Source organism: Anomaloglossus baeobatrachus, chromosome 1 (genome assembly GCF_048569485.1).
Source record: "Anomaloglossus baeobatrachus isolate aAnoBae1 chromosome 1, aAnoBae1.hap1, whole genome shotgun sequence".
NCBI classification, from domain to species: Eukaryota; Metazoa; Chordata; class Amphibia; order Anura; family Aromobatidae; genus Anomaloglossus; species Anomaloglossus baeobatrachus.
In genome coordinates, this window is record NC_134353.1 from 209497186 (window position 1) to 209785543 (window position 288358).

Below are 288358 nucleotides of genomic sequence, written 5' to 3' on the forward strand. Positions count from 1 at the left end.
GCTAACGTGGCCGGATGTGCATCACAAATTCCGTGACCCCAACGCATAGCTTTAGCGATGTCGTAGCGTGTAAAGCTCCCTTTAGTCTCACTGTAGGATTAGCAAGTTCACCGATTGCAGGTTCCTCTGGTTCTGCTACAATAGGCATTTCTTCTGGAACTTGAATAGGTTCTTCTCTTCTTTCTTGCACTTCTGCTGGTTGTGGGAAAGTAAGTACTGGTACTATGACGTCTCCATTGTACTGAGGCCAAGTTTCAGGATAGTCTCCAAGTACTGTATGTATTACTTTCTCTTTCTTTTCTTGCACTTGAGGTGCACAGGGAATTGCTTCTTTGGGTTTCAATTGTTCTGGACATTTCTTTAGATGATCTCTTGAGACTGTTGCTGATGTTTTCCCTTCATCTTTACTTATCAAGCAAGTCTTCTTATTATCAAAATTGGAGGATAGTACAGTGTTAAGGCCCCATTACACGCAACGATGTATCTAACGATAGATCGCCGGGGTCATGGATTCCGTGACGCACATCCGGCATCGTTAGTGATGTCATTGCGTGTGACACCAACGAGTGTCCGTTATCGATGGAAAGTACTCACCAAATCGTCCATCGTTGACACGTCGTTCATTTTCAAAAAATCGTTAATTGTGGAGGACGCAGGTTGTTTGTCGTTCCCGAGGCAGCACACATTGGTATGTGTGACACCTCAGGAACGACGAACTACAGCTTACCTGCGGCCGCCGGCAATGAGGAAGGAAGGAGGTGGGCGGGATGTTACAGCCGCTAATCTCCGCCCCTCCGCTTCTATTGGGTGGCCGCTTAGTGACGCCGCTGTGACGCCGCACGGACCGCCCCCTTAGAAAGGAGGCGGTTCGCGGGCCACAGCGATGTCACTAGGCAGGTAAGTCCGTGTGACGGCTCCTAACGATATTGTGCGCCACGGGCAGCGACGTGTAAAGCCCCCTTAAGGTTCTGCTTCCCACTGATCATCAAGTTTATGAACTCATCTTTTTATTTTTAGGACTATTTCTCCAGGAGTTAAGGAAACAGCTTGTGCATTTTTGTTGTCGTCCTTTTCTTGTTTTTCTCTGTATTAGTGTAAACTTCTCTCTACACATTCTTGTACTTTTCTGTATTGTGCTTGGCGATTAGAGACCCAGCTAGCATCTGGTGAATTGACTTTTTTTTTTACCCATTTCTAGGTCAACTGGAAATCTTTCAGGTCTTGCTCTCATTAGATACGCTGGTGTATAGTTGGTGGAACTCACAGGGATGTTGTTTTACATGGCCACTAAGTCAGGTAATTTTTCTGGCGACATGTTTCTTTCTTCCAATGGCAAAGTTTTCAACAGGTCAATGACTCCTTGGTTCATCTTCTCACACATGCCGTTGGTCTGTGGATGATAAGGTGTGGTACGAATTTTCTTACACCCATACAAGTTGCAAAACTCTTGGAATACTTCCGCTTCAAATGCAGAACCTTCATCTGTTAATACCTGTTTTGGATATCCGTGTGGTCTGCAAAAGTAGGTTTGCTAGGTTTTTGCTGCAGTTTGTGCTGTGAAGTCTTTTACTGGAACTACCACTAGGAATCTGTAATAGTGGTAAGAGGATATGTATAGCCTTGCCGGCTGGGTGATAACTTCACATGGTCCAGGGCTACAAGTTCCAATAGTTGCTTGGTGACAATTGGTTACAGTGGTGCCCTTTGGCTGTCACAAACTTTTCTTCTTCGGTTGCAGGGACCACAATTTCTGCACCGTTTTTCTATGGTGGGTCTCATGCCAACCCAATTGAATCTCTAACATAACAGGGCTTCCAGCTTCTTCCATCCAAAGTGTCCTGCTTCATCATGGTATGCCTCTAGCACCACCTGGACATTCTTCTTTGAAACTACTAGTTGCCACACCATCTCGTGAGTTTTAGAGTTGGTAACACTTCTACACAGTTTTCTTGATAGATGAACAGCCTACTCCTCTCTTTCCAGAGATGTTGCGCTTCGAGCGGAGCATCTGGGCTTAGTTATGAGCCTTGTTGGGTTATCAGCTCTTTAAATAGGCTAACTGCTGGGTCACCGTCTTGTGTTTCCTTACACCCATGGTGAGGTAACAGGTTCAGCACCGCTTCTTTACTTTTGGTGCAAGAATGTTGATACTGGGATGCACTGTGGCGGTGAAAAGCTGGCAGCTCTATTTCTTCTAGCTCATCCACATCTTCTCCCGCATCTAGTAAGTGAGGCATCCTTGACAACGCATCCGCGTTGGCATTCTTGCAACGAGAGAAAAGAGAGCCAGCAGGATCTGAGAGTGGCATGCATCATATAAAAAGTGTAAATACACGGATTTATTCGAACTGTACTATATTACAAAATGAGAATTTTAGCAAATAATTGATCAATTCTTTCAGCCGCCCCTGCCACGTCACAGCAAATCTCGATAGGGAGGTCCTACTCTATAGTATGTATTTTATGTGTCCTGTGGCATCCTAGATAAATAGATTAAAAGCAGAAGCATATTACAGCACACATACCTGTAACCTGTGTATAAACGCTTCCATGTCACAAAAGGAGGCAGCTGCGGATAAACGGCAGCCCAGGTCCCAACTAGAGTTGAGCGCGGTTCGTGGTTCTCCAGTTCGCGGCTCGAGTGATTTTGGGGGCTGTTCTAGATCGAACTAGAACTCGAGCTTTTTTGCAAAAGCTCAATAGTTCTAGATACGTTCGAGAACGGTTCTAGCAGCAAAAAGCAGGGCTTTTTACAGCTACAGTGTGCAGGAGCCATCGCTGGCAGCCTGCCAGAAGCTGGTAACCAAGATAAACATCGGGTATCCAACCAAAGCGCTTTGGTTAGTAACCCGATGTTTATCCTAGTTACGTGCAGGAAGCCCACACTTCCCCGCTCAGCTCGCTCCACCCCCTCCTGCCCGCGGCATGTACACATGTACACACACACACACACACACACACACACACACACTCTGCACACATGGCCCCGCTCGGCTTACCTGCGGTGATGAAGTCCCGCCATCCCGACCTCAGCGCTGTCACTGTCCTCCATGGCCGCCGCTTGTCACATCACCTTCTCTCGCTTCCGACCCGAGACTGACTAGCGGTGACGTCACGGGCCTCTCGCGATACTTGGCTGTGAAGGCGGCGGTCATTGAACTCAGTGACAGGTGCTGTCGGCAGTGCAGGAGATCAGTGCAGGTAATGTACCTCGCTGACAGAAGCACTTGTCATGCCCTGCAGTGACCTGGGCTGACCTATTGATGTTAGCTCAGGTCACTGCACTGCTCTCCCAGCCAATGGGGAACATTCTGCTCTTCATTGACTGGGACAGTGTGGATCGTCATGGCAACCCCTTGGATTACACCAGACCTGGATTTGTTTTTCTTTCTAATAAATTGGTTAAAGAGGGAATGTTTTGGGGAGTGTTTTTTCAAATAAAAATGTGTTTGTCGTCTATTTTTTTTATTACTGACTGGGTTGGTGATGTCGGGTATCTGATAGACACCTGACCTCACGAACCCCAGGGCTTGATGCTAGGTGACATTACACATCTGGTATTAACCCCATATATTACCCCGTTTGCCACCGCACCAGGGCGCGGGATGAGCTGGGGCGAAGCACCAGGATTTGCGCATCTAATGGATGCGCCACTTCTGGGGCGGCTGCGGCCTGCTATTTTTAGGCTGGGGAGAGTCCAATAACCATGGACCTCCCTAGTCTGAGAATATCAGGCCCCAGCTGTCTGCTTTACCTTGGCTGGTGATCCAATTTTGGGGGACCCCTGCGTGTTTTTTTTAATTATTTATTTAATTTAAAATAACAGCGTGGGGTGCCCTCAGTTTTGGATTACTAGCCAAGGTGAGGTTGCCAGCTGTGGTCTGCAGGCTGCAGCCGTCTGCTTTAGCTAGCTGGCTACAAAACTAGGGGGAACCCTACGTCATTTTTTTTTTCATTTTTTTGTCTAAATACAAAGCTAAGCACCCCTTAGTGCCACATGAAAGGCACCAAATGGTGCAAAATTACAAAATGCAGGAGAGTGGGACATTATGTGTCTTTCTGACATTATAATGACAGAAAAGACTGATATGAAGTGTACAAGCACAGGAAAATCACCAGAGCGCTCTACGCTGTGAAAACCAGTAGAAAATGGCACTGGAGGGAACATGTGACCGCCTCATGTAGGATGAAGCTATGGATCCTGGGTAAATTTATGCATTTTCCCTCCTTCAGTTTTTTTGCAGTACACAAAAAAAATGGAAGGCACACGGATGACAAACAGATGACATACGGACCGTCTACGGAACGGAAACGGATGCCACACGGATGCACCCGTGAAAAAAAACGGACTGTTTTTTGCAGACCGCAAAAATGGATCGGTCGTGTTAATGTAGCCTTATTCTGATCTGCCGTTTATAAACAGCAGGCAGAAATAAGTGAATAACGCCCCCCGGCGTCAGAAAATCTCCGGGGTTTGAGGGCTAGCTGAGACCCTGGAGATCATGATTCAGGACGGTTTTTCCAGTCCCCGCTCACGTGATCACAGGTATACACCGTACACCGATGATCACGTTACAGTAAATGACAGCGCCGGTAAAAAATTATTTATCTCCCATCTGGCATGAACAAACACTTTTTCTCCACTTCTCCACTTCTCCACTTCTTCTCCACTTTTTCTCCATTTTTTCTCCACTTTTTCTCCACTTTTTCTCCACCTTTTCTCCACCTTTTCTCCACTTTTTCTCCACTTTTTCTCCACTTTTTCTCCACTTTTTCTCCATTTTTTCTCCACTTTTTCTCCATTTTTTCTCCATTTTTTCTCCATTTTTTCTGCACTTTTTCCTCCACTTTTTCTCCACTTTTTCTCCACTTTTTCTACATTTTTTTCTCCACTTTTTCTCCACTTCTTCTTCACTTCTTCTCCATTTTTCTCCACTTTTTCTCCACTTTTTCTCCACTTTTTTTCAACTTTTTCGCCATTTTTTCTCCACTTTTTCTCCACTTTTTCTCCACTTTTTCTCTACTTTTTCTCCACTTCTCCACTTCTTCTCCACTTTTTCTCCACCTTTTCTCCACTTTTTCTCCATTTTTTCTCCACTTTTTCTCCACTTTTTCTCCACTTTTTCTCCACTTTTTCTCCACTTTTTCTCCATTTTTTTCTCCATTTTTTTCTCCATTTTTTTCTCCATTTTTTTCTCCACTTTTTCTCCACTTTTTCTCCACTTTTTCTCCACCTTTTCTCCACTTTTTCTCCACCTTTTCTCCACTTTTTCTACATTTTTTTCTCCACTTTTTCTCCACTTATCCACTTCTTCTCCACTTTTTCTCCACCTTTTCTCCACTTTTTCTACATTTTTTCTCCACTTTTTCTCCACTTTTTCTCCACTTTTTCTACATTTTTTCTCCACTTTTTCTCCACTTTTTCTCCACCTTTTCTACATTTTTTTCTCCATTTTTTTCTCCACTTTTTCTCCACTTTTTCTCCACTTTTTCTCCACCTTTTCTCCACCTTTTCTCCACTTTTTCTCCACTTTTTCTCCACCTTTTCTCCACCTTTTCTCCACCTTTTCTCCACCTTTTCTCTACTTTTTCTCCACTTTTTCTCCACTTTTTCTCCACTTTTTCTCCACTTTTTCTCCACTTTTTCTCCACTTTTTCTCCACCTTTTCTCCACCTTTTCTCCACCTTTTCTCCACCTTTTCTCCACCTTTTCTCCACCTTTTCTCCACTTTTTCTCCACTTTTTCTCTACTTTTTCTCCACTTTTTCTCCACTTTTTCTCCACTTTTTCTCCACTTTTTCTCCACTTTTTCTCCACTTCTTCTCCACTTCTTCTCCACTTCTTCTCCACTTTTTCTACATTTTTTTCTCCATTTTTTCTCCACTTTTTCTCCACTTTTTCTCTGTTCTTTTTCTATGGTCGGTCTACCCATTAGCTCTGCCATGCATAGTGTAGCTCTACACCTACTGCACATGTTACTTTATGATTGACATCTCTTTCGTACCAGAGCTGTCTAAGCCTACTCTGACCCCATATTTGTCATTACTATATTGTCCTTGTACTGTATTATGACATTTGTATCATGTTTCATTTCTTGCTGTGTTGCAATTTTTTTGCTGCATCCCAATTGTACCTCTACATTGTTCGAGTTTATGTTATTGTTCTCTCACTCTTATGTGATACTGATTATTGTCATTTTTCATGATTACATGCAGATAAGTCCAATCTGACGAAGGCTCAGGCCGAAACGTCATTTGTAACTTGTTTTGGACAAAAACATATATGCTTATGAAAAAAATTTTTTTCTTAATACGGACCAATAAAGAGTGATTTTGCATTACTATCCGTTGTGACTTACTGACTTAGTCTGGGAGATTTAGAGTGCCGAGGTTACTCACTAATTTTATCTATTATTACCTCTGAGCACCTATATACCAGTGAGCAGAGCTTCCTCTACAGTAGTTCTCCTGATTAGGCATGCCCTTACCTCATGAGCAGGGCATTGCAGCTTTGGTAGCAACCATTACGACATGGACTCTGCTGCTGTGGACCCGGGGAGAGTGAGTGCAGATTCATTGCACCCACACTCCTCACATGAAGGGTCCGCACTCCTAGAAAATGGGGGATACGTTCCCTGAGTGTCTCCCCCCCATATTCTAGACGGTCCAGAGTTGTCGTGGGACCCCTTTATTTTTTTCTTACAATAAATTGGTGAAAGAGGAAATGTTTTGGGGACTGTTTTTTCAAATAAATTTCTTTTGTCGATTTTTTTTTTTTTTTTTTTGTTAGTACTGACAGTTTATGATGTTGGGTATCTAGTGGATGCGCCACGTCTGGGGTGCCTGCGGCCTGCTATTTTTAGGCTGTGAAGGCCCAATAACTATGGACCTTTCCACCCTGAGAATACCAGACCACAGCTGTCCGCTTTACCTTGGCTGGTGATCCAATTTGGGGGGGACCCTACTTTTATTGTGTAATTATTAATATTTATAAAATAATTATAAAAAAAGAGCCTGAGGGGACCTCCACATTGGATCCCCAACCACGGTAAAGCTGCCAGCTGTGGTTTTCAGGCAACAGCCGTCTGCTTTACCCTAGCTGGCTATCAAAAATGGGGGGACCCAACGTCATTTTTTTTTTTAACTATTTTTTAAATAGAAAAAATTAATGGGCTTCCCTGTATTTTGATTGCCAACCAAGGTAATGGCAGGCATATGGGGGTGGCAACCCATAGCTGTCTGCTTTATCTGCGCTGAGAATCAAAAATACCGCGGAGCGCTACGTCATTTTTTTAAAGATTTATTTTTACAGCACTGTGATGTCCAGCAATCAAAATACAGGGAAGCCCATTTTGTTTTTAGTTATTTAAATAAATAATTAAAAAAAAATATATATGGGCTCCCGCTGCATTTTTTGTATTGCTAGCTAAGGGTAATCCAAGCAGCTACTGGCTGCTAACCCCCACTGATTGGTGTTACCTTCACTGGCAATGGAAAATCCAGGGAACCATTTTTTATTTTTTTTGCCAAAAAACTACAAAAAAAGGACGTGAGCTTCGCCATATTTTTGTATGCTAGCCAGGTATAGCAGGCAGGTGCTGGAAGAGTTGGATACAGCGCCAGAAGATGGCGCTTCTATGAAAATGCCATTTTCTGAGGCGGCTGCAGACTGCAATTCGCAGCAGTGGGGCCCAGAAAGCTCAGGCCAACCTGTGCTGCGGATTCCAATCCCCAGCTGCCTAGTTGTACCTGGCTGGACACAAAAATGGGGCGAAGCCTACTTCATTTGTTTTCTAATTATTTCATGAAATTCATGAAATAATAAAAAAAGGGCTTTCCTTTATTTTTGGGTCCCAGCCGGGTACAAATAGGCAACTGGGGGTTGGGGGCAGCCGTAACCTGCCTGCTGTACCTGGCTAGCATACAAAAATATTTGTATGTACTCAATGCACAGTTTTTATTGAGGACCATTATCTTCCATTACTGTGTTGTTTACTATCATTGTCCACTGATAATGGTGTCTGCAAACTGTTTCTATCACAATTTTTTTTGTCTGTCCCTCTTATGACCTTGCCGAAGGGACATATTTTCAGCCTTTTAGCTGTAAATCAGTATTTTGCACACGACTATTGGTCTTGGGCGATGTGCACATTCTATCTATAGGGTCTATCCCTGTGGTATTTTAATGTTGTTTAGGTACCTTTTTCCTTTTAAGATATATAGAATAAAGGTTTTGTTTTAGTTTCATTGTTTCACATCTCATGTGTAGTCGTGGCCCCTTTTTCTATCAGGCTAACCCCCGGCTCCGCCGTCACTATTGGGACAGGAGATCGCTTGGTGGGGCAGAGTGTGGTGGTACAGCGAACGCTGTCAGACGTATAAAGACTTTGCAGACGAAGATCAGTTGAATCAGAAGGCATGTTTATTGCACGCATCTTCACAACAGTGGCAACAATCTGATAGCGTCGTTTCACAACTTCTGCTGGGGGGGGGGAAACCTCTTCTTGTCGTCTCCTCTCGTGGGGATGTGCCCGGCTACTCTACTTCACCTGGGCTCCCACTCCGGCTACCGCAGACTTGACCCACCCAACTCTGTTTCACCATAGAGGACACTTTCTCTTTCCCTTCTCTTCGTTAGCTGTTCACCTAGCTCCCACACCCTGCCCCCGCTGCTCCTTCTCTCCTGTCCCGGACTCGACTGCCTCAAACTCAAACTTTTCCTCTCCAATACTTTCTCTCCCTCCCCCTTCTGCTGCCGACTCCTCCTTTCTCCTGCCCTGTTTCTATGGGGACAGCCGTCCCACCCAGCCTCTGGGGGAAAACCCACTGACACAGTAAAAACACAGTTTATCAATAACATTAACAGCTCTATCTACCCCAGCGTGGGGTATCTTCAGGGGGGAAAACTGCACCTCCTTGTAAGGGGTCCGTCCACCCCTTACATTCCGCCCCTCTTTTTTGCCTTAGCCTCCCGGCAAGGCTCGCACCTATAAAACAACATCTTAGCAGCAAGGCAATCTCTTTAATACAATTTAAAACTTTCATGTGAAAACAACAACCACTGAGCACACAGGTTCTGCGCCCGGAGTCCCTCCAAGGGAGCTCCCGGTCTTTGTAGGCAAGTTGCCCGGAGGCCTTCAGCAGGCACTCCCGGTCTTTGCTGGTCTTCTGCCCGGAGGCTTTCACAGCACTCCCGGTCTTGGTAGGCAGGAGCACAAACAATAAAGTCTTCCTTAACATCACGGAGGGAGTCCTCGCACAGTCCGGCATCAGGCTCCTTCCGGGCTCAGTAACTTAAACATGGTTACAACCTATAAAACTTCACCGGTTCTTCAACACTACCGGTTCTTAGCACAGATATGTCCCCCACCTCCGGTCACTGAGATTCACACGGGGTGATAAGCTCGTAGCCATTCGGCCCGCTAGGCCTTCACATAATCGGAGAGTGACTGACCTGGCAAGCGGCGCAGCCTACGGAATAGTTCATAGTTAACCGGTGTCTCCGATTCTTCTGGCTCCGGCTTTGGCCCCTCGGTTCCCGGCGGAGGTGACGGGGTAGCTGGACGAGACGGCTGTGGACTTCCGACGACAACCACCGGGTGTGTCACCATACTTTGACGAATTGCCAATACCGCCGGCGTCTCCTTTTCCGGCTCAGCTATCGGTCCAGTAGTGACTTCTGGCGACACCGCCAGCGTGTGTCTCGGCCGGCATGTCTCAGCCAGCACCGGTCTCTGTTGTGTACGTCTCCGGTACTGACACTCTTCCCATTCAATCTCTTGCTGCCACTGTGTGGCCTCTTGTGCAGTGGGCATCCGGGTCACTCCTACGGCAAATAGGCCCCGGCATCCCACTTCCCTCCGGAATTTCACTTTTTCTCCCGGGTACAGGGTGTGCAAACGTTGGGGCAAGCCCTCAGTGTCCAGGTTAACCCGGTTATAGAAAAAATGGTCCCCGGTCTCTTCATCCTCTATGAACCCATAGCCCTCCGCCTGATTGAATTTGACCACGGTGCCAACGGTGCACTGCCGATCAAACTCGTCGCTAAGGGGACCGGCCATCATCTCATGGGCCACGGTCTCGGCCAGTAACCTTTCTTGTACCGGGTCTGTTTCAGGCAGTGGGGACTGTCGTCGGGTCAGGGGCGTCGGTTTTACCGGCTCCCAGAAGAATCCCCACTCATCTTCTTGTAACTCCCGGGCATGTTGCTCTCCCGGGGCCGGAACTTCTGTGGGGGCTGGGGGACCCACCTTGTCTGGTGTAACCACCTCCGGACTCTGGAGAGGTGTTCCCAGAATTCCGCTTCCCGGCTGTAGTTGCGTCTTGTAGGTGGCCCGGACTTCAGTGGATGTTTCACCGGTAACGGCGTCCCATGAAGTGACCCACGTTACTTTTGCGGGCCGCTCCGGACCTCCTGGCACAGCCGGTAGTTTAATAGTAAGGGCTTCCTCGGCTGCAGTCTGCCTCGGGCGTCCTCTCCCCAGGCTGGTTGCCACCAGCGCGCCCGCTGCAGCTCGCTGCTTCATCTGAGTCTCCATCTCACTTAAGGTCAGTTGTTGAGTTGGCGTCTCTTGCAGCTCTTCCTGTAATGGCGCCAGGGACGGTGGAGATGCTGGGGAAGGTGGAGGCGGGCCTTCTTTTCCCGCTCTTGTATACACTCCACCCCCAGTCTCACACATCAAATCGACCCAGCATAGGCGACTCTTCATTTTTTCTGTACTGCCGCCCTCTTCACATGTTTTCAGCAACATCTTAGGGCCAGCACCTCCCCTCTTTGGACGGCGTACTCTGTACTTCTTTTTCTTCGCCGGCCAGCTCAGGGTTCTCCGCTTGGCGCCAATTCTTCGCGCGCTCACTGTACTCATGAAGACGGCGGCCATCTTACCGCCGTCTTGTGCCTGGTCCAACGCCTTAGGCACCACTTGGTCTTCACATTCGGGGACCGGGACCCCCTGCATATAATCCGGATCCTGCCGACTACGCCACATGTAACGGGGTGCCAGGGGTGCCTTGCGGGTTGTAGTCGTGGCCCCTTTTTCTACCAGGCTAACCCCCGGCTCCGCCGTCACTATTGGGACAGGAGATCGCTTGGTGGGGCAGAGTGTGGTGGTACAGCGAACGCTGTCAGACGTATAAAGACTTTGCAGATGAAGATCAGTTGAATCAGAAGGCATGTTTATTGCACGCATCTTCACAACAGTGGCAACAATCTGATAGCATCGTTTCACAACTTCTGCTGGGGGGGGAAAACCTCTTCTTGTCGTCTCCTCTCGTGGGGATGTGCCCGGCTACTCTACTTCACCTGGGCTCCCACTCCGGCTACCGCAGACTTGACCCACCCAACTCTGTTTCACCATAGAGGACACTTTCTCTTTCCCTTCTCTTCGTTAGCTGTTCACCTAGCTCCCACACCCTGCCCCCGCTGCTCCTTCTCTCCTGTCCCGGACTCGACTGCCTCAAACTCAAACTTTTCCTCTCCAATACTTTCTCTCCCTCCCCCTTCTGCTGCCGGCTCCTCCTTTCTCCTGCCCTGTTTCTATGGGGACAGCCGTCCCACCCGGCCTCTGGGGGAAAACCCACTGACACAGTAAAAACACAGTTTATCAATAACATTAACAGCTCTATCTACCCCAGCGTGGGGTATCTTCAGGGGGGAAAACTGCACCTCCTTGTAAGGGGTCCGTCCACCCCATACACTAGTTTATACTATCTATTGTGAGTTTCTGTCCTTGAACACAAATTGTTGTTCCCTGCTTATCATAGACTTCACGGATACCCAGAACAGGTATTAACAGATCAAGGTCCTGCATTTGAAGCTGAAATATATCAAGAGTTCTGTAACCTGTATGGCTGTAAAAAGATACGCACTACCCCTTACCATCCACAAACTAATGGTATGTGTGAGAAAATGAATCATTTAGTCATCAACCTGTTGAAAACTTTGCCATTAGAAGAAAGGAACATGTGGCCAGAGAAGCTACCTGACTTAGTGGATATTTACAACAACATTCCTGTGAGTTCAACAAACTGTACGCCAGCGTATCTGATAAGAGCAAGATCTGGAAGATTGTCAGTAGATCTTGAAATGGGAGTTGTTATTCCAGAAAATGATTCGTCAGATGCTGATTGGGACTCTAATCGCCAAGCGCAGTATGAAAGGATACAAGAATGTGTCGAGAAAAGCCTAAATCAAAGTCAAGAAAAACAAGAGAAGGATTACCACAAAAACACACAAGCTATTTCCTTAACACCTAAAGAAATAGTTCAAAAGAGGAAGAGAGGAAAGGTCATAAACCTGATGATCAGTGGGAAGCAGAACTCAACACTATGCAACCATCCAATTCTGATAATAAGGAAAAACTTCATCAACAGTCTCAATGGTTCATTTGAAGAAATGCCCAGAACCATTGAAACTTAAAGAAGTTCCCAGTACACCTCAAGTGCCAGAGAAGAAAGAGAAGGTGATACATACAATACTTGGAGACTTTCTCTGAGAACTGGCCTCAGTACAATGGAGCCATGATAGTGCCCGTAATTACTTTCCCACAAGCAGTGGAAGAGACAATTCAAGTTCCAGAAGAGTCTACAGACCGTGAATTGTACATTGAGTGCCAGTACTCATGTTATGAAACGTTTAAGAGGTGTGCCTCCCCTGCATGGGAAGAGAGCTTAATGTTGAAAAATATAAATTAAAATGTTAGCTCTGTTCCAGCCTGAGGATATGCTGGAATTAACCAAGGGGGAATGTAGCACCCCTGAAGCTATCAGGAGGTACAAGGTACTGCATCCTGTCAAAGATGCAGGGCCTATCTCCAGGGACCCAGAAGACCAGTGCAGGTAACACCAAAACACATTATAATCCCTGTTTTTCTCTTCCTCAAGGACTGGTGACAGATTAGGGTTGGACCCACTGGATTGCCACCTAGGGGTGGAGTCGATCCAGTCCACTAGATGACAACCAGCGAGGAAGGGTCAGACAAGTCAATAAGTGGAAGTGAGAGGAGACAGACATAACTGTACTGACGGGAGAGTGTAGTGTTGACCTGTGGGCCCAGGCATGTGGTTGCGGGTGAAGTACTCCTGGAAACATAGCACTGACTGGGTACAGAGCCCTAGGTCAGGCAAATGCTCCAGGCAGACCTGAGAAAATATTCACAGTGAGGGGACCATCCAGGACCTCACTGACCGTAAAGTCCGGGGCCACCAGCAGTGATGGGAAAACCAGGGACCGGAATGGAACACTGACCCTACAAGGTTCAAACTGTCCTGCCTTACGGTCCAGAGACTGAAAGACTACCAGGAGGGGACCCCCAGATGCTCCAAGCCATGGGGACCCACCAACCAGAGACAGGTGCAGGGGAAAGAAGCCACCAGGTCATCACACCGGCACTGTGACTAAGGGGACCAGTGGTCAGGACCAGCCTTCTTCGCGTTGCCAGCCATAACAACGCTGTAAGGAAACCAGTTACACTGTAATCCCTTTGGTGGCCTACCTTCTTTCCACGCCTAACTCCATCACCTACTCCCCTGGGGCCTGGCTCTACTTGCAGAGGGCCCAACATCCAGGCTGCCATTAACACCAGCCCCAGAGAGATTGTGCAGCAGTGGCTCCATCCATATAGCCGCAACCCGCAAGTGGCATCACGACAAAAACCTTATTATCCCCTGTACATAATCCCATGCCAAGCGACCCCCAGGGTCAGGGAAGGGCAACAGCCAGGGCCGGATTAAGGTTGGTGGGGGCCCCTGGGCAGAAAATCTGGTGGGGGCCCCATAATGTTAACATTTTTAGCCATAACAGTAGAGCACGATAGCTGTAGCATTTAGATATAAATCCAATGAACATTTATCTTATCCTGTTCTGCCACATTCAGATTTACAGTACTACAATACAGATACAGTCCAGGATCACTCACAGCTGTCACTTATACACAGAAAGTAGAGTTACTCACATATTTTTTATTCATCCCAATGTTAAGGCAGCCAGGGTCGGCTCCAGGTTTTTGTGGTCCCCGGTTGAGTCAGTCTCAGTGGGCCCCATCCACACACACACACACACACACACAGCTCTGTTTCACACACACACAGCTCTGTTTCTCACACACAAACACACACACACAGCTCTTACACACACACACACACACCTTTCACTCACACACACACACACACACAGCTCTTTCACACACACACACACACACACACACACACACACACACACGCAGCTCTTTCACACACACACACACACACACACACACACACCTCTTTCCCACACACACACAGCTGTTTCACACACACACACACACACACACACACACACACACACACACACACACACACACACACACACAGCTCTGCTACACATACACAGCTCTGCTACACACACACAGCTCTGCTTCACACACACAGCTGTTTCTCACAGACACAGCTCTTTCACACACACACACAGCTCTGTTTCTCACACACACACACACACACCTGTTTCACACACACACACAGCTCTGCTTCACACACACAGCTCTGCTTCACACACACAGCTCTGCTTCACACACACAGCTGTTTCTCACAGACACAGCTCTTTCACACACACACACACACACAGCTCTGTTTCTCACACACACACACACACACCTGTTTCACACACACAGCTCTGTTTCACACACACACACAGCTCTGCTACACACACACAGCTCTGCTTCACAAACACACAGCTCTGCTTCACACACACAGCTCTGCTTCACACACACACACAGCTCTGCTTCACACACACACAGCTCTGCTTCACACACACACAGCTCTGCTTCCGTATTAGCAACACCCACATCTTTCTTCAGCTCTGCGAGCCCTTAACTTCTCTGATACCATCCTCCTGCTGTTCCGGTGTAGCCAGGCCGCCGTCCTCCTGCTGCTGCTCCGGTGCCGCGGCCATCCTCCTGCTCCGGTGAGTCTTCTCCTCCCCGGCCGCGGCGTCGGTCTTCTCCTCCGTGGCCGCGGCGCTTTGCTGTGACGGCCGCGGCGCCCTGCTGTGACGGCCGCGGCGCCTTGCTGTGACGGCCTCAGCATTAGACGCCGCAGCAGAGCAGGGAGCTGATTGGCACTCCTCTGACCCCGGAAGTACAGGGGTCAATCAGCATCCTGCGCCGGAGTTCGTTTTTGCGTCTTAGAGACGCAGATACAAATAAATGTAGGTGCCCCCTCCCCCCCCCGAAAACACAGCTGATTTATTAGACTGTCTTTACGGAGGAGGAGAGGGTGTGAAGAAAAAAAAATGCTGACGGGTGCCTAGTGGCAAGTATGGCCCTGGTGGTGGGGGCCCCCTTGGAAGCTCTTTTGGTGGGGGCCCCGGGGCTGAAGCCCCGCCTATAATCCGGCCCTGGCAACAGCCACCAGTGAACTGTCCCAGTGAATATACCGCCCGGGAACGAGTACCCCATAGCCCTGGGGCGACTCACTTTCATACCCTCTTTTTGAGTCTATTAAAATCTGCCTTTCTGAAGTCCAACCTTAAAGTCTTCCTCTTCTTGTAATTCAAATGTTCAGGATAGAATAATCGCTGCCTATTATATTCCCAGCCACATTTACTTCCTCAACCATTTTCTCCTTGTTGGTAAGAATTAGGCCCAAGATGCAAGAACCTCTTGTTTTCTTTTCTACCTTTTGAAAAATTAAGTTGTCAGTGAGAGAAGATAAAAAGTTTTTAGACCCTTTACTTTTGCCTAAAAGATATTCACAAGAAATATCTGGATTATCAAAATCTCCAATAACTATGTTGTACTTTTTTTTAGACCAAAGTCATCTCATGTAGAAACAGTTAATCCATATCTTCAGTCTGTCCAAGTGGCCTATAATAAAAACCTACAAAAGTTGCTTTTTTGCTATTTCCTCCTTGTATTCCTACCTAAACAGTTTCTACAGAGCTATCATTCTCTGAAGCTTGGATTTCTGTGGAGATATTTGCTTTTCTTACATTCAATGCCACACCTCCTCCTTTCTTGTTGAAGGGAAGGGGTCGTTAAAAAAAAAAAAAATTCCAATAACTGAAGAAATGTAAAGTATTAATGTTTTAATGTTTTGGTAAATATTATTATTTGTTTTTAATTGAGCAAAATATAAAAAAAAATTAAAAGTTTGATATTTTCCACTCTTAAACAATAGGGGGAGCAGCTGCTGAAATCCTGCTGCAGAGCTACTGTAGAACTAGCTCACATTACAGCTGCAGTAAAAGTGGGCAGAATCTGCTCTCCTGTGTGTGATGTCACAGCTCCCCCTCCCAATCTGAGTGTTTCCAAAAGGATAAGGGAAGATGAAGTTTAGGATCACAGTGTGGAGCCATTTTGTTGGTGACCACAAATGTCTAAAGTGTCACCAATGACAGCTGCATAGTGCTCCCCACATAGCGCTCTGCACACCCTGGTCCAGCAATGCTCTGCCGCATGCATGCCCACCCGCAATGTTCTGCCACATGCACGCCCGCAATGCTCTGCCACACGCACGCACACACACACAATGCTCTGCCACATGCACGCTTGCAATGCTCTGCAAGCCCGCCCGCATGCAATGCTCTGCATGCATACATGCAATGCTCTGCCACATACATGCTCACAATGCTCTACCACATGCACGCCCACAATGCTCTGCCCCATGCACGCACATAATGCTCTGCGACACGCACGCACGCCCGCCTGCAATGCTCTGCCATACGCACGTCCGCAATGCTATGCCCCACGCGCGCCCACAATGCTCTGCCACATGCAGGCCCGCCTGCAATACTCTGCATGCACGCACACCTGCATGCAATGCCCTGCATGCATGCACGCACACCTGCAATGCTCTGCATGTACACATGCACGCAATGCTCTGCATGCATGCACACACGCAATGCTCTGCATGCATGCACACACGCAATGCTCTGCATACATGCACACCCGCCCGTATGCAATGCTCTGCATGCAATGCTTTGCATGTTCACACGCCTGCATGTAATGTTCTGCATAATTGACTCACCCACCCCAGGGCTATGGGACACCCGGTGCCGGGCCGGACTAGTCCGGGGGTCGTCAGTGGTGGCGGGGCCCGACTCCGTGGCCCTGGTGGGTGTCAGTTAAATATGGCTGGTGACTTGGGGTTTGTGTTCGTGACGCCACCTGTGGTATGCGGCTATTAAGCCGCCGCTGCTGTGTAAGGCCTCCGGGGTGATGATATGGCAGCAATGATGGTACTGCTCCCCACAGGTGGAGCGGTGCCCCGGGGACACTGTTGGTGCTCGTGAGAGTCTATGGTGTTGTGTGGATAACACGGTGCAGGGCCGACAGGCAATGAAAGAAACAGGCACAAACAACAGTCTCTTTACCTTCTCCTCTTTTACTTCACAAATGGTTAGTTCTGGGAGACCGTTACAGGTGGTAGAGGGCTCTGGCCGGCCTGGAAGTAACGGAGATGTCGTTTTGGCCAGCTGAGTATGAGGCCTACTCCTGTTCTTTTCCTTACTGTGCTAGGACCCTGCTCTCTGGATTTAGAAATGACCCTCTTTCTGCTGGGACCGGTGGTACGTCCCTTTCCCTCTGTGGTAGGCTGCACAGACCCTCTCTGGTGCTTCTCTGCTGGAGTCCACACCGGGCCCTGATGATGCAGCTGTACCTTCGGGCTGTTTATGGGCCAGGTGCTTGCAGCTCTCCTGCCCTTCGGATTCGGCTACCAGGGAGTATTTTAGGCCCTGGTGGCCACAGACTCCGATGTCCGAGTCTCTTCTGTGCCTCTCTGCTCCTCCTGTTTCACTGGGCCAAGCTGCTCCAGCTCTAGGCCCCAGTTCCGCAGGACAGCACACTCTGCGTCTGCACTCTTTGCTTTCTCCTACAGACTGACCACTAACTCCTCCCTCAGGCCAGACTTAAGGAATGCTCCCTGGAACTCCAGGTTCAGAGCTCCCCCTGCTGGCCTGAGGGAGAACTGCGTTGGATGTTAAACTTACTGGCCAATAGACCTCCCAATTACCTCCAGGCTCAGCATTAACCCTTTGGAGGGGCAATGCTGTTGTGGCGACCAGGTCCTGGGGCGCCACATGTACACCCGCATGCAATGCTCTGCATAGATGCACTCCCACACGCAATGCTCTGCATGCATGCACTCCCACACGCAATGCTCTGCATGCATGGATGCACACATGTAATGCTCTGCATGAGAACTATACTACATTTCTAATTGGAGGTATTTGCTAATACTATTATTACACCTACTACATATTGGATATAATCTTGGAGATCGGAATAACCCTTTTAGCTCTCAGAGGAGCTGAATTTCCTGCTGGGACAGAACGGTGAGTGTGAACGTAGCCTGAACATTGAAATGAAGAGTGGTCAATTCTACTGGTGGGCCCTAGGCACCCCAGTGTGACACTGCCTTGGGGACAGGGTTCTCTCACCTATTCTACATGTCTGTCTCTTACTTTTGTAATTTTAGGTATACTTTTTGCATCTTGCTATGTGTACGGTTTTTGCATGTTCAGTACAAAATAATAATTCTAATAATATTGTGGGTTTTTTTACTTGGCAAAATGCAACTTTTGGTCTCTTGTAACCAGAAGATACAAAGGTTTGTAGTTCAAATTATAAGGCTATGTTCACAAGTTGCATTTTTTTCTGCAGCCAAAACCTGCTCTTTTGGCGATAAAAAAACTGCTTCCAAAAAACACATTTTGCTGCGTTTTTTATGTTTTTGGTGTAATTTGTCCACAGTAAATGGTTAATAAAGTTAGTTTTATTCACCACAAAAGTGGCAAAAATGCAGCGCTTGCGTTTGTGATGGGTTTTTGCACTTTCTCATTGGTTTGTAGTGATAAAACTGCAAAAACGCTGAAAGAAGTGACATACTGCTGCTTTCAAAAACGCAGCAGTTTTTACATTTCAGTCAAGAAAAAAAGCAACTGTATGCATAAGATTTCTGAAATCTCATAGGTTTTCCTGGTACTGTAAAAAGCCGCTTTTAATTTGCATAAACCTCATGAAAAAAAGCTGGAAAAAAAGCTGAAAAAAAGGGCAAAGTGTGAACAGAGCCTAAGGCCATGTGAGCACGTTGCATTTTTTCATGCGTTTACGCAGCATTTTGAGCTGCAGCGTTTTAATGCAAAAATGCATGCGTTTTGATTTCCAAGCAAAGTCTATGGGAAATAGGCATATTGTGTGCGCACTATGCGTCCAAACACGCTGCGTTTTTTGTGACAAAAATTTGTCAAAATCTCTGCTTTTGAAGAAGCAACATGTCAATTGTTTTGAGCGTTTTGGCAGCGTTTTGGTAACTTAAGTCAATGAGAATTATCAAAATGCATCCTAAATCAAAATCCTAGCGTTTTACATGCATTTTTGATGCAAAACGCATGCTTTTTTGTCAAAATCAAACCATACCATGCGTTGGTCAAGAGGTTTCCTTTTGCCCTCACATCCTGCCCGACTTAAAAAAAAAATAAAAAAAAATCAAGCAATAAATTAACTTAATTTTATGCATCAATATTAAATCTCAATAATCTTTTTATTAAAATTAGCATTTTAGTGTATGATTTAAAGCATTAAATTATTTTTTTTCCTAGTGTTTGAATGTTCAAACTTTATTTAGTAGTGTCTTTGTATTAAAAACGCGTCTCATTGTAAGCACTGAAAATGCACGTAAAACGCGGTCAAAACGCGTGCGTATTTCCTGCGTTTATGTGGTCAAAACCAAATTTGACAATGACAAATTCTGCCAGAGGATGCGTTCATTTCTGCAAGGTACTGGACGCAACGTGCGCACATAGCCTAAAGGGCCATTTACACGCTGCGACATCGCTAACGATATATCGTCAGGGTCACGGTGTTTGTGACGCACATCCGGCGTCGTTAGCGACATTGCAGCGTGTGACAGGCTGAAGCGACCTTCAACGTTCGCAAAAGAGGTAAAAATCGTTGCTTTTGGAGAGGTCGTTTATTTACCATAAATCGTTGTATGTGCAGTAACGATGTTGTTCGTCGTTCCTGCTGCAGCACACATCGCTATGTGTGACACCACAGGAACAAGGAAAATCTCCTTACCTGCAGCCGCCGGCAATGAGGAAGGAAGGAGGTGGGTGGGATGTTACGTCCCGCTCATCTCCGCCCCTCCGCTTCTATTGGGCGGCCGCTTAGTGACGTCGCTAGGCAGGTAAGTATGTGTGACGGGTCTGAGCGATGTTGTGCTCCACGGGCAGCGATGTGCCCGTGATGCACAACCGACAGGGGCGGGTACGCTCGCTAGCGAGATCGCAGCATGTAAAGTACCCTTTAGTCTTCATAAAATGGGGTAAGTCTACATCAACAGCTGTCTATAAAAAGTGGCCTCAAAATATCTATCTCGTCTTGGTGATTGTGGGAGGCTGACATTTCTGGCAGTTAGTTTTCCGTTAATGCAATGCTGCCAGAGGTGGTTGTGATTTATTGATAGGCCCCTCATAGTATTTCAGCATCCTATTCACAGGATCCATGTACATGGCACCTGTTATTGCTAGAGAGGGCACCTGAAGAGAAGCTGCATAGAATTAGAAATGGTAAAAAAAAATGTACTAAAAGGCTGGATGATAATTTTCCATAAAAATGTTAATTCAAGATTTTATAATTAAAGAGAATCTGTCACCAGATTTTTTTGCTCCCCCATTTGAGAGAAGCGTAATGTAGAGACAGATACCCTAACCCCAGTGATGTGTCACTTACTGAGCTGTTTGTGTCATTTTAAAAAAAATTACTGTTTTCTCTGCTGCAGATGTAGCAGTTAAGGCCGCTTTACATGCTGCGATATCGTTACCGATATCGCTAGCGTACGTACCCACCCCCATCGGTTGTGCGACACGGGCAAATCGCTGCCCATGGTGCACAACATCGCTTGGACCCGTCACACTACTTACCTGCCTAGCGACGTCGCTGTGATCGGCGAACTGCCTTCTTTCTAAGGGGGGTGGTTCGTTCGGCGTCACAGCGACGTCACTAAGCGGCCGCCCAATAGAAGCGGAGGGGCGGAGATGAGCAGTCCGTAACATCCAGCCCACCTCCTTCCTTCCGCATTGCCGGCGGCCGCAGGTAAGGTGAGGTTCCTCGTTCCTGCGGTGTCACATAGCGATGTGTGCTGCCGCAGGAACGAAAAACAACATCGTACACGCAGCAGCAATGATAATTGGGAATAGGGGGGCATGTCACCGATTAGCGATTTTTCATGTTTTTGCGACGATTCAAAATCGGTCATAGGTGTCACACGCAACATCATCACTAAAGCAGCCGGATGTGCATCACAAATTCCGTGACCCCCAACGAGATCGCTTGAGCGATGTCGTAGTGTGTAAAGCGGCCTTTAGGGTTCGGTTCCACTTGTGTTTTGCACGGACTAGAGCAATCCAATAAAACATCGGATTGCACTCGCACCAATGCAAAACTATGAAGTAGTCTCTTTCGGCGATTGATTTCTCATGCCGCATGCTGCGTTTGGTAGCGAGTCTCGGCTCACACCCCCCCATACAAGTCTATAGGTGTGTGTGAAACATCGCACTGCACTCACATATCATTCGACTGCAGTGCGATATACGCAGAGACAGGCCGGGGAGGAGATGGGGAGAAAGTGCTCCCCCCTCTTCTCCGTAGCTGGGATCCAATTGCAAGATCAGATCACAGTCGCATGAACCTTGGCTGACGCTCGCAGCAGAGAGTTATTAGCATATCGCTCCCGATGCTCTTGCATCGGCAGCTATGCGCAAATGGAACCTAGTCCTCTAATGATAAAGTCACTGTTAATCAGCAGTAGATTATCAAAACTACACTAATGATATGTCCATAAAGGGAATTTTTTAGCATTTTTTCCTGACCAAAACCAGATCTTGTGGCAGGATGTCTCCTGTGAGTCATCTGCGGTTTTGGTGCATTTTTTTACGTGGCTTTTTGTGGCGTTTGTGCAGCGTTGTTTTTTTTTGTTCTGTAGGTGGTTTCAATGCAACTCCATTGCAAAAAAGCTGCAAAGAATTGACATGTTCATTTTTTGAATAACACAGTAAAAAGTGCAGGAGGTTGATACAACAGTTAGGAAAATCCTAGAGGTGATTTGGGTGTGTGCATGAGAATCCAGAAATCTCATAGACTTTGCTAGGACTGTAAAAAGGAGCGTTTTATTAGCATGGACTTGCTTAAACCAAGGCAAAAACCATGTTAAAAAAAGCTACAAAAACTCCTCGTGTGAACATAGCCTAAGCAGCCCAGTAAGTGACACATCTCTGGAATCAGGATCTCTGCCCCTACATTATACTGCTCTCAGATAAGGTGTTAAAAAACTAGTGACAGATTCCATTTAAAGCATATTACATCTACTGCTGCTTGTATCCTAAACAGGTATGTATTTACAAAAAAAAGTATTTCTAAAGTGTTCATGACAAATAATATGTAAAATATACTACTTTTGTCTTGCTTTGACACAGAATCCAATATGTCATTGCTGTAGATAATCTGGATGCTAATTTGCTACTTGTATAAACGTCATTTTTAAAAACTTTCGTTTGTATTATATAGGAACAGCTCATGAATGAACTAGAAACCTACTATACAGATGGATTTGTGAGGAAATAGTGACATCTTGTGGTCACTCATATAGTTGCTGGAAGGGCAGAATTATCTCAACCGCCATGGCTTTGGTATCCTGTGCTTCATCGTACAATGTATGTACTGTATGTCACATTCCCACAGGGAAATTATGTTTGCATAATACAATTTGAAATATTTAAGCCAGATTACCACAATTTACAAATAAAGAAATAACGTTTGGAACTCCATTCTAAGTCTGAACTGGGTGCAAAAACCTAAAAAAAAATCACTATATGGAGAGAAGGTATGCACACCAGTGACTATGCAAGGGGAATATATGAAAAGCAGAAACTGCTGTGTGAATATTTGTTAGTAGTCTTTCGTTTGTGAACCCGACCCCACCCACACTTATGGCCAGTCCACATTATACATATATAGCCTGGGTCTCAGCTTCCCATACTTGGTAAGTTTTTTAACTGCATGAGAGGACACACATTAGCTAGGGACCCAGCTAATGAATAAATAAGAGAATACTGTGAAGAGGTTTTGGGGCTCTGTTGCATTGATCAATTCAATAGCTAAATTTCTCTTTATTCATATTTCATGGCAGTAATGCAGATTCCATAGTCATTTTTCCATGTAGCTATTGTATTTTTCAGTCCAGTATTCACACAGCAGTTTCTGCTATTGCATGTATTCCCCTTGCATAGTCACTGGTGTGCATACCTTCTCTCCATATAGTGATGTTTTTTTAGGTTTTTGCACCCAGTTCAGACTCAGAATGGTGTTCCAAACGTTATTTCTGTATTTGTTAGTAGTCTTTCGTTTGTGAACCCGACCCCACCCATAACTTGCCGATCCACATCATACATATATAGCCTGACTCTCAGCTTCCCATACCTGGTAAGTTTTTTAACTGCAAGAGAGGACACACATTAGCTAGGGACCCCAAAAATAAGAGAATACCGTGAAGAGGTTTTGGGGCTCTGTTGCATTGATCAATTCAATAGCTAAATTTTTGTTTATTCATATTTCATGGCATTAATGCAGATTCCATAGTCATTTTTCCATGTAGCTATTGTATTTTTCAGGCCAGTATTCACACAGAAGTTTCTGCTATAACATGTGCTCCCCTTGCATAGTCACTGGTGTGCATACCTTATCTCCATATACCACAATTTACAGGTCTACTAGTAATACTAGTAAGGTCAATCATGATTATGTATATATATATATATATATATATATATATATATATATATATATATACATACATACATACATAAAGCTCTGGCAAAAATTAAAAGACCACGACAAAATTTTAAGTTTTTGTCTGATTTTTCTCTTTATAGGAATATTTTTTGAGTAAATTGTTCTTTTATTCTATAAACTACTGACAACATGTCTTTTCTGAAGATGAGAAATGATCAAAATAACAAAAAAATGCATTGCTTTCAGACCTTAAATAATGCAAAGAAAACAATTTCATAATCATTTAGAAACAACAATACTAATGTTTTAAGACAGGAAGAGTTCAGAAATCAATATTTTGTGGGATAACCATGATTTTTAATCACAGCTTTCATGCATCTTGGCATGCTTTTCACCGGTCTTTCACACTGCTTTTGGGTGATCTTATGCCACTCCTGGTGCAAAAATGTAAGCAGTTCTTCTTTGTTTGATGGCTTGTGACTATCCATCTTCCTTTTGATTACATTCCAGAGGATTTCAATGGGGTTCAGGTCTGAAGATTGGGCTGCCCATGACAGGGTTTTGATGTGGTCCTTCATCCACACATTGATTGACCTAGCTGTGTGGCATGGCGCATTCTCCTACTGGAAAAAACAGTCCTGAGAGTTGGGGGACATTGCTTAAGCAGAAGGAAACAACTGTTTTTCCAGGATAACCTTGTATGCAGCTTGAGTCATACATCACTTGCAAAGTTTAATCTGCCCAATTCCAACCTTGCAAAAGCATCCTCAGATCATCACAGATCTGCCTCCACCAAATTTCACAGTCTGTGCAAGACACTGTGGCTTCTACGCCTCCGTCTAACCATTAGATGACCAGCTGTTGGGCAAAGCTGAAAATTAGATTCATCAGAGAAGATTACCTTACTCCAGTCCTCTATGGTCCAATCCTTATGGTCTTTGGCAAACTTCAGCCTGGCTCTTCTTTGCTTCTCATTGATGACAGGCTTTTTTCTAGCTTTATATGACTTGAGCCCTGCCTCTAGGAGCTTGTTATGAACTGTTCTACGTGCAATTAGGTGACGTAGGTCACTGTCACAGCCAGCCCAATCTCCAGACCTGAACCCCATTGAAAACCTCTGGAATGTAATCAAGAGGAAGATGGATAATCACAAGCCATCAAACAAAGAACTGCTTACATTTTTGCACCAGGGGTGGCATAAGGTCACCCAAAAGCAGTGTGAATGACTGGTGGAAAGCATGCCAAGATGAATGAAAGCTGTGATTAATAATCATGGCTATTCCACAAAATATTGATTTCTGAAGTCTTCCTGAGTTAAAACATTATTAGTATTGTTTATAAATGATTATGAACTTGTTTTCTTTGCATTATGTGAGGTATGAAAGCAATGCATTGTTTTGTTATTTTGACTATTTCTCATTTTCAGAAAATAAATAAAAAATTAATTGCTTGGAAATTCAGAGACATGTTGTCAGTAGTTTATACAATAAAAGAACAATTTACATTTCAATCAAAAATATACGTATAAAAAGAAAAATAAAACCTGAAAATTTTGCAGTGGTCTCTTAATTTTTGCCAGAGCTGTACATCACAGAACGAGCTGGGGGGGCATATACATTATAGGAGATGCTGGGGCACATGCATCACGGGAGGGCTGGGAGGAATATACATCACAGGAGAGGCTGTGGGTATATACATCACAGGGGAGGGCTGGGAGGAATATACATCACAGGGGAGGACTGGAGGAATATACATCACAGGAGATGCTGAGGGCATATACATCACTGGGGAGGGCTGAGAGGAATATACATCACTAGTGAAGCTGCGGGGCATAGACATGGTTGTGTGGCATAGATATCACTAGGGGGCACAGACATTGCCGGGGGTATATATATCACTGAGGGGGTATATACATACCTTGGGTGCACAGACACCCAGGGGGGCTCAGACAGTCCTGGGGGACGCTGAAGGCATAAACAGACAGACCTGGGGGGATGCTGTGGGCACAGAGAGCACTGGGGGATGCTAGGGGCACAGAGAGCACTGAGGGATGCTGGAGGCACAAAGAGCACTGGGGGAACAAACAATGTATGTATGTCCACACGCTGGCACGGACCCGAGTGAGGACGTAAATCCTCCAGTGTAAGCATCGCAGCGTTCAGCATTGAATGCTGTGTGCGGGGTTTAAAGGGCCAGCATCCAGCAAGACGCAGCTGCTGCTCGAGCACTACGGTCTCTGGGAATCTGCTCGGGGGGCGCAGAAATCATGGGACACAAACGGCACTGCGGGATGGAGGTTTCCAACCGCTGCTGTGGAAAATAACCAGGGATTTGATGAAAACAAAAGCAGATAGGGCACATGAACTTGTTGGTATATTCCCCTTAGTAGGACTACCTGTGCCACTTTGCCTTCATAAATCTCCCACAGTCAACATCTAAGGCCGGTGTCCCTCTTGCGAGTGCCTCGCGTGTATCTCACGCGAGTTTCGCGTTGCATCACCCGGTATGGACTCTCACTCTCCTCACAGGAGCGCGTCGGTCGCATGCATCTCTATGCAGCTGAGAGGCTCCTGTCTGGAGAGTATGATTCTGTGACGGGTGATGCAACGCAAGACTCGCGCGAGATACACAAACTGATAAAAAGAGTCACATACACCTGTCTGAATAAAATACAAGAACACGGCAGAATTTTTATTAGGCTTCCCTTATAAAATGTGACTTATAATAAATTAGCAAAGTTAAATATGAAAAAAAACTGCAGAGCTGACGACCTGCAGTCACGCTTGTTATTAAAAAGACTCTTCATGGCATCTAGTCATCCTCGGTGGAGCCAGTTTTGGACAGCTGAAACATAAAATACAGAACTGTTAGATGATCTTACTCTATGTAATGAAGTGTAATAACCAACAAAGAAAAGCTGAAACTGAGTCTACTAGTTGTGGAAAAAATGTTCTCCTACACAATAATAATCTTCTCTAGGGATCCTGAATTATCTTAATTTTAACTCTAAAGCAGGCTTTACACGCAGCGATATCGGTACCGATATCGCTAGCGTGCGTACCCGTCCCCATCGTTTGTGCGACACGGGCAAATCGCTGCCCGTCGCGCACCCCCGTCACACGGACTTAGCTGTCCTGCGATGTCACTCTGGCCGGTGATACACCTCCTTTCTAAGGGGGTCGGTCGTTCGGCGTCACAGAAACGTCACACAGTAGGTGTCCAATAGAAGCGGAGATGAGCGGGACGTAAACATCCCGCCCACCTCTTCCTTTCGCATTGCCAGTGGAGGCAGGTAAGTAGATGTTCCTTGCTCCTGCGGTGTCACACACAGCGATGTGTGCTGCAGGAACGAGGAACAACATCGTTAATTAGAAGAGAACGATTTTTTGTTTTAGGACGACCTCTCCGCGGCAAACGATTTCGGCCACTTTTGCGATAGTTTTAGGTCGCACAAAAGTGTCACACGCTGCAATATCGTTAATGACACCAGATTGCGTCACTAACGACGTGACCCCGACGATAAATCATTAACGATATCGTAGTGTGTAAAGCCCCCTTACTTTCTCCCATGGGCACATGGCCTTAACTGCGGATTTTGCTTCGGAAAACCCACAGATTTTCTAGATTTTCCAGATATATCCGTGGGTTTACGCAAGTACAGATACTCCCCATGTTATCCTATGGGATTTGGGAAGTGCTGTATCAATGCTGTGGTATTTGTGGCTGCGGTAAATGCTGCGGATTTCCCACAGCCACACGTAACTGCATGTCAATTATTCACGTGGAAATATCTGCCGGAATTCCGCATGAAATCCGCACAGTTATCGCAGGTTTCCCACAACAATTCCGCTCAAATACCGCAGCAATGGATAGCTGCGGATTCCGGGGAGTTGCTGCGTGAACCTGCAGAAATACCTGCAGAAAAGTCCGCAGGTACGATCTCCCGTGGGCACATGGCCTAATAGTTTTACTTGGAAACACACACTTATGATGGGGAACAGTTGTGCCATGTACGACTCCCAGGACAGAAACACATTGTAAAGACAAATCAAAACTAGCACGAGGAAAAAAGATAGGATTTTCCTTGGTAACCGACTGGTTGACTGTTTGTATGGATCCTAAGACACAGTCCATCATAGAACAACATTGCACTCAAAATAGGATATCCACAAAGGACAATAAAGAAGTCCAAAAATAGGTGGACACACCATCAAAAAATCCAAGAAGTCCACTTGGTAGCATAAATCAATAGATAAAGATAGACAGCATCACAGCTTCCTTTATTCTGCCATAAATGCAGGCAGTATTATAGTCCTGGGATGCATTACAATCCTTCAGATTTAAAGGGAACCTGTCATCAGAAATTTCGCCCAAAAGCTAAAAGATTCCCCCTCTGCAGCTCCTGGGCTGCATTCTAGGAAGGTCCCTGTTATTATTGTGCCCCATGTGAGACCAAAATAAAGCCTTTATAAAGTTCTACCTTTTTGTATGCAGCTTCTGTAAATGTGTCACGGGGGCGGGCTCTCTGCCGTCCGTTATTCTGCCTCCTGGTCCTGTATGCCGCCCCCATCGCTCCTTTCCATATCTGATGCACCGCCCACTGCTCCAGCCATCCCCGCGCATGCCCAGTGCCAGTCTCACAGGACTGAGCAGTGTGACCGCTGGTGACATGTGCGCAGGCAAGTGATTATGGGCGGGACTGTGACTGTTATCAGCAAGTACCCGCCCATAATCTCGTGAGCGCGCAAACCTCTCCAGCATTCACACTGAGCTCAGTGTAGATGCTAGACTGTATGGGCTGCTTCCAGGGATGACGTCCCTTTGTCATGTGATAGTATTTTGAACACGCCCCCTCCTCACAATGTCCCATGCGTGCTGCCCCCTCCTCACAATGTCCCATGCATGCTGCCCCCTCCTCACAATGTTCCATGCATGCTTCCCCCTCCTCACAATGTCCCATGGATGCTTCCCCGTCCTCACAATGTCCTATGCATGCTGCCCCCTCCTCACAATGTCCCATGCATGCTGTTCCCTCCTCACAGTTTCCCCATGCATGCTGTTCCCTCCTCACAATGTCCCATGCATGCTGCCCCTCTCCATGAGCTCCTAATGCTGCCTTCCTCTTTTCCATAATGACACCTCCATGCTGCCCCATTCATCATACTAAGACCACCACACTAATGCTTATGCTGAGACACCCCTCCCACACACACACACACACACACACACACACACACACACACACACACACACACACACACACACACACTACCCCACTCTTGATATTGACTCCCCTACATTGCTCCACTCCATACTGAGCCCACACATGCTGCCCCTTCTCCATAATGAGCTCCCAATGCTGCCCCCCTCTCATTCTGAGTCCTTACACTCCCCCGCCATCGATTTTGTCATTGCACTATCCCTCAACCCTTGTCCTCTGTCTCTAGGATTGGTCCCTCTCTCCCATTCCCCCCAGCAGTAGCCGCTCTCCCCCGCCTTCACCAGCAGCCTCTCCCCCAGCATCAGCCTCTCTCCCCCCAGCCCCCCAGCATCAACCTCTCTCCCCCCAGCGTCCCCCAGCTTCAGCCTCTCTCCCCCCAGCCTCCCCCAGCTTCAGCCTCTCTCCCCCAGCTTCCCCCAGCATCAGCCTCTCTCCCCCAGCTTCCCCCAGCATCAGCCTCTCTCCCCCAGCTTCCCCCAGCATCAGCCTCTCTCCCCCAGCTTCCCCCAGCATCAGCCTCTCTCCCCCAGCTTCCCCCAGCATCAGCCTCTCTGCCCCCAGCATCAGCCTCTCTGCCCCCAGCATCAAGCCTCTCTTCTCCCAGCCTCCCCCAGCATCAGCCTCACTCCTCCCAGCCTCCCCCAGCATCAGCCCCCCCAGCATCAGCCTCCACCCTCCCAGCCTCCCCCAGCATCAGCCCCCCCCTCCCAGCCTCCCCCCTCACAGCCTCTCCCAGTATCAGCCTCCCCCAGCATCAGCCTCTCTCCTCCCAGCCTCCCCCAGCATCAGCCTCCCCCAGCATCAGCCTCTCTTCTCTCAGCCTCTCTCCTCCCAGCCTCCCCCAGCATCAGCCTCCCCCTCCCAGCCTCCCCTAGCATCAGCCTCCCCCAGCATCAGCCTCCCTCAGCATCAGCCTCCCCCAGCATCAGCCTCTCTCCTCCCAGCCTCCCCCCTCCCAGCCTCCCTCAGCATCAGCCTCCCTCCTCCCAGCCTCCCCCAGCATCAGCCTCCCTCCTCCCAGCCTCTCCCACCATCATCCTCCCCTAGCATCAGCCTCTCTCCTCCCAGCCTCCCCCAGCATCAGCCTCCCTCAGCATCAGCCTCCCTCCTCCCAGCCTCCCCCAGCATCATCCTTTCTCCTCCCAGCCTCCCCCCTCCCAGCCTCCCTCAGCATCAGCCTCCCTCCTCCCAGCCTCCCCCAGCATCAGCCTCCCTCCTCCCAGCCTCCCCCAGCATCAGCCTCCCCCAGCACCAGCCTCTCTCCTCCCAGCCTCCCCCAGCATCAGCCTCTCTCCTCCCAAACTCTCCCAGCATCAGCCTCCCCCAGCATCAACCTCTCTCCTCCCAGCCTCCCCCTCTCTCCTCCCAGCCTCCCCCAGCATCAGCCTCCCTCAGCATCAGCCTCTCTCCTCCCAGCCTCCCCCAGCATCAGCCTCCCTCAGCATCAGCCTCCCTCCTCCCAGCCTCCCCCAGCATCAGCCTCCCCCAGCATCAGCCTCTCTCCTTCCAGCCTCCCCCAGCATCAGCCTCTCTCCTCCCAGCCTCCCCCCTCCCAGACTCCCTCAGCATCAGCCTCCGTCCTCCCAGCCTCCCCCACCATCAGCCTCCCCCAGCACCAGCCTACCCCAGCAATCAGCCTCTCTCCTCCCAGCCTCCCCCAGCATCAGCCTCCCTCAGCATCAGCCTCCCTCCTCCCAGCCTCCCCCAGCATCAGCCTCCCTCAGCATTAGTCTCCCCCCTCCTAGCCTCCCCCAGCATCAGCCTCTCTCCTCCCAGCCTCTCTCCTCCCAGCCTCCCCCACCATCAGCCTCCCTCAGCATCAGCCTCTCTCCTCCGAGCCTCCCGCAGCATCAGCCTCCCTCCTCCCAGCCTCCCCCAGCATCAGCCTCTCTCCTCCCAGCCTCCCCCCTCCCAGCCTCCCTCAGCATCAGCCTCCCTCCTCCCAGCCTCCCCCAGCATCAGCCTCCCTCCTCCCAGCCTCCCCCAGCATCAGCGTCCCCCAGCACCAGCCTCTCTCCTCCCAGCCTCCCCCAGCATCAGCCTCTCTCCTGCCAAACTCTCCCAGCATCAGCCTCCCCCAGCATCAGCCTCTCTCCTCCCAACCTCCCCCTCTCCTCCCAGCCTCCCCCAGCATCAGCCTCCCTCAGCATCAGCCTCTCTCCTCCCAGCCTCCCCCAGCATCAGCCTCCCTCAGCATCAGCCTCCCTTTTCCCAGCCTCCCCCAGCATCAGCCTCCCCCAGCATCAGCCTCTCTCCTCCCAGCCTCTCCCAGCATCAGCCTCTCTCCTCCCAGCCTCCCCCAGCATCAGCCTCTCTCCTCCCAGCCTCCCCCAGCATCAGCCTCCCTCAGCATCAGCCTCCCCCAGCGTCAGCCTCCCCCCATCCCAGCCTTCCACAACATCAGCCTCCCCCCTCCCAGCCTCCCCCAGCATCATACTCTCTCCTCCCAGCCTCCCCCAGTATCAGCTTCTCTTCCCCCAAGTCTCCCCCAGTATCAGCCTCTCTCCTCCCACCCCATACGCAGATCTCCAGTCTGCATTAGAGACACCCCCACGCTCCTTATAAATCTTCAGCTCTGCGAGCACTTACCTGCTCCGGGGCCCGCCGTCATCTTCCTGGCTCACGTGAGTATCCTCTTCTGACACCGGCTTCCATCGCGGCGTCCTCTGCGGCGTCCTGCTGTGAGCTCTGCATGTGAAATCCACACAGCATTGGACGCAGCACAGAGGAAGGAGCTGAATGACGCGCCTGTGACCCCGGAAGTGCAGGCGCCGGCAGTTCCGGGGTCAATCAGCTCTCTGTGTCCGGCTGCCGCAGTTTGTCTGCATTCGCGTCTTAATTGACGCGGATACAAATAAATAAAGGTGCGCCTCTCCCCCCTCCCCCCTCCAAAAATACAGCGGATTTAATGAATGTGTAAAAAAAATTTTTTTTTTTTCTGCTAGAAGGTGCCGCCCCCTGCATCTTGCCGCTCTAGGCATGGGACCACGGGTGCCTAATGGTAAATACGGCCCTGGCGGTCCCTCTCCAATTGTGATACCAAGCCAAGATAAAGCGGACAACTGGGGAATGGTATTCTCAAATTGGGGAGGCCCATGGTTATTGAGCCTCCCAACCTAAAAATAGCTGCCTGCAGCCGTCCCAGAATTGTCTCATCCATTAGATGCGCCAATTCTGGTGCCTTACCCATCTTATCCTGATTGTGCTGGTGCAGTGTCAGTTGGGGTTATATAAGGGGTTAATGACAGCTGTGATTTGTCATAAAAATCACAGCTGTCATCCTGCCCTGGACATCAGCAGCTGCAACCAATCATCGCTGTCACAGATGGTGGGCGGTGGAAGCAGTGCACATTCATGGAAGCTAATGAGCAGACCTGAAAGCAGTGTGACTGCTGCACAGGAGTTTAGGTAAGTATAATTGTCCTGCTCTAACCCCAATTTTGCTTACTTTTTCACCCCCTAGCCAGTCCTTACTAACATAATTTTATTGCGCTAAAGTTCGGATCCCCACAGACTTATATGGGGTTCATCATCCTTGCTTCATGTCTGGACCCAAACCGGACTTTTAAGTCCAGCCGAAGCCCAACATCTGCAGGTTTGCCCATCTCTAGGGGCATAGTTCAGCGAGTGTTGACTATTCACAGCCCTACTACTGCCCTGATGATTAGAAGCAAATGACTCCTTCTAGATTAAAGCATAATTTTCTCCTCTACATGAAAACTAACCTAAAATGACAAGCTGGCATTAATATCTATGCATTCATTGGAATCTGAAGCAAAGGTGTGCTTAGGCATACAAAGATTGGGCTATCATAGGACATAGATCGAGAATGGCTAACGGAGGAAGGGTGATTGAGTCCATCTGTTTCAAAACTCAAATTTGAACATTTGAAGGACAAGTGTACAATGTTGCCACCTGCTGGAAAATATTAAAAATGCAGAAGAGGTATAAGAACCAGCTTTTCCCAAGTGGTTAATAACTTCATAAGGTCTTGATTATACGACTTCACTGATTTATTGAGAGTTATTTATATTAAGTAGTGGATTTTTCGTGCAGTTTTACACAAACTGTGAATGTTGTGTATTAGTGTAATCTGTTCTTTCTGATTTGCTGTCAAATGTTGAGTGGCAAAATTTACAGTGAATCAGACTGAATTAACCTCCCTCTGATTATCTGCTGGCTAGTTAGTTCACTGTACAATAAGGGAATATTAATTATGATAAAATAGTGCATTAATTAAGAGTGTATTTAGTCAGTATTAATAAGAGACTGAGTGTTAGAATCTAGAGAAGCCTGTACAAGCAGGGGCACAACGATTGCAGTCTCAGAGGTAATGACCGGGCCTTGGGGTGGAGGGGGACAACGGTGTGCGTCCTCTAATGTACATGCAGCTGAAGTGCAATGCTGTGCAGAGATCCGCTGGGTCTCTGCACACAAATACAAGCTGTTGGCCAATCAGAAGCAAGTAGCTGACGTCAGTGCACCTGTGACTGGGGACGCATGGCAATGATGTCATGTGCTGCCTGTTGCTTACATGTGGAAGTCAGCTGCCAACTTCAGTCAGTAGAGGAAGCTACATGCCGGGAGAGCAGAGGGAAGGTGAGTAGAATAGTTTATTTTTTGTGTGTTAAGACCAGCGGCAGAACGGGAGGCATATACACCAGGATGGGGGACAAATACACCAGGAGGGGCCCAGGATGGAGGACATATATGCCAGGATGAGAGACATATATACCAGGATGGGGGTCATTATTAGAGGATGTGGAAAACTTGTATGTCCTTATAGGATTTAGAACACTACAACGGCCCATACATCTGACCAACATGTGGGGAGGTCCAAATTTTGCACCTCGGCTCATTGAACTCTAGTTATGCCACTGTGTGCAGGTTATGACTTACATAAAGGGGTGGTCTACTTTATCTTTATTGTAATTAAGTTTGGTGGCATTGACTTTGTGGCACTTACTAATATATTACAGGATCTCCTACACTTACTCCTCAAAGATTGCACAGTGCCTGGTTTTTTTTTAAAATGGTCATGTGACTGACCAGTTTATTAGCTGCCTCCAATTGTAAAACAACTTTCCCATGTACAATATTTTTCAATTGGAGGAGGCTGATATTCAAGTCTGTTCACGTACTCCGTCAACCACCATTTTTAGAATAGACAAACTGTGCAGTCTAAGAGCAGCATAGGAATATCATATGCCTCAAAATCAAGTATTCAACACATTCTCTACAATAAAAATAAAGTTATGGTGACCGTGTGTGTGTATGAACATGGCAATGGGATCGTCACAAAGTATACCGAAAAGTCTTGTATATCAACTTTTTAGCCTCCAAAACAGATAATGATGATCTGGGTGTGAAACCAATAGGGCTGACAAAGAACCCTGATCAAGTTACACTTGGTGGCAGCATAATGTGTTGGGTTTCTCCATTCTAGCAGCCCTTTGATGACCTTCATTTGTACTTGTTTGTCCCATGAATAAACTATATGTTCTTCAATAGATCTAGGAATAAAAATAATTTAAACAATTGGATGTGTTAAAAAATGTTCTTGTGCTGAAATAATGTTATAAATCTGCCCCTGCTATGTAATGGCTGTGTCTGACCATGCAAGAACATGGTATGAATAGACCACAGCTCCTGACCGGGAATGAAGAAAAAGGGCATACAGACAGGACTGTATGGGATCACAGTTGGGTCTTTCTGGCAGGTAAAACATTTCACTGCCTGTTTTTAAACGCTTTAACTCACAGGGAGCAGAAGCTGTGCTACCATGCTGTCCTGTCTGTAGACTCTCTTCTGCTTCCTCCCCTGCCCAGGACACTATTTTTTAACACATCTAATTGTGGAATTTATTTTAATTCCAAGATCAGTTGAATAAAATGTATTTTGTTTGTGGGATAACCCCCTTCAAGTATCTGATTTCTATCATATGGTATTGTTTGATTTATCTCCATTCACATTGAATATGTATATTTATCTTAGTGTAAGTTGTTGTCATATAACATATTTTAGGAGTAGGATAGCTTTCTTTATTATATGGGGGACTGCAGTGAGTTTCCCCATAATTATTACATTTTGGGGATTTGTTTCTGTAGTGTTTTTTTTTTTAAATATTTTTAATGTATTTCAATAATTATTTTTTTGTCAATTGCAATACTTTGGGTGTGTGCAGGCTTCAATTAATGTGTTTGTTTTTTTCTTCTGTATCATTCATTGTCATGCCACATTGTTTGCAGCACCTCCATATACATATTGTGATTTTCTTAGTGGTGCCCATCCTCGTTGTTTCTTTACCATTTTGGCAAATGGCACTGCCTTAATGAAGTCACCACAAATGATATTAACAGTTTTTGACAGGAACACCTGCACATATAAACTTATATAGAAAGAAACTACCAAAGCCAGCTTCCAAAAATAAAACCTGGAATTTATTTCTTTAAGTTGCAGGACAAAACATATCTTACTATGCCTAGTGAGGAGACCTACGAAACTACAGATAAAAGCGCAGGATACAGTCTTACCAGATAAAGTGATGGTGAATGAACTCACCTATTAGGCAGAGGCCACACGGGTATTACTGCAAGTCCTCGCATGACCCTCGGCACATGCTCGCAGCACAGCGGGAGCAAAGTGTCATGCGACTGTGGTCCGATCCTGCAATCAGAGCACAGTTGCGGAGGGGAGGGCCGGCACTGAGGAGGGGAGGGCCGACGCTGCGGAGGAGAGGGAGAGATTTATCTCCCTATAGGGTGCTTTACACGCTGCAACATCGCTAACGATATATCGTCGGGGTCACGGTGTTTGTAACGCACATCCGGTGTCGTTAGCAACATCGCAGCATGTAACACCTCTGAGCGACCTAAAATGATCGCAAAAGAGGTAAAATTCGTTGGTATTGGAGAGGTCGCTCCAACGCCAAAAATTGTTGACAGGTGAGTAGCGAGGTTGTTTGTCGTTCCTGCGGCAGCACACATCGCTATGTTTGACACCGCAGGAACAAGGAAACTCACCGTACCTGCGTCCCGCCGGCAATGAGGAAGGAAGGAGGTGGGCGGGATCTTTGGCCCGCTCATCTCTGCCCCTCCTCTGCTATTAAGCGGCCATTTAGTGATGTCGCTATGATGCCGAACGAGACCCCCCCCCTTAGAAAGGAAGCGGTTTGCCGGTCACAGTAACGTCGCTAGGCAGGTAAGTAGTGTGACGGGTGTAAGCGATGTTGTGCGCCACGGGCAGCGATTTGCCCGTGTCGCACAACCGACAGGGGCGGGTACGCTCGCTAGCGATATCGGTAGCGATATCACAGCATGTAAAGTACCCTTTACTCCTCCATTGCTGGCTGATGCGAGAATCACGCTGCTCTTGTGTTACACTGGTGTAACGTGAGAGCAATGCAATGTTTCTCTCGCCCCCATAGACTTGAATGGGTGGGAATGGAACAAGCTCGCATTGCACCCGCAATATGGTCCGACTAAGACAGAGAAAATAATCGCTCATGGGAGCTGCCCCATAGAGTAATATTGGTCCGAGTTGAATGCGATTTTTTATCGTATTCCACTCTCTCCGTATTACTCGCCATGTGTGCTGACTCTTCGGGTTGTACCAGACAAAACTCCTAATTACGCTTTAGAAATGGTGGCTTCCGCAGCCCCGGGTATGTAGAAATCAAAGAGAGAGAAGAGAAAGCAGGTGTATGCTTTACTGTCCTCAGAAAATCTAGATGTTGATTAATTTAAATTTCTTTTATTCAGGTCAACGCGTTTCAGAGAACTCCATCTCCTTCATCAGGACATTCAAGAATAAAATCAGAGTGGCATACACCCAGTTTCTCTACTCTGGCTTTGGTGAGGAAAACTAAGCAGTCTTGAAAGCTTGCGATTTGCCATCATTCCATTCCAGTTAACCATTAAAAGGTATTAATCACTTAATATTTTTCTTTCTTTTAGGTAATAACATGTATGCAATGAGATTCCACAACCATGAGATATGGATATCGCTTATGCATTTCAGGCACAGTTGGTCCTTAATCATAGCAGTGACATGATCAATGTGTGTATATATATATCTATATATATATATATATGTAAATATATATATATATAGATATATATATGTATATATATATATATAAAATCTTTATATAAATATATACAGTATAATAAGTATATATATTTGTTAATGTCTGAAATACCCCCTTTAGAGATTGTTGTGGTGAATGAACATTTTGGGACTGTGTTACTCAGTGACCATCCCAAGGGCAATGACACTACACCATGTTCCAAATTATTATGCAAATGAGATTTTTCTCAGATTTTCCTAAATGGTCGGTGCAAATGACAGTCAGTCTAATAAAAGTCATCACCCGTTAGAGTATACATCAAATTTTATTGAAGAAACCTCCCAATGATAACAGTATAAACTTCAAAATTAAAAAAAAATGCACTGTTCCAAATTATTAGGCATAAAGTTTCTAAACATTTTATATGTTTTAAAGAACTGAAAATGCTCATTTGTGGAATTTGCAGCATTAGGAGGTCACATTCACTGAAATAAAAAGCTATTTAAATCCAAAACATCCTAACAGGCCAAGTTACATGTTACCATAGGAACTCTTCTTTGATATCACCTTCACAATTCTTGCATCCATTGAACTTGTGAGTTTTTGGAGAGTTTCTGCTTGAATTTCTTTGCATGCTGTCAGAATAGCCTCCCAGAGTTGCTGTTTTGTTGTGAACTGCCTCCCACCTTCATAGATCTTTTACTTGATGATACTCCAAAGGTTCTCTATAGGGTTGAGGTCAGGATAAGATGGTGGCCATACCATGAGTTTATCTCCTTTAATGCCCATAGCAGCCAATGACACAGAGGTATTCTTTGCAGCATGAGATGGTGCATTGTCATGCATGAAGATGATTTTGCTTCTGAAGGCACGTTTCTTTTTGTACCATGGAAGAAAGTTGTCAGTCAGAAACTCTATATACTTTGCAGAGGTCATTTTCATAACTTCAGGAACCTTTAAGGGCCTACCAGATGTCTCCCCATGATTCCGGCCCAAAACATGACTCCTCCACCTCTTTGCTGACGTCGCAGCCTTGTTGGGACATGGTGGCCATCCACCAACCATCCACTACTCCATCCATCTGGACCATCCAGGACTGCTCGACACTCATCAGTAAACAAGACTGTTTGAAAATTAGTATTCATGTATGTCTGGGCCCACTGCAACCATTTCTGCTTGTGAGCACTGGTTAGGGGTGGCCGAACAGTAGGTTTATGCACCACAGAAAGCCTTTGAAGGTTCCTACACCTTGAGGTTTGAGGGACTACAGTGACACCAGCAGCTTCAAATATCTGTTTGCTGGTTTGTAATGGCTTTTTAGCAGCTTCTCTCTTAATCCGATGGACTTGCCTGGCAGAAACCTTCCTCTTTTGCCTTTATCAGCATGTGCCCTGAATCAGCCACAAATCTCTTCACGATACAATGATCACGCTTAATTTTCGTGAAATATCTAATGTTTTCATCCCTTGTCCAAAGCATAGCACTATTTGATGCTTTTCGGCAGCAGAGAGATCCTTTTTCTTTCCCATGTTACTTGAAAACTGTGGCCTGCTTAATATTGTGGAACATCCAATTTTTCTTTTATTGGACTCACCTGGCAAACTAATTATCACAGGTATCTGAGATTGATTTCAGTGATCCAAAGAAGCCTGAGACACAATACCATCAATGAGTTTCATTGAAAAAAAATAAATAATAATTGCTATGACACTTAAATCCAATTTGCATAATAATTTGGAATATGGTGTATAGACTGTGTACCCTTACAGAAGAGGAGTATGATCCTTCTGGTATAAGACTCCATGCTGGGTTATGACACTGCAAGCATTATTGTACGTTACAGGAACCAACATCACTGCCTTGATGACATCATGGATTATATTCTGAACAATAAACATATTCTCTATGGAGAAAGAAATTAGATTGTACAGATGGCCCTGTCAACGGATCTTTCTTGAGAATAAATTATTGGGAGAGTACAACTCCAGTATCCCTGATTCTTCTTTCCCCCAACTGCCACTGGGGAAAAGTGTAGCTGAAATAGATGTTTTTTTCCTTCATTCATCGAACGTATATGGCCATCTTAAAATCCTTTTGTGCCTTAATAGCAGGTTTTTGCCACTTACAAACATCTCAGGAGTACTAGCTCCACATTACCTATTCTATTTTATACTTAAGTACAATTTTTCTTTTTTTCTTAAATGGTTACTTCCTGACTAGAAATGAGTGAACCCGAAGTTCGATGTTTGTACCTAACACAGACATTATCCAAAAAAATGGGTGCTTTACATATGCGGACTAAAGATGAGACTTTACATAAAGTTTGGTTTGGGACCTGGACTTGACCTGAACCCCAACTGAAGTCACTAATTGGGCAGTTTGGGTCTCCCCCACATACAGCTAGCCATAAACATAACACTTTTGAGGGCAGGTGGGTGGGTTTTATCCATATTATTTTCTTGCTGCACACTACATCCCATCATGCTGTTGTTACCCCCAGCGCAAGCCGTTCAAACACTACAAGCAGCTCATACTGGGTTGAGCACCGACCGTACCTGAGTTCAGTGATGCTCTTGCGAGTGGTGTTCATATGTAAAGCACCCGAACTCTGAATCTGAACTCTTTTTTTTTTTTTTGGTAAAGTCTGTGTTCGGTACGAATACCGAACCTCAGGTCAAGCCTGGCCGCAAACCGAACTTTATCTAAGGTTCAGCTGAACACAGTGAACCTGAACTTCCACAGACTCATTTTTATTCCTAAAACATTAAGTTGTCTGCAGCATTTTCCAGTGCCAGCAAAGCTAATGAGTTGTAACTTAATTTTATCCACATCCTGTGTTTTTTGTTTAGAAACCAAGCATATTCTCTTTTGTTCATTTAAACTCTACAGAATGTCCATTTATATTACAGAACTGCATCTGTTTGGTATTTATTTTACCCATTCATTTCAGTGGGGACCCTAGATTTAAACTGCTGACCTGGCATCATGTTATATTTCTGCAACAAAAAAAATGCATAAATGAGTGTAGTAAATACATGCAGATTTTAGATGCAAAAAAGCTGTGGATTTCAGTCTAGAAAGTCACGTGTAAAATCTGCATCAAATACACAATGTGTGATCAGGAAACTAAGTTGTACTTTACTGATTGTTTACGAAATGACGGTCAATGACAACTAATTGAACAATCAATGCAAAACAATAAAGAAAGATAAGCTTGAAATTCCATGAAGAGGATGTTTATTGGAAATATTTTACATGTCTAGTACAAAATGAAAGCCATATACTGATTGGTTCTAAAACATGACGTCTGGAAAAATGAGTAGCAAATACATGAAAGATAATACCTTGTGAAAATGTACGGTACCTGCGCACCTAAAAAGTGCAACAATGCCTAAAATAAACAATCTAATGCCTAAACTATAACATTCATGTGGAGAACCTTCAGACTATTCCTGCTCTTTTCTTTGTCATTATAAATTGTTACAATCTGGCTGTCCTTAGAAAGGACATGACTTATCGCATGGTGCTATTGTTTCTTGCAGGTTTATCGATGCTTAAATAATTGGTAATTTTTTTTTTTTTTATTAAATTGCTCTAGTCTTATTTTCTTGTTAATCAGCAGGATGAGTTTTGTAAAGTACAATTTACATTATCATGTATATTGGAGACACACTTTAAAAGGGTTTTTTGGGAGTCTGCTTACTCTTCCCAATTCGGCTAAGATCGTACAGGCAGGTGATTGCTAAGAACTTGCCTCTTCTGCTTGGTGCCAATCTCTACCGGTTCAGAGCAGTTACGGACACATGGTCAAAAGAGCAGCTCTTTATCTCCTGATTTGCTTTGTCAACTAGGTGTCACTATTGTTATTGTGCTGATTGTTAATCGGCTACCCGCAGTTAGGCAGCGGGGATCCGGCTGTCAATCAACGTGACATTGGCAATGAGAAGAAGCTGATACTTTGTTGTGACATTACCGGAAGCCACAGAATTTCTGGCAGGAGCAGTTTGTTATCTGACCAATGCTGATGTCTGCTGGCTCAGAGAGAACAGGCAGGTAGTTAGTAACTACCTGCCTGCAAGTTATAAGCCCCATAAAAAAATAAAAAATAGAGAAAAATAAGCAAAGTCCCAGATAACACCTTTAGTAGATCATATCTTTTTCAAAATGTGGCTTGGTATATATATAAAATTCAAATTTGCTGTGCCATCTCAAAGGAATCATAGTTAAACTCTAGGCAGAATTGGATGAGTCAAGTGGGTTGCTACTTGATTGACAGCTCTTTTCTCTTTACAAAAATAGAGACTTGTTAATCATGTGACCTGTCATTCAAGCTGGAAACAACCCCTTGATTATTCTAGGCTCATTTTTTTAACTATTTTTTTTTCTGTAATGTTGCAGTGTTTCAGAATAAAACCGTTGTTTGTAACCAGGAACCAGGGAGCCTGTATCTTTTGCATGCTACCTGTGAATAAGGCAGCATGAATCTCTTGACAGGTCCCCTTTAAATACTGGAAAGGATAAAGGAAAAATACTGGCACACATAGAACATCACCAATACAAATCAGTAATAACAGTGTGTGCTGGTGCATGACAAACCAGAAATCATTTAGCGGGATTATGCATCATAGGGTCTCACCAAGATCCGGATACAGAATGCAATGGTATCATAGTATAAGCAAACTAACAAAGGACCACCTTGATTGGTGCAGTTTCCCCAAATGCATGAAATACATGTGCTAAAGTAAAGGTCTTCTTTATAATAGTTGTAACATGTTTTGGAATCAGACCGACTCCTTCATCAATAAAACAAAATATATAGCGACAAATCACTATATATACTTCGTTTTTCACACAGGAGCATTTTGATTTGATACTTTCTTTGTTTTATCGGTCTGCTTAATTTATGACTGATGGAATCGGTCCAGCTCCAAAACGCATTGCAACTATAAACAGATGTCCTTCACTTTCGCACTTTACTGTGCATTTTATGCATTTGGTGAAGCAGCTCCGATCAAGAGGTTATTATTTTCCTTGCAGGTTCTCCATAAAAACATTGATGTGCCCAACCTCTTCGTCAATAGATCTACATGTTCAATGCAATAGAAACAGTAGGACACAATTCTTATTGTTTTTTCAGTCAATTCCTTATTAAACTTTGAACATGGAGGTTCTGTTAATACAAAGAGGGCCATAATTTGTAAATCACGTATCATATAACATCCCTCTTCTAGACGTCATATGACTATAAATTACCAGGTTGTACCACATTTCATTTTTCCCCACAAATAAGTTTGTTGTGACTTGTCTTTTCACTTTCTCATTGTATTCTGTATTTGAAATATAGTTGCAATAAAAAAAAAAATGGCCACACTTCCAGGGATAGTTCTGCTAAAGTAAAAATGATAAACCGACTTGACAGGTTCATTTTAATATGAATGTGTATGTACTGTAGACTATATGCAGAATGGACACTTTTTTGCATAGTATAGACGCGGTTGTGTCTGCTTAGCTCGCTGCTCACATTTTAACAATTGTTCACTTTCTGTTGATTGTATCCTTATCTGCTCTTGCCATATTATAGAACAGCATTAACGTTATGCTATTGCTTAGTACAGCTTTAATATAAAGTAAGCTAACCCTTGGTCTTTGATTTTCTGTTAGAGAGAGACCTAAACACAGAGTGACAGGCACATAAATGCATACTATGCAAAAAGTATTTCTAGGTCTACTAGCCTCGAAAGATTACTACATTTGGTCAACAGGCCAGCGCTTACACAGATGGGGAGGGACCACCTGATGAAGATATTTCACACATCGAAACGTATTGTGGTACGAAAGGAAATAAAGATATTTTTAAAGCAACCAACTAATTTGGCCTCTTTAGCGCTCCCCGGACCGTGATATTATTTTTCTACATAGATGGGGAGGGAGACGTAGCAATGGTCAAACTCTTTCCAGGTGTGGTCACACTGGATGAAGGGGCCTAGTGACCCTTTCTTGTCAACATCGCAGTTCTCCAATCCTGCATAGGATACTGCTTCCCAATTAGGCCATGATCAAACTGAGTTTTTTGGAAAAACTTAAAAACAGAGAGTTTTTCAAGTTGAAACCACTTCAGAAAATACTTCTTTTTTGGGGGGGAAGTACTTGAGTAATTTGTTTTCTCTAAGAATTTTTTTTTTCTTTGTAAAGGTTTTGAAACTATTTAGAAGTATTTTTCCAAGCATTTGGTTTTTCTTGCAGACCATTTACTTGATGTGTTAAATTTGGAGTGAATTTCAGGAGGAATCCACACCAAATAAGTAACATGCACTTCTTATTTTCCAATCTAAAGCAGAACGAAAAACACTTAAAAAACTGCACATATGTATAGTAGTGAAATTGAAGAGACTTTCAAGCGGTTTTGAAGTGCGTTTTTAGGTGTTTTTTGGGAGGAGATCTGCTGTAGATGCTCCTCAAAAAACTGTTGTATCATAACCTAAAAAGAAGTTACCAAGGCAAAGTGCCTTCTCTCAAAAAGCCCCACAGCAGCCACATTATCTCCCTCTGTGATATGTTTGTTTTGCCAATAGTGTGTACAATGTTTCCATCAGATTGAACAAAATTGCTATTAAAAGATGACTTTTTTCCTGAAAACCAGCATACATGCTCTCAAATATCACTGGTGCCCAACCTTTCCACGTCATTGTAGTATGAGTTGGGCACATTAACCATGATTGTCTTCACCTCAGAGACTGGCGGATTTCTTTTATAATGTAAAATAACAGAAGACCCTTGTATATATAGTAGCATAACAAGTACAAACCATGCACTGCAGCCTGGTCTAACCAGGTGTTAAATTTACCAATTTGTGATGCAAGGTGTTTTTGGAGATTATGTTAAGCAGTGAATACAGATTTAGGATGTGTTATAAAAAGAAAGCTTTAATGCAAGAAATATCTATCCAGTAGGACTAAGAATGGTATTATATTAGCCCCCTAATTGCACATTCCTGTTTGTAATCTGGATACTGACCAATATTTAGAGAAAATTATTTTATTTAGGTGCACTTTTGCTGAGATCAGGTATTGAACCTGGTTGTGGAAACATGCAGCAAATTCTACATTCCTTTCTGTAACAGAAAAATTAGCAAGTTATTTTTACATAAATAGTTGTAAGATCCAACCAAAGTAGTCACACAGCAATCAATGGAAGAACATGTCTCCAAATAAATACCCACTTGTCAAAATCCTATACCCCTTTCACCAGGTCTAGAATACTGCAGAATGGTAAGACTTAGCCCATTACATTGTAGCATTTGTAGAATCCAAAGTCTGAATTTATGATATCTTAAAAAACTAAAACTATAGAGAAAATGTGAACCCCCTTTACCCCCCCCCCAAAAAAAACACCTACTATTGTCAGTGCTGAAATTAGAATGTGCTGTAGAGATCCTCTCCAGAAAATCTTAGTGTTAACAAATCAGTAGTCATTTGACCAGCACTTCCACTTCAGAAACTAACTAATACATAAATGTATGGAAAAGTATCTATTCCTTTCAGAAACTGCTCAACTAATGCATCCTTCAACAGAGGGATTGTTCAAGTCCAACTCTAACATTCTAGTGTGGTCCCTTATTGACTGTAATGAAAACTGGTGGAAGTCAGTATGTGTGTCTCGGAAATAAAAAAGTAAACATGACATAATAAGAACAGCTATCGCCCACTGAGGTTGGTCATCAGGTAACGTCATGGTTAGTGAACACACTGCTCAGTAGACAGTAAACTGCTCCAGGCTTGAATCCATCACATCAATTTGGTAGACCCAAAATCCAGGTGAAGGTCATCAGCCAGTACTGTCCCCGTGCTGGTTTTCTCCCGATCAGTAGTACCATTGTCATCACAGCGTTTACAGTAAACAATCTGCCCTTGTTTATCAAGAGCTGTGTTCTGTAGAAAAAAATTAGTGACGTATTAAAAAAAAAATCATGAAACAAAGTATACAAAGTAATGTGAGATACTGATTATAAAACATGCAAGGAAAAGGAGAAATAATAATGACCATAATTATGTGATCTTCCATGGTGGTTGGTAACCTTTTAACATAACCTTAGTTGACCTGATCACCTTACGTAGGTCTAACACTTTGACAATAAGAGCTTTTATTTGTATCCAATCCCACAATTAGACAAATTCCCAAACTATTTTATTTAGTTTTATTGACAGAAAGTAAAACTGTGAGTCATTTTATAGGACAGTTTTGTTTGTTTGATTCTGCATATTATTTTATAAATTGGTATGACGCTATAAGTACACATAACAAAGAACATGCCAATACACATTGTGCATGGAAAACGTGACACTGAACTATATGAATGGAAGACACATAGAACAGGTTGTACTGACTGACAAGCGGCTGCACACCTCCATGCAACACAGTATTTAAAGGGAATCGGTCAACACAGGATGACTGTACAAACCAAGTACAGGTGCTCGATGCACCCGTGGTGTGGCCAAACATTTAAGTGCCTCCTCCCATTTTCTTGTTTTCCCCTATATCTCCACCCCTTTTTATTTTGATTGACAGTGCTGGCTTTATCCAGATCCAAAGCAGAGAAAGATGGAAAATAAGTAAATGGGAACGTGCACTTTAAGGGACTCTGTCAGCACAAAATGACTTATCAAACAAAATACAGGCGCTCTGTGCATCATAGTCTGACTTGTCTTTTCAATAGACCTTTTCGCCTGCTTGTTTTTCATCTGAATCCACTCCTTTCTGGCTCTATAAAATCAGAAATATCACTCAAAGAAAAGGGTAATATCGCTAAAAGAAAAATACAGTATATCACCAAAGTGAATACACCCCTCACATTTTTGTAAATATTTTATTATATATTTTCATGGGACAACACTGAAGATAAGACATTATGATACAATGTAAAGTAGTCAGTGTACAGCTTGTTTAACAGTGTAAATTTGGTGTGCCCTCTAAATACCATATTTTTTGTTTTGTAAGACGCACTGGATTATAAGACACACCCCAAGTTTAGAGGAAAATAACTTTTAATGTTAAAATGAGGGTCCATCCTATAATCCTAGTGCGTCTTAATCCTATTGCTCACTGGGGGGAGTGGCTCAGGAAGGTCACAGGAGACAGGGTCAGCAATTCCGCGGGCTCAGAGGAGGTGGTGTTGTGGCTCAGGAGGGTCGTTGATACTACAGGCTCGAGGGTGTTGTGGCAGGTGCCATTGATCTGCCAGTGGGCTACAAGGGTGTCACTGCAGTGGAGCGACTCAGGTGGCTAACAGGACGGTGTGTCTCAGCAGTGGGTGCCATTGATCTGTCTGTATGGTCTGTTGAATTGCCCGTGGCTAATGTTATGGACTTCAAGAAAATAGCCGCAGAAGTGACGTGTGCACAGATAGGACTCCTTGGCCATTTTCTTGAAGTCCATCGCATCAATCTGCGCATGCTCCGTGGCCATTTTCTTGAAGTCCATTGCGTCAACTGCGAGTGATTCAATGGAGCCCGCAGTTAGATAAATGCACCCGCAGCCAAGACGCCCCATCCTGTGACCCTCCTGAGCCGCTCCACTGCTCCTCTGAGCCCTTAGTATCTCCAACCCTGCCTAATATGACCCAGCTCCACCACCACCACCCCGGTAAGCCATATCCGAATTGTAAGATGCACCCCCATTATACCCCCAGTTTTGTGGGAAAAAAAGTGTGTCTTCTAATCCAGAAAATACGGTAACTCAACACATAGCCATTAATGTCTAGACTGCTGGCAACAAAAGGGAGTACACCCCTAAGTAAAATTGGCCAATTTGTGCCCAAAGTATCAATATTTTGTGTGGCCATCATTATTTTCAAGCACTGCCTTACCTTTCTTGGGCATTGAGTTCACTAGAGCTTTATAGGAGTCAATGGAATCCTCTTCCACTCCTCCATGATGACATCACGGAGTTGGTGAATGTTAGAGACCTTGTGCTCCTCCACCATCTGTATCCGGATGTCTCACAGATGCTCAATAGGGTTTAAGTCTGGAGACATACTTGGCCAGTCCAGCACCTTTACCCTCAGTTTCTTTAACAACGCAGTGGTCATCTTGGAGGTGTGTTTGGGGTTGTTATTATGTTGGAATACAAAGGGAGGAGATCATACTCTGCTTCAGTACATATTGGCATTCATATCATTACAAGTCACAGTACATATTGGCATTCATGGTTTCCTCAATAACCTGTAGCTCCCCACAGCCGGCAGCACTCAAAAAGCCTCAAACCATGACATTCCCACCACCATGCTTGAATTAAGCCAAGATTCACTTATCTTTGTACTTCTCACCTGGTTAAAACCACAAATTTAGAATTACATGAAATACTGGAGTACTTCCCTGAATTACTGGAACCATGTCCTGTGGTCATCAGATCAGTGCATCAGTTCTTGTGCATCATCATTAGAAGAGGCTTCCTAGTCGGATTACAACTATGCAAACCAATTTGATGCAGTGTGCAGCGAATGGTCTGAGCACTGAGAGACTGACCTCCCACCCCTGTAACCTCTGCAGCAATGCTGGCAGCACTCATACATCTATTTTGAAAAAAACAACCTCTGGATATGACACGGAGCATATGCACTCAACTTCTGTTGTTGACAATGGAGAGGCCTGCTCTCAGTGGGACCCGTCTTGTTAAACCGCTGTATGGTCTTTGTCAACGTGCTGCAGCTTAGTTTCAGGGTGTTGGCAATCTTCTTATAGCCTAGGCCATCTTAATGTAGAGCAACAATTTTTTTTCCCACATCCTCAGCAATTTTTTGCCATTAGGTGCCATGTCCATCTTCCAGTGATCAATACGAGTGAGTGTTTGAGCGATAACAGCAAATTTAACACACCTGCTCCCCATTCATACCTCAGAACTTATAACGCTAATGAATGACATGACATGGGGGAGGGGTATTTGGGCACAATTTGGCAGTTTCTCACTTTTGTTGCCAGTGGTTTAGACATTAATTGTTGTGTGCTGAGTTACTTAGGAGGCACACCAAATTTACACTGGTATACAAGTTGTACACTGATTAATTTGCATTGCATCGAAGTGTCATAGTTTATGTTTTGTCCCATGAAAAGATATAATAAAAATATTTACAAAAATGTGAGGAGTGTACTCACTTTCGTGATCTACTGTAGATGAAAAACAAACAGGTGGGAAGGTGTATTTAAATGATTAGGTATGCCATAATGCACACAGTGCATGTACTTGGTTTAAACAGTGATTCTTTGCTGACTCAATTTAAAAGAAAGCCTGCCAGCACAAAGTTACTGTTCAGTCCAAGCACAGGCACTTGCGCACACTTTTGGAATGGCAAACATTTCAGTGCTCCTTCCCTGGCCCCTGTAAAGGCCGCTTTACACGCTACGACATCGCTCAAGCGATCTCGTTGGGGTCACGGAATTTGTGACGCACATCCGTCCGCTTTAGCGATGTTGTTGCGTGTGACACCTATGAGCGATTTTGAATCGTCGCAAAAACTTTCAAAATCGCTAATCGGTGACATGCCCCCCTATTCCCAATTATCGTTGCTACTGCGTGTACGATGTAGTTTGTCGTTCCTGCGGCAGCACACACCGCTATGAGTGACACCGCAGGACGAGGAACCTCACTTTACCTGCGGCCGCCGGCAATGCGGAAGGAAGGAGGTGGGCGGGATATTACGTCCCACTCATCTCCGCCCCTCCGCTTCTATTGAGCGGCCGCTTAGTGACGTCGCTGTGACGCCAAACAAACCGCCCCCTTAGAAAGGAGGCGGTTCGCCGGTCACAGCGACGTCGCTAGGCAGGTAAGTAGTGTGACGGGTCTAAGCGATGTTGTGCGCCACGGGCAGTGATTTGCCCGTGTCGCACAACCGATGGGGGCGGGTACGCACGCTAGCGATATCTGTAACGATATCGCAGCTTGTAAAGCGGCCTTAAGGATACAGCTGTCAGTTAAGGAAGAGAATAGTAGATATGGAAAACAAGTATATAGCAACATGCACTGAATTGTCTTTCCACACCAAGGGTACACAGATAACCTGTGATTGGTTTGAACAGTCATTTTAAGCTGACATACTCCAATTAAAGCAGTTTCCAGCTTCAGTGAATTAAGCTTACTCTTCTGATAAAGTGACAAATTCTCCACTTATTCTAATATTTGTGTATTAACTCCACACAGTTTTCAAAACTTTCATCTACCAGTAAATTATTTTTTTTCAATTTCTACTTCCATGGAATATATAGGATGTATACACATATGCAAGTTTAGTTACTGTAACAGTACAATTATCACCGATCTCTTTGGTAAAGAGCATGGGTGATCACTTGGCTAGGATAGATTTTTCATCCCCTTGAAATAAACAAAGAATGTTTCCATTCAATGCATAAGTAGAGATCTTGAAAACTGTGTTGAACTGATGCACAAAACAATAGAAATGAGCAAATATGTCTACTATGCAACGAATGAGGTTTATTTACTGAAATCAGAAAATGCCTTTAACACAAACAATACTTGTAATCATCAGTATATAATGGCTACTCACATAAGTGCCATGCAGAGGGTAATAATAGCAGGAGAGCCAACAAGCCACTCTTCAAGGTAAATTTGACCTGTATGGTATATAGCCTGCAATAACTGGAATATCCACATGGTGGAAAGCCATGCCCACTGCAATGCGTAGGGTCTGAACCCAGGGCCTAAAATCACACTCATTATTACTAGCTACAGAGGTATTCTTAATATTCAATATGAATAACTTGAAAATAAATCTCTATTTAAATGATATGCTTGGAAATATATACTTTTTTCCCCTCAGTAATATGACCTCACAGTTTATATACACAGGCATTATTACATCTCCTTCTCTCTAGTGGAACAGGGTATTATGTTATGCATTTATGCAGCAGGTAAAGCTTTGCAGATGCAGTTAGTACATACCATTGTCCTGGAACTAAGCAGAGGGGAAGCAAGGCAGGCATTTGGAAACAGGAGGGATGGCAGAAAGAAGCAAGGGATAGAAACTAGACTTACTAAAAGCAAAGTCAACAACATGGAATACAATAGAAACAACAATGAATGTACATGTATATACAACACTAAGGCTGCACCATCTTAACCCTCAAGAAATTATATACTGTACAGTGTCTGTACATTACAATGTAAGCTATATTTTACGGGTAATAATGCAATAGTAAATAATGATCAGAGTTTGGCCTGTTTAATACTGGTGTTTAAAACAAAAATCAATTTAGACTCCTCTTACTGTGAACAACAATAATTGTAACAAATGACAATAATATCTACAATGTACTATGTAAGAAAAAAAAGTGCACTGAACCTCTAGGTTAGGATGGAGTCACACTTGCAGACACGAGACACGTCCAGCGAGTGTGCAGCTGTGCCAAGTGATGCAATGCGAGACTCGTGCGAGTCACTCACAAGTGTGATTCCGGCCTTAGAGGGAATGTGTCATCAGAAAATGACCTAATGTGTGTGTGTGTGTATGTATGTATATATATATATATATATATATATATACACATATATTTACACACTCCTCAACATTATAACTGCAACACCAAAAAGTAGAAGTTGACGACTCCTGGAACTCACAGGATCGATAGACATGTTACTGATTTGCAAAGATAAAAAGATAGAAATGAGCAACATGTGGCCTAGTGTTGAAAAATGGATTCTGGGACATTTTGGACAAATGGCCACATTACTGGTTTCACCACCCACCACTAAATTAATGTAACAACAAGCTATTTGGGTGCCTGGAATAAAAACTAAAGGGGTTTGGCTACTGTACATTATGCCACCGCACACCATAATCACAGAAGTAGGACCGATATGCCATTACCTCGTGAAGGCCTCTTTATGGTGTTACCCACATGGTCACCAGACCAATCTCCGACTGTTATTGCTAGACCTCCAATCCAGTTTTGATTGCTGTCTTTCTCTGCACCATGATAGCCTTTGAGAGTGGATGTATGGATGTGTGAAATCCATGCCTTTTGGGTACACACGTTTAATGCCTTAAACCTGTATGTTACATCCAATTTCAAAAGCAGCATAGACTGGATAACTACGTGTGACTCTTCAAATCTGACAATTTAACAATGCAGAGGTTTACCTATGTGCACATCTTCATGTCTTTCTAGTTTGTTGTTTTGCCAACCACTGGGACACAACGTTGAACAGTGTTGACATCTCAGCACACATGTGATCTGTTTGGTGTGATAAACTAACGTCTCCCAGTTGAAGGATTCTGTCCCTTAGTTTGTGACACATGGCGATAAATGGCACGTTGATGAAGAAGAGACATCAACCAATCACAGAAAATAGAAAAAGTAGTTCAGCTCACCCTTCCTAAAGTCCAGGTCAGGATCGGTGTTGGTGCACGGAGCTGCCCTGGCCTCAGGCAGAACACAGACAAGGAAACTAGAGTATGATCTCCAGCACTTCAAAGAAGGTTAAAAATATTTATTGAGGTTCTATTAAAAAAGATCCATCGATCATGAAAACAGTGAGGGGGGACACATTAAGAGAAATCCAACATGTTTCAGCTAGTAGAGCCTTATTCAAGGATTGCACTTACATGTCTAATGTGCACACAGATATACTGAAAAGTCTCACTTGGAATGGAAAGGAACCTGGAAACAATTTCCAGTAATTGCTAGTAGAAAAGTCTCTATAGCAGGCACCTGAAAAAATGCATGTATGAAACACCCAAGTAAAGTGAACAGGTGCATATAGGTGCGTGCACAGATAGACAAGAAAAAGGATATATATAAGATAAAAAATACCAAAAATTAGTACAGATAAAAACGAAACATATATATAATACAATACAAAAAATAACATTCAGTTATATTGCAAAATGAGATCCTGCCGAACATTAAGACCTAGGGGTTGGCGTGTAGCTAGTTTAAAAATCCAGTAAGATTCACGATTTAGTATAGTTCTATGATAATCTCCACCTCTGGCTGATTTGAAAACTCTTTCAATACCTTGAAATTTAAAGGCAGAAATATCACCCCTGTGTACATTAATGAAATGTCTTGATACTGCTGATACATTAACAGCTTGCAGATTACAGGCATCAGATAAATGCCTTCTGATGCGCTGTTTTAGTGGACAAATAGTACAACCTACATATTGAATGTTACATTGTATACATTGTATCAGGTAAATGACTCCTGCAGTGTTACAATTAATGTAACTTTTCATAGAAAAACTCTCTTGTGTTACACAGGAATGAAATGTTTTAGATTTGATCACATATTTACAAGAGAGACATATACTGTGTCCACAATTAAAAAAACCTATGCAATTGAGCCATGTAGGTCTTTTGGGAGAAATTTCATTTACCATGCTTGGTGCTAGTAAATTGGATAGTGTAACTGCCTTTTTGGCCACACATTTAATTGGATGAGTTTGTAAAATTTGATTGTTTATTGTCTTGCTGTAATAAAGGTGTGTATTTATTAATAATACCGGTTATGAATTTGTATTGTGGAGAATATGCAGTGGAGAAAACAATATTATGTGTAGTAGATGTATACTTGGATTTATCCAGTAAAAGAGTTGGTCTATCTATTTTGTCAGTAATTGCTATAGCCCTGTTCAGACTCCACTCAGGATATTTTCTTTTTCGGAGTCTATTTTTGATGTTATATGTCTCTTTAATGAAATGTGTTGCATCAGAGCAGTTTCGTTTTGCCCTTATTATCTCTCCTACTGGAATATTTCTTACTACATGGGGAGGATGACAAGATGTAGCCTCTAAAATTGAATTAGCATCAGTATTTTTTCTATATGTTGTTACCTCTATTTTCCCTTTATTGGCTGTAAAATTAATATCCAAAAAATTAATTTGGGTATTATGACTAGTGTATGTAAACTGTAGATTGGATACATTATTATTTAGATGATTAACAAATGCTTCTGCTTCTAGGACAGTGCCTTTCCAAATAAAGATACAGTCATCAATATAACGCCCAAAAAAAATTATTTTATCTTGAAAAATGTTCTGAGGATGAAAAATAAAATTCTCTTCAAATACTGCAACCACAATGTTAGCTAGGGAGGGCGAAAATTTACCTCCCATACTGACTCCTTTTCTCTGTAGGTAAAATGAATTATTGAAGCAAAAATAGTTATGTGTTAGCAAGTAGTGTACGGAAGAAATCAAAAAATTGCATAGCTCCGAAGAATATGTACTGTACCTGTGTAAAAAATATTTTAGGGATTCCAAAGCAACATGATGCGGTATGGAGGGATACAGGCTAATAATATCGCAGGTAAGCCAACTGTAGTCATTTTCCCATTTGATCTCTGTAATGTCTTTAATCAGAGCTTTGGAATCTCTAATATAGCCAGGAATTTGTTTAACAAGTGGTTGCAGTAAATGATCCACCCAGGCTCCTAAACGTTCATGTAAAGAGCCCATACCTGGTATAATCGGTCGAAATGGGGGAGGAAAAATACATTTGTGGATTTTGGGCATAGCATGGTAAATTGGGATGGTCGGTGTTTCCACTAGTAAATAATCAAAAATCTTTTTACTGAAAAAACCTGCTGTTAGCCCCTCTTGTAAATGTTCAAACAGTTTTTTCTTATAGAATGGCGTGGGATCTCCTTTAAGCAATAAGTAAGTATCCTGATCTTGTAGGATTTTAAGATTCTCCCTGAAATATAAACCTGAATCCAAAACAACCACTCCCCCCCCCTTATCAGCCTGTCTGATAATCAGATCCTTATTGTCCTGTAGACATTTTAATGCTGCTTTTTCATCTTTATTTAGATTATTTTTATAGGGAGGACAATTTCTATCTAACTGCATAAGATCATTTTCTATTTTGTCCTGAAAAATGTCCAGGACTGAGGGTCTTGATTGTAGAGGGTAAAAATATGCATTTTTAGTATTGAAATTATCCATGGAAAGTGGTTCTGTATTATCGGATTCTGCTGCTAATTGTCTGAGTTGTACAATATTATTTAATTCATGAAAAGTAGGAATTTTATTAGTGGGTGTACATATGGGAGCAGTAATATCTTGGTCCATATTTTCAGAGTCTATATAATGACACTTCAATGTCAAATTCCTAGCAAGTTTGTTCACATCTAATAGTGTATTGAAGACATTAAATTTTTTGGTGGGACAATATCCGAGACCCTTGGATAAAACATTGGTTTGTGTCTCTGTAAGGATTTTTCCAGATAGGTTCCATACTGGGCAGTCTAATAATAGTTCCTCTTCTGTCGCGGGGGATTTCTTCTTGTGCCTGTGTTTCCTCCCCGCCCGCCTCGTGCGTTTTTTGAAAAAAAAATTTTTTGCTGAGAAATCACATTGTGTGAACTGCCATTGGTATCTTCATTGGATCCATCCGTTGAAGCACCCAGACTGAAAGTAGATGTGTTGGCTGTTTGCTCAGAATCTGAGTCAAAAAAACTTACTCTGGAACTTCGTCTCTCATTATTTCTCAAAATAGAATTCCTAGAGCTGGATCTATGCCAGTCATAGACTTTATTATTTTGAAAATCATGGAGATCTCTGCTGAATTTGGATTTTTTTCTTTCAGCTATCTTGTTCTCCAAAGTGTCCAAATTTTTATTAATTTTGTCCAAAAAAACTTTATATTGATTTGCATTTTTAAAATGTTCTAAGTCCTTTTCAGTTTTTTCAATATTTTCTTTAACTTTATTTAATTCACTTTGTTCATGCTCTATAATTAGTTCAATAAGTTGCACTGAACAGGCAGATAGAATAGAGTTCCACTTATTGAGGAAAGTGTCTGGATACTCAGAAAAAGTGGGTCTTTTATTCATTCTTAATCCTCTTGGAATGAGGTTTTTGTCCTTATAACTTATTAAAGATGTGGAATCCCACCAAAGCTTCATTTCTTTCGTTTTCAATTTCTCTAAGTTCATAAGAAGATTGTTCATATCCATATTGTCACCCTCCATCACTGTATCATTATTAGTAGTTATATTAAAAATCTGATCAAAAATCTCCCTTTTATTTCAGGGAGAATCTTAAAATCCTACAAGATCAGGATACTTACTTATTGCTTAAAGGAGATCCCACGCCATTCTATAAGAAAAAACTGTTTGAACATTTACAAGAGGGGCTAACAGCAGGTTTTTTCAGTAAAAAGATTTTTGATTATTTACTAGTGGAAACACCGACCATCCCAATTTACCATGCTATGCCCAAAATCCACAAATGTATTTTTCCTCCCCCATTTCGACCGATTATATCAGGTATGGGCTCTTTACATGAACGTTTAGGAGCCTGGGTGGATCATTTACTGCAACCACTTGTTAAACAAATTCCTGGCTATATTAGAGATTCCAAAGCTCTGATTAAAGACATTACAGAGATCAAATGGGAAAATGACTACAGTTGGCTTACCTGCGATATTATTAGCCTGTATCCCTCCATACCGCATCATGTTGCTTTGGAATCCCTAAAATATTTTTTACACAGGTACAGTACATATTCTTCGGAGCTATGCAATTTTTTGATTTCTTCCGTACACTACTTGCTAACACATAACTATTTTTGCTTCAATAATTCATTTTACCTACAGAGAAAAGGAGTCAGTATGGGAGGTAAATTTTCGCCCTCCCTAGCTAACATTGTGGTTGCAGTATTTGAAGAGAATTTTATTTTTCATCCTCAGAACATTTTTCAAGATAAAATAATTTTTTTTGGGCGTTATATTGATGACTGTATCTTTATTTGGAAAGGCACTGTCCTAGAAGCAGAAGCATTTGTTAATCATCTAAATAATAATGTATCCAATCTACAGTTTACATACACTAGTCATAATACCCAAATTAATTTTTTGGATATTAATTTTACAGCCAATAAAGGGAAAATAGAGGTAACAACATATAGAAAAAATACTGATGCTAATTCAATTTTAGAGGCTACATCTTGTCATCCTCCCCATGTAGTAAGAAATATTCCAGTAGGAGAGATAATAAGGGCAAAACGAAACTGCTCTGATGCAACACATTTCATTAAAGAGACATATAACATCAAAAATAGACTCCGAAAAAGAAAATATCCTGAGTGGAGTCTGAACAGGGCTATAGCAATTACTGACAAAATAGATAGACCAACTCTTTTACTGGATAAATCCAAGTATACATCTACTACACATAATATTGTTTTCTCCACTGCATATTCTCCACAATACAAATTCATAACCGGTATTATTAATAAATACACACCTTTATTACAGCAAGACAATAAACTGAATCAAATTTTACAAACTCATCCAATTAAATGTGTGGCCAAAAAGGCAGTTACACTATCCAATTTACTAGCACCAAGCATGGTAAATGAAATTTCTCCCAAAAGACCTACATGGCTCAATTGCATAGGTTTTTTTAATTGTGGACACAGTATATGTCTCTCTTGTAAATATGTGATCAAATCTAAAACATTTCATTCCTGTGTAACACAAGAGAGTTTTTCTATGAAAAGTTACATTAATTGTAACACTGCAGGAGTCATTTACCTGATACAATGTATACAATGTAACATTCAATATGTAGGTTGTACTATTTGTCCACTAAAACAGCGCATCAGAAGGCATTTATCTGATGCCTGTAATCTGCAAGCTGTTAATGTATCAGCAGTATCAAGACATTTCATTAATGTACACAGGGGTGATATTTCTGCCTTTAAATTTCAAGGTATTGAAAGAGTTTTCAAATCAGCCAGAGGTGGAGATTATCATAGAACTATACTAAATCGTGAATCTTACTGGATTTTTAAACTAGCTACACGCCAACCCCTAGGTCTTAATGTTCGGCAGGATCTCATTTTGCAATATAACTGAATGTTATTTTTTGTATTGTATTATATATATGTTTCGTTTTTATCTGTACTAATTTTTGGTATTTTTTATCTTATATATATCCTTTTTCTTGTCTATCTGTGCACGCACCTATATGCACCTGTTCACTTTACTTGGGTGTTTCATACATGCATTTTTTCAGGTGCCTGCTATAGAGACTTTTCTACTAGCAATTACTGGAAGTTGTTTCCAGGTTCCTTTCCATTCCAAGTGAGACTTTTCAGTATATCTGTGTGCACATTAGACATGTAAGTGCAATCCTTGAATAAGGCTCTACTAGCTGAAACATGTTGGATTTCTCTTAATGTGTCCCCCCTCACTGTTTTCATGATCGATGGATCTTTTTTAATAGAACCTCAATAAATATTTTTAACCTTCTTTGAAGTGCTGGAGATCATACTCTACTTTCTACATCAACCAATCACCCCACAATATTTGAGGTTTCATGTGGCTTAAAAAATTGCTTTCAAGGTGGCTTTTATGCCCCTCACACATGCTACAGACTGGAGTTTGGTGCTTGAATATTTAATCATTAAATCTTCACAATACCTACTATTTCCTCAATTTGCTTAGCCTAATTGTTTGTCAATTTTGGTCATGCAGTTTCAATGTTGAGTCTATATACAGTACCTATATAGAAATCTTACAATTTTTCTCCGGCCAATAAGTGTAATACTAGACTCATAAACCTGGTCTTTAAAAATTTTCAGCAGTCTAATAATCATCACAGACAGGATTATTTTGAGAGGTAACACCTTCATAGACAGTACACAAAAAAAAGACAAAAAATAGTGCTTGAACTGCACTGGAGTTCACAATAAAGCTCAAACAATCAGAGGTGCATGCTAACACAAAAGTGAAAAATGTTTATTGAAATAATGCACCTAAAAACATCAGAGCCCACAAATAAGAAAGTAACCAGCAAAATACACCCATGGGTAACGAATTACATGTACAAAGCTGCTAATATGACACATTATAGGGCAAACAGAAATTATAAAGATTAAGCCACTCTCACACCCTGTGTGGCGTAACGCGTGTGGTCTTTCTATTTCATACACCCATGTTCAGGGTTCCTCTACTTCAGTCCTCTAGGGCCACCAACAGTGCATGTTTTCAGGGTCTCCTTAGTATTGCACAGGTGATAATTTAATCACCTACTCAGGTGATGATTCCAACACCCATGCAATGCTAAGGAAACCCTTAGAACATGCACTGTTGATGGCCCTTGTGGACTGGAGTTGGGGAACCCTGCACATGGGTGTATGAAATAGAAAGACCACATGCGTTATGCCACACAAGGTGTGAGAGTGGCTTCATTTTTTTAATTTCTGTTTGCCCTTTTATTGTGTCGCGTTAGCAGCTTTATATGTGTTATTTGTTACCCATGAGTGTATTGTGCAGGTTACCCTCTTAATTGTGGGTTCCGCTGTTTTTAAATGTTTTTAGGTGCATTATTTCAATAAACATTTTTCACTTTTGTGTTAGCATGCACCTCTGACTGTTTGAGCTTTATTGTGAACTCCAGTGCGGTTCATGCACTCTTTTTTGTCTTTTTTTTTGTGTACTGGTTAGCTTTTGTGCATGCACTCAGTTTTTTCCTATATATTAACGGTGGTGCCCTTTCCTCCCTGCTTTTTACTATAGACAGTTGGTACCAAAGGATCCACCATTAAAAATAGGTAATTGATACCGCTCACTTCCTCACTCTACCTTCACAACAAACCTTGCTCAACTCACAGCATGCTCAAAACAAGTCTTGGCTGCTAAAATAAGAATTCTAGTATTGGGCCTAGTGGAAGGTGTTTACATATTAATATGAAATAAAAAAAAAGTTAAATACATTTAACATAAAAAACGTATGGGTCATTTTCTGATTACACATTCCCTTTATCCATTTGTTTACCTATATTTGGCAAAAGTACTTTATGCAATCATTTACTGTGGAGAGATTATGGAGGTTTTCCCTACCCTAATATGAGTTACGGTAAATTATGTTTTGGTTGTTGTTTGGTTCTGCCATTCAAAAAAATTCACTTTTTCTTTTTTTCAAGTTATAGTCAATTTTTCGCCTACTTTTTCCAATAGTGATATGAGCCATATTCTATCAAAATATTAATTATATTTAATAGATAGAGAAAAAGGACTACTACTCAATTTAGCGCTATTCACTGAAAGCACAGATTCGTTTTTTTTTAAAGAGTTTAACGGTTTTTAACTGTATTTTCCTGCATGTAATTACAGATCAGCCATTGCAAGGTTATGTTATGTTAGATAAATTTGTAACTGATCAATAATTAAAAAAAAAAAAAAGATTAATTTTAAAGAATTTTTTTGCAAAAAAAAAATCTATTTCTCAATTAATACTGGTTATGCCTTAAGTGCGTTGAGTATTACAGGATAAGAGGGAACATACAAGAGACAATAATATCACCATAAAATCTGTTCAGTTTTCAGAAACTCAATGCAATATATACATTTTTCAGAAACATTTGTGAAGACTGCAATGCTGGAAGCCAATTAAAATTTTCCCCAGCAAGAATTAAAGAGCAGTATGAAAATAATAAGCTGAGATAAGGAGCAGGCAGAATACGTCTTAGAAGATTATAGTACAATATAGCTGTATACCAAGCCTCTGCTTCCTTCTCATCGTCACTGGCCCAATATTAATGCAAGAAATGGAGGTCAGAAGTTTCTTGTTACAAGTCAAACTCAAACTGTGAAATAAATGTAGACAATATCATCTCAAAGCTTATCATTTTTTTTATTTAATTGTATTTTTGTTGTCTGTTTCCTTAAAGGGACCTTCAAGTTTTAAGTACTTGAAATATAATTATTATATCAGGAGATGCAAGTTTTAAATATACGGTATCAAGTTGACTCTTTTTAAGGTCTTTATTGGCAATGAGTGAAATCATTCCTTTAATCAATCCTCTGTGAGATAAAACATCAGCAATCCTGTCCTGATACTTTGCTACAATGTAGTCACGTGTATTTGGCTCAAAGACAATTGCTTAAAGGGGTTGTCGTCTTTGAAGAAATCTCTCTCCTTATTATGCCATCTTGGCTAAACAAGTATTTTCCTAATTTACATTTATTAACAAAAATGTACCTATTGCTTTTGGTCATGTCATGTCCTGCTCTCAGATGACATCTTTATTGAATAACATTTTACTCATTTTACAGTACCCATCATAGCTTGTGCAGGGTTACATGGAATATAAGCACTATTTCATGTTTCGGCGCTGGTCTGAGTGCAGATATACTGAACAAGCGCTGACCGGTTATTTTGGTGCACTGGAGCATAGTTAGTACAACTCGAAATCCAACTAGACCCTACACGTGACGTCAGTGCTGACATTCAATTCAAGCCAGTCCAAGGCATGACGGAAGATTTGAACAGAATATCATCAGCAGTGGATGAACAGGACGTTACGTGACTAAAGTGATATCTATAAAAGGGTACATTTGTTTAATAAATGTAAATTGGGAAAAATTATTTCTTAATCAAGATTGGAAATGGGGGATTTTTAGTATCGGACAGCTGCTTTCAATTTGATTCAAGTTTCAAGTTAATAGATTAGGTGTGCACAGGTCATACGCCTGTTAAAAAACAAACAAACAAACAATGCCTAATATTTATTATGCTGTTTATGTCTCATTTTGTAAAAAATTGCAAAGGTTAAAAAAATCTGAAATTACACCAAATTTGCACAAACATTTGTCTTTCACTCTATACAATAAAACAAATGAAAAAAGTGAATATGATCAAACATTTATGCTGTGTGCACGGGTTGCGTTTATATCGCGTTTTTGTGCAGATTTGTCACAAAACCTGAAAGGAATCCTGATGCCAGCAAAGTCAATGAAAATCTTGACGATTCATGCACACGTTATTTGTGACTTTCGGATTTGGTGGGGAAAATAATCTACACCATGTCAATTCTTTCAGCATCTTGCAGCATTTTTTAATCTATTGACTTCAATTAAGTCAGTCGAAAACGCTCTAAAAAGGCTGGTATAAAAATAATTGCATATTTGCTGCGTTTTTGTAGCTTTTTTTGCATGCGTTTTTAGACAGCAATGAATGCTATATAGATAATAAAAACCTATTTGGCCTCAGTGTCAATATGAGTTTCAAACTTCCCTTGGGTGTCCATGGGGCCCATTCATATGGTAACTATTCTCCTGAATTGGTTACAGGTGTATTATCATATATATATATAATAGTTATGTGTGGTTGTTATTTGATTTTGATCTGACTTAGATTTTGCTTTGTGAGACTACCATACTTTCATAAATTGGAGGCATTATTCACACACACCCTGTTTACTTTCTTTTGTATTTATTTATACATGTTTACCTAGTGACCCTGTGAATCACACTACCATCCATTATTTAAATGTTATTTATACAACCAATATGGTGGATTGATTCAGAAAACAATGTTTTTAATTTGTGCCCTGGTTCAATATTTTACATCCTACATATTCCCTAATTTTCTCTTTTTCAATGGTTTTAGGATGTATATCCCTTGGAATTAATATACCAATAAAGGATTTTTACATTAATCATTGGAGAAGAGTCTTTATTTTGTCAGATCTATAGATAGATAGAAACAGCTAGACAGAAAGAGCAACAGACATTTAGAGCTTATTGGACAGCTTTTTATGATTAAATAAATGAGACAAACGATGTGGGGTCCCCTCTATTTTTGATAACCAGCAAAGGTAAAGCAGACAGCTGGGGCCAGATATTATCAGACTGGGAAGGTCCATGGTGTATGGGCCCTTTTCAGGCTAAAAAGAACAGCTCTCAGAAGAGGTGCATCACATTAGATGCCCCAATTCTGGCGCTTTGCATTGGCTTGTCTCGACTGCTCTGGTGTAGTGGCAATTGGGATAATGGTAGTTGGGGCGGATGTGTAATCAAGCTCGGGTGTTGGTAATAGAGAGGTGTCTATCAGACACACTAATAAAACCCAGCAAGTAAAAAGAAAAAGTTAAAACACACAAATACCTTATTTGAAAAACAATCCCTCACACTTTCCCTGGTTCACTATTTTATTTAAAGAGAAAAAACCCATGCAGCTCTGACGTAGTTCAAGGATTCCGGCATAGTCCATAGAATCAGATATTATAATCCACAAATGGAAACCTGATAAACAAAAATAGATGTGGTGCTTGTGCAATTATATGTCTATATTTGTCTGTCTGAATGTGTATATATCTGTCTGTACATCTATGGCTGGAGTCACACTTGTGTGTGACTTAGGGTACCGTCTCACTAAACGACGTACCAGCGATTCAGACCACGATATGACCTGGTCAGGATCGCTGGTGCGTCACTACATGGTCGCTGGTGAGCTGTCAATCAGGCAGATCTCACCAGCGACCAGTGACCAGCCCCCAGGCAGCAGCGACGCGTGGAAGCGATGCTGCGCTTGGTAACTAAGATAAATATCGGGTAACTAAGCAAAATGCTTTGCTTGGTTACCCGATATTTACCCTTTTTACCAGCGCACACCGCTTAGCGCTGGCTCCCTGCACTCGTAGCCAGGGTACACATCGGTTTACTAAGCAAAGCGCTTCGCTTGTTTACCCGATGTGTACTCTGGCTACGCGTGCAGGGAGCCAGCACTGGCAGCCTGAGAGTGGCGTACGCCAGTAACCAAGGTAAATATCAGGTAACCAAGCAAAGCGCTTCGCTTGGTTACCCGATGTGTACCTTGGTTACCAGCGTCCGCAGCTTCCAGATGCCGGCTCCCTGCACATTCAGATCGTTGCTCTCTCGCTGTCAAACACAGCGATGTGTGCTTCACAGCGGGAGAGCAACGAGCAAAAAATGAACCAGCACTGTGTGTAACGATCAGCGATTTCACAGCAGGGGCCAGGTCGCTGCTTAGTGTCACACACAGTGATATCGCTGATGAGGTCACTGGTACGTCAGAAAACCTGTGACTCAGCAGCTATCTCGCTAGCAATCTCGCTATGTGAGAAGTATCGAATCACATTGTCCGGACCGGCCGCTGTCTCTTTTGACAGTAGCCTATCAGCTTCATGTATTTCTATGCAGCTGACATGCTTGGTTCAGAAAAGCCAGTGGCAGGTCTGGGCAATGTGATCCTCTCACGAACCACACGCAAGTGTGACTTCAGCCTATGTATTATTTATCTCTATAGCATTCACTGGTGTCCAAAAATGCTAGAAAAACAGGCGTTTTTAGAACTGCATTTTTCCTGCCATGAGATGCAGAAATGTCTGCATCCAAATACTCAACATGTGCACATACCGTTAGACCCATTTATTACAAGTGTTAATTAGTGTACCAAAAGTTCAAACAGCTAAACAATTGCTCAAAATGTATCCATTTGACTTAAAAAAAATTCTCATCTGCTATCCTCTCAAATTTATTAGTGAAATTAATTAATGTAGGCCAATTCTTTTATTTATTTGTAATTTAGCCTGAAGGAGCCTTGATGCTCTGACAGCTTGCTAATATATTTTTTCTGCTTAACCTATAGAGGTATGACTACCAAAATACTTTTGTCATTCTTGGGGCATAGTATTTCAATTGACAGTAAACAGAAATGTTGATAATGGAGAAGAATTGAAAGGCAAAATACTGTACATTGAATTGCGGCAGAACTTCGAATCGAATAATGATTCCCTTTTTTATCACATAAAAGCTGAAAAAACAACTATAAACAAAATCCACCAAGATAAAATCTATAAACTCCCACAATGACTAAACAAAAAACAAGTGTGGCGTTTACCAAAGGTTTCACACAGATGTTTTGTGGAAAAGCACCACTTCATTTTTTTTTCTGTGAATTAGGTGGGTCTTTTTAGTCTCTGCACCTTCTATTCACTTGGAAGAACCCTTCATAAAAAAAATGTAAAAACTTCCTAATATTAAATAACTACATAATAAACTTAAACTATACAGTTGCTGAGCATGTTACCAGAATCCAGAGGGATTGTTTCTGATGCTGATATAAGCCATATGTGGGATGTTCGTAAGTGTAAGGCTTTCATACTGTATTTCTTCTGCTATATTTTATCATTCATTTAAAAACATTTTTACTGTTTTTTTTGTAACCAGGAAATGTTCATGGGATCATGTTTTTCTATTACTTTCATTGGCAATACAGGGTAATTATAAAAGATTCATCAGGTATATTTCAAAATGTATTACATGCACAATAGTGAATGGCACATAATAACGAACATAAACTCTCCAAGTTTAGCACATAATGTTCTATGTGTCCTCCTTTTGTCACATGACACACATTTATGCTGTAATCCAATTCAACCCAAACAAGCATAAGCATGTCCACATCAATGGTCATTGGAGCGGCATATAATTGATATCAGATACTGTGGTCGGCTGGCCGTAAATGTTGACATAGCTGTAAGCAATATGGTTTCTAACACAGTTGCCGTCGCAGAATCTTCCAGTCGGCTGAGGAATACCAAGTTCACGACTTGCTCGACGTTAATTTTTGTGGGCTACTTGTAAAGGTTTCTCAAAACTGTTTTGCCTGTAACACTTGGTCCTCCGGGGATTTTATGTTTAAAGGGGTATTACCATCTCCAGAATCCTATTCCAATATATAGTAGGTGTAAAAATAATAATGTTAGCAAATGCCTCCAATTAAAAATGTAGTATAGTTCTCCTGATTAGCTAAGTTGCTTATCTCATGTGCAGGGCATTGCAGGTTAGGTATCTATGGTTACGACCAAAGCAACTAACTAACTGTCACTATATGAGTAGTTGTAACCATGGATACAAGCTGCAATGCCCTGCACATGAGGTAAGCAACAGGAGAACTATACTACATTTATAATTGGAGGTATTTGCTAATATTATTATTATTATTATTATTATTATACCTACTACATATTGGAAGAAGATATTGGAGATGGGAGTAAGGCTATGTGTGCACGTTGTGTCATGTCCATGCTGCAAATTCTGCAGCGATTTGGCAGTGCATGTGCGCTTCAAATCGCTGCAGAAACACTGCATAATGGATGCAGTGTGTTTGCAGAATAGATGCCGATTTCATGCGCTCTGGATGCTGCCTCTCCCATAGACAGAGTGGGAGCAGCATCCAAAGCGCATGAAAGAAGTGACATGCTGCATTTTTGAAAGCAGAGATTTTATCAAATTTTTGACTCTCAAAATGCTACGTTCAAAAAAGCATTGTGCGCACGAATTATGCACAATTTTCATAGCTTGTGCAAGGGACGCAGGATGCATGCATTTATGCTACAGTGCTAGATGCAGTATACATGCATGAAATTACGCTACGTGCGAACATAGCCTAACTCTTTAAACAAACATCCTTTGTCCTTAAATTTTCGATATCACCGCAGAATGCTCTGTTGATGAAGTGGGTCACTTTTATACGGTCTTCGGATCGCTCGCTGTATGGTAATAACGGATTTACACTTCTTATACTCTAAAACACAAAATACTGTCTCTTGCATAGTCGCCATTTGGGATCTGATGCCGTCCTTCCACCTGGTGAGTCAGAAGCGAGTCTGCCCGCTAAAGTTACAAACTGTGAGATGTGATCTTTTTATATGTTGTTATTATAAACAGGTGAAATTTCTATCTTTGCAGTAACATGAATGCAAAACCCGATGAATCTTTTACAATTACCCTGTATTAGTAACATTCTGAGTCATTTTCTATGAGCTATCACATGAGAATTTATTATAAACGTTACAGAATCATGTTGGAAAAGTTTGGCCATATCTGCTGTAAAATCTAAAATATCAGTTTGAAGTTTCATAAAGTTGAAGGGTATGTTTAATTGCTAAAGAGAAAATTGTAACACAGAAATCACATCCAAGTTATGGTAATTGCATTGTTCTTTTACATGTAAGCTAGGAAATCTGTACCACCGCAGAGCATGAACCATACTCACCATGATCACAGACACCGCAGCTGTAGTGTTATTGTCCTTGGGTAACGAGTTAAAATGCTGCTTTAATTTACCTGTGACTTCAACCTGCATATTGTTCCCCAGTGAGGCATCATCCTGTATAAAAAGCAAATGTAATCAAATGTATCACTGCTTCCCACACTGACTCACACTTAATCATAGGTTATACTCTAGAAATTCTCTAAAAGCACTTGCTGACATGAGTGTATAAGACAAGTGGTATTGGATGTTTTATCGTATAGCATTTGGAAAGAAGGGAATTTTGTTTACTTACCGTAAATTCCTTTTCTTCTAGCTCCTATTGGGAGACCCAGACAATTGGGTGTATAGCTTCTGCCTCCGGAGGCCACACAAAGTATTACACTTTAAAAAGTGTAACCCCTCCCCTCTGCCTATACACCCTCCCGTGCATCACGGGCTCCTCAGTTTTGGTGCAAAAGCAGGAAGGAGGAACTTATAAAGTGGTCTAAGGTAAATTCAATCCGAAGGATGTTCGGAGAACTGAAACCATGAACCAAAAGAACAATTATTCATGAACAACATGTGTACACAAAAAGAACAACAGCCCGAAGGGAACAGGGGCGGGTGCTGGGTCTCCCAATAGGAGCTAGAAGAAAAGGAATTTACGGTAAGTAAACAAAATTCCCTTCTTCTTTGTCGCTCCATTGGGAGACCCAGACAATTGGGACGTCCAAAAGCAGTCCCTGGGTGGGTAAAGAATACCTCAATAACAAATAGCCGAAAACGGCCCCTTCCTACAGGTGGGCAACCGCCGCCTGAAGGACTCGCCTACCTAGACTGGCGTCTGCCGAAGCATAGGTATGCACTTGATAGTGTTTTGTGAAAGTGTGCAGACTAGACCAGGTAGCTGCCTGACACACCTGTTGAGCCGTAGCCCGGTGTCGCAATGCCCAGGACGCACCCACGGCTCTGGTAGAATGGGCTTTCAGCCCCGAAGGAAGCGGAAGCCCCGAAGAACGGTAGGCTTCAAGAATCGGTTCCTTGATCCATCGAGCCAAGGTTGACTTGGAGGCCTGCGAGCCCTTACGCTGGCCAGCGACAAGGACAAAGAGCGCATCTGAACGGCGCAGGGGCGCCGTGCGAGACACGTAGAAACGGAGTGCTCTCACCAGATCCAAAGAGTGCAAATCCTTTTCGCATTGGTGAACTGGATGAGGGCAAAATGAAGGTAAGGAAATATCCTGATTGAGATGAAAAGGAGATACCACCTTAGGGAGAAACTCCGGTACAGGACGCAGAACCACCTTATCCTGGTGAAAAACCAGGAAGGGGGCTTTGCATGACAGCGCTGCAAGCTCCGACACTCTTCGGAGTGAGGTAACTGCCACTAGAAATGCCACCTTCTGCGAAAGACGTGATAAAGATACATCCTTCAGTGGCTCGAAAGGTGGCTTCTGGAGAGCCGTCAGCACCCTGTTAAGGTCCCAGGGTTCCAGCGGGCGCTTGTAGGGTGGAACTATGTGGCAAACTCCCTGCAGGAACGTGCGGACCTGCGGAAGCCTTGCCAGGCGTTTTTGAAAAAATACTGAGAGCGCCGATACTTGTCCCTTGAGAGAGCCCAGTGACAAACCCTTGTCCATTCCGGATTGAAGGAATGAAAGAAAAATGGGTAAGGCAAAAGGCCAGGGAGCAAAACCATTATCAGAGCACCAGGACAAGAAGATCCGCCAAGACCTGTAATAGATCTTGGCGGACGTTGGCTTCTTGGCCTGTCTCATGGTGGCAATGACATCTTGAGATAACCCTGAGGACGCTAGGAGCCAGGACTCAATGGCCACACAGTCAGGTTGAGGGCCACAGAATTCAGATGGAAAAACGGCCCTTGAGACAGCAGGTCTGGGCGGTCTGGAAGCGCCCACGGCTGACCCACCGTGAGATGCCACAGATCCGGGTACCACGACCGCCTCGGCCAATCTGGAGCGACGAGAATGGCGCGACGACAGTCGGATCTGATCTTGCGTAACACTCTGGGCAACATCGCCAGAGAAGGAAACACATAAGGCAGTCGAAACTGCGACCAATCCTGAACTAACGCGTCCGCCGCCAGAGCTCTGTGATCTAGAGACCGTGCCATGAAGGCCGGGACCTTGTTGTTGTGCCGTGACGCCATGAGATCGACGTCCGGCGTTCCCCAGCGTCGACAGATCTCTCGAAACACGTCTGGGTGAAGAGACCATTCCCCCGCATCCATGCCCTGACGACTGAGAAAGTCTGCTTCCCAGTTTTCCACGCCCGGGATGTGAACTGCGGAGATGGTGGAGGCTGTGGCCTCCGCCCACATCAGAATCGGCCGGACTTCCTGGAAGGCTTGACGGCTGCGCGTACCGCCCTGGTGGTTGATGTACACGACCGCCGTGGCGTTGTCCGACTGTATGCGGATCTGCCTGCCCTCCAGCCACCGATGGAACGCCTTTAGGGCTAGATACACTGCCCTTATCTCCAGAACATTGATCTGCAGGGAGGACTCTATCGGAGTCCAGGTTCCCTGAGCCCTGTGGTGGAGAAACACCGCTCCACAGCCCAGGTTGGGGGCAGGAAGGATTTTCCCTGCGACAGAGAGTTGGGAAGGAGCCACCACTGAAGTGACGTCTTGGTTGCAAGGGAAAGAGAGACGTTCCTGTCGAGGGACGTCGATCTCCTGTCCCATTTGCGGAGAATGTCCCATTGGAGTGGGCGCAGATGAAATTGCGCGAAGGGAACTGCCTCCATTGCTGCCACCATCTTCCCCAGGAAGTGCATGAGGCGCCTCAAGGGGTGTGACTGGCCCCGAAGAAGAGATTTCACTCCTGTCTGCAGTGAAAGCTGTTTGTCCAATGGTAGCTTGACTATCGCTGAGAGAGTATGAAACTCCATCCCAAGATAAGTCAGTGATTGGGTTGGTGTCAACTTGGACTTTGGAAAGTTGATGATCCACCCGAACCGCTGGAGAGTCTCCAGAGCGATGGTCAGGCTGTGTTGACACGCCTCCCGGGAGGGTGCCCTGACTAGGAGATCGTCTAAGTAAGGGATCACCGAGTGGCCCCGAGAGTGTAGGACCGCCACAACAGATGCCATGACCTTGGTGAAGACCCGTGGGGCTGTCGCCAGGCCGAAAGGCAATGCCACGAACTGAAGGTGTTCGTCCCCGATGGCAAAGCGCAGGAAGCGTTGATGCTCGGGTGCGATCGGCACATGGAGATAAGCATCCCTGATGTCGATTGATGCTAGGAAGTCTCCTTGTGACATCGAAGCGATGACAGAGCGGAGAGATTCCATCCGAAACCTTCTGGTGCTCACATGCCTGTTGAGCAGTTTGAGGTCCAGAACGGGACGGAATGATCCGTCTTTCTTTGGCACCACGAACAAGTTGGAGTAGAAGCCGTGACCATGTTCCTGTGGGGGAACGGGAATCACCACTCCTTCTGACTTCAGGACGCTCACAGCCTGAAAAAGTGCGCCGGCCCGAGCTGGGGGCGGAGATGTTGTGAAGAAACAAGTCGGAGGACGAGAGCTGAACTCTATCCTGTAACCGTGAGACAGAATGTCTCTCACCCATCGGTCTTGGACATGTGGCCACCAGGCGTCGCAAAAGCGGGAGAGCCTGCCACCGACCGAGGATGCGGTTCGGGGATGCCGGGAGTCATGAGGAGGCCGCCTTGGAGGCAGTGCCTCCGGCGGTCTTTTGGGGGCGTGACTTAGACCGCCACGCATAAGAGTTCCTCTGGCCCTTCTGTGGCCTGTTGGACGAGGAGGATTGGGACTTGGCTGAGGGCCGAAAGGACCGAAACCTCGATTGAATTTTCCGTTGCTGAGGTTTCTTCGGTTTGGACTGGGGTAAGGACGAGTCCTTTCCCTTGGATTCCTTAATGATTTCATCCAATCGTTCGCCAATCGGTCGCCAGAAAACGGCAAACCGGTTAAGAATTTCTTGGAAGCAGAATCTGCCTTCCATTCGCGTAGCCACATGGCCCTGCGGACTGCCACCGAGTTAGCGGATGCCACCGCTGTACGGCTAGCAGAGTCCAGGACGGCGTTCATGGCGTAGGACGAAAAAGCCGACGCCTGAGAAGTCAAAGACACAACTTGCGGAGCAGAGGTACGTGTGACCGCATTAATCTCAGACAGACAAGCTGAGATAGCTTGGAGTGCCCACACGGCTGCAAAAGCCGGGGCAAAAGACGCACCTGTGGCTTCATAGATGGATTTCACCAGGAGCTCTATCTGCCTGTCAGTGGCATCCTTGAGCGATGAGCCATCTGCCACTGATACTACAGATCTAGCCGCCAGTCTGGAGACTGGAGGATCCACCTTGGGACATTGAGCCCAACCCTTAACTATGTCAGAGGGGAAGGGGTAACGTGTGTCATTAAGGCGCTTAGCAAAGCGCTTGTCCGGAAATGCTCTATGTTTCTGGACAGCATCTCTGAAGTTAGAGTGATCGAAAAACGCACTCCGTGTACGTTTGGGAAACCTAAACTGGTGTTTCTCCTGCTGTGAAGCCGACTCCTCTATAGGTGGAGTTGGGGGAGAAAGATCTAGCACCTGGTTGATGGACGCAATAAGGTCATTTACTATGGCGTCCCCTTCAGGTGTATCAAGATTGAGAGCAACGTCAGGGTCAGAGCCTTGAGCTGCGACGTCCGCCTCATCCTCCAGAGAGTCCTCAAGCTGAGACCCCGAGCAGCGGGAGGAAGTCGGGGAAGATTCCCAGCGAGCCCGCTTAGCCGGTCTGGGACTGTGGTCCGTGCCGGAGTCCTCCACGTGAGACCTAGGGGCCACCCCGGGAGCACGCTGCGGTGCAGACCGAGAGGGACCTGGAGGCGATGATCCAACAGTGCCCGGGGCCTGTGTAAGGACCGGTCTGGACTGCAAGGCTTCTAGTAGCCTGGCAGACCATTTGTCCATAGACTGAGCCATGGATTGTGAAAGCGACTCAGAGAGTTTCTCAGCAAAAGCTGCAAACTCTGTCCCTGCCGCCTGGACAGGGGGAGCAGGAGGGTCTGCCTGAGCCGAGGGTCCCCCTAGTGCCCGAGGCTCCGACTGAGCAAGTGCAACAGGGGCCGAGCATTGCTCACAATGAGGGTAGGTGGAACCTGCAGGTAACATGGCCGCACAAGAGGTACAGGTTGCAAAATAACCCTTTGCCTTAGCGCCCTTGCTCCCTGTGAACGACATGCTGTTGTCTCCCAGGAGAGTGATCACTGAGGGTATATAGCCAAAAGCAGAACAACCCGGCTGAGCAGAGAAAATATATACAAATATATATATATATATATATACTCCGGCACCCTAGGGGGACCAGCACCGGGTGACCGGTGTGGCTTACCGACCGCTCAAAGCGGTGTGTGTCCACCAGATTCCCTGCCTAGGTCTCCCAGAGCTGTGATCCGTCCTTCAGAACTCGTTCCTGAAATCCTCCACCGGCAGAGTGTGTAAAAAATGGCTGCCGGAGCTCTCAGGGGAGGAGGGAGCCGTGGGCGGCGACTAATAAAGTGCGGGAATCTGGTGCCCCACAGTGATCAGTGAGGGGGGGGAGGAAACCTAAAGTATGCTCCAGCCCTCACTGCCGACGTCAGGTCGACCGTCCCGCCCTTACCCCTGACTGGCAGGCCCGGGGGCGGGAGTTATGTACTAGGCCGCAATGAAGCCGGGGACTAAATTTAATACCGCGGCCGAAAAACAGGCGCGGTCGGCGCGGAAGTCCCGGTCGTCACAAAAAACAGCCGCAGCTGCGGCGTCTGTGACACCAGCGGTCCATGCACTGTCCCCATGGGGACCCAGAGTACCTTTGGATGCAGGGCCCTGTCCCTGATGATACCAAGTCTCCGGTCCGGCAGATTCCCACAGGGGCTGCGGAGGGAGCCCGGTCCCAGTGACTGGATGACCGGTTAGGATCCCACTTCACCCAGAGCCTCTATGGGATGGTGAAGGAAAACGGCATGTGGCTCCAGCCTCTGTACCCGCAATGGGTACCTCAACCTTAACAGCACCGCTGACTCAGTGGGGTGAGAAGGGAGCATGCCGGGGGCCCTGTGGGGGCCCTCTTTTCTTCCAACCGAAAAAATCAGCAGCTGCTGCTGACTAAAATGGGAGCATGAGTGGATGTGTGCCTCCTTCTACACAAAGCATAAAACTGAGGAGCCCGTGATGCACGGGAGGGTGTATAGGCAGAGGGGAGGGGTTACACTTTTTAAAGTGTAATACTTTGTGTGGCCTCCGGAGGCAGAAGCTATACACCCAATTGTCTGGGTCTCCCAATGGAGCGACAAAGAAAGTGTTATACTGTGGAGCAGTGCAGCTCTGCCAGTTTTCTCTCATGTCGAACCGGCATGAAAAAACGATCACAGCATTCTGCGAGTGGCTCTGATATTCGGATTACGTACAGCCATATAGTCTATAGGTGCGTGTCAAACATCGGCCTGCACTCGGATGTCAACTGAGATCAGTCCGATATACACAGAGGCAGAAATTAAAGGGGTATTCTCATCTACACGATTCTATCTCAATATACAGTATGTGTGATAATATTAGCAAATACCTCTAAATTGAAAATGTAGTATAGGTCTCCTGATATAGCCATGTGTTGTGAATGTCATCCGACTGGATACTGGTGTGGAGCTCCCTCTGGTGGCCAAAAATGGTAATGAAGCTGAGTTTGAATCTGTGATTCAGACAGGTGTTGGAATTAATTGGGAATCCAGGAAATCCTATTGCTGATCACCCTAGTTTATTTAGGAGAGCATTTTGTAACTGGCGGTCGGCGGTGATAAATGTTCCTGCCTGCTTCTGAAGATGGCTGGGAGGTTTTTCGTCTGTTTTTCCTATTTATTTGGTGCCTGAATCTACTTTAAATAAGTTCACAGTTCCTGTGCTTACTTGCTGGATTTGCACTGGAGAGTGTTTCTGCATATTCCATTTGGTTCTGTGTTTGGTTTCTTGTATGTGAGGATCTGTCTTTCTGCTTCTGTGAGCAGGGCAGTTCTTCCAGCAAGAAAGGGAGCTTGCTCTCGGTTCATGATTGGATTATTTGTACTTTAGAAGATTATTTGTTCTGTGATTTTGTTTCTTTCTATTATATCTGTTGTTCTGTTTAAAGTGTCTAGCACAAGAGTACCTGATATAGTGGGTGAGAGTCCATGAGGTCTAGTATTTTTTATTATCAGGAGATTAGTATTTTTTTTGCAGTGTTTTTTGCTGGCTGCAATCAGTTATCTGTCCTGTCCTGTTCTATCTAGTAAGTTGGGCCTTACCTTTGCTGATCTATATTCTCTATCTGTGTATTGTCTTTTCTTACATCACCATTGTCGCATGTTGGGGGCTTGCTATTTCTTTGGGGACTGCTATGAGGCAAGTTAGGATTCCTCATTTCTATCTTTAAAGTGTAGCAAATTTCTCAGGCAGTGACGAGGTGTCTAGGTGTGTTAGGAACATCCCACTGCTACTTCTAGTGTTGTCTGATAGATAGGGGATTGTGGTCAGCTTAGTTTCCAACTACTCTTGTGGTTTTGTTTTTTCCTGATTAATGGGATTTTTCGTCATCGCCCACGGTTACCAGATCATAACAGCCATGTCTATTACCTCATGCGCCGGGCATTAACGCTTAGGTATCCATGGTTACGACCATGAGCAACTAACTGTCACCATATGTGTGGATGTAACCATGGTTACCTAAGTTGCAATACCCGGTGCATAAGTTAAGAGACATGACTATATCAGGAGAACTATACTACATTTCTAATTGGAGGTATTTGCTAATATTATTATTATTATGCCTGCTACATATTGGGACAGGATCTTCGGGATTGGAATACCCCTTTAAGCGCTCCATCTACTCCTCACCTGTGATCCGATTCTTGTGGGTTGAGTAGAAGTTTTTATTGGTAGCATTTTGTGTCACAAAATTTTTTATAGAAACGTATTGCGTTTTTGCACCGCTATATTCTGAGAGCGAAAGCTTTTTTTAAAATGTTTCCACTGATGGAGCTGTATGGCAGCATGATTTTTGTGGGGTAAGGTGATGGTTACAGCAATACTATTTTTATTTACATTTGTCTTTTTGATCACATTTTATTCCCTTTTTATTTTGGAATGATGATGAAAAAGCATAATTTTTGCCATTTTATTTTTTTTATGTTGTTCACTGTAGGGGTTAAATCGTGTGATAGTTTTATAGATCGTGTAGTTCTGTAAGCGGTGATGCAAAATATGTGTACTTTATATTAGTTTACTTTGGTTTTTACATAAACATTCTATTTTGTTGGTGTAATTTTTTTTATTTTTAATTTTGTGGTTTTGTGTTTGTTTGTTTTTTCAGCTTAGACCCTCTTTGGGACTTTAACTTTTATTTTTCTGATCACTGATCTCTTGCATTGCAATAGACATGTATCAGACCTGTCAGATTACACTAACTGAAGGCCTGTTAGACCCTGACTATGGCTAGGTCTAACGGGCCTCTATACCTGGCACACCAGGAGTTCATTGTTTGACCTCCGGGGGCCATTACAACCATGTGCTTTCTATAATTTTGTTGCGGGAGCTGATGGGGATGAGAGAGAGAGCCTTCTCCATCCCACAAACTTCTAAATGCTGCAATCGCTATCGATAGTGGCATCTAGAGCGTTAATCAACTAGGGGAGGCATGCATGCTGACTCTGGCTGTTACTGCAGAGGCTTGGCTGTCATTTAAGTCAAGTTCCTCTGATGTGATCATGTGCTAAGTGGTGATATTTCAGCACCTCCCGTCAATTACAGAGATTAGAGAGCATGGACCGCTATAATTGGGGACAGATTTCTCAGTTCTGCTGTATTCTTAAATCTAAAAACTCTGATTGTAGCAGAACCGCTGCACCCAGTAAACTAAGTGATACATCGCTGGATTCAGGGTCTCTTTGCCTACCTCATGCTGCTCTCAGATGAGGTAGCAAAATACTGGTGACATATTTTCTTTATTAAAATGTTCCTTAAAAGAAAATGATGAACAAGGGGCACAGGCAGTGAGGTAATAACCCTTTTACATAACTTATGCACCTTACATTGTGTTCTAAAAGATGGGAAAACAGATGGGGTGTATGAGGATGATACTTACAGATACCCAGGGGTGAGACAGGATCTGATCTGCCGTAAACCTGTCTTCTACATTTACTTGCAACATGCAACTGATCAGCTCCTAGGAAGAAAGCATTATTATTAATTTTTTACAATACTGATTATACTGTGTGAAGAGTGCAATGTTTGATTGCCATTGTACGGACACGTATTGAATGATAATGGAATGTATAGATGTCCATGATGATCACTAATTAAGACCTGTTTGTGGAGTTGAGAAGGATGTTTTTGCCCTAATACAGAGCTATTAATGTCTGCCTCATGGGGATTTTGCCGCCTTCTGGATCAACAATTTAGTCATAGGTTAAACTCTATGGACTTATTATATATCTACCTTCAACCCATGAAACTATCAATAAGTAATAATCATTATTACTTTATATGTTATACCATATTATAATGAGCCTATTACAATCTACTAAGCGCTGTCAAGACTTAAAAAGGGGTTATCTAGGATTTTAAAACTGTTAGACACGGGTGGCGAGAGTCTATGATGGCTTATACTAATGACTGGCTATCAACTGAGGATACCATTTACCTAGTGGTTGTGCTAGGGATTGCAGTTTTGTTCTGTTCTATTGACATTACATACTTTTATTCGAGTGGAAAGGTTTAGATTCTTCTTGGACTTGACCTGTGTCTTTTTCAATCTTATCAACTATGAAACTGAGACAATTAAACATTAAAGGAATGGTCTCATAAAAATACAGTGTTTACAGATTCACAGGATAGGTGAAAAATATATGATAACTAGGGGTCAAACTACTTTGGATTCACACCATTCACAAAGCCGCTGTGAGAATCGTTGGTCCTCATGCAGGTCCAGCTCAATTCAGTGACTGTGTAGTTAGGTTTATGCACTATTGCTCCTATAGATCCATAGAAATGGACTGAGTGGTTGCAACGCATGTGCACACCCACTATTCACACAGGGGACTTTGGAACCCCAGTTCTTGTGATTGGTGAGGGTCCCAGTGGAAATACGTATAGTTAGATGATTAATGTTTTTACTTGACAAACCACTGAAGTGTAGAGCTTTCTATGTAATAGCAAATGACAAAAATTGAGATAGAAGTATATAAACCTTTAGTTTACCATTCCCTGGAATCCCTTAGATAATATCTCATTATTACATAATAATGATTCTGCACACTATGGAATCACATGGTGCCCCAATTAAAATGCTCGTTATAAAACTACTGATGACAAACCAGCGGTCTTTTACCATTCCAGTCTCCTTTACGCCCCTCACAAACATTAGACATCCAATCGCTGGAAGCCATGGATGTCACATTACATAAGCAGACAACCATGATATAAGTGACTGAGGCTAGAGACTGGATCTTGCACACACAATATACTGACTTAGAAGAGCATTTTTGTAAAAATCTTTATACAAAATTATTATTCTATCCTGCTTAGATCACCCGCCATATTCACAGTAGCATTTCTTCATCTGAAATACAATATATGAAACTCCAACCTTTGCAGAGTCGGTAATGTTATCCCAGTATGGGGATGGGAATTCCAGCTTTCCAATCAGAATCTGATCAAAAAGATCTTCCTGTAGATTATTCTCACTGCAAAGAAAATAAATGATACATCATTCTGGGGAAAGGTCATGGCATTTCCAACTCTACGCACAGGGCTATTTCCACTAAGTTGTCCTTTAATGTCACTATCACCATTAAATTGAAGATATTAATTCTGTCTATATATCGGGACAGTTCACTGATTCCAAGTAATGCATCTGACTAATCAGCTCTGAAATGTCTCCAAATTGATTCTGCGCTAAGGCATATATGATCAGAAAACATAAGATCACTATAAACACACAATGCTCAGTATAAATAAGTACACCCCCTTTGAAAAGTATGATTTTAATAAATATCTCACTGAATCCAAAAATAATTTTCAAAGTTTTCACAAAACTGAATTTCATAGAACATTTTTTTGAACCCAGTACATGAAAGTAATTTTAATAATTACAAAATCTTCAGTTTCCCTGAAACCACTACATCTAGTATTTTGTATGTCCACCATGAGTATTGAGGACGGCACGAAGTCTTCAAGGCATAGAATGAACAAGTTGGCAACATCAATCTTTTTTCATTTGTCAAGAATGACCTCTTTTAGAGCCTTGATGCTGGATGAAGAGTGATGCCACCTAGAATTTTTGCAAAGCTTTATTGTAACATTTGTGCGATATTTAGAGTTAGGCAGTGAAACAACAATGTGCCTGAAGGATCCAGCAGAAGACTAAAGGCCACGTCTCACTAAGCAATATCGCTAGCAACATCGCTGCTGAGGCACGACTTTTGTGACGCAACAGCGATCTTGCTAGCGATGTTGCTATGTGTGATATCCAGCAACAACCTGGCCCTTGCTGTGAGGTCGCTGGTTGTTGCTGAATGTCCTGGGCCATTTTTTAGTTGTTGCTGTCCCGCTGTGAAGCACAGATCGCTGTGTGTGACAGCGAGAGAGCAACAACTGAATGTGCAGGGAGCAGGGAGCCGGCTTCTGCGGACGCTGGTAACTAAGTTAAATATCGGGTAACCAAGAAGCCCTTTCCTTGGTTACCCAATATTTACCTTCGTTACCAGCGTCTGCCGCTCTCACGCTGTCAGTGCAGGCTCCCTGCACATGTAGCCGGAGTACACATCGTGTAATTAACCCGATGTGTACTCTGGCTAGGAGTGCAGGGAGCCAGCACTAAGCGGTGTGCGCTGGTAACCAAGGTAAATATCGGGTTGGTTACCTGATATTTACCTTAGTTACCAAGCGCAGCATCGCTTCCACGCGTCGCTGGGGGCTGGTCACTGGCTGCTGGTGAGATCTGCCTGTTTGACAGCTCACCAGCAACCCGTGTAGCGACGCTCCAGCGATCCCTGCCAGGTCAGGTTGCTGGTGGCATCGCTTAGTGTGACGGTACCGTAACCCATCACTTACCACTAAAGTCTATAAAATAAGGTACAATTGAATTCTGGATTATACAACTAATGTTTTTCAACTATTGTTGAATGCTTAGATAAGGTCATCAATGTTGCTAGTAATCAGTGATTGGCAAATAGTAACTATTCATGTTTGGATTATTCGTAACTAATCCCAAAGTACTATTCTGGTATTTGTCATGAATAACGAACCTAATGCAAGTCATTTTTCTTGAAGATTTCCCAGAAAAATGCTCGGGTTCCCCATTGACTTGCATCAGGTTTGTTATTCGTAACGAAAACTGGAATAGTAATTTGTTACAAATAATCCAAACACAAATATTTACTATTCGCTCATTACTATGTAATAATGCTTTGACAATACACGGTGTACAGAATTATTAGGCAAGTTGTATTTTGGAGGATTTTTTTTATTATTGATCAACAACTATGTTCTCAATCAACCTAAAAGACTCATAAATAACAAAGCTTAACATTTTTGGAAGTTGGAGTGTTTTTTTTTTTTTAGATTTGGCTATCTTAGGAGAATATCTGTTTTGCAGGTAACTATTACTGTGCAGAATTATTAGGCAACTTAATAAAAACCAAATATATTCCCATCTCACTTGTTTATTTTCACCAGGTAAACCAATATAACTGCACAAAATTTAGAAATAAACATTTCTGACATGCAAAACAAATACCCAACAAATTAGTGACCAATATAGCCACCTTTCTTTATGATGACACTCAACAGGCTACCATCCATAGATTCTGTCAGTTTCTTAAACTGTTTACGATCAACATTGCGTGCAGCAGCCACCACAGCCTCCCGGACACTGTTCCGAGAGGTGTACTGTTTTCCTTCCCTGTAGATCTCACATTTTATGAGGGACCACAGGTTCTCTATGGGGATCAGATCAGGGGAACAAGGGGGCCATGTCATTATTTTTTCATCTTTTAGACCTTTACTGGCCAGCCACTCTGTGGAGTAGTTGGATGCATGTGATGGAGCATTGTCCTGCATGAAAATTATGTTTTTCTTGAACGATACCGACTTCTTCCTGTACCACTGCTTGAAGAAGTTGTCTTCCAGAAACTAGCAGTAGGTCTGGGAGTTGAGCTTCACTCCATCCTCAACCCGAAAAGGTCCCACAAGTTAATCTTTGATGATACCAGCCCATACCAGTACCCCACCTCCGCCTTGCTGGCATCTTAGTCGGAGTGGAGCTCTCTGCCCTTTACTGATCCAGCCTCTGGCCCATCCATCTGGCCCATCAAGAGTCACTCTCATTTCATCAGTCCATAAAACCTTTGAAAAATCAGTCTTACGATACTTCTTGGCCCAGTCTTGATGTTTTATCTTATGTTTCTTGCTCAAAGGTGGTCGTTTTTCAGCCTTCCTTACCTTGGCCATGTCCCTGAGTATGGCACACCTTGTGCTTTTTGATACACCAGTAACGTTGCAGCTCTCAAATATGGCCAAACTGGTGGCAAATGGCATCCTGGCAGCTTCATGCCTGATTTTCCTCAATTCATGGGCAGTGTTTTTGCGCCTTTTTTGCCCAACACGCTTCTTGCGACCCTGTTGGCTATTTGCCATGAAATGCTTGATTGTTTGGTGATCACGCTTCAAAAGTTTGGCAATTTCAGCGACGTCGCTGTGACCAGTGAACCGCCTCCTTTCTAAGGGGGCGGTTCGTTTGGCATCACAGCGACGTCACTAAGCGGGCGCCCAATCGAAGCGGAGGGGCGGAGATGAGTGGGACGAACATCCCGCCCACCTTCTTCTTTCCTCATTGCGGGCGGCCGCAGGTAAGGTGAGGTTCCTCGTTCCTGCGGTGTCACACATAGCGATGTGTGCTGCTGCAGGAACGACGAACAACCTGCCTCCTGCAACGATATTTGGGAATGGAGGAGCATGTCAACGAGCCATGAGCAACGATAAGGTGAGTATTTTTGCTCGTTAGCGGTCGCTCCTACGTTTCACATGCAACGATGTCGCTAACGAGGCCGGATGTGCGTCACGATTCTGTGACCCTAACGACATTGCGTTAGTGATGTCGTTGCGTGTAAAGCGGCCTTTACTTAATTGGTAGTTGTCTCTCAAGCCTATACAGCTTGGAGTAGGACAACATGTATAAAAAGTATCAAAACACTCATTTGCCTAATAATTCTGCACGCAGTGTAGTACAGCAAATAAAAATATTTTTCAGTGTATGCATTTTATAAACATTTCTGTGAAAAGGTAGTATCTCGATATACAATGTGTAAAAGCATTGCTAATTCAATCATAACACTGTATTATCACAGAGAAAAAAAAATGTTACCTTCTGAAAGGTGGGAAACCACAGAGTAAGATGTATGTGATCACACCAGCTGCCCAGATATCAACTTTTAAACCGTACCTAATGGAAAAAGATAAAATAAAGACCCTTACAAAATTATTTAAGCAGCTATCACCATGAGAATAATAGATGTACTGTGGATCAAATACACTTGGGTCCTTGATTACATCTTTACTATTTTAGTCCCTTTTATACATTGTTGTGGCTGAATCTAGGCACCTTATATGTTGGGAGCAATAAGTAAACATAGGGCCAAAGACTACCATGACCACCTTGAGGAGCAAATCAGTTCAGAACATCATTTGGTTCAAGCTTAATGAATGTTTATTTTCATAAATTCCTCGGTCTACGAAGGATCTTTAGATACTCTTCCATTCTCACAACAATTTTATGCCAACTCTAAATGGAACAGGTCCCCTAGGATAGCAGCTGTTATGTCAGCCACCCTGGTAATTAAACCCATGCAGGAGAGGACATACCATAGGTGCAACCTGTGCAGCCGCACAAAAGGGCTACCATAAAGGTCCATATTCTGTTCTTACACATTCACCCTCTTTTGTATCCACCACTGTACTCAGAGTTGCTAAACTTCCAGAAATTTCAGGATAGTCCATAAAAACAAGGCGCTTTTTTGCCTTGTCCGTAAATTTTTTTTATGGTGTTGGTGAAAAAAAATACAGCTTTTGACTGTTATACTTTTATAGTATACAGCTGGTGTTTTCATATCAGAATTATAGGCTGCAGACTTGGATCACTTATAATCACAATAATTTATTATGATTTTCCAATGTGTCCATAAAATGTATTGTATGTCTCTGATTTTTTGATAAGCCGTCCAGGAAAAATATAAAGTTATGTTGTCAACCCTGATGTACCTATGGTGTAGTGAGAATCTCACATCCACACATTTTATCCAGACAGCATGCAGTCACCCTAGTAAAATACTCTTTGAATTATGTAATAGATATGTGACTCATTACTAAACGTACCCATTTTCTGCAATTATTTCTGGGGCAACATAAGTTGGGGTACCGCAGACAGTGTAGAGCGGCCCATCTACTATTGTGGCCAATCCAAAGTCGCCAAGCTTTAAAGATTTTGTTTTATCAGGATATTCACAGACCTTAACAAAAAAAAAGAATATATTAATAAAAAAAGAAATACAATAATTAGTGCAATCTCTGTTTGATGTAGGTCTTATTTATATGATCACATAAAATGCTTTAAAAGTTTCCATTGTTATTTGACTCATATAAGAGACAACAAATTACTGAACCTGAGACACTGCACATAGTTAGGCTTCATTACTACGGATGATCGAATACCTCAAATATTCGGCTACGCCCATATTCAACGAATAGGTCGCCGCTATTCGACTATTTGCAAATATTCGATGCGCAATGTAAGTCTATGAGAAACCCGAATAGCAACTATTTGGGCTTCCCATAGACTTACATTGCGCATCGAATATTCGCATAGCGGCGACCTATTCGTCGAATATTGCCGAATATTTGTGATATTCGATCATCCCTATTCATTACAAATGCCATAATATGGCTCAGTAACTGTATGATACATAAAGTGCCAATAGAACTGGATCCCATCAGGTCAAATGTTTCCCTCAAAAAATCCTTGGTGGATCTAGAATACAGCTGTCTGAATGGAGCAGTAGACTTGAGACTCCACTTTTGATTGGTAGATTGTCATAGCTTGTTGTACCATTTGTGTTTTTTTTTGTTTTTTCTTAATGTTGGTAAATGAGGGTGAATAAAATTTTTCCATACAATCATTTATTTCATTTTTTTTAAATTTTCTTTTTACTGTATTTTGTAGTCCCGATAGGGAACTTAAATTGCGATTGTCTGATCACATATATTGTACACTGCAATACCACACTACTATGTTTTTATATATGTCTTTCCACACGGTATTTTTGCACTTTATTAGACAAAATATTTCTATTTGAAGAATATGTTTGTGGAGTGTTTAAATTTATTTGAGATTTTAGAAAGTTAGAACACTGACACGCCAAATTGAATTTGTGCTGGTTGCTGACGTATTTTAATGAACACAGTCAACATCTTCCAGAAAAGATGTTAACAACATCTGAACTAACAGAAGAGGAGATGGAGTGGAGGGTCACAGAAAATCTGGGCCCAGCATATACCTCTAGACAACACCAAGGACAAAGAATGGTGATAGGTAGTGACTCAGGAACAACTATAAGCCTATATAAAGAGTGAGTCAAAAATCCACCAAAGTTGAATGCAAAGTATAATTTATTAGACACATATTATATTATACAACAACAAATGGGTACTCAGAGAGAAATCCAAGATAAAAGGGAACACCATAAAAACAGGACACACATATATCGATAGGGTGGGTATAAAGTGCACATGCAAATAGCAGCAACAAAGTATAGCAGCAGGATATAATTAATACTATAATAAGGGCATTACCAACCCACCGCTGAAAGTAAAGTGCACAGGAGAGGTAGAAATCAGCCAAAGAGCAAAAAAGTGCATCATATGGCTGGAAGCTTACCCATAGTTCCCTATGTGTCCTGCAATATAAGTCCCTCCAAGACCCCAGTCTTACACATTTATTTTGACAGTAAGAGGTCTTATATTGGTCTTTGCATGTTTAACATAAACAATGTAACAGTTAATTAGCTTATACATGGATTAGAAGGTCCTCCTAAGTAGACTACTTCAGGAGATCAATGCTGTATAATTGAAATGATGCTTAGAAAATCCCTCCCATATACTCTAAAATGCCAATCACAGAGTATAAACCCAGGCTTGGTCTCTATAAATAATCCATTTAGGATTTATCTATAAAATGGTATTAGTTCCCATTAATGCCAGTTATCTTCTTATAGACTGTCCCTTCAGTTTAGTACTTAATACAACCCGTGCTTATTAAAGAAACATGTTTCAATCACATCACGCTATGTCTAGAAAAACATTAATCAGAGGTCATGATAAAATATGAAAACCCTTGTACAACTCTGTAAAAATAACATTGTCAAGAATAAGCAAGTGATTATTTGCTTAAAAGGCAATCTGTTCACACTGCCCAATACAGCGGGACACAGATCGGCAGTCAGGCCTGGAGAACAGCAGGACCTCGATAAATCAAATGATTTTGTGTTTTGCAGAAAAGCCACATACTGCAATAATAACCCCACGTCTGCGTCAAGTGCTTATATATTCATATAGTGTCTGCTGCAGCTGGTAATATAAAGGGCTCACATATTAACCTTCACGAGAAATGGCAGCAGTAACAACGCTCAGCTCTATTAGAGATGAGAGATTCAACCACAACACATGAATTTATTAAGACTGTGAGAGGTTAGTAATAGGTACAATGAATTCAGGGCTTGTGTGGGGATTTTGTAGGACTAATATGATGGAACACAATTCCAAACCTAATGCGGGCGTCACATGAGACGAGCTATCGCGCGATGCATCGTCGGGGGTCACGGTTTTCGTGACGCACATCCGGCATCATTTGCGACGTCGTTTCGTGTGACACCTCCGAGCGACGCAGAATCGCTTACAAATCGTAAGTCGTGTACTTGTCGCTTATTTTTAAAAAATTGTTTATTTTTAATGGTGCCGGTTGTTCATCGTATCTGGGGCACCACACATCGCTCCACGTGACACCCCGGGAACGATGAACACAGCTTACCTGCGTCCCGCGGCTCTCGCCGACAATGCGGAAGGAAGGAGGTGGGCAGGGTGTTTACGTCCCGCTCATCTCCGCTTCTATTGGCCGGCCGCTGTGTGACGTCGCTGTGACGCCGAATGTCCTTCCCCCTTTCATTAAGTGGATGTTCACCGCCCACAGCGAGGTCGCTCAGCAGGTAAGTGCATGTGACAGGGGTTTAACAACTTTGTGCGCCACGGGCAACTAATTGCCTGTGACGCACAAACTACGGGGGCGGGTACGATCGCTCATACGATCGCACGATAGATCGTACCGTGTGACGCCCGCATAACAGTGAAACAATGACATATTTTTTTAATTTGTCACCAATTGCACTAAAATTCTGAAAAATCGGCATCTCCAAGATCCTATCTCACTATGTAGTAGGTGTAATAATAATATTAGCAAATACCTCCAATTAAAAAAAAGTAGTATATTCTCCTGATTAGCTATGTCCCTTACCTCATGTGCAGCCTAGGTATCCATGGTTACAACCACTTAACCAAGGATACCTAAGCTGCAATGCCCTGCACATGAGGTAAGTGACACAGCTAATCTTGAGAACTATACTACATTTCTAATTGGAGGTATTTGGTAATATTATAATTACACCAGCTTTATATTGGGATAGGAGATTGGAGCTGCAATTAGAACAGCAAAGGAAATAATACACATACTGTAGGCTCTTGCTAACATCAGCTCACAGCTGTCATACATGGATGCCAGTTTATAATGAATTGTTTAGTTACGCCTCTTTCATGTATTTATTTTCTAATGTGAAGTATAAATCCTATTACAAGTTTAAACGTGCAATCTTTCAGCCCATGACTTAAAATGATTATTCCCATCTGACAAGCTCTTTACTGGCATTTTCCTGCAGGGCGACGGCTCTGTAATGGCAGAACACTCCCATGCATATAAACTCCTCAACATTAAACATTGCAACTCCAAAAAGGAAGTCATGGAATTCTGGAAATTACAGGGTGGATAAACATGTTAATAATATGCAAATAATGAAAATTTTAAAACTAAATTTTCAAAAATATCTTGATTTATTTAATAATGAGTATAAACACCACATGCAGAAATACACACACTTAAAGCCAGGGCTGTTACCAATGAGGTTATTAATGATTGAGGAATGTTTTACCTCACTGAATGCACTTCAGCAAATCATCCAAGATCCGCTGCTGGCAGCTCCCTTTGCAATTGCAGGCCATGGTAGGACGTTTAGGTCAAGAAAGCTGTTCACAGTAGAATGAGAAACATGTGCCGTGGCATTGTTGTATTGAAAAACAGCTGCTGGAACACTTTGGATAAATGGCAAAACCACTGGTTACACGAACAAATCAATGTAACGCCGTCCTGTTATTGTACCTAGAATGAAGACTAGAGGGGTCTGGCTACCATACATTATGCCACCACACAACATAATCCCAGACGTGTGACCACCCTACAACATAATCCCATATGTATGAACACCCCACAACATAATCCCAGATGTGTGACCACCCCACAACATAATCCCAGATGTATGACCAGTGTGATGTTTCCTTGTAAAGTCCTCTTCATGGCATTGCCTACATGGTTTCCTGATGGACAGCAAAGATTGGAATGGAGGTCTATCTTTTTCAGTGATGAGACCAGCTTTTGTCTTGAATACAATGATAGCCAGAGATTTGTGTGGAGACCAAGTGGGCAATGCCATGAAGATGCCTTTAGATTGAATGTTCCACTGGTCCTACTCTAGGGATTAAGGTGTTAAATGCTCATGCTTCTCTGGCCAGCTTGTGTAACCTAAATTTAGTATCATGGCCTGCAGCATTTCTGGCAATTGGAAAGGGAGCTGGCTTCAGCAGATTTTGATGATTTGCATTTCCATTATCATTCAGTGTGGCAAAAGTCAAAAGGCAATGTTCAAGGTCAGACAACAAGGATCAGAATAGTAGAACAATAGGAGCTAGATATACACACCACCAAGCAAAGGTATAGGTGGTGTCACACACAGCGACGGCGACAACGATGTCGCTGCTACGTCACCATTTTCTGTGACGTGGTAGCGAAGTTCCCGTCGCTGTCGCTGTGTGTGACATCCAGCAACGAGCTGGCCCCTGCTGTGAGGTCGCCGCTCGTTGCTGAATGTCCTGCTTTTTTGCTCATCGCTCTCCCACTGTGAAGCACACATCGCTGTGTGTGACAGCGAGAGAGCGACGAACTGAAGCGAGCAGGGAGCAGGAGCTGGCGTCTGGCAGCCTGCGGTAAGCTGTAACCAAGGTAAACATCGGGTAACCAAGAAGCCCTTTCCTTGGTTACCCGATATTTACATTAGTTACTAGCACCGCCGCTCTCACGCTGCCAGTGCTGCCGGCTCCCTGCTCCCTGCACTCCTAGCCAGAGTACACATCGGGTTAATTACCCGATGTGTACTCCAGCTACGTGAGCAGGGAGCCGGCACTGGCAGCGTGAGAGCACACCGCTTGCTCCCTGCACACGTAGCCGGAGCTGGAGTACACGTTGGGTAATTAACTCGATGTGTACGCTGGCTAGGAGAGCAGGGAGCCAGCGCTAAGCGTGTGCGCTGGTAACCAAGGTAAATATCGGGTAATGGTTACCTGATATTTACCTTAGTTACCAAGTGGAGCATGGCTTCCACAGCGACGCGTGTCATTATGATCACTGCTGCGTCTGCTGTGTTTGACAGCTAAGCAGCAATCATAACAGCGACTTACTAGGTCGCTGTTGCGTCACAGAAAATGGTGACATAACAGCGACGTTGTTGTCGCTGTCGCTATGTGTGAACCCAGCTTATGACTGGAAATAGTCTGACCATTGTCAGCCAGCTAAATAGCTAGGCAATTATTCTGATTGTGTGACACCCAGAGGAAACTCATCAGACCTGGCCAGATTGGGCAGCTGGGCTGTCACTTACAATACTGACAACCCAGAATATCCCAGCCTCTGATTGGGTGGTTGAACTGTCACTAACAATACTGACTGCCCAGCACACCTCTGATTCAATAGGACAGCTGAGCTGTGTTCCTAGGACACCGTGAATGGTGAAATTGTGACAGCATCTAAGTGCATGTATTCCTATACGTGGAACTAATACACGTTAGAGAATTAATTGATATGTTTTGAAAATGTTGTTTCTATTTTTTCATCGTTTGTTGCATTTCATTAACATGTCTATCCATTCTGTGAATTTCATAATTCCACGACTTTTCTTTCTTGGTGTTGCAATTTCAATGGTGAGGAGTCTATGTAGGACCTTGCTGGAATTCCTTGCATAGCCAATGGCCAGGAGCATAGCTGAACCAATTTGAGGATTGGTTGGACCCCACTGATCATAATGCGATGGCCTATGCTGGCAATGTGCCATTGAATTGTAAGATGGGAGTAACCCTTTATTATTAATGCATTTTGTTAGGATATTTAAGAGTAACCTCTGGGGTATTCACTGATCTGCAGAGCAAAAACACTGAACCTTCACATTTATATTTCAATGCCAGGTCCAGATGTGTGTTCTAATTTTTTTTTTTTTTACCTTTAAAGAAACATATTCCAAATTCTAATGTTTGCAAGATTATTTCAATGTTTAGGACATCTCCATTCAAACTATTCAACATATGGGTGCTGCAAATATTAGTGCCAGATTATGAGTTTGGATGTCTTATGCTCTTCCATGCAAAAAAAAAAATGATTCAAGTACCGGATGAAGTGCTTTCATTTTTAGCTTACCAGTAGGTTTTCAGGTTTGATGTCTCTATGAACTATATGAAGGCTGTGTAGATACTTCATAGCACTAGCAAGATTGTATATCATTGCACTGGCGTCTCGTTCTGTATACTTTGTTGAAGAGGTGATTGCGTCAAATAGATCTCCACCCTAGTCATATAGAAAATGGGATTGTAAAACATAAATATAATAATATTTCAAAATAGATATTCTTAAAAACAAAAGTGATGTCAGAGGTTGTAATTGGTGAAGGTTTGGGTGCTGAGAACCTCACCAGTCACTAGAGACAAAGTATACAATAAATTTGCTAAGCGGTATATACTACCTCAGATCAAAAATGTGTTTAAAAGATTAATGGTACATTCTATACTGGACTGCATAAATGAATGATAAACTGCTCGAAACCTTGGTGAACTTATTACATGTCAGGGGAAGTAAAAAAAAAAATAAAGGATCCATGAAAAGGACAATAATGGATCTGTCATATTCAAACCAGAAGCCATTAAGACAGCCAAACGATGGTAGTTGAAATTGCTTTAAGGCCCCTTTCCAGAAGGTGATAAAAAAATGAACAAGCATGAATAAGGCAGCTTGTTCCAGATCATTGGCCCTATAAACATCATACAAATCTGCAAACAAATGAGCAAAATGCTAGTTTAGTGACTGATTGGATGGTTCACGCGGGCCCTTACATCAAAGCCGGGGGCATCATCTACCCTTGTAAACAGAGGAAGTGATGCTAATAATAACCTGTTATATTGTTAAATCACTATGGGCAGAAAACTGACGAGGTAAATGCATCTTTACTCTTTCCAAAATGTGTGTTACATTGGTCCAACAAACACAAAAATCTATACATTGATTTTTTTCTGTGGTGTTCTTTGAAGGACCAGGTGGTCCATGGCACCTACAATCATATTTCATTTATAATTTTTATCAAATGTTAGAGGGTTACATTAACAGTACTATTATGGGTATTGTATATAGACATCAATACTTCATCTCATCCTACAGTAAAGGAGCGTTAAAACTGGTCATTGGCGGCTGTTAAATGACTGCTGATCAGCTACATACAAGCCAATCGGTGGCCATTTAACAGCCTGTTTAGACAGGCCGACCCCATTTCCATGTGTACAGAACGATTGTTATACTCAGGACGAAATGCTGCCAAGAATAATAATTTTTAAGCAAGCTTCAAAATTATTTCACCTAAAGAACTAGTATTTTCCTTGATCATTGGGTGATTGGCAGCATTTTCAGTCAGGCCAAAAATAGTGAAACAAGCCTTCCTAGGAACACTGAATCCTGATTATTGGTCATAGTAAATGCACTTTAAAGGGAACCTGTCAGGTGCAATATTCACCCACAACCACAAGCAGTCCTGGGTGCATATTAGTACTCCCTGCCTAATTGTCCCAGTATCTAGTAACATATATAAAGGAATCTTTAGAAACAGTATTTCTAAAGATTCTTTATAATATGCTAATTAGGCCAGGAACTAGTCACAAGGGCATTATATCCCCAACTAGTCCACCCTCTTAGCATGTTAGTACACCCACAGGGGCGTGCTAACATGCTATTTAATGCAGCATCACCGGCGGTGACGTGCCTACCTGTGTTCGCTGTGACCAATGATATGAATGCCGGGCACTTTTGGTCATGCGCTGTAGACCTCTATGAAGCCGGGATGCATACATCTGGCTTTATATTGCGCATGACCGGAAGTGACTGCCATTCAGATCAGCGGTCACACCGGACACAGGTACGCGCGTCACCGCCGGTGATGCTGCATTGAATAGCATGTTAGCACGATCCTGTGGGTGTACTAACATACTAAGAGGGTGGACTCGTTGGGGGATATAATGCCATTGTGACTAGTCCCTGCACTCATTACCATATTATAAACAATCTTTAGAAATACTTTTTCTAAAGATCTCTTTATCTATTCTAGAGTATACAGGGACAGTTAGGCAGGGATTAGCAATATGCACCCAGAACCGCTTGTGGTCCTGGGTGCATATTGCAGCTGACCAGTTCCCTTTAAAAAGGTTGTTCAATGAAAAGAGATTGTTCATTAATAGGACACCCACGGATCAGCAGAATGGGGAATTTTTATCTTGACAGGGAACTATATGCTCGTTATAAAATGGAACAACAGGTTGAACGCCCGACCATTGCTCCCTTCTTTAAAAACCTGAGTGCTGCTCTTGGGAGCCCCATATGGAATAATTGGAGCGGCAGGTCGGGCATGAATACTGCAGGCATAATGAACCACCACCAGTCAACAAGTTATCACCTATCCTGTGGATAAATGTAAAAATGTCACCAGACAACCCTCTTAAGGTACCGTCACACATAGCGAGATCACTAGCGAGATCGCTGCTGATGCACGGTTTCTGTGACGCAGTAGCGATCCCGTTAGCGCTCTTGTTATGTGTGACACCTACCAGCGATCAGGCCCCTGCTGTGAGATCTCTAGTCGTTGCAGAATGGTCCAGTTCATTTTCTTCAAAGGCGATGTCCTGCTGGGCAGGACACATCGCTGTGTTTGACGCTGTGTGACAGGGTCACAGTGACTGCTGAGATCGTTATACAGGTCGCAACTGCGACCTGTATTGTTCTGCATCGTTGGTAAGATCTGACTGTGTGACATCTCACCTGCGACCTCCCAGCGACTTACCTGCGATCCCTATCGGGTAGCATCGTTTTCGGGATCGCTGGTAAGTCGTTGTGTGTGACTGGGCCTTAAGACTGGAAAGACAGTGTATTTCCCTTTTAAGCACCCACATAAAGATAACAAAAGAAATTTATTTGCACATTGCTTGACCTTGTGATCCTGCAGTTTTAATAACTTCTAGCTTTGGGCTTTCTTAAGCAATTACTAGATCTACTATATGATCCTACTTACAATCATGTAATCTTACTAAAGCCACTGTAGAATACCCACTTATGATTAATTAAATTGGAATAATCCTCTTACCTTAACTAATTCCATCACCAGATACAGTTCTGTTGTCGTGTCCATCTCTTCTATCAGCATGATAATATTGGGGTGTTTAACCTGGCGGAGTATTGACACCTCATTCTCAATCAGATGCTCCTGTAAAGTGAGACATCTTAAATTAAAGAGTAGTTCATTCTAGTAAAATGTTGACCAATGCTTACATTAATATGCATGTTCATCAGGCATTGGCATCAATGCCATTTAAAACCAGTCATTTTTCAATATTCATGGCCTATCAAAAACTGGGAATATTAGAGAAAACTTTCTAGATTATTTACTAAAATGTGATTTACGAAACTTGTGGACTCATTTGATATATCAATGTGCCTGTCTATAAATAGTTAATTGAAAAGTAATGTACTACTGGCTATAGAAACAGGTCATAAAATGCACCAGTGGGATGGAAATCTATGCAGAAAGTACGGAACCTATAACATACATGTAATTTTCTGTTAAAAAAAGACAAATTAGTTTTTTAAAAAAATCTGATTTCCTACAACATCTGAAAAACAACTTGACAAAAACCCAAGGGGATTGTGTACTCTTAAACCACATCTTGACAAAGTACAGAAAACTAGGTGTAGATGTAAAATTTGGTATTTTGGGTTCAATCCAGCATGAAAAAAAAAATCCTAAGCATAATAGAATGGTATGAAATTTACATCTGTTGCAGATTTCAAAGACTATGGAGATGCAGTGGTAGAAATGCAAATAAGAAGAGGTTTTTGACACCCTGTAACATCATCAGTAAGTTAAGATGTGCAGCAAGTGAGAGGCCAAAACCCCTGCTCGAGCGTCCTTAAGGAGATTCACTTTTTCAAGCCATCAAATGTTATAGCATTAGGCTAATTGTACAATCGGAAACAACATCTAAATGGAATAAAAAAAAGCTAAAAAAAATTACCATGCAATTGGAGGTTATTGATACTGGACTCTAGCAATTACCGAGTGTAATGGAAACAAGCAGGCTTACTCTAAACAAGGTCTAAAAATAAAGGTGTAGGCATATCAAGGACGCCACCCACCAAGTTTCACTTACCTGGCCTATAATCCTAAAATCTGACACTTATGGAAGTGTGCACTACCTGTAAAGTACCAACCTGTGATGATCATAGACCCAGGAATCTGTTTAGAAAATGATGAGCAATATAGATTCCTGAATGGCCTATGCATGACAACCACCAAGACTAAATTAATGGAGAGAAGGGTTTTTGGGAAAGACCTAATTAAAGATTGCAAGGGCGAATTATATTCCTACAGGCAAGTGAAACTTCACTTTTAGATTTCACTAACACATGAACTATTAAAAGAGAACCTGTCAGCACAATAATGACGCTGTTATACTGATTAAATAGATATATTTACTGAAGAAATCCGCATGGTGGTTGTTCTTTAATCAGCATTTGAACTTTTGGTGTAATATGCTTTCAGCATATAGGAGCGGGACTGTGGATACGGTCTTCGGCTCCTTCCGTGCCTGTGTCTAGTGTCTATATTTTCCTCCTGTTTGAATGTTCATACTGGCTCCATCTTCGCAGTCTGACCTCCAGGCGGTCTTCTGTAATATGGCGCAGGAGGCCACGCATCCTCAATGAGCGCCGACACTTTATTCAAGACCTCCGTAAGGTCAATCTGCATAAATGCCACCTGCGTCAAGGACAGTGTCGGCATGAACATTCAAGCAGGAGGCAAATACAGACACCAGATGCAGGTGGAGAGTTGGGGCAGGCACTGAAGATCCTATCCACAGTCCCATCCCTATGCAATTAAAGCTTATTACATCAAAACTTCAAATGCTGAATAACAAACAACCCCTATGGAGATTTCTTCAGTAAAGGTATCTATGTAATCAGTATAATAGTGCTATTATGGCCATTCCTTGACCTTAAAGGTGGCTTTACACACTGCAACATTGCAAACGACATCGCTGTAACGTCACCGGTTTTGTGACGTAATAGCGACATTGCAGTGTGTGAAACGCATCAGCGACCTGGACCCTGCTGTGAGATCGCTGATCACTACACATCTCTCAGGACCATTCTTTGGTCCTTTGTTTCCCGCTGTGCAGCATGATCGCTAGAAAGTCTCAGTGTGTAAAGGGGCCTTTACAGCGACTTCGTTAGCGACTTCCCTTTCAAAAAGCTGCTTTACAACATCCCCAATGACTAGCTAGGTCGTTCTGCAGGTCCGGATCGCTGTTGCGTCGTTGTCCAGGTCTGCCTGTTTGACAGCTCACCAGCGACTCAACAGAGACTTTGTAGCGATCCCGGCCAGGTTGGGATCGCTGGTGGAATCGCTAGAAAGTCTCAGTGTGTAAAGGGGCCTTAACATACAAAATCATGCTGACAGGTTTTTTTTAAACTGATAAAAAGAGTGTTCTATGGAAGATATACTGTCATTGATTAAATAAATATAACATTGCCTCTAAGGATCCACATAATAATGGGCATTGACACCTTCAACATTTATTTTCTGGGTGCCACTTCTGAGACATGTAATTATGTGATGAGCAGCAGTGTCTATACATGACGAGACTGGCAACTCTCGGGTCTTCCCTTAGATGTGGGTCTGACATGTATGATTGAGAAACATTACACATTTATAACACATCCTGTGCACATGTTGTGAACTCAAGATAGAACTTTGACTATAATGACGTTATAAAAACACAAATGAGTGCAAACATTAAAATCTGTATTACCTTTCCACAGCACTTTGCCTTGTCTATGATTTTTAATGCGTATTCTCTTCCTGTTGATCTGTAAAGAAGGAATCATATCTATTAAGTTAGGAAACAGTGTGTCTTTCAATTTTGGCATTTTTCCCCAATTTCAGTTACCATACAAGTAATTTAAATTTATTGCATTTATAATGGAAGTAAAAATCCCAAACAATAAAAAGTGACAGAATATGCTAATTCTGTTTTAAATTAGTATTTTTTGTTACAAAGCAGCCACTAATTATCACTTGTAAATTATTCTGTGTTAGAAGCTGGGCCTGTGACTCATGCTGCCTGTTTTATATAAAAAACAGAACGGTTTCCATTGGTTTAGGGCTTTGACACTGCACAGCAAACATATCCTATTTAAAAGTGTTGACAGCGTTAAGTATAAAGACTAGTTTTACTAAAAGTAAACTTTATGGAATCTTACTTAGTGTGTGCACTCAAAACCATCCCAGTTCAGTGGTTTTACATTGGCACAGTATGATGGTCCATCAAGTACATACACTATGTGGGAAGTATTGGGACACAAATCTTAATCACTGAATTCATTTTTTTCCAGTCCCATTGGCACATATAAAATCCAGCACCTCGCCATATAGTCTTCCTAAAGAAACATTTGTAATAGAACGGGTTGTTCTAAAGAACTCACCTATTTTGCAGTCCTGCAAAAGAAAAGGCTGCCACCATTGTAGCAAGCCAATATGTAAAATTCCACCTTCCTTAAATATTCCATGATTAATGCAAGCATTTAGAAAACGCCATGAAGCGTCAGATCACGTATAGTAAGTACAAATCAAGAACGCTTTGTTGACTCAATAATTACAGCACTCCAAACTTCCTCTTGCGTTAACACAAAAAACTGTGTGTGGGAATTTCACGCCATGAGTTTCAAGCTCTATGGCACAACACCAAAAGTTGGATGGGCTAGTGTAAAGCACGACGCTACTAAATACTAGAGCACAAGAAATGTGTATGTGTCTGTGGCATGACAAAACAAACGATTCTCTTGTCGCAGTCTGATGATCAAGTCTACATTCAGTAAATGCCATGAGAACCTACCTGCCTGCATTGTGTCAATTCTAAAGTTTGGTGAAGGAGGGATAATGCCATATGGTAGTTTTCCAGGGGTCAGTTACGGCCCCTTAGTTATAGTTAAGGTAAAACCTAATGCTTCGACATACAAAGAAGTTTTGGACAAATATATGCTTCCAACTTTGATGGAATAATTTTCGGAAAGGTCCTTTTCAGTTCCAGTGTGATTGTGCCACAGTGCACAAAGCAAAGGTGCATACAAACATGGTTGGGCAAGTCTGGGGTGGAAGAACTTAATAGGCTGCACAATGAATTAGAATGGAAATTACAAACCTGGCCCTCTCTTCTAACATCACTGTCGGACCTTACAAAATTCTTTTTTACATGAACGGTCAAAAAATTCCCACAGACACACTTTATAATCTTGCAAAAAGTCTTCCCAGAAGAGTGTAAGAAGTTTTAGCTGCAATAAGGGGACAGATCCTATATTAATGCCTAAGGATTTAGAATGAGATGTCATGAAAGCTTCTAAAGTTGTAATGTTTAGGTGTCCCAATACTTTTATCCATATCCATGAAATGAATAGACCCACTCTCTGTTCTGTGTGGGAAAGGTAGGACAAGGTCTAGGACATTGCTTCTCAAACTGGAGTCACTAGTGAGTTACCCTCATGACATTGATGAGTTGCTGAAGACCTCCAAAGCATCCTAGACTCACTAGATAATTGTGACTAGCAGTGTGCTTGGTATTGTTTTACATTAGCACCCAATCCATCACATGTACACGTTTCTTTCTCTGGCATGGATTTCAACAACTGGTTTTGCACAGACATCACCATGGTTTGGTTGTGGAGGCTCCAGATAAAAGAATTATAAAATGTTCTCATGCTATGAGGATACAAGCTCAAACAGAAATTTTTCTATTCACTCAAGTTCACATTGTCACTAAGCGTGTCTTTTTAATTTACATTACTGTGGAAAAGTATCAATAATAAAATAGGCTAACAAATAAAAATAGCTGTATTCACATATGTATCAATACACACCTTTCAACACATTCTTTCACAACAGCAAAGTTGCCATCTCCAATCACTTTTCCGATTTTATATTTCTCAAGGATTATGGAAGCATCGAGATATCTATTTCCGTTAAGTCCTTGAGCAAAAAAAATAAAAAAAATCATGAAATGTAACACAACAACCAAAGCACATTAACTGAAATACAGCTTAGTTATTCATATGCTACATGCAATCACAGATTTGTTGGTTTAGGTAATTTTAATACTTATTTTATTTGGGTCTCAGCTTTAACAAACAGTAGCACAGAGCTTTTATTGCTTTAGTTTCTACAGAGACTGAGATAATAACATTTTTAAAGATCATCTGATTTTACATTTATGGTCCTTATGCTTTATATTTTAGTTCAAAACTTAAGGCTGCTTTACACCAGACAATCTATCGTGCGATAGATCGTCGGGGTCACGGTTTTTGTGACGCACATCTGGCATCGCTGGCAATGCCGGCCTGTGTGACACCTCCTAGCGACGCAGTATCGCTCACAAATAGTGAGTCGTGTACTGCTCGCTGGGTTCCATAATATCGTTTAATTTAGTTGTTCATTGTTTCCGTGGTAGCACACGCCGCACCATGTGACACCCCGGGAACGATGAACAGCAGCTCACCTGCGTCACGCGGCCGCCGCCGGCTATGTGAAGGAAGGTGGTGGGCGGGATGTTTACTTCCCGCTCATCTCCGCCCCTCCGCTTCCATTGGCCGGCGGCCATGTGACGTCGCTCTGAGGCCGAACGTCCCTCCCACTCCAGGAAGTGGACGTTCGCCGCCCACAGCGTGGTCGCACGAGAGGTAAGTACGGGGGTTACCAACTTTGTGCGACACGGGCAGCGATTTGCCTGTGACGCAAAAAGGATGGGGGCGGGTACGATCGATTGTGAAATTGCACAATCGATCGTACCATGTAAAGCAGCCTTTAGATTTGAATGACAAGTACAAGCATAGAGTTGAAACCAAACATTGACATCCACTATCTAAAAAGACACATCTGCATGTTTTTCTCACTATCTGATATGAAATCAGAATAAACCTTTCCTGTTTTAGGTCAATTAGGAACCAAAATTATTTATATTTGCTAAATACTAAAATAATGAGAGAGAAAATGTTTTAAGTCAGTTTTATTACTTTCTGCAAAGTCAAAAGTTTACAATACATTTCATTAGTATTTGGTATCATTGCCCTTAAACTGTATGACTTGGGTCAAACGTTTTGGATATCCTTCCAAAAGCTTCTCACAATAGTTGGTAGGCATTTGGACTCATACCTCCTGACAGCACTGGTGTAGCTGAGCCAGGTTTGTAGGTCGCCTTGCTGGCACCTGCCTTTTCAGCTTTGCCCATAAATTTTCAATAGGATTGAGATCAGGGGTTTGTGATAGCCACTGCAAAACATTAACTTTGTTATCCTTAAACCACTTTGTAACTAGATTGGCAGTATGCTTCTGGTCATTGTTCATTTGGAAGACCCATTTCCGTCCAAGCTTTAAGGTCCTTGCTGATGTCTTGAGGTGTTGCTTCAATATTGCCACATAATATTCTTTCCTCATGATGCCATCTATTTTGTGAAGTGCACCAGACCAGTCCCTTCTGGAGAAAAAAAAAACCCACAACATGATTCTGTCACTCCCATGTTTCACAGTTGGGATGGTGTTCTTAGGCTTTAAAGCTTCTCCCTTTTTCCTCCAAACGTAACAATGGTCATTGTGGCCAAACAGTTCGATTTTAGTTTCGTCAGCCCACAGGACATGTCTCCAAAAATTAAGGTCTTTGTTCCTGTATGCATTTGCAAACATTAATCTGGCTTTTTATATTTCTTTTGCAGTAATGGCTTCTTCCTAGCAGAGTGGCCTTTCAACCCATGTTGATACAGTACTCGTTTCACTGTGGATCATGACACAATTTTACCAGCTTCCGCCAGCATCTTCACAAGGTCTTTTACTTTTGTTCCTGGATTGATATGCACATGTCTGAGGAAAGCAAGTTCACCTCTAGTACACAAAACCCGTCTCCTTCCAGAGTGGTATGATGTCTGGACATTCCCATCTTGTTTGTATTTGCGTATAATTGTTTGTACAGATGAACGAAGCACCTTCAGGTACCTGGAAATTGCACCCAAGGATGAACCAGACTTTTGCAAATCCACAATTCTCTTCTTGAGATCTTGGCTGATTTATTTTGACTATCACATGATGCTACACAAAGAAGCAGCGTGTTTCAGGTGTACATTAAAATACATCCACAGGTGTGTCTCTAATGAACTTAGATGTTGCCAATATACCTATCAGAAGCTTTTAAAGACATGACATCATCACATGGGCTGTCCCATATTGTTTAAATGTATAGTACTCTTAGTGTATGTACATTTTTGACTTTGCAAAAAGTAATAAAAATGCCTTAAAACATTATCTCTCTCAGTATTCTGGTATTTGGGAATATAAATAATTTTGGTTCCTAATTGATCCAAAATGGGAAAGGTTATTCCGATTTCATGTCAGATGAGAAAAACATGCAGATGTGTCTTTTTAGGTAGTGTATGTAAACTTCTGCTTTCAACTGTATTACCTACTTGACTTTTATAACTTAGAAAGCAAACACTTCAAGTCTATAGACACAAAATAGTGTGCTACCTTCCAGAACTGAATGCAACATAGTTAAAGCAGTTATTCATTGTTTCATTTTTTCTATAGTTTGTATGGTGTTTGTTTATTATTTTAATATTCAACGTCAAAATAATTTTAAAATCCTCCATTAGTATAGTTCCTAGAGCTGGAAAAAGTACTAATCCACAGCATGTTACAATGACAACCAGATATACAGTGCCTACAAGTAGTATTCAACCCCCTGCAGATTTAGCAGGTTTGATAAGATGCAAATAAGTTAGAGCCTGCAAACTTCAAACAAGAGCAGGATTTATTAACAGATGCATAAATCTTACAAACCAACAAGTTATGTTGCTCAGTTAAATTTTAATAAATTTTCAACATAAAAGTGTGGGTCAATTATCATTCAACCCCTAGGTTTAATATTTTGCGGAATAACCCTTGTTTGCAATTACAGCTAATAATCGTCTTTTATAAGACCTGATCAGGCCGGCACAGGTCTCTGGAGTTATCTTGGCCCACTCCTCCGTGCAGATCTTCTCCAAGTTATCTAGGTTCTTTGGGTGTCTCATGTGGACAGTAATCTTGAGCTCCTTCCACAAGTTTTCAATTGGGTTAAGGTCAGGAGACTGACTAGGCCACTGCAACACCTTGATTTTTTCCCTCTTGAACCAGGCCTTGGTTTTCTTGGCTGTGTGCTTTGGTTCGTTGTCTTTTTGGAAGATGAAATGACGACCCATCTTAAGATCCTTGATGGAGGAGCGGAGGTTCTTGGCTAAAATCTCCAGGTAGGTCGTGCTATCCATCTTCCCATGGATGCGGACCAGATGGCCAGGCCCCTTGGCTGACAAACAGCCCCACAGCATGATGCTGCCACCACCATGCTTGACTGTAGGGATGGTATTCTTGGGGTCGTATGCAGTGCCATCCAGTCTCCAAACGTCACGTGTGTGGTTGGCACCAAAGATCTCGATCTTGGTCTCATCAGATCAGAGAACCTTGAACCAGTCTGTCTCAGAGTCCTCCAAGTGATCATGAGCAAACTGTAGACGAGCCATGACATTACGCTTTGAAAGTAAAGGTACCCTACGGGCTCGTCTGGAACGGAGACCATTGCGGTGGAGTACGTTACTTATGGTATTGACTGAAACCAATGTCCCCACTGCCATGAGATCTTCCCGGAGCTCCTTCTTTGTTGTCCTTGGGTTAGCCTTGACTCTTCGGACAAGCCTGGCCTCGGCACGGGTGGAAACTTTCAAAGGCTGTCCAGGCCGTGGAAGGCTAACAGTAGTTCCATAAGCCTTCCACTTCCGGATGATGCTCCCAACAGTGGAGATAGGTAGGCCCAACTCCTTGGAAAGGGTTTTGTACCCCTTGCCAGCCTTGTGACCCTCCACGACCTTGTCTCTGATGACCTTGGAATGCTCCTTTGTCTTTCCCATGTTGACCAAGTATGAGTGCTGTTCACAAGTTTGGGGAGGGTCTTAATTAGTCAAAAAAGGCTGGAAAAAGAGATAATTAATCCAAACATGTGAAGCTCATTGTTCTTTGTGCCTGAAATACTTCTTAATACTTTAGGGGAACCAAACAGAATTCTTGTGGTTTGAGGGGTTGAATAATAAATGACCCTCTGAATAAACTTTTCACAATTTAAAAAAAAAAAAAAGAAATAATATTCTTTTTTGCTGCAGTGCATTTCACACTTCCAGGCTGATCTGCTGTCCAAATGTCACAATGCCAAGTTAATTCCGAATGTGTAAACCTGCTAAATCTGCAGGGGGTTGAATACTACTTGTAGGCACTGTAAGTCAGTCTGTTCTTTCAGTGATATTATTATTAATCACATACCACAGAAAAAAAATAAATCACCAAGCCTATAACTTTAATAATCAGAAACACATTTCAAAATAAATTGGTTACATTTAAAGGGAATCTGCCAGCAGGATTTTGCAATGTAAGCTGAGTACAGTATGCTGCTAGGGATAAAAAAAAGAAAAAAACCAAACTGTGCTTCTCTTAGGCTACTTTTACACATCAGTTTTTTGGCATCAGGCACAATCCGGTGTGTGTCTGATGCAACAGATCTGGCGCAGAATATACAAAAACGGATGCGCCTGATCCTTTTTTTTACGGATCCGGTATACCTGATCTGTCAAAAAACGGATCCGGCGCATCCGTTTCGTCCGTTTTTTTTGCTGGATCCGTTTTTTTTCAATAAATTGGAGCATGCTCAGTTTACAAAAAGAGATACGGCGGCTGCATCCGGTTTTTGCCGCATTACGCTGGATCTGGCGTCCATAGGCTTCCAATGTAAAACACGCCGTATCGCGCCGGATCCGATGTGATGCGTTTTTTTGTCAGAGACAAAAAACGTGACTACAAGAGACGTTCCATCCCATTACCCAATCACGACGGATCCAGCAAAAGCCGGATGCAACACAAGGCCATCAGGCACAATCCGGCACTAATACAAATCAATGGTATTAAAACGGATCCGGAGCCAGATCCGTTTTATCTGTTTTTTCCGGATTGTGCCTGATGGAAAAAAACTGATGTGTGAAAGTAGCCTTATCTGTGTGTGAGCTATTGTTTACCTAAACTAAAGGGTTAATTACCCTGTGATTAGCATTAGAGGACTAGGAAGTCACCAGCATACCCCCTGCTGTGATTGACACCTCGCACTCAATGCACAATCTCTATTGAGAGCCTTTTGTGGGTGAGGACAGCTCCCAGCTTAGCTAAATTCATTTTTTGATAATGTCAGAATGGCTGCACCCTGTAATCTAAGTTAAACATGGTTAGTGTAAAAATCTCTTTGACTACAACATGCTACTCTCAGATGAAGTAGCAAAAACCTGCTGACAGATACCTTTTAATTGAGATTTATGTAGGCGCTACCTCTCACCATGGAATGTATGAATCTGCCACTAAATGGAAAAGTAAAAATATAACTTATTGAAAAAGGAGTACACCGCTGAGCTCTAACACACATGTATCACACAGAATTACAGATTTAATGCACTCTTTATATGAGTGCATTAAATTACATTTATTACACTAAATTACGTTTTAGAATTAAGTTTAGAATTACATTTATGCACTGTATACTGATTATGCATTTATATAATAAGCATATACATGAAAATCCCTGGTTAAAATGTGCCCATGAGAAGGTCAAGTATCGCTGTGTTATTAAACCTACCTTCAGGACTATTAGGAGCATCAGGAAGACCATTCACATTAGAAGTTGATCCTGAATGAGGCGACATCTAGAAATGTAAAGATTTTCATTATTGTTTGGTGTCAATGACCAACTTGTTCATATGCTTCTTCTGACATGTCTGCTCTAATAAGTACTTCTATTGCCAATGAGATGAAAATCTTGAAGCACCTTTTCTGAGAACACTGATATGCCTTTCCTTTATTGTTCCTTCTGGTACTGCATAATTACATTGACAACTCTGTGTTATTCCCTTTGTTAATAGTTTGGGTCTTGACACAGTGAGGCTCTGCATAGACATTAGATAGCTGTCAGGTGACAGCTGTCTCCAAGTACTCCTCAATACACAGGAGAACTCAGCTTAGTCCTGTATTCTCCAGGAGAAATCCATTGCAAGACTTATCTGCCAGCAGGTTATCTCTAGAGAACAAATGGATCAGCGGTAGGAAATGTAACCAGCCGAATGCTTCTCTCTCGACATCATCTGTTGGGGAAGAGTTGGAAGGGACCCATACACATTAGTCTGCTGATCGACCCCGATATTGACAAGTTTGGCCAAGCTTATTCTGATGTATATGGGGGTGTTTACTCAGCAGTGATTGGACATTGCCAAGAGTGCATAGGGTCATACCATTTTGATAAGAGAATGCTAACACAGTTGTCAATTTATTCATACATTTCCAAGAATAATAATAGAGGAACATGCACAACACAGAATTCTAGGTGTTGAAGTTTCAGTTTGGTTATTCGACAGGGTCTGTAATTATTTACTAAACCAAATACAAGGTCTTGAAAAGTATTTATACCCCATGAACTTTTCCATGTTACACCAACAAACTAAAATGTGTTACCGTATTTTTTGGACTATAAGACGCACCGGACCATAAGATGCACCCTGGTTTTAGAGGAGGAAAATAAAATTTTAAGCAAAAAATGTGGTCATGACACATTGTTATGGGGCGAGGATCTGCTGCTGACACTGTTATGGGGGTAATGTCCTCAAATTCTCTGCTAAGGTACCCCAGCCTGGTATATGCCCTCATCCTGCTACATACCCCATCCTGCTATATACTGCCATCCTGGAATATGCCCTCATCCTGCTATATACCCCATCCTGTTATATACTGCCATCCTGCTATATGGCCCCATGCTGCTGTATGGCCCCATGCTGCAATATGGCATGTATCCTGTATCACACAAAAAACAATAAACGTTTATACTCACCTTTCCTCGCTCCATGCAGCATCGCTCCTCCCCCTGTCTGTGTCGGCAGCAGCGCCATTGATCTGTGTGGAGCCATCACCGGTCACTTCCCTGCAGCATCGTGATCTCCTCCAGTCTGCCGGTCAGCTGACTTGCGTGGACACTAGCGGCGTGCACAGCGATGATGTCATCACTGTGCTCACCGCTCTCTACACAGATCAGCTGACTGGCAGACTGGAGGAGAACACGATGCTGCACGGAAGTGGCCTGTGAGTATACCGTACTTCTTCACTGCCCCCCGCGCTGATAATGATGTATATGAGTGTGTCGGCCAGAAGCAGGGGAGGCAGTGCATAGCATACCTGCTGAGAGGGCCTGCCGGAGATCACAGGGAGGACTTGGAAGCCATGCAGATACCCAGCTTCTGGTAAGTATGATTCTACTGGGAGGGGGGGGGTCTGATTTTTTTTGGAGTGGGGGGGTATGGGGGAGGTCTGGGGGGGGGTTAAAGTTACCCCAACCATGTTTCTCTAAGAAAAAGACCTATTCCAAAAGTACAGTAAGCCCTAGTGCTTTTTTGGGGCAAAAAAAAGTATGACAGTGTTTTATTTTTGGAAAAACATGGTATGTGTGGAGAAAAAATGACGCTGCACATCATCCTAAAAACATCATCCGCACCATCAAACGTGGTGGCGGCATCATGCTGTGAGGATGCTTTTCTTCAGCAGTGACAAGGAAGCTGGATAGAGTTGATGGGAAGATGGACAAAGCTAAAAACAGAGCAATCCTGAAGGAAAACCTGTTAGAGGCTGCAAAAGACGAGACTGGGGAGTAGGTTCATCCTCGAGCAGGACAGCAACGCTAAACACACTGCCAGCGCTATAATGGATGGTTTAGATCAAAGCCCAGTTAAAGTCCAGACCGAAATCCCATTGAGAATCTGTCACAAGATTTGAAAATTGCTGTTCACAGATGCTCTCCATCCAATCTCACTGAGCTACAAGAGAAATTGGCAAAAATGTGAGGAAGTCCGGGGGGGTGGGGGGATTTTCTCAATAGAAACGCATGTCAAACCTTTCAGATTTATATTTTTAAAATAGTTAGAAAATCATGCATCATTTCCTTCACGCTGATCAGTTCACTGGGTATGAATACTTTTTCATTTTCAACAAATCCTATAAAAAATTTCTAAAAATACTGGATCACAAGAGGTTAAATCCTAAACTGTAAAACTGACACATCTATGTATAACTAAGTGTCCACAAATAAAATACTGTACTAAAAAAATAACTTCTGGATGTTAACTCCCTTTCATCATATAGAGCAGACGCCCAAAAATGTCTAATATGTGGGATGATTAACAAAATCTGCCTGACCACCAAGTTAAAATGAGACATATTTAGACTATTAGTCAGGAATACATTTGCAATGGATAAGAAAAGTTTGGGTTTTGAGTATAAAAATTATTAATGCAGTTCCAAATGCTACAAAGACAGATTTTAACATTTCCAAATTGAATACATTAATCTTTTCATCAGTGAACTCACTGACTCTCTGACTAGTTTTACTGAATACAGACATTTTTAGGGTTGGGCATGTCTATAAGAATATATTATATACTACTGTAAACATCACTTTGTGTTTCCTGCTCCATTTTAATTGCTCTGTAAATTAGTTTGTATGGCAGCGCTTCTGAACATTCCACTTTTACCGAGTTTTAGGAAACTGAAGAAATGGTCAGATACACCTTTTTGTGTACGTGGAAAGCGTAGGTGTACATTCACACTTTTGCCACTGTGTACTCTGTACATATAGAGTGTGGTCCCCTTTTTGGGCTGTGCATCTTGTCTATATAGCTTTCCACAGGCAGATATGAAACAGTCAGGTCTGGGTCCTGTTCTGCCACCGTCTATTTTAAGGCCTGCTGTCGCAAAGCAAGGTGAGCTACTAGTTAGGAACCATCCTGATTTGGTACACCTTGTATCGGTGGGATGCCCATTATGTATTTTTGATCAAAATAATGTCAACTAAGTACCCTTTGTTATTTACATGTACTATTACTATTTATTTCAGTACATCTTGACTGTCATTCCATTCATCCTCTATGTAATTGTGAAAATGAATGGGGAAGCATACACTCTGCTGCCCGTTTATAATAGGGATAAAAGTTGCCCGTTCTATTGATGATAATCTCAGCAGTCCTGAGGATGATAAATTCTTTTTGCCAGACAATCCCTTTAAAATATAGGTTTTTGTCTTTAAAGAAGCTCTCCCATCAAAAGTTTTGTAATCTTAATATATTGCTGTCATATTATATGACGCTGTGTAATTTTGCCTTTCTACCCAGTTAATTCTTCTGTTTTCCATTAGATGTATGACATCACATGATTAAAAACTAAATAGCTGAATTTTTCTATGCTTTATGTAGAAACAAAAAGTCTCTTTTCCCTGCATTAGTCACTGTAAAGTACCTGGCAGGGAGGAGGCAACAGCTTGGTCAGGAGTTAAAGAGGAGAATGATTCATGCAGGGATAAGAGATTTCCTGTTTCTACAAAGAGCAAAGAAAAGAGAAGAAGAGTTGCATTGGGAGCATCTGACATAACTTCTGACTTTCGGCCAGTTGGAAGTTAGAGTCAGAAAATGGTGCAGCGGTATTGGAGTGGTGCTGAACAAGTATGAAAGTGCCAGACAGGGAGTACAACGCTGGATGCAGGGATCTTACATTTAAAACGCCACCCCAGAGCTGAAAACCTCCCAAAATGCTGGAGTGGTGCTTTAAGCATAACCAATATCCCTTAGGCTATGTGCGCACTAGGCCGTTTTACCCTCAGATTTACCCGCGGTTTTGCTGCGGAAATTTCTTGAGAAATGTTTGAAATCTTTCTGCAGACATTTCCCAGCAAAACCTATGGGAAAAAAAATAGCTGTGCGCACACTGCGTTTTTTTCTCAAGAAAATTCTTTGTGAATATTTTCTTGAGAAAATTTCTTGAGAAAATGTGCATGTCACTTCTTTTCTGCAGGTACCTGCGGAATACCCCCGGTATTTCACTCCATTCACTGTAATGTAATCGCGAAATACCGGGGGTATACCGCAGGTAGCAAATGATGTGCGGTATACCCCCGGTATAGCCGCGATTTACCTGCGGTAATGCACATCGCTGCCTGCGGTTTTGCAGGGAGTGATGTCATTATGACAGAAGAGGAAGCGGAGCAGAGTAAACACACACGTCACACTCCCTGGACGCCGCACAGAAGCACTTCCGTGTGACCTCCAGATGCCCGTGTAGTGTGTGTCCCGCTCCGGCCCCACGGCTGCCTGCCCTGCAGTGTCAGTGTCTGCCCGCAGTATCAGCAGCTTGCCACGCTGCAGCGCAGGCAGACACTGACACACAGCAGTGCGTGCAGCCGCGGGGATGACGGGCGCTGCTGTCAGGAGGTGAGATGAGATCATTACCTGCTGTGACGATCTCCTGCCTCCTGACGTCACCGCTGTCACTGCCGTCTATGCCCGCGGCCCGAGACTGTCACTAGCGGTGACGTCAAGGGCTCTCGCGATACCGCTGACAACGCGGCGGCATAGAAGTCAGTGACAGCGCTGATGGCAGGACTGCAGGAGATCATCACAGCAGGTAATGATCTCTGCTAACCTCCTGATGGCAGTGCTCAGGTCACTGCATTACTCTCCCAGCCAATGGGGAACATTCTGTTCTTCACTTACTGGGACAGTGACTATGGTATGGATCGTCGTGGGACCCCCCCCCTTATTGGATTACTCCGGACCCGGATTTGATTGTTCTTGTCAATAAATTGGTGAAAGAGGGAATGTGGGGAGTGTTTTTTCAAATAAAACTTTTTTTGTTGTCTATTTTTTATTTTTTTATTTCTTACTGACTGGGTTGGTGATGTCAGGTATCTGATATACGCGTGACATCACTAACCCCAGGGCTTGATGCCAGGTGACATTACACATCTGGCATCAACCCCATATATTACCCCGTTTGCCACTGCACCAGGGCAACGGGATGAGTTGGGGCGAAGCGCCAGGATTGGCACGTTTAATGGATGCGCCACTTCTGGGGTGGCTGTGGCATGCTATTTTTAAGCTGGGGAGTGTCCAATAACAGTGGACCTCCCTAGTCTGAGAATATCAGACCCCAGCTGTCCGCTTTACCTTGGCTGGTGATCCAATATGGGGGGGACCCCACGTTTTTTGTTTTAAATTATTTATTTAATGTAAAATAACAGCGTGGGGTGCCCTCTGTTTTGGATTACCAGCCAAGGTGAAGCTGCCAGCTGTGGTCTGCAGGCTGCAGCCATCTGCTTTACCCTAGCTGGCTACAAAAGATGGGGGACCTCACGTCATTTTTTTTTAATTATTTACTTTTTGGTTAAATACAAGGCTAGGCACCCTTTAGTGCCACATGAAAGTCACTAAAGGGTGCCAGCTTAGAATATGCAGGGGGGTGGAACATTATATAGGTCTTTCTCATCTATCTATCTATTCATCTATCCATCTTTCTCTCTATCCATTATCTGTCTATCTATCGATTATCTATCTATTATCTATATTATTTATTGCAGTTCAGCATAAAAAACCCGCAGGGACCAACCTGCGGAAAAACCGCGGCAAAAACGCATGCGTTTTTCCCGTGGTTTTGGTGCGGTGATCTTCAACTCCCAGAAGTTTCTCAAGAAATTTTCTTGAGAAAAATCACTTTTCTAGTGCGCACATAGCCTTAGACAGCGTTTCCTATACTGTTTAATATACAGTTAGGTCAATAAATATTTAGACAGTGATGCAAGTTTTGGCAATTTAGCTGTTATTCATGATAATAATATAATCTTAAAGTACAGACTCTCAGCTTTAATTTGAGGGTATTTACATCCTAATTGCAGTAAGGTTTTAGGAATTACAGCTCTTTAATATGTAGCTGTCTCTTTTTCAAGGGACCAAAGGTAATTGTACAATTATCTCAGAAGTTCTTTAATGGGCTATTCCCTCAATAATCCATTATAAATTAAGCACATAAAAGGTCTGGAGCTGATTGTAACTGCTAGATCAGCAGCAGAGAAAACATTGATTTTAGCAAAATGACAGCAAACAGCTTAGTAAGTGACACCGCTGGAATCAGGGTCTCTGTCTCTACATTATGCTGCTCTCAGATGGGGTAGCAAAAACCTGGTGACAGATTCCCTTAAGACACAGCTTAAAAAAGGTTGTCTGGTCTAAATCCATAGGTCTACAGTCACTTTATGTGGCTGCAGACTTATGAATCCTCACACAGAACGCACTGTGCACTGTGAGGATCCCCCGGCTGCATTGAGCGAGGCTGTGTGCCTCCAGTGAGAATGTGGTCGGGAGTCTGCATATCACATACTTGCGGCCCCGTGACAGTGCGTGTGATGTGCGAATTCATAAATCTGCATCAACCCAAGATGTGGCGACGTCTATGGTTTCCAGACTATAAGCAGTCATTGTCTGCAAAGGATTCTCTACTAAATATTAAATATGAACATTTTACTTATGATAATGTAAATTTGTCCAATTACAGTGCCTTGCGAAAGTATTTGGCCCCTTTGAATTTTTCAACCTTTCCCACATTTCAGGCTTCAAACATAAAGATTAAAATTTTAATGTTATGGTGAAGAATCAACAAGAAGTGGGACACAATTGTGAAGTTGAACGAAATTTATCGCTTATTTTAAACTTTTATAAAAAAATAATAAACTGAAAATTGGGGCGTGCAATATTATTCGTCCCCTTTAAGTTAATACTTTGTAGCGACACCTTTTGCTGCGATTACAGCACAAGTCACTTGGGGTATGTGTCTATCAGTTTTGCACATCGAGAGACTGAAATTCTTGCCCATTCTTCCTTTGCAAATAGCTGGAGCAGAGTGAGGTTGGATGGAGAGCGTTTGTGAACAGCAGTTTTCAGCTCTTTCCACAGATTCTCGATTGGATTCAGGTCTGGACTTTGATTTGGCCATTCTAACACCTGGATTCGTTTATTTGTGAACCATTCCATTGTAGATTTTGCTTTATGTTTGGGATCATTGCCTTTTTGGAAGACAAATCTCCGTCTCAGTCTCAGGTCTTTTGCAGACTCCAACAGGTTTTCTTAAAGAATGGTCCTGTATTTGGCTCCATCCATCTTCCCATCAATTTTAACCATCTTCCCTGTCCCTGCTGAAGAAAAGCAGGCCCAAAACATGATGCTGCCACCACCATGTTTGACAGTGAGGATGGTGTGTTCAGGGTGATGAGCTGTGTTGCTTTTACGCCAAACATATCATTTGGCATTGTGCCCAAAAAGTTCGATTTTGTTTCATCTGACCAGAGCCCCTTCTTCCATATGTTTGGTGTGTCTCCCAGGTGGCTTGTGGCAAACTTTAAACGACAATTTTTATGGATATCTTTGAGAAGTGGCTTTCTTCTTGCTACTCTTCCATAAAGGCCATATTTGTGCAGTGTATGACTAATTGTTGCCATATGGACAGACTCTCCCACCTCAGCTGTAGATCTCTGCAGTTTATCCAGAGTGATCATGGGCCTCTTGGCTGCATCTCTGATCAGTCTTCTCTTTGTTTGAGATGAAATTTTTGAGGGATGGCTAGTTCTTGGGATGTTTAACCTTTTCACGACCGGCCGATTTTTCGCTTTCCGTTTTTTTTTTCGCCATTCTTTTTCTGAGAGACGTAACTTTTTTATTTTTCAGTCAATATGGTCATGTGAGGGCTCATTTTTTGCGGAACGAGCTGTACTTTTAAATGAAACCATCAGTTTTACCATATTGTGTACTAGAAAATGGCAAAAAAATTCCAAATGCTGAAAAATTGCAAAAAAAGTGCGATAGCACTATAGTTTTTGAGATATTTTATTCACTGTGTTCACTATATGGTAAAACTGATGTGTGGGTGTGATGCCTCAGGTCAGTGCGAGTTCGTAGACACCAAACATGTATAGGTTTACTTTTATATAAGGGGTTAAAAAAAAATCGGAAGTTTGTCCGAAAAAAGTGGCGCACGTTTTACGCCATATTCCGTGACCCGTAGCGTTCTCATTTTTCGGGATCTTAGGCTCAATGACGGCTTATTTTTGCGTCTCGAGCTGACGTTTTTACCGGTACCATTTTTGCGCAGATGCTACGTTTTGATCGCCTCTTATTGCATTTTGCGCAAAAGTTGTGGCGACAAAAAAACGTCGTTTTGGCGTTTGGAATTTTTTTGCCGCTACGCCGTTTACTGATCAGATTAATTGATTTTATATTTTGATAGATCGGGCGTTTCTGAACGCGGCGATACCAAATGTGTGTATATTTTTTATTTTTTTAACCCTTTAATTTTCAATGGGGCGAATGGGGGGTGATTTGAACTTTTAGGTTTTTTTGTTTTTTTTTAATTTTTTAAAACTTATTTTTTTACTTTTTTTTTTTATTTTACTAGTCCCCCTAGGGGGCTATTGCGATCAGCATTCCGATCGCTCTGCAGTATCTGCTGATCACAGCTGGAAGGCTGTAAACAGCAGATACGCTGTCTTTCTCTTTTGCTGTGCCCCGGGCACAGCGAAAGTGAAACCAATTCATGTGTAGTACAGGAGTCATCACATGACCCTGTACTACCATGACAACTATCGGGAGTCACGTGATCGCGTCACGTGACTTCCGGTTTCGGCGGTAAGTAAAACTTTACCGCGATTGCGCTTATAATGGCGCTGTCATGTATTGACAGCGCCATTATAAGGGGTTAATCGGCACGAGCAGATAACGATTCTGCTCGTGCCTAGCAGGCACACATCTCAGCTGTGAAAATCAGCTGAGATGTGTGCCGATCGCGGCATGCTGCCGCCGGAGGACCGCGGGCAGTAAGATTATGTCATTTAGGACGTAATTTTACGGCCCGCGGTCGTTAAGGGGTTAAAGCAGTGGAAATCTTTTTGTAAAAAAAATCCGGCTTTAAACTTCTCCACAACAGTATCACGGACCTGCCTGTTGTGTTCATTGCTCTTCATGATGCTCTCTGTGCTTTAAACAGAGCACTGAGACTATCACAGAGCAGGTGCATTTCTACAGAGACTTGATTACACACAGGTGGATTATATTTATCATCATCAGTCATTTAGGACAACATTGGATCATTCAGAGATTCTCAATGAACTTCTGGAGTGAGTTTGCTGCACTGACAGTAAAGGGGCCAAATAATATTGCACCCTCCGATTTTCAGTTTATTTTTTTACAAAAGTTTAAAATAAGCAATACATTTCATTTAGCTTCACAATTGTGTCCCACTTGTTATTGATTCTTCACCATAAGATTAAAATTTTTATCTTTATGTTTGAAGCCTGAAATGTGGGAAAAGGTTGAAAAATTCAAGGGGGCCGAATACTTTCACAAGGCACTGTATGTTTGAGTCTCTGAAATGAGGAGGCTTTTTAGAAAATTACTGCAATTCCTAAGCATTTCAAAGGATATTTTTGATCAACCCCTTTAATTAAAGCTAAAAATCTACCTTTCAATTGCATCTCAGTTATTTAATTTTAAATAAAAAATAGTATTGTGCAATCAAGAGAGAGAGGGTTATATGGAACCATCAACTGTCCTATTATAAGGTCCAGTCAACGCGTTTCAGGGACCGACTATCCCATTTGATATCCTAATGAAGGGGATAGTTGGCCCCTGAAACACATTGACCTGACCTTATAATAAATAAAAAAATGGAATAATCAACATCTGTCTTCTGGTGATAGCACGGCATATAACCCATCGCTCTCGATTACACGTGGCTACATCGGGGCTGCTGCAGTTTTCTTCATAAGCTACACTAGGGTTGTGATTTTCACAAACCTAGTAGGTGAGTGTGTTTTTATTTGTCACTAATTGGTATTTATCTGGTAAGACCCTATTGCGCTCTTTCCCTCCACAGTTACTAAATAAAAAATAGTAGCATTCAGAGACGAAATCAGAAAGAGTCAGTCACTGTCCAAATATCTCTGGACCAAACTGTAAGATTCAGGAAATTGTGACGCTAATATTATTCTTCATGTTTCTAATAACGTTTAGGTTTGATTGTTCTCTCAAACAGTGAGTGTGTAGAAAACTGGCAATACTTAACCTACTATTACGATAGCATATTTTGGATAACGAACCACTGTCAAATAAGATAAACTGATATAAATCACAGCCCGATAGTAGGTTAAACTACAGCTCTAGATTAAAATAAAAGGGAAGTGATACGTTTCTGCACTTAGACATATAGTAGCGGTCATAATTTAGACACATGTGACCTTTTCTTATAATGGCTGGGTTATATGCATAGGCCTGGGAATCCTTATAAAACAAGCAAGAATGTTCTGAGAAACCAAACAACTGATTTATAGTAATGCTGACACTGGGAATATGCTGCCAAATAGCAACAGTGCAACCATCCAAGTATTCATTTGGCTCCACAAAGCACTGCAGAAATAGACAAACGAGCCTGCTTGAGATAAAAGCACCAAGTGTGTTCATTATTCAGCAGTATGGGAGATGCTTCTGCCATGCGACTAACTGAAAAATGTTATCAACATAATTTCTTCCATGTCAAATTGGTGGTTTGAGACTAAGGGGGAACTCTGGGAACCTTATAATGTATTTACATTAACTTAAAGGGAACCTGTCACCATAGTTTTTAGGTATAAATCAAAACTAGCAGCTTAAGCAGCTCCTGTGTTACATTCCATAAAGGAATGCATACCACGTCGCCAGGCAAAATCCCGCGCCTGTGCAGAGAAATTGCCGGTTTGCGCATGCACACCGATGTATTCGGATTTGCCTACATGCTCGGCTTGCTTACATGCTAAGGGGCCGCCTAGCCAAGGGAACTAATGCCCTTGCGACTAGTCGCTGACCTCATTAGCATATCATAAAGGATCTTTAGAAATACTTTTTCTAAAGATCCCTTTATCTATGCTATTATAGGCTGTAAAAGTTAGGCAGGGATGATAGTGTATTACTTGACATATTCATTGAAAACTTAAATATTTTGTGCTGACTGGATCCACATCAATGAAACACATCTATTCACAGATGAGAGTCTCTAAAAAGTGAATTCCCAAGTAATGTTCTAGTATAGGTGCATATATGGCAAGTTATAAACACTTTTCTCTCTTTTCATGTCCGCCATCTATCTAATATTCTAATAGTCAGTACTCTAATGAGGTTATATTGATGACAGATTTAATCTAGCTTACCTTTAGACCTCGGTAACTTCCTGGACTTGTTGGCGATGAACACGAAGATTTTGTAGATTTTGGTGTTGACATCTGGCTACTTGGAGTTCCATTCACTAAGATACAAATTACAATGATATAGGGAGTTATAAACCTTGTTATTCTGCTAATATATAGCTGTAGTGTAAAATACCAAAATGGTAATTAACATGGATGAAAACATGCAGCCTTAACAGCCATAGTATCCCAATATTTTACCTCTAATCAGCCATTTGAGTGTGAACGCTTAAACCTGTCATCAGGATGGACCCATGTAGATTGTGAAATCTCTCCAATGCTGAAGTAGCGTAGAAACTACCATATGCAATCTACCATTGCCTCTTGCCGATTGCTTGGCAGTGACATATCTCAGAACATATGGTAATGGGCATAGCTGGCACACCTTGACTACTTCCGACATACTGTCAGATTCATGACCGGTATAACCGTGTCAGTTTTGCAGGAGAGAAATATCACTTGTGATTATAGTAGAGTATAGATGATATTTAATCATGTCCTTCTTCATAAACAGTCTGGGGGGAACTAATTATTTGTTGTAGTTGTGTCATAGTTACATTGATTAAGAAAAAGACTTAGGGGTACTTTACACGCTGTGACATCGCTAGCATCGGCTAGCGATAGCACCCGCCCCCGTTGCACATGCGATATGTGTTGATTGCTGCCGCAGCGAACGTTATCGCTACGGCAGCTTCACACGCACATACCTGCTCGGTGACGTCGCTGTGACTGGCGAACAATCCTTCCTTCAAGGGGGAGGTGCGCTCGGTGTCACAGCGACGTCACCACGATGCCACTAATCGGCCGGCCAATAGAAGCGGAGGGGCGGAGATGAGCAGGACATAACATCCCGCCCACCTTCTCCCTTCCGCATAGCCAGTGGATACAGGTAAGGAGATGTTTGTCACTCCTGCGGGTTTACACACATCGATGTGTGGTGCTGCAGGACCGACAAACAACATCATACCTGCGGTCGATCCGACATTACGGAAATGAACGACGTCACACAGATCAGCGAGATTGTACGCTTCTGTGCTCGTTCATTGTTCCATCTAGGATTTGCACGTTGCGATGTCGCTACCGGCGCTGGATGTGGTCACTAACAACGTGACCCCGACGACATAGTGGTAGCGATGTCGCAACGGTAAAGTACCCCTTAGGGCCATCAAGTTCAACCTTCCTCCATCAATTATACATTTTTGTCATTAAATCATCTATAACCTACAATGTTCTGAGTCCTTTTTTAAAAGTTGTTATAGTGTCTGACATTTATTCTTCTTGTGGTAGGGCATTCCACAGTCTGACTGCTCTCACTTTAAAGAACACTTTCCTATTTAGCTGCTGGAATCGCTTTTCTGCCATCTGCAGTGAGTGTCCTCGGTTCTTAGTATTGTGTTTGGAAGGAATAAGTCATGTGCCAGTTCTTTATATTGACCACACATGTATTTATGCATATAAATGAGATCTCCTGTGAGGCGTTTTTTCTTCTAAGCAAAACAAGCCCAACTTTTCCAACCTCTCATCATATGGGAGGTCTTCCATTCCTTGTAATAATCTAGTTGCCCGCTTTTGAACTGATTATAATTTCTCAATGTCCTTTTTAAATTGTGGAGCCCAGAACTGCATCCTATATTCTAGATGTGGCCTTACAAGTGATTTATACAGGTATAACAATACATTTGGATTACGGGATTTAATTTTTCTTTTTATAGACCCTAAAATCTTATTTGCTTTTGCAGCTGCTGCTTCACATTGAGTGCTACTGCTCAGCTTACTTGTAACCAGAATACCCACGTCTTTCTCCTGTTCTGTAGTTCCGAGTTTACTTGCATTCAATGTATATGCACCAATAGGATTCCTCCATCCTAGGTGCATTACTCTATATTTATTAACATTAAATTTAATTTGCCAAGTGTCTCCCCATTCCAACATCCAGATCTTTTCGTAATATTATATCATCAAGGTCAGTTTTTATTATCCTACATAGTTTGGTGTCATCACCAAAGGCTGGCACTTTATTATCAATCCCATCCACATGAACTTCCATCATGTTTCACTATTGCCTACAGACACTCATTGGTGTAGCACTCTCCAGCCCTTTGGATAATTAATTGACTTCTGTTATTGTCAAATATTTAAAAGTTTGACTCATCAGTCCAGAACACCTGATACCATTCTACTGTACCCTGTTCCTGTGTATAGTTGAGATGCTTGGTCTTGTTTCCATATTGAAGGTATTGTTTTTGGCTACAGTTCTCCCAATAAGACAACTGCCAGACTTCTTCGAACAGTACATGGGTTAGCTGTATCCCACTGCTGATTATCTTCTAATTTTGAGGGGAAGTAAGCATGATTTATCTTTCATCTGCTGCATTAAGTTTCCTTGGCTGATCACTGTGATTACAATCCTCAATATTGCTCTTTTCTTGGTGCTTTTTAGATCTAGATCTTGAACAGCACATCTTGAAACCCCAGTCTGCACAGGCAGCAGGAAATGCTCAGCTCTGCAGCTGCTTCGTCTTCTGGTAGTGGCCGCAGCTGAGTACTGCACATCCACATCTTATTCAGATCAATAGCATTTGAGCATTTCCGGCTGCCTGCTGCCGGGACCAGGAACAGCTGATCAGTGGGAGTGTCGAATGTCTGACCCCGGACGATCAGATATTGATGACCTATCCTAAGGATAGGCCATCAATATAAGAGTAGTAGACAACATCTTTAAGCCTCATACACAGATGTGTCTGTTTCAGTTAATGACTGTGTTTCAACCCATATATGAAATAATTATCATTATCACCTGGTATAATTCAGTATAATTTGTTACTCACAAACGTGATTAGAATCCTACAAAATCCTTAACTTTGCCTAAGTCTACCTAGAGGAACTGTATAAAAAAAAGAATATACACCTGGGAAGTATATGATACACTGCAGATTTTGAAAGTTCTTCCATCTACAAATAATGTAATTTTTAGCGCAGGTAGAACTGTGACCGACAGAATCCTCCCTCCTCCCAAAATCCAGAAAATTACAGTTCATTGGGGAAACCATGAATGCCAACATGTACTTTGACAAACAAAAGCAGAGCATGATCCCCTCCCTTCAGAAACTGGACAGCAACCAATTATACCAACATGAGAATGACCCCAAACAAACATGATGGAAGGCGACTATTGTCTTGCTAGAGAAACTGAGGGTAACAGTGCTGAACATGGCCAAACATGTCTCCAGAGCTAAACCCTATTGAACATCTGTGGGGCATCCTCAAATGGAGGTGGAGGAGCACAAGGTCTCTAAGATCCATCAGCTCTGTGATGCCATCATAAAGGAGTGGAATAGGAGTCTAGTGGCTCCTGTAAAGCTCTCGTGAACTCCATGCCCAAGACAGTTTAGACAGCGCTTGAAAATAATGGTGGTCAAAGAAAATATTGACACCTTGGGCCGAATTTGGCCATTTTCACTTAGAGGTGTACTTAATTTTGGGATATACTGTATATATATCTCACCAGAAAAAAAAATCACATCATTAATGTTTGGTCACCAGTTGTTGTTTCAACACTGAATATTTTTGAACGAACACCAAAAAGAAGAGCACAGCCACTAGGTTTTCCTGTTGGATTCTTTTAGATCTCATTTCAGTTTTGGTAAAACCAGAAACTTACAACCTCAAAACAAAATATCAGTCTTTCTAAGGTCTCAGCCTAACTATAGAGTTAATGGGGCTCAAACTGCCAAATGTTCTCAATTCTCTATCTTCAGGTAAAAAAAGTGTGGCTAATCTGTAAGGGCTTCATGCTACTACAGAGGCTATGTGCATATGAACCTGATACTGTGTGCATGAGTGCCAATAGTTCTAGTGCTTCTACATGGATAGCTGCAGTGTTCAAAATCACCTTACAGATTTATATGATCCTAGTCCAAATTTCATTATTAATTTACAATAAATGCAGAATTCTCTAAACAAAATGTTTCGCAAATACCTTATACAGTATAAGTATACTGGTTACAGCATGTGATATAGTCCAGAGCTGCTTTTACAATTATGCAAGTTTCAGAGATAAAATCTCTTTGCACTCCTTGTTGGTTCATTGCCTCGAAAAGGTACTGTTCAATCCGGAGAGTGTAGTCTTTATATGAGACAATTTATAGTAATTTTATGAAAAAAAAACTACCACTACATTAAAGTTGAGATTTAACTAGTAAACGAGAGTGGAACTCTGGGCCATGTAACAAGCAGTAGCTTTTAGCCTCAGCAATGATTTTCAGCTTAGACAACACTGTATTCTGGTGAGTTTTTTTCCCCCAAAAAATGAGTTTTTGCATGAGTTTTCTTTATCCAAACAAAGATGCTTCACATTCTTAGGCTTAAAAAAAATAAAAGGCACAGAGAATTGACATTTGAAAAAAATAAGCCAAAACAAGAAAAAACAATAGCAAATGTAACAAAATAATAAAAAATATTCACTATTCAATTTCCCTGACAACTTGTTTGCACTCTCCTGGCTCCTGTGGGTACGATCAGTACTACTGAATTACTGCTAATGATTTCTGGCAGCCATGATGCAAGTAATACAGCATGTGACAGCTGAGATCATAGATTGACTATGACAGTCACATGCTGGCCACTTGTAGTTATTGATGATTTCAAATAGATATTGAGTGCACCATGTGAGGTTGAGACATGATAACTTGAAGACATCACATTGATTAACTATGTTCTGTAAGAGAAAGCTGGAACACTTCGCTATTATGTGAGATTGTGCTCAATTAAAACACTGAAAATGGACCTGGAACTGCCTTGGGCACTTTTTGCATATTGGCCACTTGAAAACAAGGATTGAGACACCGTTGATGTTTTTATGCTGGATTGGTGTGGGATATGTTTTCTTTTGTTATTTTTTAACATTTGTTGTTTTCAAAAGTTGGAAAGTATGAGAGAACTGCAACAAATTGCAGAGTGTAACATGGGCTTCAGATTTCAAACCAAGCCCCTTTACTAGGAGGGCTCTAAATAAAGTAGGGGGATATTTACTACACTAAACTTCTTACAATAAGTTAGTCATGTACTAGACAACTGGAATATAAATGTCAAACAAGCAGTAGTAGAAATGCTACTAAAGCAGAGCAACGAAAATGTGTGTGTTGCGATGGTTAAGCCCAGATGTTGAACAGAACAGCTTTATGAAGCTTGACAAAAGGTGAACTGGCTGGTGAGCTAAGAAAGCTAAGAAAGAAAGCCACAATCAGAATGGCTCACCTGGGGACCTTGATGTGGAATAGGCACTGGAGTAGTAGCCAGTCCTTCTCACTGCATTCATTTTACAACATGGGTAAAGATATTAAAAGAATACATTAATTAACAATTCCTGTCTATACATACACTAAAAATCAGCATATTGTTATCTGGATTAGGCCCCTTTTAGATACTTCCAATCCTTTGTCAAACATCCCACTGATGTAGTACAAAAATGCTGCAGTAAAACTGATAACAAAACTCACTGACTAGTTTGCTATGAGGCCAGTTCAATATCCTGTGGCATCATCGATGATGCCGTGTGTATCCATCTGAATATAGACACTGACTATAGTGCATAAATCAACTGTCTGGTCTGGTTTTATAGATTCTCCAGTAATAAAAATATATATATTTATATATATATATATATATATATATATATATATATATATACACAGCGGGTGAAATAAGTATTGACTATGTCCATAATTTTCTAAGTGAAGGGAATTTTGTTTACTTACCGTAAATTCCTTTTCTACTAGCTCCAATTGGGAGACCCAGACAATTGGGTGTATAGCTTCTGCCTCCGGAGGCCACACAAAGTATTACACTTAAAAGTGTAAAGCCCCTCCCCTTCTGCCTATACACCCCCCGTGCATCACGGGCTCCTCAGTTTTGGTGCAAAAGCAAGAAGGAGGAAAAGTTATAAATTGGTTTAAAGTAAATTCAATCCGAAGGAATTTCGGAGAACTGAAACCATTCAACATGAACAACATGTGTACACAAAGAACAACAGCCCGAAGGGAACAGGGGCGGGTGCTGGGTCTCCCAATTGGAGCTAGAAGAAAAGGAATTTACGGTAAGTAAACAAAATTCCCTTCTTCTTTGTCGCTCCATTGGGAGACCCAGACAATTGGGACGTCCAAAAGCAGTCCCTGGGTGGGTAAAGTAAAACCTCGTAATAGAGCCGTAAAACGGCCCCTTCCTACAGGTGGGCAACCGCCGCCTGAAGGACTCGCCTACCTAGGCTGGCATCTGCCGAAGCATAGGTATGCACCTGATAATGTTTCGTGAAAGTGTGCAGGCTCGACCAGGTAGCTGCCTGACACACCTGCTGAGCCGTAGCCTGGTGCCGCAAAGCCCAGGACGCACCCACGGCCCTGGTAGAATGGGCCTTCAGCCCTGAGGGAACCGGAAGCCCAGAAGATCGGTAAGCTTCGAGAATTGGTTCCTTGATCCACCGAGCCAGGGTTGATTTGGAAGCCTGTGACCCTTTACGCTGGCCAGCGACAAGGACAAAGAGTGCATCCGAGCGGCGCAGGGGCGCCGTACGAGAAATGTAGAGTCTGAGTGCTCTCACCAGATCTAACAAGTGCAAATCCCTTTCACATTGGTGAACTGGATGAGGACAAAAAGAGGGTAAGGAGATATCCTGATTGAGATGAAAGGGGGATACCACCTTAGGAAGAAATTCCGGAACCGGACGCAGAACCACCTTGTCCTGGTGAAACACCAGGAAAGGGGCTTTGCATGACAGCGCTGCTAGCTCAGACACTCTCCGAAGTGATGTGACTGCTACTAGGAAGACCACTTTCTGCGAAAGGCGTGAGAGAGAAATATCCTTCATTGGCTCGAAAGGTGGTTTCTGAAGAGCCATCAGCACCCTGTTCAGATCCCAGGGTTCTAACGGCCGCTTGTAAGGAGGGACTATGTGACAAACCCCCTGCAGGAACGTGCGTACCTGTGGAAGTCTGGCTAGGCGCTTCTGAAAAAACACAGAGAGCGCTGAGACTTGTCCCTTAAGGGAGCCGAGCGACAAACCTTTTTCCAATCCGGATTGAAGGAAGGAAAGAAAAGTGGGCAAGGCAAATGGCCAGGGAGAAAAACCCTGATCAGAGCACCAAGATAAGAATATCCTCCACGTCCTGTGGTAGATCTTGGCGGACGTTGGTTTCCTAGCCTGTCTCATAGTGGCAATGACCTCTTGAGATAACCCTGAAGACGCTAGGATCCAGGACTCAATGGCCACACAGTCAGGTTGAGGGCCGCAGAATTCAGATGGAAAAACGGCCCTTGAGACAGCAAGTCTGGTCGGTCTGGTAGTGCCCACGGTTGGCCCACCGTGAGATGCCACAGATCCGGGTACCACGACCTCCTCGGCCAGTCTGGAGCGACGAGGATGGCGCGGCGGCAGTCGGACCTGATCTTGCGTAACACTCTGGGCAACAGTGCCAGAGGAGGAAACACATAAGGGAGTTGAAACTGTGACCAATCCTGAACTAAGGCGTCTGCCGCCAGAGCTCTGTGATCTTGAGACCGTGCCATGAATGTCGGGACCTTGTTGTTGTGCCGGGACGCCATTAGGTCGACGTCCGGCAACCCCCAGCGGCAACAGATCTCCTGAAACACGTCCGGGTGAAGGGACCATTCCCCTGCGTCCATGCCCTGGCGACTGAGAAAGTCTGCTTCCCAGTTTTCTACGCCCGGGATGTGAACTGCGGATATGGTGGAGGCTGTGGCTTCCACCCATAGCAGAATCCGCCGGACTTCCTGGAAGGCTTGCCGACTGCGTGTTCCGCCTTGGTGGTTGATGTATGCCACCGCTGTGGAGTTGTCCGACTGAATTCGGATCTGCTTGCCTTCCAGCCACTGCTGGAACGCCTTGAGGGCAAGATACACTGCCCTTATCTCCAGAACATTGATCTGAAGGGAGGACTCTGGCTGAGTCCAAGTACCCTGAGCCCTGTGGTGGAGAAAGACCGCTCCCCACCCTGACAGGCTCGCGTCCGTCGTGACCACAGCCCAGGATGGGGGCAGGAAGGATTTCCCCTTCGACAGAGAAGTGGGAAGAAGCCACCACTGAAGGGAAGCCTTGGCTGCCCGAGAAAGGGAGACGTTCCTGTCGAGGGACGTCGACTTCCTGTCCCATTTGCGGAGAATGTCCCATTGAAGTGGACGCAGATGAAACTGCGCAAAAGGAACTGCCTCCATTGCTGCTACCATCTTCTCTAGGAAGTGCATGAGGCGCCTCAGTGGGTGTGACTGGCCTTGAAGGAGAGATTGCACCCCTGTCGTAGTGAACGCTGTTTGTCCAGCGGAAGCTTCACTATCGCTGAGAGAGTATGAAACTCCATGCCAAGATATGTCAGTGATTGGGCCGGTGTCAGATTTGACTTTGGAAAATTGATGATCCACCCGAAACTCTGGAGAGTCTCCAGAGCAATGTTCAGGCTGTGTTGGCATGCCACTTGAGAGGGTGCCTTGACAAGCAGATCGTCTAAGTAAGGGATCACCGAGTGTCCCTGAGAGTGCAGAACTGCTACTACTGTTGCCATGACCTTGGTGAAGATCCGTGGGGCTGTCGCCAGGCCGAAAGGCAGTGCCACGAACTGAAGGTGTTCGTCCCCTATAGCGAAACGCAGGAAGCGCTGATGCTCTGGTGCAATCGGTACGTGGAGATAAGCATCTTTGATGTCGATTGATGCCAGGAAATCTCCTTGGGACATTGAGGCGATGACGGAGCGGAGCGATTCCATCCGGAACCGCCTGGTTTTTACGTGTTTGTTGAGCAGTTTTAGGTCCAGAACAGGACGGAAGGATCCGTCCTTTTTCGGCACCACGAACAAGTTGGAGTAAAAACCGTGACCCTGTTGCTGAAAAGGAACAGGGATCACCACTCCTTCTGCCTTCAGAGTGCACACCGCCTGAAGAAGAGCATCGGCTCGCTCGGGGGGCGGAGATGTTCTGAAGAATCAAGTCGGAGGACGAGAGCTGAACTCTATCCTGTAACCATGAGACAGAATGTCTCTCACCCAACGGTCTTTTACCTATGGCAGCCAGGCGTCGCAAAAGCGGGAAAGCCTGCCACCGACCGAGGATGCGGTGTGAGGAGGCCGAAAGTCATGAGGAGGCCGCTTTGGGAGCGGTTCCTCCGGCGGTCTTTTTAGGACGTGACTTAGACCGCCATGAATCGGAGTTCCTCTGATCCTTCTGAGGCCTTTTGGACGAGGAGAATTGAGACCTGCCCGCGGACCGAAAGGACCAAAACCTCGATTGTACCTTCCGTTGTTGAGGTCTGTTTGGTTTGGACTGGGGTAAGGATGAGTCCTTTCCCTTGGATTGTTTAATGATTTCATCCAATCGCTCACCAAACAGGCGGTCGCCAGAAAATGGCAAACCGGTTAAGAACTTTTTGGAAGCAGAGTCTGCCTTCCATTCACGTAGCCACATGGCCCTGCGGACTGCCACCGAATTGGCGGATGCTACCGCCGTACGGCTCGCAGAGTCCAGGACAGCATTAATGGCGTAGGACGCAAACGCCGACGCCTGAGAGGTTAGGGACACCACTTGCGGAGCAGACGTACGTGTGACTGCATTAATCTGCGCATGACAAGCTGAGATAGCTTGGAGTGCCCATACGGCTGCGAATGCTGGAGCAAAAGACGCGCCGATAGCTTCATAGATGGATTTCAACCAGAGCTCCATCTGTCTGTCAGTGGCATCTTTGAGTGAAGCCCCATCTTCCACTGCAACTATGGATCTAGCCGCCAGTCTGGAGACTGGAGGATCCACCTTGGGACACTGAGCCCAGCCCTTGACAACGTCAGGGGGGAAGGGATAACGTGTATCCTTAAGGCGCTTGGAAAAACGCTTATCTGGACAAGCTCGGTGTTTCTGGACTGCCTCTCTGAAGTCAGAGTGATCCAGAAACGTACTCATTGTACGTTTGGGAAACCTGAAACGGAATTTCTCCTGCTGAGAAGCTGACTCCTCAATTGGAGGAGCTGGGGGAGAAATATCCAACACCTGATTGATGGTCGCTATAAGGTCATTCACTATGGCGTCACCTTCAGGTGTATCTAGGTTGAGAGCAGCCTCAGGATCAGAATCCTGATCTGCTACCTCCGCTTCATCATCCAGAGAGTCCTCCTGCTGAGACCCTGAACAGTGTGATGAAGTCGAGGGAATTTCCCAGCGAGCCCGCTTAGGCGGCCTGGGACTGCGGTCCGTGTCAGAGACCTCACCCTGGGACCTATGGGTCACCCCAGGAGCACTTTGCTGCTCCAACTGAGGGGGGCCTGGGGTCAATGATTCAACAGTGCCCGGGGCCTGAGTCACCGGTCTGGACTGTAAGGCTTCTAGTATCTTAGCAGACCATTTATCCATACTCTCAGACAGTTCGTCAGCAAATACTGCAAACTTCGTCCCTGTCACCTGGACAGTGGTAGCAGGTGGTTCCACCTGGGTCACCAGTGGCAGGGGCTCCGGCTGAGTAAGTGCCACAGGGGCCGAGCATTGCACACAATGAGGGTCGGTGGAACCTGCCGGTAGTATAGCCGCACATGAGGTACAGGTTGCAAAGTAAGCCTGTGCTTTGGCACCCTTGCTTTTTGCGGACGACATGCTGTTGTCTCCTCTGAGTACAATCCAGGAGGGTATATAGCCAAAAATCAACAGTGCGACCGTACAGTGTAAATGTATAGCATATAAGCATATATGCCTGGGCCTCCCAGAGCCGTGTTGTCTCTCCTCTCCAGCGTCAGAAGTGCTGACAGGAATGGCTGCCGGCGTTCTGTGGGGGAGGAGGGGGCCGTGGGCGTGCCCTAGAAAGTGCGGGAATCTGGTGCCCCACTGTGCTGAGTGAGGGGGGAGGAGGATACAAAGTATGCTCCAGCCCTCAGCGCTGACGTCCTGTGCAGCGTCCCGCCCTTCCCCTGACTGGCAGACCTGGGGGCGGGAATATGCGATACTAGGCCGCAAAAGCCGGGGACTAAAGTTATAAGCGCGGCCGGCAAATAAGCGCGGTCGGCGCGGTAGTCCCCGGCGCACTAACACACCCAGCAGTGCTGCAGTGTGTATGGCACAAGCGCTCCATGCGCGGTCCCCCAAGGGGACACAGAGTACCTCACAGTAGCAGGGCCTTGTCCCTGACGATACCCGGCTCCTGTCCAGCAGATTCCCCAGGGGCTGCGGAGGGAGCACGGTCCCCGTGCCTGGAGACCGATTAGGATCCCACTTCACCCAGAACCCTTAAGGGATGGGGAAGGAAAACAGCATGTGGCTCCTGCCTATGTACCCGCAATGGGTACCTCAACCTTAACAACACCGCCGACCAGAGTGGGGTGAGAAGGGAGCATGCTGGGGGCCCTGTTATGGGCCCTCTTTTCTTCCATCCGACATAGTCAGCAGCTGCTGCTGACTAAGATGTGGAGCTATGCGTGGATGTCAGCCTCCTTCGCACAAAGCATAAAAACTGAGGAGCCCGTGATGCACGGGGGGTGTATAGGCAGAAGGGGAGGGGCTTTACACTTTTAAGTGTAATACTTTGTGTGGCCTCCGGAGGCATAAGCTATACACCCAATTGTCTGGGTCTCCCAATGGAGCGACAAAGAAAAATATATTTCTAAGGGAGTTATTGACAAGGATTTCTCCTCAGATGTCTATGACAATCCATTGAGTCCACAATGGCAAAGAAATCAAACAATAGATGTCCATAAATTATGTGTAATGATTAAAAATGACACAGGGAAAAAGTTTTGAACACGCTTTCGAAAATGTAATTAATACTTCGTACAAAAGCACTTTTCAAATCCTAAAGATTCTGTGGGCTCATATTATGAACTCTGAGATTTAGTATAAGTTCACCCAGGGCATCTTTGTTACAAAGATGCACCAAAATGCATGCATTTCCTTCTCCCAGCAAAGTCTATGAGATTTTGATTTTGCTGTCCACACTGGGCATCTTTGGTTAGCTGCATTCTTGGCTGCGTTTTTGAAGATGCAGCATGTCAATTCTTATTGAGTTTTTCCAATCAATAGATTTGAATTAAAAAACGCATTGGGCAAAACACGGTAAAGACGCGCCAAAAATGCATTGTGTTTTTGATGCGTTGCATTTTGGTGCGTTTTTTCGTGACAAAAACGCTGCATCTTTGTGGTAAGAAAAATATATGCTGCATGTGAATTACTTTCTTTCTTTGAAACCAATTGAAAGTTTCCTTGACGGTGTGTTTGGGAGGATCATTGTCTTGCTGAAATGTCCACCCTTTTTTCATCGTTATCCATTTGTCCATTCATCTTTCCTTCAATTATATAAAGTTTGTCAGTGCTGTATGCTGAAAAACAGCCCACACTATAATGTTTCCAAGTCCAAACTTCACTGTTAGTATGGTGAAAAAGGCCTCCAAACATGGTGTTTATTATGGCATCCAAAGAGTTCAATTTTGATCTCATTTGACCAGACTATATTGTTGCAGTTTTTCACAGGCTTGTCTAAATGTTGCCCGGACGTAGTCTGCTATGTCTGGGCATCCGCCTGCAGAAAGCGTATAGACCCGAAAATGGTGCAAGACAGAGCATACACTTAGTCTGTCTGCTCCATTATACTCAATGGTCCTGTCGGCGCATACGTCCGAAACAAGTTTTTTGGGGGGAGGGGAAGGATTTCGGACATATGCACCGACGAAGCCAAGCCACTGAAACACAATGAGAAAGGAGCCTTAGTATCCAATAATGGAAAAAAAAAGAACGGAAGAGCAGCAAATACTCATTCTCTGCTTCCACAATACCATGTAGCCCAAGGTTCAGGATATACATGTTTGTCTGTAGGTGGTGCTTAACCCACTCAGGCCAACAACAAATCAAATGTAGTTCAAAGGAAAAAGTCAGAGGGGCACTCACCGATATAACATACTTCTTCTTTATCTTCATGTTACAAGCTGCAGTGTGGGTGTGCGGGGACCAAGTGGACCAGCTGGGAACCGTTGAAACGCTGGGAGACGTGAAACAGCCATCATTCGCTTGGTGCCCACACATCCCCACACACTGACACCGCAGCTTGTAACATGAAGAAATAAAGAAGAAGTGTGTTATATCGGTGAGTACCCCTCTGAATCTTTTCTTTGAACTATCTGACCCCGAAACATTTGACCACCCTGCCTCATGGCTTATCCGTGAGTAGTGAATAGCATCACACAAACTTTAAATGCGTTAGAAAAATGCATATTGTTCAGCAATGAAGTCTTGCGTTGTTAGTGTGCATACTGGCATTGGAGGTTGAGTACATTATTTATTGTGTTTTTTTTTAAAATAATTTGTACCTGTTGATTCCAGATCTTTCTTTAGCTTTCCAAAGGTGGTCCTTGGACAACTCTACTGATAATTATTTTCACTGTTCTGTCTGAAATCTTGCAGGGACTTGGTCATGACTGGTTTTTGGTGAAATTATGTTCTTTCCACTTCTGAGCTGGTGTTGTGACATTCCATGGCTTTTTTTTCACCTCTTTTTCTGCATGTGTTCAATACTTTTTCCCGTGTCATTTCTCATTATTACACATAATGTATGGACATCTACAGTTGAAACCAGAAGTTTACATCCACTATCTAAAAAGACACATCTGCATGTTTTTCGCACTATCTGACATGAAATCAGAATAAACCTTTCCTGTTTTAGGTCAATTAGGAACCAAAATTATTTATATTTGCCAAATGCCAGAATAATGAGAGAGAGAGAGAGAGAGAGAGAGAGAGAGAGAGAGAGAGAATGTTTTAAGGTATTTTTATTACTTTCTGCAAAGTCAAAAGTTTACATACATTTCATTAGTATTTGGTACTATTGCCCTTCAACTGTATGACTTGGGTGAAACGCTTTGGATATCCTTCCACAAGCTTCTCACAATAGTTTGTAGGAATTTGGGCCCATTCTTCCTGACAGAACTGGTGTAACTGAGCCATGTTTGTAGGTCGCTTTGCTCACACCTGCCTTTTCAGCTTTGCCCTTAAATTTTCAATAGGACTGAGATCAGGGCTCTGTGATGGCCCCTCCAAAACATTGACTTTGCTATCCTTAAGCCACTTTGTAACCAGTTTGGCAGTATGCTTTGGGTCACTGTCCATTTGGAAGACCCATTTCCACCAAAGCTTTAAGTTCCTGGCTGATATCTTGCAATGTTTCTTCAGTATTGCCACATAATCTTCTTTTAAAATGATGCCATCTATTTTGTGAAGTGCTCTAGTCCCTCCTGCAGCAAAACAACCCCAGACCATGATGCTCCCACACCTGTGTTTTACAGTTAGGATGGTGTTTTTAGGCTTCAAAGCTTCTCCCTTTTTCCCCCAATGGTCATTATAGCCAAAAAGTTCAATTTTAGTTTTGTCAGACCACAGGATATGTTTGCAAAAAGTAAGGTCTTTGTTCCTGTGTGCATTTGCAAACATTATTCTGGCTTTTTATGTTTCTTTTGGTGTAATGGCTTCTTCCTGGCAGAGTAGCCTTCCAGCCCATGTTGATACAGTACTCTTTTCACTGTGGATAACGACACAATTTTACCAGCTTCCTCCAGCATCTTCACAAGGTCTTTTTCTTTTGTTCTTGGATTGATAAGCACATGTCTGACCAAAGTACGTTCATCTCTGGTACACAGAACCTCACTGCTTCTGAGTGGTATGATGGCTGGACAATCCCATCTGGTCTGTACTTGCATATAATTGTTTGTACATATGAACAAGGCACCTTTTAACTTTGCAGAGAGTAATAAAAATGCCTTACAACATTCTCTCTCTTTTTCTCTCATTATTCTGGCATTTGGCAAATATAAATAATTTTAGTAATCTTAGTGACCTAAAATGGGAAAGGTTTATTCTGATTTCATGTCAAATAGTAAAAAAAAGCATGCATATGCGTTTATTTAGATAGTGTATGTAAACTTCTGGTTTCAATTGTATGGTTTGATGTATTTGCCTGTGTGGATTGGATTGATTGTTGCTGACATCTGGTGAGAATTTCATGGCAATAGCACCTTTAGACGTTTAGAAAATGGGTGACGTATTCAATACTTATTTCACCCGTTGTATATATGTACAGCATATGGTATAAGGTAGAAATTATTTTAACAAAACGTAATCAATTTAATGGCAGCAGTTATCTAATTATGGACCCTCTATTTTTGTCGCAATGTGAAAAAGTAGGTAATAGAGACAGCTCAACCCATCCTCCACAATGACCTCTGCACATGTCACAGAGCATGCTCATAGCACTATCACACAGAAGTCAATAGGATGTTTTCTGAAAATCTCTGTCTGAATCTGTTGCAGTAGATGATGCCACCATAATCACATAGTGAAATCAGAATACTAGATCAGTAATCAGAAAATAAAATATTTTGAGATAAAGATTTCAATTAGTAAAAAAAGAACTGATTCATTCCCTTTAAAAATACAAAATCATGTACTAGGCAGCAGTACAATAATCTGATAAAATGAAAAACTACAGGAGATAACATAACTTCTTGAAAACTTGAACAATTTCATTACCTGCTCCTGGAGATTTGCTGCGTCGCGAAGTCCCAGGACTCTTAGAACCTGAATGCCTCTGGGAGCGTGAATATGAAGTTTTCATAACACGACACTCTGCAACAAGAAAGGGGCAATAAATTTCTGTGGTGCAAAGCATTAGCAATGTCCAAATAAATTGCATAGCAACAGAAGGCTGCTCCCGGGGAAAGAGCAGGTGGGATACGCTTGTATTACTGGTGAAGCTTGAATTAGGCAGTCATGATTGCAATGAACTGAAAATAATGATTTATTTTAAAGGACTTTTTAAGGTTGCCTAGTGGACCTGTTGGGAGGCTTTTTATTGAACACTGTGGTATTTAAATGGAATTTTTCAAGAGAAAACACATTAGGCCATTCTTACATCATTTACAATAATGATCAACACATCCAAAAGAAGGGAATTTTGTTTACTTACCGTAAATTCCTTTTCTTCTAGCTCCAATTGGGAGACCCAGACAATTGGGTGTATAGCTATGCCTCCGGAGGCCACACAAAGTATTACACTAAAAGTGTAAAGCCCCTCCCCTTCTGCCTATACACCCCCCGTGCTCCCACGGGCTCCTCAGTTTTGGTGCAAAAGCAAGAAGGAGGAAAAAATTATAAACTGGTTTAAAGTAAATTCAATCCGAAGGAATATCGGAGAACTGAAACCATTCAACATGAACAACATGTGTACACAAAAAAACAGGGGCGGGTGCTGGGTCTCCCAATTGGAGCTAGAAGAAAAGGAATTTACGGTAAGTAAACAAAATTCCCTTCTTCTTTGTCGCTCCATTGGGAGACCCAGACAATTGGGACGTCCAAAAGCAGTCCCTGGGTGGGTAAATAATACCTCATAATAGAGCCGTAACGGCTCCGTCCTACAGGTGGGCAACCGCCGCCTGAAGGACTCGCCTACCTAGGCTGGCATCTGCCGAAGCATAGGTATGCACCTGATAGTGTTTCGTGAAAGTGTGCAGGCTCGACCAGGTAGCTGCCTGACACACCTGCTGAGCCGTAGCCTGGTGCCGCAAGGCCCAGGACGCTCCCACGGCCCTGGTAGAATGGGCCTTCAGCCCTGAGGGAACCGGAAGCCCCGAGGAACGATAAGCTTCGAGAATTGGTTCCTTGATCCACCGAGCCAGGGTTGATTTGGAAGCTTGTGTCCCTTTACGCTGGCCAGCGACAAGGACAAAGAATGCATCCGAGCGGCGCAGGGGCGCCGTACGAGAAATGTAGAATCTGAGTGCTCTCACCAGATCTAACAAGTGCAAATCCTTTTCACATTGGTGAACTGGATGAGGACAAAAAGAGGGTAAGGAGATATCCTGATTGAGATGAAAAGGGGATACCACCTTAGGGAGAAATTCCGGAACCGGACACAGAACCACCTTGTCCTGGTGAAACACCAGGAAAGGGGCTTTGCATGACAACGCTGCTAGCTCAGACACTCTCCGAAGTGAAGTGACTGCTACTAGGAAAACCACTTTCTGCGAAAGGCGTGCGAGAGAAATATCCCTCATTGGCTCGAACGGTGGTTTCTGAAGAACCATCAGCACCCTGTTCAGATCCCAGGGTTCTAACGGACGCTTGTAAGGAGGGACGATGTGACAAACCCCCTGCAGGAACGTGCGTACCTGTGGAAGTCTGGCCAGGCGCTTCTGAAAAAACACAGAGAGCGCAGAGACTTGTCCCTTAAGGGAGCCGAGCGACAAACCCTTTTCCAATCCGGATTGAAGAAAGGACAGAAAAGTGGGCAAGGCAAATGGCCAGGGAGAAAAACCCTGAGCAGAGCACCACGACAGGAATATTTTCCACGTCCTGTGGTAGATCTTGGCGGACGTTCGTTTCCTAGCCTGTCTCATAGTGGCAATGACCTCTTGAGATAATCCTGAAGACGCTAAGATCCAGGACTCAATGGCCACACAGTCAGGTTGAGGGCCGCAGAATTCAGATGGAAAAACGGCCCTTGAGACAGCAAGTCTGGTCGATCTGGTAGTGCCCACGGTTGGCCGACCGTGAGATGCCACAGATCCGGGTACCACGACCTCCTCGGCCAGTCTGGAGCGACGAGGATGGCGCGGCGGCAGTCGGCCCTGATCTTGCGTAACACTCTGGGCAACAGTGCCAGAGGAGGAAACACATAAGGGAGTTGAAACTGCGACCAATCCTGAACTAAGGCGTCTGCCGCCAGAGCTCTGTGATCGTGAGATCGTGCCATGAATGCCGTGACCTTGTTGTTGTGCCGGGACGCCATTAGGTCGACGTCCGGCATTCCCCAGCGGCAACAGATCTCCTGAAACACGTCCGGGTGAAGGGACCATTCCCCTGCGTCCATGCCCTGGCGACTGAGAAAGTCTGCTTCCCAGTTTTCAACGCCCGGGATGTGAACTGCGGAGATGGTGGAGGCCGTGGCTTCCACCCACATCAAAATCCGCCGGACTTCCTGGAAGGCTTGCCGACTGCGTGTTCCGCCTTGGTGGTTGATGTATGCCACCGCTGTGGAGTTGTCCGACTGAATTCGGATCTGCTTGCCTTCCAGCCACTGCTGGAACGCTTTTAGGGCAAGATACACTGCCCTGATCTCCAGAACATTGATTTGAAGTGAGGACTCTTGCTGAGTCCACGTACCCTGAGCCCTGTGGTGGAGAAAGACTGCTCCCCACCCTGACAGACTCGCGTCCGTCGTGACCACCGCCCAGGATGGGGGTAGGAAGGATTTCCCCTTCGATAATGAAGTGGGAAGAAGCCACCACCGAAGGGAAGCTTTGGTTGCCTGAGAGAGGGAGACGTTCCTGTCGAGGGACGTCGGCTTCCTGTCCCATTTGCGCAGGATGTCCCATTGAAGAGGACGCAGGTGAAACTGCGCGAAAGGGACTGCCTCCATTGCTGCCACCATCTTCCCCAGGAAGTGCATGAGGCGCCTCAAGGGGTTTGACTGACCTTGAAGGAGAGATTGCAACCCTGTCTGCAGTGACCGCTGTTTGTTCAGCGGAAGCTTCACTATCGCTGAGAGAGAATGAAACTCCATGCCAAGATATGTCAGCGATTGGACCGGTGTCAGATTTGACTTTGGAAAATTGATGATCCACCCGAAACTCTGGAGAGTCTCCAGAGTAACGTTGAGGCTGTGTTGGCATGCCTCTTGAGAGGGTGCCTTGACCAGCAGATCGTCTAAGTAAGGGATCACCGAGTGACCCTGAGAGTGGAGTACCGCAACTACTGTAGCCATGACCTTGGTGAAAACCCGTGGGGCTGTCGCCAGTCCGAACGTCAGTGCCGCGAACTGAAGGTGTTCTTCTCCTATGGCGAAGCGCAGGAAGCGCTGATGCTCTGGAGCAATCGGTACGTGGAGATAAGCATCTTTGATATCGATCGATGCAAGGAAATCTCCTTGGGACATTGAGGCGATGACGGAGCGGAGGGATTCCATCCGGAACCGCCTGGTCTTTACGTGTTTGTTGAGCAGTTTTAGGTCCAGGACAGGACGGAAAGACCCGTCCTTCTTTGGAACCACAAACAGGTTGGAGTAAAAACCGTGACCCTGTTGCTGAAGAGGAACCGGGACCACCACTCCTTCTGCCTTCAGAGTGCCCACCGCCTGCAGAAGAGCATCGGCTCGCTCGGGAGGCGGAGATGTTCTGAAGAATCGAGTCGGAGGACGAGAGCTGAACTCTATCCTGTAACCGTGAGACAGAATGTCTCTCACCCAACGGTCTTTTACCTGTGGCAGCCAGGTGTCGCAAAAGCGGGAGAGCCTGCCACCGACCGAGGATGCGGTGTGAGGAGGCCATAAGTCATGAGGAAGCCGCCTTGGTAGCGGCACCTCCGGTGGTCTTTTTAGGGCGTGACTTAGACCGCCATGAATCGGAGTTCCTCTGATCCTTCTGAGGCCTTTTGGACGAGGAGAATTGGGACCTGCCCGCACCCCGAAAGGACCGAAACCTCGACTGTCCCCTCCTCTGTTGGGGTATGTTTGGTTTGGCCTGGGGTAAGGATGTTTCCTTTCCCTTGGATTGTTTGATGATTTCATCCAATCTCTCACCAAACAAACGGTCGCAAGAAAATGGCAAACTGGTTAAGCACTTTTTGGAAGCCGAATCTGCCTTCCATTCCCGTAGCCACAAGGCCCTGCGTATTGCCATCGAATTGTCGGCTGCAACCGCCGTACGGCTCGCAGAGTCCAGGACAGCATTAATAGCGTAGGACGCAAATGCCGACGTTTGAGAGGTTATGGACGCCACTTGCGGCGCAGACGTACGTGTGAGTGCGTCAATTTGCGCTTGACCCGCTGAGATAGCTTGGAGTGCCCATACGGCTGCGAATGCTGGAGCAAAAGACGCGCCGATAGCTTCATAGATGGATTTCAACCAGAGCTCCATCTGTCTGTCAGTGGCATCTTTGAGTGAAGCCCCATCTTCAACTGCAACTATGGATCTAGCCGCCAGTCTGGAGATTGGAGGATCCACCTTGGGACACTGAGTCCAGCCCTTGACCACGTCAGGGGGGAAGGGATAACGTGTATCCTTAAGGCGCTTGGAAAAACGCTTATCTGGACAAGCTCGGTGTTTCTGGACTGCCTCTCTGAAGTCAGAGTGGTCCAGAAACATACTCGTTGTACGCTTGGGAAACCTGAAACGGAATTTCTCCTGCTGAGAAGCTGACTCCTCTACTGGAGGAGCTGAGGGAGAAATATCCAACATTTGATTGATGGACGCGATAAGATCATTCACTATGGCGTCCCCATCAGGAGTATCAAGGTTAAGAGCGGCCTCAGGATCAGAATCCTGATCGGCTACCTCCGCTTCATCATACAGAGAGTCCTCCCGCTGAGACCCTGAACAATGTGATGATGTCGAGGGAATTTCCCAGCGAGCTTGCTTAGGCGGTCTGGGGCTACGGTCCGTGTCAGAGACCTCACCCTGGGATCTATGAGACACCCCGGGAGGACATTGTTGTTCCAACTGAGGGGGACCAGGGAGCAATGATTCCACAGTGCCCATGGTCTGAGATACCGGTCTGGACTGCAAGGCTTCTAGTATCTTAGCCATAGTCTCAGAAAGTCTTTCAGTAAAAACTGCAAACTCCGTCCCTGTCACATGGACAGTGTTAGCAGGTGGTTCCCCCTGGGCCACCCTTAGCAGAGGCTCCGGCTGAGTAAGTGCCACAGGGGCCGAGCATTGCACACAATGAGGGTCAGTGGAACCTGCCGGTAGTATAGCCGTACATGCGGCGCAGGCAGCATAGTAAGCCTGTGCTGTGGCACCCTTGCTTCTTGTGGACGACATGTTGTTGTCTCCTCTGAGCAATCCAGGAGGGTATATAGCCAAAAATCAACCGTGCACCATAAAGTGTAAAGTATAGCCTATAATCATATAATCTATAAGTACACTTCTGCACTAGTGGGGCCAGCACCTCAGGTGCTGCTTACCGCCCGCTCAAAGCGGTTGTGTGGTCACCAGAATCCCTGCCTGGGTCTCCCCGAGCTTGTCTCCCCTCTCCAGCGTCAGAAGAGCTGACAGGAATGGCTGCCGGCATCCTGAGGAGAGGAGGGGGCCGTGGGCGTGCCCTAGAAAGTGCGGGAATCTGGTGCCCCACTGTGCACAGTGAGGGGGGTGGAGTATGCAAGGCATGTTCCAGCCCTCAGTGCTGACATCCTGTACAGCGTCCCGCCCTTCCCCTGACTGGCAGGCCTGGGGGCGGGAAAAGAGTGAGACTAGGCCGCAAAAGCCGGGGACTAAAGTTATAAGCGCGGCCGGCGTATAAGCGCGGTCGGCGCGGTAGTCCCCGGCGTACTAACATTCCCAGCCGCGCTGCAGTGTGAAATGGCAGCGCGCGGTCAGCGCGGTAGTCCCCAGTAAACTAACACACCCAGCCACGCTGCAGTGTGTGATGGCACAAGCGCGGTCAGCGCTGCGGTCCCCGGCGCACTAACACACCCAGCAATGCTGGAGTGTTTCTGTGCGCGGTCCCCACGGGGACACAGAGTACCTCAAAGTAGCAGGGCCTTGTCCCTGACGATACTCGGCTCCTTATCCAGCAGAGTCCCCAGGAGCTGTGGATGGAGCACGGTCTCAGTGCCTGGAGACCGATTAGGATCCCACTTCACCCAGAGCCCTAAAGGGGATGGGGAAGGAAAACAGCATGTGGGCTCCAGCCTCCGTACCCGCAATGGATACCTCAACCTTAACAACACCGCCGACAAGAGTGGGGTGAGAAGGGAGCATGCTGGGGGCCCTGTTATGGGCCCTCTTGTCTTCCATCCGACATAGTCAGCAGCTGCTGCTGACTAAGCTGTGGAGCTATGCGTGGATGTCTGCCTCCTTCGCACAAAGCATGAAAACTGAGGAGCCCGTGGGAGCACGGGGGGTGTATAGGCAGAAGGGGAGGGGCTTTACACTTTTAGTGTAATACTTTGTGTGGCCTCCGGAGGCATAGCTATACACCCAATTGTCTGGGTCTCCCAATGGAGCGACAAAGAAATAAGTCAAACACATATCTATACTGTAGACCATATAGTTTTTTTTCTAAACTATCATGCCTATTATCGATGTTTCATTTTTAACGGGAACCTAACAGCAGATTCACACTGCCCAAACCTCAGACAGCATGAATCACTGACAGTAGAACCGCCCCTGTGTACGTCATGCTCTACACGGTTGTGGTCTTACAGTGAAAAAAATACTCTGAAAAGACAGGCGGTACTACGATTAGTCCAAGGCCGGTCCCTAAAAGCTGGTCTCTCCTATGTGTGTGTATTGGGAGAGACCTGTCAGTGTAAGGGAGCGGCCAGGAAAAGCTGATGGGGTCCTGCCTTAAACTAGTCCTCAAAAACGCATAGTCTTTGGCTGGCATTGCAAAACAAAACGTACATGGATGCAATAATTTAACTAGTGTCTGATTCTTCAGGCAGAATGAATCTATCTTTAAGATCACTTTAAGCAGGAACCTAAAAAACAAAATGTTTCAAAGGGCTATGAAAACATTAACCATGCTGGCCGATTTTATGGATAATACTTACTTTAATACACATAATATCCTACCTACCTGGATGTGTTTATTTAAAGTCACCTACATGTATTGGTAATCTAAGGTATGAACAGAAAATCAGCACATAAATGATGTATATTTCTTAAACTTGTGAGCATAATTACCACTGTGGTCCAGAACAAAGTCATCCTGCGCATATCGATATTTTTCGGGTCCACAGGCTATAAACACATCATCTTCACCAAAGAAGTCTTGAAGACATGTAACCTAAAGATTGTCAAAAGAAAAAAAAAGTTGTATAAGGTATAAACTAATATCCAACTTACAGACAAAATCAGATGTCATCATAAACAAAGTATATACACAGCGCAACAGGGCTCAATGATACAAAAATTCAGCTAAGTGACCGCTAACTTCTTAGCCACGCAACTGACTTTCAGAGAAAGTGCATGGATTGTGGTGAACTGGTTGCGAGCCTCCTTAGGCTATGTGCACACTAGAAAGTGCCTTTTTCTTATTGAAAATTCGGACCCTCTTAAAGAATCCCGCACCCGCGGTAAAAAAACGCACCAAAACAGCAGCAAAATCTGCATGTGGTTTTACCGCAGTTTACTGCCGCAAGTTGGTCACTGCGGATTTTTACCATTATCTATGGCAAAAACCACAGGTACCTGCAGAAAAGCAGTGACATGCACAATAATTCCGCAGCGGAAAATCCGCGGGTAAATCTGCGGGTATAAAAAAACGCCGTGTGCGCACATAATTTTTTAAAACCCATAGGATTTGCTGGGGAATGACTGATGTAAGACACATTTTCTCCAGTAAATCTGTGGCAAAATCCGCGGTAAATCCGCAGCGTGCGCACATAGCCTAATCTGAACTCATCAGCCACATATAATAAAGATCAAAATTAGTTACCAACACACAATTTCCTAAATGTTGCAGTCATTGTGTAATCCTATGTGATTATATTCTAACATGAGTAAGCTAGCAGTATTTGAAGCTTATTTCATATATTGATTTTTTTCAAAAGCACATAATAAAAATGTAAGTGAGATAAATGAAAAAGACCACTGATCAAAATTAGAGAACACTTTCAGATACATGCAAACTATTGGTGTTAATCTGGCACCTGGTGCTAATTTCCTTAAAGGGAACCTGTCATCAGAAATTTTGCTTTAAACCTAAATGTTTCCCCCTCTGCAGCTCCTGGGCTGCATTCTAGCAAGGTTCCTGTTGGTTTTTTGCTCCCTTTTAGACCAAATATAATACTTTATAAAGGTGTACCTTTTGGGATGCAAATTTTCTAAATCGTCCATGGGGGCGGGCTCTCTGGTGTCCGTTATGTCCATCCTGCCGATTTACGCCGTCCCCCAACGCAGCATTTCATACTTCCAGGATGCCGCCCAGTGAGCCCGTGGTCCGGCGCATGCGCAGTGCCACTGTAGCGGGACTGTGCACTGCGTGCACAGTGTGACCGCTGGTGACGTTTGCGCAGGCACGAGAATGGGCGGCGCTGTGTTGTCATCGCAAGTGCCCGCGCTTTCCCCTCTGCCTCCAGCGTTCTGCGCAAGCGCTGGCCAGATGACCGCACGTCCCCTCTTTCCCATCTTTCCCTGTAGCAGGAAATAGATGGGAGGATCGGAGCAGGACACCACCGGTTACGGCCAGCGCTTGCGCAGAACGCTGGAGGCAGAGAGGAAAGCGCGTGCACTAGATTATGGGTGGGCACTTGCAATGATAATCACAGCGCCGCCCATAATCTCGTTGGGGGACGTCGTAAATCGGCAGGATGGACATAACGGACACCAGAGAGCCCGCCCCCATGGACGATTTAGAAAATTTGCATCCCAAAAGGTACACCTTTATAAAGTATTATATTTGGTCTAAAAGGGAGCAAAAAACCAACAGGAACCTTGCTAGAATGCAGCCCAGGAGCTGCAGAGGGGGAAACATTTAGGTTTAAAGCAAAATTTCTGATGACAGGTTCCCTTTAATTATCTGACAAACCATATTTAACTGGCAGCCTATCTTTCCAGTTTGCAAAAATGGTGTGCCGTTCTAAAGTGACTAAAACCCTCTGGCAGTAGTTTGTCCAGATGAAGGGCCAAAAGGGTGACCCTATCAGCCATTGCAAGAGAAGTTGGTCGTTCCAAGTCTGTGATTTCCAGAATATTGCATCTTTACAACATCACAAACTTTTTCAAGTCACTCAAGAAGTTTGGTCGCCCTCGAAAGACAACTGCAATAGAGAACATGATAATGCGGAGAATGACAGGCAGTAACTGTAGGCCACAGATGTACAATTTCCCTTCATTTTATTTATTTTTTGTTATACACATATTATACACATATTTCCTATATACATGATAAATGTATTTTTCTTCCTTAGTGACTTATATACTATACTACATTAGCACACACCTGTGAATGCATTGGTTGAATTGATCAGTGAGTCAGAACGCTGAATCTAAAACTGCGGTGCAGGTGGTCTGTGCGGCGGTATTAGTGGTGTTTGCGCATGCGCCGTCTCCATGACAACAGATGTCGCTTGTGCTCCACTACCCGCCACTCTGGACTTTGTTTTTACTACGTATCTCTGTGGAAGATCTAAGCGCCATGTTATGACTCACATGACTCAATGACGCACAGTCCCCACTGACCTTCTATTGGCCACAGGCTCTTTAAATATAGCCCCCCTCCTCCTCAACACACGCCTCCTGAGGAATCAACTTATGAAACGTGCGTTGTGGCGGCAGGAGTGGAGTGGTGACTGGCTTTTATATATGTAAGTCACTAATCTCTTTATGCCTGCAGTATTTTCAATGGAATGAATGCTATAATTTATGCCTTTTGATAGATCCAGTCAAATTTATTTGCATACTGCCTATTGTGGGCTAATTGCCATATGATAAAGACAACATACTGCTGAGAATACGATCTAGCATTATGTTAAAAACCTAAAAGCACACACACATTTTGTTTTTAGAATTAAAGGTATACATAAACTATTTGCAATTAAAGGCATAGATAACACAGCATCACATCAGTGAATTTAATAGCCACATATGCACTTTTTGGATTTAAAGGCATTGACACAGCTATAAATGCTTTGGGATCCAATGTGGATTTAAATACACATAAAAAAAAATCTTTTTAGATTTAAATGCATATATACACTTTTTTTTATTTAAAACAATATATATTCTTGCGTTAGGGCTCAGTCTCCCTCTGTCTCCCACACCTGTTCAGCAAATCTATGCAGATGGTTTTTAAAAAACAGATTTTTTAGTTTTTAGTCATTTAGTTGTATTATGCTTATACTTGAGTTATGGCCCCATACTCAATTTTGAAAGGGTGTCCTGTTCTTAGTGCACATAGCACTGCGCACGCACCGGCTTCAGACAGAAGGACGCGTTCAGCCGTGAATAGATAGAAGATTATTGGTTACGCTTGATAAAAGTCTAGTCGTCCACAGCAACCAATCAGAGCTCAGCTTTCACTTTACCTCAGCAACTTCAATACTGAAAGCTGCACTTACTGGAACGCAGTTTTCATAAATGATGCCTCAGTTACTTCAGCAGTTGCTATAGGCAACCAGAACATTTTACTATGAGGCATTTCTCATAAATGAAGCCCCAATTACTTCAGCAGTGGCTAACATTTATTATAAAAAAATTAGGCCCTTTGCCAATCAAACGGTTCAATTCCGGCTTTGAACAGAAGGACGCACCCAGCATTATATAGTGAATTGTCTCAGTTTCTAAACATATGAATATTATGGACAAGCACACCCCTGACCCATTGACTCATACTGTTACATAGTTACATAGGTTGAAAAAAGACCTAGGTCCATCTGGTTCAACCTTCCTCCAACAATTATACATTTTGTCATGAAGTAATTTATAGCCAACAATGTTGTGTACTGAGGAAATCATCCAGCCCTTATTTAAAAGCTGTTATAGTATCTGCCATTACTACCTCTTGTGGTAGGGCATTCCACAGTCTGACCGCTCTAACTGTAAAGAACCCTTTCCTATTTAGCTGTCGGCATCGCTTTTCTTCCACTCGCAGTGAGTGCCCCCTGGTCCTTAGTACTGTCTTTGGAAGGAATAAGTCATGTGCCAGTCCTTTATATTGACCACACATGTATTTATACATATAAATGAGATCTCCTCTGAGACGTCTATTTTCTAAGCTAAACATATCTAACTTTTCCAACCTGTCATCATATGGGAGGCCTTCCATTCCTTGTAGTAGTCTAGTTAGCCGCCTATGAACTGACTCTAACTTCAGAATGTCCTTTTTAAAATGTGGAGCCCAAAACTGTATCCCATATTCCAGATGTGGCCTTACAAGTGATTTATAGAGGGGTCACAATATGTTGGGATTACGGGCTCTAATCTCTTTTACAAGAATATGTGCACATTATTCATATGCACAAGCTTCTGCTTTATGAAATAACAAGTGAAATGTAAATGATGGCTCAGGATATATTCTGACATTGAATGGCTGCTGGCAGAAAATATCCAGGGTATATAATGAGCTTACATTCCTGACATTTCAGCAAAAAAAAAAAGTGACATGGTGACAAATAATAATACAGAATAATACTGAATGAGACGCACACAGGATTATTTCCATTTCAGCGGCAGAAGAAAGAATGGTTGATACACCGAACATATTGTCCTAATATTATTGCTCTGCTTTCCGTTTGGACAAAAGTTGGAAAACAAAAAAAAAAAAGCTTGTATGGAGGCAGACTGCCAACAGGCCCCGAAAACAGCTGACTCAATACAGCTGCACAATGTCAGTGAATACATTAGGCCGTGGTGTAGGACTGTGTGATGTCCCTCCCCGGGGAGCGTCGCTGATCTGCTCGTATTCTCCAGCTCTCTCCAGATAGTGACAACATTTCAGCAAATCAGAACAATATTGTACGATTCTGGCACAGATGCTGACAAATGCTTGACACACCCTCTGTGTATGACAAAGTGTGCAGAAAACAGGATGTGGCGCTTTTTTAAGCACTAACACAAAATGTTTGTTGTCAGCCTTGCTTTTCCCTCATAGCAGTAAAACAGGATGTGGCTGAAAATTGAAGGAAAAGGGTCATCTATTTCATGACCAGAAGGAAAAGGCAATCTAAAAAGGGGAATTATTCACATAAAGTATAGCATTTAAATATAACACCTGGGTATTATTTTTTGATAATTCCTAAACATAAATCTTGAATGAAGCATTTTTTTTCTCAAGGTACTGGAAATCTCAGTGCAATATAGAGGTGTAATTATGAACACTATTTCCCTGTATCTGTTTTCGCAATTGTTACATGGAACTGGTCCAAATAGAGGACAAAAACAACATTGAGTGCTCCTTAGGTCAAACACTAAGATGCTGACTTGTGTCCCCTGGTCTGGGTACAGGAGCCATGCTCATTTTTCATTCTGATGGTAATTTGTGATTATATGCCAAATGGCTAATACATTTGGGTAACCTAAATAGTTAAAGAATTGGGCACAGACCAAAGTAACTCCTTGATCAGGCTATACAGTTTGTTTATAATCAGTAGCCATGGTGACACATAAGTCTGACTAGAAGTTGCAGACATAAAAACATAGTCACGACTATTTGCAACACTACGTCCCCCTCAAAAAATGGTAAGTTAGACAGATTCCCTTTAAAACAGTGTAATCAGGTTTAAGGCCTAGGACACACAGCATGAAAATCGGAGAGAGTGGAATGCGATAAAACATTGCATTCCACTCGGACCAATATTACTCTATGTGCTAGCACCCATGAGCGATTATTTTCTCAGCCCCAATCGGACCGAGAAAATAGTCGCAATATGTTTCAGGTGCAATGCGATCCTCTTTCTCTCGCACCCATTCAAGTCTATGGGGCAAGAGAAACATTGCACTGCACTCGCATTACACTTGTGTACTGCGAGTGCAAGGCGAGAATGGCAATAGCCGGCAACAGAGGAGAGAGGAAGATAAATCCCTCCCTCCCCTCCGCAGCGCCGGCCCTCCCATTCTCAGCGCCGGCCCGCCCCCCGCAGCTGTGGTCCGCTCACACGATCGGACGTCAGTCGCCATGACACTCGGCTCCCGCTGTGCTGCCAGTGTGAGCCGAGTGTCATGCGAGGATCGCAGTAGCCCCGGCCTTAATCTGAGAGCAGCATGATGTAGAGGCAGAGAACCCGATTCCTGTGATGTTACTTAGGCTATGGACACACGGGCATTTAGCATCCGATGCGGCAGTGTCGGATGCTTTATGTTAATGACCTCCGACTCCCGCTCTGCTGAGAATGTAAGGGTACCGTCTCACTAAACGACATACCAGCGATTCCGACCACGATACGACCTGGTCAGGATCGCTAGTACGTCGCTACAGGGTTGCTAGTGAGATGTCAAAGTCAGATCTTCCCAAGCAGCAACGATACGGCAGTCGTTGGGACCCTGTCACCTAGCACGATTCAAATCTTGATTAGTAACATAGGCATGCATCTACATTGCCTTTTTCGCGCCCCCTATGCTTCGATTGGTGGTCGTAACTACGTTGTGACTACGTTGTGACTTTAGAGAAGGCAACATCATAGCGCTTCCATCCTTCTCCATCCTTGTCCATCCTACAGTCCCGTTGCAGAATGGACTGTATTACGATCTGCTGCTACACGTGGTCTGGGACAAGTGAATTCAGCCCTCTAAAATGTACTGCGATCTACAAGCCAGAACAGAGGATGGAAGCGGCCAATCCAAACGCAGTAGCAATCACCAATCGGAACAGAGAGGGCGCAGAAAACAACAAAGATGCACGCCTATGTGAGTCGCGAACAAGGTCGTTGGGTAAGGTGTCAAACACACTGATGCGTGCTGCCCTGCGGGAGCCCGACGACCAAAAAATGAACCAGAACAGTGTATAACGATCAGCGATTTCACAGCAGGGGCCAGGTCACTGCTTAGTGTCACACACAGCGAGATCGCTGATGAGGTCACTGGTACGTCACAAAACCTGTGACTCAGCAGCGATATCGCTAGCGATCTCACTATGTGAGAAGTACCCCTAAGCCGACTGTCATTATACTGTGATGCAATCCTGCGATCGGAGCACAGCTGCGGAGGAGAGGGAGGGACTAATCTTCCCATCTTCCTCCATTATCAGCTAATGTGTACTGTACTTTGGTGTAATGCGAGTGCAGTATGATGTTTCTCTCGCACCCAAAGTCTTGTATGGGTGGGAGTGAAAACAAATCGATTATACCCGCAGCATGCTACAATTGTTTTCTCGGTCCGATTAGGGCTGAGAAAAAAAAAAATCGCACATGGGAGTGACCCCATAGAGCAGTGATGGCGAACCTATGGCACGCGTGCCACCAGAGGCACGCTGAGCCCATTCTGGTGGCACGCGTGCTGTCGCCCGATGCTGCAGGTTTGATCTGCTAGTGCAGTCGCGCCGGCAGATCAAATCTGTGTTGGAGCGGAGGAGACATTTTCCTCCGCTCTGACACTCCTCCTCCCCCAGGCTGCAGTGGGTTGCCTAGGAGACGGAGGAGCGTCAGAGAGCAGCGCCGGCGCCGTCTGCTGGCCGCGTGGGAACTGAGGACCCAGCGGTAAATTGTGTGTTGCCTTTTTTTTTTTATAACTCGTGTGCGGCAGCGCCAGCATGGGGTGGGGGAACGCACATGGCAGCGTGGGGTGGGAGAGGGGGAACGCACATGGCAGCGTGGGGTGGGAGAGGGCGAACGCACATGGCAGCGTGGGGTGGGAGAGGGGGAACACACATGGCAGCGTGGGGTGGGAGAGGGGGAACGCACATGGCAGCGTGGGGTGGGAGAGGGGGAACGCACATGGCAGCATGGGGTGGGAGAGGGGGAACGCACATGCCAGCGTGGGGTGGGGGGAACGCACATGGCAGCGTGGGGTGGGAGAGGGGGAACGCACATGGCAACGTGGGGGAACGCACATGGCAGCGTGGGGTGGGGGAACGCACATGGCAGCGTGGGGGTGGGGGAACGCACATGGCAGCGTGGGGGTGGGAGAGGGGGAACGCACATGCCAGCGTAGGGTGGGGGGAACGCACATGGCAGCGTGGGGTGGGAGGGGGGGAACGCATATGGCAGCGTGGGGTGGGAGAGGGGGAACGCACATGGCAGAGTGGGGTGGGAGAGGGGGAACGCACATGCCAGCGTGGGGTGGGGGGAACGCACATGGCAGCGTGGGGTGGGAGAGGGGGATCGCACATGGCAACGTGGGGGAACGCACATGGCAGCGTGGGGTGGGGGAACGCACATGGCAGCGTGGGGGTGGGGAAACGCACATGGCAGCGTGGGGGTGGGAGAGGGGGAACGCACATGCCAGCGTGGGGTGGGGGGAACGCACATGGCAGCGTGGGGTGGGAGAGGGGGAACGCACATGGCAGCGTGGGGTGGGAGAGGGGGAACGCACATGGCAGCGTGGGGTGGGAGAGGGGGAACGCACATGCCAGCGTGGGGTGGGAGAGGGGGAACGCACATGCCAGCGTGGGGTGGGATAGGGGGAACGCACATGCCAGCGTGGGGTGGGGGGAACGCACATGGCAGCGTGGGGTGGGAGAGGGGGAGCGCACATGGCAGCGTGGGGGAGCGCACATGGCAGCGTGGGGGAACGCACATGGCAGCGTGGGGTGGGGGAACGCACATGGCAGCGTGGGGTGGGAGAGGGGGAACGCACATGCCAGCGTGGGGTGGGAGAGGGGGAACGCACATGCCAGCGTGGGGTGAGAGAGGGGGAACGCACATGCCAGCGTGGGGTGGGCGGAACGCACATGGCAGCGTGGGGTGGGAGAGGGGGAACGCACATGGCAGCGTGGGGTGGGAGAGGGGGAACGCACATGGCAGCGTGGGGTGGGAGAGGGGGAACGCACATGGCAGCGTGGGGTGGGAGAGGGTGAACGCACATGGCAGCGTGGGGTGGGAGAGGGGGAACGCACATGCCAGCGTGGGGTGGGGGGAACGCACATGGCAGCGTGGAGTGGGAGAGGGGGAACGCACATGGCAACGTGGGGGAACGCACATGGCAGCGTGGGGTGGGGGAACGCACATGGCAGCGTGGGGGTGGGGAAACGCACATGGCAGCGTGGGGGTGGGAGAGGGGGAACGCACATGGCAGCGTGGGGTGGGGGGAACGCACATGGCAGCGTGGGGTGGGAGAGGGGGAACGCACATGGCAGCGTGGGGTGGGAGAGGGGGAACGCACATGCCAGCGTGGGGTGGGAGAGGGGGAACGCACATGCCAGCGTGGGGTGGGGGGAACGCACATGGCAGCGTGGGGAGGGAGAGGGGGAACGCACATGGCAGCGTGGGGTGGGAGAGGGGGAACGCACATGCCAGCGTGGGGTGGGAGAGGGGGAACGCACATGCCAGCGTGGGGTGGGGGGAACGCACATGGCAGCGTGGGGTGGGAGAGGGGGAGCGCACATGGCAGCGTGGGGGAACGCACATGGCAGCGTGGGGTGGGGGAACGCACATGGCAGCGTGGGGTGGGAGAGTGGGAACGCACATGGCAGCGTGGGGGAACGCACATGGCAGCGTGGGGTGGGGGTGGGGGAATGCACATGGCAGCGTGGGGGTGGGGGAATGCACATGGCAGTGTGGGGGTGGGGGAACGCACATGGCAGCGTGGGGGTGGGGAAACGCACATGGCAGCGTGGGGGTGGGAGAGGGGGAACGCACATGCCAGCGTGGGGTGGGGGGAACGCACATGGCAGCGTGGGGTGGGAGAGGGGGAACGCACATGGCAGCGTGGGGTGGGAGAGGGGGAACGCACATGCCAGCGTGGGGTGGGAGAGGGGGAACGCACATGCCAGCGTGGGGTGGGGGGAACGCACATGGCAGCGTGGGGAGGGAGAGGGGGAACGCACATGGCAGCGTGGGGTGGGAGAGGGGGAACGCACATGCCAGCGTGGGGTGGGAGAGGGGGAACGCACATGCCAGCGTGGGGTGGGGGGAACGCACATGGCAGCGTGGGGTGGGAGAGGGGGAGCGCACATGGCAGCGTGGGGGAACGCACATGGCAGCGTGGGGTGGGGGAACGCACATGGCAGCGTGGGGTGGGAGAGTGGGAACGCACATGGCAGCGTGGGGGAACGCACATGGCAGCGTGGGGTGGGGGTGGGGGAATGCACATGGCAGCGTGGGGGTGGGGGAACGCACATGGCAGTGTGGGGGTGGGGGAACGCACATGGCAGCGTGGGGGTGGGGGAACGCACATGGCAGCGTGGGGGTGGGGGAACGCACATGGCAGCGTGGGGGTGGGGGAACGCACATGCTAGGGTGGGGGAATGCACATGGCAGCGTGGGGTGGGGGAACGCACATGGCAGCGTGGGGGTGAGGGAACGCACATGGCAGCGTGGGGGAATGCACATGGCAGCGTGGGGGTGGGGGAACGCACATGCCAGGGTGGGGGAATGCACATGGCAGCGTGGGGTGGGGGTGAGGGAATGCACATGGCAGGGTGGGGGAACGCACATGCCAGCGTGGGGTGGGGGTGGGGGAACGCACATGCCAGCATGGGGTGGGAGAACACACATGCCAGCATGGGGGGGGAGAACACGCATGCCAGCATGGGGGGGGGACATGCATGCCAGGATGGAGGGGGAACATGCATGCCAAGATGGAGGAAACATGCATGCCAGGATGGGGAAACATGCATGTCAGGATGGGGAAAACATGCATGTCAGGATGGGGAAAACATGCATGGCAGGATGGGGAAAACATGCATGGCAGGATGGGGAAATATGCATGCCAGGATGGGGAAAACATGCATGGCAGTATGAGGAAAACATGCATGGCAGGATGGAGGAAACATGCATGGCAGGATGGAGGAAACATGCATGGCAGGATGGAGGAAACATGCATGGCAGGATGGAGGAAACATGCATGCCAGGATGGAGGAAACATGCATGCCAGGATGGAGGAAAACATGAATGCCAGGATCGGGGGGGGAAACATACATGCCAGGATGGGGGGGAAACATACATGCCAGGATGGGGGGGAAACATACATGCCAGGATGGAGGAAAACATGCATGCCAGGATGGAGGAAACATGCATGCCAGGATGGGGAAATATGCATGCCAGGATGGAGGAAACATGCCACGATAGGGTACATTTACCAGGAAGGGGTACATTTACCTGTATGGGGTAAATTAACCAGGATTGGGAACATTTACAAGGAATGGGGTACATGCCGGGATGGGGGAACATTTACAAGGATGGGCAATATGTCAGGATGGGGTACATTTACCAGCATGGGGGAACATGCAAGAATGGGTAACATTTACCAGGATGGAGGACATTTACCAGGATGGGGCCATGATGGGGACAAATATACCAGAATGTAGGAAATATATATCAGGATGGGGGACATGTTTACTAGGAAGTGGCCCAGGAAGGGGGACAGAACTACACAATGAAAGGGGAGGGGAGCCACTCGTACTTTTTATGGGATTTTGAGATGTTCAGACTTTGAAATGTAGATGTGGATTACAGGGTGACATCTGATTGCATTCCAGGCTAAAATCTCTAATATGCTGCAATTTTTTCCAGAAAGATCAATCCAACTGCTGTGTCTGGAAAGGGCAGGGGCTCAGCTTCAATGTGTGGTAAGCATGAGTGTGATGCCCCCTGCTGAGGAGAAGACGGCAAAGGTAAGATTAAATTCAATTCTTTATATAATAGGATTGGTTGGCACTTCGGAAAAAAAAATTGGGTTTAGGGCTACAGTTTGGGCACTCGGCCTGTAAAAGGTTCGCCATGACTGCCATAGAGTAATATTGGTCTGAGCGGAATACGATTTTTTATCGCATTCCTCTCGTTCTGTTTTACTCGCTGTGTATCCTTATCCTTAGTGGACTGCTTGGTGCAGTTTTGATAGAGCTAGCAGTTCTCTGAATGCTGAGCGCTGCATAACTCCACCTATACCACAGATTAGCAACTTTCAGTCAGTGTACAGTTAACACAAAAATCTGCCATTCAGTGGTGATGGTGGGTTTAAATAGAGCACTAGGACTTGGAGGCACACAACAACTAGTCCTCTAGTCCTAATTTCCTTACAATAAAACAGTAACTTTATTAAAACAACACACAGCCCAGTAAGTGACATATCCATGGAAACAAGGTTCCTGTGTCTGTCATGCTACTCTCAGATTAATTAGCAAAAATATGTAGAAAGAACCAAGGAAGGTTTTAAAGTGAGTTTTTTTCAAAACTGGTCAAAGGCAAGGGATCATTTAGACCCGCAACACACATCTGTTTTTTTTGTACGTGTGCGGTACGTATTTGCACGTACCAGAGATACGGAGACCCATGTTATTCAATGGTAGATGGCACACACACGTAAAATCACACGGAACGTGTGTCCGTGTGGTAAGTACGTGTGTGCACTTTTCTAAACGGACGACATGTCCGTTTTTGGCCGGCAGCACGCAGGCACGGACCCGCTTTAGTCTATGGGTCCGTGCCTGCACGGACCGCACACGGAGTATGTCCGTGTTCAGCACGTACCGTCCGTGTCCGTTTTTAATCACAAAATCTGAAACACTTGTTACCAATCTATCAGGTCAATTGATGGCAAACAACAACACAAGGATCTCATGATGAATGATTAACAAAGTTAATTGGGTAAGAATGCGGGCCTTTAAAAACGGACAGCACACGGACAGCACACGTACGTATTTTATGTCAATACGGACATTCCACATGCACACCCGGTTCGCATACGCCATCACACGGATGCCATACGTACCGGAGAAACGCCCCTAAAAAACGGAACACAGACCCAAAAAACGGACCGTGAGACACGTATGTTTTTTTTGCGGAAGTGTGTTTAAGGCCTTAAAAAAATAAATAAAAAAATAAATAAATAAATAAAGTGCATTTTATGAATCCATTCCCTGCCACCCTGGACTTACCAATCCATTGGCCCTTATCAGTCAATCAGTAGCCACAGTGGTCAGGTGACTGAATAGACAGTATATCATCACTTCTAGCTCAGGTGTATAGCACCTGTGTCAGTGATGCTGGGGTGAAAGGCAATCAGAGTGGTATGTAGTATTTTTTGTTATATATACCAATAGATCCATTTTTGCAATAACTTTTTCTTTTTGTGACAGTTGCGGCTCAATGAGGCTTTTCTTTATGCAGGACAAACTATTAGTTTTATAGGGATGGTATGGGGTACATATAAAATACTGTGCAATTTATGTACATGTTTTTTTTTTGTTTGTGAAGCAAATATGGGAAAAAAATTGGGATATAGACATACACACATATATATATATATATATATATATATATATATATATATATATATATATATATTGGGTTTTTTTATTATTTATAGCACACCAAGCGAACACACAATTTTTTCATAAATATATATATATATATATATATATATATATGTATATATATATATATATATATATATATATAAAATCTCAGGTGAGTTGATGAGGTGAACATAGATCTCTGGGGGACATTTTTATATATTTCTATATTTTTAAATTACCATATATTTCATTTTTTTCCACTTTAACTGGAGTATCCATAGGGGCTAATGACTATCTTATCTCATTACCACAAAATAATAAGAAAAAAGAAAGAAAAACGGCATATTGGTGATGTAACACAGCTGTTGCATTATACAGCAAGTAAACAAAAGAATAAGATAATAGCAGTTCTGTTACCAGATCCCACTCGCTTCTCCAGTGACACAGCGACCTTAGAACATATTTTAGGGGAATAAAATAATGACACTAATAACATTCTGTCTTGATGAAGGCTAAGGAAATGAATGCAGGGAAAGCAGGTCATCTTTTGTGAGTGTGCATCCATGAGTGAAGGATTTGCTGGCCTTCCTCGGTCTAATGTCCTGTTCCACTGGAACGCTAAAGTTGTTACAGTTCACAGTGCTTGAAGACATTCACCATTGTAGAGGTTAGCCCTGACCTTCACATGCTTCAGAAACCCAGTCAAACTTTGTAGAAACTTTTTGCAGTTTGGTACGAAGTTTCCTTCTACTATTTACCTCCTAACTCGTAGGCTGATTCTAGGATTTCACTTCATATGTCACTTCTAGGGTGTTAATGAATAGACTGTATGTTTTGACAGAGCCCTGTACTCGCTCTTGAAATGTTGCTCTTACCTAGGCGCTATTAGTAGTACAAATCCATACGTCAGAGGTCCGATATGCACTGTGTTAGGCATAGGGGTCCAGGGGACAGGAGTGGTTGACTCATCTCTACTTATGTCTACAAAAGGGTTTTCCATTTTTTACAAAAGAATTCAAGGCAAGCAGATACATCTTCTATCTTAGAAGAGATTATCAATGTATAATTATAGGCATTTTGAAGGTGAAGATGTAACGTCTAATTATATTAATTTATTCATACATACTATTGTTTACTTAATAATGGGAAAGAAAAGGGTGTGATGGGAATTTTGCAGTAGAATAGGGCGTCTGAAGTACATATGTTGGTGGAAATGATTCAGCTATCCTTCCAATACCTTATAGAACATCTCACTATCATAAGTACTTGTTCCACCCCCCCCCCAAAAAAAAAAGAGTCTGATATTATTTTTGGTTTCGAAAGATGTGCTAGGGCTTATTTTCAGGGGATGTCATATTTTTTATTGCTTCATGTTGCAATAAGCCCTGGGAAATTTATAGTCACGTGCCCACTGTCAATAAAAATGAATATTCACCCCTTCCCCTGCCCACCCATCTGTGACGGCACCAGTGATTGGTGCAGTCAGACTGCTTTACTGGCCAGCTGTTAATATAAAATGAATATTCACCCCTTCCCCTGCCCACCCTTCTGTGGCAGTGTCATTGATTGGTGCTGTCAGACTGCTGTGCTCACCCACTGTTAATACAAAATGAATATTCACCCTCTTCACCTGCCCACATTCCTACCCACCCCTCTGTGTGGGTGTGAGTGATTCAGTTAGACTGCTGTATTCAATGCCCAACAATCGCATTGCAATCCTCAGACAGTCCTAGTATTGCGATGCAATCGTCGGGCAAGGAATACAGCACTCAGACTTAATCCTTAATGCTGACACAGAGGGGTGGGTGGGAATATGGGCGGGTTAAGGGGTGAATATACATTTTGTATTAACAGTGGGTGAGTACAACAGTCTGACAACACCAATCACTGACACCACCACAGAAAGGTGGACGGGGGAAGGGGGTGAAAAATTATGTTGGGAGCGTGGTTATAAATTTTCAAGGGCTTTCAGCAAAACAAATTGGGTAACATACTATAAGTTACATATCCTGAAAGGGCTACACAAGCCCTATTTAGGATACTATTAGAACTGCAACTAGGGCTTATTTTTGGAGTAGGGTTTATATTTTAAGCTTACTCCAAAAATCCTAAAAAATCTTGCTACGGCTTATTTTTGGGTAGGTCTTATTTTTAGATAAACACGGTATTGGATGTGATGTAATAAAGGTGAGAAGAGGTGATATCTTATCTATAGTGTGCTGTGTTATTGTCCAGGTTGCAGAAATATCTAAGATTGTCTAGGTGATTTAAATGGTGTTTGCAGAAATCCATGCACATAGTACTGCAAAAACAATAATATTCTCAAGTAAGGAACTAAATTTCAGAATGACACCAAAATTATATTTTCACATGATCTGTTGCCCTCTGGTTTTTAATTGTGTTTGTCTGATGTTTACATCACGTACAGAAATATAATTGCAATCATATTATGAGTACCAAAGGGTTATATTGACAGTTAGAATGAGTTAATGCAGCAAGTCAATATTTGCAGTGTTGACGCTTCTTCTTCAGGACCTCTGCAATTCTCCCTGGCATGCTCTCAATCAACTTCTGGATCAAATCCTGACTGATAGCTGTCCATTCTTGCATAAGCAATGCTTGCATTTTGCCAGAATTTGTTGTTTTTTTTTTGTCCACCCGTCTCTTGATAATTGCCCACAAGTTCTCAATGGGATTAAGATCTGGGGAGTTTCCAGGCCATGGACCCAAAATCTCTATGTTTTGTTCCATGAGCCATTTAGTGATCACCTTTGCTTTATGGCAAGGTGCTCCATCATGCTGGAAAAGGCATTGTTGGGCGCCAAACTGCTCTTGGACAGTTGGGAGAAGTTGCTCTTGGAGGACATTCTGGTACCATTCTTTATTCATGGCTGTGTTTTTAGGCAAGACTGTGAGTGAGCCGATTCCCTTGGCTGAGAAGCAACCCCACAGATGAATCGTTTCAGGATGCTTAACAGTTGGCATGAGACAAGACTGGTGGTAGCGCTCACCTCTTCTTCTCCTAATCTGTTTTCCAAATGTCCCAAACAATCGAAAAGGGGATTCATCTGAGAAAATGACTTTACCCCAGTCCTCAGCAGTCCACTCCCTGTACTTTTTGCAGAATATCAGTCGGTCCCTGATGTTTTTTCTGGAGAGAAGTGGCTTCTTTGCTGCCCTCCTTGAAACCAGGCCTTGCTCAAGCAGTCTCCGCCTCACAGTGCGTGCAGAAGCACTCACACCAGCCTGCTGCCATTGCTGAGCTAGCTCGGCACTGCTGGTAGTCCGATCCCGCAGTTGAAACAGTTTTAAGATACGGTCCTGGCGTTTGCTGGTCCTTCTTGGGCACCCTGGAGCCTTTTTGGCAACAATGGAAGTTCTCTCCTTGAAGTTCTTGATGATGCGATAGATTGTTGACTGAGGTGCAATCTTTGTAGCTGCGATACTTTTCCCTGTTAAGCCATTTTTGTGCAGAGCAATGATGGCTGCACGTGTTTCTTTAGAGATAACCATGGTTAACCGAAGAGAAACAGTGATACCAAGCACCAGCCTCCTTTTAACCCCTTAACGACCGCGGGCCGTAAAATTACGTCCTAAATGACATAATCTTACTGCCCGCGGTCCTCCGGCGGCAGCATGCCGCGATCGGCACACATCTCAGCTGATTTTCACAGCTGAGATGTGTGCCTGCTAGGCACGAGCAGAATCGTTATCTGCTCGTGCCGATTAACCCCTTATATGGCGCTGTCAATACATGACAGCGCCATTATAAGCGCAATCGCGGTAAAGTTTTACTTACCGCCGAAACCGGAAGTCACGTGACGCGATCACGTGACTCCCGATAGTTGTCATGGTAGTACAGGGTCATGTGATGACTCCTGTACTACACATGAATTGGTTTCACTTTCGCTGTGCCCGGGGCACAGCAAAAGAGAAAGACAGCGTATCTGCTGTTTACAGCCTTCCAGCTGTGATCAGCAGATACTGCAGAGCGATCGGAATGCTGATCGCAATAGCCCCCTAGGGGGACTAGTAAAATAAAAAAAAAAAGTAAAAAAATAAGTTTTAAAAAATTAAAAAAAAACAAAAAAACCTAAAAGTTCAAATCACCCCCCATTCGCCCCATTGAAAATTAAAGGGTTAAAAAAATAAAAAAATATACACACATTTGGTATCGCCGCGTTCAGAAACGCCCGATCTATCAAAATATAAAATCAATTAATCTGATCAGTAAACGGCGTAGCGGCAAAAAAATTCCAAACGCCAAAACGACGTTTTTTTGTCGCCACAACTTTTGCGCAAAATGCAATAAGAGGCGATCAAAACGTAGCATCTGCGCAAAAATGGTACCGTTAAAAACGTCAGCTCGAGACGCAAAAAATAAGCCGTCATTGAGCCTAAGATCCCGAAAAATGAGAACGCTACGGGTCACGGAATATGGCGTAAAACGTGCGCCACTTTTTTCGGACAAACTTCCGATTTTTTTTTAACCCCTTATATAAAAGTAAACCTATACATGTTTGGTGTCTACGAACTCGCACTGACCTGAGGCATCACACCCACACATCAGTTTTACCATATAGTGAACACAGTGAATAAAATATCTCAAAAACCATAGTGCTATCGCACTTTTTTTGCAATTTTTCAGCATTTGGAATTTTTTTGCCATTTTCTAGTACACAATATGGTAAAACTGATGGTTTCATTTAAAAGTACAGCTCGTTCCGCAAAAAATGAGCCCTCACATGACCATATTGACTGAAAAATAAAAAAGTTACATCTCTCAGAAAAAGAATGGCGAAAAAAAAAAACGGAAAGCGAAAAATCGGCCGGTCGTGAAAGGGTTAAAGTGTCCAGTGGTGTCATTCTTACTTAATCATGACTGATTGATCGCCAGCCCTGTCCTCATCAACACCCACACCTGTGTTAATGGAACAATCACTAAAACAATGTTAGCTGCTCCTTTTAAGGCAGGAATGCAATGATGTTGAAATGTGTTTTGGGGGTTAAAGTTCATTTTCTTAGCCAATATTGACTTTGCAAGTAATTGCTGTTAAGCTGATCACTCTTTATGACATTCTGGAGTATATGCAAATTGCCATTAGAAAAACTTAAGCAGTAGACTTTGTAAAAATTAATATTTGTAGCATTCTCAAAACTTTTGGCCATGACTGTAAAGTGCTGCGGAATATGTTAGCGCTATATAAAAATAAAGATGTATTTTTTATTTTACTTCAAGGGTTTCTTTAGAGCCGAAGCACACTGGCACAGAGCCAAGTACATGTAGTCGGCCCAGCTGCAGAGTCCCAGTCCCAAATCACTACTATATAGGATTTGTTGGGCTCTCTGGATATATAGATATTTCAACTACACAGATGGATGCATGAAACATGCTACAATATTTTTTTCTATTGGATTTGCATGGAGTTCAATGGAAAAATATTGATATGTGTCCGTATGTTTTATGCTGTGAAAGTCCATGCATGAGTTTCCATTTCTTCAAGATGAATTTCAGGGATAATATCTGAAGTCACTTTTACTATAAATGTCCAGATGTGGTTCATGAATCTTTAAGGAGTTGTTGATTATACTAATCAAGCCGTATTCTGCATCTTAATCATGTGAATTGTAAAACAGCATTCAATAAATCTGAGTCTCAGAAGAAATTATGCCTTGGACAAATGTAATATTCATGCAGACACAATTTCGGTTAAATACGACAATGTGACACAAATGAGATGCATATCACTGTACAAATGGTGTACGCAGAAGAAATCCTTTGATGTTTAAAGATGGCAAAACCTAATATAAGTATTGAAAAGCAGAGGTACAAGAGTTGCCAGAATTGTCTGCCACTGACGGCTTTTCCCAATGTCATGTAATTTGTGGTTAACAATTTATAAATCCTTGATGAAAAAAAAACACACAACAAAGACAAAAAGCACTTAAAAGGCACATGTCATGTCTTTCCTTGCATTTATTTTACATATGTCAGTATGTATTAGTATGTAAAATAGAACTGTCTTCAATACTCGCGTATTATTAGCTCCCAAAATGCAACGCAGACGGAGTTTCATTCTCCGCCATGCACGCCAAGCAATGCAGCTGCCAGTAAAATGTTCACATGGCTACTTCAGCTATGAGCCTTCACATTTCCTGCCATCTAAAATGCATATGACAATGCCAATAGCTGGTAATATTCACTGTGGCACAGATGGTTCTGAACATAAACCATATGAACTGTAATTTACATTTAGATTTCAGTAACTTCGCTAAACCATTGCTTTTCTTATCTTTAAAGGAAATCTGTCAGCAGGTTTTTGCTATGTAAGCTGAGGGACAGCATGCTATACAAGGTTAAAAAGGAAAAAAACAACTATACCTCTCTTATCCCTGTGTGTGTGTGTGTGTGTGTGTATTATTTACTTAAACTAATGGCTTTATTACCTTGTGATTAACATAGCTAGGTCTAGCTGGCTCATGCATGGGTGTCCAACTCGCCCCTACTGTGACTGACACCTCACAGTCAATGCACACTTTATACTGAAAACCTGGTGTAGGTAGGACAGCTCTCCCAGCTCAGCTACATGCTTAAAACTCAATTCTTTGATGTGAAAACAGCTGCACCCAGTAATCTATGTGGTACACCAATGGATTTAGAATCTGCTTGCTTACATTATGTTGCTGTCAGATGAGGTCACAAAAACCTGCTGACAGATTCCTTTTAAGGGCTTGTGCACATGGCCGTGTTTCTGGACCAAGTACGAATGGACAATATATTGGATCGCAGGCAGACCAGTTTTATACTATGGGGCAGTGCACATGTCAGATCTTTTCCTCAGACAAAAAAAAAAAATGGCGCATGCCTGAATTTGATTATATATTTGTATCGCACACAGCCATGCAAGTCAATGAGTCTGTGTAAACCATCGGACTGTACTTGGATAACATCTGAGTGCTGTCCGATTTCTACAGACTGACAGAATGGAGAAGGTGGAGAACTATTTTTCTCCATCCTCTCCTCAGAGAGAATCAGATCACAATATGCTCATACTGATCAGAGTTTGATCATAGTGTGAGTTGCGTATTCGACCCTATTTTTTTTGAATGAGAGGATACACAATTGTCTTTATCTAGCCTTAAGCGGGCTTTACACACTACGACATCGCTCAAGTGATCTCGTTGGGGTCACGGAATTGGTGAGGCACATCCGGTCGCTTTAGCGATGCCATTGTGTGTGACACCTATGAGCGATTTTGCATCGTCGCAAAAACGTGCAAAATCGCTCATCGGTGACATGGGGGTCCATTCCCAAATATCGTTACTGCAGCAGTAACGAAGTTGTTCCTCGTTTCTGCGGCAGCACACATCGCTCCGTGTGACACCGCAGGAACGAGGAAGCTCTCCTTACCTGCCTCCCGGCCACAATGCGGAAGGAAGGAGGTGGGCGGGATGTTCGTCCCGCTCATCTCCGCCCCTCCGCTTCTATTGGGCGGCGGTTCAGTGACGCTGCTGTGACGTCGCTGTGACGCTGAATGAACCGCCCCCTTAGAAATGAGGCAGTTCGCCGGTCACAGCGACATCGCAGGTAAGGTAAGTAGTGTGATGGGTCCAGGCGATGTTGTGCGACACGGGCAGAGATATGCCCGTGTCACACAATCGATGGGGGCGGGTACACACGCTGGCGATATCGGTACCGATATCGCAGTGTGTAAAGCGGCCTTTAAGTTAAGTCCCCATGCATAGTACTATTTCTGTAATTTTTGCTAATTGTAAATTGTGGCCAAATTCTGTATTTAACTGTGCTTAAAGAGGGTTTTCTATCTGTTTGTTTATATATGATTGCTTTATTACTTATGACAACTAGCTTTAATTTACATAGAGTATTATAGCATGTAAAAAAATGTTAAAAGCGCATTGCATATGGATTGCATGGGTATGTGATATGGATATGTAGCGCCCCTGAAGCCATCAGGGAGCTACGAGGTACTGCATCCCCTCAAGGGACCCAAAAGACCAGTGACGGTAAAAACAAAAACATTCCAGGTAATCCCTGTTTTTCACCAAATTCCCCATAGACTGGTGACAGACTAGGGTTGGACCCAATGTATGGCCACCTAGAGGTGGAGCCGATCCAGTCCACTAGATGACCAGGTGGGAGGGGCAGACAGTGGACAACAGAGTTAATCGGAGTGAGTCGTTGACGGAGGGAGCGAGTGGAAGCACTGACAGGAGTGTAACGGTGACCTGAGGGCAAATGCGGTTGGTTGCCGGTGGAGTACTCCAAGAACCACAGCACCAACAGGGTACAGAATCCTAGGTCAGGCAAACGCTCCAGGCAGACCTGATAAAATCTGCACAGTGAGGGGACCATCAAGGACCTTACTGACCTTGAAGTTCGGGACTCAGTAGCAACGGGAGAACCGGGGAACAGGACCAGAGACTCTGACCCGACAGGGTTCACGCTACCGTCATATGGACTACCGTTGAGAGACAACCAGGAGGGGACCCCCAGCCGCTCCAAGCCATGGGGACCCCCCAACCATAGACAGGTGCAGGAGAAAGAAGCCACCAGGTCACTAAACCGGCACTGGGACTAAGGGGACCAGCGGTCAAGGCCAGCCTTCCTCGGGTGACCAGTTTCCATTTGACTGTAAAGGAACCAGTTACACTTCAACCCCCTGTGTGGCCTACCTTCTTTCTGTGCCCATCTACATCACCTTTCCTCTGGGGTCCAGCCCTACTTGAGGAGGGCCTAACACCCAGGCTGATACTAACACCAGCCCCAGTAGGGAGAACTGTGCAGCGTCGGCTCCATCTACATAGCTGCAACCCGCAAGTGGCGTCACGAATAAACTTTCATGTAACCTCTCCTGTAAATATACTCCTTTTAAAAAGCGTCCCCAGGACACGGAACCGGGCAACAGCCACCAAGTGACATCTCCACAGCAATACACCGCCCGGGACCGAGTACCCCATAGCCCTAGGCGACACAGATATGCAAGAAAAAAAAAATTGCGTACTCGTATAGCACTCGCATGCCATATGAAATTATATACGCATGGCAATAGGCTTTTCAGGATGAATCGGAAAGGTCTTTTAAACGCTAGTGGCAGAGAGTCCTAATTTTAAGTAATAACACTTTCTAACACCATATGCTGCAAGAACTGGTAACTCTGCACATGTGTATATTATATCCATGATAAAATATGGAACATGTGCCAAACTCTAGGAAGGTCTTGACTGTCAGTCACAGTACTGGGTGCGGAAGGGAGGAGATGAACGTGAATACTGATGTTGTGCAAACCTGCTTAACTACCTCCATAACAGGATTTACATGCTTGCCAGGAAAACAGGAAAAAATGTTTTTAAAAGTCAGAGTTAAAGGGGTATGCCTATCCCCAAGGGTGGGTGAAGCAGAGAATATTCATGATATTTAATGAGCAGACTCGGAAGCAGTCTCGCACGCGGAAAATCGGCAAATCTTATTGTTCTACTTTTATTCTCATTTTGCTTCGTTTTTCCTTTTTATCCGGATAGCCAAACCCGAACAGTAACACGGACTTCCCTGAGAAGTCCATGTTTGGGGTCCGTGCATGGACACTAAAGGGTGCTTTACACGCTGCGACATCGCTAACGATATATCATCGGGGTCACGTCGTTAGTGACGCACATCCGGCGTCGTTGGCGACATCGCAGCGTGTGACACCTAGGAGCGACGATCAACGATCGCAAAAACGTCAAAAATCGTTGATCGTTGACACATCGCTCTTTTTCATAGTATCGGTGGTGGTGGATGCCGCTGGTTGTTCTCCGTTCCTTCGGCAGTACACATCGCTATGTGTGACACCGCAGGAACGACGAACATCTCCTTACCTGCGTCCACCGGCAATGAGGAAGGAAGGAGGTGGGCGGGGTATTCCGCCCGCTCATCTCCGCCCCTCCACTTCTATTCGATGGCTGCCGTGTGACGTCGCTGTGTGTAGAAAGGAGGCGGTTCGCCGGCCACAGCGACGTCGCAGGGAAGGTAAGTCCGTGTGACGGGTGTAAGCGATGTTGTGTGCCACGGGCAGCGATTTGCCCATGACGCACAACCAACGGGGGCGGGTACGCTCGGTAGCGATATCGATAGCGATATCGCAGTGTGTAAAGTGCCCTTAAGTGTCTGGTATGGACCCCAAACCTTACAGTTCAGTTTCACCCAACAGTGCACACAACATATTTTTTAGGTGGATCTGCACTGAAACCTGCATAAAAATAGCTCAGAGAACGCTTGAAAAATTTACATATGCAATTCTATATAAAAACAACTTGCTGTTCTTGTGTTCAGACTATGGAGCTGTTTGCGGTTTCACAAGATGTTAAGCAGATAAAATAAGGTAGTTTACCATCCCTCAGACGCGCTATACTTTACAAGTCAATATGGGAAAGCTCAAAAGACACCTGGAAAATGCTGGGTGTCTCTAAAGCTCAAAGGCTCAAAAGCATTCTCCCAACAATTTTTAAAAAACACTATTGGTTTCTTTATTGTTCAAGGGCAAAAAACAACAAAAATACATACCAATGAAAAAGACAAGTAAGCAATTCTGGAAAAACTCAGAAAATTCCCACCAAAAATGTCAAAGCATGTATTCAGGAAACGACTAAATAAATGCAATACTTCAAGATAAAAAAGATCAACGTGTCCTGAAGTGTCTTCCTCTTGAAAAATTCAAAGTTTATTAAAACACGCTGTATGCACATACTGAAAAAATAATGCAAACCCCTCTACAAAACTCCCAAAAGTTTAAATTTATGGTCATTGTTATCACTTGGTGCTATCAATAGTTGTATATTAATGAGTAACGCATAGCATATGTGCTGCAAAAATGGAAAATAATGATGACTTATACGGAAGTAAATTCCTTGAAGGTCAATGCATAATGCCTGTATTTATTATATTTATAGACACAGGTCTTACAAATCCAAGTGATTTCCTACCCCCCCCTTGCTAAAATGCATGCTGACAATTTGCTGATTTTCCATATTCAGATTCATTATCTGACTTGTGGAACAGGCTATTTAATCTCAGCATGCAATGCCTTTTCATTATTGATCCAAAAGCTAATCTGCAAAATATTGAGTGTTAGAAAGGATGCATCAGGGTGAATATAATTCATTTAAAGCCATTGATGTGTTACATTACCATCATAGCGATTCATAGTCAAAAATATAGAGATGGTTTGCAACAAAGGGAGCACAAAGCATGTACAAGTGTGCCCTACGGATGAGGGGCTGTACTGTGTGCTAAGTTGCTCCTATTTATACATAATTAAGGCAAATTCACAAATGTCTGAATCATCCCACTCGGTTTCCATATTAAATAGAAGGTTCACAAAGCCCTGTACCAATATCACACAGCACAAGGCACCTGCTAAACCAGCCAAGGTCTGAGGCAGCTGAAAGCCTAGAAATCCATGGGAGACTCAGAAGGGAACAAGCTGAGATGTCGTTATCCACATCTACAAGTCAATTAGCATGTTAAAGAAAGGCAGATTACAACCTCCATTTACATTACACCAGTCAAGATGGAATATATTAAAGAATATATTAAAGGGAACCTGTCAGATGAAATATACACCCAGAACCACGAACCACAAGTTCTGGGTGCATATTGCTAATCTCTGCCTAGCAGTCCCAGCCTATAGTATCACAGATAAAGAGATGTTTAGAAAATGTATTTCTAAAGATCCCATATGATATGCTAATAAGGCCAGCGACTAGTCGCAAGGGTGTAACTTCCCTTGACTAGTCGGCCTCCTTAGCATGTAAGCACGCCCCCGTGAACGTGCTAACATGCTAATGAATACGCAGTGTCAAAGGATGGTCACACTCACCTCTCCACTGCCATCATGTCCAACAGTGGATTTCGGCTCAGTGCGCATGATCCTGGACTTTCGATTATGTGCACTATGAAGCTGGGTGTACGCGTCTTGGCTTCAAACTGAAGTAGTGCATATGATGAAAGTCCGGGATCATGCGCACTGAGCCGAAGTCCACCGATGGCAACAGAGAGGTAAGTGCAACCTTTCCTCTGACGCTGCGCATTCACTAGCAGGTTACTACGCTCACAGAGACGTACTTACATGCTAAGGCGGGCATGTAACCAAGGGAAGTAACACCCTTGCAACTAGTCACTGGCCTCATTAGTATATGATAAAGGATCTTTAGAAATACTTCCCTTTAAATCTGATCCTGGGACAATATGAAATATGCATGTCATAATATAAATGGATCTATTTGGTCAAAATTCCAATTAATAATTAATACTACATTCCCAAGAGGATACAAAATCATTCATTGTATTGTATGGATCTTATATGAATTCTCCACTCTCTCACCTGCCTTTCTAATCACAGACATATGCATTACCTTTACATAAACCTCTAGTGAAAAATAGGCAAGTAAAGATGAGTGAACCCGAACTGTAAAGTTCAGAATTCATAACAAACACAGACTTTAAAAAAAAGAAAAAAGAAACAAAAAACAAAAAAAAGCCGCTTGCAGTCTCTGAATGACTCTAACTGGGGGTAAAAACAATGTTTTCGGGTGTAGTGTGTAAAAAAAAACCCCCTGCCCTTTGTCCCCAAAAGTGCTCCATTTATGGCTGTCTGTATGAGGGCAGAGGGCCAAACCGCCCAATCATTGACTTCCATTTGAGTCTTTATCTAAAGTCCGGCTGAAAACGGCTAACCTGAACTTCCACAGATCTGCTCATCTCTCTAGGCAACCTCAATAAGAAAGCCAAGAGGGCAGTAGGAATGCTTTGTGCACAATTAAAGTTAGAGAAAGAAACACGTGGTGCTTGTTATATACAGATTACAGTTGTTTTGAAGGCATAGGCTATGAATCGTTTGTTCAGTATAATAATAAGATGATCTGTTCTTTGAATGTTTTATGTATTGCTTCTCCACATATACTTAATTGAAATATTAACGGAATGTGTAACCAAAACAAATTATGGTTAGGGCTAAGTAGAATAAGTTTTAGTTCATGAATAAGTAACTGACATTCATGAATAGAAGAGATGCTTATCTGTAGTTTCAAATAGGTAACTAACATTCTTGAATAGAAGAGATGCTTATCTGTAGTTTCAAATAAGTAAATGACATTCATGAATAGAAGAGATACTCATATGTAGTTTCAAATAAGTAACTGACATTGTTCTATTCATAGACTCTCGTCTATGTCTAGATACACTTGAATGTTTTGCTAACGAATGTTGCTAAGACTGTTGAAACAAAGAATGAACTATGCCCAAGCTAGCTAGTTGGTTAATAGATAACATGGATGTACTGAGTAAGCTGTATATATATGCTATGTTTTGAATACAAGGGGCAGAAGAGCATTGAGCTTCTCCCAGATAGAGACACGTCTCTGTGTGGTCATTTTTCCTGTTTCATATACATATGTGCAGTTCGCATTCGGAATCCTCCTCTGAGACCCTGAGGTCTCCCCTAACATTGTGATATCTACCTTATTGAAGGGCATTGGCACTTACTGCACCTTTTGTACTCCCTGAATTTCAGTTAGAACATCGTACTTTAATTGCATGGCCTCAATGCCATGTATATGACTCTAAATATATTTTAAGGAGAATTTAGGAATGAGTGATTATCATCAGGTTGACAAGTTCCAAGCATTTGTCTATGGCAGTGATTCTCAATTTAGGAGGCAGGTCTCATTGCTGAGGCACCTAATTGTTGGTGTGGCATATCTCAAGAGGCAGTTTTGAAGGACATAGAGTATGCCACATATGTATCTTTGTGAGCGTTTTTATATGGGCTTAATAGCCGACTCCTCTGGGTTTGTTTTCTTGTTTGAATAAAAATATTTGTCACAATAAAAACATTTTGAATTTATTCTGGAATTTTCTGATGATTTTGTAGCGTTTTTTCATACTTATACCCAGGTTGTTTTGTCATAAGGTATCTTTTGTGAAGTTGTCGTCTTTTATGAAAGCTATTTGACTATTATTGGACATTTTGTGTTTCTATTTATTTGCAAACAAGTCATATTTGTTCAGTCTTTTTTTAATTCTGTTATAAACGTGAACTTTTAACGTACTACTTGAAGCCTTTTATCTAAAGTCCGGCTGAACCCGCTGAACCGAACGTCAATGGGTCCGCTCATCTCTATTAGTGACGAATACTGGAATAGTACTTTGGGATTTGTTACAAATAATCCGAACACAAATAGTTACTATTCGCCCGTCACTAAGGACAACCAATTCTTGTCTGATCACTGCTTGGAGTTTAATCACAATTTCTGTGGGTTTTTTTGTCCACTCGGCATTTAAGGATTGGCCACAGGTTCACAGTGTAATTTCGATCTGAGGGCTTTCCTAGCCATGGATACAAAGTTTCAATGTTTTGATCACCAAGCAATTTATTTATCATGTTTGTTTTGTGATATATTGCTCCATCATGCTGGAAAAAAACATTGTTCATCACTAAATTGCTCTTGGATCAGTGAGAGCTATTGCTCTTGGAGGATGTTTAGATAGCATTTTTTATTCATGGCAGTGTTGTTAGGCAAAATTGTGGGTGAGTCCCCTGCACAGAGAACAGTCTCCAGATGCTTTACTATTAGAATAACACAGGACTCATGGTAGTGCTCATCATTTCTTCTCAGCCATTCTTCCAAATGTCCCAAACATGTTTTAAGACATGTTTATTGCTTCCACTAAGAGTACTATGTCTTTAAACAATATTGGACATCCCATATGATTATGTCATGTCTTTGGAAGCTTCTGATAGGTTTATTGGCAACATCTGAGATAATTAGAGACACACCTGTGGCTGTATCTCAATGCACACCTGAAACCCACTGCTTCTTTGTGTAGCATCATGGGAAAGTCAAAAGAAATCAGCCAAGATATCAGGAAGAGAACTGTGGACTTGCTCAAGTCCACAAGTCTGGTTCATTCTTTTGTGCAATTTCCAGATACCTGAAGGTGCCTCGTTCATTTGTACAAACAATTACATGCAAGTACAAACAAGATGGGAATATCCAGTCATCATACCGCTCAGGAAGGAGATGGTTTTCTTTGTACCAGTAATGAATGTACATTGGTCAGACGTATGCATATCAACCCAAGAACCAAAGCAAAAGACCTTGTGAAGATGCTGGCAGAAAGTGGTAAGATTGTCATTATCCACAGTGAAACGAGTACTGTACCAACATGGGCTGAAAGGCCACTCTACCAGAAAGAAGCCATTGCTCCAAAAGAAACATAAAAAGCCAAATTAATGTTTGTAAATGCACACAGGAACAAAGACCTTAATTTTTGGAGACATGTCCTGTGGCCTGCCGAACTAAAATTGAACTGTTTGGCTATAATGACCATCGTTACGTTTGTAGGACAAAGGGAGAAGATTTGAAGCCTAAGATCACCATCCCAACTGTGAAACACGGGGGTGGCAGCATCATGTTGTGGGGATGTTTTGCTGCAGGAGGGACTGGTGCACGTCACAAAATAGATGGCGTCATGAGGAAATAGGATTATGTAGCAATACTGAAGATACATCTCAAGACATCAGCCAGGAGCATACAGGTTGGGTGGAAATGGGTCTTTCAAATGGACAATGACCCAAATCATACTGCCATCTGGTTACAAAGTGGCTTAATGATAGCAAAGTCAATGTTTTGGAGCGGCCATCACAAAGCAGGTGTGAACAAGGCGACCTACAAACATGGCTCAGTTACACCATTTTTGTCAGGAGGAATGGCCCAAATTCCTACCAACTATTGTGAAAATCTTGTGGAAGTATATCCAAAATGTGTGAGCCAAGTCATTCAGTGTAAGGCCTAAGCCACACGGCATGAAAATCGGAGTGAGTGGAATGTGATAAAACATCTCATTCCACTCGGGCCAATACTAACCTAAGTCCCAGCACCCATGAGCGATTATTTTCTCGGCCCCAATCGGACCGAGAAAACAATCGCAGCATGCTGTGATTGTAATGCGAGACTCTTTTTCTCGCACCCATTCAAGTCTTTGGGGCGAGAGAAAGATCACACTGCACTCACGGTACACCGGTGTATCGCAAGTGCAGGGCGAGAATGACAATAGCCGGCTACGGAGGAGAGAGGGAGATAAATCCCTCCCTCTCCTCCTCTGTGCCGGCCCTCCCCTCCTCAGCGCTGGTCCTCCCCTCCTCAGTGCCGGCCCGTCCCCCGCAGCTAAGGTTCGATCGCATGATCAGACCTCAGTCGCAGTGACACTCACATGACACTCTGCTACTGCTGTGCTGCCAGCGCGAGCCGAGTGTCATGCGAGGATCGCATTAGTCCCCGTGTGGCCCCGGCCTAAGGAAAAAGGTACCAAATACTAATGAAATGCATGTAAACTTTTGACTTTGCAGATAGTAATAAAAATGCCTTAAAATATTCTCTCTCTCTCATTATTCTGGCATTTGGCAAATATAAATAATTTTGGCTCCTAATTTACCTAAAACAGGAAAGGTTTATTCTGATTTCATGTTAGATAGTGAGAAAAGCTTGCAGATGTGTCTTAATAAAGAGTGGGTGTAAACTTCTGCTTTCAACTGTATATATACAGTATGTATATATATATCTGTTGTATATACAGTACATAATATATAGGTACTGCGGAAACTGGATGCTGGCATTTTTGAATATTTTTATATTCTTGCACCATTAGTGCCAGCCTATCTTATAATCCGAAAATAGCCATTGATTTTCTAAATCTATGTGAATACAGAATAAGCACAAAGCCAGGTTATATTCTGCAGATTTCCCCTGGGATCATTCCCAAGGGTATTCCATAGTTGTGACAGAACAGGGATACACCACATTGAATGGTTGCTGTGGTAACAATGCAAATTTCCAAGCTGTATTGTGAGGCAGACTGAAAAATTATTCTATAAAGTTTCCCTCAAGATTTAATATAAAATCTCACATTTTACAGATTTTTTTCTTTTTTTTTTAACATTTATGCCTAGGTTTACATAACAAGTGTTGAGTTAAATTCAAGATATTTTACTGCCAGGATATTAAAGCAGATCTGTCACCAGATGGCACACATTATTAAAGAGATCTCTTAAAGGGAACCTGTCACCAGATTTGTCCCCTATAAGCTGAGGCCTCCATCAGTAAGCCTTTATATACAGCATTCTAGAATATTGTATATAAGTGCCCAAACCAACCTGAATAACACAGAAACCAGCTTTTATAATAATCACCACGGTCCAGTCTAATAAGTGTCACTGGTCTCGGTCTGGCACCTCCTCGCTGCTTGCGGTCATTGTTTTCATTCTCTGCTCCATGTGGATGACGTGTCCTACACCATGCTCCATTACGCACTCCTCTCTTCTCTGTTGAGGGCAGATCAAAGTATTGTAGTGTGCATGCGCTGGCACTGTTTGACCTTTCCCCACGTCTACATGTCTATTTATGCTTGTGGAAAAGCGAGAGTTCTCAGTGGGGAGAACACAGCAAAAGTCTACAGCTCCCAAAACCCATATCATGTGCACGGACTGGTGCGTTCTCCTGCAGAGAACACTTGCGTATCCGCAAGGGGGAAGACAAGGCATTCAGAATGCAGTGTCTCCACATCACGGCCATGTACCCCTATGATACTAATTTTTGTCAAATCTCCAAGGCTTTGTCATACACATTAGATGTTCAGTCAATCCTGCCAAAATTGATGGGTTTAGCCAAAATTAATAAAATGTGTATGGACACTTTATATCACGACCTGATGAGGCTGATGGCTCTACTCTGAGAATCAATATCAGAATGGCAATGCTATGCTGCAATATAAAGGAACATTGTAGGGGTCCAGTTAAAGAGTGAGAGAGGTCATCATGAGTTCAAGTGTATTCAATGTCACCTATTAATTACCTCTGAATAACAGATATATATATATGTATATATATATATATATATATATATTATATATCTATACTCCCCCAATAATGGCCTCCTGTCGAAACCGTCGAGGTGGGGTAATCAAGGTCATTCCTGCACGTACATATACAGTACATGGCTGAAGTTATATACATTGTGTGCAGAATTATTAGGCAAATGAGTATTTTGATCACATGATAATATTATACATGTTGTCCTACTCCAAGCTGTATAGGCTTGAGAGCCAACGACCAATTAAGTAAATCAGGTGATGTGCATCTCTGTAATGAGGAGGGGTGTGGTGTGATGACATCAACACCCTATTATATAAGGTGTGCTTAATTATTAGGCAAGTTCCTTTCCTTTGGCAAAATAGGTCAGAAGAGAGATCTGATGGGCTCTGAAAAGTCCAAAATTGTGAGATGTCTTGCAGAGGGATACAGCAGTCTTGAAATTGCCAAATTTTTGAAGCGTGATCACCGAACAATCAAGCGTTTCATGGCAAATAGCCAACAGGGTCGCAAGACGCGTGTTGGGCAGAAAAGGCGCAAAATAACTGCCCATGAATTGAGGAAAATCAAGTGTCAAGCTGCCAAGACGCCATTTGCCACCAGTTTGGCCATATTTCAGAGCTGCAACATTACTGGAGTATCAAAAAGCACAAGGTGTGCCATACTCAAGGACATGGCCAAGGTAAGGAAGGCTGAAAAACGACCACCTTTGAAAAAGAAACATAAGATAAAACGTCAAGACTGGGCCAAGAAATATCTTAATACTGATTTTTCAAAGGTTTTATGGACTGATGAAATGAGAGTGACTCTTGATGGGCCAGATGGATGGGCCAGAGGCTGGATCAGTAAAGGGCAGAGATCTCCATTATTTTCTAGATCTATATTATGTTGAGAAACAATGTTTCTCTCAAATACTTATGTTGGCAATAGTGCCTATGAGTGGCGCTACTGCAGACCGCTGTTCCCCATTGCCTGACCCCCAGGCTCCATGACCTTGCGGATCCGGTGATGTCGCGTCAACTTCCTGCTGACCTGACATCACTGCGGCTGGCCGCAGTCTCCATGAGTGATTGGCTGTGGGCAGTGTTTCACCGCTCAGCACAGCCCAGCCCAGCGTAACAGCCCATCAGATCCCTCCTCCCTCACAGCAGAGCGCTGCAAGCAGGAGACAGGCTGGACTGTGATGAGCAGTGAAACACCGCCCACAGCCCAGTAACTCAGGAAGACTGGTGACAGATGTCACATGATCAGGACGTTGACGTGACATCACCGTATCCCCGAAGTCACGGAGCCCGGGGGTCAAGCAATGGGGAAGAGCGGACTGCAATAGTGCCACTCACAGGCACTATTGCCAACATGAGGTATTTGAGAGAAACATAGTTTCTCAACATAATATCGATCTAGCAAATAATAAATATGGGTGAAACACTTTTTTAACTCAGTGATTATGTGTACAGTATTAGCAAAAACCTCTAATTAGAAATGTAGTATAGTTCTCTTGATACAGATATGTCTCTTACCTCACGTGTAGGGCATTACAGGAGCTTAGGTATCCATGGTTACGATCACTCATATAAGTGCAGTTAGACAGTTGGTCATCTTCGTAACCATGGATACCTAAGCTACTGTAATGCCCTGGACGTGAGGTAAGAGACATAGCTAATCTACATCGAATTGGAGGTATTTGCTAATATTATTACACCTAATACATATTGGGATAGGATCTTGGGGAATACCCCTTTAATTTTATATAAAAGAAAAAAATTGATTTCTCTAGAATAAGACACTGGATCACAGTTTACCAAGGTATTTAATTCAACTTTCTATGACCCGCATGCCCATGTACAGTAGATGGCCTGGGATGATTGAGTCTAATATCAGGTACCCTTTAAAGGGAACCTGTCACCAGATTTGGTGACTATAAGCTGCAGCCACCACCAAAGGGCTCTTATATACAGCATTCTAACATGCTGTATATAAGAGCCTAGGCCGCTATGTAGAATGTAAAAATCACTTTATAATACTCACCTAAATGGGCGGTGCGGTGCAGACTGGTTGGATGGGTGGTTCCGTTCTCTGGGTCCGGCGCCTCCTCTTTCGGCCATCTTTGTCCTCCTTCTTCTGAAGCCTGGGTGCATGATGCGTCCTACGTCATGCACACTAGCCGTCATTGAGGTCCCACGCATGCGCACTACAATACTTTGATCTGCCCTTCTCAGGGCAGATTAAAGTGTGCTTGTGCGGGACCTCACTGCCAGCTAGTGTGCATGACGTAGGACGCATAATGCACCCCGGCTTCAGGAGAAGGAGGACAAAGATGGCATTAGGTTCGTTATATAATACAAATAATCCAAACACGAATATTTTACTATTCACTTAATTTTGAAAGTTTCACAATTTTCTAACATTGAATTTTTATGCCCTTAAACCACAGAATTATGTCACACAAAATAGTTAATAAATAACATTTCCCACATGTCTACTTTACATCAGTGTCATTTTCGAATCATTTTCTTTTGTTAGGAAGTTGAAATCAGCAATTTCTCATTTCCCCCCTAACATTTACAAAATCATTTTCTACGGACCAGAATTCAAAACCTGATTAAAAAAAATTGCAAAACTGAAAATGACATTGTAAGACAATATAGATGTGAAATGTAAATCTATTTGTAACACCATTTTGCAGTTTTTAAAATAAAAAAAATGCCCAACATAGTAAAAGTTAGAATAAAAATGCTTATTTTTTTTATAAATAGAACAGTGCACAGTATGGCATCTAAACTAAATACTTCATCTAATCGGGATACTTCACTCCAACACAGAACATAAGTCAATGAAGAGCATCTATGAAAGATCTTCCGCTGATATATAACCAATTGTGTTTCGGTAGGATGTGATGGCGTTAAAAGAAAAACTTAACAGGAAACATTCAATGCCAGAGGATAAAGAGTGTACGACAATGATGGATATGGTGAACAGGGGCTTCCAGCAAAACCTGAGGTGACATATGACATCCGCGGGAGGGACGGGGGATTTTACAGGCTAATTAATTACTAATAACAGGAAGCTCAGTGGGATACAATGTATATTGAACACAGTTTACAACCAGGTCTGTGATTTCACTTTAATAAGACAGATGGTATGCAAGGCTATAATCAATAAGTATTACAGAGCCTGGGTACAATTCTACTGCTAATACAGTGCAAAGAGTGAGCTACATGGAAAATACTCACATGTAATATCTATAATAAATGGAAGCTATGATAAAAATATGACATTGTTTAAATTAGGTATTTAAGTTTAATTTATTTTATCAAATGTTTGGATTTGTTTTCTTCTGTTTTTACATATCGCAATCTATATTAAAAAATAAAAACAAGCCCCTTGCAGTTTTCACACTGACCACTAGGGGTTATTTAGACTCTTATTTCCTGTTGTTTCAAGAAAAAAATACATGTACATTAGCCACAATGATATGAAACGCATCCGAAAACCTATAGAAAATACCCAAGTAACCATTGGAAAAAACGGGGAGGTTAATTATAATTACTGGTACAACTGTAAAAAGCTCATCTACGAATATTGGAACTATAAAGATTTGGAGCCATATAATCACCAAAAAGGTATGATAAAAAATATATGACCCCCAGGGGTTTTAAGTTGCCACATACCAACTGGGTGTACTATGGGTGAGCGTACTGAACGTTTTTGTATTTTCACTTTGATTGACTTCATTATTCTAGTCTACATACGGTACTATCCTTGTGCACTCCCCAATGGAGATATAATTCTCCACCTATGAATCTTGGAATGTGTTTATAGGCACCTGAGTGGTTTTGTAGTCCTACACCATGCATTTTTATTGTTTGTGTACTCACTTGTTTGTCTGCATTAATGTTGAAAAAAGGGTAAATATTTTTTAGCATACCTTTTTGGTGCTTATATGGCTCCAAATCTTTATAGGTCCAAAATTAGCCACAATGAACAGACTTTGACTCTTTATTTTTGAAGTGTATTGAAGTGGCTAATGAGTGTATGCATAGGTTATTGTGAAAGGGAGGTGAGCAGGGTCAGGTGTTGCATCGCCTATTGTGATTCATAAATTCTGTATTAGCAGTTCTGTATAGAGGTGTTATTTGTCATTATAATCCTTCCTCTGATAATAAGTAGGTGTAAACTTTTTCTGAGTGTTACATTTTCAAGTTTGCTAATTTTATATAAAATATTTTATACACACTGAAGAGCAAAAGGGTAACAATGTTTTGAACTGTTGACTTTTAGGCTCCTTATCTCTCCATTCAATACAGCGTTGAGACTACCTCTATTTTATAGACAATCATATTTGCTATCTCACATAAATTTCACTTGCAACTATTTAGCACATGATTAGTTATGCAGATTCTTGTCATATCACTGCATGTTTGTTCCTGGTGTTCTAAAAATCTTTTTCTTCCTGTATACTACAAATTACAATCTATTCTCACATTCCTTAATAGCTCAGTGTGTAATTAGGTTGATTCCCAAGCGAAAGGTCACTGATTAAAATCCTTGAAAAACATTTCCCAAGAAAAAAAAGAAACAGCATCATCCAGTTCATCGATAGCGATTTCTGGCCAAGAAAATCTCCAAACTGCATCATGTGAGTGTCATGACAGTTGGAAAAATATGAAATTAAGTCTGTCCATCCATTCAAAAGCCAAAAGATGGACCTCTAGGCAAAATATTGGAGTCAAGTTGGCTCATTTTAAGGTCTATCAGTTCTTGTGCAACAAACATGACAGTGACAGAGGCTTGTATGCTTCATAATAGCGAGATCACACAAGTGCATACAAGAACCGCGCAATGCACGTTACACAAGTCTTGAAGGGTGGCCCAAAAAAAGGTGAAGAAGACACTATTTCAATATCGTCATAAGAAGTGTCAGCTCGAGTTTGCAAAAAAGTACGAAAAATGGACCTTAGAAGATTGGAAATGAATGATTTACAGTGATAAGACAAAAGTCAATAGACAAGGCTCTGATGGGTGCAAATGGGTCTGGAAGAAACAAGGGAAAAAGGGGATGAAGTCAGATCGAGTAATTGGAGAAAGCCTGATGATATGGGTTTGTTTCACAGCCAAAGGCGATGGATACTTGACGAGGATCGATGGTGGTCTCAATGCTAAGCTATATGTGAGTATTCTACAAGACAAGTTACTTCATAAACATGAGTACTATGGGTATTAAAAGGACAACATAGTGTTCCAACAAGACAAAGACTCGAAGCATAAGTTGAGATTGTCAAAAAAATGGTTCAATGACAATCAAGTAGAGGTACTGGATTGGCCCCCGCAGTCCCCAAACCTCAACCCAATCGAACACTTGTGGGTAGGGTTGAAGAAAAAGCTGTGTACATACTCAAGTCAGTTGACCAGGTATGCATCAACATTGGGAACATCTAGAAAAGACCTATGGTCAGATTTTGGTCGAGACATGCTTGAATCTGATTGAGAGAATGCCCAGAAGGATTCAGACAGTGATGAAAGCCAAAGGTTGATTTACAAATACTAACAAAATTAAGATTTAGATTTTTAGGAGGAAAACAGTAACAATGCAGTGACATGTCAAGAATCTGAATAACTAATCATTTACTAAATTGTTGCAAGTCAAATTTATGTAAAAGATATCCAAGATGATCGTCTATAAAATGAAGGTAGTTTCACATTCGAAGCTGTAGTAGATGGTGAGATATGGAGCCTGAAAATCAAAAGTTCAAAGCATTGAAAAGCTTTTGCTCATCAGTATCTTTAGACACATACATACAGCGGGTGAAATAAATAAGAAGAAATTACACAGTGAAAGAGTATTGAACACATGAAGAAAAAGGTGCAAAACGCTATGGAAAGTCATAACACCAGCTGGAAACTATCAGTAATTAGAAAGCAATCCTGACAGTTAGTGAAAAATAATATAATAGCTGGTTGAACTGATGGCTTATAAAAAGTTGTCTCATTACCAAGGTGCCACACAAGAAACATCTCATGCTGAGTAAACCCAGTGAGCTATCTCAAGGCCTTTGATTGTTGCACAACATACTAATGACATTGGTTACAAAAGAATACCTAAAAACTGAAGGTTCCTGTGGGCACTGATGAGGCTATAATCTGGAAGTGAAAAGAACATCATTTCACCATAAATTGGTCACGCCCAGGTAAATCCTGCAAGATTTCAGACAGAGACATGAAAAGAATAATCAGAAGAGTAATGTGGGCGTCACACGAGACGATCTATATCCATCGACGATCTATATGCGATATGTCGTCGGGGTCACGATTTTCATGACGCACATCCGGCATCGTTTTTGACGTCCTCCCGTGTGACACCTACGAGTGACGCAGAATGTTCGCAAATCGTGTATCGTTGACACTATTATTTTTAAAATGTCGTTTATTTTTCTTTGCACCGGTTGTTCATCGTACCCGGGGCAGCACACATCCCTCCGTGTGACACCCCGGGAATGATGAACACAGCTTAACTGCGTCCCGCGGCTCCCGCCGGCTATGCGGAAGGAAGGAGGTGGGCGGGATGTTTACGTTCCGCTCATCTCCGCCCCTCCTCTTCTATTGGCCGGCCGTTGTGTGACGTCGCTGTGACGCTGAACGTCCCACCCCCTTCAGGAAGTGGATGTTCGCCGCCCACAGCGACATCACTCAGCAGGTAAGTACGTGTGACAGGGGTTTAACGACTTTGTGCGCCACGGGCAACTAATTGCCTGTGACTAACAAACGACGGGGGCAGGTACGATCGCTCATGCGATCGCACGATAGATCGTACCGTGTGACGCCTGCATTACTCAAGAGCAAAGGATCACCTGTGGAGAGCTACAGAAAAGCCTACAGCAGGTACAATTGTTTCAAAGAAAGCAATAAGTAATTAACGCAACCTCCATGGCCTGTATGCAGGCTCAACATACAAGACGACACTGAGGCTATGTGCCTACGTTGCGTTCTGTCCCTGCAGAAATTTCTGCAGCAATTTGAACAGCACACGTGCGCTTCAAATCGCTGCAGAAACAGTGCGTACTGAAAAGCCGATTTCATGCGCTCTGGATGCAGCCTCTCCCATAGACAGAGCGAAGGCTGCAGGCAGAGCGCATGAAATAAGTGACATGTCACTTCTTAGAACGCAGCGCTTCGGCAGTAGCCGAAGCGCTGCGTTCTAATACGCCACGTGGGCATGGATTAGGCACAATCTTCATAGATTGTGCTGGAGACGCAGGACGCATGCAGTTACGCTGCGGTGCAGATCGCAGTGTTGCTGCATGAAAATACGCTACGTGGGCACATAGCCTTAGATGACTGCTGCGGTCTTCTCTCCCCTTTTTATTTTACCCATCTAGGGGGTTTTGTTTTTGATGCTGCGTTTTTTTGTCTCTGTTCGGTGTGTCATCCTTTAAATAAAGCTGTTTCATTTCTGAAACTTCCTGATATTGTCATTAGGCGCATATTGCATGTGTTTTCGCTGCGTTAATGCATATGCCTTTTTTACCTGCAGAATTTCTGCATCTAACGCAAGTTTATTGGGAAATTCCAGAATGAAGAATCAGAGTACCTACAAGAGACATTGACATGCTGTGACTTAAGGCCCCGTCACACTAAGCAACATCGCTAGCAACATCGCTGCTAACGAGCAACTTTTGTGACGTAGCAGCGATGTTGCTAGTGATGTCGCTGTGTGTGACATCCAGCAACAACCTGGCCCCTGCTGTGAGGTCGTTGGTTGTTGCTGAATGTCCTGGGCCATTTTTTAGTTGTTGCTGTCCCGCTGTGAAGCACAGATCGCTGTGTGTGACAGCAAGACAGCAACAACTAAATGTGCAGGCAGCAGGAGCCGGCTTCTGCGGAGGCTGGTAACCACAGTAAACATCGGGTAACCAAGAAGCCCTGTCCTTGGTTACCCGATATTTACCTTTGTTACCAGCCTCCGCCGCTCTCACTGTCAGTGCCGGCTCCTGCTCTGTGCACATGTAGCTGCAGGACACATCGGGTAATTAACCCGATGTGTGCTGTAGCTAGGAGAGCAGGGAGCCAGCGCTAAGCATTGTGCGCTGCTCCCTGCTCTGTGCACATTTAGCTGCAGCACACATCGGGTAATTAACCCGATGTGTGCTGTAACTAGGAGAGCAGGGAGCCAGCGCTCAGTGTGCGATGCTCCCTGCTCTCTGCACGTGTAGCTGCGTGCGCTGGTAACCAAGATAAATATCGGGTTGGTTACCCGATATTTACCTTAGTTACCAAGCGCAGCATCTTCCACGCGGCGCTGGGGGCTGGTCACTGGTTGCTGGTGAGCTCACCAGCAACTCGTGTAGCGACGCTCCAGCGATCCCTGCCAGGTCAGGTTGCTGGTGGGATCGCTGGAGCGTCGCAGTGTGACATCTCACCAGCAACCTCCTAGCAACTTACCAGCGATCCCTATCGTTGTTGGGATCGCTGGTAAGTTGTTTAGTGTGACTGGACCTTTAGAAAACCGCAGTGTCTAAAAGAAGCACAGGAGGCATGAGATTTCTATTAATCCCATCCACTTTGCTTCTATTGTAAAACACTGCGTTTCTGATAAGGTGAAAATATGCAGCGTAAAAAAAGTGCATAAAACTCCTCGTAGGCACAGTCATTTTCTGATGGTTGCTTGCCTTTAAATACATGTGGTACAACAAGCATCGAAAGATGCTACGATATGCAAATGATTGAAATCATTTAACAGTCAGGAAAGCCCAGATAACAGAGCGTGGAAGTGGCAGAGAATCAGTAATCTCCTGTCGGGCTGTCAGCTGACATAGGCTGTTTTATGGTAATCAGTGCCTGCCACTACGGAGATGAAAGATCCAATAAATAGCTGTCAGCATTCTCCTGACAGGTACACCGAGGACATACACTACAGAGGTCCTCCTAATATTAGGGTACTCTTGGCACATCCCCATTCTTGTGCAACCCTAGGGATCAGGATGTTACCCCCATGCTATAGCCTTTAAGTAATTTGTCTGTACTGTATAAAATCAAGGCTTTTCTCCACAGTTATACGCAAGTAGCTTTATTTTTATAGTCATCTATTTACATCCTCTATGCATAGAAATGATGTGAGCCAAAATCTTGATGTGAACAAAGCCAAAGCCCATATATGTTGAGAAACGTTGCAAATACCAGTACTTTGTCTAATTTTTTTTTATTCTACATTTTTCTGGTTGTCCTTATACATTGACAATGGTTAATTTCATCAGCTGTCAGGCATAGTGTATCTTAGCTTTAATGAGTAACCTTTAGTGATGGGCGGGCAGTATAATGCTTGGTGCTCGTAATGACGAGTGGTCACTATGATGCTTGGGTAGTCATTACTTGAGACAAGCAGTTTAGACAGGCTCGGCTTGAGTAAAGAGTATGATGAAAGGCATTGATTGGACAGTTCATCTTTCTGTCCACTTATAGCCAACTATAAACAGAGCATTTCCAGGGGAAGGTGATTTTTTTTTTTCTACACACTATGTCCGAAAATGTTGCTTTAGGCTCTGTGCCGTTTTGCCCGCGGATTTGCTGCGGAAATTTCTTGAGAAATGTCTGCAATCTTTGTGCAGACATTTCCCAGCAAATCCTATGAGAAAAAAAAATAGCTGTGCGCACACTGCGGATTTTTCTCAAGAAATTTCCTTGAGAAAATTTTCTCGAGAAACTTTCTTGAGAAAATGAGCATGTCCATTATTTTCCGCAGGTACCTGCGGTATACCCCCGGAATTTCACTCCATTCACTGTAATGTAATCGCGAAATTCCGGGGGTATACCGCAGGTAGCAAATGATGTGCGGTATACCCCCGGTATAGACGCGATTTACCTGCGGTAATGCTCATCGCTGCCTGCGGTTTTGCAGGAAGCGATGTCATTATGCCAGGAAGAGGAAGCGGAGCAGAGTAAACACAGACGTCACACTCCCTGGACGCCGCACAGAAGCACTTCCGTGTGACCTCCATGTGCCCGTGCAGTCTGTGTCCCGCTCCAGCCTCGCGGCTGCCTGCACTGCCGGGTGTCAGTGTCTGCCCGCAGTGTCAGCAGCTTGTCACCCTGCAGTGTCAGTGTGTGCCCGCAGTATCGGCAGCTTGTCACGCTGCAGCGCAGGCAGACACTGACACAGGCAGACACTGACACTGCACTGCAGGGTATCAGTGTCTGCCCGCAGTATCAGCAGCTTGTCACGCGGCAGCGCAGGCAGACACTGACACCCTGCAGTTCTGGCAGCCGCGGGGATGACGATCGCTGCTGTCAGGAGGTGAGATCATTACCTGCTGTGACGATCTCCTGCCTCCTGATGTCACCGCTGTCACTGCTGTCTATGCCCGTCTCGCGGGCGGCCCGAGACTGTCACTAGCGGTGACGTCACGGGCTCTCGCGATACTTCTGACAACGCGGCGGGCATAGAAGTCAGTGACAGCGCTGACGTCAGCAGTACAGGAGATGATCACAGCAGGTAATGATCTCATCTATGCTCCTGATGGCAGCGCTCGGCATTCCCTGCAGTGACCTGGGCTATTGATGTTAGCTCAGGTCACTGCATTGCTCTCCCAGCCAATGGGGAACATTCTGTTCTTCATTGACTGGGACAGCGACTATAGTATGGATCGCCGTGCCCCCCCCCACTTATTGGATTACGCCGGACGTGGAATTGATTGTTCTTTTCAATAAATTGGTTAAAGAGGGAATGTTTTGGGGAGTGTTTTTTCAAATAAAACTTTTTTTGTTGTCTATTTTTTATTTCTTACTGACTGGGTTGGTGATGTCGGGTATATGATAGATGCCTGACCTCACCAACTCCAGGGCTTGATGCCAGGTGACATTACACATCTGGCATCAACCCCATATATTACCTCGTTTGCCAACGCACCAGGGCAACGGGATGAGTTTGGGCGAAGCGCCAGGATTGGCACGTCTAATGGCTGCGCCACTTCTGGGGCGGCTGCGGCCTGCTATTTTTAGGCTGGGGAGAGTCCAATAACAGTGGACCTCCCTAGTCTACCAGAATACCAGACCACAGCTGTCCGCTTTACCTTGGCTGGTGATCCAATTTGGGGGGGACCCCACGTTTTTTGTTTTAAATTATTTATTTAATGTAAAATAACAGCGTGGGGTGCCCTCTATTTTGGATTACCAGCCAAGGTGAAGCTGCCAGATGTGGTTTGCAGGCTGCAGCCATCTGCTTTACCCTAGCTGGCTACAAAAGATGGGGGGACCTCACGTCGTTTTTTTAATTATTTATTTATTTTATGGCTAAATACAAGGCTAAGCACCCTTTAGTGCCACATGAAAGTCACTAAAGGGTGCCAGCTTAGAAAATGCAGGGAAGTGGGACATTATATAGGTCTTTCTCATCTATCTATCTATCTATCTATCTATCTATCTATTCATCTATCCATCTTTCACTCTATCCATTATCTGTCTATCGATTATCTATATTATTTATTGCAAAACCGCAGGGACCAACCTGCGGTAAATCCGCGGCAAATCCGCGGCAAATCCGCATGCGTTTTTCCCCCGGATTTTTCCGCAGGTGCGGAAATCTTCAACTCCCAGAAGTTTCTCAAGAAATTTTCTTGAGAAAAATCACTTTTCTAGTGCGCACAGAGCCTTAACCTTAGTGAGAGCCCTTTAGGGACTGCAAATGGCTCTCCATGGGGTGCCTGCACACATCATACAGTGAAGCAAGCCTGTGAGTTATGATCATTGTTTCAAGGACGACATATTTGAGCACTAGCCATACTCGGCTGAGCAGCTCTATTGAGTACCTCGCAGTGCCGAGTAGGCTTGCCCACCATTAGTAACTAACATTTCATCTTTAGTTTACCTTACTATACATACACATATATACACATAGATCATCCAGGTTGAAAATGGAAAATCCTGATCTTTCTTTTCCGTGATAATCAACAAGAGCGGCGGTCAAGAACATTAAATACGTATTACAATTTCCATTAATTCCACTAATATCTAGTGTAAGATCAGTTGGCTCCAGGAGGAGATGTCAAAGATGTCAGGCAGCTTATTTACATCTCTTCTTTACAGGTCTATGCTTACTGATCCTATAGTGATGGTGTCGTGTACATGCACATGACCGCTGTAGCCAATTACTAGTCTTTGCAGTCTCAGGCAACTCATGCAAGCATCAGTGATTGGCTGCACATCATCATATCATCAGTGCACATCTTATACGGCACATCATCAGTGCAGCACTAGTAAACAATGACCATTATTGATCACTGGAGCAGTGGTGCTAAAGTAATGTGGGTGGGTGTAAATATATATTTTTTTAATTTTACAAACTTTCCTACACTAACTTCCATTTTTTCCTCTTTTCTGTACTGCCAACTGAAAAGAATGGTGTGCCTGTTGAATGGTACGCTTTTATGCAATAAAGGATGTTTAGTATAATAGCTAGAGTGGACGGCAAAAGTCTACATTCCCCCTAATCCTTTTACATGTGGTCTGAGAAGGATGCATTACATATTACCTTTTAGGTCTCACTTCAAAGGAAAAAGATATGCAAAACTGGACGAGCATATATCTGACATCACGCTGCAGCACCAGAAAGAGCCAGCACAGCGAAGAAGTGATCTGTGCAGGAGACCCCCCCACCTCCTTCCTCCCTCGTTTACTACCATTAGAAAATACTTGGCAACTTTCCACATTAGAAGTTACTGCAGAGTCTCCATCTGCCATGCCTAAATCCTTCACATTTTCGACATGCTCGTTCTTTTTCTCCTGCAGTTAACCTTTCTTCATGGATGCGATATTCACAATCTGTTAATACATTCTGGTATGCTTCACAGTCCAATTGGTACATATACAGTATGTGTGTGTGTGCGTATATATATATATATATATATATATATATATATATATATATATATATATACTACTCACAAAAAGTTGGGGATATTTGGCATTGGAGTGAAATTTCCGGAAGATCCTAAAATGCACTCCTACCTACCAAGTGAATTTAATGTGACCTTTGCTAATCTTCTGAATGCTGATCTACAACTGTTCAATATTTCAGTACTTTTTGCACAACTTGCTGTTCTCTAATAAGGAGCTTAGTGGCAAAATCCACACCAGGTTTTTGATCCATGAATCGCTCAATAACTTTTGGGGTTTAATTAGAATTGGTATTTAAACAGTTCTCCTCATCACGCTGTTCATATTTTGACATAGTGAGACCAAGACAACACCTAACAATTGATCAACAGTACCTCGCAATTGACTGGCTTCAACGATGTTAGAGACATCAAGGAGAGCACTAAGCATCAACCACTGCTGTCACCAAACGAACCTTTGGTGGTGAAGTTAAACCTCAATGACCTGAGGGCCGCACTTCAAGAAGACTGGGATGCCGTGCCGCAGCAGACAATAACTTGGCTTGTGAACAGCATGAGACAACGTTGTCAGCAGTAATTGATGCTCAAGACCACATGACAAGTTATTGAGACATTGACATTTTTGGGAGGGTATACCTCCAACTGTTGTTGGCTTTTGTTTCAATATATTGTTTAAGAAGCGGAAATCCCCATTGCATGCATCTACTTAAACACCCTACTTTCATGATTTTTTTTAACACAAATAATATTACCCAAAGGCTCTTGTATTCATCATATGTATAAATAGTGCACTGAATCATTTATAGCCGCTGAGTTCCATACATTCCATACATATATGCAAGATGTTTCATTACACACTGTATTTGCTCTGCCACGAACTTCTCATATGTGCAATGTTATTTTCCTGTAGCTAAGCCATCTATTTGGCATAATTCATTCATTAAACTCATAGTCATAGATTAGGATGTTGTTACGGATTACAAAATGTAGACTATAAGTATAAAATCCTATTAAACTAAAAGGATTATATGCCACAACAAAGTAAACGCACAGAACCAGAAAGCAATCTGGCTGGCATTTTGTTGGAATTTTGCCAGTGTGCATCCCAATAATCTATTTCGGAGTATGTTTCCTTCTGGGGATGGTTCCATTTATAAATTCTGTAAATGCAGAACATTCATTGGCCTTGCACTTTTCTCCGTCTTCACTTACACTCTGACTCACTTATTGCATCCTTAGTCTATATATCACAAATATGAACTAAGCCCAAATGATTATCCTGAAGAAGTGTTCTTCAATAAAGTGACGTTCACTGGGCATATGCACACAGTCACTTAGACGATGGCACAGTTAACCGAGTTTTTCCTGGCAAAGCCACTTCATGAAAATGCCGGTGATCGTTTTCCTGAGGAGGCCTCACCATTGTCCTTATGGTCGGCTCTGCCACCAGAGTCTTTCTAGATTGTGAAGAATGAGAATGTTATTTCTTTTTACCATTTCAGGGTTTTTGAATTCTAAAGCAGGTAAAAGAAGTGATATAAAAATGCAACGTGCACAGCTATGTTGTTTAATATTGCTGACTGTACAATATGTTCATTTATGCGTCAGTTTTGCTACCTGGAATTGGCCTGAAAAAGACGTCATATGAAGAAAATAAATAAATAAATAAGCCGATTTACAATAGAAATAACGAGGTAGACTTTTCCAAGCATTTTAAAGCAGTTTTTCAGAAGAATCGTAGTGGCTTTACTCCAAAATACACAGTGTGAACACTGCCTAATATACCCTGTAATATTTTAAACATCTCTGTCATTTCTTCATGAGTTTACTTTTTTTTTTCTTTAAAACTGGTGTTGCTTTGTAAAACAGTGTCTTTACAATGTTTACAAACGGGCTTGAGTAGGTGGTTAGGTCATTCAGTGTAACTCTAATTTGGCTTGCCATGACACCAACTAATACCTTATTTCCACTCTGTTACCTTAAAGAATAGCACTTAAAGGGAATCCGTCACTAAGGTTATGCTGACATATCTGAAGGCAGCAAAACAAGGCATAGACCCTGATTCTAGCATTTTTTTTTCAGCCACCTTCCTAAAATCCCAGGTTATCTGATTTCCAAATATTCATGAGCTGCAGCTCCCGTTGTCCAACGATTAATGGTTCTGGCTAAAACCCAGTGGGTAGAAGGACCTGTGGGCGTGACCGGCTTCGTTAATGGGTGTGACGGCTTGTTTGGTGGGCGTGGCGATGTTTCCTTCTGTCCTCTATACTCATGCAAGGGGGGGCTTCACCCCCCCTGCACCCTCTCCATCTGGGGGTCTTACCCCCAGACACCCGCTTCTATTATAATCAACTCCATGGCGACGTGGACTTAGAAGAAAAATGCATCTTCTTGGTATGAGCAATGTCGTTGAGGCCCCGCCCCTTTCTGGTCACATGGGCGTGACGTCAGCAGAGGTTCCTCTGGCCACTGGGATTTAGACGCTACCAACGATTAATGCTTGGCAGCTGTCTCTTTAAAGGGAATCTGTCAGGAGGTTTTTGCTACTTCATTTGAGAGCAGCATGCTGTAGGCAAAGAGACCCTGAATCCAATGATGTATCACTTAGATTACTGGGTGCAATAATTCCGCACAATCAGAGCTTTTAAATTTAGCCATGCAGCAGTGCTGAGAAAACTAATCTCACCCACTCCATGCTCTATATACACTTCTATAGACAGGGAAAAGGTAATCACAAGAGGTTATGGAATTGGACAACATGGCACAAGCCAGCAAGTCACAGCAATAATAATGTCCTAGTGATAAAACACTCAGTTGAAAGTGTAACCGTCGTTTTAATTTTTATTTCATTAATGAATAGTGCACATGAAAATAAGCAAATTTGTAATACAGTATATGTGATCACTCAGACAAATGTACTTCTTTCTCTGCCAGAATTGATCAGTCATTTATCAAAATACTCAATTCTGAGGTAAAATCTGTATTCAGTTAAGACTTTCCCATTACTGAGATAGGAGATGGTGGCTGTTACTGATGAGATTATAGGGAGATAGAAGAGGGAACAGGGGGTGGAGGTCTGCCTCTGGCTCGTCTCTCTACCTCTAACACCTTCCTCTGTCTATAGCTCATCGCCCTGCCTCTAGCTCGTCCCTCTGCCTCTGTCTCGTCGCTCTGCCTCTAACTCCTTCCTCTGTCTCTAGCTTGTCCCGCTGCCTCTAGCTCGTCCCCTTCCTCTGTCTCTACCTCATCCCCCTACATCTAACTCCTTCCTCTGTCTCTAGCTCATCCCTCTGCCTCTAGCTCGTCCCTCTGCCTCTAGCTCGTCCTGCTGCCTCTAGATCGTCCTGCTGCCTCTAGCTCGTCCCGCTGCCTCTAGCTCGTCCCACTGCCTCTAGCTCGTCCTTCTGCCTCTAACGCCTTCCTCTGCCTCTAACTCCTTCCTCTGTTTCTAGCTCCTCCCTCTGCCTCTTGCTCCACCTTCCTCCCATCATCACAGAATCTCATCAGTATCAGCTCTTATCTCCTATCTCAGTAATGTGACGTCATCACTGAATACAGATTTCACCTCAGAATAGAGAATTTTAACATGTGACACATTGTTGAATTCTATGTTTTAACCTCCTACCTCAAGCTGTCCTCAGATTACACAGTAAAAAAATAAAAACCAGCACTGACTGACAGCCTCTAATACTGAGCGGCTGTCAGTCAGTGTGGACAGCGACGTTACAGGTGACTGTGTGACGCCCTGGGCAAGCCAGGGGTCACAGGTCATCACACCACCACACCCTACACCCCAGTTAGGAACATCAAAGCTAACCCAAAATCCTTGTTGCCTTCCTCCAGGGGCTGATGTTCATACCAGGGGGTGGGCCAGGCGGTTGGCTCCGCCCACCGAGGAGTTCACAGCCCTGGAGGCGGGAGGAACCAGGCAGTTAGAGTTTGGAGGGAGAAGTGGAAAGAACCAGTCAGTCAGCTCAGGGAAGAGCTTGAGAACAGTGAGGGAAGTGAAAGTAGAAGGAAGTAGTAGTGGAGCTAAAGAGAAAAGCTGAAGTAACAGAAGAGGAGTAAAAGTGAGAGTAGTAAAGCCTGAAGTTGGTCCGGCTGTGTGCCAGGACAGTGTCAGCAAGGTCAGCAGACGGCGGTGACAGTCTGCAGGGGAGACTGCTCGGAGGTTGCTGGAAGGACCGCGGACGGGTAGTGGCCCGGCGGTCTGGAGCAGTATACGAAGAACAGTCAGCACCAGGGCAGGGGCCTCTCGGATCCCGGCAAGGCTAGGAGTCGCCGTAAATTTGCCAAATCCGTCAGTGAAGGGGACGTCTGTCTCCAAACAACCAAGTCCCGATTGAATGCAACAGTCCAACCATTGAGGAGAGACACCGCCACCGCCAGGGCACCAGTTTCTCAGGGCCAGCGCCTGCGGGCAAAGTAGGGCTCCTCCGGCCCATATCCAAGCCGGGGAGCGGGTTACCGGTGGGAACCCATCGCTACCAACACAGAAACATTAGGTGCAGGAAAAGGGACATCACCGTCACCTACTGGGGAAAGCAAGTGCAGCCGTCCGTGGGAACCGTCTTTCCAGCCGTGTGTTTTACCGAAAACTGTGTCAACGTCTCAGGCTGAGTGAGTACCACAGTGCCGCAGGGCACAGCGCTGCCCCCGCGTCCCTGCACCCACCAAGCCCTGCATCACCCACCTCTTCACTGGGCCCCGGGATCACCAACCACTACCCACGGAGGGGCAACACAACAACTGGCTGCTCCATACCATCCTTCCCGGGATCCCCATACAGAGCAGCGGTGGTGTCAACCAAATCACCACAACCGTGGGTGGCATCATGGACAATAAACAATCCCCACACCCAAAACCCACTTTCACTCACGGGCGAGGAGCGCCGCTAGAGTCCCCGGGATCCGGCTCATCGCTCGAGCCACCGAGCAGCAGCAGGCCGCAGCAGCCGCGGCAGCCGGACCCAAGCAGCAGTGGGAGAGCGCGGCGTCCCCTCCTCCGCCCGCGACAACTGAACTCACGCTGGCGCCAACCCCATGACTGAAACTCAAAAGCTGACAGAAGGAGTTAAGTTCTTTTCCTCCCAGCAGTGGGGTTCAATGTGTAGGCACCGGACAAGTTTTAAGCACTATTAACTTGCAGATTAACCCCTTATCTGCAGCTTAATAGAATTTTTTTTTTTCACGTGATAAGTCCCCTTTAATATACTGTCCATTTACATCTGTAGAACGGAAGGTTTCTTCAGCCTTTATTAAAGGGAATCTGCCAGCAAGATTTTGCTATGCAATCTGAGAGCACCATAATATAGGAGCAGAGTTCCTGATTTCAGCAATGTGCCACTTTCTGGGTTGTGATTTTGTAACCCCGGGGTCGAGAGTTCACTGACATGTCGCCGGGCCGGGGGTGCAGATCCTCTGCATCGTCAAAGGCTGGCCTAACCCAGTTTTGTGACCCCGAGACGTACAGGAGGGAGGGAAGGCGGTGGACGGGAGGAGGGATGGAGGATGGGGGTAGTAGTGACGGTGAGGAAAGTCTTTTTAGATCGTGACGCCACCTGTGGTCCACGGACAGAGATGGGCCGCTGCTGCGAGTGCTGCTCTCTGGGCCTGATGGTGGAGGTTGCAGCCGGGATGGTGTCGCTCCCCACAGGCGGAGCGGGTTTACCACGGGGAGGATGACGGAGGCGGTGATAGTCCCTGTTGGCGTCGCAGCACTGTGCGACGGCAAATGATAAGCAGAGGCAGGGGCTGTGGTTCCAGGTCTTTTACTCACTGGTAGTTCAGACGTTGCCCCAGAGTACCGGTCTCTGCCACGATGGGCTCCAGCTGATCCCGGATAATCGGTGGTCACCGCCGGTGCCCGTGGAAGTTTTTCTAGTGAAGTGTCCCCGGTTTGCTGTCCGGAGCCCAGGCCGAGCCTCCAGCTCCAAGCCATGGGCCCCATGAAGAAAGAGAAACATTCGACTCCTGTTGTCTGTGCTAGATGTTATCCCAAGCTGTGCCTGGGAAAGTCTGCTCTAGTGAGATGGTTGCACCTACTTCTTACCCCAATGTGTGCCCGCCCCCAGTGGTTGTCCTAGCAACTGGGGAAGTCCCATGCTTCATGATGGATAACTACCCTGTCTGCCCTAGTCCACCCCCCTGTGGGAAGCACCTTATTGTTTTGTATGTGTGGTTTTGTGAAGGCACTGGCAGTTAACCCCCTCCTGACCCGAGATGGATATTACCACTTAAAAGTGTTGTAATATAAAATTATATTCTTAGGTACATTGGGAGAAGAAAGAAGGATATTAATTTTTAGTTTAGCATTTAAGTACATTTTGTTCTTTACTTCTAAATTACGAGACAACATTTCTAGTTTGCAGTCCTGGACACTATTGTGCATAGCAGATGATAAAAGTGCTGGCATCCTTCCACAACGCAGAGGAGCGCTGTCCATGTAGTTATCTGTCCTGTCTACTGGTCTCATCACAATCTGCATCCTCTACACAAGCCTGTGAGATCCCGCAGAGAGGAGAGGGAGCATCATTTCAACACAGAATACTGATCTAAGGCCCCGACTATAGATATATCCTCATTAGAAAAGTTCATTCATCCAACTACTTGTTATTCAGAACAGAAAGAAAATACCATTCAATTAACAGCAAGCTACCTATTGAAGTGACGAGGAACGCTCATTCCTAATGCCTGTCCCATAGCTACATCAATTAGCGATAATATACTTATACTTTATATCTAGCTAATACTGTTCTCCTATAAGATTTCATACTAACTGCTGTAGAACTGGAAGTATCCAGGATATTTTTGGCTCTTAAAGAACAATGATTCTCCTGCCTGCTGTTACTAATATCTGCCTACATGAGCTACACACTGACAATTCACCCACATAACCGAAGGAGAAAAGCAACAGAAAAACAAACGTACTTTTGCTGTATTTTCTACAAAACAACAGCTGGGCTCAGCTACCACCTTTGGCACTACATTGTTTTATACTGTAATGAGGCGGTATTATTTACACTGACACATTCCCGCTATAAATATCTATTGTTAAAAGGACCCAGACAGTGTAATGATAAGTCAATCTGCTAAGGTACCATAGGATTAAGTCTGTCTCTATTTGTTATTAATCATGAGCATAAAAAAACAAACAAAAACAAGACACAATTTACGGTCATTATTGGTGATGAGCGAATACTAAATATTCGGGTTTGGATTATTCGTAACAAATCCCAAAGTACTATTCCAGTATTCATAATGATTAATGCAAATCAATGGGGAACCTGAGCATTTTTCTTGCGACGAATACTGGAATAGTTCAATGGTATTCGGTAAGCATTATCCGAACACGAATAATTACTATTCGCTCATCTCTAGTCATTGTTAAAGTAAAAACAAAAGGAAACAAGAACAGAAAAATAATACAAGTTATTTAATTTATGAAAGAGGTTGTCCACTACTTTTACATTGATGGCTTAACCTTAGGATGGGTCATCAATGTCCCATCGATCAGATGTTCTCTGTACCGGCGAAATAGCTCAATTCCAGAGCTGCCCCGTCAACTGATAATGGCTGGGTACTGCACATTCACCTCAGCTCCGGAAATGAGCATAGCTGGCTGTCTGCTACCGCCGCTGGTACTGACAACAGCTGATCGGCGGGGGAGGTGGGTGTCGGACCCCGGATGATCAGACGTTGAAGACCTATCTTAAGGATAGGTCATCAATGTAAAAGTAGTGGACACCCTCTTAAGCTGTGAGGTCTTATATATACACTGTGTACAGCAGAATTATTAGGCAAATGAGTATTTTGATCACATGATAATTTATATACATGTGGTCTTACTTCAAGCTGTATAGGCTTGAGTGCCAACTACCAATTAAGTAAATCAGGTGATGTGCATCTCTGTAATGAGGAGGGGTGTGGTGTAATGACATCAACACCCTATGTAAGGTGTGCTTAATTATTAGGCAACTTCCTTCCCTTTGGCAAAATGGGTCAGAAAAAAGATTTGACAGGCTCTGAAAAGTCCCAAATTGTGAGATGTCTTGCAGAGGGATGCAGCAGTCTTGAAATTGCCAAACTTTTGAAGCGTGATCACTGAATAATCAAGCATTTCATGGCAAATAGCCAACAGGGTCGCAAGAAGCGTGATAGGCAAAAAAGGCGCAAAATAACTACCCATGAATTGAGGAAAATCAAGCGTGAAGCTGCCAAGATGCCATTTTCCACCATTTTGGCCATATTTCAGAGCTGCAACATTACTGGAGTATCAAAAATATCTTTAAACAAGAAACATAAGATAAAATGTCAAGACTGGGCCACAAAATATCTTAAGACTGATTTTTCAAAGGTTTTATGGACTGATGAAATGAGTGACTCTTGATGGGCCAGATGGATGGGCCAGAGGCTGGATCAGTAAAAGGCAGAGTGCTCCACTCCGACTCAGATGCCAGCAAGGTGGAGGTGAGGTACTGGTATGGGCTGGTATCATCAAAGATGAACTTGTGGGACCTTTTCGGGTTGAGGATTGAGTGAAGCTCAACACCCAGACCTACTGCCAGTTTCTGGAAGATAACTTCTTCAAGCAGTGGTACAGGAAGAAGTCGGTATCATTCAAGAAAAACATAATTTTCATGCAGGACAATGCTCCATCACATTCATCCAACTACTCCACAGCGTGGCTGGCCAGTAAAGGTCTAAAAGATGAAAAAATAATGACATGGCCCCCTTCTTCACCTAATCTGAACCCCATAGAGAACCTGTGGTCCCTCATAAAATGTAAGATCTACAGGGAGGGAAAACAGTACACCTCTCTGAACAGTGTCTGGGAGGCTGTGGTGGCTGCTGCACACAATGTTGATCGTAAACAGATCAAGCAACTGACAGAATCTATGGATGGTAGGCTGTTGATTGTCATTATAAAGAAAGGTGGCTATATTGGTCACTAATTTTGGGGGTTTTGTTTTTGCATGTCAGAAATATTTGTTTCTAAATTTTGTGCAGTTATATTGGTTTACCTGGTGAAAATAAACAAGTGAGATGGGAATATATTTGGTTTTTATTAAGTTGCCAAATAATTCTGCACAGTAATAGTTACCTGCACAAACAGATCTCCTCCTAAGATAGCCAAATCTAAAAAAAACCCACTCCAACTTCCAAAAATGTTAAGCTTTGATATGTATGAGTCTTTTGGGTTGATTGAGAACATAGTTGTTGATCAATAATACAAAACATCCTCAAAAATACTACTTCCTAATAATTCTACACACAGTGTACAGGTGTGCGCCTTTCCAAATCAAGTCCTATCAGTTTAATTAAACACAGCTGGACTCCAATGAAGGAGTAGAATCATCTCAAGGAGGATCCCAAGGAAATGGACAGCATGCGACCTAAATATGAATGTCTGAGCAAAGGGTCTGAATACTTATGACCATGTGATATTTCAGTTTTTCTTTTTGCAAAACTTTCTACATTTCTGGGTTTTTTTCTGTCAAGATGGGGTGCAGGGTGTACATTAATGAGAAAAAAATAAACTTTTTTGAATTTACCAAATGGCTGCAATGAAACAAAGAGTGAAAAATGTAAAGGGGTCTGAATACTTTCCGTACCCACTGTATCTATAATGAATATCTACAGTATAGTCTCACAGATACCACATAATTATTTATAGTACTGAAAAGCTAGAGTAATTGGTTTAGCCTCACCCACAACCTCCAGGGCCTAAGGCTGGTGTCACACACAGCGACAACGACGTCGCTGCTACGTCACCATTTTCTGTGACGTTGCAGCGACGTCCCGTCGCTGTCGCTGTGTGTGACATCCAGCAACGACCTGGCCCCTGCTGTGAGGTCGCCGGTCGTTGCTGAATGTCCTGCTTCATTTTTTGGTCATCACTCTCCCGCTGTGACACACACATCGCTGTGTGTGACAGCGAGAGAGCGACGAAATGAAGCGAGCAGGAGCCGGCGTCTGGCAGCTGCGGTCAGCTGTAACCAGCGTAAACATCGGATAACCAAGGGAAGACCTTTCCCTGGTTACCCGATATTTACCTTCGTTACCAGCCTCCGCCCTTGCTGCCAGTGCCGGCTCCTGCTCTGTGCACATGTGGCTGCAGTACACATCGGGTAATTAACCCGATGTATACTGTAGCAAGGAGAGCAAGGAGCCAGCGCTAAGCAGTGTGCGCGGCTCCCTGCTCTCTGCACTGTGACATGTAGCTGCAGCACACATCGGGTTAATTAACCCGATGTGTACTGTACCTAGGAGAGCAAGGAGCCAGCGCTAAGCGCGGCTCCCTGCTCTCTGCACATGTAGCACAGCGACGTTATGATCGCTGCTGCGTCGCTGTGTTTGACAGCTAAGCAGCGATCATAACAGCGACTTACAAGGTCGCTGCTACGTCACAGAAATTGGTGACGTAACAGCGACGTCGTTGTCGCTGTCGCTTAGTGTGAACCCAGTTAAAGTAAAACCTGTGCACCTTTTATGAAGAGACCCCTTTGCTTGTTTACTTGTCTATCTTCTTCATCATGAATTATGTAGCAAGTGGTCAGATATTAGTCTCCAAACTTTTTTTTTAACCGTACGGATTGAAGATGTTTGAGACTTAAAAGTGCTTGAGTTTCATGGAAATTACTTGGGTTTCGATACGTGTAAAGGTTAGCAGGTAGAATTCCCTTTTCATTTTTCTTAAATTTACAATTAAATAAATCAAAAAGTAAACCATAAAGACTAAAAAAAACAATGTTTCTAATACTGCATTATGAGCCCAAAGGCCCAAAGGCTCAATGAGGCCACAATACCCCAGATGCAAGTTGGCGTCAACTTTTGTGTGATTCCACATTTACGAGCAACAATGTGCATTGCGTGCACCAGGAATACCATTCACACTTTGCTCTTTGGACCGTGGTTATAGTGAAAAATGAAAAAAGCCAAAGACATTAATTTATCAGATTTTCATGTCCCATGAAACTTATTCATCTTTTATAATAAATATTCACTTAGGAAGAGAAGAAAAAGTGAAGACTACTGAGCTGCTTGAATACAATTCATGTCAATATTAAAATTGTGGGTGCCGTCGATGCTGATGTGCACAGCGGATAACCATGAAAGAAGGAAAACTCTGGGCACAACCTCGTCAATCATATAAATATAAAAATATTTATTAGAACGTGATTAGAAAAATGCACATGGCAACCCTTATGCGTTTCTGGCGTATCAGACGCCCTTAGTCATAGGGAAAAAAGAAATGTATGAGAGGAGATATTCACCTACCTGTTTCCCATCCAGAGTACATAACCTCTTGACAACACCTGAATCCAACTTTATAGCATCGGTGATGTCTGTTAGGACTTGCTCAAAGGAGTGTGCGGTCTTTTTATTTAGGAGGATCCGCACTGCCTTGCGTGGCTTCACTCCACTCCGGATGACGGTCACAAGCTTGGGTTTAATGAAGTCTTTGCTTTCTTTCATTTCGTTCTTCAGTGTGGTTAAGGACGACAAAGATCGACCGGAGCCAGTCCTTACATTCACAGACCAGTTGGGACTTGTGTTTCGATTGTAGTCCACCTTTCGATAACACTCATTTGAGGCACAAACGTAGCTTTCTCCTGTAATCAACAACAGCAATGGAAGATAAATGACCTTTTAGTCTTGACAAGAAGAATTCTGCAATTGCAATAGCATATGTATATGAAAGGAAATGTAACAAAACTGGTACCAATGACTTAATAGTCAATAGGCAAAATTGGCAGAAACAAATGGGTCGTTATAAAATAGTCCATATTACATTATATATTATGTTCTTGGTCATGGCCGTGATGAATGAAAAGTAAAATCAAGACTTGCTATGGAGTAAGGCCCTCTTAACAGCAAGATCATACTTGCTAGTGACTGAAGCTGCCTATGCAGGATAAATGCTGGTTGAGTTGTCCAATTCTGACCTGACATTCCCGTTAGACTGTTGTAAAATATATGTGGACTGAAGTTGGATTTTGCGGCTGTTATTGGTTGAAAAAAAACAAGTGTATGACATGAATACGGCCAGTCATTGCTATTTTGTGCAAGCCAGCTGTGTGTTTTTTTAAATCCCTTATCTACCAGTTTAGAATAGCATGTTACTGAATGTTGGTTCCCAACAAATCAACATCTAACAGATTGACCACATTCTGTCCAATACTTATATGTATGGGCGTTAGGATTAAAATGCATAGATTTGATCTTTGGTTTGAATAAATTAAGTTTTACCAAATGTTAGTGGGTATCGTTAAAAGAGTTGTCCAGTCGAAAATGATAAGTCTGCAGTCTCTCTATGTGACTGCAGACTCATGAACCCTCCCAGCACACACACACTGTGCACTGCGAGGAATCGCCAGTTTCTGGGCTAGGAATGGCGGTCCACAATTATGCGATATGCATGTTCCCAGCCAGAATCTTACTAGAGGGCGCAGCCTTGCACGATACAAGTGTATTGCGCAAGGCCGCACCCACTAGACAGCCACACTCACTAGACGGCCATGCTTACTAGTCGGACGTACTCATTAGTTGGGTTCTGGCCGGGAACATGCAATGCACACAATTGCAGTCAGTTGCCATTCCCAGCTCAGAAACCGGCAAATATTTTCAGCGCACAGTGTGTGCGCAGGGACGATTCAGTCTTCAGTCACAGACTGACACAGAATGACTGCAGACTTATCATTTTAGACCAGACAACCCCTTTAAGTTAAAACGCTGCACTGAGGCTCAGGATGCAAACAATCTCTTCATTCATTTTTAGACCCCCATGATCTGCTGCTGATAAATGATAAAATTCTAGTTTTAGACTTTTATTATGTGAGCAAGCCCTTCCTTTGTGGTACATTCTAGGTATGAAACACTAAATCTACGATGCTGCTACTTGCACCAGTTCTCAAGTACTAAGTCATCTCAGTTCTCTGCTGATTTCTCAAGCTAGACACACAAATTAATCTAAATCTGATCTTTTCTCCTCTCTGGAGAAACTGATGCTGAAACTGTGTGATCTCTATCGCTACTGCAGACTCCATCATGTGCTGTCCTACCCATATACACATTGATGGAGCCTGTGATCTGATGTGTGATCTCTACCTCCCCTGCAGACCCCACCATGTGCTGCTGTCCTACCCATGTACACGATGATGGAGCCTGTGATCTGATGTGTGATCTCTACCTCCCCTGCAGACCCCACCATGTGCTGTCCTACCCATGTACACAATGATGGAGCCTGTGATCTGATGTGTGATCTCTACCTCCCCTGCAGACCCCACCATGTGCTGTCCTACCCATGTACACGATGATGGAGCCTGTGATCTGATGTGTAATCTCTACCTCCCCTGCAGACCCCACTATGTGCTGTCCTACCCATGTACACGATGATGGAGCCTGTGATCTGATGTGTGATCTCTACCTCCCCTGCAGACCCCACTATGTGCTGTCCTACCCATGTACACGATGATGGAGCCTGTGATCTGATGTGTGATCTCTACCTCCCCTGCAGACCCCACCATGTGCTGTCCTACCCATGTACACGATGATGGAGCCTGTGATCTGATGTGTAATCTCTAACACAGTCTACAGCCCCTCTGCCATTATGGCGAACACTTTTCTACTGTAATGCACTAATGAGCTTTTGATGTTGCAGAATTTCTGCAACTTTTATGTAAATTATGTTACTTGTGGGGTTTTTATTAAATTAATTGGTTTGTGTTTTTTTATGTGTGTTTATGACGTTGCATTTTTTGTCTTTTTATGGTATCTCATGTTTTAAATTAAGCTTTTTTGCTTTTGATAATTCCTGGTATTTGGCTTTGACAAAACTATATTGATATACCGTATTTTCGGATTATAATATGCACTTTTCCTCCCAAAAATTTGGAAAGAAAATGAGGGGTGCGTCTTATAATCCAAATGTAGCTTATCGGGAGGTGGTGGAGAGGGATAGCAGGAGGCAGGAGTGATTCTGCGGGCGCTGTGCTAGGGCTGCGGGCTGCTGGCGGTGAGACAGTGGCCATCTTGAAATTTCGGCGGTGCAGGCTTCAAATAATGGCTCAAGATCTCATCTGTGCACACGCCATCTCCGGCCCAATGATCTCTCAGCAGCAGACTTAATGAAAATGGTGCCCGGAGGCGGCACGTGCACAGATGAGATCTCAGCTTGTCACTGAGCCGATAGCTCAATCTGCGCACGCGCCGACTCTGGGCGCTATTTCTTTGAAGCTCGCTCCGCTGACAGTTTCTGGATGTTGCCTGCCTCACAGCCCAGCAGCGAGCATCTGGGACACCCGCCACACCGCCCTGCTCCCCCACAGCCCCCCCACAGTATACCATTTCTTTGCAATGGAATAGCTTAACACACAGGGCTACTCAATAGAGAGGAATACAGTCCAAAAAGTATATTGCAAGTAACTTACAACAGTGCAACCATACATAGCCATACATTGAAAAATGTAACACTGCAATACACAGTGTGCGCACAATATTAACACCAACTCTAAGTAGACAGAATTCAGGAGCAGTGTGGTTAAAGCTATGTCAAAAGCAGTACAACCAGACATGGAAAACAGTTGCAAAATGGCAAGATATTTTAAATGAAAAGCAAAGTTCGCTGATTTGCATTTAGGAGACATAGCTTTTAATGGGGTTATCAGGATGTGAGCAGATTCTTTACTGTAAGAGCAGTGAGACTATGGAACTCATGATGTTGTAATGGTTGATTCACTACTAAAATTCAAGAGGGGCCTGAATACCCTTCTTGAAAAGTATAATGGTACAGGTTATGGCCAGTAGATTATGTGATGGGACGATGATCCAGGGAACTAATCTGACTGCCCTATGTGGAGTATTGAAGGAATAAAATGGAGCTAATAGTGTTTGGTCCATGGGGGGTTTTTGTCTTCCTCTGGACCAACATGTTAGGTTGAACTCGATGGAGTCTGACCACCTACCTAGTTACCTAAAATGCCTAAGATCACAATGTCCAAGTGCGCATGTGTGATCTCTGAAGTGTGTGCATTTACACATACCCTAGGGGTGGTAGCCATCCAGGATAAATCAAATGTTAAATTAATATCATAAGATCTGTATGGAAAACATTAAAATTGCCACAGAGTAGTAGACTAGATTTTGGACATACTGGTTAATAAATAAATCTATATATATAATTGCCTTATTCTGTCTGTCTGTCTGTCTTGCTCTAAATTTCTGTCATTACCGCGACAAGCGTCTCATTGGCCGCTCGCCTCGGCTCCGCCTCCCCACACGGATTGGCCTCTCGCCCCCGCCCCCTCACGCATTGCACGCTCGCCCTGGCCCCGCCCCCCGCACGCATTCCCCGAACCGACACGGAGCCCTGACTCCCAGGTGAGTGCTGTACCCCCGGGAGCCCACACCAGCGTACGCCGGCAACCCAGCCGACACATACCCTCAAATTGCTGGGGTTGCCGGCGTACGCTGGTGTGGGCTCCCGTGCGTGCGGGGGGCGGGGTACGCTGGTAACCATGGTACACATCGGGTAATATTGTGTAGCATGGTTACCAGCGTACACAGTGAGCGCATCAAGGTCCTGCAGCGGCGGAACACACACGCACACACATAAGAACAGACACACACACACACATCAGATCACACTCACTCTCACACACACCTCACACACACATCAGATCGCATCCACACACTCACAACATCCAGTGATATCGCTTGCTTCTCGGCGTGCAGTGACCTTCCAGGACCTGCCGGAGGATCACATGGCCGGAAGCATGTGGTATCTCCGGATGTTTTGATTGTGTGAGCACGTATGTGCGATATCGTCAATGTGTGTTTGCGTGTATGCAATCGGGTGTGTGCGTGTATGCGATCGGGTGTGTGCGTGTATGCGATCGGGTGTGTGCGTGTATGCGATCGGATGTGTGCGTGTATGCGATCGGATGTGTGCGTGTCGGCAGAAGGCAGAGGAGCACTGCGTGCAGCACAGCTGCTGGGACCGCCCACCGGAGAGCACAGGCAGAAGTGGGGTGTGAGTGTATGCGATCAGATGTGTGCGTGTATACTGTCTGATGTGTGACTGTGGAGCACGATGGGGGGTGCACAGCATGGGGGATGGAGCACGATGGGGAGTGCGCAGCATGGGGGATGGAGCATGATGGGGAGTGCGCAGCATGGGGGATGGAGCAGCATGGGGGATGGAGCACGTGATGGGGGTGCACAGCATGGGGGATGGAGCACGATGGGGAGTGCGCAGCATGGGGGATGGAGCACGATGGGGAGTGCGCAGCATGGGGGATGGAGCACGATGGGGAGTGCGCAGCATGGGGGATAGAGCACGATGGGGAGTGCGCAGCATGGGGGATGGAGCATGATGGGGCACGATGGGAGTGCGCAGCATGGGGGATGGAGCACGATGGGGAGTGCGCAGAATGGGGGATGGAGCATGATGGGGAGTGCGCAGCATGGGAGATGGAGCACGATGGGAAGTGCGCAGCATGGGGGATGGAGCACGATGGGGAGTGCGCAGCATGGGGGATGGAGCACGATGGGGAGTGCGCAGCATGGGGGATGGAGCGCGATGGGGGGTGCGCAGCATGGGGGATGGAGCACGATGGGGAGTGCGCAGCATGGGGGATGGAGCATGATGGGGGGTGCGCAGCATGGGGGATGGAGCACGACAGGGGGTGCGCAGCATGGGGGATGGAGCACAATGGGGAGTGCGCAGCATGGGGGATGGAGCACGATGGGGAGTGCGCAGCATGGGGGATGGAGCACGATGGGGGGTGCGCAGCATGGGGGATGGAGCACGATGGGGGGTGCGCAGCATGGGGGATGGAGCACGATGGGGGGTGCGCAGCATTGGGGATGGAGCATGATGGGGAGTGCGCAGCATGGGGGATGGAGTGCGCAGCATGGGGGATGGAGCACGATGGGGAGTGCGCAGCATGAGGGATGGAGCACGATGGGGGGTGCGCAGCATGGGGGATGGAGCACGATGGGGGGTGCGCAGCATGGGGGATGGAGCACGATGGGGAGTGCGCAGCATGGGGGATGGAGCACGATGGGGGGGTGCGCAGCATGGGGGATGGAGCACGATGGAGGGTGCGCAGCATGGGGGATGGAGCACGATGGGGGGTGCACAGCATGGGGGATGGAGCACGATGGGGGGTGCGCAGCATGGGAGATGGAGCACGATGGGGGTGCACACCTCCCCCCAAAACACACACACACACTGCCACACGCGCACCGCACAACACACCACACACACACTGGGAACCACAAACACCGCCCTACACAGACACCCACACACACAGACAACGCTGCACACACACAACACCCAACACACAAACACCGCAGCATACACAAATATACGCACATTCCGCGCAACACACACACATTGCACAAAACATACCTCCCCCCAAAACACACACATGCACCCCACACCCACACCCACACAAACCGCGCAACACACACAGCACCACACACAGACAACACTGCAGACACACAGCGCTCCACAAACAACACAACACACACACAGCGCTCCACACAAACAACACCGCTCTCACACCCCCCCACCCAGACAACACCCAGAACATTTACAGCCCCTACACAAACACTTGGCAACTACACACAACAACATCGATATATATAACAAAAATCATACATTAACTACACAATACATTCTAGAATGCCCGATGCGTTAGAATCGGGCCACCTTCTAGTAAATAAATAAATAAATAAATAAATAAATAAAACAACAAACCTCTATGGCCTGAAAAACCTCATTTGTACAGGTGTACAGAGCAGCTATAGACTAATATAGGACTCTACTGGTCCTCTGTAGGCCTTAGGTTTCTTATGACAGTTTTTTGTCTGTCTATGGGGAATAGCCCTGTGACAAGTTGCCTGCAGGCCTGTGACTGTGGCATACATAGTGCCTGCTGCTCTATAGTATACAGCTATAGAAACTCTGTATGCCGCCATACAACCTCTTGCACCAATCTGCCATATGCCTCAGGCCTTTTCCAATTATTTGAGCATTTCAGTGATCTCAAATATCGGTGACAAATGTGTCTTCTATAAAGCTCACAACACATAACAAAGTGGTTTGTGTCAACGAACCTTATTACAGTACTGTGTTAATGAGAGTCATATTAATGCTTTCAATTAGTCTAATTTGCATGTGGTATTCTGTGCAATCAAGGTAATACCAATATTTCTTTCAATATTCTTCATCCAGGGAAAAATACTGTTATATGTGTAAAAGAAATTGCCAGTGGGTATTAATGCTGGACATATGTGAATGAGTCCTTAGCAGGTTAGAGGTCCCATACACAAAAGATATCTGTTGATTGATTTATCCAATTGTTCAGGTGACAGATTTCTCTTCCTACTTCCATACTTGCTGAGAGCTGCCATGTTTTCTATGAGGGAGGAGCTGTCAGATTCCTTTGGTAGCAATTCATTTTAAGGGTATGCTCACACGAGCGAATGAATCGGACGAGTGCAATGCGAAAAAATCTCGAATTGCAATCGGATCAATGTTTTTCAATGAGGAAGAGCAAATAGTCAGATTCTGGATGAGAGAAAAGTCGCAGCATGCTCTGATTATCAGGGAGAGACGTGTCACCAGCACCCATAGAAGTCTATGGGTGCAAGTGAAACGATAATTGCATCAGCTGACAATGGAGGAGATGTGGAGATTAGTCCTTGCTTCTCCTCTGCAGCGCTAGCCCTCTCCTCCGCAGCTGTGATCGGATCGCACTATCAGATCACAGTTGCATGAAACTTGGCTTATCCTGGTAGCAGAGCAGGAGCCGAGGGTCATTAGCATACCGCATCAGATGCTCTCGCATCAGATGCAATACCATTGTGTGAATCCAGCCTAAAGAGAACAAAAGGATCGGCAGTCTGAAATAAGATATGCCAGATCCTTATCAGCCCTGACATCATGCTTTGGGGGAGAAATGAGAGTCACCCATAAACATTACTGTAAAATGTTGGCATAGCCCACTGATTGAGTGGGTTTAGTGAACGGTAGTGTAATGTGTATAGGGCCTTTAGATAAGTTTACTAGAAGATGAGACAGCTTTTAGTTATATAAACGGGACATTTACCCATGTAATTAAGTGATGTTTATCAGTTTTTACATAAAGTGATCAAAAATCTACAATTGGAAAGCACAAAATAAGCACAGAGCGGATAAATTGTGTTTAGGTAATGTATATACATCCTTTTGAGACATACAATATCATATACAATGTTATTCATGTGGATGGTTTCATACAGTTATAGGTCTTTGTATATTGTGATTTCTGTGCTCTATATCACTCTGATATTCTCAGGGATTTGGAGAAATTGTAAGGTTTTGTATCTCACGGATTATCTTCAGTCAATGATGCAGTAATTGCTACACTAGATGAAGAGGAGTCAGAACAGTCAATACTCATAAGACTTACACTTTACAAGAGCAAAGGTTAATTTGTAACACTTGTAGAAAGTATGTGTATACAACCATTAGTCAAGGAGGTCATGAGACAAACAAAAAAAAAATCAAAAGCTAGACTAAAGGCCCCGTCACACGATACGATATATCTAACGATATGTCATTGGAGTCACGGATTCCGTAACGCACATCCGGCATCGTTAGAGATGTCGTAGCGTGTGACACCACCAAAGACTGTTAACGATCAAATATACTCACCTTATCGTTGCTCGTTGACACGTCGTTCATTTTCATAATGTCGTTACTACTTCTGCGCGCCGGTTGTTCGTCATTCCTGAGGCAGTACACATCGCTACGTGTGACACCCCGGGAACGACGAACACAGCTTACCTGCTTCCCGCCGGAAACGCGGAAGGAAGGAGGTGGGCGGGATGTTACGTCCCGCTCATCTACGCCCCTCCGCTTCTATTGGGTGGCTGCTGTGTGACGTCGCTGTGACGCTGAACGTCCAACCCCCTTCAGGAAGAGGATGTTTGCCGCCCACAGCGACGTCGTTAGGGAGGTAAGTACGTGTGATGGGGGTTAACGACATTGTGCGCCAAGGGCAACGAATTGCCCGTGACGCACAAACACAAACGACGGGGGCGGGTGCGATCGCTCATGCGATCGAACGATATATCGTCGCGTGTGACAGGGCCTTAAGGCTAACACATAAATACTGGGAAGTATTAATCTTGTCCACTCTTCTCATGGTTACTCCTGAGGTTGACTATAAGTAGTAAGAAGGTCAGAAAAAAAAAATTATAAAAATATATGCACTTGCACTCATTATATTATTCATACCAGTCCCTGCGGTCACAGATATTGTAATCTGAGGCTCTTTTACATGGTTGTAATAGGGATCAATTTTGTAAGGTTCTATGACATTGGTAGACTGCTACGGGACCATTCTGTACAGTAAAAAAAGTCACCTTCCAATGCATAATGCATACAGGGCTATTTCTTATACTTGATTAAAGGCATCGAATAATGACATAAAAAGGATGAGATTTTTAACTGGCATTTCATAGGCCAATCTAAAACAAAATTCACTAGAATTTAAGCAAATTCCCTAGGATGCAATTTAAAGTAATGTTGGACTGTGATACAGTCAGAAATATATATTTGAATGCAGATATGGAGTACAGCAATATCTTGATCTCTTTAACATCAGAAAACTGTTTGTAAAGATACAATACGTCCCCCCACAGGGCTATAGAGACCCCACATACCGCTGTCCATCTATGAGTTTACTGAATACCGTGCCCATAAAACAAAATCCTACAATGATGCTACCAAAATCACTATGATATTTTCAGATTTTGTAGTGCTAAAGTAAATTAAGTATATGAAACATAAAGTTACGCTCTGTTCACATGTCCATTATTATTATTATTATTATTATTATCCTGCAATTAATTTGAGATTAAAACAAAACAAAATGATTAGGGATGATCGAATACCTCAAATATTCGGCTTCGCGAATATTTGCCGAATAGGTCGCCACTATTCGTGAATATTCGATGCACAATGTGAATCTATGGGAAACCCGAATAACAGCTATTCGGAACTATTCGGGCTTCCCAAAGATTTACATTGCGCATCGAATATTCGCATAGCGGCGACCTATTCGTCGGATATTTGCGAAGCCAAATATTTGAGGTATTCGATCATCCCTAGAAATGATCCATTACAAACTGATCAAAAATGGATGCCAAACGGAAACAAATTTTCCAACTTTGAATGGATCTATCTTTAGGAAAAATAAAAATGATATATGGTATTTAAAAACAGACAGATACGTTACTTGTCATTTTGTATCTATTTTACGGTTTGATTTTTACTACAGGTGTCTCTGTGCAGTGCTAAAAAAAAACAAATCCAGTAAGGGATGTGACAATACATGATCACTAGTGATGAGCGATCACTACCATGCTCAGGTGCTCGGTACTTGTAAGGGCAGAGTCACACTTGCGTATCGCTTTTGATGCCAGAGTATTGGATGCGATATGCTAATATCCCTTGGGTCAGGCTCTGCTGCAAGTGTGAATCAAGTGTCATGCGGCTGTGATCCGATCCTGAGATTGGATCACAGCTGCAGAGAAGAGGGAGGGACTAATCTCCCTATCTCCTCCATTGTCAGCCTGTGTGTATATCGCACTGTACTTGGATGTCATCCGAGTAGAGTCCAATGTTTCAGTCGCACTCATAGACATGTATGGGTGCGAGTGACATGTGATTTTTTTCCTCAGTCCATTTAAGGCTGAGGAAAAAATGAGCAGCAGCATTATCTTAAATAGGGCCGAGTGCAATGTGAGATTTTCTCGCTGCACTCGTGCGAGTAATAATCAAGTGTGACTCTAGCCTAACTCAGATGCTCAGATGGTGTGACTTGAGTACCGAGTATAACGGAAGTCAATGTTGAACTTGAGCACTTTTCCTGAAGATTGTGGAAAAATGATTGCATGCGCTGTTGACTTCCATTATACTTGGGTACTCACCCATCCGAGCATCCAACTGCTTGTTACCAGAACTATACACAAGAGCATCTTAGTGCTCATTCATCACTAATGATCACCCCTTATTATCAATTTCCCATAGACTGCAATAATCCATTTCGCTTAGACTTCAATGTTAAAAGAACCATTGGGTTGGGTTAAACAAAAAACTTTTAACAGACTATGTTTTTTATTTTTAATCTTAAACAGATAGCAGCTGGAAGGAGGTAATATTTTTTGACACTGCCATTCCCATTCAAATGAACGGGTACTGAAACATTTTATTTCTACTTTTATGATCCAAAAAGGGATCCAAAAATGGAAACAACTACTGCACATGTGAACAGATCTTTACTAGTAAATGTATAATAAGTGTAATGTGAAGCCAAATACAACGGCAGAAGTTTTTGTATGGCAAAATGGCAATATGAAAAGTGTATTGGAAACGATTAATTTAATGGTTTAATCTGATTCTACCACTTTAATATTCTTAGCTTCACCTATGACTTAGCTTTTAAAAAGGGAGGTACGAGGTACCAGGGACTAGATCACATTCCTAAATTACTACCTTACGACATGCGCAATACACAAGAATTTGTATAATTCTTAAAAGATCTACCGTATGCTCATTTTAGGTTTCTGTCAGAGTCATCACTGGGATTAGAAGACAGGTATAAAAGCCAAAGAAAAGTCCATATGAAACTGCAGGATGCAAAGACCACTCGTCAGAGAGGGAGTCAACTGTATCACTTCATTTCGTAAGAATACATTTAGACTTGTATCCTCGAATCCATCATCATACAAAAATATACAAACAAACAATGCACTAACCTAATGAATGAATGGTAATATAATGGTAATATAGGTCCATTATGAACATTACAAAGTCTAATTGTCACATCCAGCCGTTAACCATTCTGTAAGAGGTAATGAGAGATGACGAAAATCCTTTATCAAACATACACAGGAAACTTTGGCGTCACATTTCAAACTAATAATTTAAGCTCCTGTGTTCTCGTACTACAAGTCACTTCTCAAATTTCCATCTGACTTCTTCAAACTGAAAAGTGAAGAGTTCCACAGGAAATTAATCTCCCAGGAATAGTATTATGCTAGTGTATTTAGGGTACTGTGAATTTTGTGGTTCATTTTATGTGACAGTGACAATACAAGGTGCGTTGAATGTGTCGCTTTCCTTATATAACTGATACTATAATTGATGTAAGAGATGTACAGAAATCAAACTTCCATATTTTTTAGACTAGTAGCTAAATCTGCCTATTTATCATGCAGACTAGATTAAAAAAAGTATTAGGGTATGTGCCAACGATCAGGACTGTGTCCCGGAAGCAGCGTGTCCTGACCTGTGGGGCCAAGAGTCTCCTCCACAGGAGAACGCAGGAGACCGCAGCTGCTCGTACCCACGATCAGGGTTCAATGCGCTGCAGTCTTTCACTTGTGTTCTCCCTACAGAGGACACATGCGAATCCGCATCGCAACGGATTGGAAAGCCGCACCACAGGTCACTGTTTGCTGCAGAAAAAAACAAGTACAGTGGGCACGGGATTTCTAGAAATCCATCCACTGTGCTTGTACTGTACAACGCAGCATTTTGGACGCAGCGAAAACACGCTAGATCCAAAACACTGTGAACACTGAACGTGGGCACGCACCCTTTAAATATTAAATAAACTTATACCCACCATATTTGTATTTTCCGACTTAATGTGCATGCAAAATATGTATGAACAAAGAAGAAAATCTGGATGTTTCTCTCGTACGTAGGCTTCTTCAATTAGAAGAGATGTAACATTCAAAGGAACCTTGTTAAAAAGCCCATTGTGGCGAAATGGCTTCTACTGTACCAAATAATTGCGCAGAATAGAGTACACTTGTACTGGGAGCAGGTTTCATTCCTAAAAGTTTGCATGTCACATGAAGGTCCTACAAGGGCTGTGAGAACTTGGGGTCCTATATTGTGTTAAGACTATTTATAGCAATAATAATCATCGTTTTAATTTCTAAAGCGCCAACATATTCCACAGCACTCTACAATTCAGAGGGGACATTACAGAGTAACAGAACTCAACAGATACCAAGGGCATGAGGGCCCTGCTCGCAAGCAAACACAATCTATTTAGCACTATTTTGCTTTATGTTGCCCTATTACATCCATCTATGAATATCTACTGTAGACAATCCTAAAAGATGGCAACTCCTGATTCTGTGATTTACTGACATTACTGTTGGGTAAATACTTGCACACCCAATAAAATAACAATTTTGATTTCTTAGAAGACTGCATTGAGCTATTCTTCTTGGATCTTCATGAATATGTTCAGAAATGGGTATCCCCTTCACTGAGCAGTGTTCACAGTGTCGGGCTATGTAGGATCCAACTGCATCAACTATAGAGATGATACTGCCTACCTGATAAATTACACATATATTTACTGGAAAAACAACACAGGACCGTATAAAGTAGGGCCACCACCAGTAAGCCCTTATAAACAGTTTTCTAAAATACTGTATATATGTCCCCAAGGCGATCTGTGTATCATATAAAAGACCTTTTACTATACTCACCTACGGGGCGGTCTGGTCCGATGGGTGTCACTGATCTTGATACGACGCCTCCTCTGTTCTTGCAATCCGCCGTCCTCCTTACAAACTTCGTGTGGATAATACGTCTTATGTCATCCACACATTGTACTCCATTGCACTCTTACGCACTTCTCTCTGCCATGCCAAGGGCAGAGCAAAGCATTCTAGTGCGTATGCGCGGGCGGTCTTTGGCCTTTACCTGGACATACGCATTACAGCACTTTGTTCTGCCCCCGATAAGGCAGAGAAAAGTGTTTCTGTGCAGGAGCACAATAGGGGGGATTGTTTGGATGATGTAGGATGCGTCATCCACACGAAGGAGGGGAGTAGGACAGTTCCGGATCAAGACCAGCCACGCTTATTGGACTGCCCCATAGTTGAGTATAATAAAGGGTCTTTTTTATGTGCTGCAGTTCAGCTTGGAGATATATATACTGCATTCTTGATTGCTGTGTATAAAGACATACAGGTGGTGGCCGCACCACCTCAGTTGTAGGAAAAGATGCTCCCAAGTTTTATTGGCAATATACTAAATGCTCTACAACATATAGCAGCACTTTATTGGTGCAGTCTACAGCAATATCTTTATAGAAATTCTGGTGCAATTACATTTCAGGAGTGGAGACATCAAAAAGCTGTCAGTCACCTGAAGATCAAGATCCAACTTTATCATGGAGCTCATAGGGCAATAACTGCGACCCTGACATTTTAGCTGTCCGGAGTAGCTGGGGAAAACGCAGGCTGACAGGTATATGACATTGAGGTAAAGATGATAGCGGCAACCATTGTTTTTGTCTTTCTTTAAGAAAATGCACTTTTCAGTTATTTGTAGTGATGTCTAGGAGATATTAATCACAAGAAAGTCTTTCATCTGCCTATCTTAGAAATGAGAACAAATGTGTTCAAGTACAAGACATGAAAATTAGATGAGACTTTCCTCTTTTTTTAGTCTAAACTGATCTAATGAAATGAAAGTAACATTGCAGGCATGCAATAAGAAAACAGCGGCGGTAAACACCGATCTGTCACTTCATACACAAGCAGAATGCGGTCTCCTGTCATAATCTCTCCGTGTATTAGAATGGGTTAATTCGCCCCCACTATAGAAGTCAAGGAGAGTTATGGGCCCATATAGGAGTATAGGCTTTTATACAGGCCACACAATTGGGAGGTTACTTTTAATATATTAATAGAGGTTATACTGTTCCTTAAAATGTGCTGAAGAAGAGACATGAACACCATATCAGTGTAACAGAAAGTGATCAATGACTAATTAGAGCTGATCGCAACGGGAAGCATCTGAATATTAACATGCCACTCACAGGGGTCCCCAAAAAAATGACAGCAATAGAACTCCCATAAGAGTACCAGGCTTAACGCCGCCATATACCGTGAATCAAATACATGAGGTGTACCGCCCCCGTGCCAGCGGCCGAGCCGCTCGGATCCGGAGCTGCGGTGGCTCAAGTTGTCTCCGGATCCAGGGTGTCCGCGCGGACACTCGAATTAAAAGAAGAAGGGGGATATGTACAAGGGAGTTAGAAAGTTCGTGATGCCACCCACGGTGCGTGGTAATGTGAGGGACCACCGCTGCTGTTGGGGAGCCCGGTGATGATGGTGCAGCAGCCGGATGTTAACCCCTCCGTGGGTAGGGGGTTTGTGTCCCGGGGCCCGTTGGATTGTTGGTGCTTGGGGTGCCGTGGGAGGTAGGAAAAGGGGTTCCCAGTGTACTCACTCAGTCCAGGAATAACAACACCGACAGCTTGTAAACCAAAGTTCTGAGCACCACTGCAGCTTGTAGGGAGCACGCTTGGGTCCGTGCCCTTGGTGTTGCTGTTAGCCTGTGGCCCTTTCCTTGGCACCTTTGTCTTTATTTGGACCCTCAGGTGTAAAATTCTTCAGGTCCCGCTCACCCGTATGGCTAACGTAGTGAGTTTGCTCTCAGGATTCACGCGTAGGATTTCTTTGGACTGTATTGGGAAAGTCCTATCCCATTGATGCACTAGTACCCTGATTTTGGAGCAGGTTGGGGATGAATCTTGAAGTCTTCACCCCCGTCGGGGAAATTACCGGAACGCGTGAAGCTACTTTCCGGCCTAGGGTCCACGTACCCCGTCGTGCCCTGGCCCCTGCCCGGTGATAGCTCAAGGCCGCCGGCTGCCCTCCTCGGCAGTCCGTGCCCCTTGACACAATCCCCTGCAACCGAGGTTCCAGCTCCTACCAGGCCCAGACCAACGTCTGCCACCTTGTAACTACAGGAGCCCTGCTCCAGGCCGGTGACCTCTCTCTCTCAGAGATTCACCTGCACCTCCTTCCTCTCCTGATTCCCTTCACTCTCTCCTCTGCTCCACTGTCACTTTCTCACTTTCCCCTACCAACCCCCCATATGGGCTTCCCTATTCCCTTCAGGCCCCCCAATGGTGTGTCTGGTGGGTACAGTGTAAAGTGTTTCTAGGATTTTGATTGGCTAAGCTGTTAGCAACACCAAAGGACCAGGACCCATAACCAAGGAGGGTGGATACTGTGCAGAAGGCAGATTGCACAATACCCTGTGACGACCTGGTAGGCCAGGACATCACATAACCATGATATGCCCAAACATGCAGCTTTACTCTACTGTCTTGCACATTTTAGTGTTTGCATCTAGAGAGCTTCAAAAGTATATGGTGATTGTATCCAAATGCCCCCATTCACACAGTGTGCACCAAAAGGGTGTCCTATGGCACACAACGGGCCAGTAGACACTAATAATGAAGTAAGACCTGTTGCATGCAGGTATGCATTATGGCAGCATGGGTTTGAACTTTGTATGAAAGGTCACGGAATAGATATTAAATATGTTATAGTAAGAGTTACTATGCAAGAGCAGCATAAGGCTGCGTGCCCACAATCAGGGTACACAGCGTTTTGGATGCTGCGTGTTTTTGCTGCGTCCAAAACGCTGCATTGTACAGAACAAGCCCAGTGGATGGGATTTCTAGAAATCCCATGCCCACTGTGCTTGTTTTAACCACAGTGAAAACTAAACTGCGGTGTGGCTTCCCGAACCCCATCATTCAATTTTTTGCTGTGAAGACACAAGTGTTCTCCGTGGGGAGAACATAGTGAGAGACCACAGCAGCCCAAGCCTGGATCGTGGGCAGGAGCAGCTGCGTTCTCCTGCGGAGGAGACTCGAGGCCCCGCAGCTCAGGACCCGCCACGTCCAGGACGCAGCGAGTCCTGATCGTGGGCACATATCCATACCCTTTTCTGTTTCTGCTTCATATCGGAACTTTATTAATTTTGTGTTGCCATGCTCCAGGCTAAAGGTAACATGAAGTTTGTGACCTGCATAGATCTATATACAGCAGGTCAGTCAACGAAGAGGAACAGTGGCATGAAAAGTTTGGGCACCCCTGGTCAAAATTACGGTTATTGTGAACAGTTAAGAAAATTGAACATGACATGATTTCTAAAAGGCATAAAGTTAAAGATGTATTTTAGGCCAAAAAAATAAATAGATTTTTAATCATGCACATTCTTAAAATTAACAAAAAAGGAAGATGGACTGTAAAAGCTTGTAAACGCTTTCTGTAGCCAGCCAAGTGTCTTTCATTTCTTGTTTGAGGGATTTTCATCTATTCTTCCTTGGTTCTGTGAGATTCCTAGTTCCATGCACTGCTCTTTTGACGTCTAGCCACAGATTTTCAATGATGTTCAGATCAGGGGACTGTGAGGGCCATTATAAAACCTTCATCTTGCGCCTCTTGAGGTAGTCTATAATGGATTTGACTTGTGTTTAGGATCATCATCCATTTGTAGAAGCCATCCTCTTTTCAACTTTATTCACTCCACACTAAATTCCATGTATGGAAGGTGAAAAAAACAGACTGTGAGAAATTGTACACAGTCAGCCATGAGTAATGAGCGATCAATGGCAGCAGAATGTCATCTGGAAAGTAGTTTCTTAATAGACGTGTCAAAAAATAATGACTGATGTTGCAATCAATTATCTTAATAAAGAATATTCTAGGAGAAGAGACGAGTATAAAAAAGTGATAAGGATGACACAACGTAAAGGTAAAAAAGGTTCTTCATGGAAATGTTTTATGATACCTCAATATGACATCTACTAATACTGATGCAGTCCCAGCACTGGGATAAAGAGCAGTGCTCTCCGGAACTTCCAGAGGGATGGATGCAAGCATGGTCTGCTCTCCATTGCTTGCTTGGACTACAACCAGATTGTCTTGGGTTTGTGAAAAAATCAAACTATAGGAACCTGCACCTTGGAGATAATGAAAGAGAGTCAGCATGTATCGTCAGATGGAAGGATCATATGGATGTGTTGTGGGGTTCAATATGTAAAATGTTTGAATAGCTTATTATACTTTACTGAATTACATTAACCCCTTAACGACCGCGGGCCGTAAAATTACGTCCTAAATGACATAATCTTACTGCCCGCGGTCCTCCGGCGGCAGCATGCCGCGATCGGCACACATCTCAGCTGATTTTCACAGCTGAGATGTGTGCCTGCTAGGCACGAGCAGAATCGTTATCTGCTCGTGCCGATTAACCCCTTATAATGGCGCTGTCAATACATGACAGCGCCATTATAAGCGCAATCGCGGTAAAGTTTTACTTACCGCCGAAACCGGAAGTCACGTGACGCGATCACGTGACTCCCGATAGTTGCCATGGTAGTACAGGGTCATGTGATGACTCCTGTACTACACATGAATTGGTTTCACTTTCGCTGTGCCCGGGGCACAGCAAAAGAGAAAGACAGCGTATCTGCTGTTTACAGCCTTCCAGCTGTGATCAGCAGATACTGCAGAGCGATCGGAATGCTGATCGCAATAGCCCCGTAGGGGGACTAGTAAAATAAAAAAAAAAAGTAAAAAAATAAGTTTTAAAAAATTAAAAAAAAACAAAAAAACCTAAAAGTTCAAATCACCCCCCATTCGCCCCATTAAAAATTAAAGGGTTAAAAAAATAAAAAATATACACACATTTGGTATCGCCGCGTTCAGAAACGCCCGATCTATCAAAATATAAAATCAATTAATCTGATCAGTAAACGGCGTAGCGGCAAAAAAATTCCAAACGCCAAAACGACGTTTTTTTGTCGCCACAACTTTTGCGCAAAATGCAATAAGAGGCGATCAAAACGTAGCATCTGCGCAAAAATGGTACCGTTAAAAACGTCAGCTCGAGACGGAAAAAATAAGCCGTCATTGAGCCTAAGATCCCGAAAAATGAGAACGCTACGGGTCACGGAATATGGCGTAAAACGTGCGCCACTTTTTTCGGACAAACTTCCGATTTTTTTTTAACCCCTTATATAAAAGTAAACCTATACATGTTTGGTGTCTACGAACTCGCACTGACCTGAGGCATCACACCCACACATCAGTTTTACCATATAGTGAACACAGTGAATAAAATATCTCAAAAACCATAGTGCTATCGCACTTTTTTTGCAATTTTTCAGCATTTGGAATTTTTTTGCCATTTTCTAGTACATAATATGGTAAAACTGATGGTTTCATTTAAAAGTACAGCTCGTTCCACAAAAAATGAGCCCTCACATGACCATATTGACTGAAAAATAAAAAAGTTACGTCTCTCAGAAAAAGAATGGCGAAAAAAAAAACGGAAAGCGAAAAATCGGCCGGTCGTGAAAGGGTTAATCCACAATCTAGAGGGGGAATGAAAAATAAAATTGTGGTGTGGACAGAGTATATTAGCTAAAGGTGCAATGTATATAGCGACAAGTTAGTTGTTGCTCTATTGACTTAGGTTGTGAAGGGTTATTATGGTAGTTATCAATGCTCAAATAAAGAGTAACTAAACTTTCTGCATGTTTTTTCGCCATAATGATGGCACAACAGACCCTTGAGAAGTGCTCTGGTAATTAGACAGAAGTGCTTTTGCCTAAGCATGCACACACATCAATATACAGATTCAAGAGAAAGGATGACTCTGTAGCTTACTAGCCTATGCATTCTATTGAATCTGTACCCTACGTGCGCACTCATGCAGGATCTGTGTGTGCATGTATCCTGACTACGCATTTCTCAGGGGTCTGATGAGCAATCAGTGGAGGTTCCAGAACCTGGAAACCACCGACCTGCAAGCAACTACACTTACGAGCAAAATGGTAACAATGTTTGTACCGTTTCACTTTCAGGCTCCATATCTCACCATCCACTACAGCTTTGAGACTGCCTTCATTTTATAGACAATCAGCTTGGCTATTTCATATATAAATTTGACTTGCAACTATTTATCATACGATTACAGTAATTATTCAGATTCTTGTGATGACACTGCATTGTTACTGTTTTGCTCCTAAAATCTAAATTCTAATTTTTATTTTGTTAGTATTTTGTAAATCCACCTTTGGCTTTCAACACTGCCTGAATCCTTCTGGGCATGCTCTCTATCAGATTCAAACATGTCTAAACCAAAATCTGATCCAAAATTTCTTGTACACGTTCCCACTATTGGTGCCTACTGGTCGACTCACTTGGGTATGTATACAGCTTTTTCTTCAACTCTACCCACAAATTTGGGTGCGGTTGAGATCTGGGGACCGTGGGGGCCAATCCAGTACCTCTTCTTCATTGTCAATGAACGATTTCTTTGCCACTCTCAGTGTTGTCTTTTTTATACCCATAATACTTGAGTGTACCTTGAGTGTAGGATGGTCATATATAGTTCAGTATTGGGACCACCATCGATTCTGGTCAAGTATCCAATGCCTTTGGCTGTGAAACACCCCATATCATCAGGTTTCGTCCATCAAACTTGACAGTTCCTTTAATTTTTCAATCTGTTAGCAACTTTTCCCCTTGTTTCTTCTAGACTCATTTGTACCCATCAGAGCCTAGTCTATTGACTTTCAACTCATCGCTCCAAATCACCCATTTCCAATCTTCTAGTGTCCACTTTTCGTACTTTTTTGCAAACTCAAGCTGAAGCTTCTTATGATGACATTGAAGTTGAGACCTTCTACACCTTTTTTGGGCCACCATTCCAGACTTGTGTAACGTGCTTTGCACGGTGCTTGCATAGATGTCTGTGATCTGATTATTACGAAACATACAAGCCACTTTCACCACCGTGTTTGTTTCGCCAGAACTGATAGACCTTGTGATGAGCTCACTTATTGACTCCAATATTTTGCCTGGACGTCCAACTCTTTGGTTTCGAATGGATGGACAGACTTCATTTCCTATTCTTCCAACTGTTATGACACTCACATGATGCAGTTTGGCAATTGTCTTTGCTGAGAGACCACTATCGATGATCTGGATGATGCTGTTTCTCTTTTCTTTCGAAATCTTCTTCATGGCTGCTCCTTGGATTTGAACCAGTAAACTTTCACTTAGGAATCAACCTGGTGTTTGACCCTGTCCCTATCTAATCCAAATTCGTATATTGTCCCACCTGATTAATTATGCCCTCTATTGCATTATTTCACTTTAGTTGTTTGTGTATTTTGTACACGTGGTAAGTTTTTAAATAGACTTTAATACATTTGTTTTTATCCCTAATATTAACTGTAAGCCACTTTTAAATATATGCCCTAATATTTCATACATCTGAAAAAGTTCTGAATCAACCTAATAAATAACACACTGAGCTTTAAATCTAAGTCCTCTGCCCCCTGTCTTATACTTACCAGCCACCGTCTTCTTCTGTTATCACCGCCAGTCTCCTGTGATTTGTGACCAGCAGGCAGCTCCATTGTTTAATGGTGTGTACCAGAGGTCACAGTCTATGAGAGCCTTGTTCTGGCTATCATAGACTCGTATAGCGGGTTTGTTATGTAACGTCTGACTTTTAGCCGGTCATAAAACTAGAAAAAAGAAGCGCTGATAGGGTATTACCAGATGACACGAGTAATATATAAAAAATATATACACTCACCTACTGTGGTTGTGAAAGTCACAACCACTGTGTAAGCATGAGATAATGGCGTCTGCTGCAGCCCCACGTGGATGAGCATTCAAACAGGAGAAGAGAAGGGGTTAACGCCACGCATCAGCCAAATGAAGATGTAGAGTTGTTGATAAATTGATATCTTTTCTATTTCATAGGTCTACGCATTTCGAGGTAGAAACCTCTTCCTCAGGACCAGAATATCAACAAAGCATGAAACAGATGGAGATAACAGATTTATATACATATAGTGTACCCAGATGACCGCCTACTGATAGTTTGAAAAAAATCAGCGGGCAGACAATCTCTTAGCATGACACAGCATATCCCATTCAAGTATCAAACTATTAAAAATACAACATTTACATATATAGTTATACATGAACATGGCCCACAAACAACTGGAAACAAAAACAATTTACAAAAAAGAAAAATATAAAATAAGTAAAAAATGAAAAAATATAAATGTGTCTTTAAAGAACCTCTACATGGAAGCTTGAATGGGATATGCTGTGTCTTGCTAACAGATTGTTTGCCCGCTGATATTTTTCAAAGTATCAGTAGGCGGTCTTCTGGGTACACCATATGTATATAAATCTGTTATCTTCATCTGTTTCATGCTTTGTTAATATTCTGGTCCTGAGGAAGAGGTTTCTACCTCGAAACGTGTAGACCTATGAAATAAAAAAGATATCAATTTATCAACAACTCTACATCTTCATTTGGCTGCATTAACTCCTTCTCTTCTCCTGTTTTAGCCTGTCATAAGGGCACAAGATGACGACGCAAGACCAGATTGACGTTAAACAAACATGAAGGTGGTGAAGGATGAATTTAAGACAAGGATTGGGGGACTCAGATTTTAGGAACCACTCCAGCGTTGAAAAATACCCCGGAGTGTTGCTTTAAAGAAAATATGTATAAAGATTATTTACACTGTTTGCATAGGATCCGTTTATTGTTCCTTTTAGGTGAATAGAGTTTAATTAACCACCCAGTGTAAGATCCGTCCTTTAATAAGAGTTAGTGAGGTTGGCAGAAGTATAGGATCTTATTTTATATTTTAGATAAAATATATATCTTATACTTTAGATCTCTAATTCCTCATGAATCCAATTCTGACTTTGATGGCTCTCACTTGAGCGTATAAATTGGACGAGTGCTATGAGAGAAAATCTCGCATGGCACTCAGGCCAATGTTAGTTACTGTTGCAGGTCAGATATATGATTTTTTTTCCTCAGCTCAAAACGTAAACGAACTGAGGGAAAAAATTGCAGCATGCTGTGATTGGCAGCGTTTCTCGGATCCTACGCACCCATACAAGTCTCTGGATGCGTGTGAAACATCGGACTGTGCTTGTATGTCATCACAGTGCAATCTGATATACACAGAGACAGGCAAAGGAGAAGATGGAGAGATTAATCTATCCTCCTCCTCACATGTGATCTGATTCTCGCATATGAGCAAATTGGAGCCCAGTATAATGACCCTCGGCTCCCGCTCGCAGCAGAATTTGAGCCAAATGCCATTAGAATTTCGCATCTCGCATCAGATACTTTATGCCACTGTGACCCCGGCCTAACTCCAAAAAAGGTATGAAAAACTGCCACAACGACTGAAAACACTATGAGGGACTTTACTGACCCTGGTGTGGAGTAATATGGAGTGCACTACAATAAATTTCATGCATCTTTGTCCAGGAGAAAGACGTTTTATACTTCAAAATTTGACTTTAAGGGAATCTGTCTTTTGCAAATCTGGATTTTGCAATATAAGCGGAGGACAGTATGCTGCAAGTGTTAAAAAAGAAAAAACAATTGTGCTTCTCTTATCCATGTGCAGCTATTGTTTACCTAAACTAAAGGGTTTGTTACCCTGTGGTTAGCATTAGAGGACTAGAAAATCGTGTGCCATGTTGTCTGGCACGCCCCTTCTGTGATTGATATTGATTTGATGTGATTGATATATGCACAATCTCTATAGAGAGCCTGGTGTGGACGGGACAGCTCTCTCAGCTCAGTAAACTCAATTCTTTGATAATATCAGAACGCTGCATCCAGTAATCTAAGTTAAACATGGCTAGGTTCAGAATCGCTTTGCCTACATTGTGCTGCTCTCAGATGAAGTAGCAAAAATCTTCTGACAGATTCCCTTAAAAGCATATCGAAATAAATATGGACCACACACTAAAGAGCTGTGCATACATCGACAATGGAGCCACAATATAGCAACATATTATTTTTAGCCAAAAAAAAATACCCAAAAGGGAACAGCAAATGAATATACCCTCACATCAAATACAGGGTGAATCAAAATGATGGTGCAAAATTATAGCCTTGTTATTCATAACCATGATATCACAAACTTAGTAAAAAGAAAAGACTCTATCCAGGTTTTTCCTACACACTACAAATGTTGTAAAGTGATTTCCATCGGTGACACGGCAGATGTCTATGCGCTAGTCCAGACGCGGGTCAGAATTACCACAGATATGGACTGTTTCAGTGATGCGTTGTCTCAGGATGATTCACTAAGGTTACTCTGGCCTCCACCATCACTAGATATAACACTTTGCAAACTTCTTTCTGTGGGGCTATATCAATGACTCTGTGTATACGTTCCCCCCAAGCCATTGGATCTGAACGTCCTGAGCCAACGCATCACTGAACCTGCGTCCATAGCTGTGATATGCTTGTGTGTCGCCCACCTGTAGCGGTCGCCTTCTGGGACGCCATAGGGGCTCCACTTGATTACCGCTGGCAACAGGTATGTCATGTTTATTTACATGGGAGTCGTGACGCCACTCACGGTTTGCAGTCAGGGTTATGGGTGACCACCACTGCAGGTTTAACGAGCGTCTGGGGCTGATGGTGTCTGCAGTCTGTTGGTATGGCCTCCCGTGAGTGACGCAGAATAACTCAGTCGCAGTCCAGAAAGTCTTTCAACTTGTTTACTCCCTTTTGAATGTTTGGTTGTGAGGAGCCCGGGCGATGCTGAGATTCAACCAGGTGGAACCAGGAACTCCTTCAGGCCGTTCTAAGGGTAACCGTTAACTCGCCTTCCTAGCACTTCTTGTTTCGGACAACCCCTGACTTAAAGTACCATGGGATTCATCCAGGGAAGTCGCAACTGCCTTTTCTCCCCTTTTTGGCCCGTTTGCTGGCAGCGTGGACCAAGGAAGATAGCTCCAGGCTCGATCCTCCTTATGGGCCCCCTCGTTGCTGCTGATGCTCGGACTCTGGTTGGTGAGGGACCTCTAGTCCTTCCACCTGCAGGTTTAGCAGACCACTAAATGGATGTCCACTCTAGGGACTTGTTCCCGGTGCGTGCCTAGTCACCAGAACTCTCCGTACATGACCAGCTGACTTCCTCAGCATCTTTCCGTTCAACTTGCTGGTGACCGTTCCCCCCCCCCCAACGGCTACTACATAGGCAGGGTCTGACTAGCGTGTCAGCACGCTTGCTCGCGCCCTCTTTCCTGCGCTCTCCACTTCAGACTGGCTCTACTCCTACTTTCCTGACAGCCACTGCCACCTGAGCTTCCAGCCCCTTCCCTACACCCCTAGCTGAGATGTGGAGGAACACTTGGGTCTGCCCAAGGGTCCCCTCTAGTGTGTGCGAGACCTGGTTGCTAGCTGTCTGTGCGTACACACCCTATTTCAGCCTTTGGAATCACCTGGAAGCACTGACCCAGCATGGGTGCAGTACTCAGTGGTGCCTGACCAGGTCAGGGGCACCACACTTGCCCGTGTCTGGACAAATCTGGGCTACCTCCTAAACAATGATGCCACCAATGGAAGTCACGCTGAACATCTGTAGATTATAGATAACACGTAATTGTGTCTTTTCCTACTAATAAATATATTATGTTCTCTCGGTTTTGAATACCAACGCTATCATTTTGAAATATATTTTTTTATTCATCTTACTTAGGTATAAGAAATAAAGTACAGAAAAGTATATTGCTAAAGAATTTTACTAAATGAATGAAGAAGCAGGGATGAGACCTGAGCAATCCCAAGACACCTGACAAAGAGACTGTACTAGGGATCAAAAGGACTCGTCATTAGAAAGGCATGGATCATGATACATGACCTGGGTGGTCAGGCTGAATATAGCAGGAGGCCCTGTTATATAGTGGCAGAGGATAGAGGGGCTATACAAGGACTACAGTAGCTAGAGATAAAGGTGTGCAGAAACTGACTCTACACAACAGAAGGATAGGATTGGGGCTATTCCACCAGCCTACTTTACTGGTGCTGTCCTCTTTTATACACGGCTTCATTGCCTTAGAACATTTTTCTACTGTAAACCGTTGTATGCATTAGTATAGTCTACTATGCTATTCCATATTTTTTGTGTTATGCTTATTATATCTGTATATGGACAAGACAGGGGCCAAAATGATACTGTCTGGTGAGAGGATCCTTATTGATTTGCTTCGGGTGCTCACCGGTAGCTATCCTTGCATAAGTGTCAAGAATACATAGCTAAGGTGGTGAGAACAGTGTATCAAAGTGGTACTGAATAGGTTTGTAGGCTGTAGGGACCTCCACTTATTCTTCATTTTCAAAGCAGGTGATGATAAACTAAATTGATGCATGCGCCTATGTAGTATTTTGCCTAGACTACATCTCTACCGAGCCGGCAACTCTTCCAGTCTGTATAAATAATTAATATCCCATGGACTAAATATAGTGGTCTCCGACTAATAACTGTGCCCAATCCACTCTAGAACAGGGGCTATATAACAAAGGCAAATCACTCTGGGGATTAAAGGACACATTAAAATGAAGTGGCAGAGGGTGGTCTCCAGCTCAGACCTCTTATCTATAATCCAGAGTGTAGGGCAGAGACAAAGGGGCCGCACGTCTGTACATTAACCAGACAGACCACTCACCATTCATTTCAATTGGTCTTTTCTGATCATTTATGGTAGGTTCACACGTGGCAGATTTTCCACCCAGATTTGCAGGCGGAAAATGCACAGCATATTACAGTAACAGCAAAGTGGATGAGATTTTTCCCACATATCATTCATATCTGCAGGGAAATTGACATATGATGTGGATTATAAATGATGTCAATTTATGCTGCAGATTTTCACAGCAGATTTCATCCTTTGCTATATGCAACAAATCAGCAGGGATGTTAAATGCCGATTGCCGGGGATCCTGGGCAAAATCTTCAGTGGATCACTTGTATGTGATATGTATGGGCACCTGAACACATTCATGGCAAAACACATAACATTTCTTCATTGTAAAGACCCAAATCACAAACACAATAATATTTACTAAAATAAAATCGCACAGTAATAACACAAAGGAGACATTATGTATCTCACTAAGGATTAAGTGGAAGTAATAAATTAGTGACACCGCAGAGATGAGAACACTCAGATAACACGCTGCAAACTGCAGGCAATGGTGACAGATGAATTCAGGACCACCTGCTGCTTGCAGGATTACAGATGCTGCCTGCATCGCCTGTGAAGCCGGACCAGCAAACAAATTCCAGATTTCTGGGTCCTAACTGCCAAAAATACAGAAGCCATGAAAAGGGACAAAAAACAGCAAATGTACAGTATCCAATTAGTGCTTAAGACTCGCAAATGGATTTGTTTAATCTCCACCATCCACTGGAGACCTCTCTAATTGCCTGTGATGTCAGCAGATCCCTCCTGGTGAATAAACAAGTAGAGAATATAGCCGTGGCTTTCCTGTTATTGATTTCCACGTCACGTGGTTGGGGAAAGCCTATATAGTCATAAAAGAATGCCGAAAACTGAGCAGCTGTGTGCCATATCCCTGACACGCAGCCCTCCAGCCGGCCGGCATGTTTCAGGAATGCCAAGACACGTGGTGGTGGTGTTAGATGTGTGGTCATTTATGTCTTCAATTGTTGATTTTTATACTGAAGTTATACTGGCTGTAAAGGGGATATTTCATGGGGTCCACATCCCTGCACTCATCAATCAGTGGGTATTGCCAGGGAATGTCATGACGGGTCACTCAGTGTGACTACCATTATATGGCAGCCTTCCCAAACGACCGTCATAATAATGCAGGGAAGAGAAAGTTCACCAAAGGTGCTCCCTGTCGTGGCACAGATAGGGTGTCATGAGCAGGGGACCCTCAATGTGATGTTTGTCACACAGGTAGGGTGTCATGAGCCGGGATCCTCTCTTTGATGCTTGTGGCACAGAAAGGGTGTCATGAGCCGGGGACCCTCTCTATGATGTTTGACACACAGATAGGGTGTCATGAGCCTGGGACCCTCTCTACGATGTTTGACGCACAGATAGGGTGTCATGAGAAGGGGACCCTCTCTATGATGTTTGACACACAGATAGGGTGTCATGAGCCTGGGACCCTCTCTACGATGTTTGACGCACAGATAGGGTGTCATGAGCAAGGGACATTCTCTACGATGTTTGACGCACAGATAGGGTGTCATGAGCAAGGGAGCCTCTCTATGATGTTTGACGCACAGATAGGGTGTCATGAGCCGGGGACCCTCTCTACGATGTTTGACGCACAGATAGGGTGTCATGAGCAAGGGAGCCTCTCTATGATGTTTGACGCACAGATAGGCCAAAGCCAGGGAAGGAGTCTTGCGAGGATCATTTGCATATTCCCAGTGCCTTCTGGGATAAGTGAAGAGTCACCGCGAGCTCAAGGAGAACCGGGTTTTGGCCGTTACAGCCGGAAGGAAGACTTCTGAAAGCCAGGGAAGGAGTCTTGCGAGGATAATTTGCATATTCCCAGTGCCTTCTGGGATAAGTGAAGAGTCACCGCGAGCTCAAGGAGAACCGGGTTTTGGCCGTTACAGCCGGAAGGAAGACTTCTGAAAGCCAGGGAAGGAGTCTTGCGAGGATCATTTGCATATTCCCAGTGCCTTCTGGGATAAGTGAAGAGTCACCGCGAGCTCAAGGAGAACCGGGTTTTGGCCGTTACAGCCGGAAGGAAGACTTCTGAAAGCCAGGGAAGGAGTCTTGCGAGGATAATTTGCATATTCCCAGTGCCTTCTGGGATAAGTGAAGAGTCACCGCGAGCTCAAGGAGAACCGGGTTTTGGCCGTTACAGCCGGAAGGAAGACTTCTGAAAGCCAGGGAAGGAGTCTTGCGAGGATCATTTGCATATTCCCAGTGCCTTCTGGGATAAGTGAAGAGTCACCGCGAGCTCAAGGAGAACCGGGTTTTGGCCGTTACAGCCGGAAGGAAGACTTCTGAAAGCCAGGGAAGGAGTCTTGCGAGGATCATTTGCATATTCCCAGTGCCTTCTGGGATAAGTGAAGAGTCACCGCGAGCTCAAGGAGAACCGGGTTTTGGCCGTTACAGCCGGAAGGAAGACTTCTGAAAGCCGCGCGCCTAGCGGCGCGCGAATTTTAGCCTGTCTTCTTCATTGTGAGCGTGAGTGAGCAAAGTGTGAGCAAAAGTAAGTGTGAATAGAATTGTTTGTATTTAGTTGTTTAATTACTTAACATTTGTTTAGTGCTATCCCCATTAGAAAATGTGCTCCACTATTGCTAATGCGATCCAGTGTACATCTTGTCTCATGTATGCAGTCCTTGAAAAGCCGTTCGAGGGTGCATACTGTTGTTCGAGATGTGCGCAAGTTGCACGTTTGGAAGCCCAGATACTGGATCTAAATGAGCAGCTGGCAACTCTGAGATGCATTAGCAATATGGAAAGGAGTGTGCTGCTCACTGAGCAGCAGCTTGCTGGGTCAGATGTGAGGGAGGATCGTAGTAGGGAGCGGCAGGACGGTGAGGTAGGTAGCTGGGTGACAGTTAGAAAGGGGGGTAAAGGGAAAAGTGCTAGGGAGGCTAGTCCTGAACTGACACACCCCAATAGGTTTGCAAACTTGGCAGATGAGGGGGATGTCATTACAGGGGTAGCATTGCTGCAGCAAGGCATGACCTCTGAACGCCAGAGGAGTGTCTGCTCCAGTAAGGGGGGGAATAGGAGTGCAGGGCAGGCAAGACAGGTACTGGTAGTGGGGGACTCAATTATTAGGGGGACAGATAGGGCAATCTGTCACAAAGACAGGGATCGCCGAACAGTGTGTTGTCTTCCTGGCGCTCGAGTTCGGCACATCGCTGATCGGGTTGACAGATTACTGGGAGGGGCTGGGGAGGACCCAGCGGTCATTGTACATATTGGCACAAATGACAAAGTTAGAGGTAGGTGGAAGGTCCTTAAAGATGATTTCAGGGAATTAGGTTGTAAGCTTAAAGCATGGACCTCAAAGGTGGTATTTTCGGAAATACTACCTGTGCCACGAGCCACATCAGAGAGGCAAAGAGAGATCAGGGAGGTTAACAGGTGGCTCAAGAATTGGTGTAGGAAAGAGGGTTTTGGGTTCCTGGAGAATTGGGCCGACTTTTCAGTTGGCTACAGATTCTATGCTAGGGATGGGCTGCATCTTAATGGGGAGGGTGCAGCTCTGCTGGGGCAGAAAATGGCTAGAAGGTTGGAGGAGTGTTTAAACTAGGAATGGGGGGTGAGGGTATTCACTTTATAGAAGGGGAATGTAGTGCAGATAGTGACCAGGGCACAAGTAATGAAATTGGGGGTGGTACGGGGGGAAGGGTTAGGACAGTCAATACAGTAAGCAGGAATATAGGTACAGAGTCATACGTAACGTGCATGTACACTAATGCCCGAAGCCTCACAAATAAGGTGGAGGAATTAGAATTAATATTGTTGGAAGAAAATTATGATATAGTGGGGATATCAGAGACATGGCTGGATGAGAGCTATGACTGGGCTGTTAATTTACAGGGTTATAGCCTATTCAGGAATGACCGTACAAATAAGCGAGGGGGAGGTGTGTGTCTATATGTAAAATCATCCTTAAAACCCATCCTGCGTGACAACATATGTGAGGGTACTGAGAATGTAGAGTCCCTATGGGTGGAGATAAGGGGGGGGAGAGTGAATAATAAAATACTGATAGGGGTGTGTTATAAGACGCCGAATATTATGGAAGAGGTAGAGAATCTCCTCATAAAGCAAATTGATAAAGCAGCGAGTCTCGGAGAGGTAATTATTATGGGGGACTTTAACTATCCTGATATAAATTGGGGAACAGAAACTTGCAGTTCCAGCAAAGGAAATAGATTTTTGATAACAATGAAAGATAATTACCTTTCACAAATGGTACAGGACCCCACAAGAGGGGGAGCACTACTAGACCTTGTACTAACCAATAGGCCAGACCGCATATCAAATATACAAGTTGGGGGTTACTTGGGGAATAGTGATCACAAAATAATAAGTTTTCATGTATTCTTTAGTAAGATGTATAGTAGAGGGGCTACAAGGACACTAAACTTCAGGAAAGCAAATTTTAAACGGTTGAGAGATGATCTTAGTGCAATAAACTGGGATGATGTACTAAGTAATAAAAGTACACAAAGCAAATGGGAGACTTTTATGAGCATCCTGAATAGGGCTTGTGCAGAAAATATACCCTATGGGAACAAACATGCTAGAAATAGGAGGAAACCCCTATGGCTAAATAGAGCTGTAAGGGAAGCAATAAAAGAAAAACAGAAAGCCTTAAAAGAATTAAAGAGGGTAGGTAGTGATGAGGCATTATATAATTATAGAAAATTAAATAAAATATGTAAAAAGCAAATTAAGTTAGCTAAGTATGAGACAGAGAAACTCATTGCGAGAGAAAGTAAAAATAATCCTAAAATATTCTTTAACTACATAAACAGTAAAAAACTGAAAAGTGATAGTGTTGGCCCCCTTAAAAATAGTCTTGGTGAAATGGTGGAAGGGGATGAGGGTAAAGCCAACCTGCTGAATGACTTTTTTTCTACGGTTTTTATACAAGAAAATGCCATGGCAGATGACATGACCAGTGATGCCATAAATTCACCCTTGAATATTACCTGCTTAACCCAGCAGGAAGTACGCCGCCGCCTCGAAATCACTAAGGTTGACAAATCTCCGGGCCTGGATGGCATACACCCCAGAGTACTACAGGAATTGAGTTCTGTGATAGATAGACCATTATTTTTAATCTTCTCAGATTCCTTAATAACAGGGTCGGTACCGCAGGACTGGCGCATAGCAAATGTGGTGCCAATATTCAAAAAGGGGACAAAAACTGAGCCGGGAAATTATAGGCCGGTAAGTTTAACCTCTACGGTTGGTAAAATCCTTGAGGGTTTCTTGAGAGATGCTATACTGGAGTATCTCAAGAAAAATAACCTTATGACAGAGTATCAACATGGGTTTATGAGGGATCGATCCTGTCAAACTAATTTGATCAGCTTCTATGAAGAGGTAAGTTCAAGCCTGGACCAGGGAAATGCAGTGGATGTTGTGTATATGGACTTTTCAAAAGCTTTTGATACGGTGCCACACAAAAGGTTGGTACATAAAATGAGAATAATGGGGATAGGGGAAAATATGTGTAACTGGGTTAAAAACTGGCTCAGTGATAGGAAACAAAGGGTGGTTATTAATGGTACGTACTCGGACTGGGTCTCAGTTCATAGTGGGGTACCACAGGGGTCAGTATTGGGCCCGCTTCTTTTCAACATATTTATAAATGACCTTGTTGGGGGCATGCGGAGTAGAATTTCAATATTTGCAGATGATACTAAACTCTGCAGGGTAATCAATACAGAGGAGGATAATTTTATATTACAGGGAGATTTATGTAAATTGGAGGATTGGGCTGAGAAGTGGCAATTGAAGTTTAATGTAGATAAATGTAAGGTCATGCACTTGGGTAGAGGAAATAACATTTATGATTATGTACTTAATTGTAGAACACTGGGTAAAACAGACACAGAAAAAGACTTGGGTGTATGGGTGGATGGTAAACTTCACTTTAGTGGACAGTGTCAGGCAGCTGCTGCCAGGGCTAATAAAATAATGGGATGTATTAAAAGAGGTATAAGTGTTCATGAAAAAAATATAGTTCTACCTCTGTACAAGTCACTAGTGCGACCGCACTTAGAATACTGTGTACAATTCTGGTCACCGATATATAAGAAGGACATAGCTGAACTGGAGAGGGTGCAAAGAAGAGCGACCAAGATTATTAGAGGAATGGGGGGGCTGCAATACGAAGACAGGTTATTAAACTTGGGGTTATTTAGTCTGGAAAAACGAAGGCTTAGGGGAGATCTAATCACAATGTATAAATATATGAGGGGACAGTACAGAGACCTTTCCAAAGATCTATTTACACCTAGGCCTGCGACTGGAACACGGGGGCATCCGCTACGTCTTGAGGAAAGAAGGTTTAATCATAATCACAGACGAGGATTCTTTACTGTACGAGCAGTGAGACTATGGAACTCTCTGCCACATGATGTTGTAATGAGTGATTCACTACTAACATTTAAGCAGAGCCTGGATGCCTTTCTTGAAAAATTTAATATAACCAGTTATGTATATTAGATTTTATGACAGGGTATTGATCCAGGGAACTAGTCTGATTGCCGGATGTGGAGTCAGGAAGGAAATTTTTTCCCCATTGGAACTTGTTTGCCACATTGTTGTTTTTTGCCTTCCTCTGGATCAACATGTTAGGCTACGGGTTGAACTAGATGGACTTAGAGTCTCCCTTCAACCTTAAAAACTATGATACTATGATACTATGATAGGGTGTCATGAGCAGGGGACCCTCTCTATGATGTTTGTCACACAGATAGGGTGTCATGAGCAGGGGACCCTCTATGTTTGTGGCACAGAAAAGGTATCATGAACACAGATAGGGTGTCATGAGCCGAGACCCTCTCTATGATGCTTGTGGCACAGATAGGGTGTCATGAGCAAGGGACCCTCTCTACGATGTTTGTCACACAGGGTGTCATGAGCAGGGCACTTTCTCTATGATGTTTGTCACACAGATAGGGTGTCATGAGCAAGGGACCCTCTCTATGATGTTTGATGCACAGATAGGGTGTCATGAGCAAGGGACCCTCTATGTTTGTGGCACAGATAAGGTATCATGAGCACAGATAGGGTGTCATGAGCCGGGGACCCTCTCTATGATGCTTGTGGCACAGATAGGGTGTCATGAGCCGGGGACCCTCTCTATGATGCTTGTGGCACAGATAGGGTGTCATGAGCCGGGGACCCTCTCTATGATGCTTGTGGCACAGATAGGGTGTCATGAGCAGCGGACCCTCTCTATGACATTTCTGGCACATAAAGTGTGTCACAAGTAGGGGACTCTCTCTATGATGTTTGTGATGCAGAGGATTTCATGAGTGGGAGGCCCTTTCTATGATGCTTGTAGAGCAAGAAGGGTGTCATGAGTGTGGGGCCCTCTATGATATTTGTGGCACATAAAGGGTGCCATGAGAAGGGGAACGTCTCTATGATGCCTGTGGAACAAGAAGGGTGTCATGAGTGTGTGTGGAGGGGCTCTCTATGATATTTGTGACACGTAAAGGGTGCCATGAGATGGGGAACGTCTCTATGATGCCTTTGAAACAAGCAGTGTCATCAGCGGGGGACCCTCTCCATAATGTCTATATGCACTGTTTTTAGTGGTTTTAAACCAACAGCAGCTATCCACATAGAAACCAGTCTGCATTGTGGGAAATACCACGACCTTCTACTGACCTCCTAGCGACACTTTCTACAATGATAGTGGCATATTTCTCAATGTCAGGGTGCCAGTGTCCTGCGTTTGTATTGAATAGGATGGGGTTGAATGGGATTCGTCTTGAACACTTATCTATCTAGCCTCTCCACCAGCACCTCTTTTTTCAATTGCCTTCTACATTTTGGGGCCTTGGCTTGCAGGTTGCGTTCTATGTGACTTAGTAAGTTTTTGGCCCTTGGCTCGTACGATCGGCGTGCTCCATCTCAGGGAACACTGCACCTATTCATGTGCCACCCCTAATCAATTCTTATTGGCACATAAATGGCTATCATTGGTTGGCGATTCTCATGGCTATGACCAGCAGTAAGATGCATAATGGCTGTTTTGGAAGGTACGGACCGGTGGGCAAATTATCTATGCATCCCAGAGAGCTGCTAAGAGGAGAACCTTCTGGACCATTGCTGACGCCTGTTGGTGTCCTCCAGCAGATGTGCAGGGCTTGTAATGTGGCTGCTAGGTGACAGCCCCAGCTATGGCAGATGATGATGTGCACTCATGGGCATTCCCTCCCCCACCTTCTCCCTGGGTATGAGCCTCCATGCCCCAGAATACTAATGAATTATGTAAATGAGCTGCCACTGGTCAATGTCACCACTCATGGGCTCTTACCTTCCTGCAGCTCGTCCAGGGTGGTGATCTTGGTGCCATCCAGTGTATAGATGCAGCGCACCCCCTGCGGCAGGCTGACATTGTCGCTCAAAGATCGGGTCAGCTCTATCAGCAGAGCATCCAACGATCTGAATCGCTCGGCCGACACGGCATATGGCAGCCCCTTGAAGTAGCGGTCCCCATTGCGGTAGAAGCGCACCTTCTTGGCCCTCCTCTCGGAGCTGAGCGCCTGCAGGGTGCGGGTGCGGTAGAAGCTGCAGTGGGCGCTGTGCGCCGGGCTGGGGATCAGTCCATTGCCCCTGGCCCCGGAGCTGCTGCCCGGACCGCTGCCGCCTTTTCGGGATTGCCTCTGCTTTTTCTTCCGCTCCTCGAAATGTTCCAGCTCAATGCTCCTGGCGCTGGCCATAGTGATGTACAATACAGCAGAGCTGGCCGGCTGCACTGCAGTGTGATGTCAGTGCCCGGGGCTGTGCGGCATCCTGGACCAGTGCGGAGCTGTCACTGCCCCATCAGTGCCCTCTGGAGCCGCGATCCTGCCAGGCTCCCCCGCTGCAGACAATGACCGAGCCTCACACTGACGGCCGGCAGCCTGGCATTGTCTCCGCGGCACAGCCCGCACACACCCAGCAGCCGCCTGCACCTAGTAGTGGCGAGCCCGGGGGCCTCCGCGGCTGGTCGGCATGTGCCCTCCTCGTATGCAGATGGCACTCACGGTGGCAGCATCTACACCCCCGGCCGCTCATTGGAGGAGAACCCGGCACAGCCTCGTCTTGTGACGTCACTGTATCTTCAGGACTGCTGCAGTCAGGGGCCAGGACTGCGGAGACGTCACTGCAGATACGTGTGACGTGGGCGGAGATGTCACTGCAGATACGTGTGACGTGGGCGGAGATGTCACTGCAGATAAGGATGACCCCGCTGGAGACATCACTGAGTGCAGATACGTGTGACGTGGGCAGAGACATCACTACATATACAATATAACCTGCATGGAGACGTCACTGCAGATGCTATAACGTGGGCAGTGACGTCACTGCAGATATGAATGACATGGGCGGAGATGTCACTGCACAGGGCCGGCTCCAGGTTTTTGTGGGCCCCGGGCGGAAGAGTCCCAGTGGGCCCCATAAACACGCAGACACACACACATACACAGATACATACACGTACATATACATATTTAAAGACAAACTCACAAAAATACATATAAACAGACAAATCTATACAGTCATATACACTGACATACATAGATACACATCATACATGCATACATACAGAGACACACACTGCTATGCTGCATACATACATATAGACAGACACACACATACTGCTCTGCTACATACATACAGACACACACATACTGCTCTGCTACATACATACAGACACACACATACTGCTCTGCATGCATACATACATATAGACAGACACACACATACTGCTCTGCATGCATACATACATACAGGGCCGGATTAAGGTTGGTGGGGGCCCCTGGGCAGAAAATCTGGTGGGGGCCCCATAACGTTAACATTTTTAGCCATAACAGTAGAGCGCGAACCGTAGCATTTAGATATAAATCCAATGAACATTTATCTTATCCTGTTCTGCCACATTCAGATTTACAGTACTACAATACAGACACAGTCCAAGATCACTCACAGCCGTCACTTATACACACAAAGTAGAGTTAGGCTATGTGCGCACGTTGCGTTTGTCTCTGCAGAAATTTCTGCAGCAATTTGAACAGCACACGTGCGCTTCAAATCGCTACAGAAAGAGTCCGTAATGAAAAGCCAATTTCATGTGCTCTGAGTGCAGCCCCTCCCATAGACAGAGCAGGGGCTGCATCCAAAGCACATGAAAGAAGTGACATGTCACTTCTTAGAACGCAGCGCTTCAGGCAGCAGCCGAATCGCTACACTCTAATACGCCACATGTGCACGGCTCCTGCATAATCTTCATAGATTGTGCTGGGGACGCAGGACGCATGCAGTTACGCTGCGGTGCAGATTGCAACGTAACTGCATGCAAATACGCAACATGCGTACAGAACCTTACTCACATATTTTTTATTGATCCCAATGTCAAGGCAGCCAGGGCCGGCTCCAGGTTTTTGTGGCCTCCGGGTGAAAGTCTCAGTGGACCCCATCCACACACAGAAACGCACATACACATACAGGCATACGTACATATATATATATATTTGAAGACAAATTCAGAAAAATACATATAAACAGACAAATATATGCACAGTCATATACACTGACATATATGCAGACACAGACGCATTAGGGCTCGTGCGCACGTTGCGTAATTCCATGCATTTACGCTGCGTATAGCACTGCCGTGTAAATGCATGCGTCCAGAGAGGACGGAGCAATGCCCCCCCCCTCCCCCCGGGGCATTTGCGGAGGCCGTCATGACACCTGATTGGTGGGGAGGTCAGGGTGTCATAGGTGGGGTGAGGGGGAGGGAGCCCGTTTTGACTTGTAGTTTAGACAAGGGGGAGGAGCGGCATCTTTCCCGCTCTGGTGCCAAAAATGACAGTTGCACCCATCTCACCTGAGGCCATGGAATCCGTGGAGGAACTGCTGGAACGGATCAGAGCGGCTGCAGGTGACCGTCCTCCAGGCTGGCTGCAGGCGACTGTAGCCGGGATCATCGGAGGGAGTATGGAGGCGGAGGGGACTTCCCCCCTGAGAGAGCGGCGCCTCCGGAGATCTAATCCGCCGGAGCGGTTTTCTCCAGATGTGACTCCCCAGGCCCAGCGACGCCCCAGAAGCCCCTCCGGGGACCCTCCAGGCCGGGCGCCACGTGCAAAGAGATCCAGCAGGCCCCGGTCTGGGAGGAATTCTAACGTGCGGCTGGGTCCAGCGGCGGTTAGCAGGCCTCTGCTGGAGTTGGGGGCGGGGCCTGCTAGCGCTGAGGCAGCGATGGACGCCGGGGCTGCGGCGGGGCGCTCTGGTGAGGAACCTGCCGAGCGCCCTGTGCCCTGTCAGCAGAGGAGTACGGAGGAACAGGCGGGCCCCAGCGGTGGGGGCGGAGCGAGAAGGCTGGGATCTGTAGTGCACCGGGCCTGGCGTGCCGGGCCCACGTCGGCTGAGCCCCAGTATGTGGAGGGGGAGAGATGGAATGGCGCTGGGGAGCTGCATTGCCAGAGGGGAGAAGAAGGCAGGCAGCTCTCTGGTGCAGCCGGCCGGCCGGGCAGATATCAGCGTCAGGATCTTTGCCCGGAGGGATTTTCCGGCCCTGTGGCGGCAGGGGCCAACAGCGGGGTGATGGTCGAGAGGAGTCCGGAAGCTACAGCGCAGCGGGATGGACGTCTGGAGTCTGGTGGTCCGGCTGGCGGGGTCTCTACCCTTGTGCAGCCTGGTGAGTATGATTCCATGTCTTGTTTGTCTTCCCAGCATTGTCAGGAGCAGAATGTAAGGGGGGGGTAGGTCACCCGGGGATTAGTCAGGGGGGGCCTATGGGTGGTGGGGTGTATGCGGCGGGAAATGGGGAGTTGAGAGAGCTGTTAGGTAGTGTTCGCACGTTGCTGGAGCGGTTTGGGGGGGAAAGGGAACCCCCAGCCCCCGTGGGGGCTTGGGTTAACCCACCCGCGCTGGGGGGGATTGAATCGGCGGGTGTGGGTGTCTCCTCCCCAGTGTCGGTGTCGGTTCAGACAGAAAAAAACAAGGAGGATAGGATTCATTTAGATGATCGGGCGCGTGGGGAAGTTTATGTCTGTTTTGAGGGCCCCTTGGGTTCCCATCTTAAGAAAGAGGTGAGGGTAAAGATCTGGAAGGATGAATATGTTGAGACCTTTTCCCTTCTTCCATTGGCAAACTTTAATTTAGACAAAAGGAGGATAGTAAGAAAGAGGATGAGGAGAAGCGGCGGTGGCGGTTGATCCCTCAGACGTTTAATAATTGGCTGCAGGCCTTTGCAATCCTGGCGAGCGTAATTGGCGAAAAGGCGCCGGAGAACTGTTCGCATCTGTTTTGCTACATGGACTCAATTGGGGACGCGTACAGGGTGTATGGGGGACAGACTTGGCTTAGGTATGACGAACAGTTTCGTCAGAGGAAGGCCGTGCGTCCTTCCATAAGATGGGATCAAAAGGACATAGGGTTATGGTTGCGGGTTATAGCGCCGTCCAGGTATGGCCAGCCCTTTCAAGGCGGGGCCGGGTCAGCCGGCCAGTCAGGTACACAGAGTACCGGGAGTCAGCAGGGGCAAGCGGGATCGCAGAAGCCCGGTTTGTGCTGGCAATTCAACGAGGGGCAATGTAAATTTGGGGCAACCTGCCGTTTTAAACACCTCTGTAGCCACTGTAACGGGACATCCCATGGAGCGGCTAAGTGTTTCAAGAAAGGAAAATCCAAGCCCGGCGCTTCTCATACCCAAGGGTCTGACGCCGGTGAGCTTAGTCGCGATGCTGCCGTACCTAAGTAGGTACCCGGATAAGGAAAAAGCTGAGGTTTTGAGGTTGGGTTTTGGGGAGGGCTTCAGGATTCCGGCCCCCGTTTTTGATGTTCCGGGGGCAAATAGGAATCTGCAGTCAGCTTATCGGCATTCCGCGGTTGTGGCGGAAAAATTAGGAAAAGAGGTGGCTTTGGGGAGGATGGCGGGCCCGTTTGGGGCCCCGCCTTTTCCCAATTTGGTGGTTTCGCCGCTGGGGGTGGTTCCGAAGAAGGAGCCCGGAAAATTTCGGCTGATTCATCATTTGTCTCACCCAAGAGGCAGGTCGGTGAATGATGGGATACCGGCTGAGCTGTGTTCAGTCGTGTACACGTCGTTCGACGAGGCCACAAAGTGGGTAAAAAGATGTGGAAAGGGGGCGCTTATGGCAAAAACAGATATTGAATCAGCGTTTCGGCTCCTGCCAGTGCATCCAGATTGCGTTCGGTTATTGGGTTGTTGTTGGGAGGGGGGCTATTTTGTGGATCGCTGTTTACCCATGGGGTGTTCGATCTCGTGCGCATTTTTTGAAACTTTTAGTTCTTTTTTAGAATGGGTAGTTAGGGATGTTTCAGGCCTGTCATCATTGGTGCATTACCTTGATGATTTTTTATTTGTAGGTCCTGCTGATTCGGCACAGTGTGCCGGGATTTTGGCGACCATGGAGTGGATTTCCAGTCGCTTTGGGGTGCCTTTAGCACCTGAGAAAACGGTGGGGCCAACCACTTGCATAAGTTTTCTGGGTATTGTGATCGATTCTTTGGCCTGGGAAGTTCGGCTTCCCGAGGACAAGGTTGCCGCGCTGAAGGTCGAGGTAGGAAGGGCTCGGCGGGTAAAAAAGTTGCAATCAAGGGAGGTTCAGTCCTTACTGGGAAAACTTAACTTTGCTTGTCGGGTGATGCCTATGGGTCGAATTTTTTTCGCGACGACTTGCTAGTGCTACGGCGGGGGTGCTCGCGCCGCACCACTATATTCGGTTATCGGCGGAACACAGAGCGGACTTAGCAGTTTGGGGGCGTTTTTTGGAGGAATACAACGGTCGCTCTCTGCTGATGGAGGATGCAGGGGACAATTTTGATTTGGAGTTGTTCACGGATGCGGCGGGCAGCTCAGGTTTTGGGGCTTTCTTCCAGGGTCAGTGGTGTGCGGACCGGTGGCCGGACAAATGGACGGCTGAAGGCTTGACAAAAAATGTGGCCCTATTGGAAATTTTTCCGATACTGGTAGCGCTGCATCTTTGGAGAGAGGAGTTGGCGAACAAGACGATTCGTTTTAACTGTGACAACATGGGGGTGGTGTTCGCGATTAATAAGTTTTCGGCGTCCTCCCCTCCGGTGATTCGGGTCTTACGAGAGCTGGTGTTGGTTTGTTTGCAAATCAATGCGTGTGTTACTGCGGCCCATGTGCCCGGTGTTCAGAACCTAATAGCTGATTCCCTCTCTCGTTTCCAGTGGGATCGGTTCCGGGTTTGCGCGCCAGAGGCGGAGGCCAGTGGTTTGGAGTGCCCAGCACGGCTTTGGAACGTGGTCTTCAGGCAGCCGGACCACTGATTCGGGCTTCCTTGTCCGGTAACACATGGACAGCCTACCAGGTGGCATGGGATCTTTGGGAGCAGTGGTTGCAGGGTGGCGTTTTTTCTAAAGAGGATCAGTTAGGGATATTGTTGGAAAAGTTGGGGGGGCGGTGGTCGCAAGGTGGTCCTTTGCAAAGGTAAATCGCTTTGTCGCAGGGTTAGCATTTGGTTTCCGGTTGCGGGGTTTACGGGATTTAACTAAGAACTTTCTGGTAGTTCAGGCTTTGAAGGGTTTTCGTAGGGGACGGAAGCCACAGGATTGGAGAAGGCCGGTGTCATTTGGCTTATTGGAATGGCTGGGTAGGGCGTTGTGGGGGGTTTGTTTATCTCCGTTTGAGGTGATTTTGTTTAAGTTAGCCTTTTCTTTGGCGTTTTTTGGAGCCCTGCGGGTTGGGGAGTTGGTATCGCCCAGTAAGGCGTTCCCCGGGGGCTTGGATTGGGGTGACATTATGTCAGTGGAAAACGGAGTTGAATTTTGGATTAGAAAGTCGAAAACTGATCAGAGAGGTATGGGTCGACGAGTCCGTTTGGGGATGGTTGTGGCATCTGATATGTGCCCGTTCAAGTGTCTCGGGAATTTTCAACAGATCCGTCCAAAGGTGGATGGCCCCCTATTATGTCACGAGGATGGGTCCTTTTTATCGAGATACCAATTTGTGAGTGTTTTTAGGGCATGTTTGAAGTCTTTGGGGTTAGATCCGAAGTCTTTCGCGTCACATTCCTTTCGGATTGGGGCAGCGACGGAGGCCTCTATGTGCGGCCTACCGGAGGAGAAAGTTAAGCAGATTGGTAGGTGGAAGTCGCAGCGCTTTAAGTCGTATGTACGTCCCCAGGCGGTTGTTGGCAATTGAGCGGGAAAGGGGGGGTATTACGGTAGCAATGGTGGGTGGGGGGGGGGGTGTGAGAGTGTGTGTTTTTTCAGTTTGGTTTGGTGATGCAATAAAATGGTGTCGTTTGTGCATTTTGTATTGCAGAAGTACCCCCCCCCCCCCTTCCCTGGTCTGGATCCTTGGCCATTCTTACGTGTATCGGGGAGCTCAACGAGCGGACGCGAGAAGGAGCGGGAGACAGCTAGGTTTTGAGAGGGACCTGGCTCTCGTGCGATGGCTCGGCGTTCGGGGATTAGGATGGAACAGGGTGTTGCAGGAGGTGCATAGATACGCCCGGTTGGACAGACCTCCTGACATCTTGGTGTTGCATGCCGGGGGGAATGATTTGGGTGGGCGTCCTTTTCGAATCTTGATAAAGGACATTAAACATGATTTGTTACGGTTATGGGTGTCATTTCCAGGTCTAACAATTGTCTGGTCGGAGATAGTAGCGAGAAAAAGCTGGCGGGAAGCACGGTCGGTTGACAGGTTGAACAAGGCGCGGGCGAAGGTTAATAGGGCGTTCTCGAAGTTTGTTAGTCGGAATGGGGGTATAGCAATACGGCATGTTGAGTTGGAAAGGACGGAAGAGGAATTTTGGTTGGCTGACTGGGTACACCTTAACGCGGTGGGAACTGATTTATGGGCTTTGGGCTTGCAGGGAGGTATTGAGAGGGCCCTTTGGTTGCGGGGGGTCTCAGGCACTTGAAGGGTTTCAAGGTGCCTTCATTGTGGCGTTGTTTATTGGTGGGTCCTTGAAGTTGGTTTAAAATTTGTTCGGGGAATTCATCCGGGTATGGATCCCCTCATTGGCAGAATTGATGGTCACCTGGTGATTTTGGGGGGGAACCCCGACGGGGTATGTCGGGACCCCTAGGGGTGTGGTTGGGGTTGACGGAGGATTAACCCTTACCATTTGGTGTTCCTGAGCCAGTGTGGGTAACGGCTGGGAGCAAGTTGTGGTTCACCAGGGTTTTGGTAGCTTCAAGGACCTTACCATATTGCAAATTTTATTGGTTATGTATTCTTGTTAATAAAATGGCTGCTATGGCCAAAATCATCCAAAGATAAATTTGTGTCCGTGTAATTATTTTAAATAAGAAATGGGAATGGAGGTGTGGGGTAAGAAAGGAAGACCGGAGTCAACAATTCCAGGGTCAAGAGAGGACGGAGCAATGCCCCCCCCTCCCCCCGGGGCATTTGCGGAGGCCGTCATGACACCTGATTGGTGGGGAGGTCAGGGTGTCATAGGTGGGGTGAGGGGGAGGGAGCCCGTTTTGACTTGTAGTTCAGACAAGGGGGAGGAGCGGCATCTTTCCCGCTCTGGTGCCAAAAGTGACAGTCCCGCCCGCCCTCCCTATTATATAGGTATGATGAAGATGTGAAGTTGGTGGGAGGGGTGGTACGGGATTGTTTCTTGGGTCGTAGTGGCTGGTTGGCGTTTATTGGTGGGTCCTTGAAGTTGGTTTAAAATTGGTTCGGGGAATTCATCCGGGTATGGATCCCCTCATTGGCAGAATTGATGGTCACCTGGTGGTTTTGGGGGGGAACCCCGACGGGGTATGTCGGGGCCTCTAGGGGTGTGGTTGGGGTTGACGGAGGATTAACCCTTACCATTTGGTGTTCCTGAGCCAGTGTGGGTAACGGCTGGGAGCAAGTTGGGGTTCACCAGGATTTTGGTAGCTTCAAGGACCTTACCATATTGCAAATTTTATTGGTTATGTATTCTTGTTAATAAAATGGCTGCTATGGCTAAAATCATCCAAAGATAAATTTGTGTCCGTGTAATTATTTTAAATAAGAAATGGGAATGGAGGTGTGGGGTAAGAAAGGAAGACCGGAGTCAACAATTCCAGGGTCATGCTTCCCCAGCACGATCTATGTAGATTGTGCATGACACGTGCGCACGTTGCTTTTATGAACGCAGCGATTTGGGTGCTAAAATGTTGACCCAAATCTGTGAGTTCATAAAATGAGTATGTCAATTATTCCGCGCGCAATGGATGCAGCTCCCACTCTGTCTATGGCGGGGGAAGCAGCCAGAGCGCATGAAATCGGCATTTTTTGTAAAGAAAAACTGCATCCATTATGCAGTGTTTCTGCAGCGATTTGACGCGCACATGTGCTGTCAAATCGCTGCAGAATATTCAGCAGTTACGTGCGCATGAGCCCTTACAGGTATTAATATGGGGAAATCGCCAGCAGCCTCACTCACCTCTCCCGCTTGTTTCCGTCCAGCTCCTTTAGGACATGTGGCTGTGTTTCACGATGGCTGTCACTAACAGACATGACTGCACACTGACAGCACTGCTGTATATACAGCACAGGAGGGGCTGGGGGCTACAATATATACACTACAGGAGGGGCAGGAGGCATAGACGTTACTGGAGTGGCAAACCGCTCTGGTGGTGTACTCATTACTGGGATGGATGACATAGCGCTCTGGGGGACCCATATAGTTCTGGGGGGCTGCACAGATTGCTTCTTACACACACAGCTCTGACACACACACACACACAGCTCTGACACACACACACACACACACAGCTCTGACACACATACACACACACACAGCTCTGACACACACACACACACACACACAGCTCTGACACACACACACAGCTCTGACACACATACACACACACAGCTCTGACACACACACACACACACAGCTCTGACACACATACACACACACAGCTCTGACACACACAGACACACACACACACACACACACAGCTCTGACACACATACACACACACGCAGCTCTGACACATACACACACACAGCTCTGACACATACACACACACAGCTCTGACACACATACACACACACAGCTCTGACACACACACACACACACACACAGCTCTGACACACATACACACACACAGCTCTGACACACATACACACACAGCTCTGACACACATACACACACACAGCTCTGACACACATACACACACACACAGCTCTGACACACACACACACACACAGCTCTGACACACATACACACACACACAGCTCTGACACACACACACACAGCTCTGACACACATACACACACACAGCTCTGACACATACACACACAGCTCTGACACACATACACACACAGCTCTGACACACACACACACACAGCTCTGACACACACACACACACACACACACAGCTCTGACACACACACACACACACACACAGCTCTGACACACATACACACACAGCTCTGACACACATACACACACACACACAGCTCTGACACACATACACACACACAGCTCTGACACACACACATACACAGCTCTGACACACACACACACAGCTCTGACACACACACAGCTCTGACACACACATCTCTGACACACACACAGCTCTGACACACACACACACACACAGCTCTGACACACATACACACACACACAGCTCTGACACACATACACACACAGCTCTGACACACATACACACACAGCTCTGACACACATACACACACACAGCTCTGACACACACACACACACACACACACACAGCTCTGACACACATACACACACACACAGCTCTGACACATACACACACACAGCTCTGACACACATACACACACACACAGCTCTGACACATACACACACACAGCTCTGACACACATACACACACAGCTCTGACACACACACAGCTCTGACACACACACACACACACACACAGCTCTGACACACACACACACACACACACACAGCTCTGACACACATACACACACAGCTCTGACACACATACACACACACAGCTCTGACACACATACACACACACAGCTCTGACACACACACATACACAGCTCTGACACACATACACACACACAGCTCTGACACACACACACACACACACAGCTCTGACACACATACACACACACACAGCTCTGACACACATACACACACAGCTCTGACACACATATACACACACAGCTCTGACACACATACACACACACACAGCTCTGACACACACACACACAGCTCTGACACACATACACACACACACAGCTCTGACACATACACACACACAGCTCTGACACACATACACACACACACAGCTCTGACACATACACACACACAGCTCTGACACACATACACACACAGCTCTGACACACACACACACACAGCTCTGACACACACACACACACACAGCTCTGACACACACACACACACAGCTCTGACACACATACACACACAGCTCTGACACACATACACACACACACAGCTCTGACACAGATACACACACACAGCTCTGACACACACACATACACAGCTCTGACACACACACACACAGCTCTGACACACACACACACACAGCTCTGACACACACACACAGCTCTGACACACACATCTCTGACACACACACAGCTCTGACACACACACACAGCTCTGACACACACAATGCACCCACCCGTGATGGGGGGTGATCCCCTACACACACACACAATGCACCCCCCTTTACCGCCTACACACACACACACACACACAATGCACCCCCAATCACCCCCTACACACACACAATGCACCCCCTTTACCCCTACACACACAAACACACACACACACACACACAATGCACCCCCCATCACCCCCTACACACACACAATGCACCCCCCTTTACCTCTACACACACACACAATGCACCCCCCATCACCCCCTACACACACACAAACACACACCACACACACACACACACACACACAATGCATCCCCCATCACCCCCTACACACACACACAATACACCCCCCATCGGAGGAGCGTGGCTGCACATACAGCGGCCCATTACACCGTGCCCCTGCTTCTCGGGGGGGGCACGTGCCCCCCCCCGCTGGGTACGCCCATGACAGCCGCAGCACATAGCAGGGAGCTCATTGGCACACCTCTGACCCCGGAAGTGCAAGCGCTGGTACTTCCAGGGTCATTCAGCGTCCCGTGCCCGCAGTTTGTTTTTGTGTCTTAAAGACGCAGATACAAATAAATGCCGGTGCACCGCCCCACCCTCCCCCTCCGAAAACACAGCTGATTTATTAGACTGTCTTTACAGAGGGGGAGAGGGTATGAAGAAAAAAAAAATGCTGACAAGTATGGCCCTGGTGGTGGGGGCCTCCTTAGAAGCTCTTTTGGTGGGGGCCCCTGGGCTGGAGCCCCGCCTGCCCCGCCTATAATCCGGCCCTGCATACATATAGACAGACACACACATACTGCTCTGCTACATACATACATATAGACAGACACACACACTGCTCTACTACATACATACATATAGACAGACACACACATACTGCTCTGCATGCATACATACATATAGACAGACACACACACACTGCTCTGCTACATACATACATATAGACAGACACACACATACTGCTCTGCTGCATGCATACATACATACAGACACACACACACTGCTCTGCTGCATACATACATATCGACAGACACACACACACTGCTCTGCTGCATACATACATACAGACAGACACACATATACTGCTCTGCTGCATGCATACATACATACAGACACACACATACTGCTCTGCTGCATACATACATATAGACAGACACACACATACTGCTTGGCATGCATACATACATACATACATACAGACAGACACGCACATTGCTCTGCTGCATGCATACATACAGACAGACACACATACTGCTCTGCATGCATACATACAGACACGCATACTGCTCTGCTGCATACATACATGCATACATACAGACAGACACGCATACTGCTCTGCTGCATATATACATACATACATACAGACACGCATACTGCTCTGCTGCATACATACATGCATACATACAGACAGACACGCATACTGCTCTGCTGCATATATACATACATACATACAGACACGCATACTGCTCTGCTGCATACATACATGCATACATACAGACAGACACGCATACTGCTCTGCATGTATACATACAGACACGTATACTGCTCTGCTGCATATATACATACATACATACAGACACGCATACTGCTCTGCTGCATACATACAGACACGCATACTGCTCTGCTGCATACATACATGCATACATACACGCATACTGCTCTGCTGCATACATACAGACATGCATACTGCTCTCCTGCATACATACATACATACATACATACAGACACGCATACTGCTCTGCTGCATACATACAGACACGCATACTGCTCTGCTGAATACATACATGCATACATACAGACAAACGCATACTGCTCTGCATGCATACATACATGCATACATACAGACAGACACGCATATTGCTCTGCTGCATATATATATATATACATACAGACACGCATACTGCTCTGCTGCATATATACATACATACATATAGACAGACACGCATACTGCTCTGCTGCATGCATACATACATACATACAAACACACACCTTGCTCTGCGGGGCCCACACACGCGGCTCCGGGGGCCACACACGTGGCTCTGCGGGGCTCACACATGCGGCTCTGCGGGGCCCACACACGCACGGGGGGACAGGGAGGGGCGGGGAGGGAGTGATGTCCCACATACTGATCAGGTCACGGTGCAGATGGGGCCCACACAGCGCCGGAGGGAAGCGATGTGCTGGGGGTCGCTGGCTGGCACTGTGACTCCTTCATCTGTGGGACCGAGCAGGATGCCGGGCGGTAGCTCCGCCCGCAGATGATGCTCAATGCAGGAGAACACAGTGAACGCTGTGGTCTTTAAAGGGCCGGCAGCCACAGTTTCCAGTGCCAAGGACTGCGGTCCCCGGAACTCGGCCCGGGGGCAGCAGAACTGACGAGGCCGAGTGGGCCCCCCCAGCTCTCCAGGGCCCCGGCATTTGCCCGGGTATGCCGCGTGCTGACGCCGGCCCTGTCACTGCAGATACTTATGTCATTGACGGAGACGTCACTGCAGATATGTATGATGTGGGCGTAGACATCACTGCAGATACAGATGACATGGACGGAAACTTCACTGCCGATATGGATGACATTAGTGGTGTAACTAGAGTTTGATGGGCCCCGGTGCAAAGTTTGGACCTGGGACCCCCCCCTCCATGTACACCGATACTTGGGGTATGGGACAATGAACACCGACACTTGGGGTACGGGATAATGACACTGACACTCGGGTACAGGATAATGACACTGACACTTGGCTCTTACCCTCAGCATCTAGATTTCCCATGATCTGAAATCCCTCTATCAGCACCCAACCTTCCTATGTTCTGATACCCATCTTGTCCTCGGCACCCAGCTTCCCCATGCTCTGCTATACATCTTTCCCTCAGCACCCAGCTTTCCCATATCAGAGCATGGGAAAGCTGGGTGCTGAGAGATGTATAGCAGAGCATGGGAAAGCTGGGTGCTGAGAGATGTATAGCAGAGCATGGGAAAGCTGGGTGCTGAGAGATGTATAGCAGAGCATGGGAAAGCTGGGTGCTGAGAGATGTATAGCAGAGCATGGGAAAGTGTCACGCTCCCCGGGTCCCCTGCCACGCTCTCCGGCTCCCCTGCCTCGCTCCCCGGCTCCCCTGCCACGCTCCCCGGCTCCCCTGCCTCGCTCCCCGGCTCCCCTGCCTCACTCCCCGGCTCCTCTGCCAGGCGTCCCCCGCTCCACAGCCTCCAGGCCCCATCACCTGCGGTCCCCAGGCGGCCCGGTCCCCGCTCCCGGCGCCCGTCGGCAGCTCTGCTCCAGCCCGGCTCTCCTGCCTCCTGTTCACCGCTCCCTACTCTGGCTTCTGGCACCCGGGCCTCGCGCATGCGCATTAGGGCGCGCGCGCGGTCATTGACCCTCTCTTAAAGGGCCAGTGTCCTCCAACAGGATATTGAAGAATCAGGTACAGGGTATATAGGGGGATCCTTTCCAAGTGGGCGGGGCCTGTTCTTCGTGTTTTGCTAAGCTAGGAGTCAGGTCTCCTTGTGTTTTTGTGGTATACTTACCTATCTCTCTCCTAGAGCCGCTCCTGCCTCGCCAACCGGTTCTGACGATACCCGAACCCCGAACGGTGACGGTCTGCCATCCCGTCAAGTTCATACCATCTCCGATCCCTGTGGTGACCCGGCTTCTCGCTCCGTTGGTTCCGGACTCTGCCTGACGTCATCTCGGCCTCCGAACCTGAGCTCCGTCACCCGGACTACCTTCAGTGACTCCGTGGTCCCAGGGACTTCTACACTCCTCTGAACGGACTGTCCTGCTACCTGTAGTGCTCCGGCTACCGGGCACCTTGCCCTCAGTGAGGTGTTCAGCCCAGTGGATCCACCTCCTGGGCCTGCCTGTCCACCTGGCCCTAACAGAAAGCTGGGTGCTGAGGGAGAGCCCTTTTCCCTCAGCACAAAACGTTCCCATCCCATGCTTATATCTTTGTCCCCCTTGTATATAGTTCTCCAAATACTATAATGGTCCCCACATAGCCTTCCATATTGTATAAAGGGTCACACATAACCCTTCATATATTAGAATGCAGCTACATAGTCCTCCATGTATTATAATGCATTTTCCATAGCTCTCTATGTATTATAATTCACCCCATAGTCCTCCATATGTTATACTGCACCACACAGTCCTCCATGTGTAAAGGAGCCCTCATAGCCCTCCAATTATTATAATGAATTTCCCATAGTTCTCCATGTATTATATATAATTCACCCCATAGTTCTCCATATATTATAATGCACCCCATAGTACTTTATATGTTATACTGCACCACACAGTCCCCCATAGTCCATGTATAAGGTAGCCTCCATAGTCCTCCATATATTATGATGCAGCCCCATAAAACCTTCATATTGTATTATGCAGCCCCATACTCCTCCATGTACAGTCATATGAAAAAGTTTGGGCACCCCTGTTAATGTTAACCTTTTTTCTTTATAACAATTTGGGTTTTTGCAACAGCTATTTCAGTTTCATATCTCTAATAACTGATGGGCTCAGTAATATTTCTGGATTGAAATGATGTTTATTGTACTAACAGAAAATGTGCAATCCGCATTTAAACAAAATTTGACCGGTGCAAAAGTATGGGCACCTCAACATAAAAGTGACATTAATATTTTGTAGATCCTCCTTTTGCAAAAATAACAGCCTCTAGTCGCTTCCTGTAGCTTTTAATGAGTTCCTGGATCCTGGATGAAGGTATATTTGACCATTCCTGTTTACAAAACAATTCCAGTTCAGTTAAGTTTGATGGTCTGCGAGCATGGACAGCACGCTTCAAATCATCCCACAGATTTTCAATGATATTCAGGTCTGGGGACTGGGATGGCCATTCCAGAACATTGTAATTGTTCCTCTGCATGAATGCCTGAGTAGATTTGGAGCGGTGTTTTGGATCATTGTCTTGCTGAAATATCCATCCCCTGTGTAACTTCAACTTCGTCACTGATTCTTGCACATTATTGTCAAGAATCTGCTGATACTGAGTTGAATCCATGCGACCCTCAACTTTAACAAGATTCCCGGTGCCGGCATTGGCCACACAGCCCCAAAGCATGATGGAACCTCCACCAAATTTTACTGTGGGTAGCAAGTGCTTTTCTTGGAATGCCACTTCTGGGCTTAACAAGAACTGTACCTGTGTTCTTCCATTTCCTTACTATGTTCCTCACAGTGGAAACTAACAGTTTAAATCTCTGAGACAACTTTTTGTATCCTTCCCCTGAACAACTTTGTTGAATAATCTTTGTTTTCAGATCATTTGAGAGTTGTTTTGAGGAGCCCATGATGCCACTCTTCATAGGAGATTCAAATAGGAGAACAACTTGCAAGTGGCCACCTTAAATACCTTTTCTCATGATTGGATACACCTGCCTATGAAGTTCAAAGCTCAATGAGGTTACAAAACCAATTTACTGCTTTAGTAAGTCAGTAAAAAGTAGTTAGGAGTGTTCAAATCAAGAAATTGATAATGGTGCCCATACTTTTGCACCGGTCAAATTTTGTTTAAATGCGGATTGCACATTTTCTGTTAGTACAATAAACCTCATTTCAATCCAGAAATATTACTAAGTCCATCAGTTATTAGATATATGAAACTGAAATAGCTGTTGCAAAAACCCAAATTGTTATAAAGAAAAAAGGTTAACATTAATAGGGGTGCCAAAACTTTTTCATATGACTGTATAATGCACCCTATAGTCTATGTATAAGGTGTCCGTCATGTTGTATAATGCAGCCCCATAGACCTCCATGTATAATACAGGCAGCCCACCATGCTCCATGTATAATGCAGGCAGCCCCCCATGCTCCATGTATAATGCAACCAGCCCCCCATGCTCCATGTATAATGCAGGCAGCCCCCCCATGCTCCATGTATAATGCAGACAGCCCCCCATGCTCCATGTATAATGCAGGCAGCCCCCCCATGCTCCATGTACAATGCAGCCAGCCACCCATGCTCCATGTATAATGCAGGCAGCCCCCCATGCTCCATGTATAATGTAGCCAACCCCCCATGCTCCATGTACAATGCAGGTGTGACACCCCAAGGAGCTCAAAATAGGAGCTTCAGTCCGTACCTTGTATACCCGTCACCAAGCCAGTGGTTTGTAGAAGTCGTGGCCTGACCCGTTTCCATGGCCTCGTGGTGCACAGTAAAGGGAGGCTAGCAAAGATTGTTCCTGGAGAGGTAGTCACGGTTACGGTGGTGACTGGGGTCCCGACCTCCTTCGTGCCTTCCTCCGACCTTTCCCCCTCCAGGAGTGGAACGGATGATATCGACTACGCCATCTGTGGTGTGCGGCCAGGGATAAGGCTGCCGCTGCATGGTACCTTGCCGGGGAAGATGTTGGGGTGCAGTTGGGATGATATCACCCCCCACAGGCGGAGCGGTCCCCGGGAGGGAGAATGGGGAACTGTGAATTGCCAGATCACAAGGCGACAACAAACGGAGTCAAAATCACTGGGTTGCAGGTTTCAGATTTTGTTTACTCACAGTTCTTTCTTTACTGCAATGACTTTGGTCGTTCCCAGGCAGGGCAGAGGTTAAAGTCTAGTAGAGCAGCCTGTGGGCCTTCTCCTTCTGTGTGCTCGTGTGGTGGTCCCCTCCTGGTCTCTGGAGCTTTTGGGATCCATTGCTCTGCCACGCGGAGCTGCGCTGGTTCAAAGGGGGCAACGTAATCCTCCCCTCTGTAATCCTCTTCTCCTCCATGCCACTCGAGTACCAGTCCCAGGCTCTGAACTCCTTCCCGGCTAGCCACCTCTCCCATTCCAAGTCTCTGCTGGCTAATGGACCTGGAGCCTCCTAACTAGCATTTTCCTCAGCTTAGGGGTCCTCAGCCATCCCTCGCCCAGTCCCAGGTAAGGAAAGGGTGTATAACCAGTCTGGAAATGGTGGTTCCTCTGCTCTGCCTCCCTGAGAGGGAGAGCTCTCACGGGGAGCTGCAAATGCGTGCTTCCACTCTCTCTGCTTTCCTAAGGCGTTTTAACCTAAAATGAAAGTAAACTGTCTCTTGTAACTTCCCCCTGCATGTGCCCCCACCTCAGGAATGTTCTCTCTGCCTGCTGTGTGAGGCTATTTGTGTAAAGCAGGAAATAGACTTAACCTCTTCCTGCGAGGGTGGACGGACATTATAAAATACATAAAAATATATATGTGTCGCCCTCGCGTCAGCAGCCGGGCTGCTCGGATCCGGATCCGGGGTGGCTCGAGGGATCTCCGGACCCGGGGGTCGGGGTTGCGCGGCCACTTGGAATAAAAGGGGGATATTTACACGGGGAGTATGTTTGAAGTTCGTGACGCCACCCTTGGTGTGTGGTAAAGTGGAGTACCACCGCTGCAGTTGCGAGAACCCGGTGGCGGTGGTGTGGGTAGCTAGATGTTTAACCCCTCCACGGGTAGCGGGAATGCCCCGGAACTCGATGAGGGCGACGGGGAGGTGCCATTGGGACAGTAGGAGGGGTCCTTTGTGTACTCACTCAGTCCAATAACACTGACACCGACAACTGTGGTAAACCAAAGCTCTTGACACCGCTGCTGCTGGAAGGGAGCACGCCTGGATCCCGTGCCCGTTGGTGTTGCCTGTTAGTCTGTGACCTTTGCCTTGGCACCTCTTCCTCTATTTGGTCCCTACAGTGTGAAACTTGTCGGGTCCCGCTCACCAGTATGGCTAGCTGGGTGAGCTTACTCTCAGGGTTCACGCTTGGGATTTTCTGGACCGTGTGAGTGGAAAGTCCTATCCCCCTCATTGCGCTAGTACCCCAATTTTGGAGCTGGTGGAGAACGAATCTTGAAGGCTCCGTCCTCGTCGGGTAAATTGCTAGGTAGCTTCTTCCTGACCTAGAGTCCACGTACCCCATTGTGCCCTGCCCCCTGCCCGGTGATGGCACAAGGCCGCCGGCTGTCCTCCTCGACAGTCCATGACCCTTGTCACGATCCCCTGCGACCGGGGTCCAGCTCCTACCAGGCCCAGACCAACGTCTGCCACCTAGTAGTCTCAAAGAGCCCAGCTCCTGACCTGTGACCTCTCCTCTTGAGAGTCACTGCTCAACTGACTGTCTCCTGACACTCCTGACCTCCCCTTCAACCAAACCCCAAGTGGGCGACACTATACCACTCAGGCCGTCCACTGGTGTGTCTTGTGGGTGTGGTGTAGAGTGTTCCTAGGATTTTCATTAGCTGTTCTTGGCAACACTAATGGTTAGGGACCCGTAACCAAGGAGGAGTCGGATGCTGTGCAGGAGGGCAGATTGCACAATACCCTGTGACGACCTGATAGGCCAGGGCGTCACATATGGACACCCAGCCTGGTGTATATGGCTCCCAATCTAGTGTATATGGACCCCCAGCCTAGTGTATCTGGGCCCCCAGCCTGGTGTATATGGGCCCCCAGCCTGGTGTATATGGGCCCCCAGCCTGGGCCCCATTCTGGTGTATATGAGTCCCCATCCTGGTGTATATGGGCCCCAGCCTGATGTATATGGGCCTCCACTCTGGGCTCTATATGGGCTTCTAGCTGGTATATAAGGGATCTCAGCCTGGTCCCCATGCTGGCATATACAGTTAGGTCCAGAAATATTTGGACAGTGACACAAGTTTTGTTATTTTAGTTGTTTACAAAAACATGTTCAGAAATACAATTATATATATAATATGGGCTGAAAGTGCACACTCCCAGCTGCAATATGAGAGTTTTCACATCCAAATCGGAGAAAGGGTTTAGGAATCATAGCTCTGTAATGCATAGCCTCCTCTTTTTCAAGGGACCAAAAGTAATTGGACAAGGGACTCTAAGGGCTGCAATTAACTCTGAAGGCGTCTCCCTCGTTAACCTGTAATCAATGAAGTAGTTAAAAGGTCTGGGGTTGATTACAGGTGTGTGGTTTTGCATTTGGAAGCTGTTGCTGTGACCAGACAACATGCGGTCTAAGGAACTCTCAATTGAGGTGAAGCAGAACATCCTGAGGCTGAAAAAAAAGAAAAAATCCATCAGAGAGATAGCAGACATGCTTGGAGTAGCAAAATCAACAGTTGGGTACATTCTGAGAAAAAAGGAATTGACTGGTGAGCTTGGGAACTCAAAAAGGCCTGGGCGTCCACGGATGACAACAGTGGTGGATGATCGCCGCATACTTTCTTTGGTGAAGAAGAACCCGTTCACAACATCAACTGAAGTCCAGAACACTCTCAGTGAAGTAGGTGTATCTGTCTCTAAGTCAACTGTAAAGAGAAGACTCCATGAAAGTAAATACAAAGGGTTCACATCTAGATGCAAACCATTCATCAATTCCAAAAATAGACAGGCCAGAGTTAAATTTGCTGAAAAACACCTCATGAAGCCAGCTCAGTTCTGGAACAGTATTCTATGGACAGATGAGACAAAGATCAACCTGTACCAGAATGATGGGAAGAAAAAAGTTTGGAGAAGAAAGGGAACGGCACATGGTCCAAGGCACACCACATCCTCTGTAAAACATGGTGGAGGCAACGTGATGGCATGGGCATGCATGGCTTTCAATGGCACTGGGTCACTTGTGTTTATTGATGACATAACAGCAGACAAGAGTAGCCGGATGAATTCTGAAGTGTACCAGGATATACTTTCAGCCCAGATTCAGCCAAATGCCGCAAAGTTGATCGGACGGCGCTTCATAGTACAGATGGATAATGACCCCAAGCATACAGCCAAAGCTACCCAGGAGTTCATGAGTGCAAAAAAGTGGAACATTCTGCAATGGCCAAGTCAATCACCAGATCTTAACCCAATTAAGCATGCATTTCACTTGCTCAAATCCAGACTTAAGACGGAAAGACCCACAAACAAGCAAGACCTGAAGGCTGCGGCTGTAAAGGCCTGGCAAAGCATTAAGAAGGAGGAAACCCAGCGTTTGGTGATGTCCATGGGTTCCAGACTTAAGGCAGTGATTGCCTCCAAAGGATTCGCAACAAAATATTGAAAATAAAAATATTTTGTTTGGGTTTGGTTTATTTGTCCAATTACTTTTGACCTCCTAAAATGTGGAGTGTTTGTAAAGAAATGTGTACAATTCCTAAAATTTCTATCAGATATTTTTGTTCAAACCTTCAAATTAAACGTTACAATCTGCACTTGAATTCTGTTGTAGAGGTTTCATTTCAAATCCAATGTGGTGGCATGCAGAGCCCAACTCGCGAAAATTGAGTCACTGTCCAAATATTTCTGGACCTAACTGTATTGGCCCCCAGCCTTGGTATATATGTCCCCTGTTCTGCATTAAAAAAATAAAAATCATATATTCATCTAATCCAGCAGGTCTTGAGTGGTGCAGCGCGGGCAGGACATCGCATGCACAAGACTTCAGAGTCCCATCGCTTTGTGATGACATCACCATGCTAGGACTTTGATGTCCTGCGTGTACACTGTCATCAGCTTAGCAGTGCAGGGAGATCGTGTCTCTAAGCACTACCGCAGAGGTTAACTATATCGGCGTGCTGTGCACACCAGTAGAGTTAACAGTAGCGCAGCTACGGGTGGGCCCCCTCTGAGCTCTGAGCCCAGGCCGACCGCACCCTCTGCCCCCCGTTAGCTATACTACTGCACAGATTACATCACTGTGTGGTCATCAGTGCTGCAGGAGAAAAATGGACTTGTCTCTGTGAGGAACACACGGACACCCCATATGGACAGATGGTCCATGAGAAATCACTGATGTGTGTGCAGACTCATTGATTTTAATGGGTCTGCGTATATCTGTGATTGCGGTACGTATAAAAAAGGGCGACATACGTACAGGAATCACGGACATATGAAGGGGGCCTTTTAGATTTATATCGGTAATTTTGAACCGTGTCTCCAATCAAAAACCGACCTGTCTCATGGACATGTGAACAGCCCAATAGGCCATAATGGATATGTTTCCTATCCATGAATAGCAAGGATAGAGCAGATACTTCCAGAACGGATGTCTGAATGGGGCATAAGATGGGGTTTTCCTTTGAGGCAGTTGTGTAAGCTTCTGTCCAAAAATCGAGTAGCCCCTGAAAACAAAGTAATGACAATGATGACGGTACTGTATGTGTCTCGGGCGGCGGGGCGCAGTGCTCACCACGCTCGGGTCCGGCGCTGCTGCTGCTGCTCGGTGGCTCGAGCGGCGGGCCGGATCTGGGGACTCGAGCAGCGCTCCTCGCCCGTGAGTGAAAGGGGGTAGTTTGGTTTGGGGATTTGGTCCGTAACGCCACCCACGGGTTGTGGTGAGGTTGGGCATCACCGCTGCTATTGACGGGGATCCCGGGAGCGATGGCAGGGAGCAGCTGGGATGTTTCTCTCCCCTCCGTGGGTAGGGGGTTGGTGGTCCCGGGGCCCGGTGAGGTGACGGGGAGGCAGGGTTGGCAAGGTGCAGGGTCGCTTGGACTGCGCAGCACGGTGCCGGCTGGCACGGTAGTACTCACTCAGCCACAAATGTATGCAAAGTCTCTGGTAAACCAAACGGCTGGATGGACGGGTCCCGCAGCCGGCTGCTGTGGTTTCTCCCGGACGGTTGGTGGTGGCTGGCTTTCCCTGCACCTTTGTGTATGTTCGGTCCCGATGGCTTCCCACCGGTAACTTGCTCCCCAGCGTGTATATGTGCCGGAGGAGCCCTTTTGCCCGCAGGCTCTGGCCCTGGGAACTCTAGCTGTGGTGGTAGCTGTATTTCCCTTTTGCTGGTTGGACGGTTGCCTTCTATCGGGTCTTGGCTGTTAGGAAACCCCTGGGGTTCCGGTCACTGATGGATTTGACCAATTTAACGGCGACTCCAAGCCTGGTCGGGGTCCGCAGGCCCTGCCGGTTTGTGCTGGCTTCACTTCGCTCCCCGGTTCGGTACCGGCGGGCCACCGCCCGACCCCGGTCCTACGGTTCCGTGTTAATCTGCCTCTCTTGCAGACGGCCACCACCGTCTGCCAACCTTGCTCTCAGTGCCCGGGCCACACACCCGGACACGGTCAGTTTGCTCCTCTACTACCACTTTACTCCTCACTCTTCCACCTCCCTAACTGCACTCACTTCCTTTTCCCGCCTCCAGCACTGTGAACTCCTCAGTGGGTGGGGCCAACCGCCTGGCTCCACCCCACCTGGTGTGGACATCAGCCCCTGGAGGGAGGCAACAAAGATTTTGTGTCTGGCTGATGTGCCTGTCTCGGGGTGGGGGTATTGTGTTGTAGTACCTGTGACGACCTGGCTAGTCCAGGGCGCCACATTCCCCCTTGGTTAAATGCAGACCGTCCGCGGGCTGCCCGTCCATCACCGGTTTTATTTTTCAACTGTAAAAGGTAGAAAACATATGAAAACATTCAACAAAAGCATATTTATGAATCTTCCCTTAACGGGAGGCACGGTACTTTAACGTTACAAACACATTTTTATTAATAACGGTTGGCTTCCGCTCTCCCACCCAAACAACCTGGCCCTGATGCTGCCCCTAAGAAGTGGGCAGCACCCCTTGACCCCAGTCCAGATCCAGGCTGCCCGAGCGGGAACGGGTACGGTGTCTCGCACCCTACGGTCACTTCAGGGGACCCCATGTCCATTGGGGACCCCTGACCCCCGGAGGATCGCCACCAGTTGCGGTAGTGGCGGGCCTGGGCCATCTCTTTCCTCCAGGCCCATCCTCCAAATCAGCCTCTCCGGAGGCAGCAACGGAAACATACCCAACATATTTACATTTCCACCAGTTTGTGGGTGCCCTGCAAGTTCTCAGGCATGTCCATAAGCAGTTTCTTATGCAACGGTACAAAGGGTCCCTACGGGGACTACTTGCCGGCAACGGCCGGATCAATCACAGTCGACAATCAGGTAAAAACTTCGGTTTGATTACTTTCATTTAACAGGTAACGGTACTGGTGGTCCCAACGGGGACAACGGTGCAACAGAGGGACCGCTGCCTTCACTGCTCACTTTCATACTCCTCGCCCGGCCCCAGGTGAAGAAACACGGGTTCCAGCCCCTCCAGCGCACGGCAGGCGCGACGGGGAAGGGCCACCCAATATCCATTATTTCCGCTCCGGGGGATGTAAGCCGACGGCTCCCTCCTCCTCCGAGACAGGCTCTGTGTCAGGCCCGGAGTCACTATCATCCGTTCCTGCGCCAGGCGGGTTGTCGCCAGCTGCCGCAGTCTCCGGGCTCGCTACTCTTTCTGCTGCCGCTGCAGGGGGCCACAAGCCAGACGGACCAGCAGCGGCGGGGCACGCGGGCAGGGAAGACGGAGGCAGTATGGGGGCCAGGGGCAGACCGGGTCCCTCAGCCGCAGGGGCCGGTCCCTCAGGAACATAGGGGCGTGGGTGACTCACCAGCTCCTCCATCATGGCCTCCATCCCGTACACCCGGGCGACCGCAGCTAACTCCTCCACCTCCGCGGTCCACTGCTCCATCAGAAGACATATCTGATTCCGGTAGCGCTGACAGATCCCCGCCGTTCGGGTCCTGATCCATGCCGCTGTTCCGGGCACCAGCTCCGGGATCTCTGCGTGGCCGGACGGGGCAGACATGTTGGCAGCGGTATCTTCCAGGAACCAAATATGGCGGCAGAGTCCTGGCGTCCCTGCTTCCATGGCCTTGGGTTACATGCGGCCGGACGCCATCCATCCCCCCTTGGTCTTTTCTCAGCACCTCCTCTTCAGGGGCAGGGCTTCAGCTTTCGCGCCTCCACTGCTCGAGAAGACGCTCGAGCGGGAAAATCTTCGCGCCCAAGATGGCGGACTCTGAATTTTTCGGCCGGACACCGCCGGCGGGACACAAGGCGCACTTCTACCAGATGGCAGAACGGTAAGATCCTGTTTGTAACGCCAAGTTGTCGCGGGCGGCGGGGCGCTGCGCTCACCACGCTTGGGTCCGGCGCTGCTGCTGCTGCTCGGTGGCTCGACAGGTGGGCCGGATCCGGGGACTCGAGCGGCGCTCCTCGCCCGTGAGTGAAAGGGGGTAGTTTGGTTTGGGGATTTGGTCCGTGACGCCACCCACGGGTTGTGGTGAGGTTGGGCACCACCACTCCTATTGACGGGGATCCCAGGAGCGATGGCAGGGAGCAGCTGGGATGTTTCCCTCCCCTCCGTGGGTAGGGGGTTGGTGGTCCCGGGGCCCGGTGAGGTGACGGGGAGGCAGGGTTGGCAAGGTGCAGGGTCGCTTGGACTGCACAGCACGGTGCCGGCTGGCACGGTAGTACTCACTCAGCCACAAATGGATGCAAAGTCTCTGGTAAACCAAACGGCTGGATGGACGGGTCCCGCAGCCGGCTACTGTGGTTTCTCCCGGACGGTTGGTGGTGGCTGCCTTTCCCTGCACCTTTGTGTATGTTCGGTCCCGATGGCTTCCCACCGGTAACCCGCTCCCCAGCGTGTATATGTGCCGGAGGAGCCCTTTTGCCCACAGGCTCTGGCCCTGGGAACTCTAGCTGTGGCGGTAGCTGTATTTCCCTTTTGCTGGTTGGACGGTTGCCTTCTATCAGGTCTTGGCTGTTAGGAAACCCCTGGGGTTCCGGTCACTGACGGATTTGACCTATTTAATGGCGACTCCAAGCCTGGTCGGGGTCCGCAGGCCCTGCCGGTTTGTGCTGGCTTCACTTCGCTCCCCGGTTCGGTACCGGCGGGCCACCGCCCGACCCCGGTCCTACGGTTCCGCGTTGATCTGCCTCTCTTGCAGACGGCCACCACCGTCTGCCAACCTTGCTCTCAGTGCCCGGGCCACACACCCGGACACGGTCAGTTTGCTCCTCTACTACCACTTTACTCCTCACTCTTCCACCTCCCTAACTGCACTCACTTCCTTTTCCCGCCTCCAGCACTGTGAACTCCTCAGTGGGTGGGGCCAACCGCCTGGCTCCACCCCACCTGGTGTGAACATCAGCCCCTGGAGGGAGGCAACAAGGATTTTGTGTCTGGCTGATGTGCCTGTCTCGGGGTGGGGGTGTTGTGTTGTAGTACCTGTGACGACCTGGCTAGTCCAGGGCGCCATATATGTACTAACATGTGAGTTTGCCTCCTATATTTATTGTGGTTGTGTTGCTGCAGGATAGAATATACCTTGTCAGCATTTCTCCATTTATAATTGAACAATGGCTAATTTTCTTACAATTTTCCTAAATCATAAACAGAAACAGATGCATGTACACAAATAGTAATCATTTGACATTCTGCATGATGGAGGATTATGAACAACTAATACATCTGCTGCAATATGGCTGTGTTCTATCATGGAGCTGATCGTAGCCTTGTAATGACATTTTTATAGGGTTCTGACAAAAAATAATTGTGGTGTGCTCCTTTGAAAGTCGATGTACAAAGGCATTGTCTCCTTGAGACTGCTTCTTCGGGAGGATAACTCTGTGCATATGGCACCTGGCAGAGCCTGGTTTGGCAGCACAAAGAGGCCAGGTGGCTAGTTATTGGGACATTTTAGATTTTACAGTACATGATTAATCAAGATTGTCACTATATACAACTAGCATGTCACGCTTATTACTAATGTCATATTGATATATACAAATATATTGCAGAATTTCAGGTTTCAACAAGTCAATCCTGCTCCGTCCCATTCTCATTAAGTAGAGGTGGTGAATATAATCTGCTTATGAAAATGAATGGAGGGGTGGCATCAGATTAGGATCTTATATAAATAATATTTATAATGCTGTCATCATAAATGATAACTTCTAATGCAGTGTTTGCAGTGTCTATGAATTATTACAGGCCTCTTATCTTTCTTCACATATAAATTTCATCATGAGTCATAAACTAGGTGGACTGCAATTATATTTCATCACGTCATTTTGGATTACACTAATTTTTTTAATACAATGTTAGCCTTTATAAAAAAAACAACTTGTTAACCCCTTCACGACATTTGACATAAGTTTACATCAATAAAGGTCTTGAAGGGGTTCCCGCAAATTGGCATAAATGTACATGATGGGAACCTCCGGTCACCATGTCTGAAGAGGGATGTGCCTGCGGAATCTGATAGCACGACACCGAGACTCGTCGACCCCATGGGTTTCGTGCGCCACCCTGCAGCTATGATCGTTATGATTGGCAATTCAATTGTGAACAGCCAATCACAGCAATTTCAATGAAACATTGAAGCATACCTCCCAACTTTTCAGTAAAGGAAAGAGGGACAACGTTTAAGGAGCACCATGGCAAATTTTTAAGCCACAACCCTAACCACACTAATGTTTTTGCCCCCAACCACATTCATGTCCACACCTTCACCATGTCCACGCCCCCAGCTGCACCCATGTCCACACATAAAACCACACAGCTGATCACAATTTGTGTAAACTATAAAAAAAAATTGAAAAAATAAATATTTTTCTCACTTATCATCCGCTTGCTGTCCGTGTGCAGTCCATGTGTAGCGCCCCTGAAGCAATCAGGGAGCTACAAAGTACTGCATCACCACCAGGATGCAGGGCCAACCCCCTAGGTTCCCAGAAGACCAGTGCTGGCAACACAAAAACACTCCAGATAATCCCTGTTTTCCCCAACATCCCCCATAGAATGGTACCAGGCTAGGGTCTGACCAATGGATGGCCGCCTAGAGTTAGAGCCAAGCCAGTCCACTAGACAACCAGGTGGGAGGGGCAGTCAGTAGACAGTCAGACAGTGAAAGGGAGCAGACGGACTGACAGGAGTGAACAGTGACCTAAGGGCCCAGGCGGTTCGTTGCCAGTGGAGTACAGTGGAGTACTCCCGGAACTATGCACCAACGGGGAACAGGATTCTAGGTCAGGCAAAAGCTCCAGGCAGACCTGATAAAATCTGCACAGTGAGGGGACCATCAAGGACCTCACTGACCTTGAAGTTCGGGAGTCAGTAGCAAAGGGACATGACCAAAGACTTCAACCCCACAGGGTTCACGCTACCGTCATACGGACTGCTGAAGAAGACAACCAGGAGGGGACCCCCAGCTGCTCTACGCCACGGGGACCCACCAACCAAAGACAGGTGCATGGGAAAGAAGCCACCAGGTCACTAAACCGGCACTGGGACTACGGGGACCTGCGGTTTAGACCAGCCAGCCAGCCTTGGATGACCAGTTACCAGCTTGCAGTGATTAAAAGAGCCAGTTACACTGAAACTCCCGATGTGGCCTACCATCTTTCAACGCCCGTTACATCACCTATCCTCTGGGGCCTGGCCCTGCTTGCAGAGAGCCTAACATCCAGGCTGCCATTAACACCAACCCCAGTAGTGAAAACTGTGCAGCGGCGGCTCCATCCACATAGTCGCAAAACCGCAAGTGGCGTCACGTGTGAACGTTATTGAAATCCCCTGTAAATATTTCCCTTTTAAAAAAGCACCCAGGGCACGGGACCTGGCAACGGCCACCAAAGTGACATTTCCCAGTTATACACCGCCCGGGTCCGAGTACCCCATAACCCTGGGCGATGCACATGCATTTACAGTTTCTGATCTTGCAGAATTGCAATGTATCTGTAAAATCGGATACCATACTAATCATCCGTACTGCATGCAATTTTTTTCTCACACTCATCTGATTTCAGATGATTTCGTAGGATGCCGAATATATGTACCGCATCGCGGGCTCGGCTGCGACCGCCGAGCCGCTCGGATCCGTGCTCGCACTACGGGTGGTGGCTCGAGCCTCTCACGGAGTTGGCGCTACACGCGGGGGTCTGGGTGAGCAGTCCCACGGCCGGGGCCGCGATAGATTGGTTTCTGGGGATGATAGTTCGTAACGCCACCCACGGGTTGTGGTGATTGTAGACACCACCGCTGCGGCGAAGGTATGGGGACTCCCGGGAGCGGTGTAGTGGCGCAGCTAGGTGTTGACCCCTCGGTGGGTAGGGGATGTTGGTCCCGGGGTCCGGCTGGCGTGGGCCGGGGGGTGCAGGGTATAGTGTTGCGGTGCAGCGCCGTGCGGTGCCTGACGGCACTGGTGTACTCACTCTGACACAAGACACTGGAGTCACTGGTAAACCAAACGGAGTAATGAACGGGGCCTGCAGCTGGCTGCAGCTTTTCCCAGATTAGGTTGGGGGTTTCCGCCTTTCTCCTGCACCTCTATGTGTGAATCTTGACTCCTGTGCCTAGACACCGGTAGTCCGCTCCCCGACTTGTATATGTCGTAGGAGCCCGTTTGCCCACAGACACTGGCCCTTTGGATCTCTGGCCCTTGGCGGTGGCACTTATCCGGAATGGTTGGGTTGTTGCCTTCAATCAGGACTTAGGTGGGAATGAACCCCTGAGGTCCAGCCCGCAATCAGTTAATTTGACCATATAGGTGGCTTTTAGCCTAGTTCGGGGTCTGAGCACCCTGCCTGGTGCTCCGGTATCCAGTTGGCTCCCCGGTTCGGTTCCGACAGGCCACTACCCTGTCCCGGTCCCTTACGGTTTCGCCGGTCGTTTTCCCGGTCTCCTGCAGGCGGCCACCACCATCTGCCTCCTTGCCAGTGGCGACTGGGCTACCACCCAGCCACCCGGTAGTCGCTTGGCAGGCCTGGACACAGGTCTGCACTTCCACTCGACTCCTCCACTCCACTGCCCATCTACTCCTCTCAAGAACTTGAACTTCACTCCTCCAGAGCCTGAGCTAGACTCGACTAACTGTTTTCCCGCCTCCAGGCCTGTGAACTCCTCAGTGGGTGGAGCCAACCGCCTGGCTACACCCCCCCTGGTGTGGACATCAAACCTGGAGGGTGGTGACAAGGCTTTTAAGTTTGACTGGTGTTACCTAACTGGGAGGGGGGTGTGGTGTTGTATGTGACTACCTGGGACAACCTGACTAGTCCAGGGCGTCACATATGACAGAGAAAAAAAACGCAAATCAACACTCCCTCATTGAATAACATTGGTCAAAGAGTACTCATCTGAATTATGCGCCAATGTGAACAAGCCCTAATAGCAGCCATTGATTGGCGTAAGGGCTCACAAGGCATAACGTCATGTGAGCCTTGGGAGACCCAGAGCTTGCATCACTGGAACTGCGCCAGTAAGAGAAAGGAGCATAAGGGATGCTCCTTATTATATATTACAAGTGGAACTACTTTATTTTAAAATGGATTGCCCAGGTAGTAGACAACCACTTTAATATATTTATTTTATAATAAAATGCAATTTTAATGTTTTAAAGGGGATGTCCATGCTTGAGGTTCAAGTCAGACTTTTGAATAGGAATGAGTGAACCTGAACTGTAAAGTACGGGGTTCGTACTGAACACCAGGCGTCCGGGTCCAATACCTGAACACAGACTTTTACCTGTATATCTGGTTCCTATTCGGTCACCTGCATAATTAAAAAAAAAGGGAAGCAAAATGGTAAAACAGGTACATACTTACCAGTCTCTTCGCACGCAGCTGTCACACTGCTTCTGGTCCACTCATTACATCGTATGCATATTAAATGCTTCCCCCGCCCAATGTCTGTGATTGGTTGCAGTCAGACTGCCGATATGCCGGTGCAGCACCCCACGAAGCAGGTGGTTAACCTACTCGTTGCCAGGCCGTTGCGGGTCGGGTCAGACGATGTCACGGGTGGCCTTGCCCGGTTCCGTTGCCTCAAGGTGTACAGTAAAAGGAAAGGAAAGTGGGGTGATTGGGAAACTTTGTCATAATGCCACCTGAGGTATTCGGCCAGGGAGTAGCTGCCGCTGCAGAATTCCTCGCCGGGGCAGGTGTTATGGCAGCCGGGATGGTGTCGCTCCCCACAGGCAGAGCGGGCTCCGGGTGGGATGATGAGGGTTGGCAGCCCCTTGGAAGCGCTGGAGCGCGGGGCGGGTGGTTAAATAGACCACAGACCGCTTAGCTCACCACTGGAATGGCGCCATTCCAGCAGTGAGTTAAGCGGTCTGTGGTCTATTTAACTCTCATTTACTTATGTCACCTTGGGCTTTTTTCACCCGTCACGGGGTCTCAACCTTTTGACTTATGTTTATCTAAATGTGTACTGGGTATTTTCCCTTGTAAGTTCCATACATGGTATACGCTCCTTGTAAACCAGACACTTTCTCCCCGCTGCTCTGGTACGCCATCTTGTGCACTTCTCTTGTTACTACACCTAATTTGTCTTTTAACACTAGAACTACTGAGGTAGTCATTTTGACTACTTTGCACCATGTATTTCTATATAGGTGTCACGAGTCCAGTAGTTCTAGTGTTAATATTTTCTTAATAAAGATAATTACTTTTATATGACGTTGCTTCTGATTCTTCTTTGTGTGAATTGGTTCTATATAACTATTTGAGTCAGTATATCCATTCTACTGTGACTGAAGGGTGGTGATATAATCTCTCACTTTGAGTGACCACTTAGATTAATTCTCTTGGTCCGTATTTTTTTGGCTGAAAATTTGTTTTGTTACCTTAATCAGAGTAGTCATGCCTTTGCTCAGTTCCAGGAGCTGGAGCCGTAATTTATTGATGGAATCTTTTCCCAAGGTTTGCTCCTTGGCCACTACTATCACCATGATCGCTGGCACCATCCCAGGTTGGTGAAGTACGGCGTTATCATGAGCTAGTTCATGCAACACCCAGATAGCCCGGTCCTTAAACTCTGCAAAGCTGAGATCAGAATGTTGCATAGCCAGGATGTGTAGCTGGGTATGATGATTATCAGACAACAGTCCCTCAATAAACTGGTCGATTAAAGGCGGCTTTCATCCGCTATCTCTCCCGGCTCCATCTGTTGCACCGCTTTCATTGCTTCTTGAAGGTTGAGCGCATAGTCCCGTATACTGTCCTGTACCCTTTGCTTGCATCCATAAAATCGCATTTTAATCTCAGATGCCGTGCGACTGTCAAAGGCTTCTTTGAGGTCATTCAGAATGTCTTTCAACACCCTCTTATCGGCCTCCGGCCAGGACTTAACCTCACGTCGAGCCGCCCCAGTAAGTTGGCCAATAAGGATGCTGGTCTTTTGATCCTCCGTCATTGGGTACACCCGGAATAAACTGTAAAGTCTCTCCTTGAAATCGGTCAGGGTTTAAGCTTCTGCCGAATACTGGAATAGCCATGTTACTCCTGGGAGGTATGGCATGGAAAATTGTATCACAGGAGCTACCACTGGTGCTGCAGCCTCAGCAGTGGGAGAAGCTTGATCCTCCTTTGCAGACATATCTTAAATCCCCGCCCTTGCTCCAGAGCACGGTGTTTCCTGGTAATTTTCCGGAAGCGGGGCTTTCTCTCGCCGGGGCAGGTGTTATGGCAGCTGGGATGGTGTCGCTCACCCCAGGCGGAGCGGGCCCCAGGTGGGATGAAGAGAGTTGGCAGTCCCTTGGAAGCGCTGGAGCTCGGGGCGACAACATCGCTAAACAGAGTTTGAGTCAGCAACTGCGGTTCCAGGTTCTTTTACTCACTGATTTAAAGCTGCACCCAGGTGCTGGTCTCTGCCGTCGTGCGTTCCGCTCAATCCCAAGTAAGTAACGGGCCACCACCGATGTTTGAAGAGAGAGAGAGAGTGTCCTTTTTTAGGATGTCCCCCTCAGCAGTTAGAAACCCGGGCTGAGCTCCCGCTCCAAGCCCTGGGCCTAGTGAAGTTCAAGAGTTCAAGAAGTGTCTTGTCAGGACTTTGGTCCCGACTTGTCTCGCTGTATGAGTGTGTTGCGCCTACCCCTACCCCCAATGGTGCCCACCCCCTGGCAGTTGCCCTATCGACTGGAAAGTCCCATGATTCTATATGGCCACCCCACCGTCTGCCCCAATATAGCTCCCCAGTGGGAAGCACCCGACTGTATGTGAGATGAAATGTGGTGACACCATGGTTAACCCCCCCCTTACCTGAGATGGATACCCACACTTAACTGAGGTGCAGTACCCTGTGGCAACCAGTGCCTCAGGGGCGCCACACCAGGCGTCTCTGATTGGCTGCCCTCACACAGGCTGTCTAAATCCCATAATGTGTGTAAAAATAAATAAATTTAAAAAATGACGTAGGAAACCCCCATAACTAATCCTGTAAGTAAAAAGAAACAAACAGAAAAATCCTTTAGTTAAAACACAAACAACCCCCCCTCTTTCTCCAATTGATGAACCCCCCAAAACTCCAAGGTATGATGTAATCCACACAATGACGACCCACGAGAATTCCAGTTCTGCTACTGAAGTCACAGTGTATGTGCACATTAGAGAACAGGATGGCCTACTGCGGCTTCAGGCAGACACTGACTGAGCCGCAGCTGTGAGTGTTGGCGTCACTGAGTTTACCTGCGGTCATAGCTGGACGTTCCCACGGTACCCCACTTGTGACCACAGGTAAACTCACCTCAGGTGAACTCATTGAACTCAGTGAGTTCACTGAGACCTGCATCTCCTGGCAGAAAACCGTGTTTTTTTACCAGATGATGCAGATTTGGCAGTGATGTGGTTTTAATGTGTTTTTTTTTTGCCAGCAGATGCAGTATTTGTACAGGAATTTGATGTATACATTTCAGCACCAAACCTGCATCTCCTGGCAAAAAAATGCAGTTTAGGTGTGGTTTTCCGCCAGGAGATGCAGATTTGGTGCAGAAATGTCTGTACCAGATTTCTGCACCAAATTTGCATCTCCTGCAAGAAAACCCGTACCAAAACAGCATCAAAACGGCAGTTTTTGTGTGTCTTTCTGCCAGAAGATGCAGATTTGGTGCTGGAATTTATACACCAAATTCCTGCACCAAATCTGCATCTCCTGGTAAAAACTGCATCAAAACCATATCAAAATGTGATGTAGTTTAATGTGCTTTTTTTTTGCCAGCAGATGCGGTCACAGGTGGGGTACAGTGTGAACCTACAGGTGTGACTGTTGGTATATGGAACAGACAAGGACTTCTTTGTTTGTGAAGGAGGACTTTATACTGATCTAACAGAAGATGGTGATGATGTGTAAAGTTTCCTTACTCACTGAATTGTAAAAAGTCTTTTGTTTTTCTTTCTGGTTTAATTTTCTCTTCCTGATACAATGCTGTATGACTGTGCTTATCATTACCTCATTTTCCAGAAGTAAAGAGTTTGTTATCCCATGTAATCTGCTCTGTGAACATTCTTCTGCAACTGGGAAGCTAGAAGGTGTGCTGTGCAACAGGTTATGGGCCCAGGCACCCCAGGCACCCCAAGATCCCAATAATCCCAGACACCAGGATCCCAGACACCCAAAGATTCCCAGGCACCCAAAGATCCCAGGCACACAAAAATTCCCAGACACCAAGATATCAGACACCGAAAATCACAGACATCCAGGACACCAGAAAGCTCAACAAGACCCTGGTGAATGCAGAAGAATTATTCAGAACAATTCTCTCCAAACAAGTAAGACAAGTAAATAATGATGAGTAGCACAGAGCTAAAACTCACAGTAGCTAAGCTGAATAATGAGAACAATCAGTTATGGAAGTTCAACGTGGAGATGTTATTGTCTAAAGATGATTTATAGGAAGTAATCACTACAGATAGATCCAATGATAATAATCAGACATGGGATAAGAAAAATAGACAAGCAAGAGCTACTATCAGCCTATTAGTGGAAGATTCTCAATTAATACACATAAGAAATGAGGATACAGCACAGTGAATGTGGGAAGCGTTAAGAAAGCTACATGAAAGATCCAGCTTAAATCACAAGTTATTTCTGCTAAGAAAGCTTTACAGCATGAGACTGAGTGCAGACAATGACATGCAAAAGCATATATTCTCCATGATGGAAGTGATATCACAGCTGAAATCAATTGGTGAAGATATTAAGGATAGCCACATAGCAGAAATATTATTGTGCAGTTTACCTACCGGATTCATACACTGCTTTAATAAATGCACTAGAGACAATACCTGAAACAGACATTACATTAGAGTTTGTGAAGACCAGACTCATAGGTGAATATCAAAGAAGGAAAGAACAAACAAATTATTCTACTCAAAAAAATGGTGGAAATGCTCTTAAAGCTACCGAATCAAAAAGACCCTATAATAAAGAGACAAGAGAATGTTTCAGATGTAAGAAAAAAGGACATTTAAAGAAAGACTGTACTATATGGAAAGCAGAACAACAGAAAATTACACCATAAAGAGAATACACAGAAGGTGAAAAACACAATTTCTGATTCATGTGTAAATAATTGGAATGGCACATTTAAAGTAACTGATAAGAAATCATCATCAGGATGGTTTATTGACTCAGGAGCAACAAGTCATATGGCAAGTAATGAGAGTTTCTTTACTGAACTTGATTTAAATAGGAAGGAAGCCATTTATCTTGCAGACGAGAGCAAAATAACTGCAGAAAGTATTGGACAAGGAATTCTAAAGTGTTCTAATAAGTCTGAGTGTGGCGCCCCTGACCTGGCAGGCACCACTGAGTACTGCACCCATGCTGGGTGAGTGCAAACAGGTAATCCAGAAGGCTGGAATAGGGTGTGTATGCACAGACACATAACAACCCGGTCTCTCACAGACACTAGAGGGGACCCCTGGGCAGACCCAGTAGGGGGCATGGCCTCCACATCTCAGCTAGGGGTGCTGGGGAGGGGCTAGAAGCTAGGTTGCAGTGGCAGTCAGAGAAGGAGTAGGAGAGGAGCAAGCCGAGTCTGAAGTGGAGACGCACGAGAGCGGACACACTAGTCAGACCCTGCACGTGTGGTGGTCGTTGGTGGGGGAATCGGTTGCCACAGGGTCAGCCTGAAAGACACCTGAAGAGAGAGAGAACAGGCAGTTGAGTATGGGGACTCCTGGTAACCAAGCACGCACAGGGGTACAGGTCCCTAGAGCCAGACATCCATTTAGTGGTCTGCTAAACCTGCAGGTGGAGGGACTAGAGGTTCCTCACCAACCAACACAGAGTCCGAGCATCAGCAGCAACGAGGGGGCCCATAAGGAGGATCTAACCTGGAGCCATCTTCCTTGCTCCACGCTGCCAGCAAACAGGCCAGAAAAGGGAGAAAAGGCAGTTGCGACTTCCCTGGATGAATCCCACGGTACTTTAAGTCAGGGGTTGTCCGAAACAAGAAGTGCTAGGAAGGCGAGTTAGCGGTTACTCCTAAACCAGCCTGAAGGATACCTGGTTCCCTCTGGTCTATCTCAGCATCGCCCGGGTTACCTCACAAAACCAGCTGAACGTGAGTAAACAAGTTGAAAGACACTTCGGACTGAGACTGAGTTCTTCTGTGACCTGTTGTTCCACACACATACTCCCGAGCCCCTGGGGCTAGCCTCACTCTCGGGAGGCCACACCATCCAACTGCAGATCCCACCAGCCCCAGACGCTCATTAAACTGCAGTGGCAGTCATTCCTCATCCTGACCACAAACCGAGAGTGGCATCACGACTCGGAAGTAAATGACCCGACATACCTGTTGCCAGCGGTAATCAAGTGGCGTCCCTGTGGCGTTACAGAAGGTGAAGTGAAGTCCCTGAGGTGGCTGCTGCAGGTGGGCGACACATAAGCATGATTCAAAAATACTTGTACAGGATGTGTTATATGTTCCAGGATTAGAAAGAGGATTGTTATCTGTAAAAGGTCTAAGGCTATGTGCCCACGCTGCGGAAAATTCGCGGAATTTGCCGCGATTCTTTTGCGGAAATTCTGCGGATTTTTCAAAAATCCGCAGTACAGCGAGTCCCCGGCCATTTCTATGGCATTTTGGAACTGCTGTGTCCATGCTGCTTTTTTGTTCCGCAGCAGAAATAATGCGAATTTCCCTGCGGAAAAATCTGCAGCATGTGAATTATTCCTGCGGATTTCTCCTGCGGATTTCTGCGGGTCCTATACTTACCTGCCTTGATAGCAGACACTGGAGTCACTTCCTCTGGTGCAGAGGAGTGCGGTGGAGCCAGGATCAGGAAGGAGAAGGTGGGTGGGGCCTGCACGAGCTCCGGTCATGTGACAGCCGGAGCTAGTTCAGGCCCGCCCACCTTCTCCTGCACAGTGCAGACACGGCCGGAAGGTGAAGTGCTGCGTGATGGAGGTAAGTATGAACGCCCCGATCACTCCAGCATTTGTTCTGCATTGAGGATGCAGTGCCGAAGCCATGGTACTGTATCCTCAATACAGAATGACCGCAGCATATCCGCAGGACATTCCGGAGCACATCCGCAGCATGTAAACAGACAAAGTTGTGCTGTGGATTTTTGGGAGCTCCTGCAGAATGTCCTGCGGATATATCCGTAGGACACTTTCCCCTTGGGCACATAGCCTAACAGTTAAAGGACTTACTGTAAAATTCAAAGATGATGAATGTACAATCCTAGCGGGAAATAAGATAATAACCAATGTCAAGGCAGATGAACAATTATATCATCTAAACACATTAAAGGAACAGATGAAGTTGTGTACACATGATCACAAGAATTGTATTCACATGTGGCATTGACGTCTAGGACACAGACATCCTGAAAATATAATGGAGCTACAAAAGAAAGAATTGAAAAAGGATCTATTGATATCTGATTGCTCAATTACCGTAAGATGTGAATGTTGTATAATATCTAAAGCGACAAGAATATCTATACCTACAGAAAGTGAGACGAAAAGCACAAGACCACTTGATTTGGTGCATACTGACATATGTGGATCCATGAAAGTGACTACATTAGGAGGCAATAGATATACAGTGGAACCTTGGTTAAAGAGAACAATCTGTTCTGGGAGTGTGCTTGTTAACCAAGTTACTCGTTCAGCAAAGCAAGATTTCCTATAGGAAATCATTGCAATGCAGACAATTCCTTCCACAACTTGTTAAATGTCCCACCCTGGTCCCCTATTGTGCCATGCCACACACGCACAAACATGCACAAACACAAACAAACACGCACACATACACACACACATACACACACACACACACACACATATTATGCTCACCTTACCTTCCGTTCCCTCGCCGGCCTCCTTGAACTTGCAGTTCGCCCGTACAGGCTTTGTATCGGGTAGCCATCGCAACCGATTCCAGACCTTCTGCTCCCAGCGCGCTGACGTCAAAGGCAGGAGCCACTTGCCTCTGATTGGCCAGCGCGCTGCCTTTGAGTAGCGGCTGACAGGAGAAGTTCCTCCCTTGTCACGATGGTTACTGGATACACATCCTGTAGCAGCGAACCACAAGAACCATGAGGCTGGCGATGGAACGGAAGGAAAGGTGAGCATAATATGTGTACCTTCCGTTCCATCGCCGGCCTCATGGTTCTTGTAGTTCGCCGCTACAGGATGTGTATCGGCAAGCATCGCGACGAGGGAGGAACTTCCCCTGTCAGCCGCTACTCAAAGGCAGTGCGCTGGCCAATCAGAGGCAAGCGGCTCTTGCCTTTGACGTCAGCGCGCTGGTAGCGGAAGGTCCGGCATCGGTCATGATGGTTACCCAATACACAGCCTGTACGGGCGAACTGCAAGTTCCAGGAGGCCGGCGAGGGAACGGAAGGTAAGGTGAGCATAATATATGTGTGTGTGTGCGTGTTTGTTTGTGTGTGTTTGTGCATACTTGTGTGTGTTTGTGTGGACTGCAAGAGCGGGTTAGAGCGCGGTGGATGTACGGAACTGGAAGTGTGTGCGGTGAGTGTTTTGCTCGTATAGCAAAGCTTGTTTGTAAACCGAGTTACAAATTTACAGCAAGCTTTGCTCATTAAGCAAAATACTCGTTATCTGGGTTACGCGTTAAGCAAAGTTCCACTGTATAGTGAATTTTATAGATGACTACTCAAAATACACAGTCACATATTTGATCAAGAACAAAAGTGACATTTTCAATAAATCAGTAGAATACGTTAGAAAGTCGAGTAACAAGTTTAAGAGGAAGCCAATTGTCATTAGAAGTGATAATGGAGGTGAATTCACAGGACACGAAATAGAAAACTACTTAAGACAAAATGGTATAGAGCATCAAAAGACTGTTCCATACACACCTGAACAAAATGAGGTAGCAGAAAGGAAAAACAGAACTCTGACTGAAATAATAAGATGTATGCTAACAGATTCCAAACTACCAGAGAAATATTGGGGTGAAGCAGCAATGACAGCTACTTACCTACAAAATTGACTTTTTTCTAGAAAACTGGAAAAATCCCATATGAACTGTGGCAGGGTAAGAAACCAAGTGTGAATCATTTAAGAATTTTTGGATGTAAAGTTTTTGTATTTATTCCAACAGAAAAATGTTCCAAACTTCAAAACAGATCCATAGAAGGAATATTTGTTGGATATAGTGAAAATTGCAAAGGATATAGAATCCTAGATCCCAAAACAGACAGTTACGGTGAGTAACAGTGTGACATTGATTGAGGATCTAAATGAAGACACTTTGATTTCAATAGAAACAAAAAATTAAAAAACAGCAGTGATATAACTGAAAGAACATCTGATGAAAAAGAAGTTGAAATTGATGAAAAACAGAATACTGAAAATGAAGAGATACAACTACAAACAGACACAGAACCTAGATATTCAATAAGAGAAAACAAAGGAAAACCACCAATACGTCTTTCATACAAGGCAAGTAGAAACAAAATTTATGAGCCTACTTCTTGGGAAGACATATCTCGACTTCCTGAAGAAGAAGCTAATGAATGGATAAAGGCAACAGAAACAGAAATAAAATCCATGCATGACTCAAAGACATGGACACTGACAGAATTACCAGAAGGAAGAAAAGCTATAGGATGTAAATGGGTTTTTAAAGTAAAATACCAAACAGATGGCACAGCTGAACGATACCGAGCAAGACTCATAGCTAAAGGTTATTCTCAAAAATATGGAGACTATGATGAAACATTTGCTTCAGTTGTCAAACATACTACAATAAGAACTTTGTTTGCAGTTGCAGCAATGAAACAAATGGAGTTGAAGCATCTGGACATAAAGACAGCATTTTTGAATGGAGATTTAACAGAAGATATTTACATGGAACATACTCCAGGATTCAAAGATAAAAGTAACCCGAACATGGTTTGTAAACTACAGAAAAGTATATACGGTTTAAAACAAGTTGCTAAAGCATGGAATGATAAAATTACAGAAGTGCTCACAAATGAAAAATTTCAAAGAAGCAAAGCTGATCCTTGCCTATACACAAAAAGACTGATGGATAGATGGATCTATGTACTCATATATGTTGATGATATTTTAGTTTGTTTTGAAAAAGAAAGGGATAAAGAGGACCTACTAAGAATTCTGAATCAACATTTTGAGATCAAAGACTTGGGAAATGGGAAGTATCATTTCTTGAGGGATCACCAGGAACAAGGAATCCTGAAATTAGAATATTGTCCAACTGAAGATGTGACACCAGATATTTTCACAAAGGCATTGAATGCTGAAAGACAGAAACTAATGAAGAAATTGGGCTTAACTGTTGATAAGGGTGTTGGTAATATATGCAACAGACAAGGACTTCTATGTTTGTGTGAAGGAGGACTTTATACTGATATAACAGTAGATGGCGATGATGTGTAAAGTTTCCTTACTCACTGAATTGTAAAAGTCTTTTGTTTTTCTTTCTGGTTTCATTTTCTCTTCCTGATACAATGCTGTATGTCTGTGCTTATCATTACCTCATGTTCCAGAAGTAAAGAGTTTGTTATCCCATGTAATCTGCTGTGTGAACTTTCTTTTGCAACTGGGAAGCTAGAAGCTGTGCTGTGCAACAGTGAGCGCAGGTAAACTCAGTGACGTCACAGCTACCTGAAGCCATAGCGAGAGGTCATGTTCTCTAATGTGCCCGCGTGCTGCAACTTCAGTATGTAGGAGAGACAGTATTTTTGTGGGACATCGTGGTGTGGATTAAATTGGATCTGGGTGTTTTGGGGAATGAGTGTATTTTTTTGTTTTTTTAATTAAATACATTTTCTGTGTGTTTTCTATTTTTTTCTTTTGACTTACAGGGTTAGTAATGGGGGTCTCATAGACCCCTGCCCATTGCCAATCCAGCGCTTAGTGTCAGCTGTGATTTTTGAGAAATGACAGCTGTCATTAACGCCTTATATTACCCTGATTGCCACCACACCAAGGCAATCGGGTTGAGCTGGGTAAAGTGTCAAAATTGTCACATATAATGGATGAATTCTAGGCAGCTGTAGGATGCTATTCTTAGGCTGGGGGAAGCAATAACCATGGTCTTCCCAAGCCTGAGAATATCAGCCCCCAACTATCGGCCTTATCTTGGTTGGGTATAAAAAATTGGGGGGACCACAAGTATTTTTTTATTTATTTAAATGATTTAAAAAAAAAAAAAGCTGCATGAGGTCCCTCGTATTTTGATACACAGCCAAGATAACACATAGCTGGGGGCTGCAGCCTGTAGCTGTCTGCTTTATCTGTGCTGGGTTTCAATATATGGGAGACTCAACATCATTTTTTAAATTTATTTCTTTATTTTTACACCAATATAGGGATGAAAACAGCTATTGTGTGATTCCAACCAATGACAGACACTGTCACAGAGGGTGGGGGCATGGTCTGACTGCAAATAATCACAGACACTGGGACTGACGGGGGCAGGGAAAGCAGTGAATATGCATGAGAGTTAATTATCAGACCCAGAAGCAGAGTTTTTTTTTTCATTGAAAGCAATGAAAAATCGCTTAAAAAAGTAGTAAATCGCAGCCAAAAAAAGCGTGTTTATTTTTCCTGCCAAAAAATGCAGATTTGGTGCAGAAATTTCTGCAACTAAATCTGCAATGTGTGCATTTAGCCTAAAGCGGTCTTTACACACAGCGACATCGCTAGCGATGTCGCTGGTGAAAGCACCTGCCCCTGTTGGTTGTGCGTCATGGTCAAATCGCTGCCTGTGGCGCACAACATCACTTACACCCGTCACACATACTTACCTGCCTAGCGACATCGCTGTGGCTGGCGAACCACCTCCTTTCTAAGGGGGCGGTTCGTTTGACGTCACAGTGGCGTCACTAAGCGGCCACCCAATAGAAGCGGAGGGGCGGAGATGAGCTGGCCGAACATCCTACCCACCTCCTTCCTTCCTCATTGCGGGCGGCCGCAGGTATGGTGTTGTTCCTCATTCCTGCAGTGTCACACATAGCGATGTGTGCTGCCGCAGGAATGACGAACAACCTGCGTCCTGCAACAGCAACGATATTCGAGATAGGAACAACTGGTCAACGATCAACGATTTGGTAAGTAATTTTGATTGTTAATGGTCGTTCTTGCGTTTCACATGCAACGACGTCGCTAACGGGGCCTGATGTGCGTCACGAATTCCGTGACCCCAACGACATCTCGTTAGCGATGTAGTTGCGTGTAAAGCCTACTTAAGACTGGTGAAGGGAAACGGTTGATTTTGTCTTCAATATTAAATTCTAAATACATGTTTAATTTAAAAATAGGAAACTTTGTCATTTTATGACTTCTTCCTTAACTATTATATTTCTTATATAGTTGAAGCTATCTGATGACATCACAACCCCCGCATTTTAAGCTGACGTATAATATTGTCAAGTCTTTATTTTTCCTTAACTTTCAGCAAGTTGATTTTCTACTTTTCCTCTTTTTTGTTGGCTCCTCACTGTTGCATTGAACAAAGCCTGCCCTTTTCATTTTGTATTTCATCTCCCCGCGGCTGCTTCATTCATCACCATGGTTACTAAACGTGGAGATAAATGAGCACTTGGCTCATAATGGCAGAATCTCAGCTCTACACGACTGTCTCCACTTTCACATACTAGGTAGGCTGAGAATGCATAGGAAGCAGGAGAAAGACTTTAATCAACAACAAACAATGATTTATTTTTTTTAAATGAATAACTAGCAATAATAATGTGTGTTTCTTGTATAGGCAATGTTTTCTAAAGGATGGAAATAAGGAAATGATGCACCAAAATATTAAAATACTTCCTTGACAAAAAAAATAAATTGTCTTCGCTGTTGAAGGTTACTTGTGGCAGTTTTCAGCTATCACATCAATGTCTTCATTGTTATTGAGGATTTGTCTAGTTATTATTTATTTTACATTAGTATATATATATATTCTATTGCATATATTATTCTAGAATTTTTATACTGTCTTACCAGTGCATGTATTAATAGGCAGATATAATAGGTACATGATTATTCATCACCATCACCACTGGCAGGGTACCAGAGATGAGCGAATAAATGAAAGTGGATCTGAATTCTACTCAAATTTTCCAAAAATCCACATTCACCAAAATGTATAGTTTTTGGAATTAGCTTCTGAGTGGTGGCCATTAAAAACCCCTAAACATTACACTTATGGCCCCTCTGTTCCTCACTGCCACCCGTATAGTCCTTAACATGTCTTGAAATTTCCATCTGCCACCCTGAAATCCTCCAGCTTACTCGCTAAATTGAGGTTTCTGGGTTTCCAGGCCCGGGATAGTTTTGCGCATGTGCCCATAAACATCGCTGCTCACGCCGAGACATATGAAGTGACCAGCAAGATGGAAGAATGATAATATTATACATTACTGTTGGAAGAGAAGTATAATTTTGGAAGTATAACATGGCTGGATGACAGCTATAACTGGTTTCATGAGGGAATATGGGCATAGAAGGGAACCGGGGCCCCTGAACTGACACTCAGACTAGGGAGCCCAGTGCTATTCCTATTCTCAGAGATACCCCTAATGGGGGGGATGTTTGCGTCTCATCTCCTTCCTGGCCCTGCTCCTGACCAGCCCTGATCTTATACCCCTCCCCCAGAGGGCCGGGAAAGGAGTATGATTTAACCCACAGAAATAGACAAACAGGGGAAACTTTCACTCAGGATGTACACACAGATGTATAAAACAATATGAGATTGGGAGGGAAATAAGACCACGGTGGAAACAACAAGATGACAGGTAACTCCACAAAAACAAGCACAAAGCAACTCTTTCTCAAGACAGTTTGGGACATCACAACTCAGAGACCAACACAGCATAAACTATAGTTGGCATAGGTAGACGTTTTCCTCCAGCCTAAAAATGAGAGGAGCAGAAATGATTGGCTTCCTTACAACATGTGATCAAAGAAGCCTAAGGAGCAGACTAGCAGAGGTTAATTCTTGCTAGCCTGTCTATAAATGAGCAGGCATTGGCACTCAGCTCAATATAGAATGCATGACAATCAATATATAAATAACCAGAAATCTTTTATTGAAAACATACCCCAATAAAAACATTTAAAAGGCAAAAAACACCAGACAAAAGAAAAACAATGATTAGCTGTGGTGCTATACAATGATGCAAAGTATTAACCAGTAAAGGACAAAATAGCCATAGGACATATCAATGAGTCCATTCAAAAGATGCAAAAACATACACATACAATGGCACAGCTGGATAATTGCACAAATGAAATAACCCACCATAACAGAAGTACATCACTGTTAAGAGCCTAAGTGAGAAAGATAGCGATCAGAAGTCTGGTGAACCCCCCATACCCAATGCGTGTCGCTCATTAAGTGAGCCTCATTCCTTCCTGATGAAGCTCACTTGATGAGCGACACGCCATGACATTCGGCGAGTTTTGTGCAAAAAAAAGTGTGAAAACTATGCTGTTATAATACACTAGAAGGTGGCCCGATTCTACGCATCGGGTATTCTAGAATTTACGTATTGTGTAGTTAATGTATGATTTTTGTTATATATATATATATATATATATATATATATATATAGATGTTGTTGTGTGTAGTTACCAAGTGCTTGTGTAGGGCGCTGTACATGTTCTGGGTGTTGTCTGGGTGTGGCGGGGGGTGAGAGCGGTGTTGTTTGTGTGTTGCGTTGTTTGTAGAGCGCTGTGTGTCTGTAGAGTTGTGTGTGTGTGTTGCGCGGTTTGTGTGGGTGTGGGGTGCGTGTGTGTGTTTTGGGGGGAGATATGTTTTGTGCAATGTGTGTGTGTTGCGCGGTATGTGTGTATATTTGTGTATGCTGCGGTGTTTGTGTGTTGGGTGTTGTGTGTGTGCGGCGTTGTCTGTATTTGTGGGTGTCTATGTAGGGCGGTGTTTGTGGTTCCCAGTGTGTGTGTGGTGTGTTGTGCGGTGCGCGTGTGGCGGTGTGTGTGTGTTTTGGGGGGAGGTGTGCACCCCCATCGTGCTCCATCCCCCATGCTGCGCACTCCCCATCGTGCGCCATCCCCCATGTTGCGCACTCCCCATCGTGCTCCATCCCCCATGCTGCGCACTCCCCATCGTGCTCCATCCCCCATGCTGCGCACTCCCCATCGTGCTCCATCCCCCATGCTGCGCACCCCAATCGTGCTCCATCCCCATGCTGCGCACTCCCCATCGTGCTCCATCCCCCATGCTGCGCACCCCCCATCGTGCTCCATCCCCTATACTGCTCACCCCCCATCGTGCTCCATCCCCCATGCTGCACACCCCCATCGTGCTGCATCTTCCATGCTGCGCACCCCCCATCGTGCTCCATGCCCCATGCTGCCCACCCCCCATCGTGCTCCATCCCCCATGCTGCGCACCCCCCATCGTGCTCCATCCCCCATGCTGCGCAGCCCCCATCGTGCTCCATCCCCCATGCTGCGCACTCCCCATCGTGCTCCATCCCCCATGCTGCGCACTCCCCATCGTGCTCCATCCCCCATTCTGCGCACCCCCCATCGTGCTCCATCCCCTATGCTGCTCACCCCCCATCGTGCTCCATCCCCCATGCTGCACACCCCCCATCGTGCTCCATCTTCCATGCTGCGCACCCCCCATCATGCTCCATACCCCATGCTGCGCACCCCCCATCGTGCTCCATCCCCCATGCTGCGCACCCCCCATCGTGCTCCATCCCCCATGCTGCCCACCTCCCATCGTGCTCCATCCCCCATGCTGCGCACCCCCCATCGTGCTCCATTCCCAATGCTGCGCACCCCCATCGTGCTCCATCCCCCATGCTGCGCACCCCCCATCGTGCTCCATCCCCCATGCTGCGCACCCCCCATCGTGCTCCATCCCCCATGCTGCACACTCCCCATCGTGCTCCATCCCCCATGCTGTGCACTCCCCATCGTGCTACATCCCCCATGCTGCGCACCCCCCATCATGCTACATCCCCCATGCTGCGCACACCATCGTGCTCCATCTCCCATGCTGCGCACTCCCCATCGTGCTACATCCCCCATGTTATAATAGTTCTCCTATTATACTCAGAGAGGAGTATAATAGGAGGACTATAATAGGAGGAGTAGTCCTGGGGGGAGAGGAGTATAATGCCGGGAGCCGGTATACGCTGGTAACTATGATACACATCGGTTAACTAAGGGACCTTAGTTACCCGATGTGTATAATGCTTACCAGCGTTCACCGGCTCCGTCACGATCAGAACATCGCAAGGTTATGTCTGGCGCTGCTGGGATCGTGACGGAGCCGGTGTACGCTGGTAACTATGATACACATCGGGTAACCAAGGCACCTTAGTTACCCGATGTGTATAATGGTTACCAGCGTTCACCGGCTCCGTCACGATCAGAGCATCGCAAGGTTATGCCTGGCGCTGCTGGGATCGTGACGGAGCCGGTGTACACTGGTAACTATGATACACATCGGGTAACCAAGGGACCTTAGTTACCCGATGTGTATAATGGTTACCAGCGTTCACCGGCTCCGTCACGATCAGAGCATCGCAAGGTTATGTCTGGCGCTGCTGGGATCGAGACGGAGCCGGTGTACACTGGCAACTATGATACACATCGGGTAACCAAGGGACCTTAGTTACCCGATGTGTATAATGGTTACCAGCGTTCACCGGCTCCGCCACGATACCAGCATCGCAAGGTTATGTCTGGCGATGCGTGCGGAGGGCCGGGGCGAGCGGTCAATCCATGCAGAGGGCGGGGCCAGGCCGAGGCGAGCGACCAATCCGTGGGGGGGCGGGGCCAGGCCGAGCCCAGCGGCAACCAATCCGTGGGTGGGGCGGGGCCAGGCCGAGCCCAGCGGCCAATCAGGCGGTTGTCACTGTAATGACACTCACCGTGACACAATTTTGAAGCAAGACAGACAGACAGACAGACAGAGACAGAATAAGGCAATTATATATATAGATAGTTTGTTCACAAATGACCACACAAATAAGTGAGAGGGAGGGGTTTGTTTATCTGTAAAGTATTCCTTAAAAAACCTTCTGTGTGATAAGATACAATGCTTAGAAAAAGTATCACTCCCTGTGAACTTTTCCACATTTTTTCACATTACATCCACAAACTTAAATGCACTTTAGTAGGATTTTATGTGATCTACCAACACAAAGCTGCAATTATTTATGAAGTGTAAAGGAAATTTTACATGGTTTTCTAACTGTTTTAAAAAGATAAACCTGAAAATTGTGACGTCCATTTGCATTTGTCCCACTGAGTCAATACTTTGTAGAACCACCTTTCTATGCAATTACTGCTGTAATTATTTTGGGGTATGATAACTCTACCAGCTTTGCACATCGAATATCTGACATATTACCCATTGTTTTGTGCAAAATACCTCTATCTCAGTGAGATTGGATGAAGAATGTCTGTGAACAGCAATTTTCAAGTCCTACCACAGATTCTCAATGAGATTTAGGTCTGGTATTTAATTGGGCCATTCAAACACATGAATATACTTTGATATAAACTATTCCATTTTAGCTCTGGCAGTATGTTTAGGATCATTGTTCTGATGGAAGGTGAACCTACTCCCCAGTCTCAAGTCTTTTGCAGCCTCTAACACGTTTTCCTCCAGGATTGTCCTGTATTTGGCTCTATCCAAGTTCCCAGAAAATCTAACCAGCTTCTCTGTCCCTGCTGAAGAAAAGCAACCTCACAGCATTACGATGCCACAACCCTATTTGTCAGGGTTGGGGGGTGGGGAATGGTGTTTTCAAGGTGATGTGCAGTGTTAAGGCCACGTCTCACTAAGCGACATCGCTAGCGACATCGCTGCTGAGTCACGTTTTTTGTGACGCAACAGCGATCTTGCTAGCAATGTCGCTGTGTGTGACATCCAGCAATGACCTGGCCCCTGCTGTGAGGTCGCTGGTCGTTGCTGAATGTCCTGGACCATTTTTTGGTCGTTGCTCTCCCGCTGTGAAGCACACATTGCTGTGTTGACAGCGGGAGCCAACGATCTGAATGTGCAGGGAGCAGGGAGCCGGCTTCTGGCCTGCGGTAAGCTGGAAACCAAGGTACATATCGGGTATCCAAGCAAGGCGCTTTGCTTAGTAACCCGATGTGTACCATGGTTACCTGTGCAGGGAGCCGGCTTCTGGCACCTGCGGACGCTGGTAACCAAGGTACATATCGGGTATTCAAGCAAAGCGCTTTGCTTAGTAACCCGATGTGTACCATGGTTACGAAGCACACCGTCATTACACAGGTCGCTGGTGGCTGATCTCTGATCACTGTGGAGATCTGCCTGATTGACAGCTCACCAGTAACCATGTAGCGACACACCGACGATCCCTGCCAGGTCAGATCACTGGTGGGATCGCTGGTTGCGTCGTTTAGTGTGATGGTACCCTTAGTTTTCCGTCATACATATGCTGCGCAGTCTGAACAGGTCTCCCTGGAGTAATCTTAGGGTGTGCACTCACTTACCCCTATTCTTAAAGGGCCAGTGCGCCCAAACCTGGAAGTGTGCCGCCCCCGTGCCAGCAGCCGGTGCTGCTCGGATCTGGATCTACGGTGTGGCTCGAGGGGTTCTCCGGACCCGGGGGGTTGAGAGGACACTCCGAATAAAAAGGGGACGTATTTATACGGGATTGGTTGTGGAATGTCTGTGACGCCACCCACGGTGTGTGGTGAGATGTGGCACCACCGCTGCCGTTGCGGGGCTCCCGGAGACATTGGGCTGGCAGCTGGATGTTAACACCTCTGTGGGCAGGGATGAATGTCCCTGGGCCCATTGTCTCTATGCTGAGGATGGTGATTGCAGGGGCCGGCGCAACTGCCAAGGCCGGGGATGTTACTCACGGTCGAATAAAGCACACAAGTCCTGTGGTAAACCAAGGTGATGGTGGCCGGCTGCCGCAGACGGGTGTATCTGATCCCACACCCGGGTTGGTAGTCAAAGTCTCTCTTCTCCGCACTTAGTGTTTTGTAGAAAGGACTTGCCGGTGTGAAACACGGGAGTCCGCTCCCGGTCCTTTGGTTGGGAGCCGTGCCCATCTGACTCTGACCCTTGGGATCTACAGGCCCTGGCAGTGGCCCTATCCCTCTCTGTGGGTGGTTGTCTACTTTTCGGGACTTACTTTGGGACAGGACCTATAATCCTGCCCTCAATTGGTTAATTAGCTAGGCCGTCGGTGCCGGTCCTGGCTTCAGGGTCCATGTACCCCCTTTGTGCACACGGTTTCTGGGTTGGTTCTCCGGTGTTAGTACCGGTGGGCTACAACCCTGTCCCGGTCCACCTCGGATCTTCGGCAGCCGTCTTCCTGTCTCCTGCAGACTATTGCTACCGTCTGCAACCTAGCCAAGGTATCAGGGTTCCGACCCTGGCGCCTGCCAGACTTCACCTCCAGTCCAAACTTAACCTAGAACTTATCTGACTGTTTTCCCGCCCCGGGCTCTCCAGACCCCTAGGTTGGCGTTCCCTATCCTCCTGGTCCCGCCCACTGGTGTGTCTGTCCTTCCCTGAGGGGGGGGAACCAGGGTTTCAGGTAGGCTGTTTTAACCCTTCGTGGGATTGGTGTTATGCGGGGGCCTACGTGTGCAACTACCTGGTTTTTCAGGGCGCTACAGAAGTACCTCTCAGCCATAGGCTACCAGGTATTAAATGCATCCTTCCCTAATGGGAGGTGCCTTGGCAATGTGGTCTTTCCTTTAGCGATGCGTTGCTAGTTGTCAGGTCCCTTGTGCCACTGCTGCAGTATAGCTGTGTGCTGTATCAGTAATATCCGTCTGTGTTCCAGTACCTGGCATGTCCACTTCTGCAACATTCCGTACCAGCTGTACATGCCGTACCCGCTGCTCCAACAATCCATACCAGCTGTGTCTGCCTTACTCGCTGCTGCAACAGTCCGTACCAGCTGTGTCTGCCGTACCGCTGCTGCAACAATCCATTCCAGCTGTATCTGCTATACCCACTGCTGTAACAGTCCATACCAGCTGTATCTTCCGTACCCACTGCTGCATCCTTCCATACCTGTCATGCCTGACGTCGCAGCCGTCCTGTCTGCACCTGCCACATGAACGACTGTCAGTGTCCATACCCCTGGGGTCAGGTGTTGCAGCACCGAGTCTACCTGAGTGGCACCTAGTTTATACCTGCTAAATACAAAAACGTTCAGCTCATCCACTTCGTATCTCTTTGCCTTCACTCCGTGTCACAGATTATCAGCCAGGCAGCCACAAACAGTAGTGTAAGGAAAGCACACGCCAGATAAGATCTCCATATAGTTTTATTCCATGTGCACATGAAATATATGAGGTCGGTTTCAGACAGCCCCTAGACGGGGGAAAAAAATGCGACTTGCGACACGTTTCAACTGAATAACACAGTCTTAAGGTCCAGTCACACTAAGCAACTTACCAGCGATCCCAACAACGATAGGGATCGCTGGTAAGTTGCTAGGAGGTTGCTGGTGAGCTGTCACACTGCGACGCTCCAGCGATCCCACCAGCAACCTGACCTGGCAGGGATCGCTGGAGCGTGGCTACACGAGTTGCTGGTGAGCTCACCAGCAACCAGTGACCAGCCCCCAGTCTCCTAGTTACAGCACACATCAGGTTAATTAACCCGATGTGTGCTGCAGCTAAATGTGCACAGAGCAGGGAGCAGCGCACAATGCTTAGCGCTGGCTCCTTGCTCTCCTAGTTACAGCACACATCGGGTTAATTGCCTGATGTGTGCTGCAGCTAAATGTGCACAGAGCAGGGAGCAGCGCACACTGCTTAGTGCTGGCTCCTTGCTCTCCTAGTTACAGCACACATCGGGTTAATTGCCTGATGTGTGCTGCAGCTATCTGTGCACAGAGCTGGAGCCGGCAGCACAGGCAGTGAGAGCAGAGGAGGCTGGTATCAAAGGTAAATATCGGGTAACCAAGGACAGGGCTTCTTGGTTACCCGATGTTTACATTAGTTACCAACCTCAGCAGAAGCTGGCTCCCTGCTCACTGCACATTAGTTGTTGCTGTCTCGCTGTCACACACAGCGATCTGTGCTTCACAGCAGGACAGCAACAACTAAAAAATGGCCCAGGACATTCAGCAACAACCAACGACCTCACAGCAGGGGCCAGGTTGTTGCTGGATGTCACACACAGCAACATCGCTAGCAACGTCACAAAAGTTGTTCGTTACCAGCGATGTTGCTAGCGATGTTGCTTAGTGTGACGGGGCCTTTAGTCATGTCTTAATCATATACCAACACTGAGCCATAGAACCAGAAAAATGAGAACGCTACAGGTCGCGGAAAATGGCACAGAACGTACACTACTTTTTTCGGACAAACTTCAGATTTTTTTTTAACCCCTTAGTTAAAAGTAAACCTATTTATGTTTAGTGTCTATGAACTTGCACTTACCTCAGGCATCACACCAACACATCAGTTTTACCATAGAGTGAACACAGTGAATAAAATATCTCAAAAACAATAGTGCAATCGCACTTTTTTTTTTGCAATTTTTCTACATTTGGAATTGTTTTGCTGTTTTCCAGTACACTATATGGTAAAATGCATGGTTTCATTTAAAAGTACAGCTCGTTGTGCAAAAAACGAGCTCTCACATGACCATATTGACTGAAAAATAAAAAACTTACGTTTCTGGAAAGCGCTAAATCGGCCAGTCGTGAAGGGGTTAAATCCATGGCTACACCAGAATAATACAGCACAACAATACTTTATAGTTCAGAATCTTAGTATTACAGTATAACGTCATGAAAGATTTCATTCCCTTCGACCCCTATGACTGCCTTGCAATAATCAATCATTTTTTAGCAGAATTATTCAGATATTCTCATTCATTGTACAATGACTAAACTTGTATGTGAAAGTCTAGAGAGACGTTTGACAGGACAACCTTTCATTAGGAATTCTTTTCCCAGCAGTGTCTATTGCTTCCTCTCTGTGTTGTGCTTCCCCTATTATTATTTTTTCAGGGCATTGTATTTAAAGGCCATAACTTACTTTTTTACCTAATTTTTTTTAAACTTATTCCACCCACTGAGTTTATTCTTTGCAGACCTTTGAAATGTCATGCCTGGTGAGTCATTCCTTGCTTTCTTTTTCTAACTACATTTTCAACAGAGACTTATCTCTATTTAGATTTCTGGAGTATTGTTTTTTATCCTAATAACAGGAGTGTAGTACCGAAAAAAAAAAGTGAAAACAAGTTATCAACTAGATGCAGGATTGGCCTCAATTTACTCATCAGTGGGGGTACGATTGGTAGAACCTTGACTAATTGGCAGATCTGGAAACTTTTATCCCCAATAGGGCACTTTTTTCCATTTAAGGGCGCTTTACACACAGCGACATCGCTATCGAGGTCGCTCGTGAAAACTACCGACCCCATCGTTTGTGCGTCATGGGCAAATCGTTGCCCGTGGCGCACAATATCGCTAGTACCCATCACACGTACTTACCTTCCTAGCAACGTCGCTGTGGCCGGCGAACAGCTTCTTTTCTAAGGGGGCGGTTCGTGCGGCGTTACAGCGACATCACACGGCAGGGGTCCAATAGAAGCTGAGGGACAGAGAGCAGCCACATGAAAGACACGCCCACCTCGTTGCCGGAGGAAGCAAGTACGGTGTTGTTCGTCGTTCCTGGGGTGTCACACGTAGCGATGTGTGCTGCCTCAGGACTGACGAACAACCTGCGTCCAAAAGCAGCAACGACATTTGGGAAATGGACGACATGTCAACAATCAACGATTTGGTAAGTATTTTGCATCGTTAGCAGTCGCTCGTACGTGTCACACGTAACAACGTCACTAACGAGGCTGGATGTGCGTCACGAATTCCGTAACTCCAACGACATCTCGTTAGCAATGTCGTTGCGTGTAACGGGGCCTTTACAGAATGGAGGGTAAAGTCCCACACCTAATTGCCTCTCCATTAATTTTCTATGGGACTCACGTAAAAAGTCAAGCAATAACGGGAGTAGCTGACATGTGCACTCCAGCTCTATTCTAATGGAGAAAAAGTGCCCAGTTCATTGTGGGTCCTAGAAGTTTATCCAATGGTAGAATCATGTCATGTATTTGGGTATGCAAATGCCAATTCTGATAACGTATCAATTAGTTTATATGCTGCATATTTATGTAAAAAAAAAAGACAACAAAACACAGTGCTAAAATTAAGGTATGATTTGAAAGTTAAAGTGACATAATGGCAATGGATATCAGGATAGCTATGTTGCAGTTATTTTACAGTTTGGAAAGAAATCAAGAGACAGTTGCAGAGCAGTCAATACAACTTGTGAAAAACAAAACAGGATAAATGTAATGTGTCATCACAAAATGACCTATTGTTTAAAACCTTCCCATGATGTGATATAAATGTATATCAAATGTCAGATGTTAGTGTGGCCCAGGAGCTACTCAGTGGTATTTGGCTGTGACAACACGGATCGGACCTAGCTCCAATTGCTGCAGTTTAACCCTTTAAGTTTAGCTGAAATCAGCATTTAACCCCTTACCAGTTACCACCCAGCCTGGTTTAACTTCCCTGACCAGTCCAAATTTTTCAATTATGATCAGTGTCACTTTCATAGAATCATGGAACCTTAGAATGGTAGAGTTGAAAGGGACCTCAAGGGCCATCGGGTCCAACCCCCTGCAAGTGCAGACTTTCCTAAATCATTCCAGCTATATGTTTATCCAGTTTCCACTTGAAGATTTCCATGAATGGAGAGCTCACTACCTCCCGTGGTAGCCTGTTCCACTCCCTGACTGACCTCACTGTCAGAAAGTTTTTCCTAATGTCTAATCTGAATCTCCTTCCTTTAAGTTTCATCCCATTGCTTCTTTCCTTGTGCTAATGAGAATAGGGTAGTTCCCTCTGCACTGTGACCATCTTTCAGATATTTGTAGCTAGCTATTAAGTCTCCTCTCAGCCTTCTCTTTTTCAAACTAAACATCCCTAGTTCTTTTAGCCGGTCTTCAGATGACATGGTTTGCAGACCTTCTACCATCTTGGTTGCTCTTCTCTGGACTTGCTCCAATATATTGATGTCTTTCTTGAATTGAGGCGCCCAGAACTGTACACAATATTCCAGGTGGGATCTGACCAGAACAGTGTATAGGGGAATAATTACCTCTCTTGATCTAGATTCAATGCTTGTCTTCATACATCCCAGAATTTTGATGACCTTTTAACTGCAGCTCTGCATTGTTGGGTCATGTTGAATCTGGCATCTACTATTATGCCCAAGTCCCTGGTGCTATCACCTAGTGATATTCCTCCTCTACTATATATGCTTTTACATTTCTTTTCCTAGATGTAGGACTTTGCATTTGTCCCTTTTAAAAACCATTCTGTTCTCCTCAGCCCATTGTTGGAGTGTGTCTAGGTCCTTTTGAATCCGCTCTCTTTCCTCTCTAGTGTTGGCTACTGCTTCTATCTTAGTATTTTTAAATTTTATGAGTTTCCTTATAATTCCATTATCCAGATCATTTATGAAGATATTAAACAGCACTGGCCTCAGGACAGAGTCCTGCGGCACCCTGCTTTTGACTTTCCTCCAGGTTAATGTGTATCCATTTAGTATTTCTCGCTGCGCACGATCATTAAACCAGTTGTGAATCCATCTAACTGATTTTTTGTCAATTTGGCTATATCTCTGGAATGCTTCAACTTAGGCCTAAGACACACGGCGAGAAAAATGGTGCGAGTGGAATACGATAAAAAAAATTGCATTCCACTCGGACCAATATTAATCTATGGGGCAGCACCCATGAGAGATTATTTTCTCAGCCCTAATCGGACCGATAAAACAGTTGCAGCATGCTGCGGGTGGAATGCGATCCTGTTCCACTCGCACCCATGCAAGTCTATGGGGTGAGAGAAACATCGCATTGCTCTCGCGTTACACCGGTGTAATGCAAGAGCAATGCGATTCTCGCATCAGCCGGCAACGAAGGAGATAGCCATGATGTATGTCGGCGCAGAGCGCCAGCATACACAGGAGAGCAGCATTTTTTTTCTGATCAGAGCAATGTAGAAATGCAGTTAACGAGGTATTCCCATCTCCAAGATCCTATCCCAATCTGTAGTTGGTGTAATAAAAATATTAGCAAATACAAAATGTAGTATAGTTCTCCTGATTATCTATGGAACTTACCTTATGTGCAGGGCATTGCAGGACCTTAGGTATACAATGTAACGGTGACGCATATAGGGACAGTGAAGGGGGCTTTACACGCTACCGATATCGCTGGCGTGCGAACCCGCCCCCATCGTTTGTGCGACACGGGCATATCGCTGCCCGTCGTGCTCTGCCTTACCTGCCCTGCGATGTCGCTCTGGCCGGCATCCGCCTCCTTTGTAAGGGGGCTGATCGTTCGGCGTCACAGCAACGTCACACGGCAGGCGTCCAATAGAAGCGGAAGGGCGGAGATGAGCGGGACGTAACATTCCTCCCACCTCCTTCCTTCTGCATTGGCGGAGGAGGCAGGTAAGGAGATGTTCCTCGCTCCTGCGGTGTCACACACAGCAATGTGTGCTGCCACAGGAACGAGGAACAACATCGCTAATGAGAGGTAAACGAATTTTTGTTTTAGGACGACCTCTCCGCGGCAAACGATTTTGGCCACTTTTGCGATCGTTTTAGGTCGCACATAAGTGTCACACGCTATAATATCGTTAATGACGCCGGATGTGCGTCACTAACGACGTCACCCCGACGATAAAACATTAACGATATCGTAGCATGTAAAGCCCCCTTTAGTTGCTAGTGGACGTAACTGTGCAGCCCCTGCAGCAGTCGAACTGCTCGGATCCGCGAGTGCTGTGGTTCGAGGGTCTCGGGGGCTTGCGGCAACTCAAATGTAAAGGTGGGTTATTTACAGGGGAGATATAGTTCATGATGCCACCCATGGTGTGAGTTAACGGGGAGTACCGCCGCTGCCGATGGGAGTACCGGGGTTGATGGGATGGGGGCAGCTAGATGTAGTTTTCTCATTATGGGTAGGGAAGGCCCCGGGACTCTGGATGGTGGTGTGCAGGTGACCGTAGGACTAGGTGGTAGCAGGGGATGACCATGTACTCACTCAGGCCGGTTATCGTGGTGCTGGATAATGTTTTGTAGAGTCATCACACACACATACTGCAGGTGAACCAAAAGTCCCAGTGCACCACTGCTGCTTGAGAAGGAGAGCACGTCCAGGTATCCGCTCCCAATAGTATTGCTTTTGCTGTGTCCCAATTTAGTCCGACCTCTCGGGAGCTTTGACTCCTCGGCTCCTCACACTATGAGGGCCACTACTTCACTTTTCCTGGGGGCTCCAACCCCCGGTTCCCTCTCCCTTTGAGAGTTTCTACTACACTTCCTCTCCCTTTGCTCCCGTGGAGCTCATTAACTTGTCACCTCCGTTGTGGTGGGTACAGAAACCGACTGTTCCGCAGCTGAAGTTGGACAGTCTGGGTGCTCCGTATCAAGGTACAGACCCGGTGATGCGGCCGGGTCTGGTCGGGCTGGTGCTGGGACAGCGTTATCGTGGCCTGGTCAGGTGGCACGGTCAGTGGGTTTTGCAGCCTGCGCTTTGTAGACGGAGGCTGGAGGTTCCGCTGCCGGTGTCCGGGGTAGCGGCTCGGCATCCGCCGAGGGCGAGGGTGACGGTGGCTGGGTGCTTGCAATGGTCAAGGGCAGACCGGATCCTGTGGCCGGGTAGGCCGGATCAATTGGGACTGAGTGGCTGCTTACCCGCTCCTCTCGGGAGACTTCTATCTCACGGGCTCGCACCAGCACAGCCAAACTTTTCATCTCTTCCCTCCAATAATCCAGGATGTACAAAAACTGTGTTCGCATCCTTCTGCAGAGCTGCTCGGTTTCTTGCTCGATCCAGGTCACGGTCCCAGGAGCAGCGCGCTCTAGTGACCAGTCACTTGATGCCGCCATCTTGCCTCTGCAGTGTCCAGGAACTTTATGGCATAGTCCTGGCGTCCCTGCTCCACTTCCGCTGCTACATCCTGTCACGCCCCCTTGGTTTTCGCCAGCCATTCACTCTCGTACAGGGGAACCCTGGGAATTTCCGGTTCCAACCACACTCTCAGGACGAAGGGCGGGGCTTCAGCTTCGCATGCTTTTGGTCTGGAAGATGGCGTTTTGGTGCTAAAGATGGCGGAAAATGGCGGGAACGGGATCTTGACACCGCAGCTTGCATTTTCAAGGTGCACGTCACCCAGGTTAGTGGGTCCTGTCTGCATCCTGTTCGTGATGCCAGAAATCTGAGGTGTGTCACCCCTGCAGCAGTCGAACCGCTCAGATCCGGGATTGCCATGGCTCAAGGGTCTCCGGACCTGGGGGCTTTCGGCAACTCAAATCTAAAGGGGGGTTATTTACAGGGGAGATCCTGTTCGTGATGCCAAAAATCGAGGTGTGCCGCCCCTGCAGCAGTCGGACTGAGACCCGGGGCTCAGTGGCCACTTCGATGTAAAGGGGGGATATTTACAAGGACAGTTTGTGACGCCACCTGCGGGTTGCGGTAAAGGGGAGTACCGCCGCTGCTGGATGGAGGACCGGGGCAGATGGTGTTGAGCAGCTGGATGGCAGGTCCCTCCGCTGGTAGGTAGGAAGCCTCCGGTGCTCGGGTGGAGTGTATGGGATGGCAGGCTGGGTACAGGGGCAGGGTTTTACTCACTGGTGGATCCACAGTACCGCAGAATAAAAGAGACACACACGCTGCTGAGCCAAGTCTCTGTAAGTCACTGCAGCTCTTAGGGAACACATCCAGGTCCCATGCCCCAGGTGTCATTAGTGATCCAGTTCCTGCCTCCGTGCACAGTGTTTCTGTCTGGAGTCCCTATAGTCTGGAACTATCAGGAACGGTTCTTCTTTTATTAGGCGAAGTCCTTGCCCTTGGAAGTTGGCACGCGGGACCTTTGCGGGTTGTCTGTATGGGAAATCCCGTCCCCCTCAGTGTGCTGTTGCCCCAACCTCTGGGCTCATGGGGAAGGTCCCTGAAGGCCCCCTTCTACCGCAGCTCAATTATTGAGTCGCATAGAACTTCTCACCAATCTAGGGTCCTGGCACACTGTCGTGCTCGGCACCAATCAGTCGTTGTCGCTAGCTGAGGCTGGCTACCGTCTACTCTGGCCCTGGGTCACTGCTTGCGACCCAACACAAGTCCCTTCAGGGAGCTTCAACTCCCTCCAGCTCCTCACACTTCGGGAGCTCTCTCTACACTGACTCTCAGCTCTGCTCTCTACTTCCTCTCTCCCACCAGTCTGCCTGACCCCTAGGTGGGTGGCCCTTTCCCACTAGACCATCCCACTGGTGTGCCTGACAGTCTTGGTGTGAAGTGCATGTTGGGATTTGTAGTGCAGATGGTATGACACCTGTATCTAGGTTCCTAGAACCACGGGGGGTGGGCCCTGCACCATGAAAGGAGAGGATGCAGTTCCCTGTGACACCCTGATATAGTCAGGGGCATCACATAACCATGGATACCTAAGCTACTGCCATACCTGCACATGAGGTAAGTGACAGCTTATCAGAAAAAATAGACTTCCTTCCTTTGGATTGTGCTGGTGACATTTTCAGTTTCTTCAAGCCGAGGCTGCAAGCAGGTGGTTATTGTTGCTGAAAGTTCTGCTTAACTTCTACCTGAGTCATTTAATGAAAAATAGTTCACACTTTTTCCCGTGTGTCTCCCTTGTGTCTTCTATAGTTGTTTAGTGGGGTTGACGAAGAGCTTATCTCATCAATTCCCTATTTAGGGCCCAGCACTAGGGTAAATCTAGGATAATTTTTGTGTTTAATTGTGAAAATATTGGAAATTTGGCAAAAGGTTTGAAAATGTTGCAATTTTCTAACTTTGAATTTTTGTGTCCTTGAACCAGAGAGTTATGTCAGACAAAATAGTTACTAAATAACATTTCCCACATGTCTACTTTAGATCAACACAATTTTTGAAACATTGTTTTTTTTGTTAGGAAGTTAGAAGGGTTCAAAGTTTATCAATTCTTCTGTTTCCAACAAAATCTACAAAACCATGTTACTAGGGCCCACATCACATTTGAAGTGACTTTGAGAGGCCTAGGTGACAGACAATACCCAAAAGTGACACCATTCTAAAAACAGCACACCTCAAAGTGCTCAAAACCATAGCCAATAAGTTTATTAACCCCTTAGGTGCTTCACAGGAAATAAAGCAATGTGGAAGGAAAAAAAGTAAAATATACTCAAAAATATTACTTTTGCCCCACATTTTACATTTTCACAAGGATAAGAAGAGAATTGCACCATACAATGTATTGTTCCATTTCTCCTGAGTACACCGATGCCCCATTTGTGGTGGAAATCTACTGTTTGGTTGCACGGCAGGGCTCGGAAGGGAAGGAGCGCAATTTGATTTTTTGAGCGCAAACTTTTCTGGAATTGTTAGTTGATGCCATGTTGAGTTTGAGGCCCTGATGTGCCTAAACAGTGGAAGCCCCTCAGAAGTGACCTCATTTTAGAAACTAGATCCCTAAAGGAATTTATCTAGATGTTTGGTGAGCACCTTGAACCTCCAGGTGCTTTACAGAATTTTATACCATTGAGCCGTAAAAATGAAAATATACATGTTTACCACAAAAATGTTGTATTAACACCAAATCTTTCATTTTCACAAGGGTAACAGGAGAAAATGCACTGTAAAAATCTTTGTGCAAATTCTCTTGTGTCCACCAATACGCTATATGTGGAGGAAAACTACAGTTTGTGTGCACGGCAGGCTCAAAAGGGTAGGAGTTCCATATTTGAGTTCAGATTTAGTTTGAATGGTTTGTGGGTGCCATGTCACATTGGCAAAGCTATGAGGTGCCAGAACAGTGGAAACCCCCCAAAAGTTACCCCATTTTGGAAAGTGGACACCTTAAGGAATTTATCTAGATGCTTAGTGAGCACATTGAATCCCCATGTGCTTCAAAGAATTTTATAATGTTTTGCCGTGAAAATGAAAAAATACATTTTTAACTACAAAAATGTTGCTTTAACCCCAAAGCTTTAATTTTCACTAAGGTAACAGGAGATGATTGACCATACAATTTGTTGTGAAATTTCTACTAAGTACGCCAATACCCCATATGTGGTCAAAAACTATTTTTGAGGCACAGTCCAAAGTGAAGACGGGAAGGAGCACCATATTTGGGTTCCGATTTAGTTGGAATGGTTTGGCAGTTCCATGTCACATTGGCAATGCCCCTGAGATACCAGGACAGCAGAAATCCCCCACAAGTGACCACATTTTACAATTTTCACCTCTCAATTAATTCATCTAGAGGTGCAGTAAGCATATTGACACTACAGGTGTGTCACAAGTTTTCATACTATGGGGCGGTGAAAAAAAAAATCATTCTCTTCTTACAATGCACACTGACAGTGCACTCTCTTACTGGCTCATCACTTCTCATCAGAGCAGGTGAGGGAGCACTTTGTCACTGTGCAAATTGCACAGTGACAAGGTCCTACTGAGTATTATCTTGAAATTTACAACTGACGCATACTCAGTACAGCAGGACTAGCCCATACTCTGAAATGGAGGTCACTCTGACGCTTTGTTTCAGGGTGTGGGCAGAAGCTGCAGCAGTGATCAAAACCTCTGCCTCCTAATGATGACCCTTTTGAATATTTGGCATGCACTAGGAATCTCAAATGAAAGTGTCATCAAACAAGGAAGTAGTAAAAAAATATGTAAAGCAGATAGAGTAGTGAAGGAACGATAGGGATTTTTTAATTAAACTATATTAGAAAAAAACATTAGATTATGACATTAAATAGACAGAGATTTAGGATTAAAATAAATTTTAGTTTAGGTCTACCCCTTTAATCACAAACTGCACACTGATGTCATCCGGTTGCTGTCTATGATTTTCATGGATCCATAAACTTGTATTGCAACTTTTCATCAGTGATGCCTGTAAAAAATGGACCTGGAGCCACACACCAAACAGTGTGATAAGAACCAAAGATCTGTAAGATTTAAAGTTGACCAACCAGCAGGATTTTGCTATATGAGATAAAGGCAGTGCCATACAAGCACTAAGATGCTGGATCCAGGAAAATCTGCTATAGAAAGATCCGATGCTTGGTTGATAAAATATCTTTAATCAAAGTTGCAGAAAAGCACTGCTCTTTGATTGATGGGTGCAACATGGGCGGGTCTTTGTGGGTCAGGTCCTTGCGCTTATTCCTCCTCGTTTGGTGTCCTCTGGCTTGCCCCTTTTTCTTTATTTGATATTGCACCACACCGCCATTGCTGTTGGCGATGCGTGTGCATTACCACAGTACTCAAGTCTTCATTATTCATGTGCATACAGCGATCTCCGGCGCCATTTTATTGAACACACTGCAGTGAAGACTATGAGAAGCATCAGCACGTGCGCAGATGTAAAAAAACATAAATCTGCACACATCAGATCGCACACACAAACATCAGATTGCACACACACACATCAGATCACACACACAATCACACATCAGATCGCACACACAATCACACATCAGATCGCACACACTCATCACATCTGGTGATACCAATTGCTTCTGGCCAGCAGGTAAACCGGGGATGCCGTGCAATGGAACACATAGAGGACCTGCAGTGGAATGCATCGAATGCGTTCCACCTCTGAGTCCTCCATGTTTTCCACTGCGGGTCTTCACACTTCACTGCACTGCATCCCATCTTCCCCAGCTGGTGAGTGTGTGTGTGCGATCTGTTGTGTGATTGTGTGTGCGACCTGATGTGTGTGTGCAATCTGATGTGTGTGTGATCTCATGTGTGTGAGTGTTGGCCAGGAGCAGGGGAGGACCTCGTGGAGCATACCTTCTGGGAGCGCTCGCTGAAGATTGCAGGAGGACCTGGGAGCGACGCACATGTCTGGGGTCTAGTATGATTCTCCTAGGAAAGGGGATCTGCTTTATTGGTGGGGTAAACTTACCCCAACTGTGTTTCCCCAAAAATAAGACCTACCCGGATAATATGCCCTAGCGCTTTTTTAAGGGCAAAGAAAAAGTATAAAACAGTGTCTTATTTTTAGAAAAACATGGTATTAGACATGGTTTAGCAAGTTACAAAACTTTTAATTATACAAGGATTCAGTTTTGTTTGAATAAAACTACAAAAAAAAAAATGTTTTATCTTATGCTTCTATTTCTCCACTCTAGATGCAGGGGTTTAGAAAATTATCTGGTATAAAACTTATCAAATGCGAAAAACACAGTAGCGGTGAATTGTATCTTCAAGCTATAACAAAAAGGAAAGAAAATCCCATGATTGAATAAGATAAATGTAGCGCATTTTGCAGCTTTCTTAGTGTTATATGAGTGTTGTTTCATTATCATTACGGGTTATATCTGAGCTCGCTTGTGCCATCTGCTGTTTATTACATGAAACATTCCCAGTCTTGGCTAGTGAAGAATTTTGTACAAGCAAAAGGTAAAAATACTGAAGTATACAGATTGAAATACTTTTTCTCATGTGGTTTTCAAGTGAAATTCATTGCAAAAAGTGTTTGTTTTTTATTACGAGGTTTTCAAATCTGATGCTGTTTTTGAAGAGTTTTTTTGTACGGTGTGGTGTTGAAGAGGACTTGAGAAAATGTGCACACAATGTGTTTTTCAGCCGGATTCTGCCTGAAATCTGCCTGAAAAAGCACAACAAAATCCTCCATAAAATGAACGTAATCCACATCAATGTCAAAACCACATAACTGTGCACATGATCCATCTTACGTCACTTGTTTTAACCCTCTAGGCTTTGGAAATGCAGAAGCAGAAAAAA

At 45.0% G+C, this 288358-nt stretch overlaps 1 protein-coding gene across 4 annotated transcripts; it reads right to left on the reverse strand.

Annotated features, from left to right (window-relative positions):
• Window positions 1–40273: 40273 nt before the first annotated feature.
• DCLK2 (doublecortin like kinase 2) lies at window positions 40274–226110 on the reverse strand. Of its 4 annotated transcripts, none has more exons than XM_075347978.1 (18): window positions 225284–226110; window positions 190780–191114; window positions 135546–135648; window positions 128392–128487; window positions 118102–118152; window positions 112810–112904; window positions 101359–101425; window positions 95534–95642; window positions 93433–93490; window positions 90708–90827; window positions 87731–87877; window positions 81268–81401; window positions 80261–80338; window positions 76484–76580; window positions 74981–75061; window positions 65878–65991; window positions 50002–50014; window positions 44884–44981 (listed from the first exon to the last, which is right to left on the reverse strand). In XM_075347978.1, the coding sequence occupies exons 1-18, from the start codon at window positions 225687–225689 to the stop codon at window positions 44968–44970; spliced, it is 2118 nt and encodes a 705-aa protein (XP_075204093.1). In that variant the 5' UTR covers window positions 225690–226110; the 3' UTR covers window positions 44884–44967. The 4 variants fall into 4 exon arrangements, 3 of the variants coding, with proteins under 3 accessions (XP_075204079.1, XP_075204086.1, XP_075204093.1); XR_012754158.1 differs by lacking the exon at window positions 50002–50014 and adding an exon at window positions 59571–59659 and having other exon boundaries at window positions 44893–44981; XM_075347964.1 differs by lacking the exon at window positions 50002–50014 and having other exon boundaries at window positions 40274–44981; window positions 225284–226108.
• Window positions 226111–288358: the final 62248 nt, after the last annotated feature.

Excerpts from the sequence above, each read along its gene's own strand:
- DCLK2 (XM_075347964.1), bottom strand. The coding sequence starts at position 225,689 with ATGGCCAGCGCCAGGAGCATTGAGCTGGAACATTTCGAGGAGCGGAAG. Across the intron at positions 112,905-118,101 it reads TTCCACATCAAGGTCCCCAG|TGAATGGAACTCCAAGTAGC; the intron begins GTGAGCCATTCT and ends TTTGTATCTTAG. Across the intron at positions 81,402-87,730 it reads TCAAACCTGAAAACCTACTG|GTCTGTGAATATCCTGATAA; the intron begins GTAAGCTAAAAA and ends TTTTTTGTTAAG.